The sequence below is a fragment of the Actinia tenebrosa genome, unplaced genomic scaffold (assembly GCF_029948245.1).
Source record: "Actinia tenebrosa isolate PJP-AT-01 unplaced genomic scaffold, QUT_ActTen_1.0 PGA_scaffold9__36_contigs__length_13948895, whole genome shotgun sequence".
Taxonomy (NCBI): domain Eukaryota; kingdom Metazoa; phylum Cnidaria; class Anthozoa; order Actiniaria; family Actiniidae; genus Actinia; species Actinia tenebrosa.
Genome location: NW_028292586.1, coordinates 1233052 through 1519086, shown reverse-complemented (window position 1 = coordinate 1519086; position 286035 = coordinate 1233052). Strand labels below are relative to the sequence as shown.

The window sequence follows — 286035 nt, the reverse complement described above, 5'->3', positions numbered from 1 at the left end:
CAATAAAGCCAATTAGCATAGGTAATCGTATGGGGCCAAGTATGTAAAATTAAGGATAAATTTCGTGTCACTGTTTCCAAAGTTTTATTAATTGCTCGAGTCACAAAGTGGCAAAATTCAATGACAAAATTCCTTGCCCAATCATTTTTTTAGTAATTAGGCCCCAAATTAAGGAAAAATATATATAACTAAGATATTGTGTGAAGTAGTTGCAAGTAGTCAATAGTTGCAAGTCCACCAGACAAAAATTTAAAAAGTATCAAATGATTACCTTCAATTGACGGCAGCAAAAAACCAATATCACAAGCCGTTGAAGTGTCTGAGTTTGCTGAATATTGAGGATTATAGTAGATTGGTATTTTTATCAGTTCTTGGCCAGGTTGTATGAAGGGTTGGATAGCACTTTCCGACTGATTAATTCAAGTGGGTAAGTCAAACTGTTATCCAATAAATTGATCCACTGGATAATATTATCATGGCTCGTGCTATACTCCTTGAAATCCTTGAAAAGCCCTGGAATTCAAAACCCATTTTTAAGTGCACTTGAAAAGCCCTTGAAAATAGCAAAGTTGCTGGATACTCCTGGAATACTCCTTGAAAATGCAAGGGTTACTTATTTATCATGATCATCTACTGTAACCTAATTTTTGTTGAAAACCAATTTATTACTTACGTGAATAAGGTTGTTAACTCATAAGCTATTTTCCATTATTTTACGTCGATGACATGGAGCCTGAAAATAACGTATGGTTCCTATGCATTGTTAAGAAGAAATTCACAAACAAAATATTGATTCTTGATAATCCTCATTTTGGACCTTGAAAAGTCCTTAAAAAAGACTTGAATTTTGTGTCAGAGACGTAGCATGAACCCTGTATTATTTATCCATTGGATTGACCTTTCCACCCTTCGTACAACCTGGCCCTGCTCTACCATTATATCCATGTATTTTAGATTCCCTTAGGTCAGATTAACATTTCAAAATATTCAGTACTTGGGCCTGGTTGTACGAAGCCTGGATAGCGCTATCCAGCAGATAACTCCTGTTTTCCAATAAATTTATCCACTGGATAAGATTTATCTGTCGGATAGAGCTATCCGGGCTTTGTAAAACCGGGCCCTGATGTAGAGTTGGTGAGGGACTAGAAAAAGAAGGAAAAAAGGATGAAAGGGGAGAGAAGGATGATTATCATGACAGTTACCATGTCAAGTGACCCAGACGGACTGAACTCAAAAACATCACAATGGTGCATTTTGAAATGGAACATGACAATTCATTGATATATTTAGTTTTTAAGAAGTCAATATTTTGAGTGCTCACACTAAACCCGTGAAACAAATACTAATTTTTAGTACTAAATAGTGATAATCAAACAATAGAAAGCAAAGAATTCTGTATGAATTACTACTAATTAGTACTAAATATTATTCACAGGTGTAGTGTGTGCACTCTAAAATATATTTGAAACTAATAAAAAGTCTATAGATTATGTTTTTCCAAAGTTGTTGTCTTGGGTTCCCTGGGGTGGTGGAAAGAAAAATTATTGAAAATAATCAAAAACTTGGAAATATTTTTGCATTATTTAATCCATATAAAATTACATATAAATTATAATTATATGATGACTGTAACGGTAAGAAATCCATCCTCATCAGTCGGCCTCGGTTCCTGGTTTGATTGCTTCATGAAGCAAACAAGTGCAAGGATAAAGAATAACAGGCTTGGCTTGTGATTGAATTGTGTGTTTTGACAAAAAGACTTACATCCTGGGCGTAGAGTGCATCTCGCGGGTCTCTCACAGAGCAAATATATGCATTTATTGTATTTATGTGCTCCTTCTCCGCCCGAGATGTAGTCTCCACCCGTACTTCCTCGATAATAATTCAAAACTTGTCGGAGCGGATACATAGTGAGTCCGGTCCCTGGGGAATATCCTGGCTTAACGGGGACCGAGAGATCTGGGCCCAGTTGTTCAAAGCCCGATTAGTGCTAATCCTGGGTTAACTCTTAATAAGACCTATAGAGTTAATCCTGGATTAGCGCTAACCCAGCTTTGAACAACCGCGGGCCCTTGACGATAGCGCCGCAACGGAAAGAGGAGTAAAATGTGTTACTATTACTAGGTGTTCAGATAGGCCTCGCTTTGGGTTTAAGAATGTTTGGTCTTTTCCCGAATGCCAAAATTAACTCGGTATCGGAGCGCATAGGGTGAACCACGTTTTGGAATCCGGCCGCGGCTGCTTGTCATTTAGACACTAGTTTTATGTGGAAAATACTAAATGGCCGGCAGTTATATTTATTTTAAAAAAATCCATCTCAATCCATGCCTTAACACGAACCAAACTCTCCTAGCATTATTATAAAATGCAAGCGATTCCAAAGGACATTTTATTGATCAAATTTGTCCCGTAGTTAAGCCCTTGGTATAGTATACTCGGCCTTGAATGTGACACAGAATATTTTGATGCCCCCAGACAGTGACTGCAGGTCTTTCCTTTAAACGGTTTATCGGTTAGAAATCCGTCCCCATCAGCCTTAGTTTCTTGTTCGATTGCTTCGTGATACGACCAAGTGCAAGGATAAAAAATTTCAGGCTTGCCCTGTAATTGTATGGTGTGTTTTAAGAAAAAGACTATATCCCGGGCGTAGAGTGCATCTCGCGGGTCCCTCACAGACCAAATTACATACATTTACTGTATTTTATGTGGTCCTTCTCCGCCCGAGATGTAGTCTTTCCCATTTGTATCTTGACTTCACTTTGAAACCCTTTTGGAAGCCATTTTTCAATTCCTTCCACTTCCAGTATGAAATAATCTTAAAATGTAGATCTTAATTGAACGTGAAAAACTCAATATACAGACTAATCTAGTCCTGGCCTCACTTTCTGTTCTTTTAGCCCACGCGCGATTTTCCAGCTTGTCGGGGCGCATAGAATATGAGTCCGGCCAAGACCTTGCTAATACTTATTTGCCGTGGTCTTAAATGTGATCTTAAGGAAAATAGCCCTGGCTTATCGGGGACCTTAATGTTAGACGAAAGCGCTGCAAAGAAAGGGGTAACAAAATATTCCAATTATCCATATTATTTAAAGAAATCTTGGTCGGGTAGTCATTAGAATTTTATCCCTACTATGCGGGTCAATTTCACAGCGCAGGTCAAAGGAGAGATCGCATTGGATTTTAGTATGTTGGTCTGGTTTTCTAGAGGAAGGACAACCTTTTCATCTGCCATATTTAGCGCCAGGTTTTTGGCTGCCAAAAGTTCAAAAGGAGCACCCAATTCCTTGGGGGAGGGGAAGGTGCGTTGTAAAGGCGTACACTTGGCTTGAGGGTTAACACTTTTGATGCTCATAAAACCATTTCTTTTTTAAGACAAAACCGAAACAAATGACACTATTTATATATATTTCACCCGCTCTTTTAGAATTTGGTAGTTTTTGCCTCAAAATCCAAAATTGTGGAAAATCAGTATCTGGATTAACCCTTTGGATTGGACTTTTCCTAGGTGGAGTGTGGGATCGAGAAAATATTGCTTTAGTAGTATTTCAACTTAAAATTATGCTGAAAAGACTAACATCACTTGTAAAATTACATTGACGCAGATATTTTTAGAAATCGATAAAAACTATGGCTTTTACCAGGAGGAAACGGTTAAGGCTCAGCTGTGAGAATCTGTCAATTTATTCCACTTATGCTGCCGTTTCTTTTTATCTTTATCGAACAGGGAATCAAGAAAGGCGTTCGAAAATCCTTCACTTGTGGTCATGCCAGATAACAAGCTAAAACAGAAAATAGAGCGGTGTACAGTTACCATCATATCGTAAAGGGTAAAAAAGAAAGCCTTTATTCCAATGGGATGGATATTCTGTACAGTATCCCTAGTAGTATAGGGAATGGGGGTTCTAGCGCAGTGACCACACGAGGATTTCCCGTTTAAAGTCACTAACCCGTGTTTGCGTAGCCCTCATTCCCTATGAGACCCCCAGGATTACCCGTGGGGGTAACAGCGCACTCGAAATATGTTAGTTTACGCCAGGATTACCCGTGAGGGCAACAGCGCACTCGAAATATGTTACTTTACGCCAGGATTACCCGTATAGGGAATGGGGGTTCCAGCGCAATCTCGACACGGGCAAGACCCGCGTCAAAAACCCACCTACGGACGACCCCCACTCCAAGTGTGGTTGAGGGCAACAGCGCACTTAAATATGTTAGTCTATATATGGAGTGCGAAGAATGTAAGAGAACTTTTAAGAAAGAAGCGGATTTGAAAAAGCATTTGAAAATGAAGACGAAGTGTATGAGCAGTTATGATTGTGGATGTGGTAAGAAGTTTGAGACTAAGGTTAAATTGTTTTGGCATTGTCAGGACTGTGAGTACGACTACGACGACCTAAAAAGTGCTTGGTATTAGGTATAAAATATTTCCTATTATATAGATGGAATCCCAAAGCAATTTCGAAACGGTGTCAATACCCGGTAACGGTGAGATTGATGTTAGACAGTTTTGGCGTCAGTCAGAAAGGAAGGTCAAGAGAACGCTTCGAAAAGGTATAGAAGAATTAGGAGCCCTGAAAGCAAGCATAATGGTAGAAGTAAGTTTATCAAAAGATGAGGTAACGACGACAGCAATGTTGCGATCGAAGTCGTTAGTGATATTAGAGTCCACGAATCTGGATAGGTCACTCAGCGAAGCCTTAGAAGCAATAATGGAGTCGCTGTCTAACTACACGAAAGAAGGATCAGGTTGGACAGTGGAGGAGGTAGAAGGTATGGAGGTTAGCATGGCAAGGTACGTGCCGATACGAGGAGGAAGTTACGTACCCCTACCGGTGTGGGTAGAAAGGAAGAAGGCAATCGTTAACGTAAAAAATGATGACAACAGATGCTTTATGTGGGCAATACGATCCGCACTGTATCCAGTAGATAAGGATCCATGTAGGACAAGTAAGTATCCCACAGACGATTTAGAGTGGGATGGTGTGGAATTTCCCATGCAGTTGATAGACATCCCCATATTTGAGGAAATAAACGATTTAGCAATTAACGTTTACGGAGTCAGAGACCAAACGATAGTACCACTAGTGTTGTCAAAGAGTAAAGGAGAACGAATACACCTTTTCTACCACGGCGGACATTATTCGTGGGTTAAACACATTAGCAGACTATTTTACAGACACACCAAACACAAAGGTAAGAAATACTTCTGTGATTGCTGCTTATTATCCTTTACCAGCGTTAAAGCTCTAAAGGATCACAACGAAATATGTCGCGGAGTCGAAGAAGTGGCGCAACGGATCCAGATGCCCACAGATAAGAACCTAGCGTACTCAGACCATCAAAAGCAGATGCAGGTGCCTTACGTGATATATGCAGACTTTGAAGCGTTGATAACTAAGGAAGAGCAGAAAAGTGGTGCCACGAATAAGGTGGGATTACACGAGATCTGCTCCTTTGGTTACATAGTAGTCAGATCAGACGGTAAAGCAAACCCTCCTGTGATTTACCGAGGTAAGAACGCAGCTAATGAGTTTCTAGAAGCATTGCGAGAAGAGGAGGGGGAGATTAGAGAACAATTAAGACGTCCAAAGAAGATGGAATTTACCAAAGAGAACCAGGAGGCTTTTAACAAGGCAAAAAAATGCCACATTTGTCAACATACGCTTCTTCAGTTTGGAAGACGAGCCAAGAAAGCGTGGGATGAAGATGGAAAGTATCTAGGAGAAGCTCATTTTAAATGCGGGAAGTATGCTAAGAAAGGTGAGAAGCCGGGAAAGCCCTCCACGCACTGCATTCACTGCCACAAAGCATTTGTTGAGGATTTCTATGTGGATAAGGTTAGGGATCACTGCCACATCACGGGTAAATACAGAGGAGCGGCTCATTGGAAATGCAATATAAACTTCAAAGTAAATCCAGACATGGAGATTCCGGTGTTCTTTCACAACCTCCGCGGTTACGACTCCCATTTGCTACTACAAGGAACAGACGGCTCCGACGTCAAATGCATACCCAACAACAAAGAGCGCTACATGTCCGTAACTGTGGGTAAGCTAAAGTTCTTAGATTCGCAGCAGTTTATGGCGGACTCCTTAGCAAACCTCGTAAAGTATAACACCAACTTTCCCATTTCCAGTCAATATGGCGCGGAAAGGAAAGGAGTCTACCCATATGAATACATGGATTCCTGGGAGCGATTCGAAGAACCCCTACCACCCAAAGAGAGATTCTACAGCACCCTAAACGAGTCCGGCATAAAGGACGAGGAGTACCAGCATGCGTTAGATGTGTGGGAAAAGTACTCCTGTGAGAATATGGGAGAATACCACGACATCTACCTACGTTCAGACGTAGTGCTGCTCGCAGATGTTTTCCAAAGCTTTCGAAAGATGGCAATGGAATACTACGGGTTGGATCCCGCTAATTTCTACACGGCTCCTGGGCTCAGCTGGAGTGCTTTGTTAAAGAAGACAAATGCGCAGTTGGATCTCCTAACGGAGTACGACATGTATCGGTTTATGGAAGACGGTATTCGTGGCGGCGTATGCGGACCCAGCCGACGTTACGCCCGCGCAAACAACCCCTTAGTAGAGCACGACCCAGAGAAACCAACCACATACATTTACTACCTGGATGCGAATAACCTTTATGGTTGGGCAATGTCACAGTACCTACCTGTGAGAGACTTCGAATGGGATCCAGTGAAGCCGATAGACTTCTACATGCAGGTAGGAAAGGAGGAAGACAAGGGTTACGTCTTAGAAGTGGATCTGGAGTACCCAGAGCGCCTGCACGATGAACACAATGAGTTCCCCTTAGCACCAGAAGCGATAGAGATACCATTTAAGCAGCTAAGTCCGCTGCAAAAGCAAATGTGCCCTGGTTACAAACCGTACAGGAAACTAACTATGAACCTGATGGATAAGAAGAAGTATGTGGTACATTACCGCAACCTGCAGTTCTACGTGCGACACGGAATGCGCGTAGAGAAGATCCACAGAGTCCTAAAATTCACGCAGGAACCCTGGATGCGCCCCTACATTGACTTTAACACGCAAAAGCGTACCGCAGCGAAAAATGACTTCGAGAAAAACCTCTTCAAACTGATGAACAACAGCGTGTTCGGAAAGACAATGGAGAACATCCGCAAGCGCGTAAGCGTAAAAATAGTCAGCACCAAAGAGGAAGCAGAAGCATACGTGTCACAGCCAGGCTTCGTTAGATACGTAGAAATGCTGAACTTCTACGTGATTCACATGAAAAGGGCAAACCTCTTACTAAACAAGCCCGTTTACACAGGCTTTACGGTGCTGGATCTATCGAAGCTGCTTATGTACGAGTTCTACTACGATAAGCTTAAGCCAAAGTACGGAGACCGCTGTCGCCTCCTGTACACAGACACCGACTCCCTAATTCTAGAAGTGCAAACGGAAGACGTTTACAAAGACTGCCTCCCCGACATAGACGAGTACGACACCAGCGGTTACCCGAAGGAGCACTTCCTTTACTCTGCGAAGAATAAGAAGGTAATTGGGAAGATGAAAGACGAAATGTTAGGAAAACCCATAGTAGAGTACGTGGGTCTGAAACCAAAGATGTACAGCGTGCTAAAGTTAGACGGCGTAGAAAAGAAAGCTAAAGGCGTAAAAAAGTACGTGGTTAAGACGGACATTACGCACGAGTCCTACCTCAACGTATTACGAACACGCAAGGAACAGCGGCATAAGATGAACAGCCTGCGCAGCTATGGTCATCAGATACATAACGTCACGCAGGAGAAGGTGTCACTGTCTGCATTTGACGGTAAGCGATGGATGTGTGATGACGGAGTGCATACGATAGCATTCGGACATCACACGATAAGCAGTTCTTCCATGACGAACCCACGTGTGGGGCCATCGTGAAGATAATACAAGATGGGCTGACCCTTCTTAGCTATTACGCTTCGGATCTGGTAAGTTTCCAAAGACCAATTAGGATCCGTAGCTCTTTTGGATCCTCCTTCTAATTCACCCGGTCCGTAGAGATATCGGACTGTGACATTACCTAATTTTTTTTCATGGGGGAAGACCGCCCTTGAACTTCTGACGTAGGACTTGTGTTCCACGTGTTTCTTTTTTATGGCATCCTTGGGTTTTATCCCCGTAGCCCTGGCCGCCTCGTTGTTCAAAGCCGCGACGACCTGGGGGAGCCTCTGAGTCCATTCCCTGTTGCGTTTGGAGGGATCTTCCAGCTCTTTCCAATACTGGTACCCAAAGAGACGCTCGGCCAGGGTCTTATTAAATCTTTCGACGATGCTCTGACCCCTGTGGTACTCAGCTTTGGCTCTCCTAATCTTAGTGTCGTGGTCTTTCAGGGTCTTAGTAACCACGCCCATGAACTCTGTCCCCGCATCCACTTGCAGCAGCTTAGGCCATTTCAAGACGCGCTTATAAATCCTACCTAGGGCTTCTGCGACTTCCCCAGAATCCTTGCTGGTTATGGGTTCGGCGTCCTTGTATCTGCTTGCGATATCAACTACGGTCAAAGCGTATCTATAGGTCTTTTTTCTCACCTTGTCGTGCGGTAAGAAAAGCAAATCCGCCTGATGAACTTCATTGGGGGTATTTACGGTGAAGCTGGGCCTGGGAATGTACTTGGGCACGGGAAGATAAACCTGCCAGATGGTTTGTTTTTTTCAACCAGTTCTTAGCCGTTTCTTCTGATACCCTGGCCGCGGTCGCAAGTTTCTTGATGGCCGACGCTCCTTTCCAATAGCCTTCAGGCCCATAGTAAATCCTTTTGAGTTTGTCCTCTGTTCGACCCATTATATGAATTCCAAAACAAGATTGATCTTTCGCCCGTTGAAATCCACCGTCTCTCCGTCCACTTTAATGGTGATGTTTATGCTTTCTACCAAATTAGACAAATCATAGCTCAAAGAAATGGGAGTGTATTCTACTGGGTCAAATGGATTACCTTTGGGCAGAAACTTGGACATAAGAGAAGACTTTTCTCCATTGTTGTAACTATGAACCAAGTCGCAATAGACTTCGTAAGAGGATGCGACTTTCCATTTCACATCATATGTATTGCCGCTATTTATTGTGGTACTAGTAAGGCCCAGGAGTTCTACCAATGAACTGTCCTTTAAATTAGCGCTTCCACTATTTTTCTTGAATTTCATTTCATGGGGTAATCCTGTGGTAAGAGTATATCCATGCTTTGCTAGCTCCTTAGCCAGTGTTATAGGGGTGTAATGGGAATCTGGTATTTTTGGCTTGGCGCCGGAAGTTCCGATGACAAAGCCATTAATTAAATTATACCAAGAATTGTACAAAGAGCAACTAACCAACCGAACCCTTTCCGCGCGGATGGGAGGATTCAGATAAGTAGTAAAGTCATTCTTGTCGCTTTCCAAAAAGACGATCATATATTTCAGGAAACACAGTTCCCTTCGTTAGAGCAGATACGCCAAAGCTACGCCTCCCGCCAGCCCTGCGACTCCTACAAAGACCAGCTCATTGTCTTTTTGTTTCTTAGAAGGCTGGTAGTAATTCTTGAACTGAGGCTTTCTTAACCCCGTTAATGCCGCGGGGTGCGCCTGCGCATAGAGCTTAAAGGCGTAGTCTGTATTTTCAAAGTTCTTATCCGCCTGCATTTTGTCTTGGTAGTTCTTGTCCAACCAATCCCTGTAAGCTTGTCTTTTTTCATTCCAAGCCGCCACGTCTCGCTGATATTTCTCCAGCGCTAAGTCGTGTCTCTTCCTTTCGGCGGCTAAATCTCCGCTGCGATCACCTCTAACTAATCTATCTAAATACTGACCACCATAATTAGCTCCAGTGAATGCTAAAGCTGCAATAACTCCACCTGCGACTAGGCTAACCATTTATACATTAGGTAGGTACTTTTCCTTCCGTAGGTAATCCTTTACCATGATAGCCCCGCCTACGGCAGCGGTCATCTTAGCAAAATTAGCGAAGCTCTTGCTTGGGTCTTCAGTAAAGTCTTCTTTGAGCACTTTCTTACCTACCCAACCAATACCCGCAACGATGGAAGTAATAATAGCTGCTTCTTCAACAGTTTTCAATAACGCGGTCGACATTATATTACAAAGCGAGAAGGTTATTACTCCATTTCAGGGATCTTACTTTTTCTAACCTCCACAGGTGCGTGATATGTTGGTGGTTCTACTTTTGGCTTCGTAGCCCGCCATTGTAAGTAAAGGCTACCTGCTGCTATAGCAACTCCTAACGCGCCGATGACGTACCCAGGATTCCAAAAGGATTCCTCTTCTTTTTCCTCCACCTTTTCTTCTTTTTTGGCTTTGTTCTTTTTATTCATCTCCGCGAGCTTCTTTCCGGCAGCGACTCTGCCTGGAGATTTAGCCTTGGTAATCTTCTGCTCCTCTTGGGGCTGCTCTACCTTCGACTCTGGTTCCATTTATATCTAAGGACTTGAAGGACTTGACAAGTTACTTGATGACGACTTAACAATGACTTGGCAATGACTTGACAACGACTTGACTAAGTACCTGAGGCGACTTGACAACGACTTGACTAAGTACTTGAGGCGACTTGACAACGACTTGACAACGACTTGACTAAGTACTTGAGGCGACTTGACAACGACTTGACTAAGTACTTGAGGCGACTTGACAACGACTTGACTAAGTACTTGAGGCGACTTGACAACGACTTGACTAAGTACTTAAGGATGACTTAACTAGGTACTTGAGGATGACTTGGGTAAGTACTTAAGGAGGACTTGAGGCGACTTGATCAGGTACCTCGACAAGTGCCGCCTGGAAGACCTTTTCGACTTCTCTGTCCTTCTTGAAGTCCTTCCAAGACACCAGTACCTCCTTCAAGTCGACGTGCTGAGCTACGTGAAGTGCCGCAGAGGCGACTGCCATTAACTTACCGCACTTCAAAGACAACCACCCACAGGTTATCTTAAGTTCTTGGGCGATGACATAGTCCTCGCTTATGTCCTTCCGCAGTTGCTCCACGTCGTCTATGGGCAGCGCAAGTCCGAGAAGCTTGGTGGCCAGCTTAATGGCTGAGTCTGCTACGGCGTCCGTAGTCTTACTTGCAAGGGCGGCCTCGTACCTCTTATGGAACTTCTTGACTTCCTCTTCTGACAACTTATTAACCTGTTCATGGGTAAGTTCCTTGCCTATCATTTCTTTACACTTCCCCGAAGACACAAGGATGTTAAGTTGTTCCTTAAGGTTACTTTCGTCTAACTGCGCGGGGACTTCATCTAAGAGCTGCTCAATGTCCATATATGTTAATGGAATACGGAAACCTCAAAGAGAAAATCATTTTGGAATGTTGGTGCGTTTTTAAATGCCGCATGTATTCGTGTAACTGTTCCTTGGATATCTCACCGCCGTAGTCGCTTAAGATGGTTTCCAGGTCAGACTTACTTGGAGTATAAAATACTACGAGAGAGCCTATGTTTTCCCTAAAGGGCTTAGAGACACTGGTAAGCTGCTGCGAGAGCAACCAAACGCTGATATTGTCGTGTCTACCGCTGAAGGCGAGCTTAACGAGCTCGGAGGTGCGTCTTTTTACGTCGTCCCCACAGGCGATGTCATCCAGTATGAGGAGTGTCTGTGTATCTTTAGGGAATTGCTTGTGCCAGAACTTAAGATGGCTGGATAACTCGTTAGGGTCTAAGATATCTACAAAGAAGTCGTCATCTTTCACTCCTATGCCCGTCCAGGTGCGGTTATTCACGTAGGTGGGGCATAATAGCACTATGTAGTCGAAGCGGTATCTAAAGGGTCCTAATAGCTGCTCCACTACGAATTGGGTCTTTCCGCAGCCGGTGGGTCCTACTATCAGGGCATTGCAGGGAATATGGTTCGGATCCATTATATATACGATGGACCCAGTGGACGCAGTAAGAAGGATTGCCGGCGACGCAAAGGATAAAAGAGACACCATAGAAATGCAAAGGGAGGAGATCGATCGGTTAAAGGAGCGTGTGCAGGAATTGTATGATGAAATGTGCGGTCTGAAGCGCGCGGAGAGGTTTGGTGCGCTTTTGACGATGGCCGGTTGGGCAAAAGAAAGCGTGCAGGACTTTATTAAGTATCCCTTATAAGGGTTAATAAATTCTTATTATATAATGAAGTGTAAGGATTGCGACAGGGAGTTCAGTAGCAAACAGGCTTTGCAATATCACCAAAAAAAGAAGGTATGTTTTAAAGAGGTGGATAACGTCACCACCTGTGGCACTTGCAGCCGGCAGTTTAGCAGCAAACAGGCGCTGCGATATCACGTGGAAGGAAGGGTGTGTTTGAAGTCTAAGGAAAGACGCTGTGCTGATTGCAATCGGCTCTTTAGCACGCCCCAAATGTTGCAATACCACAAAGAAAATAGGGTGTGTTTAAAGGATGTGTGTGCGCGCTGCGGGGAGCTCTTAACCGACGCGTGGCATCAACATAGATGTCGTGGTAATTATGATTTGGACGTCGTATGCGAGGAGCATGGTGATATCGCTGCGAGATGTTGCCCAGCGGAAACCATAAGGAAGTTAACTCTTCGTAAGAAAGAAATAGACCAACGCTTTACGGAGTTCGACCGCGCCGAAGGTACGCGCTGGGAGAACGCAGAGTATTGGAGTGCGCCCTGTGACGCGTGTGGCGGCTTAAGGAAAGGAGATGATCATATCTGGCAGTGTTTGTGCCCGCAACATCATCCCCGCGGTTTTAAGGAGTACTTGGATCGTTTTGATGATTGGCATGCTCAAAACATGGAGGTAAGGAAAGCCCGTAAGTAAAGCAGGGTTTGCGCAAAGAGTCTCAAAATGCACTCTTATATTTATTAATATTCTTTGATTGTTTATTAAGAAGAAAAGAAGAAACATTAATAAATATAAGGACCCCTTTTGTAGAAGGTATGCAGAACTCAATAAGAAAAGAAGAAACATTAATAAATATAAGGACCCCTTTTAAAAGGTATATGCTAGCCTACGCAGCCGCCTTCTTTGGAGGCATTCTAATTACCCTTTCAATATATGGACTGTATTACTTGCGAACTACCTGCCGACTGCATTACCCCTCGTAAGCCGCCGCGTAAAAAATACACCTGCCTTCATTGCGACAGGGTATTCTCCGAAGGATCCTTTGTGGGGCATTGGTGCTCCGCGGATCCTAAAGCGCAGCGGACTTTAGCAGACGCGCTTAACTACAAAGAGGAGATGGAGTGACTCTTCTTTCAATGTCAAACTTCCATCGGCCATTTACCTTGCCATAGCTGCGTAAGTGGGTGAATTCCTCGCCCTGAATTACGTACCGCACGCAATCCGGCGCCCAAAGGGAATATTCCTTGCCTTCTAAGTCTTTGAGGACTAACCGTAAACGGTCGATGTCTTCGAAGACGACGTAATTTTTTATTTCGTATGCTTTACCGTGGGCAAGATCACGCCAGTGAGTCAAGCTGAGCTTCATTATACCTATGGAATATCTTTAGGTGCGTTTTCAAAGTGGCGTAGGACTTAAACCGCTTTACACAGCCCTTACAGGGAATACGAATACCATCCGCGTAATCCATCAGGGCACGGCAGATAATGTCGTAATCGTTGCTAACCATCGTTAGGTAACCATTTACGTCAAGCTGCGAGATTTTCTTAGATTGCTTCGCGGATAAGACGCCGTTTCCTTTTGGGGTTTTCAACTCAATACACAACCCGCGGTATTTCTTATGCGCATTTAGGATTAAAAGGTCGGGTTGACCGGCTTGGTAGCCTTTTCGCCAGCAGGTTATTCGCTTGCTGTCTGAATCTTGAAGTTCGCCAAGACCCGGCGCTATGATGAAATCGGGGTAAAACCTACGTGTGTAGTCGACGACCTTCGCGTGTAGGTCGGCTTCATTTTCGATCTTGAATACTAACTTGTTTGGGCCGCCAAACCGCCTTTCTATTGCATATTTACCCGTTTTCCTTAGCGCGGGTAGGACTTCCTCAAAGACCCAATCACGAAACTCCACAGCTTTGGGTAGTTTGGAGCTAAATATCAGTTCGTACAAACCAGGTTCGGATATAAACACGGCATTTGGTTGCGTAGTAAAGGAGCGGTGATTCGCAGCCCCTTGTAGATCAACCCATTTTTTCTGGTATTTCTCAGATACGTGTGCTCTAATTGCATCTCTAGGGCGCTCATAGCCCAACGCCAAAGCCACCTCCTTTGCTTTGAAGTACAAAGTTTCGCCTTGCACTATGCATTGCAGTTTGGTGTCGTTGTTTTCAAATACGCGAAGCATTGTATATTAGACAAATATTTTAATAGGCAACGCTCTTTAGCTGATTCATTTCTACGCTCAGTTGCGCGTCAGACACGACGAAGACGTAGCAGTTTATCTTATCACCGTCGCCCGCGGAGGCATTCTTGGTGCGTTTGATCTCCAATGTTATACCATCCTGCGTATTTACTAGACGTAAACCCTGACCATGTAGGTCTTCGTCGTTAATGGTGCGCATATCAATCCACAGCGCATATTTGTCCTTAAAGAATTCCTCGGGGCTAATTTGGTCGCCAAACTTGCGCATTGCCTCCCTGTACACGTCTGCGGGCTTTATTCCCTGGGAGTAGACCTTGTTTGGAACGCCGTTGATATTCACGCCGACGTTAGTAATGTTGGGGTTGTGAAAGGCCTCGCTGTCGCGCTTACCAGCCTCGTAGGGTTTGGCAAACACCAACATCAACCCCGTGAGACTTCTTCGGGGGAGGTTAATGCTTTGGTTGATAACCTCATCCGTCTTATCCAGGAAGCTGAACGTCTTATACATCACTACGTGGTCGTAAAGGAATGCCTTTCCGGAGCTGTATTCCATGCCAGCGCTACGGGCCAGCTCTTCGCTGTACACCGTTTCGTACTGTAATTCTAGATTAGTGATAGAGTATGGGGTTGTTGTGGTAAGTGCAGTGCTTAGCCCACCAATGATGTTATTAGCATCTGCTAAAGTTACTTCAAACTGTAACTCGGATAACTGTCTTGGGTAATACACGCCGTGATTCGTGATTACTTCAAAGTCCAGCGGTATGACATACTTGCTACCATAGGCGGTCTTTATTCGCTTTGCGTCTGCCACTGCGGTTTCTCCGCTGCCGTCAGTAGGTTGCGTTTTCGTAGGTGTGCGGACCTTACGTAGAATGACACTACCAATTCCTTGTTCTATCCTTTGCGCGCGGTCAAATGCTGTTAACCATAGATCCTTATAGGTGGTATACAGATCGTACCTATTTAAGTCCAGCAAGGATTCCCCAGCAAACTTGATTCTCATCTTAGAAACGATGTTGCGACCCACGTTGTTAACGATAATCCTTTCGTCTGTGGGGCTTGACTGCACCGCTAAGTCGAACCTTAAAGCCAAGGTGCCAGGAACTAAGACTAGGTTATCCGTTAGGCGGGGCACGCCTACGTACAGGGTTTCCCCTGGCTTTGCGCTGCTGGGGGTGAATGTGACCCGGTGAAAGGTGCGTTCTGCTTTCAGCCCGCCAACCTGCTTAGGTAATACGTTGGGATTTAACTTTGAGCTTATCATATATAATGGAAGTAGAAGGAACAGACCCCGACTTTGATCCCACCACTGAGGAAGGTCAGGCTGACATTAACGACGGTGATGAAGAACCGCTGCTTCCCACTCAACAAGTCGACGATTCCCTAAGGGATAGGATTGCAAAGGCCCTAAGACATCCCAAAGCACGCGAGTACACGTTTCCGCGTGAGCACATAGAGCTTCAAAACATGGGCGAGCCGGAAGCAGCCGCGCGGGAAACCGTAGAGTGGGCAACGCAAGAGCTAGAGCTGCGCTACGACAACTTCGATGCTGACGACGTAAGGCTCACAGAACGCGAAAACAAAGTCCTCATAAGCGTCCAAGACCTGAGGTTTCCTGACAAAGACCGCTGGACGAAACCACAACCCCTCTTTGATGAGAATGGTGACGTTAGGGGTGACGTCTCAAGATTAAAGGGCTTTCAGCGTGCCACCAGAAGCATGTTAGAACGGCTGGAAGCCCTGAACGAAAAGGTCGCGCTAGAAAAACGCGCAATCGAACTGCAAAAAACGTTAAAAGAAAGGGAGGAAGAATACGCAAAGCAAACTCAGCTAATTGTCGATACCGAAAAAAAGTTCAGCAACGAAAGAATGGTAGAAATGAGGAACCAGGTGGATCAGGCCCTGCGCGAAAGGGATAAAGCACAAAGAGACTTGGAGGAGGCTAAAGGCTCTGACGCCTCAGTGGAAGCGCTGCGAGAAACGCTGGAAGAAAGGGAGGAGGAATACATGAAGCAAAACCAACGGCTTGCCGACGCACATAGGAGGGAAGTCGAATTTAAAAATCAAGAAATAACTGAGTTGGTAGACCAAAGAACCCAAATTCGACGTGAAAGAAATCAAACTCAAAGGGCTCTTAACCTCGCCCTGCAAGAGTTAGACTTAATTAAAGACGATACCGATAACCTACAAACCACCATAGCCGGCTCTTTAGTGGAACGGCGACGGTTAATGGCTGAAATCAATACTAAGGAGGAGCAAATCCGGCAAAGAGATCAGGCTATCGAAGACCTGGAGGGGCAAATAGAGCGGCAGCAAGAAGTAGTTGCGGACCAAACTCGTACCGAAGAGGAAAGGGAGGCTGCCCAAAGGGAAACAGAAGATCTAGAGGTGCGCCTTGCGGAATTACGGGCGCAAAAGGAAAACCTGGAAAAAGAGCTGGGGCTTACCACCAAGGAAAAAATAAAAAGAGCTCTGGTGAAGTATGGCGTTCCACTGGCATTTGCGGTTGCTATTAGTACCGTAGTAGGAGTTATCCTATCCACGCTTAAGGCTACAGGCGCGGGCGTAAAGAAATTAGGCAATGGGCTGACGGACTTGGGAAAAAAGATGGCAGCCGGCATTCCTGGGCTGCTGGGTTCGGTTGTTTCCTTGGCACTTAGGGCCGGCGGAGAACTGCTAAAGTTTGTGGGGAATAACATTTGGATATTAGTCGTCGCTATCGGCGTGGTATTCCTGAAGAAGATTCGGGGATGATCTTATCCTTGTATGTTATGTCGGGCTTATCGTCGTCGGGTGTCCGAGGTGTTCTCGACTGGGGATAAGTAAAGATAGTATTCGCACCGCCTTGATAATGCGGAACTAGTGGTATGGCTGTTATAGTAGAAATGGTTTTATGATTCCAAGTTTCATTGGGGTTGTTAGGTAATTTATTTATGAAAACCGTGCGGGTGCTAAGCCTACTATCTGGGAAAAGTTGTAGCTTAGCGTACTCACAATTAACCACCATTTGAAACGTCAACACGTAAAACGCCTCGGAACTATATCGATATGGTTGCGCCGAGAAATGAGAAGGCTCTCGATTATTAGCCGATATCCTAAAGGGCGCCAAAGGCTCATTATTCTCATCTATTAATCTAAGTCCTATATTAGATTGATACGCTGGGGAAAAGTTAATACTACAAATGATCAGTGCAAGACCTCCAACTTCAACCCACATTCCAATATCACGCCAGCCGCGATGCTCAAGAGTCTTATCTGTTAAGTAATAAACATGGTGGGTTTCCCTCTGATGTGGATTCATATATTTAAAGACTAAGCACTGTCAAAGTGCTAATGGTTAAATGGTTATAAGCCGTATCTCTTTGATTTTCTATGCTATTCACGCAAACGCTCCCTGAGTCGTCTACTCTTATTTGTAGCTTTACCTTTCCGTGACAGTTAGTGACCATATGAAAAGTCCAAGTCGTAAGATTCTCAGGGCTATTCGGTGGCGGCTCTACGGAGAAATGCGCAGGCTCCCTGTTGTTCGTCTTCGCGCGCATAGGCTGCAGTATGCCATTCTCATCCAGGAACCTAAAGCCCACGTTGGCATGGCCGGTCGTGCCAATGCAAATACTGCAAAGGATTAACTTCTTTCCTGAGTAGTTCAAATTCACGGACATGCCCGTGACATCAACCCAAGATGCCAGGGTGTATTTTTTCTCGCCTGTGTAAGTCGTATAGACACAATCCACTCCAGCTACGTAGGGGTTGTTCATCGCCATATATAATAGCTCAAACCAATGCTTGCAGCTGCTAAGCCGGCTTTTAGTAAGTCATGGTCATATTCCTCACGTATCGCAGGCAGGACCTTCTTTGATGGTTTCTTAACTACGGGTAGCTTCGTTTCGTGTGACTTTTTTGGCTTCTCTACGAAGTGAGGAATGTTCCTAAGAGTGTCAGAGTTCACGTCGTTCACCCCAAACTTCATATCCTTAGTAGCTCGTTGAAGTTTGTTGTTGTATCCTACTACAGAACCAGTATTTATAGATAAATTACTAGGCATTAACCAACAACCCGGGGCTACTGCATAGTCCAACCTCGCCTTAGAATTTTGTATAGCTAGTTGGTAACGCTGTACGCCCTTGCTAATGTCGCCCTCCAAGATCGAACTTTCGAATAAGATCAAGGCTTCGGCTCGCGTCTCTTCTGCGGCGCCCGTATTTCCCACTATACTTGATCGGGTATTTACCTGAGCTCCAAGGATAGAATACACGTAAGCTTCTATGCTGCGGTTCAAACGGGCAAGGCCGGCTCTAGTTAGTCCTTTACCTTCTGGGGGTATGAAATTAAGATATTGCTTCGTTTGCTCGTCGTTGGTAATTTTGATAATCAGTGGATTGGCCCCTGCATACTTACCACCCTCGTCTTTGAACAGAGGTCCGTCTCTGACTTCCTTAGTGGTCTTGGCATTTGGTTCAAAGAAGGTGCTACTGTCGTGAGTTTCCTTATGATACCCGGTGTTCCATCGCAACTGCAGCGAATGAACTTCCCTGTTGCTTAGCTCGTGCCCACCAATCCCCCAATAAGCCCAAATGTGCCCCAAACCATTGTTAGCACCGGTAGTGCATCGGAAATCCTTCCCTACAACACCGAACTCCTTACAAAGTCGGTCGTAAGCAGGAACGTTGTATTTATTATCTCTTGGATAAAACGTGGCATCTCCCGGTAATGCAGTAACGCCCATCTCATGCAGTATTCTTCGGACGGTAAAGTGGAAGTGAAACATAAATATCGAATTCTTCATCAAGTTTGCACTTACACCGCAGCCGCTAGTGGCACACCAAACCGCAAAGTTTAGTTGCTGCGGCCAATAACGCATGTTAGGACCACTTAACCATTCATGAGATTCCTTAGCGGTGGTATGATTAATGGGAACGTTTTTGAAGATATCTCGCACCTTTAACGAAAAGGAATGGTTGTTAGAGATCCGCATGTTCAACGTTAGGTCCAAGCCTGGATGTTCATTAAATGAAACCGCGGGTATCGGATAAGTACTGGTACCCAGCAATAATTCCTTTGACCAACCTTGCACGGGTTTAGGCTTAGGATGCTTCAGCTGAGAGTCTATCTGATCGACCAGCGTAGGTTTCAAATCCTCATTGCTGTACATCCTAGAGCCGTTATAGTAAATACCATCGGGTCTTCTTTCGAACTTACTAGGGTCTGCATGCGGAAACATCTTCCTGAAGGCCCTCCAGTTCCAGTAATCCCGGTTGTCGTGATGTGGCTGCTCCTCAATATCATTCCCAAAAGCGTCGTACATTAGTATATATAATGGATGTTATACCATCAGCACCTAAGTTGTACCCAGATGTTCCCTATACTACACCTAACGAACTAAACGGTGAAAACTTTAGGCTCAACAAAGCAAATTTAATTCTGGCTTACTTGGAAGGGCAGGCAAAACACTACGAAAAAGTCCGAAAAAAGTACGTCAGAGCCCGGAGTACGCTACATAAGATTTCGATAACTTTGGGGTCTATATCTGTTGTGTTAACGGGCTCCGGCGTTGCTACTTCGCTTACTGGGCCGGGAATAATCGTTGGAGTTCCTTTGGCCGGCGTTGGGGCAGCCTGTGGTATTATCTCGGCTGTTGCTACGGGTATTATGAAAAAGCTATCCACGAAAATATCCAAGCATGACACGACAATAGCTCTGTCTAGGGCTAAAGTAAATACTATTACCGACCTTGTCTCAAAGGCTTTGCGTGACAGAAAGATAGACGACGTAGAATTCTCGCTTATTCTGACCGAAGAAGACAAATACGAGAAACTAAAGTCGGACATAAGGAACAAAAAAACAGTCGTAAAAGATCTTTCCGAGGAATCTCGCAAAAAGATCTACCAGGAGGCAAAAGAAGAGCTTCAAAGAAAGCTTGCTCAGTAAACATCTGCTTTGAAAAAAGCAAAACAGGATTCTATTTACATATTGAACGCCGGCTGTCTGGTTCATATGCAAATTAGTTTCACAAAATATTACACAGCCTGCATCGTTTTCACAAAATATTACACAAATGTGAAAAAACTTGTGTAAAATCATCTTCTCGGAATCCATTCTAACAGCGGGTGACTGGGGTCTATTTTATAAAATATTTCGTAAATTACGTCAGGATAATAAGGAATATCCTTATTCAGCCGACAAAACATCCACTCGGCTTTTGTCATATCAGAAACCTCAGGAATAGACTTACCGGTAATTTCAGACAAAAGATAGGGAATAGCTTTGTAATATTTCCCTAGCTTTAATTTTTTCAACGTTTTCCGTAGACTTTGTGGGGTTGGCTCTTCTAAATGGTCTATGATTTTCTTCTTTACTTCGTTGTCTAAATATATCGGATGTAAACCTTGGATATGACTCATCCAGCCCCTGAAGTATTTTATTCTCTTATATGGCGTTTTCTTACGACCTCCATTGGCGTAATACTGCTCTCTGGTAGCATTTGGTACGGCATTACGAATATTCTTACCACACTCGTAACACTGTGCTGACGTGTCGTCTTCTATTTGCATTTTCTTACCACAACACCAAAAGGGTTCTGGCTTAGGTATGATAACTTTAGGTCTTAGACAAATTATGCAAAAGTCGTTAACGAACTTCTTACATTCTTCGCACTCCATATATAGACTAACATATTTAAGTGCGCTGTTGCCCTCAACCACACTTGGAGTGGGGGTCGTCCGTAGGTGGGTTTTTGACGCGGGTCTTGCCCGTGTCGAGATTGCGCTGGAACCCCCATTCCCTATACGGGTAATCCTGGCGTAAAGTAACATATTTCGAGTGCGCTGTTGCCCTCACGGGTAATCCTGGCGTAAACTAACATATTTCGAGTGCGCTGTTACCCCCACGGGTAATCCTGGGGGTCTCATAGGGAATGAGGGCTACGCAAACACGGGTTAGTGACTTTAAACGGGAAATCCTCGTGTGGTCACTGCGCTAGAACCCCCATTCCCTATACTACTTCCCTACATCAATCAGTGCTATCCAAGTAAAAACAGAAAACGCGAGTAGTGATATTTATTTGTGCTAAAAAAAATATGTGAATGTATTTGTATATTATTGGCTAATTAAAAGTATGGACTGCCTGTGGTGTGACGAAGGCAGAAGATACCACAGGGAGCCCAACCCCTTTTCTATAATTGTTCTGATTCAACTTAGAAACTAGATTGTGACTTTTCTCTTTTGGACTGGCGTCTTTACACTTTCTCACCGGCCTCAAGGAATATGTTTTTTTTTTTTTTGGTAGCATGAAACTCACATCCATTGAAAGGAATTTTGAAGCTTCTAATGAAGTGTAAAAAGCTTTACTTAGATAGAGAACAAGCTAGTACAGGAAATCTTTAATAACTTCGAACTTTTTTCCATCATCGAAAAGGTATATATTCTTACTTGTCAACTCAGAACAAAACAATAAAATGAAATAGTTATAGAGAAACTTAGTGGACGAATATGGCTTAGGAGCTGAGAACGCAAAGGTCCTTTCACTGGATGTGAACTAAGCATGACACGACAATGGTTCGTCTTTTTGACATACATCGAAAGGACACTTTTCCAATTTTGAAACTTATATATTTTTGTCAACTCAAAACAAAAGAAACAAATCAAAAAATAAAACAGATTAAAAGAAAATGAATGGACGAATATGGCTCATGAACAGTTGATGAAGACCTTCAAAGGTCCCTTCAGTGGATGTGAACTAAGCGGCGTGAGACCATGTTCAGGGAACTACTTTTTCATCTTTATTCTACTTCAAAACGTCGAAATAAAACAACCAAATACATAAAGAAAACAGATAAAAAAGAACCGTAATTGAAGAATATGGCTTTGGATTTGATTAGGAGCTTCAGCGGTCCTTTCCCATGTTTACTGGATGGTGAGAATTCGATCGAGGCCGAAGTTTAACTAAGAGACAAATTGGGCAATAAAATGTTCTTTGGAATCTATTGGCACTTCTTAATCATGGTAGCTAGGATGGTTTGATTTGTGTTAATCATCGGTTTGGGCTTAATTTCTTAAAATAAATATTGCTGCCGGTCACTTAGTGTTTTATAAATTTTATTCATATATATAGTTAAACTCTTACGCATTGTATACTCCGCTTCCAATTTGTGACAGAATGTTTTCGTTCGGCGACAGACAGTGACGGCCGGTTTTTTTCAATAACCGTTTTAGCAGTTAGAAATTCATCCACATCGCCCTCAGTTTCGTGTACGGTTGCTTGATGATACAACCAACTGGAAGGATAAAAAATAACAGGCTTGGCTTGTAATTGTATGGTTTGTTTTGGGAAAAAGACTAAATCACGGGCGGAGAGTGCTTCTCACTGCCCCCTCACAGTACAAATTACATACATTTACTGTATTTTATGAATTCCTTCTCCGCCCGTGATGTAGTCTTCCCCATATGTATCTTGGCTTTACTTCTAAGCCCTTTTGAAAATCCGTTTTTTCAATTTCTATTATTTTTAGCACGTACAAATCATGACGTTTAGATTCTGCATGGCTGTTAAAAAAGTTCAAAAAAAAAACCAAAAAAAAAAAACCCAGATAGGATGATACAGACAAAACCAGTCCTGGACTTACTCAGTGTAGGGCAAATCTCGTAAAGGAGTAAAAAAACGCATGTGATAGATGCGGCTGTGATTGTCAGGATATCGCGTTCGAGTATTTTAATTAGATGATTAATGATCTAGCGTGCTGTTATTAGTTAAGTGTTGTCCCGCCCGCGGCCTTACCGTCACCGCACCACAGGGATACCATACCTGTGCCCGTGGTCTGCAGTATACCATTCTGCCATAGACGACAGTAGAATGGCTAGCGTAATACCAATGAAGGCGACTAAATGGACTACAAACACAACACCCAGCGTTGACGACTATATGGCTATTCAGTCATGAAGCACATAACCAGAGTCCACGTTCCTCACTCGTCAGAATTCGAAACGATAGAGTTATGCAACGATCTCGTTCCCAGACCTCACGTTCTTCTTGATCAGTGGTTATGTAACTGAAGGTCACTCAAGGTTTTGCTACTTTTTACACAGGAGGGAGAGGAGATGTGGAGATTTTTCTAGCTATTAGTATTCTGTAAAGAAATCTTTGTTTTATGAAAATAAATATACTTTAACTCAAAAAAATATCAATCATACCAAAAAGACCCAAATATTGCAAAATATCTTTAAAGATTTGATTAAATTATTGAGAAATAATATCAAAATCATCCCCTCGCCCCAGAAAAAAATTTTTCGTCACTGTTTTTCAACAACGAAGACTGACATGAGGAATATCGGATGAAAATAGCTCAGATTAAAAGATTGCAGCTTTGGAATTCTTTCTTTAAACACCTCACAGCTTCTCTAGAGTAGGCATCTCCTGTCTAATTCTGGTCTGAGTGAAGCTATATAAAATATGAATTTTAGTTTTTGTGTACCAAAGGTAAGTTTTTGGGTTCATGAACCGGCCATCTTTGTTAGTAATGTTGACATTTTCAGAGCTTTATTTTTGAAGTTTATAACTATTCTCAACATCACTTGGTATCGAAAACTTAAAAAATATATAATATATCTTTTTTCCCATTCAAAGCACGGATGTTTTTATTTAAACCGTCCGGTTGGCGGATGGTTTATAGTGGGGTCATGGGTAATTGAATAGATAAAGAGTAATAAATAAAAAGAGATTTTACTACTCTTTTTCCATATTTCTAAAAGTTTTAGCTCTTATTTTTAGTTCATATTTAAATTATTCAAGAATAATTAGTTATAAAGACACATTATTTTTACTTGTTTCCTTGTCTGTACAGATTTCTGCAAATACGTCACTGTTGCAAGGCATTCGATGGTTCTTTTATGCTGCTTCACCATCTGAGAATTCATTTGTTCACGTTAAGGAAGTCCCTGACTATTTGAATGATGTAAGTAATAAAGAAATAAGAAATAGACACATGTGTGATGTGTGCTGCATGAAGTTAAAAAATATGCTGGGATTGGGAGAATAAAAGTAAGGTGTTATTTTAAAGAGAAGCATGACACATAGCTGAGGACTAGTCCAGTCCCAGACCTGTTTTTAGGCTGCGCCGTTGAGCGGCTAGCCTCCATCGCAGCCATTCTTAGGGTCGTCACGCAACATTGCATGACGACCCTAAGGACGGCTGCGAAGGAGACTATTGAGCGGCTGGTCGCAAGGCAAAAAGTGTCCTTTTTGTTCTGTGACCAGCTGCTCAACAGAGCGGGCTAAAAACTTGTCTGGGACTGGACTAAGGTGAGGTTGTGCTTTTCAACACTTCTCAAATGTTCTGCCGATAGAACTCCTTGGCTTGGGCAAAATGTCCATTTCAGACCACATGCCATTCACTAGAGTATCATTTCTTTTAACTGTTTCACTTTGTTGTATATGGATACAACTCAAACAAAGAATGTTATTCTCAAGGGAATGACCCATGTTCTGAAATGGGAAAACATATGCCAGAGCTGTGGAGGTCAATTTCCAAGAGTTTTATAACTGCACACAGCTCCATGCAAGACTTTTACTTTAAAAAAAAAAAGACTTAATATTAGCCATTCTTTTGGAGATGAAAGCAAAATATAATTGTGCTGTGTTAGGTTCTCATATTAAAGTGTCCTCTCAACCAATCAGAAAGCAGCAAGAATTATAGCATTTATTAATATGTAATGTAGCTGGCTCTAGTCATAATTTAACTAATTCATTTTAGGCCCTTCCTTTGTTTATTGGTGCCATCATTTTGGAGTATGTCATTGCCTTCTTGAAGGGTGTGCCGAGGCTAAGGTTAAACGACAGTTTCAGCTCTGTTTCTGCAGGATTTCTAATGCAACTTACCAAGTAAGTATATAGCAAAATATTAACAGGGTAAAAACCAGGCACAACAATTTTATTTTCAATGATTTGATCACAATTTTTTTGACAGCAAGATTTCTTCTTCTCAACCATTTGATGCCTTCAGGCATTATTTTTAAGAGTGAGAAAGCAATGAATTCTACTTTACTTATGACAATGTCTGTGAATAGTTGTCAGCTAAAAGACGATAACAATAGCACACACACACACACACAAATACATGCACACACACACACACACACACACACACATACACACACACACACACATACACACACACACACACACATATATATATATATATACATACATATGTATGTATGTATGTATATATATGTATATATATATATATATATATATATGCCAGTCCAAACAGGTGTATATATTAATTTAGTAAAAATAATAATGCAGGTGATTATAGAAAATCTCGCATGCTGATTGGTCAAGAAACTCACACTATCACACGGTAATCACCTCTAGCGAAAATCCAAAATGTCGTCCAGCCTCTTTGTTGTTTTTAGCAGAAAAAAATGCCTTTTATCTTCTTTTTTTTCTTTTTTTGAAAGAATCACCTGTATGTATACTAAAACAATTATTTGCCTCAGGCTCAGTGAATATTGGGGAATATTTACCTCGCCGCTCAAAGACTGGCGTCTCTGTAAATATTCTAAAAACTGTTTTAAATATGTTTGCCGTGTGGGAGTCTAATGTTGAGAAGAGTTTGCCAACTAATTTCTTAAACTGATAAGTTGATGTTGACATAATAATATGCTCTACTTTTCATTGGAGATTCAACCTTTGTAAGGGACTTTGTGTCCAATTGTTGGATATAAAGGATCTAAATGCTTATATATTGAATAAGTAAAATATCATTTAATTGAGGACTTTTTTTGGATTTTAAGGTTGCTCGTTTTAAGTACAGAACTGGCTGCTTATACATACGTGTATAACCACTACCGGCTGGTCACCTTACCATGGGACTCTTCCTGGACATGGTATTTGTGTGCCGTGGGGGTAGATTTCTTCTACTATTGGTTTCATAGGGCTGCTCATGGTAATTCTTACTGGCTTTGATAATAAAATCTGTTCATTAAAAACTTAGGGAAGATTTACAAAGGGAATAAGATTTGGTGTCTAAAGCCTAGGGCAAACGTCAAACTTTCCATGCACCGAACTTAACTACATCAAAGAATGGCGCCTCATTATCACCTGATATCCATTGTTTTTAATGAGTTTGGTGCATGGAAAGTTCGACGTTTGCCCTACTGTAGGCCTAAAATAAATATTTTGTACACAGAAATCAACATATTGTGGGCAGCACACCAAGTACATCACAGTTCAGAGGAGTACAACCTAACCACGGCATTGAGGCAATCAGTTGTACAAAACTATACATCATGGGTGAGTTGTTTGGTCTGTAGGTGATGGAGAAATAGTTCCAAGAGTGGGTCCACGGAACAGGGGGGGTGGATTTGGTGGCTAAACCCTCCCTTATTCTTATGATCCAAGCATTATGCTTGGAGCATTAAAATAAGAATAAAAAGAAAGAATCTATGTATATATTAGATTTTATTTTATACTACAATTTGCCATTGATCTAAAATTGAGCCATGGTTAACTCACATAATGAATGGTATTTATTTTCACCAGGCAAGCCATTTTCCATTCAAATGAAATTATTTGCATTATTTTTTGTTTTTGTTTTTGATTCACAAATAAAATATTGATTATTTTTATTTTTATCTCCTGTAGTGTTTCTATCTGCCAATGGCTCTTGGTACACCACTCTTTATATTCCTTTATTCATGCTCAATTTACCATGTTCTTATTACTCTTGTCGCTGTAGTGCTTTTATCTACCAATGGCTCTTGGTATACCACCATCTATATTCCTGGTCCATGCTCAGTTTACCCTGCTCTATCAGTTTTGGATTCACACAGAGGTATCTATATCTAGACAGTTCACTTTGACTTTATCTTATCTTATAACATAAGATAGAGTAAATGAATGGGTGGATGTATGGATGTATGGATGGATGGAAGGCTAAATGGGTGGATGGAGGCAGGCAGAGATAGAGGCATAGACAATAGGATAAATGGATGGGACGAGGGACGGGCAGGCAGATATGAATTGATGGATGGACAGACTGATGAATGAATGGATGGACACACAGTCAACAACTATTTTTATATTTCTAGGTGGTAAAATCTCTTGGTCCTCTGGAGTACATTTTCAATTCACCAAGTCACCACAGGGTTCATCATGGTATGTTGTGTCAGGATATCCTGAAAATCAGAGAATTAATATTCTTACAGTTTCACTTATTTATATAATTTTGTTGTTGATTTATTAATGCTTCTCTTTTGTAGGACGAAACCCTTATTGTATTGACAAAAACTATGGTAAGTTATGATAATGATGATGAAGATGATGATAATGGTGGTGATGATGGCCATGATGGTGTTGGTGATAATGATGGTGATGATGATGATGGTGGTGGTGGTTGTGATGATTGATGGTGCTTGAGTTAATAATGGTAATGGTGATGATGATGATGATGATGATGGTGGTGATGATGATAATGATGATAATGGTGATGATGGTAGTGATGATGATGATAATAACGATGATGATAATGATGATGGTGGTTGTGGTGATGATGATAACAATGATGGTGATGTAGATGGTTGATGATGATGATAATATTCATGGTCATGATATAATTATTGTCTAAAAATATTTTGTTTCTACAGGTGGTACCCTTATAATCTGGGACAGAATGTTTGGTAAGTACCACCAGGAATATGTAATATAACATTATACTAACCACTCTTTTCACTTCTACGAGCTGATCTAGACAACAGTCACAACAGGGAAATAGGGCAATACACTGCCGCCAATCAGATAATATAAAGGTACCAACCAATTTATTTGATTGATGGAAATGCACTGCCCAATTTCCCTGTCACGACTGTAGTTGCAAATAGTGCATAGCAATGAAATGAATGATAATGCTTATAAATCTTAACATTAACAACCTATACCTTGGTTTTCAGGCACCTTTCAAGAAGAGACTTCAGAAGAATTAGCCTATGGTTTGGTTCATCCTCTGTCCAGCTGGAACCCTCTGTGGACACAGGTATGTTTGAACATGAGAAAGAAAAAACAAAAACAAAGGGAAATAGAAAAAAAAAGCAAAAAACAAGAGAATATCTGTGAGCTTTTTTAAATTTTTTTCATTGTTGTTAGATTTGTCACTATCATCATATATGGAATACATTTTGGGCAACTAATGGATGGAAAAACAAGGTATGTAGTTTCATTGTTATCACACAATAATCTCTTACCTCATTTCTTCCTTCTTATCTTGACATTTCATTTATGTAAATGCCAATATTATAAAAAAAACTTGTCATAATTGTTCGAAATATTAGGATAGATTAATCAGGCAAGAAAAAAAAATCTTGGATTCTGCTTAATTGACCTGTTAGTCATCAATTCTACACTTGATTTGATCACCAGAGGGTTCCCACTGACATTTCTCCACAGCCGAATATCCACACTAGATTCCTTTGACTCTTTACTTTTCCTTTTCCAGTTATATGTGTTGGTCAAAGGTCCTGGTTGGATGCCAGGTCAGCCTCGTCTTGGGAATCCTGATGATATCCCTAAGGTAAGACCCTGATTCTGACTTGCTCGTAAAAATAAAATGGAATTCATGCTTTCTGTATTTGGAAACTGTTATATTTTTCCTTACCAACTGCAATATGTTATTTGATTGATTGCTGTCAAATGCCCAGTAGCGAATCAAGGGTGGTGTAGTGAACTCGTCTCTAAACTCGGGGGTATCAAGTTTGATTCCTGGACTTACAGTGTAACTGCTGTAACTGGGGCCAATTAGACGAGAAAACCAATTAAAATCTAGAATGAAAACAATGTATTCTAACTTTGGGTAGTCGAGCCATTTATTGCTAAGTTTGCAAAGTCCGGTTGCTACACAAGTTTAGAGAAAAATTGATAGACTCGTTCATATTCAAGGCTGTGCTGTGAAATATGATTGCCTGGCTTGCATTTTCTCGCTTTTGATTGGATAAGAGAGGAAGTGTTCGGATGCAAATATTTCCCCACTAGCCTATAGGATATGGACTTGCTAGAATCCATGCTTGCTGAAGTTTGGGGAGACGCGAAAGAAAACAATAACAACTCGTTTTTGTTTGTATTCAGATCGAGTACCCTATCGTCAAGTACGACGTTCATCCTGGTATGTGGGGTAACGTGTACGCTGTCTGCCATGGCTTGCTGTTTCTTGTGGCTTATCAACAACTCATCGCAAAACATATGGTAAGAATTGAGCTTTATTAAACATTTGTAATATATTTAAGCTGATAGACAGCGGCGACCTTTTATATTACTATTACTATTCATGCCGGCTTTCCCATTTGTTTCTCTTTCTCTCTTCCTTCTTATTTCTTTCTTTCCTTCCCTCTCTCCTTTCTTCTTCCTCCTTTCTTTTTTTCTTTGTTCCTTCTCTCCTTGTTCCGTCTCTCCTATCGTTCCAATAGTTCTCTCACACTTTCAAACTCTTGCTTTCTATCAATGGACAACTTCGACGATATGGCGGCCATCTTGCCCGGGGGCAAAACAAACACAAATCTCGAACAAAAATTCTTTTATGGGTAAAGGTGATCGGTGTGCTGTCTTGTATTCTCTCGTGGTGAGCTGTTAATACCAATCGACGTCATTACTGTAACAAAGGTTTATTTACCACCTGGACGCCCCCTAACGCCTTGCCATCCAAGATGGCCGCCGTATCGTCGAAGTAATCCATTCAACCCTCATCACGAAACTCAGGATGCCTCTTTTCGTCACCATTACTTACCCTTCTTTTTTCGTCCGGGCTCAATATAAATGATTCAGATATGATTTCGCATGCTTTTTCGTGGTTTCAGATCCTGAGCCAGTTCAATGTATTGGCCGTCGTCTTCTTCTTGATTCTCACGCTCACTTCAATTGGAGCGCTTTTCGATTGCAAGTAAGTACAAAAATCAAAAATCAAATAACTTAAAACTTTGATGGTGGAAAGCAAACAAAAATTGCTGGGCGTAGCCAGGATTTTGCCATGGGGTGGGGGAGGGGGGGGCAGGGACTCCTTGCCCCCCTGGCTACGCCCCTGAATTGTCTGTGTTTAGCATAATTGTTCCGTATTCCTTCTTCCCCTGTCAGGTGGTATGCGTCGTATCTTGAGTTTTCTCGCTGTCTTCTTTTCATCCTCTCTGATGTGCTGTTAACATCACACGATCTGAATACAGGAGGTAAGTATCCAAGTACTGAGTACATAAGAGACCTTTAGCACGATGTTCTTGCTAGGGAGAGCAATCCTCAAACTGCAGTTCAAGGGCAGGAGTTTTGCCTCAAACGTTCGACATTTAGCGAGGCTTCATAACATAATTATTGCTGGAAGAGCCGCCATATCGAATTTAATTGATGTTGAGTGTTTCTCTGTGTTTCTGGGCGTGTTTCTGTTCCTGATCCCTCGCGGTTAGCGGACAACCTGATAAACATAAACAAAGTTTTTAATTTAATCTTTTTGTCTCGTTTCTAGTTCTGCCTGAGTTCTTTTTGACCATCACAAGAGCATTCTTCATTGGATCGACTTTCCTATGGATGTTCGTTTGCATGGCTCATAAAGGCAAAGTCAAAACGTCATAGACAAGCGAGTCACATGCCCTGAAATGTCCGCGTTTTAACAAAATGATTTCAGTTTTTACTATATGAATAAGAAGAATTATATTAAGTGGCCATGTCGAAACAATAATCTAAAATAAGGACCGATTTTATTGATTTAGGTGATGATGGTAGACCTGTTGCTCGATACTGGGCATTTGGTTGACTATTTCTATACACAAATATGTATACATGTATACAGACAGTTTATTTATTTCTCTGATTTGAATTTTAGTTTTGGAAATATGATGATGATGATGATGGGGATGATGATGATGATAATGATGGTAGTGATTATGATAATGATGGTGATGATGATGGTGATGATGATGATGATGACCATGATGATGATGATGATGGTGGTGATTATGATGATGATAATGATGATGATGATGACCATGATGATGCTGATGATGGTGGTGATTATGATGATGATAATGGTGATGATGACCATGATGATGATGATATTGGTGGTGATTATGATGATGATGATAATGGTGGTGATTGTGATTATGATGATGATGATAATGATGGTGATGATGATGAATTGTGTATTTTATGCTTAATTCACCATTTTCCATACATCGGTTCACTGGTCAAACACAAAGCATTCAGTCGAGGTCGCAAGGTTCAAATTTGAATAATCCTTTGAAAGTACCTTGGCGCCTCTCTTGATCACTTTGTGTTTGACCAGCGAACCAATGTATAGAAAATGGTGAATCACGTCAAAGAAATTAATTATTAGTTTAAAGAGAACCTTTGCAACAAAAATCAGAATCACTTGCAAAAAGATTGTTAGAGTTGACCAGTGTGTTCGATTCCTCTCTTCATGATGGAGCAAAACTAAACTATTTGGATTTCATCGTATTTTTACTTCGCTATGAATTAATTTTTTTTTCTTGATTATATATTTTTATTTTATTTTTACGAAGACAATAAAGCTTAAGAGTAAAATATTTTAAGACGTACATCAAATCCCTTTTAAATATGTATACGTAACTTTACGAAAGAGGCAAGTATAATCTTCACCCTCCCCACCCCTAAAGATTTTGATTTTTGTTATGTAATTCGAAACCAGGCGGGCTTAGCGATAATGTGCTGTGATTGGTCCGCTAAGAATAACTATCATCTTCCGAAATCAGTAACTTAGAAACGGTCTAATAAACTGCGTCGTTGTAGTTTGAAAAGGTCTAAAGAAAACATGGAATACCACGATAAATTATGAGATTTTTTATATGGTATGAGACAGTTCGTATAAGGTAAGTTATTTTCGTGAACATTATACTATTACATATTGCGAGATATAATAATACAGATCGAATTGGGTTGATCTTCGAACGACAAGCATTCAACAACGGCTTATGCTTTTTACACCTATTTTCTTTGAAAGATGCTTAAATCATTGAATGATAATGTATATCCCGTGCAATATTGTTAGGTTTTCAAAAAATATGATTCTGATAAGGATTTTTACTTGTGTGTGATTTGGAAGCCAGCAAAGTGCACGCGAAAACCATTCTGCAGTCGCTATGTCTGATAGCATACCAATGGTAGAAGAAGCATTCAATGACAGGAGAATGAATCATTTAAAAGCGTCTTTTGATCGCGAATTCAATCCCCTTCTTCATCTCCAGTATTTGTTGTTATAATATGTAGAAAAAACTATTCAAAAAGCTTGGTAGACCTGAAAGTATTTAATCTAAACAGAATGCGAAGAAAGTAAAAATTCGTCAATCAAAATTTCGATATTGTAGCGTATCTTTCGGAAATCATTTCACTCCTCTGGTTTAGGCTTTACAAACAGAAATAAAATGATTTGTAAATACGTAAATCAAAATTGGTTTTAGAATCCGGGTTTTGATGGAATATACATAACCGACTGACTCCAAAGCCATTAGACTAATGACAATGTCGAGGACGTCAAAATATTGAACTAACTCCTTAATGCTCGAGTAAGATTTCCAATATTGAATAATGTTTCTAAGCATTGTATCCACAAACATTTTTATGTAATTACAGTTTCAATAATTTTTATTAATTTTTTTTTACATAAATGTATTTTTCATATTAAGTTTTCGGTTTTTTCCCCTTTTTCTTTCAGATTTAGTGTTTTGAATAAACAGTATAGTTGATCAAATATGTTTGTAAATAGCATATTAGCCTCGTGGTTTCTGTTGTCGACTTATGGGATTTTATTATTTCAAGGTAAGAATTAAAAATGATACGGACTGTATTCTATAAAATGTTACTTCTAGAAACAACAATTTTTTTCTTATTTCCTTCAGAGTCGAGCGCACTGACATGTGTCTCTTCCTGTCTCAATAATGGTACATGTATCAATAGCAGCAGTGGTCTAGGCTGTGTCTGTCCTTCTGGGTTTACTGGTAGTAAATGTGAAACAGACATCGATGAGTGTGAGAGTAACCCTTGTTACTTTAATGGCACTTGTGTTGACGGCATTGATGGATATGTTTGCAAGTGTCATGATGGATTTATTGGTAGGTCAGAAACACTTGAGAGAGTTCTTCCTCCAATTTCCAAAGACCTCAAAGTCAGTTAAAAAAACTCGGCTGCACCTCGTTTTTTCAACTCACTTTTCGGTGTTTGGAAATCAGAGGAAGAACTCTCTCACGTGTCTGAAATATTACATCCATCCATCCATCCTGCAACAATACATCCATCCATCCACCAATCCATCAATCGATCAATACACACAAATCCAACTACCCACCTCTCCATCCACCCATGATCCGTGCATGCATCCACTCATAACCAAATAATGTATCTTTCTACCCTTTCATCCAACTCACTCAGCCATCCATTTAATTATTCAACAATTTTTATTTTCTTCACTCAAATCTTTAATGTACTTACTATTTTGCTAATAATAATAATAATAATAATAATAATAAAGAATGGTTTTATATGCATATAAAAACCTCTATGCGTTTACAATAAATAAATGTATAAATGTATACACTTATTTCAATAAAGTTAGTCACCTGAAAAGCTACAAAGCTGAGACTGACAAGGATTATGGATAGATACATTTTACATGTTTTAACCGCTTGATAACTGCTGATGGACTTGAGATCTTCTACCAGTTACAGTCTCACCTCCTCTGAGCATCCTCAACTGCTGCAGTTTGTGTCAAAAGCTTTACTTGTTGAATATAAAATATTTTCCATGATTCTCAGTGATCACAGCTTTCTAGGTTTTTGTTGACTAACTAATTATATAGAAATTTAGATTATAAAATGGAAAAATATAATGTTCATGTAATTAGTCCATTTTTTCATTTCTTCTATCCTGACATCAATTTTTTCTCCCTCACTAGCTTAATAGTGGCTAACAGAATTACCTTTTGTTGCCTTCAAACAATAACTATTGTTTCAAGTCGAGGTAATTGGGTCCACGTTAAGTAAATGTATAGAAACGGACCCAAATACCACAAGTTAAAACAATATTGTTTTATGCCAAACATAATAGATTTTAACTCTGATATCTACTATTTTACCTGCATACATAATTGGCGTGTCACATAGGAATTTAGCAACCCCCAATTTATGGACATTGGAGTTTGTGCAGTGCGGGTGTTATGCTTTGCGACCCCTCCATATATAAGGGTCACACCCAGATCCTTGAATCATTCCTTCAGAAGATGCCTAAGGAGAGAGTAGAAGATTCACCCCACCCACCTCCCCTGGTGGTGGTTGACAACGCATCGCATGCTTTTTGTGGCTCCATAATGAGTATGCAGTGAGGATAAAATACTATTCATCTGTTGTTTTTGTTATTTAGGTAAGAACTGTGAGGCTGTAGTGAACAAATGTCTGTATAATTACTGCCAAAACCAAGCTACTTGTATTCACCATCAAACTGGTGACTATCAATGTATGTGCCCTGCTGGATTCATGGGTAAGTTGCATGTTGTTAGGGCAAGTCAGAATAATCCTTGATTTACAAACTTCAATGTACCACTTACTATTCCATTGTCGTTAGAGTGGGACCCACAAAGTTCGATGTCTCTCTTCGCCGACTAGCATTTCAACGACTGCCAATCAAAAACCTGAAATAAGAAATACTATCTTTTGGACTGAAATATAGATTTTAGAGGATAAAAGTTTAATTGGATTAGATAGTTGACTTTTGGTCAATCAAGGGTGGTGTAATGGGAGCAAATTCACCTCTTGCTTCTGGGGTCTCATTTTTAAAAATCAACATCATCTCATTTGTCTTTCAGGAGTTCATTGTGAAGTCAACATAAATGAGTGCAATCTGACGTCAACTCCTTGTGGTGTTGGTGGCACCTGTATTGATGGTATCAATGGATATGTATGTCAGTGCTCAGCAGGTTATACTGGTGCACGGTGTAATGTAACTATAAATGACTGTCTGTCCAAGCCCTGTAGTAATGGTGGAACATGTATTGATGGAGTAAAAGGGTAAGTGATACCTTGGCTCACCCTGCCTTTATCTTTTGGGAATTCCCACCCCCCTCCCCCCCCAACCTTTTATGTTGTTGCCAAAGGCCCTCCCCACCCCTTGGAAATTCTAATCCCCCTACTGGAGAGGTTGGACATTTTCTTGAACTACACAATATCCCCTACTCAGACCCTCCCCACCGCTTGTAAATTCCAATCCCCCTTCATGGGGGAGGGGAGGTATGGATATTTTCTCCCCACCCTTTTGAAATTCTAATCCCCTCCATAGGGGAGGACTGTGGAACTACAATTTCCTCTCCTAAGACCCTCCCCACCCCTAGGGAATACCAATCCCCTCCTTGGGAGGTATTCTGGAACTAGAACTAACTATTCTTTATCCCAAGCAGTTTGAATTTCTTCAACTTAACAAGTTATTTCTTTTATTACTAAAGCTACCATTGTCAATGTTTGCCCGGATTTACTGGCCATACCTGTGACACTAATGTTGATGACTGCAAGAACAGGCCTTGCAGGTCCTACCAGCAATGTATTGATGGTATAAACACCTATCAGTGTGCATGCGCAGTTGGTTATACTGGGAGTATATGTAATGTGGAAATAGATGAATGTGCAAGTCAGCCATGCTTAAACAATGGTACTTGTAATGATGGAATAGGTGAGTATGGTTGGTGAAATAACCCCATTGATGAACTTTGGTCTTATAGGATGAATAATTAGGTATAGATTCATTCAGTTGATTAATATATCAGCACCAGCCTATATTGACAGGCAAACACTGCCCATCATGTGCTATCAACCAGAGAGTATCCTAGAAAATTTGTTTCTCAACTGTTTAAGATAAATTCTGTTTATCTTGTCTCCTAGGTAATTTCTCATGTACTTGTCCCGCGGGATTCGAGGGGCATCGCTGCGAGAACGAGACCAATGAGTGTCAATCTGACCCTTGTTTCAATGGAGGCACGTGTCATGATCGCCTTAATCACTACCAGTGTGAGTGTCCACCTGGTTTCCTTGGTAACCAGTGTGAAGCCAACGTGATTGAGTGTCTATCAAATCCGTGTGTGAACAACGGAACGTGTGTAGAACATGTTGGACGTGTTGGATACTCTTGTAAATGCTTAAAGGGATTCGCTGGTGAGTTAAAAATATTAGGATCACTTTAACATTGGTTTTTTCCTCAGGACGTGAGAAATGAAGGAACCAGGTTATACAGAAGTTATTATTATTATTATTATTATTATTATTATTATTATTATTATTTGATATATGCCGTTTCACTTGTAGGTCAGCATTGCCAGTTCAACAGCTCTATATGTCATTCAACCATCTGCAAGAACAATGGCACATGCCAAATATTCAATTCAAAGCGAAGATGCTTATGTAAGCCGGGATGGACTGGAGATGAGTGTACCGTGGACGTCGACGAGTGCCCAGCCTCGCCTTGCAAACGAGGCACCTGTCATAATACACCAGGTAGCTTCCACTGCACATGCCCAGCAGGATATACCGGTGTTCATTGCGACGTAGACCTTGATGAATGTTCCAGCATGCCTTGCGCAAATGGCAGCACTTGCACCAACCAGATAAATGGATTCTCCTGCACATGCGCACCAGGATACACGGGCGTACAGTGCAGGAGCCTGGTAACTGACTGCTCTACCAAGCCCTGTCAAAATGGCGGCGTCTGTTCCACCTCAGGTAACAAGTTCACATGCACCTGTCAAGCCGGTTTCACAGGTTTGACCTGCGGCCTTGATATTGATGAGTGTTCTTCTAATCCATGTAAAAATGGCGGGACCTGCGTGGATAAAGTCAACAGCTATCAATGTCAGTGCGCAGATGGATATATGGGTCAGTTATGTGACTCACTGCACGTGATCAGTTTTAGACAAGGATCGTATATACCAATTTGGATCCAGGCTCTCACTGCTCCGGCCCACGTGACTTTTAAATTCAGAACCAGTGTCCCCGACGGTCTCCTGCTCTATCAAGGAGGGGTAAGTTAGTATTTATATGCGGAGTGGTGAATGGTTAGAGCAAAGTTTCTGATTGTGAAAAGCTTGGATGACCGTGATCTTGTCTGGGTATATTTATTCTCTGATTAATGATATTTTCTATGCGTTTGCGACAATACTAAGTGCCGAAGCGTTTCAGTACAAAATCTTCTCTATAGAGCATTTTTTCATGACTGCGAAAAGCTCACGGCACGAACGCGATCGCCAGACCAATCACATTGCCCGAGAATTTACTCTCCATCCAATCAAATACCCGGAATACGGCATAAATATGGCGCGCCAACGGTCACGCCAAGGACACGGCACTGCCAGACCAAACACATTGCGCGCGCGAGAAAAATTAAAATTAAAATTCTAAAAAACATCGCGGTCACGGCACGACACGCTTACAGCACTGAGCTTTTCTCAGTCATGCGAAAACTGCTCTAACTGTTTGTAATTGCTGTAGGATACGACCAAAGAACATCCCCACCACTTGGCAGTAGAGCTGTACAATGGCGCAATCCGTGTTTCATTCAACATGGGTGCAGACACGGCTGTAATCTCCGTGGGCGCTAACCTCAACGACAGCGCGTTTCACAGGCTTTCGGTAGAGGTCGACTTAACCAGAGCCATAGTCAGCGTGGAATCAAGCTCGTGTTCCGGGGGGAGCTGTCAAGCTACTGCAACATTAAAGCGTACAGGGACGTCTTTGTTAAGTGGTTTACCAATGATGGGTGGCTTTAAGGAGATGACCCCCCTGATAAGAACTCATATTGTCGGGAAGGATTATTTTATTGGTTGTATCGAGGTAAGAATCTTGGTTCGTTTACAAATGCGCGCTTTCAGAGAGCGTGTTATAACATTGTAGTGTAAATGACCAATCAGAGTGTGTGTTATAACATTGTGGTGTAAATGACCATCAGAATAAGTGTTATAATATTCAGTGGTGTAAATGACCAACCAGAGAGCTTGTTATAACGTGCTTATTCGTTCACTTGACAGGACTTCCAGATCAACAGATTAACAGACATGATATCACATTTCCTGCCTTATTCCAATAACATACAAGCGGGATGCGCCAGAACAGACGTCTGCCAGAACAACCGATGTAAACATGGAGCATGCGTGGATCAATGGTGGGATTACCGCTGTGAGTGTAAGACAGGGTACGACGGCGTACTGTGTGACAAGCAAGCTGTCGCTACGTTAAGCTCTGACGAAAACAACGGGCTTGTGTTCCAGGCCTCTTCCGTTATTACGTCATTGTCGTTTGAGTTTACAGCTGCTAATGATGGAGTTCTCATCTTTACCGAGAAAGAAGTAAGTACTGTAGTGCTAAGCTCTTTATAAGTTCGTTTATCCTTACGTTATATCCATACGTTATATCCATAATAAACCTCTTTACTTTTGGCACAGTGCTTCCCCATTTCACACCACATGTCATTCCCTTGAGTATCATTTCTTTGTTTAACATTTACACATCAAAAACACATGAATACGGATACAACTCAAACAAAGAATCTTATTTTCAAGAAAATGACACGTGGTCTGAAATAGGAAAACATTACGCCCAAGGTAAAAAGGTCTAAATTATGTAATCTAACCAATCATCTTCGTTGTACTATTTGCAGTCGACACCAGGCTCCTTCGGTCTGTCCTTGAGCAGAGGTCAACTGATTGCAGGGTATTACGTTGATTACTTCACCCAAACCTCCAAGAGGCTCGGACAAAACCTTGGCGACGGAGCCTGGCACCAAGTCCAAGTCAACGTCACTTCCGGCCACATGACCATCAGCGTTGATCCTTTCAAAACAACCCTTCAGCTCGTCAATATAGCAATACCTCATTTTGCAGATAAGCTTTACATGGGGAATCTCCTTAACAGCTTGGCGGACTTGGGTCTCGTGCTCGATGGATCGAAAACGTACAGCGGTTGCACAAGAAAGGTTAGAATTAATGACGTACCGAAGACCTTTGAGCTTGCTAAGAGTTCTGGGTATTCGTTGCCAAGTGCTGGTTGCAAGAAGGAGAGCAACTGTCATGGCGGTATGTGTGATAATGGCGGGACCTGTCTGGCTACCTGGACTGGGTTTGAATGTAGGTGTTTGGCAGACTTCGCTGGGAAAACCTGCCAGAACAGTAAGTATAGACTATTACAGACCAAGGATGCCATGTAATTCCACTCTTAGAAGTTTTTTTTTTTTTTTTCATGTGTAAATATTTTAACATGTTTGTCATAAAGGTACAATTCTCAAGGGAATGTCATGTGATCTGAAATGGGCAATTTGCATACGATCTGATTTAGTGTGTTTGCCTGTACAGTGACCTTTAATTTTCAGCGATAAAAAAAACCGTGCAGCAAAAGAATTATATAGAATATGAGAAATATCTCAGTTTTGTTTGTGGTACGCCAACATGGCGGCGATAATCCTTCACGTTTTGCTAAGAGTGCAAAGACATGGCTGCGATGGTGAAAGACATAGCAAGAAAATACTGTACTGTTATTATCATTACTATTATTTTTAATTTAAAAGTAACGATATTCTCTTTCAATGTGAACTCATACAAAACGTTTGTACCTCCTTGGTTCAATATTTTTTCCAATAATAATTATCACTACTTATCACCTAGGTACGTCCATAACTTATCTATCAAGCAGTAGTTACAGTGAAGTCATTCTTAATACTACTCAATGGATCTTCGGCCAAGAAGGATCATTTTGGTTCCAAACCATTCAGGTCGGAGGTCTCCTTATGTACGCTGGATGGCGACCGGGAGGGACTAATACCGAATTCCTCATGATTGACATATTGTCAGGTCGACTGAGATTTACCGCTGACCTAGGCTCAGGTAAAACTTCATCTATTGTTCTTGATAAGCCAATCATTGATGGCCACCTGGCACGAAGTCAGACGTGCTAGACTGGGAGGCAGTCCCACTCTGTTATATTTGACTGTGTCTTTTTAATATTGCCTTCAAACTCGTTGTAGGTACTTCCTCTATCGTTCTCGATAAGCCAATCAGTGATGGTGACTGGCACGAGGTCACGTGGTCAAGGCGTTATAAGCACGTGCGTGTAGTTATAGATGAAACACATGCTAAAGATATGGACATCCAGGGCAGCCAGACTGTACTGGACATTACTGATGGAAAAAACATCTATGTACATTTGGGCGGATTCCCATATCCAAAGACTAAAGGTAATAACCGTTTAAACTTTTATTTGACAGTGCTGTTTGGAATATTCTTTCACCCCTACAAAAGACACGGTTGCAGCTTAAATCGCGGGCTCAACTGCCTAGTTTTTTTTTGTTCTTTCCCTTTTATACTTTCTCCATTTTTTTTTTGCGTAAGATTTTCTGATTTCAAAGGATGTGTAATAATATCTTGTTCGAAGGACTAACAGCAAATCATGACTTTGCTCAAAAAAAATCATTCAATCAAAATCTTTTTTGTGCGCGCGCAATTATGACATAACATACATACGTATTAGATTATCTCATTATGACGCAATAATCGTTTGACTCGATCAGCACAAAATTCAAAGCTGCATCTTCGATGGATCTTGATTTGATCACAGATAGTTTTCCAACAAACCACGAATAGGTCACTTGCATTATAACGTCATTTACTACCACTACCAGAATCCCTTGCACACTTTCTTTTGTTCAGTTAATTAGCACCAATGTCTTACTATTCTCATGAGGAAATACAATTTTGAATAAGAAAGAAAATTCGCGAAGCATTTTGGTAGTGGTAGTAAAAGACGATATCATGCAAACGGAACCATTGACAGCCGACATGTGAATCCGTCGATGCCTTGATGACACGTTTGCTAACTGCAATTTTATATATATATCTAGTAAATATTTATTAGTGTTAATTGTAAATCATTTCATTCTCTTTTCCTTCTCCATGCAGGTATGTCGACCACAAAATCATTTCAAGGTTGCCTAAAGGGAGTTAAATTTCAAGGTCGATTTGTTCATCTTTTATCGCCATCATCTCAAGAAGGTCTCGCAGTGACGCACACCCAAATACAAACCGGTTGTCATAGAAATTCCTCGTGTGCTTCCAATCCTTGTCCTGCCAACAGCGCATGCGTCGACCTTGGTAATACTTTTAATTGTACATGTCTTCCACGATGGACTGGAGCCAACTGTAGCATTCGTATTCCCGACTGCACAGTAAGCAACTGTAGCAATGGAGCGACATGTGTTAATGTTAGTACGGGATTTGACTGTGTTTGCGCGCAAGGTTTCACGGGAAAATACTGTAGTTCTTCCATAGACCCTTGCGCGCATGATCCCTGTAAAAACGGGGCAACGTGTCTGAAGGTGTCGGGTTCACAGTACAAATGCTCTTGTGTCAAGGACTATATGGGACAACACTGTGAGCTGAAAATGGATAATTGCACAAGTTCTCCGTGTCAAAATGGAGCCACGTGCATCGACGAGGCTGAAGACTACAACTGCACATGCGCGGCCGGTTATGAGGGAAAGAACTGTGAGGTTTTCAATCCATGTTACAGACACAGATGTCAAAATGAATCGACGTGCGTCAGAGGGGACGGAAACTATACCTGTGAATGTCGACCGAAGTTCGGTGGTCGGTACTGCGATCGGTGTATACCTGGGTTTACCGGACGTAATTGTTCTGAGCCGATCAATAAGTGTGATGCCAACCCGTGTGAAAACAATGGGACCTGCTTCCATGATCCTTTGCGGCCGTTGTCTAATTACTCATGCGCATGCGCAATTGGCTTCACTGGTTCAGATTGTGAAGTTGATGTGGACGAGTGTTCGGGAAATCCTTGTCGAAATGGTGCAACATGTAGAAACCTCCATGGCGGATATGCGTGCCACTGCAGTAATGGATTCACGGGTAATTCGTGCGAAGTAGACATCGACGATTGTACAGCCAAACCATGTAACAACGGCACGTGTGTAGATAAAGTCGCAGGATACACTTGTTCTTGTTTTAGTGGCTTAACTGGGCGTCATTGTGACGTTAATATCGATGACTGCAAAAGCTCACCCTGTCAAAACTCGGGCACCTGTCGGGATTCGATCGGAAACTATTCGTGTGGCTGCGTTTATGGGTTTACTGGACGAAACTGTGAGATCAACGTCGATGAGTGCTCGGAAAATCCTTGCGCTAATGGCGGTACGTGTAATGATCTCGTAGGGAATTATTCTTGCTCGTGCGCGAATGGATTTGAAGGTGAAAACTGCACTGATGTTATTGATAACTGCAAGCCTGATCCTTGTATTAATGGAATCTGTTTGAATTCTCCTGGAAATTACAGCTGTCTTTGTAAAGATGGGTTTGTTGGTCGTAACTGCAGCGTAGAGGTTGACGCATGCCAGTTGAACCCTTGTGTGAATGGAGCTTCTTGCACTAGTACAGCTGGGAAATATAAGTGTTCTTGTGTTCTTGGTTTTACCGGGGCCAACTGCTCTGTTGATATTGACGATTGCACTCACAATGCTTGTCAGAATGGAGCCACTTGTGTTGACAAAGTTGCAGACTACCTTTGCAACTGTACTGAAGGATTTTCTGGCAAAAACTGTTCTGTAAATATCGATGACTGTACCCCGAATCCGTGTCAGAACGGTGGTACTTGTATAGATGGTATTGCAGACTACACCTGTCGATGTCCTACTGGATTTACTGGTAAAACCTGTTCTGTAAACATCGATGACTGCAGCCCCAATCCTTGTCAGAACGGTGGTACTTGTACAGACGATATTGCAGACTACACCTGTCGATGTCCTACCGGATTTACTGGTAAAACCTGTTCTGTAAATATTGATGACTGCAGCCCCAATCCGTGTCAGAACGGTGGTACTTGTACAGATAATATTGCAGACTACACCTGTCGATGTCCTACTGGATTTACCGGTAAAACCTGTTCTGTAAATATCGATGACTGCAGCCCGAATCCTTGTCAGAACGGTGGTACTTGTACAGATGGTATTGCAGACTACACCTGTCAATGTCCTACTGGATTTACCGGTGAAACCTGTTCTGTAAATATTGATGACTGCAGCCCCAATCCGTGTCAGAACGGTGGTACTTGTATAGATGGTACTGCAGACTACACCTGTCGATGTCCTTCCGGATTTACTGGTAAAACCTGTTCTGTAAATATTGATGACTGCAGCCCCAATCCTTGTCAGAACGGTGGTACTTGTACAGATGGTATTGCAGACTACACCTGTCGATGTCCTACCGGATTTACCGGTAAAACCTGTTCTGTAAATATTGATGACTGCAGCCCCAATCCATGTCAGAACGGTGGTACTTGTACAGATGGCATTGCAGACTACACCTGTCGATGTCCTTCCGGATTTACCGGCAAAACCTGTTCTGTAAATATAGATGACTGCAGCCCCAATCCATGTCAGAACGGTGGTACTTGTACAGATGGCATTGCAGACTACACCTGTCGATGTCCTTCCGGATTTACCGGCAAAACCTGTTCTGTAAATATAGATGACTGCAGCCCCAATCCTTGTCAGAACGGTGGTACTTGTACAGATGGCATTGCAGACTACACCTGTCGATGTCCTACTGGATTTACCGGTAAAACCTGTTCTGTAAATATCGATGACTGCAGCCCCAATCCTTGTCAGAACGGTGGTACTTGTACAGATGGTATTGCAGACTACACCTGTCGATGTCCTACTGGATTTACCGGTAAAACCTGTTCTGTAAATATCGATGACTGCAGCCCCAATCCTTGTCAGAACGGTGGTACTTGTACAGATAATATTGCAGACTACACCTGTCGATGTCCTACCGGATTTACCGGTAAAACCTGTTCTGTAAATATTGATGACTGCAGCCCGAATCCTTGTCAGAACGGTGGTACTTGTACAGATGGTATTGCAGACTACACCTGTCGATGTCCTACTGGATTTACCGGTAAAACCTGTTCTGTAAATATCGATGACTGCAGCCCCAATCCTTGTCAGAACGGTGGTACTTGTACAGATGGTATTGCAGACTACACCTGTCGATGTCCTTCCGGATTTACCAGTAAAACCTGTTCTGTAAATATCGATGACTGCAGCCCCAATCCTTGTCAGAACGGTGGTATTTGTACAGATGGCATAGCAGACTACACCTGTCGATGTCCTACCGGATTTACTGGTAAAACCTGTTCTGTAAACATCGATGACTGCAGCCCCAATCCCTGTCAGAACGGAGGGAGCTGCAAGGACTTGTTGGGTAATTATTCCTGCACCTGTTTAACAGGTTTTACTGGATTGAACTGTGACGTCAACATCAACGACTGTTATCCCAACCCATGTCTTAATGCTGGTAATTGCACTGATCTGATAGCAAATTTTTTCTGCACTTGTGCAAAAGGATTTCAAGGCCAGCGTTGTGAGGAAGATATCAATGAATGTTACAACAAGCCTTGTGCGCATGGCACGTGCAACAACACCGTGGGCTCATTTGTATGCAATTGTGGTAACACAGGATATCAAGGTCCATTTTGCGAATTGGATATAAACGAATGCTTATTTTCTCCTTGTAAGAACGATGGAACGTGTCTGAACACACCAGGATCATTCTCGTGCCAGTGCGCTCGCGGTTACGAAGGCACACATTGCGAAACTGACGTCGACGAATGTTTAAGTAACCCATGCCTGCATAACGGCCGTTGCATTAATCTAAAACAAGGTTTCGTATGCATATGCGATGGGACTGGGTACGAGAACTACCGCTGCAGTGTCAACGTCGACGAATGTTCATCCGGGACACACAAATGTCAGAACGGTGCCACGTGTAAAGACTCCAAAGGTAGCTACAGTTGTGTCTGCGAACTTGGGTTCAACGGTAGATACTGTGAGAATAAAACAATACTTGGTGAGCCCACGGCAGGTGCTCGTCAGCAGCAGCAGAGTACAATGGACGTCGAGGTTGGCTTATCGATAGCATTTGTATTATTACTCTTGATAATCGCTTTAGTTTTCATGTACTTTTATTTTCGCAAACAAGCAGCTAAAATGAGTGGAAAGTACTTCCCTTCTGAAGAAGAAAATAAAGCTGGTTACGAAATGACACAACTTGACTTGCAAAGACTTGAAAAGGAAGAAAAACTCGTCTAAAAATAAATTGAAAAAATTAATTTAAGAAATATATTTTTATATTTTAGGTCACTTCTAAAGTAATTTTAATTCAATTATTTATAATTTGTACATAAAAAACTTATCATTGATTCGCTTGCAAATATTCATGCTTGTAAATATTTTCTTCTAGAATAATCTTACTTGATTTTTTTCCCGGCAATTATTTAAGGTTTGCGAAATTGTTAGAACTTATTTTTTATTTGAGATGAATAAGATTTATTGAGATCGGGATTCCTGAGTACGGAAGCCAGTCTCACCATGATAAAAAGAATTTGGTACCAAGCATTCAATATCGATTTTATTTTTTATTTTTAAGGCCTATTTTTCTTTTATTCAAAAAGTTTTGAAAACACAACAAAATGTAAGGCACGTGAAAGTAGAGAAATTTTTATTTATACATATTTTAAACCATAATAACTTGTAATAAAGTCAATTAAACATTATTTCAAAGTATCAAAATTTGTATTTCATACACTTTTGAAAGAGTAAACCTGAAGCACTGGTTAAAGAAGCGGCTTCAATACTATTCTCGCGTTCGAATAGAATCTGCATGTATGCAGGCTATTCTAACAATGTATGGAAATTTATAATGGAATATTATTTTAAAAGTTGAAAATCCTATTTTAACGTATTTCAATCTCCATTATAACCTTGAATGAACTGGTATTATCTGCAGAAAAACCTACAGATAAAGCATTTGTCTTGTCAAGTTCACATAATATCAAGGATTGGCTTCTAAGCCGATACTGCGCGCAACGGGGAAACTGAAAAATGTGGCCATTAAAATTCGACGTTAGACGAATGTCTTTGCAAAACGGAAACATTGAAGGTCTGGATTCGTGCTCTCAAGAATTCCATTTTTTGCGTTCTGGAGATATTTTAGACAGAAAAAGTTAAAAATAAAAAGATGCATTCTAAACTACGAGGGGCCGCACCTAAATCCGCCCCTGTTGGCTTTTTCGAATTTCAAAACGTTTTAAACCGCTTCGTGCAAGGTAATTTAAAGCACGATCATGTAACCAGGTACACTAGCCTTCAGCATTCGAAGGAAATCTGCTAAAGTTTCTTATAATGAGTTTACGGCAAAAGAAATAAAGTTCCATAAAAATCCCAAAACGATATTTCTAACGGAGAGAATTTTGGATTCTGTTTTCATTGAAGTTTCTTTAGCAAGATTCAGTCCTTTTCAACATGGCGGCCAGAGCCATCTTTAAATTCGGGTAAGAAGTAAGGCTTAGTTCCACAGAAAACTTGAAGGAATGAAAAGACGTTGATTAACGTTCTTGTATGGTCATGATTCGAATTCTGGTTGACTTTCAGGAGAATAGAAGAAGAAGAACAAGACAGGGATGCACATAGTAACAAGGAAAATAGCAAAGCACAGCCTGTCCAAGACAGTCGCTGCAAACTGCCATTCCTGGATGCATTCATCCTTCTCTCCTTCATCTTTGACTCGTTTTGTGAGAACCTCAAGGCCTTCAGCGATCTTTCTTTGGATCACGTCGTTTATGTTACTTTTCCTTGGAAAGCAAGACGTCTTTCTTCGTTGGTGTATTTTCGTGTTTGTTGGCATTCCAAGGGAATTGATGGCGGGCTCGCTGCGGCATTTTATCATGCCTGGTAGAGCCTGTAAAACGAAAGAGCAAAACAATACATTCAACAATAAGCTCCTTTTCGACCCCATTAAGCTGCGACACTGCTGTACTTTGCGGTGGTAATTAGCGATGACAATTATTTTGCTTCATTAATTTTTCAAAGACCGTTTATCATGACAGGGGTCCGATTGACGAGCAGGGGGGAACATCTTCCTATTCTAGTAAATTAGTATACCATATAAGGAGGCTATAGCTTGAAAGTGTGCAATCATTCATTATTCATTTGCTGTGATACTTCGCTGTATCGAAAAATATGGCTTGAAAATTTGGCCCAAGTCGTGATCCTTGGGGATACACCCTTCCATGCTAGTAAATAGTATAAGGTTTCTCTTTCGTTGTTGTTCGAAGAAATGACTAAATGGTGTTTTGGTCCTAAAAATAAAAAAATCTTTGTTATTTATACTTCGGACTTGCCTGTATTGGTGGATTGTGGTTCCTCCTAACATTAGGTGTATTACATTCAATCAGCGAGGCCCTATCTTCAAGATGTTCGTCTTTCGTTACCACATACGACTGCGTAGTATGCGAATGTTGGGGCATCCATTTACAAATGCGTTCGGAGCTGGCTTGCGCTGTCATGCACTGGTAAATCCCCTTGTCTTTAGGCTTTTCCGTGATGAAGAAGAACAGCATCGAAGCAATCCACTCATTAATTACAATGCGTAACTTTTCAGGCATGCGCACATGCCCGAAGTAGTAAAATCGCAGGACAATAGTACTGACGATGATAGCTGAACACAGCTCGATCATGATCATCAGATAGAAGTATCCTAGCAACGGAATGCTGTCGGAGGTTGCTGGAAGGGTATTGGACACGATGTTGAGGAACACAGTAATGGATAAGAGGACGGTTATGTTAAGGGCAATCCTCTCGCCTGACTCTGGAGGCAAACAGAACCCAACCAGGGCAAACACTACAATCATCATCGATGGAATGATCAAGTTAAACACGTAGTACGCGACTTTTCGTCTCAGGTGGATCGTGTAGGTGATGTCAGAGAAGGTGTCCTCACAGCACGGGTATTGTACTTTGTTCTCCTTGACCGGCACCTCAATCACGTCCCATTCACCGTTCACGATGTACGATGACATGTCTGCCTGTATTTGGTTTGTCAACATGTCCAATTGCTTCGTGCTGTAGGTCCACGACCTGGAGAGGTAAAAATATTTGATTAGTATCCTTTTAGTACGAGCAATGATTGCAATGGCGGGCATCTTGGCTTTCGAGAAGACAAAACAAAACAAAAACGGCGTGCATGGGAGGGGGGGGGAGGGGGGGATATAGAGAGTTTGGGGTGATTGTCTTTCTTTTATGGGTAAAGGTGATCGATGTTTATCTTGTGCTGTTAATATCAATGGAAGCCATTACTCTAACACTAACATCACTATATTCTTAGTTCAATTAGGAACCGGTCAATATTTAAGTCCGAGGGGAGGTGGAGGAGAAAATGGGATGCCCTCCAATTTTTTCTATTAGAGCAAGGGGGACCTTCAAAGGTCAAAAGGAGGATTGGGAGGATTAGGAGGATTTTTTAAACGATTGAACGGGGGGTACCCGAAAAACATCAATGCTATTAGAGGTAGGAGTCTGGAAAATTTTTGGCATCAAAAACATTTTCTCTTCCCCCCCCCCCCCCCCCCCCCCCCACCCTCCGACTTAAATAATGACCGGTCCCTTATCACGTTGACGTTAAGGTCACAGATTCACATCACGATGTCCCTTACGTTTCTTACCCGAATGTCATATAGCAGTATTGCTCATCAAATGGAAAGTAACGAATGTTGATTTTACACGCCGATAAAAACTGTGTTGCAGAAAACCACTTGACTGTGCCGTCCTTGTTGATCACGACCTTGGTTTTGTACTTCTCTAAACCTCCTGAAAAACCACTTCCAGCGCTAATAAAAGATGAAAAAAAGGTAATAATCAATATTGATTGACCATAAATTTATTGCCATGACATATTGGTTGGGTGGACACGAGTGAAAACGCCTGCTCTAAATCGGTATGCCAATTGTTGGTTAACGTAAACAAAAGATTTTGTTTTGGTTTCTTTGGAAGAAAAAGAAAATTATTAAGGTCAGGATATTTGAAGAAAGATTATTTGTAACAAATGTTGTCGTTCATCAAATTTGTAGAGAAAATAAACTTCCAATATCAGTGCGGTGCGAAATATCACGTATTTTAAATGAAGGCCATTGACTGCTGGAAGAGAAAGAGGACGAGAGATCCTCGGTAACCCAAGAGTAAAATGTTTTCGCTCCGACAGAAATTTAACTCTGGGTTCCCGAGGATGAGGACGAGGTAGTTTGCTTAGAAAAAGGCGTGGAATCAATACAAATGTAAAAACGACCCCAATCTTGTTTTTTCGACCGTTTGGTTTCGAGAGATAAGAGGCCTGGAACCTAGAACACAATGCCAACCAAGCGGAAGTGAGTTTTCTTAATCACGTGTATTATTCGTGTTTCATTAACTCACTTGTTGAACAAGATGACGATCGGAAGCCATATCATGTGCGGTTCAACGTTGATTGTGTCTATCCCGTCATACTCTTCTGGCTTCCATCTTAAGAACGGATCAGTCCATTGCTAAAAAATCAAACAATTAAAGCCACACCACAGGTAACCCACTTTAGATAAAGAGGAAAAATACAAATTAACGTCGAAATACAATCAACTGTTATCAAATGTTTGCGTATAATAGACCTATCCCGAATTCGCTTGACTGACCACGAAACAATGGTTTGAAGTCGAGACTGAACTTCGTTCTTTTATTCATCAAGTTCAACCTCGACTTGAAACAGTTGTTTCGTGATCAGTCAAGCGAATTCTGGATAGGTCTATTGGAGGACGAAATAAAGTGTAATATTGGTTCGGAGCCAATCAAAACGCTCGGCACTGTCACGTATCTTACCATACGTTTTTCACAGTCATCGAATCTGAAATAGAATGGTTTTTGCCTACCTGAGTTGTCCAGACGTTGAGTCGAACTGTTTCCTCTCCTGGAAGACTGGAAGACGAAAGAGTGTCAAAGTAAGAGCAACGGGGGAGGAGGGGGACGGGGACGGGGATGGGGAGGGGGAGGGGGACGGGGAGAGTTATAATCGAGAGTGACATAAGTGGTGCAGCAAAATGATTCTATCAAACGTACCACTTCAACGAGCTGTACCAGCTTCAGCTGGAAGAAAATCTTCAGCTGGTCCTTTTGGAGAAGGACCGGTCGGACCTCGCGGTCGTATGACGAGGAGTAAATGATATCTTGTAGCAAGCGATGCTCAGCCGATTGAGCGACTTTCCCATCGGGGCCTTTTTGTGGTCCTGACGAATATAAAATTCTTGACTAATTCTTACAAGATTTATCCTAATTATTCCCCCCTTTTTATGACGAAAAACTGATGAAAAAAGCAAAAAAAATCGGTGAAAAATGTCATGCATGTCGGTGTCAGTCTGGCTATGATTGTGACGTCAGGTTAAAGAATATGACGTCATCGACTGTTTCTTTATTGAAGAAATAGAAAACGCGCGCGCGTGCTGTGTGCTGTCATAAAGCACGTGGGGGTTGGCAGAACAAGAGAGAAGTGTTAGGAGAAGCACGACGCGTAGCGGAGTGCATTCTGGACACTTCTCGAGTGTTCTGCCAATCCCCAAGTGCTTTATAACTCCACACAGCACAGCAAGCAAGTTTTTTATTTCTTTTATAAAATACAAATTACAATAATAGGTAGGAATGACGCAACGAAAAGTGCGCACGCGTGCAATGTGCTCTCATAAAGGACGCGCTCCAAACCAATCAGTTAAAATTCCTAGTGGTACTGAATATAATTGTAGTTTCTTTGGATAACTGCCTTTAAGAAAAGAATTCAAATAAATTTTTTTATGAGTTAGCCATTTTTGGTTTGATGTATTAAGCAGTGTTAATTTAACCATTCGAGAAATGGTTATTTCTACCAATTGTTTTTAACCATTTAACAATGGTTGAAATAACACAGTTAGTTTGATGTATTAATTATTGTCAATTTAACCATTCGAGAAATGGTTATTTCTACCAATTGTTTTTAACCATTTAACAATGGTTGAAATAACACAGTTTAACCATTCTAAATTGATTACCACAGATCCACCTATGGTACAATTCTAAATAGGTTAAAATAACCTATTATGATGTGGTTGAAACTACCATAAATTGGTTATTATAACCAACTATCAATGGTATAAGTACTGTTTAATAAACGAGCAGGAGTGTTTTATCGGGTATAAAACACGAGGCGCAGCCGAGTGGTTTTAGACCCGATAAAACACTCCTGCTCGTTTATTAAACAGTACTTAGAAAACTCATTAATAATTCATAAGCTTATGGTCCAATTGGAGCCACCATACACGTCACGTGCATGAACCTTTATACCCGATAAAGTCCTCTTCATTAGTATTCAAGTGATTTTATATAAAGACACATGTGTCTTTATATAAAGACACATGTGATCTTTATATAAAGACCACTCGAATACTATGAGGATGACTTCATCAGGGATGAAGTATGCATCCAAGTTTAGATGAAGACATAGAGCTTCATCAAGGTCATAGTCAACCCTAATGATCTTTGACTAACGTGCCTGTCTTTGCCTTGGCACGCAATATCCAACGTGTGGGAGCTTCTATTGAATCTGGTTGCGCATGCCCGTGACGTCAAATCTCTATCGAAGTATAAAAATCCATGTTCGTGACGTGTATGGTGGCTCCAGTTGAACCAAAATCTTATATATTTTCATGAGTGTTTTAAGCAGTTCAAAAAACTCGTAGATCGTGTTTTATCAGGTATAAAAGCACTCGGCTACGCCTCGTGCTTTTATATCTGATAAAACACTCCTACTCGTTTATTAAACAGTACATCATAAATTGGTTATTATAACCAACTATTAATTGTGTATTCAACCACCATAAATTGGTCATTATAACCAATTATTAATGGTGTATTAAAATGGTTAAAACTACCAATTAATAAATGGTCATTACAACCATTGGCAATTGATTACCACAGATCCATTTTTCAACCATTTTTTTGTGGTAGATTCAACCAAACCATTTTTACAGTGCAGAACGCGACATTCATAACAGGTATTTTATAATTCTAATTTCTTTTACCTTCAGGCTGATTTGGCTTTACTACCATAGACGTATCAATGGTTGGTATTGGTTTTTCGGTTGGGATCACCGCAACAACTGGAGAGGAAAGAAAGAATAATTTAAAAGACAATAATCGAAGATCACGTGTCACGCGCGGTTTTAAGGTATGCAAAGTCAAATGAAACTTGGCTTCAGTTAATTCTCGATTGATGACAAGGCTTTGTGTCTTAGTTTCAAGATAATATTAAAATACCAAATGACATGGAAATATAAGCAATAGTTGTGTGTCGAAGGTTCGAACAGTTGTATTTAATGTTTTATTTAATTATAAGCGATGAAGCAAAAAGGCAGAATGTTCCATTTTGGTCTCAAATGTTTCAAATGATTTTTTTTTTTTTGGCGCAGGAGAATCGCTCTTCTCAGTGTCAGCGCGTCTCTGTAGCGTGCTCACTAATGCCGATATAGATACTTTTGGGTACCTTTCCAATTCATTTCAACCAGAATTGACCTCAAATCTCGAGAAAATGGCAACGCTGATCTATCGCAAGATAACTCATTGAAGCAATCCACGGCATAGCAGAATGACTCCAGCATGTACACTATGTCTCCTTTCTTCAGTGAGCAGACTTTTTCGATGCAATCTTGAAGGCTTTTTACATTTCCTATTCGTATGTATGTGCCTGCACCTACTCCTTTGCTGAGGGTTGTATTATAGTAAGTCTTGCCAGGTACGCAGGCCTTTTCGAAATCTGTTTATTTGAAGGAAAAAGAAAACAATGCTTCAATCTTCAACAATGTATTCCTTTGCCCTCTTAAAAGTTAAAAGAAGAAGGAAATTAAGAAAGAAAAGAGGAAATTCAAAATAGCTGTAGATTTAGCTGTTTAGGGTTATTTACGGAGACAACCGCTGATAAAACATACCTTGAGCCCACGATGTCGTCAAAAGAATAGCAAAAATCAAAATGGCGCCTAGCTGAAGCAAATTCTTTTCCATTTTCGCCTAGTAAGAAAATAAAATTAAAATAGATTAACTAAAGAATTAGGTTTCTTTGTAGACTAAATAAATTTTCTTTACTTTCATTTAAACGCGCTGCTACTCCTTGAAGTATCGACTACAAAAAAAGAGGTTATTTACTTCCGCCGCCATGTTTGTTGTTCGGACCATTCTTCACTTGAAGTTCGTATATCATAAGAAATGGTTGAATTTTTTTACAATTTTTTTTAATCCATTTAGGATAATCGAACAACGAGATTTATAAACTATTTTGAAAATTTTAGTTTCCAAAATGACCTTCAGTATTTCAAAAATGTTAGGTGCGTATTGTTGATAGTCAAAATATTTCACTGATTCGGCTTTAGATTTAGATTTGTAAAGATGATTAAGGATACGTCCACACTATGCCGGATAAATTTGAATCCGAATTTTTATTTATTCGGTTCCATTTCGAAAATTCGTTTTCGGTGAAGAATTGTTCCGGATTCGCCCGGACTAGTGTGGACGGTAGGCCTAACCGAATAAATAAGAATTCGGATTCAAATTTATCCGGCATAGTGTTGACGGGGCCTAAGTTCTCAGCAGTGAAACCCTTTCATTTTCATATCAATTATTTGTTGTTCACCATGTGGTTTTGGGATTAAATCCAAAGAAAAAATTTCCGCAACTGGAAACATAACGAATGAATAATTTAACATGAAAAATGTTAATAGTTACATAGTTGTCCTAAAGCGGCTTTAGTTATTGTGTACTTGCTAAAAAATTATATCAAGGGAAAAGGAAAAAGGCGTTCAATACTTGTGCTCGAATAACGGGAAATTTGGCTATTGAGGAAGGCAATGCCGAAAATCGCTTTTGTCTCTATCCTTTGGCTTTTCCAAGATTATATAAAAAATATGGGTGCCTTTAAGGTTGAAGTTTAAATAATTTCATTTTAAGTTAGTATACATATTCTCACTCTTCTCTCGATATTCATATGTAAACGTTTGGAGTCAATTTCCAAAAGTTGTCGAGATATCTTCTTCAAAATTCATTCAACTCTATCGTGATGTGGTAGCTTTTACAGACACAATAAAAATACAACATCTGTACTTAGAGCATCTTACCTCTTAAACAATGAAAATTTTTAGTTTTTAAAGCGCATATCCCATTTAAACAATCAGGAAATTTGAAGGTTTTCAACTTGCTAAACGGGAGGACATTCACACCATGATAAATAAATCTGCGAGATTTTTTTGTCTTCCAATCTGCATATAGGGAACAAAATGAAATATTTAGATTAACACAAACGAAAAATACCATACCTGTCGACCAAATTACAACTATTGGCTGACATTTCAAAATAAATTAATATACATAAAATTATTTCATTATTTAAGATGAAGGTAAGTCAAGATAAGTTTTATAGTTTCTGACCTATTTTCTCAAGCCTATAGTACTGAGTAGTTAAGTGTTAAGAAAAATGTCGATTTTCTTTCCTCGCCTTTTTTCACCAAAATTTGGGACTTCAAATTCCATAACATTCATGTGTTCTTTACCCCATGGAGTCCTGAGTTTTGACCACAATTAGTAACAAGCTATAACAAGGTTTAAAAATAAATTTATTCGTGAGTAAAGTAAGTGCAAAGCGTTTTCTTCATGTGTGATGCTAGAAGGTGACTGACTTGAAGTTGGCTTTACTGATTTGAGCGCAAAAATGAGTTGACAACTACGTCGGTTGAAAACCACTTCTCATCTTGAAATCTTTGATTTTTTAATATAAATTTTTACTTGAAAATTAGCAAAAGAATTATTAAGAATTTCGACTGTTTTCCTGCTCAAGGCGAATAACTTTTCTTTTACAGTTCAGAATAAACAGAAAAGCCATGCTGTGTACGTCTTTGCAACAACACTAATGTAGAGTAGGCTTGGCGTCCTTATTATATAGTTTCACTAACCAAACTGATTGAAATTCTTGACTTTGTTCAATTATCTTATATGCAGTTGGACGTCCTCTAAAATTCAGTTAAATTTATTATGATAACTGTAAACTACTGTAAACGTGATTTAAATTTGTTGATTCGAGTTCAAGTGGAAAGCTTTCCTAAAACTTTTCCGGTGTTCAATAAAGAGTATTTTTATGATATGAAAAACTTATAACGTTAAAAACGATATATCTTTCCATCAAAAAGAAAGTTTAATATTTTCTAAAGAATCTCATCAAACGAAAAGCCATTTTTTACTAGTTTTAATATATTCTTTTCTAGGATACTTTTGCAATATTATATTTTTGACGATATTTTGAAATGCCTACACACCAAAAATGAATTGAATTGTATTATAACTGTCAAAATCAGAGTCTTTTCAATATCGAATGAACAATTAAAGATAAGTAATACGAAACAAACACGAATCAACATAAATATTTACATGTTTAGCGCCATTCAAAATGAAGAGAAGCCATGCTGATGCTTCAGCTTCACATATGTAGCTTTGCAAGTTGCTCCGCAAGTTTGAATAATTACGTTATCCCAGTTTTGTTGCAGAATTACAGAATAATGAATATATGATTACAGGGGTAAACACTTTCAACATGGTGTGAGGAATTCATTGGAAACTTTGGTGGAAAGATTATGATACTGAGCAAGCTAGAGAGAGAGGGAGTGAGAGCGAGTGATCGAGGACGCGCTCTGCATGAGCGTCGTGGTTTTGAATATCAATGAGTGTGTACCAACAGGTACTATACCGCACGCGCTTGCTGCTTGTTCTATTGCAAGCCAAACTGTTTTTATTCAAGCTAGTGAAGCTTTAGACCAAAGTCATCAAATTCTTTAAATTTTACATGGCTGTACTGAATAAATGCTCTTGTTGAAGAACGGCAAGCTATAAAGAAAAGGTTCCCACACGACAGGTGCAAGTTTGAACTCAATGAGTCCGTAATCGAAGGGGAAAAAATATTACCACGAAAACTGAAGAAATTTTAAGAAAAATAGCACTGAAGTAATAAGAAAACAAGGATAAGAAGAAGATGGAAGCTGAAGCAGTAGCAAGCAAGGCATCGCAAGCTCCAGGCTTCGCTTTATCTGAAGTGACATCAAGAATGCAAGAATTGAAACTACAGTTGAAAGATATGGAAGAAGACTTGCTTTGCTTGAGGGAAGGTTACAAAATGATTGAAGATAGAGTTAATGTTCTCGATGAAAGCGGCAGTAGACGAATTACTGGTCGAAGAACAAGAAACTCAGCATGACTAGCATCTTTCGAAAAGACAGTAAGAAAAGTTTGAAAACAAACAAAAATGAAAAACATAAACAAAGATTATCTATTGATTTTATTAAGTAATTTTCGCTTCCTGGGAAATAATGATTATATAGCTAAGATAACTTAACCTGAAATTCCATTTTTTGTACAAAAAAAGGGGAAACAAATAATTACATTGTTTTTATTTTTCAATTGAAAATATGTCTAATGTCATTATGTTTGAATCCTCAAGCACTTACTTATTCGGTTAAAATATATTATATGTGCAATTTTTGTAAATGAATTGAATTTAGATCAGTTTGATTTCAGTATACATTGGTTGATAAATAGTTTTTGGAAAATACAAATGGCATATTTACTCTGTATGTAGAGCGAAATCTTATAAACTAAAGTTTATTTCATAAAACTCAGTTCGATATAATGCTATCGATATTCTTATGTACAAACTTTATAAAAAATATGTGATTTTAGAATGACAACACCAACAGCATCGCGAGTTTTATTAAAACATTATATACACATTGCTATTGTCACTGCCTTAACCTCTCCATCGCAGCATCATGTAAAGTTCAAGAAGTGCGAAACCTTATAGGCGTCATAAATGAAGTCTACCTATTCCTTAAAAATAGCCCAAAGAGACAGAAGCTATTTGAGCTTGTCCTTTCAAAGTACCTTCCCGATTTTTCACGAAAGAAGCTTCCAGGGCTCTGGAAAACACGATGGGTTGAGAGACATACAAGCTTTGACACGTTTCTGGAGCTATATGAGATTGTTGTGTTATTTCTAGATGCTATTGTTTCTCCAAATGAGTACCCAGATCTATGTTCATCTACTGGAGAATGGGACTGGGATAGAGATACAATTGTAAAGCTCATGGACTCAAATCGTCCCTGTCTTCATTTATGACTGTTGTTACTTTTATTATAACGAAGAACGGATTGGATTATGTCAAAGCCGTTGCTTTCAAACTTCAGAAAAGAGATCAAGACGTATACGAGACTTACAAAATGGTTGACGATGTTATCAAGTATCCAGGATACCAGAAATGCTGTAGATGATAGATTTGCAGCGTGGTATAGTGACATAAAAGATTTGGCAGCAAATGTAGAAGTCACTGAATCTGTTCCAAAGAAAACAGCACTTCAAAGGTTCCGAAATAACACACCAAGCGAAAGTCCTGAAGTCTATTATAAAAGAGCCATTGCAATTGCACTTCTCGATTCTCTTATAAGCCAGATGAAAGAGCGGTCTCTAACTGACGAAGGACGTCATGCACACCATCTTCTGTCACTGATACCATCTGTAATTGACAGCAAGAACCTGAGCCTCACAGATAACATTGCAGGGTTGATGCAGGTTGGGAGGCAGATATGCCATTTGCAAAGTCCTTCTAGAGTGAGCTTCAAAGATGGCAGGTGTTATGGCAAGGTGCTACTCAGAGAGATACTCTTCCAGACAACCTCCTCGAGACACTTGCTGTATGTAATGAAGATTTCTTCCCAAACACTCCACAGCCTCCTAGTTGTAATTGCCTGCACTTTACCGATATCAAGTGCTGAGGCAGAGCGATCCTTCTCCCTAATGAGAAGGATAAAGACCTATTCCAGATCAGTCATGTCGGAACAACGTCTGTCTGACATAGCTTTAATGGCAATGCATTACGATGTCAGATGCCCCACAGATGAAGTATGCAAGTCGTTCATCAAAGCTCATTCTAGAAGACTTTTCAACGCCTCACTGCTTGATGATATGTAGATTATTACTATATATATCACATACAGATACTTATATTTTATTACTACAAATGGCTATTAAATATTTTTTGACCTCAGTAACGATTATGACATTTAACTGGCTTGAAACTATGCCTCCCTAACCCTTTTGTCTGCTATATCTCTCCACTACCTCAATCAACGCTACAACCCCCCCCCTCCCTTTAAAAAAATCCTGGATCCGCCCCTGACATTGCATTATCTATTATATTGTCAAGAAAGTCTCCAAGCTTAGCGATGAATAAACTCCCCTCGTAAGATGAAACAGCCAGTCTACTTTCTGTGTCGTCAGCTTTGTTTGTTGAGAAGGCAAAGTGTAGAAGTTGAGCACGAGGGTCCAGGGAAGAATCAAGGTTGGTGAGCCTCTTCAACTCGCATCCTGATACGGGATCCCAGAATCTGGTAATAACAATTATAGATTAGTTTGCAAGGTAGAGTTTTAATTCACTATCAAGAATCGAGAATTCTTTATTTATTTGCAGCAGTAGCAGCAGCATCAGTAATATCATCAATAATATCATTTATCGCCAACGTCATCATCAACACGATCACCCTCATAATCATCTTCAGCAGCGACAGCAGCGGCAGGAGGATTATACCTCCTTCACCACGACCATCATCATCAATTAATCACCAGCTGACGATGAAATAGTACCACCACCATCATCGCTCGCCACTGACACCAGCATCTCCAATACCACCACCAACACTACAATGACCACGCGCTTCTACCATGTGCTGCTACCACTTTACGAAATTCCTTCACCCATTTACAATGATATGAACATAAAATGATTTACCTGAAGCTTCGATCACTAGAACACGTAGCTAAAAAGAAATATTCTCTGTATATGACAAAAGCGCATTTCCAAATGATATTCGAGTGTCCCTGTATGATATTCAGTTGTATTCCTTGCCTTGCACTCCACACTCGAATCGTAAGGTCGGCCGAACAGGACGTCAAGATTTCATCACTGATCGGCGAAAAAGCACACGAAGTAACCCTCTTTTTATGACCTTTTAAAACAAGAGGTTTTTCAGAGTGAAGTGAGCGATAATTTTTCCAAATTCGAATCGTTTTATCTCGGGAACACGACGCGAGGACGTTGTAGTCGAGCGGAGAAAAAGAAATGTCTTCGACTACATTTAGATGTTCGTCAAAAATATGAAGCACAACATTTTTGATGTATTGCCAAATTATGATCTTTCTGTCAGAAGAACAGGAAGCTATAGTTTTGGACGAACCAGGACAAAATTTACAAGCCCAAACAGTTTTTTCGTGTTTATCCATTGAGGTAATCTCTTCGTGTTCGGATACATCCCAGATACGCACTGTCTTGTCGCTTGAACATGAACAAATTAAGGTCGCTTTAGAATTGAAATCGCAGTTCCAAACAGCTCCTTGGTGTCCACGAAGAGTAGAAACGTGAGAGCATCGCTCGACGTCCCAGAGTTTTAAGGTTTGATCTCCGGAACAAGTCGCAAGCAGTTTTCCGTCCGTTGAAAAACAACAGCTTTCCACAAATGTTTCGTGTGCTTGAATTCGCTCAAAATGGTCTTCTTCTCTAAACATTTGAGAAGGAGGAATTCTCCGTGAGGAATCTAAAAATAAGTTCCCTTTTCTTGTATTTTATAGTATTTTAGTGCAAAAACACGTGAAAAACTACCACGCCTAGGATGTAACTTAGCAACTAATTTTTTTCTTCAATTGTGACGTTTATGACGTAAATAATCTTAAACCAATTAGATATAAGTATGTCATTACGTTTCCCGCCAATGCAATTGATATCCAATCAAAACAAAGGAATTTCCAACCAATCAGGTAAAAGAAAATAGTAGTCAGCTGTGCAGGTTGTTCATGGGCTCATTCAATATGGCGGCTGATTGAAATGGTTGTTGTTGTTGGAAACGAAAATTCGTGAAAATTCCAGTTTAATTTGATGCCAGCAGGCTGTTTTGATTGCTTCGAGGGTGTGCTGATGGGTTTGAGGAAGTCTAAACCACATAATAACAGACATTATCATGGAGATGTTGGTCTTATTGATGTGATTTCAACTCATCAAGTTGTTGACTATGATGCTGTTCATCGTGATGCTGTCACTTGCGTTACTGCTTACTCCGAGGCATTTTGTTTATCTGGAAGTGCAGACAGAGTGAGTATTGAATAGCCTATTTCCGAGATATGCTTCGTTTAACACGTAAAATGGTTTCAGTACTAGGCTACATTTTTTCCCCTCCTGTCACGAATCAGCGAGCATATAGGACAATCTTTTTGAGATATTTTAAAAAAATTTGGTTGAGTATAATACATACGATCAAATAGACCATGAACAACCAATATTAATTCCGGCGTAGACTATCAATGATGACCAATCGATAGTCCCCAATTAATTAATTTATTCTTCCAACATTCACCAATCAGTTTTCTTTGATTTAATTAGATTCAGTCAAACTGACTCTCTCTAGCTTACTTTTATCTCTCTTTAAACGTCAATTATTACAATGAACTTTATTCAGTGTGAAAAAATGCAAGTATACAAGTATGGCAGTATTGTAATCAATCTGCAATGAGATTATAATACTCAACCTACAGCCTCAGTTCTCTGGCTTTTTTAACCAATTATTCAATATTATTAGACATGCATGTAGTTAATTGGGCTTTTTTCCTCATGTTTAAGATGATAATGATTTTATAATTCAATATTTTCCTAAAATTTAGTGTCTGTAAAAAGGAAATGTAAACAACTGTGTAATTTGGAGGAAAGAATTGGACAGTGAATGACATTCAGTCATCTTCATGTAAAAACCATAAAACCTTGGAAAACATTGTGTCTTCATCACACTCAATATGTATGAAAGTCTCAAAAGTACTAGTGTTGGATTATTGGTGGATTGGCAGATGAGGAACACTGATGTTTCATGATCCAAGATCCAATAAGTTTATTAATAATGGGAAAAAAAATATCTTGATTTTTTCATAAAATTTCAGTATCTAATTATTATTAGTTATGAATATTAAAATAAAAATTATAGGACTAACAACTGCAAATTCAAGGGTAAAAACAATTTTCGATCCGCACAATCCAGTAAACCGAAGTCCAGTCCATTCCAGCCATGCTCGGTTCCGGATTTTCGAAAAATAAAAAACGCTCATTATTCAGAATCTAAAAAGATAAATCAGTTTTTAAAGGTTGGGTATGTTTTTGCTATACATTAAGATTATCCATGCCCTTTCAAAAGGAAAAAAAATCTTTTTTTTAGAAAAATAAATAATTTTGCTATACAAGATCTAGAATCTTAGCAGTTGAGCCAATAGAACACTCAATGGACGTTGGTAATGAATGAAAGTCTCATACGTACTAAAGTGTTTGACTGTTAGCAGATGACCAGCCAAGAAGCAAGGCAATATTGTTTTATTTGGACTAATTTCTAACATACTATTTTTATGTGATTTTTATGATAATTAGCATAAGTATGGCATTGTTGTAATCAATCTGCAATGAGATTATACTGGGCACACAGCCTCAGTCCTCTGGCTTTTTTAACCAATTATTTCAAAATTAGATAGGCATGTACTAAACTGGGCTTTTTTCCACATGTTTAAATTGATGATAATTTTATAATTCAGAAGTATTTCCAGCAAATTTAGTGCACGTGAGAAAGAAATGTAAACAAAGGTTTTGTAAATAACTACTATACTATGTCTATTCTTTGCATACATATTTACACTGTTCAACTTACCTATAGAGAAAAGATATCGCTCTGGGATCCTCACGAATACCCTACATTTCATATTCTGGCTGCGTTACCAGCGTGGCTGGTCCTTGTGGTATAGTGGTTAACACATCAGATTGAAATACCAAAGACGTGGGTTTGATTCCCGCCAAGGACATTTGATATTTTTCTCTTATTCTCTCTGTCGTAAATAAATATGGATGAAAGAATTATTGGACAGTCAATGAGAGTCATGTATTTTACTGTACTTTTAGACATTAGCTCTATTCAATCTGCGTTCAGGAGTAATGACACAGAGATGGAGAGGTCATGAAAAAGAAATTACCAAGGTAAATATTCTCAATGAATTAGAGTTACCGTAAATTAGAAACAAAAAGGTGTTGTAGTGGAAGTACACTTGTCTCCCACTTCGAGGGTCTCATATTCAATTCCTGAACGGTTGTTGGGGCTCTCTCTTGATTTTTAGCATTTTCTCCTGTTTTAACCCTCCCTCTATAAAACCATGCTAAATTCCAATTCAGTCTATGAGATAGCTTTGCCATGACACATATTTTTTTATGTATAAACTTAGGTTGTTGTATCGAAAGAAGAAATTGCTTACAGCTCATCAAGAGATAAAAATATAAAACTATGGAAAATAGGAGATGGTAGCAGTAGTGAAATAACTACCTACGAAGGTCATAAGCTTGTGGTTACTGGGATAGATCTCAATACAGGTATGTTATTTGGTACGAATAAAAAATTATGCTGTCAGAGCGAGTAAGAAGAATCTCAGCTAGCTTAGTTTTGAGAGTATGACCACAGTCCAGAAATTGAAGGACTGAAAAGTTTAGAACCCACATCAAGTAAGGTTTGTTATTTGCCGCAATTCATCACTAGTGACTTTGAAATTTTTGCTAGTGAGAGCAAAACTGTTAGAGTGTTAAAAGCTAATTTCATGTGCTGGGGCGTGGTATAATTTAGTGCAAAAACTCAATCTCCTTGGGACACTGATAACTGGCTTATAAATGGAGGTTGTCACTTTACAGTGGTATAGATTACTGAAAAACTGGAAGTTTCTTGTTCATAACTTTGATGATTTCTTTTCAGATGAGACAATGTTGTTTTCTGGATCGAGGGATAACAGTGTACGGCTGTGGGATGTGAATGTTGGGGACTGTATACAACAGAGTGAGGTGACAAGAAACCTGGTGAGGTGCAAACTTATTAACTCATTTGTTAAAACCAAGTTCTAATAGGACATTTGCATGATGGCGTCATTTGACTCCCACTACCAAGATGCTTCACGAATTTTTTTTCTTATTTTAATTTGTATTCCCTCATGGGAATAGTGAGACAATTGGTGCTAATTAACTGAACAAAAGAAAGTGTGCAAGGGAGTCTCAGTGGTAGTAGAGGTCAATGACGCCATCATGCAAACGTCCTATTCTAAACAATGTAATCTGTTTTAGAGGGAAGGTCGATGTAACCAGTGAAATAAAAAAATATTAGTCAAATAGACACAAAAGAAAACAATGGAATTAGGGTCTACTAAAGGATATTCAATTTAGTCTAATATACATTTCATGGGTTTGGTGACTTCATGTTTAACATTGTACGTTTAGCTTTGAGAATACCATTAGTACCTTATCGATAAACAATAATTTATTAGCTACATTAAGTTTGATTAATCTTATCAATATTTAAGGTATCTTGTGTAAAATGGATTCCAGATTCCCATGAAGTTGCACAAACTGGAGAAGATAAAATGGTCAGGTATGAACAATAATTTGGCTAAAGAATTTTCTAATCTGCAAGTGAGGGGATATTTTTTTAGCTGGAGATAATCCCAAATTTGAGTAGGAAGGGGAAGAGGGATTTGTCTTGACAATATCTTGGGGTAGAACAACCTGAAGGTCAAAAACGTATTCTTTAGGAACAATCAGACCTTTCCCGAATTTGCTTGTCGCTGATCACAAAACAGTGGTTTCAAGACAAGGTTTCATGGTCATTTCAAGAGAATTCGGGAAAGGTCTGTTGCATTATATTTGTTGTCTTGAAGTAATGTTATTTTTTTCATGTTTTGGTTCAACCTAACTCCCTGAACCCCAACCCCTCCTGAACCCTTAACCCATTTCATCTTACACCCTGCACCCACTCATGTGGATAGTAATAGGACGGAGAATTGCTCTGAGTTGAGATCAAAATCATGACCTAGGATTGATCAATTTATAATATTATACCAGTCAAGATTTAGGCCCACTTTCTGCTTTTTGCAAGGCTGTGAAGTTGTAAGGCTGTACGATTCTGATTGATAAATAGTTCTAGTACAGTTTTTTGCAAGTGTGTCATGACATGTGGGATTGTTATTGTCACACACCCTCATAGCAAGAATGACCGTAAGACCTTGCAGAGAAACCTTACACCCAAATGCAGACCCTAAACTGGGACACATTTGTATAATATAATGATAATGATAATAATAATATTAAAATTTACTTTATTTCTATAGCGTCATTTCCATTTCTGTCCAATGGCGCTTTACAATATAAACTAATATCTATGTGCAATTATAATATCAAAAACCTAAATATGTTGTCTAAAGCTAAATTTATTAATATTTATTAAGCTATTATTATTTTAAATTAAATTATTTTAATTATGTTATCATTTTTGTCCTAGAATCTGGGATACCAGAACCATGACACCAGCTTTTACTTTCCCTCCAAAGCAACACTTCCAGGTAAACTAGTCTACTGAACAGCACAAGTCTTGGTTCAGAACCTGTTTTTCTCAAACAGTTGCCTTTCCACACAAAATTAAAAACTTTTTCGCACAACTTCAAGGATCTTATCAATAGACCTCTTTGGTTCTGAGGTAATGTTTTCCCATTTCAGACCACATGTCATTCCCTAGAGTATCATTTCTTTGTCTAAGGTTTGCGCTCGGTTGCACATGAGAAGACACATGAATATGGATACAGCTCAAACAAAGAATCTTATTCTCAAGGGAATGACACATGGTCTGAAATGGGAAAACATTACCCCAAGCCTAAGAGGTCTATTCTTCTATCTATAAGCATGGGTGGTGTACACTACTAATGCACCCCTTCTAAATGATACGACTAAGGATTCAATTCCTGGCTAAGTGTCATGCGAGTAGAGTTGGTTGCTGGTTCTCTCGTGTGCTTTTAGAGTTCTTTCTCTGGTTTTTCCTTTCTAATTCTCAAGAAATCAACATTAACTAAATCATTTTTAATCAGATATATAAGCTGCATTATCAAGTGGGATGAAAAACTCGTTAGGCTTTCTGCCGTCCAACCTGGAGTTTTATATCCAATTAGATTTTTCAAATAGCCATCAGTATAAAGTCAAGTAGATGTTGGTCCTGATGTTGGTTCAACCAATCACATGATTGTCATGTTTATTTCAGACGTGCTGCGATTGTTCTAGTGATGGACGATACATCCTAACCTGTAATAATGGGTTCAATAGGAGCGGATGTGAAGCAACAGTAAGTATGGTGTTGCTGTTAATATCCTGTTAAGGGGTGACTCTAGTTCATATTTTATATATTATATTTTAAAAAAATACTTAATATTCCTGTTTGAATTTCCCTAACTTTTCTTATTTAATTTAGCTATGGGATGTGCGACAAAGGAAGCAAGTCCATCAGTATGTGGGTCATGATCAAACAGCATCAGCTTGTATGTTTCTACCATTTGCAGATGACATTACAACACAACCCTTGTAAGGATTACTAACTAGTCGTAACAAATGTTTCTGAGAAAAAAACATATGAGTTCAAATTTGACTAAGAATGAAAAGATCCTTTTTTAAATTATTCTATTCCTTTTTTCATTGATTGTCATTCATATTTTCTTTAATTTTTTGTTCATTTTTTCCATAAATATTTTTCTTTTCTGTTTTTCAGAATAGCCACAGCATCACATGATTCTACGGTACGAATCTGGAAAAGAGATACAAAAGGTACACTGCAGCACTATTCTCACCATGGAATTTGAACATGAAAAGCCCATAAAACGAGATTTTTTACATTAACGCTTATTTTACATGCGCACATTTTAGCTCATTTGCAGGAAACGAGAAGTAAGGGAAAAAATTTTGATTCAACCAAACTATCTATTTTCTTTTCTTGTTTCCCCGCACGAACTATTAGCCGGTGCTTGATTACGAGGTAGTTGGGAACAGTTGCCGAAGGGCTGATTTTTCCCACATCTTATTCCATTCATGCCTAGGTCTTTGTGAGAGAATTCTCATAGTGAGAATATATAACTATATAAATACAGTGAAATATAGTGACAGACAGTTAAACCCTTGTTATAAGCCTCTTCTCCCCCTGGCTATAATTCCCCTCCCCCTGGCTATAATTCCCCTCCCCCGTTATTAGCACACCCTGTGGTATAATATTAATCAAATTATTAGTAAATAATATTAATAAATACTGTGCAATTCTGTTGTTTTCCAGAATGTATTTTGATTGAGGAATTCCCTGGGTCTGGTCCACTAACAGGCTTAGCAGCATTTAAATCAGGAAGGTAGGTTCAAACCATGGTACAGATGTTAGTTTTACACATTCAATCTTTTTTCAATAGTCATTCATTTGTAATTGAATTATATTCTTTTTTTATTTTTCAGTATTTTAGTCTCTAGTTTCAATATTGGAATTTACAATTTATCGCTGGAGAGAAGAGATGATGGACGACTTACCCTGAAAAGAATGATTCACTTTTAACAAAAATTGTCACTCTTACTAAATCATGTAAATATTAGAAGAAAATGCGTTAGATTTTAGTATTAGAAGCAAACATAGATGTTAGCCAATCAAATGCATGAAAATCTATCCAATTACAATGCAGTTATAATTTGCACTAGACCATAAGTGTGAGCTTCCTGTGGCAAGTTGGTACTGAATAGTAATATTTAATACTGAATATAAGTATTTATACAGGGTAGCCCATTGATGGCTCATAGGCTGATATCTAGAGACCCTGAAGGACTCTGAATAACACAGGAAGCCCAACTTTAGCAAATAGTTTAGATAGAAATCTTTAGTGTCAAAAGCATCAGATATATTACCCTGGGTGCCAGAGGCCGTGTGAGGCTTGGGGAGAAGAGAGAGAGAGAGAGGGAGGAGGGGCTGGGCACCCAGGGTACATATTTATCAGTTCATATTAAGTATAAAATGTTCTACTGTGTACATAATATTCACCTTGGCCCAGTTGTACAGAAGGTGCATGGATACCACTTATCAGATGGATAAATCTTATAAGGTGGATAAATTTATTGCATAACAGTGATGATTCATCCGTTGGTTATTGCTATCCACCCTCCGTACAACTATGCCCTGTAGTCATTGTCATACTAATATTTATTATTTTATTTATGCAAGCTGCAACAAGACCAGGGTCCATTTGTACAATGGGGTGGATAGCACTATTCAATGGATAATTCTTTATCCACTTGATAGGATTTATCTGCTATGCACCCTTCGTACAACTGGGCCAATAGCAGACAACATTCCATATTCAGTGACTATTTTAAGTTCCCATGTATGTGGAAATAAGAGTATTCTAAATATTATATGAATGATGTCACTTTGTGTTGTATTGGATGGCGCAGCAGTGACTGTTTGGCTCTTATTCCTAGGCAAAATAAAAATGTAATTCTCATAAAAAGTGGGGGTAGGGTGGGTGGGGATAAAGTCTTCCAAGCTCTCCTGTCTCTGCCGTCTATGTAGACAAATTGAGCACTGGTCTCCTGGACTCCATTAAGTCCATTCCATGATTTCTGCAATCATCTCTGTCATTGGACCTCTTAAGTGAACAACAAAACTGCAATTTTTGGAAAGGATGCACCAAACGAAACGACAAATTTAGAAGAGGGAAAAAATGACAAATAATACCATGGGGGAGGGGTGGGTAGGGAAGAGCTGATGTAATTCTCTACGTCCAGCGGTCTTCCACAGTCTTTTCAAGATGGCGGACGATGTGGACGTGAATGTTGACTCTCGCGAAGATGTTGAACAAATGTTCACAGAAGCCACAGAATACGTGAAAATTTTACAAGGACTGAGCGATGAAGATAAGCTTTTATTCTATGGGTTGTATAAACAGGTATATTTAGTTTCTTCTATAATATTTCTGTATAATACATTAGCCGTTTGTTTGTTTGATGGCGTGACCAACTAAACAACGGTTTGATTTTACTTTTTTCTCCCCAGAAAACATCTGATAAAATCACAACCTTTTGTTTTAATACTTTCAAAAATGGATAGCTTAGACTTAGCAAAATGTTCCTTTTTTAATTGTAACTCTTTTTTGCACTCGAGATAAAGCGTTCACATTTTTTGTCATCTTGTTTTGTACGTAGGCCAAAGAGGGTCCAGTAAAAACATCTAGGCCGGCCTTTTGGGACTTCGTTGGCCGAGCTAAATGGTAAGTCTTCAGTTCTCTCTGATATCTTTTTAAGTTCTAATTTCTTGATATCCAATTCAAGCTTTTATCACTTATTTCATATTATTTATTCCACACACTGTAACTGGTATAAAATGGTATTTCTTTTATTTATGCCACAAGGGATGCCTGGAAATCTCTTGATAAGTTGGACAAGGAAACAGCCATGGATAGCTACATTCAGAAACTGTACTGTCTTGATCCTGATTGGGATATCAAATATCTGACGTGCAGCAAAGATGTGAGTATTTTAAAAGCAAATTAAAGCTGCAAATGATTTCTTTTTATTAGCATGTCGATCATTTGTCAATTAGACCAGAAGCTTAATGACCTTTCAAATTCCAAGTGTGTCTGGACAATTTTTTTAATTATTAGACATTTATTCTAAAAGTGAGCTTAGCCGGCTGATTAATTACTTTTATGTAAACTGTTTGGTCAAATTATCAGCCTAGGCAAATCATTTTGGGTAAAGGGTTTGTGAAAGTGATGGGTCGGGCCATGTCATTTTTAACCTTGGTTTATTGTAGTTTTTATTTTCTGTTGTAGGCAATATCTGCTTTAAGTAACGCACCAAAACAGCAGACCATGGGTTTGGCTGTCAGTACTTTGAGGCGTGGACGGTGTGACGAATTTATCAGGTGATTAAAATGAATGAAAAAATGCCAAAAAAACGCATGGATAAATATAAGGCAAATGGATAAATGAATTGATGAGAGTTGAATGAATGTGTTGGCAAAGAAATGAATACATAACTTATCTTGTGTCACTTTCAGTGATGTGAACAAGTCCGTTTTTGACTGGTGTAAGGAAGGGAATGTCAAGAGATTGGACCACTTATTGTCTAAGGGTCAAGACATCGACCAAAAGGATGACCAGGTATGAAATAGTAAATCTATTTATTTATTAACTTATGTCCTTGAGTGAGTGATGGATGGATGGATGGATGGATGGATGGATGGATGAATGAATGGATGGATGGATAAATAGATGGATGGATGGGTGAGTGAATGAATGGATGGATGGAATGATACAGTAGATGGATGGATGGATGGATGGATGAATGAAGGATGGATGGAATTATGGATGGGTGAGTGGATGGGTGAATGGAATGATGGATGAGGGGATGAGCGTCTAAATAAGTGAATGAAAAATAAATGAGCAATCAATATTAACTCTAGGGCATGGCGTTGCTTCACTGGGCCTGCGATCGTGGACATGACCATGTCGTAGATTACCTCATCAAAAACAAAGCTGATGTAAATATAAGAGTAAGTATTGATTTTCAAAACACTTGTTACAAATTTTTGAAGTCAATAAAGGTTAAATAATCTCTTGTTTTCTCACTAGGATGCTGAGGGACAAACTCCACTTCATTATGGTAGGTAACAGAGGGTACACAGGCAAAACCACTAGGGCAAAGATACACTGTTCTAACCAAAACAAACAAAAAACTTGTCATCACTTATCACCACCGCAAGCACAGCAGTGGCGCAGCTCAATGGTGTCGAACGAAAAGCAGGTGAAGGTGCCTCTGGCGGCAGCTATACAGTCCATGTATGACCCCAGAGCACAGCTCTAACCAGTTTGAATTAGTTAGGGCTGATTTGAGAGGAGGGAAGAAAAACCGAAGGACCGGAAAAACCCTCAGAGTCAGAAAGGGAACCAACCAACTCAGCTCACATGGGGCAGGTGACTGGGATTCGTTCCCTGGACCTCAGAGGTGAGCATTTCACCACCATCCCATCCTGACCAACATGGCTGCCACATGAGAAAGGTCCATTACAGTAGTTTTCAATATTACACAAACTCGCAGTGTTTGCAATGTTTTCTTTTCCCAATTAATATCATGTGCCATTCCCAGGGCAGAGCACATACTTATATGTAATATTTCAAAGCCAACAATGAGGACTGGACGGGATTTCAATTCAAAGCAATTAGTTCCAGTCCGAGGCGAAGCGGAGGACTAGAACTAATTGCGCGGACTTGAAATTCGTCCAGTCCGATATTGGAGGTTTGAAATGACTTCTCATCTCATTAATTATTCGACTTGGAGTAACTGGAACAAAATAAATTCAGTCCTAGGACTGAATTAATTTTGTTCCAGTTACTCCAGACTGAATGCATTCCTTTCACAGCACTTTACCGGGTTTCAAGTAACATCATGTGACCTAAAAATAGCCCATTGATTGGCTGAGAAAGATAAAGAAATAATCTTATTCTCAAGAGAATGACATGTGGTCTAAGACTGGAAAACCTTATGCCCAAGCTAAAGAGGTCTATTAAATTTAATCTAAACTCCCTTTTAAATTTCTTTCTTCCAAAGCTGCCACATGTGAGTTTCTATCCATAGTAAAACAATTACTAGATGCAAAGGCCGACCAAACTATACAAGACGATGATGGCTGTCTGGCAGAAAATGCTACAGACAATAAGGAAATAATCAACATACTACTTAGAAGAGAGTAGGCTTTGCTGTTGGTGAGAAACATGGGTGGGGAGGGTAAAGTTGTAATTTTGCTCTTCTCTAGTCCCTTTCATCTCTTTAGTCCACAGGCTTCCCAGATGTATTTATTTCATCTTTATGTCTTAATAATACTTTATTTTTATTCTAACGAATTCATATTGTATAAATCTTGAATCGTAAACATTGTTTCCTTTTACAAATTAATATAATAATTATTTATAAGATGTTGGAGATATTGTAAATATAATTTTGGACTTTTTGAAGCAGAGTTTCAGTTTTTTTCTTGCTATTTATGGAACACTTTTAAACTTTGAGATCAGAGGTAGTGAAGTGTTTTGAAAAGCGAGGTGCCTGATCAAGATATTCCTGGCTCCACCTAAAACATTCTCCTTCCCCCCCAGGCCCGTAGGGGTAGGGGCTAGGGGAGCTTGGGCCCCTCCAATAATTTCACAATTTTTTTTAAAGCAAATGTCCAGCTAATTTTCAAACACTATTATCTTAAAATTGATAGAGGCGACTCATTTTTCCAAAAAAAGTTTACATAGTTGGCATTTGTAAATGAAAAAAACTCAAAACAAGACATGCGGAAAAGCACTTACTTGAAAGAAATATGGGGCATGGCAAAATGAGTCCCCCCCCCCCCAATAATTTTACCCCTGCTACGGGCCTGCCAATACATGATTTTCAATCAAAAGATGCAAAATAGACACTTCATAGGTACGCGTAGTTCACAATCATGAACTTTTTGATGTTTTTATTTAAAAGCTTTAACGGGGCACTGTTGCTCTTAGGGATAAGCAATTACCTGCTTCAGAATTGCATTTTCTTTAGACTATATTATAGCAGTAGTACCGGCACTCGTCTCTCAGTCTCTGGGGTCTTGGGTTTGATTCCTGGACTCTGCATCGCAAGATAGGTCTCTCCCTAGCCTCCTCCACAGGCTACTCCATGTATTTTATATTCTCTTTTGGGATCCCTGTATTAAATTTTATGGCAGAAAAGAACTAGGAACGAGAGAGGAGGAGGAGTGGGGACGTTTTTTTGTCCTCACCACAGGAAGCCCAAGGAGCAAAAAGAACCAAGTAGATTCAAAGGTTTTTCTCAGGGTTCTCCCTTTGCAGTCAGAACAGTAATCATGCTAGCCGTCCCCTGACTAGACCACAGGGTTAGTGCTACTCCTTAAACTCCTTGAATTTAATTCACGTTTTCAAGGGCACTTGAAAAGCTCTTGAATTTCACAATTTTAGCGAAACTCCTTGAAAACTCCTTGAATTTTTGCTTTGATCATTACTTGCATGGTTCTGAAATAGATCTAGTCAGAAAGATTGGAAAATCTTAAAGTCGGCCATGTGCAACCACCGTGTAAAACCTTGGCATACTTAGCTGAACATACTCCTTGAAAATTCATTTTTGGGTCATTGTATACTAATTGAATAGTACTTGAATTTTAAGTGGTTACCTTAGCACTAACCTTGAGACCAGTGCAGATCCTGACTCACACCCTTTCTGTCATACCAAAGGAGGATCCACTAGTATCCCACAATGCATTGCGAGTAAGATAACATTTTTCTATTTAAACAGCTAAAATCAATATTTTCGAAACTGAAAAATTAATTGTACTTTTAAAAGTAGAGTGTATTTCATACCTTTTATCGATATCTATTTATAAATTCTTCAAGAGATTTTGAAGATACTCGACAAAATACTGTGAACTACTTTTTGAGTAATTTCAGGTTCAAGTACAGATCCTACAACTGGCTACTTTTATTTGTCAAATTAGTTGAACATGTCTTCATCAAATGCTAAAACAACACGTTAGCATTATTAATATTAGTGGTAGAAGTATTATTATCAAACACTTACTCACATTATTTTCCATTTGCTTACATAATCATTAAGTGACTTCAGCATAAACATAGCCTCGTTATTGTCATTGTTCAACGAGTTACAAATCCTTGTTGCCTTGCGTTTATGCTCAAACCCTTCATTCCACAACTTTTTTCTTTCCTGCCCATTTTCGAGCAGTTTTCCCCTCTTGAATGCTGCTATGCTCTTACAGATAAAACGAAATCCATCCGTGTACGTACTTCCATCGTTGGTTCTTAGGTCCGGTTTTTCAAGGCGCTTGATGTACTTCTCTCCCTCCTCTATCTCCTTTAGTGTGGTCTCAACGAAGCCATGTCTAGTGAAACCAAGACAGAGCCTAGCCATGTCGTGATAGATAAATCGAAGGTAATAACCACAGCGTGGGATATCTTCAATATACCGTCGACACATTTCAATAATCGTTTCATAAATAGGCAACGATTTTTTTCTCCGCTTCTCGACTGACCCATCCTCGTAGAGAATACAATCAGTTAGTCTCTTAAGACCGACAATTTGCTCTTCCGGACTTTGGAAGTTTGAGATGAGAGAGTTTGCCTCGGAGGCGTAAGTTTCTGCCATCTCTAACCGATGCACGTGGATATAGTGTAAGGATTTTCGCGAGCAGGCGCGGGAGAGAATACGTGTAGAGTGTGGCCCTGCCCTGAAGGCATTCTGCGTCACCTCGTCCAGAAGAGCGATCGCTCTTTCACTTTCCCCACGGACATTGTATCCATATGCTAGTTCGATCATAACGAACAACTTCACCGACCAATCCTCAGATTGTTCTAGAAATGTCTGCCCTCTCTGATCCATAGCGTCCCAGTCCATAGAATAGATATACTTAGTGAAATCAAGCATGATGATTGTGTAGTTCTTAGGATACTGGCAACTTGCTTTTTGCATGAAGTCCGGTGAGACAGTGGTAACGCTACTAAGGTTCTCAGGAGGCAAGGCATTGACGAATGATTCTTCCAATCCATTGCCAGTTTGTTGTAAAATATTAAGAAATGCAGAGGTGGTTCTTTCGCCTTTGAAGAGAACAATATCAACTATCATAGTGCTTTGGAGTTTTTCGTCTTTCTGGTTTTCAATTTTTTCAACATCTTGGTCAGAGAGAATTCCCTTCCTCCTCAGTTCAGAGGGACTTATTCTCTGCTGTTGGTACTTCTGAAAAAACTCCTCAAATCTAGAATTTCTCCAGGTAAAGTAGTCTTCGTAGTCTCTTAGCCGTTGTTTTTCTCTTTCGAATTTTTTTCTTAAGCTCTCTAATTCCTCGTGATACAAACAAACTGTTGTTTTTACAGCGTTTAGTTCCTCAGTAGGGAATCGCAATCTTCTAAAACATCCACGAACTTTATCACAAAGGGAATCGAACTCCCTAGTTGGTACTTTAAAGTTGTAGCGATGAACGACTTCATTTCTAATCTTACGAAGCTGGGTTATTTGGAAATAAATAGCTGGACTGTGAAGACGAAGACGTTGGCCAACGGAACGAGAATTTAAAATAAGATAAAACAAGACAGTGCTGTCGAACTCCGAGGAATTACCTTTACTTATGGTGTCATTTATCGTACTATATCTACTTCCAGTATATTCCCTCTTCCAAAATTCGCTTCCACTATGTGGGTCGTCATTCCACGTCAACGAAGTACACCTTTTCCATTCCGTTTTGAAGAACTGAACTAAAAGTTTCGGAAAGATTTTTACCACGATATAAATCATCCGAAAATAATTCAACTCTCTTCTGGTAAGTCGTCGATGTGGAGGCATTTCGAAGGAATTTTCAAAGAATTTTATGGCGAATGTGTTTGCTTTTTAGACGACAGCGATTTTGAGGTCAAAACTGTTTATACTAATCTTGATATAAACAGGTTTAGCCTAAGGGGAAACCCCCAAGGATCGTATTGAACAGCGTGGTCTAATAACAGTCACATGAAAAAAAGGTGACAACACGGAATTCTTGGAAAAAACATAGTTAATGGAGTGGCATGGTTGGGAAACCTATTGTTTATCCATTTTTATATGACGTTGACCGTGCACAGTGAAGGAAAAGTTGCTCCATTTGTTCACAAATATTCGCGAATATAGAAGTTTTTTCCCCTAAAAAATCGTTCTAAAATATGTATCATTTGTTAATTAATCCTATATGATTTAAATATCAATCGTTTATCGAAAATAAAAATGGCCCTTTTTGATGCTTTCTTAACTGTATTTGCGCGGACATATTTATTCGCATAGTATATGGTCATCGCATAAAAGTTTTCACTTTCAAAATGTTCATACATGAAAATAATAAGGAAATGATTATTTTTAGCAATACTTGTTTTGGTTCATTGTGCACGGTCAGTATCACTTGATGGCACGATTCCACATCAAACGCAAAACAATAGCTTTGTTCTATGGAGTTTCCAAACCATTCCGCTCCATTAACTATGGAAAAAAGCAGTAAAAAATATGAGTTTTGAGCAAAACCGTAAAAAACGGTCGAATTTTGAGCCTAGAAACCTAGAGTTTAAATGATTTTTTTAGGAGCCGGCGTACTTCAGTTGGTTCACTATTTAGCAAGTTAATTGGAAAAAAAATACTTTTAAGTATCTTTTAAAAAAGATATGTTCTAATTTCAAAGTACAAAAAGTGCTTAACGAGCAAAATCGATTTCAAATGGACTTTGATCGAAATTTGAAAGCCGACACCAGATGACTTTGGAATGGCTTCCTACATGTATAAACAAATTCCACTTCACAAACATTCATTTTCATTTTAGGTCTAAAAGAATCTAGTTATATTAATTTCCAATAATTTCTAATAAAGGTATAATTTCAGACTTGAATATTGAGTTTTCCATGCTGTCATTGGTCGAGCAGCCAGTGATTATGAGCAGTATTACATGTATGAGATAATATTATGAGATAATTTTCACTGCTTGAGAGTTGATTATATGATTTCCAAAAGTTTGCCAGATCGGAAGTAATACTAAAACGTTTTTTTATTATGAAATTCATCTTTTATCTGGTATTTAAGTCTAATATTATACTAAACAATTATTCCCCTCAGGCTCAGTGATCGTGGTGAATATTAACCTTGACACTCTAAGACTCACTGCTTGGTAAATATTCACCCATATTCACTTTGCCTTTAACTATGGCAAATAATTGTTATATAGTTCTCTCTCTTTATTCTTTGATCCAGTCAAGGAGTTGTGGAACAAAATAAGTGATGACGATGTCTGCACCTTTAGAAACAAAACAAAAAATAATAATATCAGACAACAGATCCCGTGCATTCCTCGATTCCAGACTCATTTACTCAGGGTTTTAGTGTCTAAGTAATCACAAATAACAACGGTAAAGTAAAAAAAATCCACTACCTCAACCCTGGAATTTTACGGCCTCCAGTGTAATATAATTAATTGACATAACATTACCAAAAAACAATACCAGCTTTACAATCTATAGAAAGAGTCACAATAGATATAGCGAGAGACCAGCATAAATCATATGTTACACTGGAGATAACCTTATTCCTCAGGCCTTCACTGGAACACATGAATATTCTACACAATATTAAAACACTCATATAATTCATAAGCTTATGGTCCAATTGGAGCCACCATACACGTCACGTCATAAAGTCCTCTTCATTAGTATTCAAAACCACTCGAATACTATGAGGATGACTTCATCAGGGATGAAGTATGCATCCAAGTTTAGATGAAGACATAGAGCTTCATCAAGGTCATAGTCAACCCTAATGATCTTTGACTAACGTGCCTGTCTTTGCCTTGGCACGCAATATCCAACGTGTGGGAGCTTCTATTGAATCTGGTTGTGCATGCCTGTGACGTCAAATCTCTATCGAAGTATAAAAATCCATGTTCGTGACGTGTATGGTGGCTCCAGTTGAACCAAAATCTTATAAATTGTTCATGAGTGTTTTAAGCAGTTCAAAAAACTCGTAGATCGTGTTTTATCAGGTATAAAAGCACTTGGCTATGCCTCGTGCTTTTATACCTGATAAAACACTCCTACTCGTTTTTTAAACACTACATAACCTAGGATAACCCTGAGAAACTGAGAATTTAAAAGTGGAGTAAATGTGGTCTTTGATGGTGTCCAACATTCTTTATGACTCCAGGAGACTTCAGCTCCTCCCAGATAACACAGGTAACCCAATAAGAAAGAGAACAGACACTTGCCAGCTTTGCAGGCAAGTGTCTGTTCTTGACTCGAATGTTTTACCCTAGGAGATCTAACCGAAGAAAAAGAACTCATTTTTTTTGGCAAGATCTCTGAGGATAAATAAAAAGAATCAAGTCTGCAAAGCAGGCTAGAAATACACAGAACATAAGTATCTGGACTTGACACATTAAGTAATTAGCTTACCAGCTCTCCTCATGGACACTAAGGACTCCAAGACAATATCCTTCAGAACAAAAGCACCAGCTTTACTACCATGATACAACATGGCATATTCACCTGATACCTAATAACAAAGATAGAATTGGGAGCCATTTAATATTTATGGGTTTGTGAGGAGGGTGGAAGGCTATCTGGATTTTAGAAGGGTTCTCAGGGGACAGCTTTTTTCCCCCATCAAAAATTCTAGGGGCTATCAGAGGGGTTCAATTTTTACTTACATCCATTAATATTTTGCAACCAAGAAGGGGGAGGGGAGGAATAAAATAGAGAGCATCAACAAGCATCAAGGATGCATTGACGATGCACTTCCGTCCTCAATTTTACCATTCTTTCTAAGATATGAAAAATCACCACCTGACACTCTAGCAAAAGCAGTAATGCCAAGGACAGTGATGCCAGAAGAATAAGTTCTTTGAAAATGTGCTTGCGCCATTATCCCGGTGTTCCTGTCATTAATATTGAGGTCCCTATTAGGTTCGTAAAGGGCGCTGCTAAAAGGGGTTACCTTAAAACTCAAAATCCACATAATACAGACTCATAAGTTATGAACATATTACCTTGCTGACTCCCTGCAACCCCTCCCCCAGGGGTGAGACAAGGGAAAGTACAAACTGAGGGTGGAAAAAGACACCACCTAAAATGATCTTCAGCATGTTTTCCAGGAATAGTAAAGGTTACTTACTTGGTATATTGCTAATGGCAACTCTGGGAACTGAATAAAAGAAGAATGGATGGAATGTGAGAAAATATCGTAAAAGTATATCTTTGTCATCTTTCTATTCTTGTGAGTCATTAGTATCCATCATTCTATTTCCATTTTTTGTAATTACAGATGTCTACTTCTCAGCTATGTATTACCCTTCAATCTATCCATCTATTCCTCCCATCTATCTCATCCCATTCATTCAGTCACCCACCATCTAATCTATTTATCTTGTCTATCTGTTTATGTATTCATTTTCCCAATTTCCCATCCAACCATCCTTTTTCATTTCCTCTCATCCCACCCATCCATCCACTCTCTTTAAATTTCATCCCTTTCCATTTATTTCATTTCTTCCTATCTTATCCATGCATCAAGTCCAGTCCAGTCCTTTCCATTTCATCCCTTCCCATCGATCCATCTACTTCCATCCCGTTGCTTCCCTTCCCATCCATCTATTCAGTTCTCCCAGTTTTCCCTTACCTTGTCTTTAGTCTGCCTAACTATGTCCAGGTATGCCATTCCTGGTTTGACCATTAACATGTCTGCTCCCTCCTGTACGTCACGCTCCTACAAAGAAAATATGCATATATCAGTTTACTAAGCCTTCTACTTGAGCTACCTCTCTCCTGGCATAAGCCATGGGGTGTACTATTCGTCATCATAAAATAACTGTTATGAATGTCACGTTCTGATTGGTTTGGAGAGCGTGTTATATGAGAGCACATTGCACGCGTGCGTACTTTTCGTTGCGTCATTCCTACCTATTATTGTAATTTGTATTTTATAAAAGAAATAAAAAACTTGCTTGCTGTGCTGTGTGCAGTCATAAAGCACTTGGGGGATTGGCAGAACACTTGAGAAGTGTCCAGAAGCACTCCGCTACCCGTCATGCTTCTCCTAACACTTCTCTCGTGTTCTGCCAATCCCCAAGTCTGCTTTATGACTGCACACAATACGTGCGTGCGTTTTCTATTTCTTCAGTCCCAAACCTGCAAGCAAAGGCTGTAACACAGGTGAGCCAGTAGAGATGCCACCTCCCCCCCCCCCCCCTCCCGGGATAATTTGATTCTTACCACGGCTCTCATAGCAAGACCCTTGGCTCCTGGAGGTAACTGATAGCATTGACGATCACCAAACATTGGTGCACTCTTGGCTGCATCCCTGTAGAGCAAGGAGCAATCAGACTGAGCTCCTATTTAAAGCATTCCATTTTATTTTCAAAAGGTACCTGAATGGGCCATAAAACTTTGAGGCAAATTTAGCACTGTAGCTTAGCAAGGACACCTGGAAACAGTGAAAAGTTAGTGATTCATCAAATTGATACATTTTTCATCAACATCTGCATCACTTCTCATCATCCTTGCTATCATCATTAGAGAGTTTTAGATTTACGTTCACGGCAAACGTGAAACGTCAGTTGACCAGTAAAAAATTCTTTTAAATTACTGAAAAAGAATCGCAAAAAAGTCCAAGTAGTAGAAAAACAAAAGAGTATTTGAGCTTGGTGAGAAGGTTCGTAAAAGGTAAAGTTAAATTAAGGAAAACAATGAAAACGTGGTCACGTTTGCCGTTTGCGGGGAGAAAAAAAAGTCAATCTGAAACTCTCTATTATCTGTCATTATCATCACCCACAATTATCTTCATAGTCATCATCACCATCATCATCATTACTAACCAACATCACTATCATTTCTCATACATGCCATCAGTTTCATCATCATTATCAACCATCACCACCACCTTAATTTGGTCAACGCCATTGTTACCATTATAGCATGCATGGCAACGCATTGGGGAGGGGGACTACTGGGGAGGATCCCCCTCCCCAAAGCACCGCCATGCAGGGTATTACCATTATGATAAGACCTGCATACATGCTCTTGATTGTATGCCTATTGGTAAATGCTCTTACCACCTTACCTTACCACCAAACCCATTTTTCTTCAGGATTCTCTTGATGGCTGATACTCTGTTATCCATCATATCTGATGGTGCAACCACATGACATCCTGCAAAAATACCAGTCAAAATGTTTCAGTGACCAAAACACTCCCTTAAAAATTAGAGTGGGGAGTTGAGATTCCAAATATGGTAATTTATCAAGCTTAGATGTACATCTATTTCATGTCCAGTGAGCAGGGAGTGATTTGTTAGTCTCCCTAAACAGAGGCTCGTGGATCAAGCACTTGCCACCAGATCAAACTGGAATTTATCTAAGTTGATTTTACATACCAGCTTTTGCATAGGCCAGGGCTACTTCTGCAAGTCTTTGAATGCTAGGCTCATTGTTAATTGTGCCATCAGCATTCAGTATACCTGTCATAATATATAAAGATGAAAGGTCACAAAACATATCTCAAGAAAAAAACATTTCCAGAAGATGAGGTTTCTACAACCTGCGAATGTATACATTGATACCCTGACAGTACAGGACACCCTGATTTCATTAGAAAGGGCATGACAATAACCATAGCTACTACGTAGGCAATGTTAAGCTGGATAAACAAATACCGTATATTACTTATTCACCCCTCCATTCATTAAAATAATCTGTCTAATCCCCTGCCTCTATTTTATCCATCCGTCAATCCATCCCTCCCTCCCTCCCTCCCTCCCTCCCTCCCTCCCTCCCTCCCTCCCTCCCTCCCTCCCTCCCTCCCTCCCTCCCTCCCTCCCTCCCTCCATCTGACAATTTGTGAGAACTATCAAATTATTACCGCCACCCAGTTAGCCCAGTTGGTAAGAGCATTGGTCTGTTGTGCGGAAGGTTGTGGATCAAGCCTCGGCCGGACCAACACTCAGGGTCTTAAAATAAGTGAGGAGAAGGTGCTGCCTTTGTAATTATATTTGCAAATGGTTAGACCTTCAAGTCTTCTCGGACAAGGACTTAAAACCGTAGGCCCTGTCTGTCTTCACTATATAACCCTGTATAAGGCGGACGTAAAAGATCCACTGAAGTGCTAGTGACGACCATCTTCAGTGCCCGTGTTAACCAGCTGCCTTATCAATTGGGTCGCAAGGCCTGTTAGGTATTAAGCCATCCACCCAGGAGTGGTAAACACATTAGATTAGATTAACTATTAAAAAGGTTTATTTTGTAAAGCTTACTTACCACAGTGTCCATGGTCAGTAAAAGGACAAATGCACACATCGCATATGACAAGAAGATCAGGGAACAAACTCCTCAACTTCTTAATCCCAAGAATGGTTGGACACACATCAGAATCAGCATTTGTACCCCTTGAATCCTTGAAACGTTTAAGTAATTTGCAAGATAATTAAGGTAGTTTCAGAATAGGAAAGTAAATTTGATGCAGAAAAACAGAAGGGATGAAGAGAATCATTTTCATGTTGGCATCCACAAGTGCCTGTTATTGAAACGTAAACTATTTTTTCAACATAAGTTAAATTGGGCTTCTTGTTATTGCTACTGCAAAAAGTCTCACCTTTTCTAGTCTGGAAATAACTCCAAACAGTATAACACTCGTTAGGCCTTTCTTGACAAGAGGATTGACTACTTTCTCCAAGTTATTCACTCCAATCCTAAGAGATAAAATATTTTTTGGTTTATTTTTGACCTATTTCATAACTTGACTTAACCCTATGGCATGGTCTAAATGATTTACAATATCTGTTATGAATCTTGTATTTTCATTGGTTGCACAAGTGTGCCTTGTGTGAGCATATAGCATGTACATGAATTTTCTATTTGGTCATTCTTCACTCACATAATGGCTATTCTAATTAGTGTCTTCTAAAGGAAAAAAAAAACTTGCTGCTGTGCTGTGTTAAGTTATAAAGCACTTGTGCTGCCTCCCTTTTGCTAATCCCAGCATGCTTTAGAACTGCACGCAGCATATGCTCATGTTTTCTATTTCTGCATTTTCTGTCCCTTCCACTTCCTCTTAAAACAAGTTCTTGACTTGAGTGAAATGATGTGATCTTCATTTGGTTTACCTGAACTGTCCTGGAAGGCTAGTTATTTCTTCTAGATCATCAGCATTATCTCTGAAGAATCAAAGATGAAGAAAAAAAAATCATTGCTGTACATGTTGTCATTTAATGCCTTCAGCCCCCCCACCCACCGGATAATCTAGTCACCTCACACCGCCCTGCCTTAACTATTTTCTGCAAACCATTTAAACAGCAGTGAGGTACTGAGAGAATTAGATGTCTTGCTCAAGATCATGACAAAAGCGTGCTTGTAAATATGGCACTAATCTCAACCATATGGGTGGCCGGCCCAGAATGCATGGGTGGCTTGCATTGTACTACAGTACAGTGCTGTCTCACTGTTGTTCAGGTTCGATTCTCAACTGAACCACATAATTATGTTAGTTGAGTTTGTCTGACTGTTCTCTCCATTGCCATGAGGATTTTCTCAGGGTTCTCTGGTTTTCCTCCCCCCGTAAAAATATCAACATGTGGATGTTGTCAGTGTCGTGTGTTGTAAATAGTTTTCGTAGTGGTGGTAGTCCGTGTGAAGCAAACCTCATGAAAGTGCTCCTTTAGGGAAGCGATGGTCGTAAAATAACTCATATGTTTAGCCATCATCAGGCCTGCAAATCACGCATCGAGTAATTAAATTATTAACTTAATATAAGCTTTAATTAGATAATATTGTGTCTATTCATGCACAAATCAACTAATCAAGATTAATAAAATACTCTCTTTCAATTTGTTTGATTGTAGCCTTGGAATCAAATAAATGCAAACCAAAGTTCTATCTTAAAGGTTCCAACCTTTTTTTTCAAAATCTTAAAATCAAATTTTTTGCTAAGCTTACTATGCTATGATCGATTACGTAACCATTTGACATGTCCCCACAAACCATGCAATTAACCAAATATTCCCAAACACGACCCAAATTCGATACAAATACTACAACTTACGATATGAATAGAGGATATATGAGGTTATATGGAGTGATGGTAGTGTCCGTAGACTGCCATTTCCTTGTTACTTTATGGTGATAGCCACTGTGCAGTGCAGCACGCCCAATAAAGTCCGCCATCTTGAAAAAAGAGCCCACAGTATATATTAACCTCAGCGGTTAGCTATCATAACCAAGCTTAAAACTTCATGTTGGGAAATATTAGTGTCAAGATCTCAAAGCTTATTTAGTAGAACGCAAGGTAAGTACTACATGAAGTGTTAGTGCAGTATTACCTCGAGACTATCATTCATAGAACGTTTATATTCAGGTTGGTAAGTTTTTGATATGTTTTTCTTAAATAATTTTAGCTTTAAATGCAATAAATCTATACATTTTAGAAAAGTAATGTTGTAAAGAGTCAAGAATTGATGTTTTTGGGTAACTTTGCTCGTTATTCAATATCAATTCGTCTTATGAATGTTTAAAAACAGCTGATTTGACGTTTCTAATTTTTGTCAGCAAAACTTTATGCATAAAATAAACTCCAATGAAATCCTTATTGGATTAAGTTTCAAGCATTTCTTAAGCATATAAGGCTGAATATTTATGTATTTGGCAATGATTTGTATTGAATTATGAATCTTGTTTTTTAGATAGTATAATCCTTGGTGTTTTCTCAATATGATTGAAGTCACATGTAATGATCGACTTGGGAAGAAAGTCAGGGTTAAATGCAAGTATCCTTTACAAGTACACTTTAAATAGACTGTAAAGCATAATTTTGGACAGGTTATTCCTAGAAGAAAGTGTTTTTTAAATATTGTAAGTGCAATGGAAAAAAAATTGGTCAGGTTATTCACAGTGTTTTTTAATTTGGTAAGTTCATTGGAAAAAATAGGACAGAAAGTTTCATTTATCATTCTAAAACTCATGAATATTTAATGAGGAGAAAACAAAGCAAATCACTACTGTGACGGTGGTTTGGAAATGTGTTTTTAATTTGCATTAAATTTCGTAAACTTTTTCTTTGATTTTCTTCAAGAAATATTCATGAGTTTGAGAAGTAATTTGGAACACTTGAGAGAGTTCTTCCTCCGATTTCCAAACACCAAAAAGTGAGTTGGACAAAACAAGGCACAGAGGAAGAAGTTTCTCGCATATTTCAAATATTACATATCATATTAGCCTTAACTTCATTAAAGCACGGATGACACAATTGGAGACCTCAAGAGGCTTGTTGCAGCCCAAACTGGTACAAAACCAGACAGAATAGTACTTAAAAAATGGTAAGATTTTTTCCTTCGACAGGACTTGAATTTTATTTATTTTCTTTATACACTTACCGATGTGTTTCACTTGCCATACGGTTTTGCAGATATGGTGAAATAGAAAGTGGGTCAATAATTTAAAGAAGGAAAAAAGTTGCAAAAGTTCTTACAGGAAAATCAGAATTGAATGAGAGGAAGCAGTGGGTAGAGAAGGGGAGGAGGGGTTAACTAAAACAGAGGGTCAGGATGAAGGAAAGGGAAGGGCTGCGGAAGGTAAAATTCTCAATCCCTCCCCCCTCCCCCTAAAAAAAATCTATGTATTTCTAGTGACAGTATTCGGCTTAAAAACGAAATTAAAATCAAATCTAGCCTCCATTTTTAACAGTGTATGTTCCATGGGCCCTGGAAAAATTATTTGCCTTGCATGGAGTCAGGGCGGAACAAGCATGGTTTACCTAGGCTTGCACCTCCCTGTAATAAAAATAAATGGTAACTGATATTTATTTTGTAAGCTTTTTGTTTATTGACTGATTGATTTTTTGGTTAATTTTTTAGGTATACCATCTTTAAGGACCATATCACATTAGCAGATTGTATCCTTTAATTTGATCAAAATTCTGGTATCATCATCATTATCATCACCATCATCATCAACATCATCATCATTATCTTCACAATCATCATAATCATCAACACCATCATCATCATCAACATCATCACCAACATCATCATCACCATCATCACCATCATCAACACCATGATCATCATCATCAAAACCATCATCATCATCATTATTAATGTAATGATCCAAGTTGATTCCCTTGACTCAACATAGATGAAATTCATGACGGCATGAACTTGGAGTTATATTACCAGTAAAGCATGGAATAGATGTCACATAATATGTATATGGAACCACATACCAAGCACATGCCTCCACAATACTTGCAGACCAAAATAATGGTAATGGCGCTTGCTGGATTCAACAAATATGTCTGGAAAAACTGAATCTCATAAATTTGTAAATACTAACAAGGTTCGCGTCTTTCTAGGATATAATAGTTTGTACTAGCTTCCTACGCAGATGTTTTTAGGGTTGTCAAGCAAAGTTTCTTTCCCCTCAATCAAAGAGAGAGAAAAAAGAAACATTGCATGATGATCATAAAAACTTAGGAGGCTAAGTTTATACTTAAACATTTTTAGTATCTTCAAGGCTTTCTCATTTGGATATGATAGTAAATATAGTAATTTTTGCCATTATAAAACACAATTCCTTTGGAGGCATGACATTTCAGCTATTTTTGGTTTTTGGCAAGATTGCATTTCTAGTGGGAGAACCTTTCATTTTAGTCATTCTTATTCCCATATCCCAGTAACTTAAATCCCGGTCCCAGTGATGAACCCTGGGGTAAATCCCATGATAGTGATTTTATTCTCTATTCCTAGTGACCTAAATCCCGGTCCCAGTGATGAACCCTGGGGTAATCCCATGATAGTGATTTTATTCTCTATTCCTAGTGACCTAAATCCCGGTCCCAGTGATGAACCTTGGGGTAATTCCATGTTGGGGATTCTATTTCAGCAGCAGTAAGGCGGACTCGCGGTCAATGTCAAAGATTTACGGGTTTTACAGGCGGTTTAAGGAAGGCGCCGGCAGCGGGAATAAGCCGCGCGATAAGTCCTTACTGCTGCTGTGTTGGGTACCGCAAACGGAGGTTAAAATATTCCTTAGATATAGATGGACACCATCACGAGCATTCGTAACAAAACTGTGCGCAAGCTCAGAACTCAGGTGTTGGATCGCCTGGATGCTGACTTTGCCTTCACAACATTTATGGAGGGAGATACGGATGAGACGATGACAGAAGAAAGGGCTGAAAGGATAATTAACTTAATACCCGAAGGCAACTACCGGTTGGAGTTGACGTTCATAAAGTATTTAGACGGTGAGTGGATGATAGAAAAGGGGCGCAATCCTATCAGGGCGTCTGGTAAGAAGGACCTGTTTGTCTTAAACGAAAACACACGCCCGGGAGCATTGGTAGGAATAGACATGCTGTTCTACGAGGTTGCTTACCCGGTTACCGTAGTCATTTACGGTGCGTACGAGATAAAGACGCCAGACGTTAAGAAGTTGAAACCGATGCGACATCCCGGTAATTGCGTAGGGAAGTTAGTAAGAGAGTTCTTTGAAGACTCCTCTCGGGGCGGTAAACTGACTTTAAAGAGAAGAGAAGCCATCAGGAAATGGGAAAAAGATACTAATAGGACCGGAGGGTCGATAGATAACATCAAGAAGTTAGAAACGGCGCTGGAGAGGCGAATCCATGTGAAAGATATTACCGACGGCTTCATTTACTCCGGGACGCATAAGTACGGCGGCCGTGGTGCGCCTATCGTAATTTACCAACACAACGGGCATGCGTGGCGAGAACTTAGATTCCCACGAAAAAAAGAAACCAAGGTCTACAAGGAGTCGCCACTTGCAGATTTAATCCACGAGAACTCCGTTTGGCTAATGGATTCAGAAGGAAGTCAGTTTATGACGCAAGACGGTACTCTTTACCGCCCCGAAGTTGAACACCAGCGCATCCAAAGCGCGTGCGAGACCTTAGGAGAAGACTTCTCAGACGAAGTGCTTAGCTCCCGTAGTTTGGACTTCCTGGCTGCCAAGAAAAGAAACGGCTGGAAACCCACGCCGGCAGAGTTCAAAGACGTAGCCAAAGCATGCGTAGAACACGGCCACGGAGGCCTATGGAACATGGAGTACGACGAAGACGAATACGTGTCGCTGGATATGAAACATTGCTATCCTGCCAGTTTCAAAGGCCTCGGCGATTGTAAGGAATATTACGACCGTTACGGACATCCGGACTCCCAGTTCTTCCGCGTGGCTTTAGATGGTAAGTACGATGCGCCAGCTACAAGATTCGTTAGATTGACCAGTTGGAAACTCGCAAAGAACTTGCATCCAATAATCTACGCGTGGTATGGAAAGCACCTGCAGGAGAAGGAATGGATACCCATACCGCTGTTAAAGTTCTTCGAAGAGCGTAAGCTGCTTACCTACACGGCGCATGAAGCCATACTTTGTCATAGCGCCTTTACACAATGGCTCCCAGAGCACAACCCCACAGCGCGAATTGTTATAGGTAAATTCACACAGGGCGCTAAAGAAGGAGAAAAACATATGCAGCGACGCCTGGTAACAGACGAAGGAGAGTTAAGCTTCCTTATTAAGCGCGCCCATGAACAAGGAACAATGGTGTCTGTGGAGAAATGGGACTACTTCATAGAAGGTCAGAAAGAACAGAAATGGAATGCATTGTGTTACTACCAAGACCATCGACCGCAATATTACCACCTGCGTGCGAGTATGTTAGCATATGCGCATATTAACCTTCTCGCGATGCTGCTGCGGTTCGACAAAGAGGACATCCCGCGCGTAGCCACGGATTCCCTATACGTGAAACCGCACGTCTTAGAAAAGATGCAAGAATTCTACACCGACGATGAATTAGCAGAAAGTGGCCAATGGCGCGTCAAAGACGAAGAAATAAGAGCCTGGAGAGAACGCGTAGAATATCACGGAGAAAATACTTGGGGCGTCGTAATGCCCACAATGAGGCCCATGCCAACCGTAAAGGACCCCATTTCCTACCAACGCTTCTCTTACCTTTACGGTACGGGAGGCAGCGGTAAGACTACGCGTGTGTTAGAACTCTTTCCGGCCTTAAAGGTGCTAACGCCAACGCATCGTTTGGAAAGAGAACTCTGCGAAATGGGCCACGACGTGCAGACCTACCACAGCTTCTTTCGCTGGAATGGTCAAAAGTGGGTACCTGAAGCCATCCGCGACATACCACCAGTAATACTTTGGGATGAGATTTGCACCGTTCCTTTAGAAATCCTCAAAGAATTCGTAGAATTCCTCCGTGGAAAGTGTCAAGTAATATTCGCCGGAGATCCCTGCCAGCCTCCTCCAATAGCCGGAGAGATGCCCCACGAATGGCTGAAAGAATTCGTAGACCATGCGGAGGAAATTAACACCGACTACCGCAGTAAGGATCAAGTAAGAAACCTGAAAGCGGAATTAAGGGGCCTCAGTGACGCCGAGCAATGCAAAACACTGCGCAAACGCGTACGAGCGAAGAAATACGAGGACTTCCTTTACGCATGGCATCCAAAGGATCTGGTGCTGAGCAGCAAACGCGCAGCACAGTCTCGCATACAAAAGGATTTGCTAAATATACACCGAGAGCGCTTCCCTACGCATCCCGTACCTGTTTGCTACAAACCCCACGACACCCGCATGCAAAAAAGAGACGTCTGGGTACCTGGTACTGACATCCAACTGCAGAACGCAGTAACGCATGATAAAGCCTGGGTACCCATAGAAAAGGTGGAAAAAATAACCTCCCATCCAGACTGGCGCTTGGGCTATTGCATGACAGTCCACAGCGCGCAAGGGCTTACCATAAAAGAAACCTTATGGATCATAGACCAGCGGCTGTGTTGGAGCAACCTTATCTACACCGCCGTAAGCCGTGTGGAGTATGCCAAGCAGTTGAAAAGAGCCTGGGGGCCGCAACTGCGCTACGATAAGACGCCAGAAGACGTAGCCAAAGAAAACATTGCCAAGAAACTCCTTCGCTACAAGCGGCACGACGAAGAAAAAGATATGACGTTCGACCTATGCGTGGACGACGTCTATAAGAAAGGGGCAAGGTGTGCCAAGTGTAACATACCTCTACTATGGAGGTTTGACCCGAATGACGATCAGCAGTTCTCCGTGGATCGCATAAATAATAAGCGCGGGCATTGCAGAGGTAACGTAAGACTGACATGCCTAGAGTGCAATCGGGCGCGCGGTGCTGCGCTACTCTGAGTCTTTGGGGACTATGAGCAGCTCTTCCATGACAAATCCACGACTTGGGCCATTTAGGTAATACAACACGGGCTGCCCTTCCTTGGTGACGGACTTTGAAATCTCATACGTTTCCAAAGACCAGTTAGGATCCGTGGCTCTCTTACTGCCACCTTCGAGTTCCCCCGGCTGATAGAGGTATCTGACCACTATGTTGCGGGGGAGCTTTTTTTCCTTCAGTCCGACCGCCCTCGAACTTCTGACGTAGGACTTGTGTTCCACGTGTTTCTTCTTCATAGCATCCTTGGGTTTCATTCCCGTAGCCCTGGCCGCCTCGTTGTTCAAAGCCGCGACGACCTGGGGGAGCCGCTGTGTCCATTCCCTGTTGCGTTTGGAGGGATCTTCCAGCTCTTTCCGATACTGGTATCCAAAGAGACGCTCAGCCAGGGTCTTATTGAATCTTTCGACGATGCTCTGACCCCTGTGGTACTCTGCTTCGGCTCTCCTAATCTTAGTGTCGTGGTCTTTCAGGGTTTTGGTAACCACGCCCATGAACTCTGTCCCCGCATCCACTTGCAGCAGCTTAGGCCATTTCAAGACGCGCTTATAAATCCTACCTAGGGCTTCTGCGACTTCCCCAGAATCCTTGCTGGTTATGGGTTCGGCGTCTTTGTATCTGCTTGCGATATCAACTACGGTCAAAGCGTATCTATAGGTCTTTTTTCTTACCTTGTCGTGCGGTAAGAAAAGCAAATCCGCCTGATGAACTTCATTGGGGGTATTTACAGTAAAGCTGGGCCTGGGAATGTACTTGGGCACGGGAAGATAAACCTGCCAGAGGGTTTGTTTTTTCAACCAGTTCTTAGCCGTTTCTTCTGATACCCTGGCCGCGGTAGCGAGTTTCTTAATAGCTGACGCTCCTTTCCAATAGCCTTCGGGTCCATAGTAAATCCTTTTGAGTTTGTCCTCTACGCGGCCCATTATATGAATTCCAGGACGAGATTGATCTTGCGTCCGTTAAAATCCACCGTCTTTCCGTCCACCTTAATGGTGATGTTTATGCTTTCTACCAAATTAGACAAGTCATAGCTCAAAGAAATGGGAGTGTATTCTTCTGAGTCAAATGGATTACCTTTGGGTAGAAACTTGGACATAAGAGAAGACTTTTCTCCATTGTTGTAACTATGGACCAAGTCGCAATAGACTTCGTAAGAGGATGCGACTTTCCATTTCACGGGTATGGCTGTGTCGGTAATTGTTTTGCCCGAGGCACATAATAAAGATCCCAATGGGTCAGACTTTCCAAAAGTCATCGAATAATTTGACATATTATGTTTGAGGGTCATTTCGTGCGGCAATCCTGTGGTGAGAGTATAACCGTGTTTTGCTAATTCCTTGGCCAGTGTGATTGGTGTGTAATGTCCATCGGGCAGCAATACGGCTTGATAGTTAGATCCTCCTTTATGCTCAGTGACTATGCCCCTAATCAGGTTATACCAAGAATTGTACAAAGAGCAACTAACCAACCGAACCCTTTCCGCGCGGATGGGAGGATTCAGATAAGTGGTAAAGTTATTCTTGTCGCTTTCCAAAAAGACGATCATTATATTAGATACGCCAAGGCCACGCCTCCCGCCAGCCCTGCGACTCCTACGAAGACTAATTGGCTATCTTTTTGTTTCTTAGAAGGCTGGTAGTAATTCTCGAACTGGGGCTTTCTCAATCCCATCGATGCCGCGGGATGTGTTTGCGCATAGAGCTTAAAGGCGTAGTCTGTGTTTTCGAAGTTCTTATCCGCCTGCATTTTGTCTTGGTAGTTCTTGTCCAACCAATCCCTGTAAGCTTGTCTTTTTTCATTCCAAGCTGCCACGTCTCGCTGATATTTCTCCAGCGCCAAATCGTGTCTCTTCCTCTCAGCGGCCAATTCTCCGCTTTTGTCGCCTCTAACTAATCTATCCAAATATTGACCGCCATAATTAGCTCCAGTGAATGCTAAAGCTGCGACGACTCCACCTATGACCACGCTAGCCATTATATATTACACCGTAGGTAGGTATTTTTCCTTCTGCAGGTAATTTCTTAGCATGATAGCCCCGCATACGGCAGCGGTCATCTTAGCAAAGTTACTCAGGTTTTTAGTTGGGTCCTCAGTAAGGTCCTCCTTTAGGACTTTCTTACCTACCCAGCCAATACCGGCGATGATGGAGGTTGTGATAGCAGCTTCTTGGACGGCGTCAATCAATTTGGTCGACATTATATTACGGGGTGAGAAAGAAATTCTAATCCATTTCTGGAATCCTACATTTCCTTACCGGGGGCTCCTCCCTGCGTATGACAGGAGGCGCCTTAAATTCCACCTTTTTCGATGCCCGCCATTGAAAGTAAAGGCTGCCTGCTGCTATAGCAACTCCTAACGCGCCAATGACGTAGCCTGGATTGATAAAGGATTCGCTTTCATCCTCCGCCTTTTCTTCTTTTTTTGCTTTGTTCTTCTTGTTCATCTCCGCGAGCTTCTTTCCCGCGGCGACTCTGCCTGGAGATTTAGCCTTGGTAATCTTGGTATCTTCTACTCGAGGGGTTTCCTCTGCCTTCGATTCAGCTTCACTCATTTATATCTAAGGACTTGAAGGACTTGATAAGTAACTTAAGACGACTTGACTAAGTACTTGAGGATGACTTAACTAGGTACTTGAGGCGACCTGGGTAATTCCCGCGAATGACTTGACTAAGTACTTACGGTGACTTGACTAGGTACTTGAGGCGACTTGATCAGGTACCTCAGCAAGTGCTGCCTGGAAGACCTTTTCGACTTCTCTGTCCTTCTTGAAGTCCTTCCAAGACACCAGTACCTCCTTCAAGTCGACATGCTGAGCTACGTGCAAAGCCGCAGAGGCGACTGCCATTAACTTACCGCACTTCAAAGACAACCACCCGCAGGTTATCTTAAGTTCTTGGGCGATGACATAGTCCTCGCTTATGTCCTTCCGCAGTTGCTCCACGTCGTCTATGGGCAGTGCAAGTCCGAGGAGCTTGGTGGCCAGCTTAATGGCTGAGTCTGCTACGGCGTCCGTGGTCTTACTTGCAAGGGCAGCCTCATACCTCTTATGGAACTTCTTAACCTCCTCTTCTGACAACTTATTAACCTGCTCATGGGTAAGTTCCTTGCCTATCATTTCTTTGCACTTCCCAGAAGACACAAGGATGTTAAGTTGTTCCTTAAGGTTACTTTCATCTAGCTGTGTGGGGACTTCATCTAAGAGCTGCTCAATGTCCATATACATTAGGAATCAAAGATTCCAACCGTGTAGGGAAACCTCAAAGAGAAGATCATCTTGGAATCTTGGTGCGTCTTTAAATGCCGCATGTATTCGTGTAACTGTTCCTTGCTTATCTCACCGCCGTAGTCAGAGAGAATGGTTTCCAGGTCAGACTTACTTGGAGTATAAAATACGACCAGGGAGCCTATGTTTTCCCTAAAGGGTTTAGAGACGCTGGTAAGCTGCTGGGAAAGCAACCAAACGCTGATATTGTCATGCCTACCGCTGAAGGCGAGTTTAACGAGCTCGGAAGTGCGCCTTTTTACGTCGTCCCCGCAGGCAATGTCGTCCAATATGAGGAGTGTCTGTGTATCTTTAGGGAATTGTTTGTGCCAGAACTTCAAATGGCTGGATAACTCATTAGGGTCTAAGATATCCACAAAGAAGTCGTCATCTTTCACTCCTATGCCCGTCCAGGTGCGGTTATTCACGTATGTGGGGCAAAGCAGCACGATGTAGTCGAAGCGGTATCTAAAGGGTCCTAATAGCTGCTCCACGACGAACTGCGTTTTGCCGCAGCCGGTGGGTCCTACTATCAGAGCATTGCAGGGAATATGGTTCGGATCCATTATATATACGATGGACCCAGTGGACGCAGTAAGAAGAATTGTCGCCGACGCAAAAGATAAAAGAGACACCATAGAAATGCAAAGGGAGGAGATCGATCGGCTGCGGGAGCGCGTGCAGGAATTGTACGATGAAATGTGCGGTCTGAAGCGCGCGGAAAGGTTTGGTGCGCTTTTGACGATGGCCGGTTGGGCAAAAGAAAGCGTGCAGGACTTTATTAAGTATCCCTTATGAGGCTTAAATAACACTTAGTTATAATGAAGTGCAAGCAATGTGAAAGGGAGTTCAGCAGCAAGCAAAGATTGCAATATCACGTAGAAAGACGGGTATGTAGTAAGGAAGTAAACAACGTCACTGTTTGCGAAGACTGCGGCAAGCAGTTTAGCAGCGCGCAGGCGTTGGAGTACCATCGTAATAAAAGGGTTTGTTTAAAGAATGTATGCGTGCGCTGCGACGAGGACGTTACCGACGCCTGGCACCGACACAGATGCCTTGGTAATTACGATCTGCTAGGCGTAGCATGTGAGGAGCACGGTGACGTTGCCGCCAGATGTTGTCCGGTTGACACCACGAAAGAGTTAACGCAAAGGAAGAAAGAAATAGACGAAACGTTTGCGGAGTTTGACCTCGTAGAAGGTGTAAGGTGGGAAGATAGGGAATATTGGGAGGCAACTTGTGAGCGCTGCGGCTGTCAAAGGAGCGGTCAACATATTTGGCAGTGTTTGTATGAGGGTCAAGGTGGTTTTAAAGAGTACTTAGATCGCTTTGATGCTTGGCATGTCAGTAACGAGGCGGCAAGGAAAGCCCGTAGAAGTTAGAAAGGGGACCTAAGATAGTAAGATAGGGTTCGTGCAAAGAGTCTCAAATCCTGATCTTATTTTTATTGTTGTTTTGTTAAGTATCATCAACATTTAACGAAACAACAATAAAAATAAGGACCCCTTTTAAAGGAGGTCGCGCACTAAGAACAAATAAGGCATAGACCTCTTTTCGTGTCCCAAAAGACGTCGATTCATATTCCTAGGTAGTAAAGTATGACTTGTGCAAAGAGTCTCGAAATACGACTTTATTTTTCTTGTTGTTTGTTAAGTATCATCAACAAAACAACAATAAAAATAAGGACCCCTTTTAAAGGTATATGCTAGCCTACGCAGCCGCCTTCTAATCGCCCTTTCAATATATGGACTGCATTACTTGCGAACTACCAGCCGATTGCATTACGCCCCCAAAACCGCGTAAAAAATACACCTGCCTTCATTGCGGCAAGGTATTCTCCGAAGGATCCTTCGTTGGGCATTGGTGCTCCGCGGATCCTAAAGCGCAGCGGACTTTAGCAGACGCGCTTAACTACAAAGAGGAGATGGAGTGACTCTTCTTTCAATGTCAAACTTCCATCGGCCATTTACCTTACCATGGCTGCGTAAGTGGGTGAATTCCTCACCCTGAATTACGTACCGCACGCAATCCGGCGCCCAAAGGGAATATTCCTTGCCTTCTAAGTCTTTGAGGACTAACCGTAAACGGTCGATGTCTTCAAAGACGACGTAATTTTTTATTTCGTATGCTTTACCGTGGACAAGATCACGCCAGTGAGTCAAGCTGAGCTTCATTATACCTATGGAATATCTTTAGGTGCGTTTTCAAAGTGGCGTAGGACTTAAACCGCTTTACACAGCCCTTACAGGGAATACGAATGCCATCCGCGTAATCCATCAGGGCACGGCAGATAATGTCGTAATCGTTGCTAACCATCGTTAGGTAACCATTTACGTCAAGCTGTGAGATTTTCTTAGATTGCTTCGCGGATAAGACGCCGTTTCCTTTTGGGGTTTTCAACTCAATACACAACCCGCGGTATTTCTTATGCGCATTTAGGATTAAAAGGTCGGGTTGACCGGCTTGGTAGCCTTTTCGCCAGCAGGTTATTCGCTTGCTGTCTGAATCTTGAAGTTCGCCAAGACCCGGCGCTATGATGAAATCGGGGTAAAACCTACGTGTGTAGTCGACGACCTTCGCGTGTAGGTCGGCTTCATTTTCGATCTTGAATACTAACTTGTTTGGGCCGCCAAACCGCCTTTCTATTGCATATTTACCCGTTTTCCTTAGCGTGGGTAGGACTTCTTCGAAGACCCAATCACGAAACTCCACAGCTTTGGGTAGTTTGGAGCTAAATATCAGTTCATACAAACCAGGTTCGGATATAAACACGGCATTTGGTTGCGCAGTAAAGGAGCGGTGATTCGCAGCCCCTTGTAGATCAACCCATTTTTTCTGGTATTTCTCAGATACGTGTGCTCTAATTGCATCTCTAGGGCGCTCATAGCCCAACGCCAAAGCCACTTCCTTTGCTTTGAAGTACAAAGTTTCGCCTTGCACTATGCATTGCAGTTTGGTGTCGTTGTTTTGAAATACGCGAAGCATGTTATATTTAAGAAATATTTTAATATGCGACACTCTTTAGCTGATTCATTTCCACGCTCAGTTGCGCGTCTGAGACGACGAAGACGTAGCAGTTTATCTTGTCGCTGTCACCTGCACTGGCATTCTTGGTGCGCTTGATCTCCAATGTTATGCCATCCTGGGTGTTTACTAGACGCAAACCCTGCCCATGTAGGTCTTCGTCGTTCGTCGTGCGCATGTCGATCCATAACGCATATTTATCCTTAAAGAATTCCTCGGGGCTAATTTGGTCGCCAAACTTACGCATGGCCTCTCTGTACACGTCTGCGGGCTTTATCCCCTGGGAGTAGACCTTGTTTGGAACGCCGTTGATATTCACGCCGACGTTAGTAATGTTGGGGTTATGAAAGGCCTCGCTGTCGCGCTTGCCGGCTTCGTAGGGTTTGGCAAACACCAACATCAACCCCGTGAGGCTGCGCCTGGGGAGGTTAATGCTTTGGTTGATAACCTCGTCCGTCTTATCCAGGAAGCTGAACGTCTTATACATCACTACGTGGTCGTAAAGGAATGCCTTTCCGGAGCTGTATTCCATGCCGGCGCTACGTGCCAGCTCTTCGCTGTATACCGTTTCGTACTGCAGCTCTAAGTTGGTAATAGAGTATGGAGTCGTTTTGGTAAGTGCAGTGCTTAGCCCACCAATGATGTTATTAGCATCTGCTAAAGTTACTTCAAACTGTAGCTCGGATAACTGTCTTGGGTAATACACACCGTGATTCGTGATTACTTCAAAGTCCAGTGGTATGACATACTTATTACCATAGGCGGTCTTTATTCGCTTTGCGTCTGCCACTGCGGTTTCTCCACTGCCGTCAGTAGGTTGTGTTTTCGTAGGTGTGCGGACCTTACGTAGAATGACACTACCAATTCCTTGTTCTATCCTTTGCGCGCGGTCAAATGCCGTTAACCATAAGTCTTTGTACGTGGTATACAGATCGTACCTATTCAAATCTAATAGCGATTCCCCGGCGAACTTTACGCGCATCTTAGAAACGATGTTGCGGCCCACGTTGTTAACGATAATCCTTTCGTCTGTGGGGTCAGACTGCACCGCTAGGTCAAACCTTAGCGCCAGGGTGCCAGGAACCAACACTAGGTTATCCGTTAGGCGGGGAACGCCTACGTACAGGGTTTCTCCAGGTTTAGCGCTAGAAGGTGTGAGTGTGACCCGATGAAAGGTGCGTTCTGCTTTCAGCCCGCCAACCTGCTTAGGTAATGCGTTGGGATTTAACTTTGAGCTTATCATATATAATGGAAGTAGAAGGAACGGATTTTGATCCCCTTACCGAAGAAGGTCAAGTCGACATTAACGATGAAGAATATGAAACCCTGCTGCCGGAAGCGGATAAGCCGGGCTTTTATGAAAAGCTACGTCGCAAGTACGGCCTAAATGCCCCCGATGCCTTACGTAGCCTCATAAAGAGGTTCAAAGGAAAAAACCCCGGTAAATCTCTTCCATCTTACATGCAAATGGGCGACTTAGGATTAGTTCCTGAAGCCCACAGTGACGCATGGTTGCAAAGAGTCCAACGAGAAATGGACGAATCCATGGAAGAAACCCCGGACGACTTCGACAGGCTTCAGGAGCTACTACCTGAGTGGATGCCTGAAAAGGCGCAGCTAATGTTCGAAGAAGATGAATACGGCAGGGAACTAATCATGGGTAGACTTGCTAGAAGCGGCGCTAAGGTTTACGTCATCCGCGATGGAAAAGGAAGGTTCTTTACCGACCCCCGAATTCCTCCAACTTTAATGGCAGCTATCGGCGAAACGGTACCCCAAAGGCTACTTGCTGACGTGCGTAAGAGGTATCCTAACGCCAGCTCGACTCTTTTAGAATTCCAACGCGGCGACAAGGGTCAAATTCAAGTCCGTTACGTAGGCAGGGAAAAATGGTATGACTTTTATCAAAGCAAAAAGTCTAACGCACTTAACAACGCCTTACCGAAGGAAATAACGACAGCACTGGGTAGGCCTGACTTATCCGTGCTACACAGCTTAACTACTAAGGAAACATCAAGGTTAGCTTCAGGATTCTTCAAAGCTTTTAAGACCCCCAAGGCTACCAGTCAAATGCATGCCATCTCCGGAATTCTGGGTAAGGATCAAGAAAAGCTCGAAAAAATACAAGCTACCAAGGAAGACGTAGAGGAAAAGCTAACGAGTACGCCGTCGGGCAGCAGCGCTGCCTTGCAGCTGCAGCAGTCTTTAGAATCACTCAACATGGAAGAAAATGCGCAGCAAAGAATCATAGACGAACACAAACGACAACTTGACGAACTCACAGAGCAATTAGACGAAAAAAACGCTGAATTGCAGCAGTAGGCGGAACATATTGAAGATCTAAAACAAGAAATGGATACTAAGGACGAGGCGTACATAAGAGCAATACAGGAATTACAAGAAGCTAACGAAACGGAAGACGGCGACACTCAGCACCGCATTAGCATGTTGCTGCAAGAAAGGGACGCTGCTAGAAGGAACTTCGACCGCGCAGTCATGGACGTTGGAGATAGGAACGCCGAACTTAGGCGTCTGGGTGCGGAGCTGGAAGCCTCGGTAATGCAAGAGCGGCGGTTAAACACGGAAATCATCGTTAAAGGGGAGCAATTAAGACAAAGAGAGCAAGCCATAGAGGACCTGGAAAGGCAAATACAAACGCAACGGGAAATAATCGACGATCAAACTCGCGCCGACGGGGAAAGAGAAGCAGCTCGGGCGCAAGTAGGGTCCCTAGAGGAAAGGATTGCGGAGTTGCAGGCGCAAAGAGAAGGCTTGGAAAGGGAGTTGGGGCTTACCACAAGGCAAAAAATACTGAGGGTCCTTCGGAGGTACGGCATTCCATTGGCGTTCGCCGTAACGCTCGCAGGCGCTATTGCTGGAATTATGAATGCAATTAACGGCGTGGCCTCGGGTGCAAAGGCGCTTGGAAAAAAGGTGGGAAAAGAAATGGGGGAAATGGGAAAAAAGGTGGGAAAAGAAATGGGGGAAATGGGAAAAAAATTAGGTGCGGGCCTAATAACCCTGGGAAAAACAATGGCAGCCAGCGTTCCTGGGCTGCTTGGTAGCGTTCTTAGCCTGGTATTAAGAACCGGCGGCGAACTGTTGAAGTTCGTGGGGAATAACATTTGGATATTAGTCGTAGCTATTGGCGTGGTATTCCTGAAGAAGATGAAGGCTTAATCTTGTCCTTGTGTATTACTGGCGGCTTATAATCGTCAGGCATCCGAGGCGTCCTCGACTGGGGATAAGTAAAGATAGTATTCGCACCGCCTTGATAATGCGGAACTAGCGGTATGGCAGTCATGGTGCTAATGGTCTTATGATTCCAGGTAGCATCCACCACGGCACTATTAGACGTCGCGGCATTAAATACGACGAAGCCTTTATACTTATCACTTGCGGCGTCGCTGGGGCGAAGTTGAAGCTTCACGTATCGACAATTAACTATCATATGAAAAGTCACCGGCGACTGATTTTCCCCACTACTATTTGAAGCCTCATACGTAAAGTGTGATGAGTGCCTGTTATTTACTTTTTTCCTATATGGAAATAGTGGGGTATTATTTTCGTCAACGATTCTAATCCCAAGATTACAGCTATTGCGTAGGTTAATGTTAAGGGTGCAATAAGCAATCCTAAACCACCAACCTTTACCCAAATTTCGGTATCGTGCCACTCATCCCCTTGGTAATAAATCTCTCCCGGATAGTAATAAAAGCCTTCTTCCTTTACATGTGGGTTCATATATTTAGAGACTTATTACCGTAAGGGTGCTAATGGTAGCGTGATTATAGGCTGTATCCCTTTGATTTTCTATGCTATTTACCGTAACCTTTCCCGTATCGTCTACTCTTATCTGCAGCTTTACCTTCCCATGGCAATCAGCAACCATGTGGAAAGTCCAAACCGATAGATTTTCGGCGCTGCCGGGGTTGGGTTCTACGGAGAAGTGTGTGGGCTCCCTGTTGTTTGTCTTATTTCTCATAGGCTGCAGTACGCCATTCTCATCCAGGAACCTAAAGCCGACGTTGGCATGGCTGCTCGTACCAATGCAAATACTACAAATGATCAATTTCTTTCCTGAGTAATTCAAATTCACGGACATGCCCGTGACATCAACCCAAGACGCCTGGGTGTATTTTTTCTCGCCTGTGTAAGTCGTATAAACACAATCTACTCCAGCTACGTAGGGGTTATTCATCGCCATATATAATAGCTCAGACCAATGCTTGCGACCGTTAAGCCGGCCTTTAATAAGTTATGGTCATATTCCTCCTCTTTTTTAGGCGCTCGGTGTGGTTCTTTCTTAGGCGCTTGCGTATGGTGCGCTTCCTTAGGTGGTTGCGTATGGTGCATTTTTTTAGGCTGTTCAACAAAGTGCCTTCTAAGAGTGTCAGAGTTCACGTCATTCACCCCAAACTTCATGTCCTTAGTAGCTCGTTGAAGTTTGTTGTTGTATCCCACTACAGAGCCAGTATTTATAGATAAATTACTAGGCATTAACCAACAACCCGGGGCTACTGCATAGTCCAGTCGGGCCTTAGAATTTTGTATAGCTAGTTGGTAACGCTGTACGCCCTTGCTAATGTCGCCCTCCAAGATTGAACTTTCGAATAAGACCAAGGCTTCGGCTCGCGTTTCTTCTGCGGCGCCGGTATTCCCCACTATGCTAGATCGGGTGTTTACTTGGGCTCCAAGGATAGAATACACGTAAGCTTCTATGCTGCGGTTCAAACGGGCAAGGCCGGCTTTGGTTAGTCCTTTACCTTCTGGGGGTATGAAATTAAGATATTGCTTCGTTTGCTCGTCGTTGGTAATCTTGATAATCAGTGGATTAGCCCCGGCATACTTACCACCCTCGTCTTTGAACAGAGGTCCATCGCGAACTTGCTTGGTATCTTTAACTGGACCCTCCAACCACCACCACTCATTCTTCAAACGATAGTGGGTTTCTGGGTGGGAAGCCATGGTCCATTGTAAATTCAACGCGTGGACTTCCTTATCACTTAGCACATGCCCGCCAATCCCCCAATAAGCCCAAATGTGCCCCAAACCACTGTTAGCACCCGCGGTACACCTGAAATCCTTCCCTACAACACCAAACTCCTTACAAAGCCGGTCGTAAGCCGGAACGTTGTATTTATTATCTCTTGGATAAAACGCAGCATCTCCCGGCAGCGCAATAACACCCATTTCATGTAGTATTCTTCTAACCGTGAAGTGAAAATGAAACATGAATATTGAATTCTTCATCAAGTTTGCACTTACCCCACAGCCACTGGTGGCGCACCAAACTGCAAAGTTCAACTGCTGCGGCCAATAACGCATGTTAGGACCACTTAACCATTCATGGGCTTCTTTCGCGGTGGTATGATTAATGGGCACGTTTTTGAAGATATCTCGCACCTTTAACGGAAAGGAATGGTTGCTAGAGATCCGCATGTTCAGCGTTAGGTCCAAGCTTGGGTGTTTATCAAATGAAACTGCGGGTATCGGATAAGTACTGGTACCCAGCAATAATTCCTGCGACCAACCTTGCACGGGTTTAGGTGTGGGATGCTGCACAGATACCGTAGGCGTGGAATTCTTCAGTTGATTGTCTATTTGATTAACCAGCGTAGGCTTCAAATCCTCGTTGCTGTACATCCTGGAGCCGTTATAGTAAATCCCATCGGGTCTTCTTTCGAACTTACTAGGGTCTGCATGCGGAAACATCTTCCTAAAGGCCCTCCAATTCCAGTAATCCCGGTTGTCATGATGTGGCTGCTCCTCTACGTTATTCCCAAAAGCGTCGTACATTAGTATATATAATGGATGTTATACCTTCAGCACCTCCACTTTATCCTGAACTTCCTAAGGAACCTAACGAATTAAACGCCGAAAACTTCAGGCTTAATAAAGCGAACTTAATCCTGGCTTACTTGGAAGGGCAGGCAAAACACTATGAAAAAGTTAGAAAAAAGTACGTCAGAGCCAGGAGTACGCTACATAAGATTGCGATAACTTCAGGGTCCATATCTGTCGTGTTAACGGGCTCCGGCGTTGCTACTTCGCTTACTGGGCCGGGAATAATCGTTGGAGTTCCTTTGGCCGGCGTTGGGGCAGCCTGTGGTATTATTTCGGCTGTTGCTACGGGCATTATGAAACAGTTGTCAAGCAAAATATCCAAGCATGACACGACAATAGCTCTGTCAAGGGCTAAAGTAAATACGATCACTGACCTTGTCTCAAAGGCTTTGCGTGACAGAAAGATAGACGACGTAGAATTCTCGCTTATTCTGGCCGAAGAAGACAAATACGAGAAATTAAAGTCGGACATAAGGAATAAAAAAACAGTCGTAAAAGATCTTTCCGAGGAATCTCGCAAAAAGATCTACCAGGAGGCAAAAGAAGAGCTTCAAAGAAAGCTTGCTCAGTAAATATCGTGACAGGATTCTATTTACATATCGAACGCCGGCTGTCTGGAAATTATGCGTAATATAAATTCAGTGAATTATTACGCGTAATATAAATTCATCGTATGAATTACGCGTAATATAAATTATTTGCATAACCTTATTTGGCAAATTATTACGCGTAATATAAATTCATCGTATGAATTACGCGTAATATGTTATTGTCGCCTCGGAATCCATCCTAACAGGGGGTGGTTGGGGTCTATTTCATAAAATATTTCGTAAATTACGTCAGGGTAATAAGGAATATCCTTATCCAGCCGACAAAACATCCACTCGGCTTTTGTCATATCAGAAACCTCGGGAATAGACTTACCGGTAATTTCAGACAAAAGATAGGGAATAGCTTTGTAATATTTCCCTAGCTTTAATTTTTTCAACGCTTTCCGTAGGCTTTGTGGGGTTGGCTCTTCTAAATGGTCTATGATTTTCTTCTTTACTTCGTCGCTTAAATATACCGGATGTAAACCTTGGATATGACTCATCCAGTCCCTGAAGTATTTTATTCTCTTATATGGCGTTTTCTTACGACCTCCATTGGCGTAATACTGCTCTTTGGTAGCATTTGGTACGGCATTACGAATATTCTTACCACACTCGTAACACTGTGCTGACGTGTCGTCTTCTATTTGCATTTTCTTACCACAACACCAGAAACCCTTGGGCTTAGGTATGTTAACTTTGGATCTTAGGCAAATTATACAGAAGTCATTGGTGAACTTTTTACATTCATGCATCGTATATATATCGTACATTTTTATAAACACTTATCTTTGATTCCCAACACAGCAGCAGTAAGGACTTATCGCGCGGCTTATTCCCGCTGCCGGCGCCTTCCTTAAACCGCCTGTAAAACCCGTAAATCTTTGACATTGACCGCGAGTCCGCCTTACTGCTGCTATTTCCCATTCCCTGTAACCTATATCATGGTCGCAGTGATTAACGTTGGAGAAATCGTATGGCGGTGACTAATTTCACGATGACCTAAATCCTATTTCCAATCCATCCAATCACATTTTCCAGCATAAAAGCATATTCAAACTGTAGTTCACAGTTTTGAATATTTTGCATGAATATTTTGAATTTGGATTTATAAGGATGCTCTCCCTACTCGGAACCGTTTTCATCGTATTTTACTTAAAACTGTCAGACCAACATGGTTTATTTTGAATCCTCGTATTTTGAAAGTTGGGAATAACTTATTATTTTTTTTATTTTAAAAAAATTTTTTAATCTTATTTTTTTTACATTTTCTGTGAAAAAATCTCTTCATTCATGTCAAAAAATGATCTTGAAATTTACTTCGATTTCGAGATTTTCTTTAAAAAAATCTTTTGTTATAGCAATTTAGGCAGGAACAACGTTAAACGTGCATGCATTCAGTCATTGGGATTTTTGTACTTTTTCGAAAATTAAGTAAGAATGTTTTTTTTTTTTTTTGTCATTTTCCTTTCATTTTTATTGATTGATAAGGACCATACCTCCAGACCCAATGTTGAAGCGCAGTATGGCAGGGCGAAGCTTTTACGGCTACGCCGGAGATTTCGACCCCGACACCGACACCGCTATCCGGGAATTACAGACTAATCAGGAAGCTCGGCCGAAGCCTAAGGGAGAGGTTAGTCGGCCCCTAGACCATAGATGATTAACCCCTTGCTATGACCAGCATACCTGGTATGTCGCTCGTGAAGGTGATGCCTAAGAACCCATAGTCACTCCTTTCCATGTGGGATACGATTACATAACTACATATATTTCAATTTCGTTTTCAGTCATTAAGAATGAAATCAGTTTTTTCCCCTTCTATTTCTGCTATTCAGACATGCGCGCTTTGCAGGTAAAAAAAAAAAAAAAAAAAAAAAAAAGGCGCGCAAAGCTTTCGTTTTTTCCCTCTTACTCTAAATTGTGAATCGATTTTGACACATCTGCTCTCTTAACGGAAATTGATAAGATTCTATGTACTTTCAATCATTTTATTTAAACTACAATATACCAGTTATCAACACTTATTATGCAACTGTTGGTAAACGTGATGTTTTGACCGTCAAATTACAGCCGATTTAGTCTAAGCTGACTTGATTTTGAATGGGAAAATTTAATTATTCATGCCTACGAAATCAATTGACACATTTTTCTTGTTCAAAAATCTATTTTGATGGCCAGTTGACAAATTTTGACACTTTCGATCCAAATGATTCCAAACAGTCTTTTGTAATCAGAGCAAACGTACGCTGGAACTTTGTAGGCGTTATTCGTTGCGGGAGTCCCGGCTATAATTTGACCCATTGCGGGTCACGGGTAAATACCAAGAAATGATTTACATGATATGAATCCTCAATTTGGCGATCAAATATACCTTGAACCTTGAGGCAACATTGGGAATATCCTAAACTCATATCATTAATTGTGAAGACGTTTTAAAATTGGCGTAAATTTGGGTCACGAAGTGAATTGTGGCCAGCTTCTCTGCCCTCCCTACGCGACAACCAAATCCCGTTTTATTAGCCAGGACACAAAACTATTCATTTCTAAAGCGATATGAAAGTATGAACATATACAAAAACAAATATTTTTATTTGGAGCGCAGGCAATCTTTTGAATGCCAATTCGAGGTGACCGCTTTTGTCGATAGTTTTTATTTCGGTCTATTTTCAATATTATAAATGAAAAACATATATATATCTATATTCGTTCGTCGTATTGTTATTTTTCACTTGATTGACGTACACCAAAACGTCGTTTGAAAAAGCAGTGGTTGCTCGTGCTTAGTATGAACAAAGATGGTGGTGGTGATGCTAATGTCATGAACTCTTTCACGGACAAGGATTTGAATCACGGCAATAGTCATGGTAGGGTCGCACGCATTAGTATCGAGTCGGCAGAGAGCATGCACGCGCTTTCGAAACTATATTAAGAGTTCTAACACTTAAAGAAGTCAAGAACCAGGAATGACACGAAAAAGGAAAGTAAATGAACTATTGAAAATGTGAAAATCAAGCAACAAGAAAAACATTGTGGATCTCGCAAATTGTGGGAATGTTTAAGCCAAATTACGTAGTTTCCCCAGCTGTATGACGTTACGGAACAACAACTGAATTATTACACCTAATACGTCATGTTTAATCCTGGTCACGTCATTTAAACGTGACGTTTTTTACATTCACTTTATAAAAGATGGTTTCGTGCCCACATATATATGGAACCCATTAGCAATTAATCGTTTTTCGCAGTATTGAGGTTTAGCGCATTAAGAATTTTTTAGTTTTGGGTGTTTTTTTATAACTCATTTTTGGGGAAATGTTCAAGGCGTTCGTCACCTCTGTACCTTGGTAACGTCATAAACACGACAAATTGCAGTTGGGCGCTTACAGCAGATGAGGTCTGTCTGACTTGATTGGTAATAACTCAACCAAACGGCTTTGAATTCTCGCTTTTTAACCTAGGAAATCCTCTTTTCTGAAGAGTGATTTTTGATTTTTCTCTCCAGCTTGAAGGGATCGTAATCGAAGGATATTCCTGGTTCCCTTAGGACGATTTCGAACAGTTATTCGAACAGAACTCTAACTGAAGCGATCGAAGAACACTTCATCAAGATATTAGTTATTTTTTCCGATATCTCGCCTCTGGGGATTTGTGGTAAGCTTAGGTACCGTTTTCTAAAAACTTATCGGAAAGAAGGAAATCATTTCTTTGTGGAATATTAAAAAAGAAGATGACAGAATCAGCTATGAAATATTTTTTTTAATTCAAGCGTCGTCGAATTTATATGGAGGCGAGTGGTCGGTAAAAAGTTCTCAACTCCAAGTTTTTTATTTATGGAACTTTACGATCTTTGCCAACAATAAACAACTGGATAATTCTGACCTTACAACGCTTGAATATTGGCAAAAAGGTAAGCATATTGCTTTAGATATAGTCTCGTTTTAATAATCTAAAACTAGTCTTCAAAGATGGTTTGTATTAACCCCACCAGTAATTTGTTTTTATAGAGTGTTTGCTCGGCATGCGTTTTGTAGTTAAGCTACACAGCTAGTTAAGATTCATGTCTTCTTTATTACTAAATTGTCTGCAATATTTTACCTATTGTCAGATGTGTGATACAATTAGGGTTCGAAGTTCTGCTATTTATGCGATCCTTAACATTGCTGCGAGCTATCACGATCGTAATTTATCATTGCTGTTCCATGACTTAAAAATATATTATGTGGAAACGGTCAAATCGCTCATAGACTTCCATTTATTCGTTTCTTGCTGTGTGCTATGCCACTATGAGTAGACCTGCGGCGAAATAGGTAATCTCTGAGCACGTTCCCGACATCTGATATACTTTTACCATGTCTAGAAAAAGAAATGAGAATTCAATTTTTTTCCCTCCTAAAAAATATCCCTTTGTTTTCCCTCTCATTCAGTTTTTTCCCGCTCATTTTAATGTTAATACTTAGGAGAAATCCACATTTGCATATAACGCTTTTACTCACAGTAATTTGCTCGATTTTCTTTATCCGTTTTTACAAAGATTTTGAAGTGTATAAGTTAGAGTACTTGAGAAATCTTTGCTTATTCAAAACAGGAATATATACAGGCTGATCAAAATATAGACTTATATTATTGCTGAATTTTGTTTTGTTTTCACTAACGAGTTAAAAACCGAAAAAATTCATTTGAGTCGAAATTCTGCAAAGTGTAAAATTCTATAATTGATGCTGCACAAATTTCAAAAAAGTAAAGAAAGATTTGAAGAACAATTATTATCTTAAAACTGAAGAGCACTCATTAATGCTCTTTGTAAAATTTTGAGAATTATCTTATCTTTAACTTTTGATATAAATAAATTGAACCATTATAAAGCTCAAAAATATTGAAAGTTCTAGTAATTTTGAGCAGGTTCATCAGCTGCACTGAATACGACGTTCAGTGGTGTTTAAAATCTACAGCCATTGTATGACATTAACATGTTCTATTTTTTTATCCCTCTTATTTTCTCTCAACAATTTGGCCTGTAAAAGTCATATTCTCCCCCTCTGGCTTTACAAAAAACACTTTTTAGCTTGGGTCCAATAGTAGATCTCAGTGGAATTCCACAGTGGTTTTGTAGCTTTGCTTCAAATAAATGAAATTGAATTAAAATAAGTTACAGTACAATATTGTCTTCATCTAAAAAAAAAACAATTTAGTTGCTTTTGTATTGTTTTTAAAAATAAATGGCTTGATGCATTTAAAGTATTGCCATTGAATTTTAAGCATTTGTTTTCATTCAAAACTATCTATGCAAATTACACAAATTTTCAGTTATTTTTTTAGCCCTTTTTTTCTGATTTGAAATTTTGAAATTCAAGGATAAATTATTTAAGTTACCATATATATTCTAGTATAATTGTTGCCATTGGCAAAAAGGTTATAGACGGAGACAGCCAATCACACATCATGTTTCCTTGAATCTCAGCAGGTTATTTTTCACGTTTTGTTTACTTTCTTCTAAGAGTTAGGACGTTGCATGATTTGAGTAATATATACGTGCAGTAAAAATACAAATCTATGGTTAAAGATATTAAATTCAAAAACACTTAGATTTTACTTAATGTATTATATAAAAAATAATTCTATAGACTGCATGAGGATTTTCATGTGATGTCACACTCCAGATAATTTTTTTTCATTTGAAAAAAGAAATAACATTTAAAGTTGTTGTCAGATATTAGTAAGACTGTGAAGATGACAAACTCTAGTTGCTGATGTAATGCTGCAAGGTAATTAATAGCCCACACTTCTGAGATATACTTTGCTTGTCACACATAAAGGTTTCAGTATGAGGCTATCTATACTATATGTGCTAAATTAAATGTATTCTTTCCTCCTGTCACACGAATCATTGAGCATCATGCACAAAGCTTCACATTGAATCCTTTGTGTGTGACAATAAGCAAAGCATATCTCGGAATTGGGCTATTGAACCCAGAGGTGAGAGCCTATTAGGCAAGTGAGTTGCCGCTGCTACACAACCCTTTGATTACACACTTTTTTTTTACATACTTTGATTGACATCTATAAGCACTGTCAGAAACTTACTTTAATTCGTAGCAATGGCAAAAAGATTGGAGTCAATCTGAATATTGAGGTGTGATTGTATGGTCTAGCATCATAAATACATTTTATCAATTTGATATTATAAGATTGTTTTCTGGTTTGAATTTAGATTAAAAATAATTGAAAAAGATTGTACTGTTTGGCATTAACCCATGCTGAGGATTTATAGTCGTGCAGTTTAAAGTGATTTGTTATTTTGAAATAGATGTATAACTTGCAAAAATTTATAGTTAATAATTAATAACTAAAAAAATGATTTTGAATATTTTATGTGGTAACCTGTTATCATGATCGAGTTATCAACGAAAATTTCTTGAAACAATTAAGATTACAGTGGTAATACCATTTGGCAAATGATTTTAGATGTAAAATTTAAGACAAAAAATATCCAGTTTTAGCCATGTACTGACATTGGGTATGCATAATATTTATAGCTGCATGACAAAGAGTGGTAATTAAACACACTCTAGATACATGCTTTAGATCATGAGCCTTAAGAAGTATCATGAAGGAATTGTATTTGTATCACTTGTACTTGCATTCCCTATGCCACAGGGGAAAAAAACAGATTCCCAAATTGGGATTTGTTGGGAATTTCCTTGAATTCCCAATTCGAACACCAACATTGGGATTTATTGTTGGGAATTTCCTTCTAATACCCAATAGAAAAACAAAATTCCCAACAAACTAACATTGAGAATCAGTGCCATGTTCCCAATTTCGTTCTCTCTGGGAATTGGACGGGAATTCGTTGGGAGTTCAAGGCAGTTCCCAACAAATTCCCAATTTGGGAATCCATTTTTTTTTTCCAGTGATACATTTCTACCATCAATTTCTAAGAGGTTCCAGGGATTTTGTTAAGGGGTCATGCAGAGATTGCAAAATGCTCTAGTAATTGAGCACAATTCTCTGGCTTGAACTACCATGATCTTCTCCTATCATTTCAAAACTTAATGGAAACCCTGCAAAGGCTTTACACTTAAAGTTCATAGTCTCCTATTATTTAAAAACTCAATTAAGACCCTGTGGGTTGCTTGTGTTATTTTTCAATCAAAGGTAACCCATGCAAACACTCTATCTTTTCAAAATATACATTAGGACACTAGGACAGTAGGACAGTATACGTAGGACAACAATGGTAACCCATGCAAACACTCTATATTTTCAAAATATACATTAGGACACTAGGACAGTAGGACAGTATACGTAGGACAACAATGGTAACCCATTCAAACACTATCTTTTCAAAATATACATTAGGACACTAGGACAACAATGGTAACCCATGCAAACACTCTATCTTTTCAAAATATACATTAGGACACTAGGACAACAATGGTAACCCATGCAAACACTCTATCTTTTCAAAATATACATTAGGACAGTATATAGGACATTAGGACACTAGGACACTAGGACAGCAGGACACCACATGTAACCCATGCAAACACTATATTTTCAAATATACATTAGGACAGCAAAGGTAACCCATGCAAACACTCTATATTTTCAAATATACACTAGGACAGCAAAGGTAACCCATGCAAACACTCTATCTTTTCAAAATATACATTAGGACAGTATATAGGACATTAGAACACTAGGACACTAGGACAGCAGGACACCACATGTAACCCATGCAAACACTATATTTTCAAATATACATTAGGACAGCAAAGGTAACCCATGCAAACACTCTATATTTTCAAATATACACTAGGACAGCAAAGGTAACCCATGCAAACACTCTATATTTTCAAATATACATTAGGACAGTAGGACACCAAAGTTAACCTATACCATTCATTAACAATTTAAGTTTAGCAAATAAAAGGTGAATTATACGACATTAAACTAAAATGATTAAATTTATTAAATGTGCTTGCTAATACTATAAAATTGAAGAATGCTGTTAAATTAGATAGAAAATGGAACAATATATGACTAAATGAAAAACAATATGCATAATATATAGTGTAATAATGAGCTGCATTTTTCATTAACAACATTAGGCAAAACATAATAGCTTCTTTTCATTTATTTAGTGTCCTACTATCCTACTGTCCTATATACTGTCCTACTCTCCTGGTGGGGAAGTTCTGAGGAGGGTATATTGCATAATTTCAGCATATTGACTTTCCATCCCTACATCCAGTTCTTAGAAGGGACTGTGTCAAAAGCACTTCGTAGCTTTTTTTAAGAGGATATGCAGACCTATTTCAGAAATCGCTGTTGCAGACCAAAAGCCTCAAGCAACAAGCCAAGACCGCAGAGAACGCCAGTACTTTAGCTGTAATTAGTTTATTATAGGTACAAATTGCTCCAAGCAAGGCTGCTCGAGATGATACTTAGTGGAGAGCTATAGTCACTTGCATGAAGCATGAATAAATCAATTTAATAAAAGTACCGACGTTCTCTGGAGCCTTGGCTTGTTCTGCTTGAGGCTCTAGGTGTAACAACAATGTTCGAAATAGGTGTATATATATTGCATCCTAAGTACTGTAACTCATTGATTGTTTTCACCAGGCCAATAATACTATTAGCTGTTAAAACTTAACGCATCACAGTGGCCCCATCAAGGGCTGATATTATGGGATGTTCGGCTGGAAAGCCATTGTCAACCAGCCCCGAAATCAGCACAAGCACTCAGCATAGTACTCTGGCATCAGTGACAGGCAAGAATGAACATGTCTTGTCCAACAATGGGCTGGTTGGTAAGTTAATAGACCCCGCTGGCCTTGATTTCCAAGAGGAATAGACCTTCCCCTAATGTGCTTGGATGACCACGAAACAATGGTTTGAAGTCGAGACTGAACTTGATTCTTTATTCATAAAGTTCAACCTCAACCTCGACTTGAAACTATTGTTTCATGATCAGTCAAGCCAATTAGGAAAGGTCTATTGTTCTGGTGCTGGACAAAACGATAGGCCGTTTTTTCTTATTCAAAAAGATCCACTATTTTGTCCCCCAGAACAATTGGGACTCAGTGCAAGGGGTCTATAATTAGGTCTTCCCTGTTCCATGAGGGTATGTACAACACACATGCTTCCCTTGATAGGATGGATGAGGAAATAGTAAAACAGGTGGATGGATGGGAAGATAGGAAGCTAAATAGATTGATGAGATGGTGTCTATATGGATGGAAGGAAAATTGGATAAATGGGAGATCAATTATATTGATAAATGAGAGGGATGATTGGATGGATGAGGTAGTGGACAGCAGATGGATGAGATCAGGTTGACAGGAGGTTGAATGGTGGGGTAGATTGAAGGGAAGTGTGGGATGGATGGGGTACATGGAGGATAGAATGATAGATGGATATTATTGGGATGAGATGGGATGGGATGTGATAGGGTGGATGAGATGAGATGGGATGTGATAGGATGGATGAGATGGGATGGATGAGATAGGATGGATGAGATAGGATGGATGAGATAGGATGGATGACATAGGATGAATGAGATAGGATGGATGTGATAGGATGGATGAGATAGGATGGATGACATAGGATGAATGAGATAGGATGGATGTGATAGGATGGATGAGATAGGATGGATGTGATAGGATGGATGTGATAGGATGAATGAGATAGGATGGATGAGATAGGATGGATGTGATAGGATGGATGACATAGGATGGATGACATAGGATGAATGAGATGGGATGGATGAATGAGATGGGAGGGATGAGATAGGATGAATGAGATAGGATGAATGAGATGGGATGGATGAGATGGAATGAATGAGGTGGGATAGATGAGATAGGATGGATGAGAGGACCTGGATTTTTCTGTCTGTGTTCCCTTCAAACCTCCTGGAATTCCATTACCTGTCTGTTATGTAGTAAAGTACGATAAAATCATCAACAATTATTTTCCAGATATCAAGCGATCATCCAACAATAGTACAATCACTAATTCAAGTTCCATAAGAAATGGTGGAATAAGGAAAGATTCTTCCAGTAGCGTCAAGTCATTTAAGGTGATTGAACCTACAGAAGCTCCAAAAATAGCCAATCAAACCACTCAATCAAAGACAAGATTAGCACAAGACCAAGTCAAGGCTAAAAGAGAAAAGGTAATATCAATGAAATATTTCTTTAAAAAAACATATGCTGTAATAAATGAGCAATATTTTGGCTGTTTATCTGAAAATAGATTATGAGCAATAGGTCTTTAAATATTTAAATTTCATGCTGAAATATCATCTTAGCTGAGTTGACTTAAGCTTGTTAAGTTTTGCAGAGAGAGGAAAGTCACAGAACACCTGGAGAAAAACCATTGTGCTTATTCATCATATCTTTTCTTTGATAGGAAAATGGAGGTGCACCAAAGAAGGATGCCAACATCAAAATTAACAGGTTTGGTCAAGAGATAAAATTGATATGGCCCTACCGAATATATATATGCATAATCATATTGTAGTTTCATTGATAATTGCGATTGATAGATGTCAAACAGAATATTACATGGCCGACGGTTTGGAGATACAGATTTTATCTTCTAGCGTTGAGAATATCTTACTTGTTTGCTGCACACAATCATGAAAACATAAAATCTGTATCTCCAAGCAGCCATATAATATCTTCTATATTTTCTACCCCATACTTGGTAAAATGCTAAAACACCTCCTCCGCTCATGTGCACTCAGTGGTAAATTTTTCCCATTTCAGACCATGTGTCATTCTCGAGAGTATCATTTCTTTGTTTAATGGTTGCGCCCGGTGGCACATGAGAAGACACATGAATATGGATGCAACTCAGACAAAGGAACTTATTCTCAAGGGAATGACACTATGGCCTAAAATGCAAAAACATTACACCCAAAGCCGAGAAGCTCTATTGATGTACCCCTCCCATTCCTTTTTTCCTATTCCCTCTTCTTGATTCTTTCGTGGTTTCCTATCTTTCTATCCTCTTTTTTCCCATATTTTCTTTATTAAATTCCACATTAGTTATTTTCTTTCTGATTTATGTGCAGTAAGTATAATTATTAATTAATTTTTTTTACAGAAGTAATTCCACAGACGATCCGCCAGTTAAGAGTGTTCCACTCGGACAAGTCAAAGTGTAAGTCAAAAAAAAAAAAAAATGTCCATCATTTTAACTCTGCAATAGCAAACCAGCCAACATAACTGCAGTTTTCCAAGTGTTTTAAACCTCTTTAGTTTGACATAATATTTTCCCATTGCAGTCATTCACTGGAGAGTAAGATTCTTTGTTTGAATGGTATCCATATTCATGTGTCTTCTCATGCACAACCGTTAAACAAAGAAAAGATACTCGAGAGAATGACACGTTGAAAATGGAAAAATAAATATATTAAACTAAAAAGATCTAAGCAAGTAAAAATGTTTGTAAATGTTTTCACGGTTACTAAAACGATTGGAATATTCTTTCTTTTCTTTTTAAAAGAATAACAAAAATTTAAACAAATTCTACTTCGTGTTTTTTCATATTCAGAGATTTTTGTTGCAAAATTTTCGAACTTAGCAACAGTAACTAAGGTTCCAATCGGAACCGATTTCTGAGAAGCGCCATGATGTTTGTCAATCAAAGAAACGATCTTTTTTAAAGATATCGAAAAGACTTTCCCTAATTACATGACAACATTGACATTACATTGTTTGAGCCTGACTAAAAACTAAAAGAAAACTAAAAGAAATAACTTTTTGTCTCTATATTAGATTGGTTTCGAGGTATCTTTGTAATTCTCAAAGTGATTTAACTCAGTAAATTAATTAAGTTGTGCTACACTAATATAAGTCTTCAAGGAAAAAACTTTGACTGATTGTTGTAACAGGAAAAATAGTTTTTCATAAATAATCAGGTGGTTTAACAACGAAAAAAAAGGTTTTCATTTCGAATTGTAAGAGTTATGAGGGCTAAAAATTATCCAAAAAATAATAATTTTTGAACACTGGTTTTGCATGTCTTACTTGCACAAGCTCTTTATTTTTCTTTTCTTTTTCTTTATTTTTGAATTCTTTAATGGCTTAAACACCATTTGGTTTCTTAAAACCAAACGAATGGCGTTCACGTCATGATAAGAAGAGTGCGAAACATTAAGGCAATTAAGTACTTGAGTTGGCTTTTGTTGCAGCGCAGTTGTGGTCAAAAACAAACGTCAAAAGTGATAACGATAAATTGGATGGTGAATACGATAAAATGGCGTACGTGATGTTACTTTCCTGTGGGATATCTCACTCGCTAACTAACCCTTTTTGTAAATTTTCTTTGTGCGCATTTTTTTGTGATAAATTAATTTTCTGTCCGATTGTTTTTACAGGCAGCTGACGCAATCCCAAGCAGATTTTTTTACAATGTTAGATAAGAAAATAGAAGAGGTAATGATGTATTTCTATAATATTTCCCCTGCTGTCCTTTCTTTCATCTTTCTGTTCCCACCTTCGCCTTCTTTTTAAAAAAAATTTGTTGGGCGTAATATTTTCTCATTTCAGACCACGTGTCACTCCCTTAAGAATAGGATTCTTTCTTTGAATTGTATTCATATTCATGTGTCTTCTCATGCACAACCGTTAAACAAAGAAATAGTACTCTAGGAAATAACACGTTATTTGAAATGGGAAAAACATTACGCTCAAGGTGAAGAGGTCTATTCTCACTTGAAAGCGAGGGTTTAGAGGAAGAATTTTCGTGTGTGTTACAGCTATATTGTTGTTACACGGTGCGGCTATTCCTCATCAACATCCGTTGCGCGCGCGCCGCATTCTTTACAGAAATAGAACTTCTTTAGCGTTACACGTTACTAGTTTCATTGTGTGACCATGACTGTATCTTTGCTGGCCATCACGTTAGGTTTCATAGCCTATGATTTCATCATTTTGGTATACCGGCATTCCTAGCTTGTATTGACCTATTTTAGGCCGAAAAAAATGATTGAGGAATAATAATGGTTTGGCAATTCAAATGGGACTGCGCGAGTGCTGTAACGTAAGCTGTCTTGGAGTAACGTAATGCAATTTTCCTGTGATCCCGAACTCAGAATAAAGCCTGATCTATATATTCTGAAATAAATGTACTCCAGGATCTTATTCTTCATTCATCTCCTCATTTATGTTATTTGATGATATATGACTGGCAAATGTGACTTCCATACGGAAAAAAATCAGGCAATAGTTTGTGCTACGCTACCCTGCGATCAGAGTCTATTGCTATGCGTGACATCCCTGACTTAAATCTGTTGTGCGCAACGTCGCGCCGAGTGCGTAGGCCTTCAAATGCTCTTGGCTTTACAATATATCACATAAACGCGTCTAAAACTGGATTGGAGAATAAATGGAGTAGATCATTTATTGGAGTTCATCGTTTATCTCATTTTTGATTTACAAGATTCGCTTAGCAAGATTTCTTCGTCGTTTTACTTTTCAGGGTGAAGACTATAAATCAGATTGTGAAAGATGAAACATTGATCGTTAGATCAACCTTGATTAGCCGTGATCATTCAGTGATGGGGAGACCTCTGCTTACTGGCGGGAAGAGGCACTTTGAAGGTGAAGACTTCGCTTCCTTGTTAACACAGGGGGGAGACTTATCAGTGAAGTCTTTCGCAGCGAGGCGCCATGAAATGATTCCGTTGTCATGGTCACGGAGATTCGAAATGATGCAGACGCCTTCAGGCGTCACAACGTAGTGAAGTTGACTCATTGCACAGCTATCCTAATTTAAGGAGGCACGATGGGGTAATCAACCGTTGCCATAGTAACATGGAATTCTTGGCGCAGCGACTACTGAAAAGTGGCAAGGTGCAGTTAAACCAACTGTTGCCTTAGCAACACAAAGGCTTTTTAAACAGGGATTTTACAGTTAAGGGTCAAGATGGAAATAAAGTTGCTCGACGAATATACTGTCCCTGTTGCCTTGGCAACTGTAAGGAAACCCATTCTTAGCTGAAGTTACGATCTAAGCAAAAAGGCTGAAGATAGAGAGTGGTGAGGACATCTTTTGTGATTTTGTTTGGGATGTTAATAGCTTGGATTCAACACAAATTATTTAACAATCAAGAGACGCCATATGGTCTTGATCTACTGTAACTAAACCGTCACATTCAGTCGTTATCAGTGGTGTTTTCGCGTGTTAGAAATTAGACTGTAAACTCCGTGGAAGATTGCGGCATGATTTCAAAATGCAGACAAGCAAAACTAAGGGGAAAAAACGCGAACAAACCTACTAAATAAGTCAATATTTGCCAGAAATTTTGCATAAAAACAAAGATTCGACTGATACCCAAATAGTACAGAGCTGGTATCGAGTGAGTAAACGGCTCCCGGCTGAACTCAGTAAAAGTCCATGAAAATTTACTGGTTCTCGTGCCTTAAATCTTACATATCAAGTACAATTACGGCTCCAAAGGCAATCGCAAAGCAGTTTCTGCAGATGTTTTAGAGCGCACTAGTAGAGTTACTTCACGACTTGGTGATGGAGAAAAACGTTCACGGAACGAAAAAAAAGCAAATTATTCATAGTTCTAACGAAATACTTCTGTAAGCTATTTGCCATATTATAATCACAACGAAATAACCAGTGGAACGTACTGTATTTAATCGATTTTTTCGCTAAAGGAGTTGAGGAAGAGGACTATTCCAAGATCAAAGGTTACTAGTAAGTTTTATTGTATGCAGGCTTGACCCCGTTTTGTACTCACACTCTTCTCACCAAAAAATCGACTTTACGTTAGAAAGCTGAGAAGGCTTTGATTACGAGAATGGGCTTGACCCAAGCTAGCATCCTTGAAAGTTTCACCTTATTTTCTTCCCTTACAAATAGCGAAAAAAGTCCCAAAACTTGAGACAACATTAAACCGGCTTCGTTAAACAGAGTCCTAAGACCTTAAAGGGACTTCAGTCAAGCTAAATGTACTATAATTTCTTTCGTATAAACAACTGAACAAAGGAAAAGATTGCGCTAAAGACGGTAGAATTCCTGCCAAAAAAATATTATTTCGTTTGTAAATGCGAGGTTTTGCAGTAACTAAACAACACAGAAATCGAAGTTCATAATTAAATCTTTACAATTTTGTTATATAATAAATAATATATAAATATATAGATATATTAATAATATCCTTACACATTTTAACACTGAATATATATTTACCAAAAAATAAAGGTTTATAAAATTTAAGTTATAATGACTGCAATCTTTTTTTGACTTCAAATTAAATTTCAAAATAATATAAATTATATGAAGGATTTCTGGGCGGACATCATAAGATTAAAGTGTATATCAAGGAAAAAAATTATTTTCAAAATCACTTATATTTTAACAGTGTAGTAGTGTGGTTGCAGTATTTTTGTATGTGGACCTCTCTTTTCAGAGATACAAACATTTGAAATATCGATATGCAAATGAGATGACGTAAATTCAAGAATGGGTTACATTTTGCAGTGTAATTTACAACGAGTGTTATGAAGTGAAATAACCTAAAAGTGTACAAAGCCATATATTTCAGTTATAAGGATGATTTGCAAATGCAAAAAAAAAAACACACAGTACTTTCCACAACAGCATTTTTGTATAATAAATTATCCTTGAATTAACGCCATCTCATTTGCATATTGATATTTCAGATGTTTATATCTCCTAAAAGAAAATGTTACATACAAAAATACTGCAACCATACTACCACACTATATAAGTGATTTTGAAAGAAAAAAAATTTCCTTGATATACACTTTAACTGTTCACTTCCCAAGAGGCACTCTCTGCCTTTATGATCCCCCCCCCCTCCCCCTCTCCTTTACTAATATGGTCGCTATTTTGTTATAGTTGTATAATCCCCCCTTGAGGCTGTCAATGTATGTATAGCTGATCCCCTTCTCCAGTTCGTCACCCTCCCATCTCCCCCCCCAACCGCAACATTTTATAATTCATGGATCTTCCTCTCTAAAGGCCTTACAACTTACTATCCCTAACCCCCCACCCCCAAGGTATTTGTTTGTCCCAGCTCTAATGAACTATCAGCCATTAACATTTTTCCAGACTCGGAAATTCGGGAGGGATCCGAATGGGAAAAAAGCTACTCGGGACGAGGGAAAGCCCCTTCAAATTTCAGAGCGTCATTTTGTTATACAGTCTACTCTCTTTGAACGACCACTCTCGTAAGCGACCATCTCCCGTAAGCGACCGCGAACAACTTTGGGGTTAAAATTTTGGAATTTTTCATTGTTTTTCCTCTCCCGTAAGCGACCACCCAAGAACCAGTAATGGTGACAGATCCTTTAACAATAAAAAAATTAAGAACATAGAGTCATCGGGTGTTAAAAACCCGACAAAATATTGACAATTTTAGTACTGTAAACATATAGCACATTCAAAGTTTTGACTAAAACACAGTTTAATCGTTAATACAGTAGTTTTAACACATGAGTTACAAATTATAAATGGCAGTAGGCCTCTTGTGTTTGGATTCTCATTGTCTGGGCTTCCTGTGCTAACTCTCTTGTAAGGGACCATCTCCCGTAAGCGACCATTTTCTCCTGGCCCCGAGGTGGTTGCTTATGGGAGAGTCGACTGTATAAATTTTAGTGAACGCAGAACTCTTCTCAAAACCATAACTGAAGGGCTTTTTGAATCTTCCAATTAACGTAAGTACTTATAAAAAAAGATTAGTCGAATCTAAGGAATTTGAAAAGCATCTAAACTTGCTAATTACTGGGTAAGTTTGCAAAGTATGGCGGAAGGAACGCAGCAAGGAAGCCACTGAGTGTTTCAGCTACTCATTATTAAAGGGAGGTGAAGCGCTTTAAGGCTTCTCCAAGAGTGTCTTGTTTCTCATTATAAATTATAACGTTATATATATGGTACTGGCGTGTGCTTAATCAATCGCTGTATTCATATGAATTCAACTGTTTTAGATTTATAAGCGTGTCTCGTAAATAATGAAAATTACGCCGAGTGCGAGCTGCAAGGATTGTTTGTTCTAGAGATCAGGGTTACGTATTGTATCACCCTTTTCAACTCATTGTTGAGACGAAACGGCTTTATCATGAGTGTATTTAACCTTGTTATCGCTTACGTGTGTGGGTTTATTGAGTTAAATTGACAGGCTATCATGCATTTTATGACCTTTTTCTAAATATTGATTCAAACGTATCGGTGCACAGACACGATACATATCCATACTCTGTTATATCTCAATACTTCTTGTTTATACATTATATATTTAAGCCAGTCTTTAATTTTTGCTCTCGCATGACGGGATTTTAATCCGTGAAACACACTAATTACTTAATAGTACAAAATAGTGCTAATTAAACAATAGAAAACAATGGAATTTGCGTGAAATCGTGCTATTTAGTATTACTAAAGTTTCACGGATTTACTGTGGTCGTTCTATCCCGCCTCAAATTGACCTATTAAATAGTATTAATTGATACCGCCATAATCGTTTTAGCGATTAACATGACACGCCAATATATTGACCCCTCGGATACGATACTACTGTTAGAAAACATAGCATAATATTTAGGTTATAATATTTAGTTTTCTAACCAATAACGAAAAATAAAGCAAGTATAGAACAAAAACCTAACACCCGATGTTTCAATACAGCTTGGGTTTAATATCTTCCAACGTGGAGAAAAAATAGCAAAAATCAAAATTGAGGTAGTATTCTTTATTTTTATACCCCCAGCTCAATAAATAAGTCTTTAACTTTTTCTCCGGACTCATTTCGGAGGGGATGCGTATTGGGATCTTCCTGATTCGAGCAATGAACTTCGGGATGGGGTAAAGTAGCCTGCCATTTCATTTCATTCTAATAAAGCAAGAAATCAGAAAAGAATACTTTCTACTTTGTTCCGTTCCAACTTAGAAACCAGATTGTGACTGTACACCTTTGGACTGGCTACTTTGTACTTTCCCAAATCAAGGTACTGTATATTGTGTTAATTCATTAGACATTGCTATATGAAACACTAAATGACCGGTAGCCGGCCATTTAGACATCCTATTCTCTACTTTCACATCCCCATAATCCTTTGCGTCTTTGAGGGGTAACCAGTTGGTAAAAACCCACTTATCAGTTTTGCTGAAGGCTGATCAGACAATGTTGAAAATACCTTGTTTGGTATCCAAAGATAAAATGAAGAAGTAAAAAACAGAAAAAGATAGAAGCTTGAAGACGTTTAAGGTAAATTTTAAACATTTTTTCGTAAGTCAATACATTTTCTGTAAGACCAAAACTCTTGATGATCTGTACACGCAAAAATAACTTGGAATAAACTGATAATCAGTATTGTACAGATAAAAGCAGGTATATTATAAATTCAATTAAGAAACCTTTCAATTTGGGTCACAGTTTTTTGATTGGTTACCCCCCCAAAAACGCAAGGCATTATGGGGATGTGAAAGTCGAGAACTTCATCATCGAAAAGTTTACAATTCAATCAAGGATAAGCTCCAAACAAACTTTTTATCTTTTTTTGAGGCTACACACGTTGAGATTTAGAAATCGACTAATCTTTGGGCATAAATGTCTATTATCATCATTAAATGTCTCCAAACGTCTTAGTCAAACTCGTTGTTAAGTCACTTCTTCCATCATGACTGTAGTAGTTAAAAATCCATCATCATTCGCCTCCGTTTCGTCTAGGATTGATTTATGATGCATGCAGTTGGTAATATAAAGAATGACAGGCTTAGCTTGTGGTTGAATGAAGTGTTATGAGGAAAAGACTACATCGCGGGCGTAGAGTGCATCTCAGGGCCGCCTCACAGCCCAAATTACATACATTTACTGTATTTTATGGTGTCCTTCTCCGCCCGGGATATATTATTATTCTGTTTCTTGAATGCTTCACTTTGAGACCCATTTGAAAGCTAAATAATTATTCAATGTCTCCCACTTCTATCATGAAAAAATAATGAAGAGTACTTTCTGTATAATTGTGAGATTCGACGACAACGCCGTAAAGAGAGGTGTGTCAATAAATATTCCTACTATCCATACCATTTATAGAAATAGTGTTCCGACATTCCTCTGAGAATTTTATTATTTTATACAATGCCGATCAATATCACAGAGCGGATAAACGGACATGGCAATGGACTTTAGCATGTTTGGTCTGGTTTTTTCTATCTGCATAGTTAGTGCTAGTATTTTGCCGCCAAAAATTCAATAACCGTGAGGAACACCTGCCTTGGGGTGGGGGGGAGGTGTGAGTAATGTGTATACAAGACGTTTCCGGGGTGAATCTTTTGATGCTTGTAAAACCAGTATTTTTTAACGACAAAAGCAAAATAAATAACACCATTGATACGTATTTAACTTGTTCTTTTAGAATTTGATAGCTTTAACCCTAAAATCCAAAATTGTGGAAAATCCCAATCTGGATTAAATCTTTGGATCGGACTTTTTCTAGGTGGAGTGTGGGATCGAGTAACAAAATTCTTTGGTATTTCACTTTAAAATCAATGTAGAAAGTTGAAGATAACTTGAAGAATTGCTTTCACGCTGTTATATTTCAAAATTAAAAGATAATGTAGATTTAATGAAAAGGAAACGGGCAAAGGAACAGTGATAATCTGTACCTTTATGTAACTTATTTTTCCATTTCCTTTCTTTTTTATAAAGCAAGAAATCAAAAAAGACGATCGAAAATCCTCCCCTGTGACCATGCAAGATCATATGGTAAAACCGAAAGAGAGGGGTCGTAGAGTTATAACAGATACCGCACGCAATACAAGGTAAAAAAGTCTTTATTATAATTTCTAAAATAAGCTTAATTTAGTGCCCTTTTAAGTGTTGTGATCTTCGTAAAACTCGCTACTCCACCCGCACATCTTCACATGCTACAGAAGGAAACCTTTTGCGATGTAATATCTAAGGGAAAATAATCTTACCAAATAAGGTGTCCTTTTGATTATTGTGATCTTTGTAAAACTCCGTGTATTCCGCATTCCTTCACACGCTTCAGAAGTACGCCTTGTTTCGATGTAATATCTAAGAGAAAATAATTTTACTGTGATGTCCTTTTGAGTGTTGTGATATATTCTGGGTATTCCACACTCCTTCACACGCTTCAGAAGTACGCCTTGTTTCGATGTAATATCTAAGAGAAAATAATTTTACTGTGATGTCCTTTTGAATGTTGTGATATTGTGGGTATTCCACACTCCTTCACACGCTTCAGAAGTACGCCTTCTTTCGATGTAATATCTAAGAGAAAGTAATTTTACTGCGATGTCCTTTTGAATGTTGTGATATTGCGGGTATCCCACACTCCTTCACACGCTTCAGAAGTACGCCTTCTGTCGATGTAATATCTAAGAGAAAATAAATTTACTGTGATGTCCTTTTGAGTGTTGTGATATTCCTGGTATTCCACACTCCTTCACACGCTTCAGAAGTACGCCTTTTGTCCATGTAATATCTAAGAGAAAATAATTTTGTTGTGATGTCCTTTTGAGTGTTGTGATATTCCTGGTATTCCACACTCCTTCACACGCTTCAGAAGTACACATTCGGCCAATGTAATATCTAAGAGAAAATAGTTTTACATTGCGGAGGTCCTTTTGAGTGTTGTGATAATCCGTGTATTCCACACTCCTTCACACGCTTCAGAAGTACGCCTTCTGTCGATGTAATATCTAACAGAAAAGAAGATATTTTATGAACGTATTTAAGGGTATCCTTTACCTTATTTAAGGGTATCCTCTTTTGGAAGCACCGTATTTAAGAGTATGCTTTACAGTATTTAAATGTTTTCTTTTCTCAAATGATCTTATTTAATGGATATCCTTGACCACTTTTCAAAATATATTTTTCCAATTGATCTTAAATATAAGTTACAATGGCGTGTTTCGAGGAAAAGGCTACATCCCGGGCGTAGAGTGCAGCTCACGGCCCCTTCACAGCCCAAATTACATACATTTACTGTATTTTATGAGGTCCTTCTCCGCCCGGGATGTAGTCTTCCCCTGTATTGTATCTTGCATTCACTTTACAACCCATTTGGAATCCAATTGTTCAATGTCTACCACTTCTAGAATGGAAAAAATTAAAAGAATACCAGGGAACCCAACCCGTTTTCCACAAATGTCCTCATTTAGAGACGCTGCTATTTCCAGTGAATTGCCTAAATCAGACTCTCGAAAGAGTGTTTATTAGTTTATTAGGAACATCATGCCCTTCAATTTTTCAAAGTTTGTTAAATTGTCTGAAAACATTGTAGTGTATTTAAAGAATTATTTTCCAGAGAAAATTCAAGCCATTTTCATAGGATTGATAGGTTAGTTTACATCATAAAAAAAGAAAATTTACGATCAAAAGCTTGATTGAGTAGGTTTCATGTTTTGGTCACCCATCTAAATACTAACCCCCCTCTACCGGGCTTGACTCGGTGTCTGCGAGGTGATGCCCACGTTTTTACCACTGAGCCACACGAATCTACAGAATCAGCATAACAATAGGCCGTGAAAACAATGCACCAGATAGACTAGACTTTTTAAGATCATTTTTTTCAACCGATTCCGTGCGTGGCAGAGATGCAAGGGATTAGCCGATATGGTCTGGGGGCCGACTGGTCTCTCCCCTGATGCTTCGGCTAGAACATTTTCTTGCGTAATTCGTGCACCCAAGGGCAGAAGGATTTAATTGCCGTCAGGTCCGAAGTCCATACGCCGCCTCAGCTCTGCGGATGTCTCAGGGGTATGGCACCTTGGAATCGATTTTCTTTTTAATATTTTTTGTGTACTCAAGTCCAAATACCACCTTTTGAAAGAATTTTTTTTCCCTTTTTTTACCCGCATTGAATTTTACGGAACATTTTTATTTCTAACAGTTTATCCAATCTTCACATGACTTCTTTTTCTTTTTACTGTGTAAAACCATTTAAGTAAAGTAAAGATAGATTTTTAAACCTACACGCTAATCCAACAGCAGTACGTATTCTTTCAATTTGCACAGTTCGTGCTGGGTTTCCACAGCCACAAGCCTAATAGCGTTTTACACGATTACTCTAGTAAATAGATATAACAAAGCCTTGAATTTAGTGTTTCTTTTGACGGCTGCTGGTCATTATATTCTTTTACACATTTCACCCTGCATTGGCTCAACGACCGACAGCTGGTCAAGAAAAACAAAAAAATGTAACCGAAATACCACTTATATTTATTTTATATGTGATTTTATATGTTTGCAAGTTGGCATAGGCGAGTAAGGCCGTAGGCGAGTTGACCTTCGTTGAACCAAGATATCAGAGGGAGATCAACCCCTTTACTTTAACTAATTGTTCTCATTTACTATTAGAAAGCAGAATCTGACTTTGCGCCATTGGAGTGGGCTTTTAATCCCTTCCCAAATCAAAGCATATGTTGATTATTTTGCTACCTTGGAGTTCACATCCATCAAAAGGACTTTTAGATACGGGTATCCTTCTTTTCAAATGACCGTATTTAAAAGTATCCTTGACCATATTCAAGGGTATCCTTTTTTCAATTGACCGTATTTAAGAGTATCCATGAAAATTTTAAAGGACAAATATGACCGCATTCAAGAGTATCCTTGACCATATTTAAGAGTATCCTCTTTTTCAAATGACCGTATTTAACGGTATCCTTTTTTCAAATGACCATACGTAAGAGTTTCCTTTTTCAAGAATATAAGCACCAAACAAACTCAGTTTAGTCTTTTTGTGGTTACACACCTATTTTTTAAAATACAGATATATTTTTTAGCTTCAGACATAATGTCTATTATCGAGAATGTTTCGGAAACTTCGTCGTAAACTTGTTTCTCGTCGCTTCGCCCAAGATCAGTTTGGCGGTTAAAAATCCACGCTCATTAGCCTCAGTTTAGGGTGCGATTGCTTCGTTATAAAACCAACTGCAAGGGTAAAGAATAACAGGATTGGGTTAAGAGTGATAGGTGTGTTTTGAGGAAAAACTATATGACGGGCGTAGAGTGCTTTTCACAGCCCCCTCACAGCCCAATTTACATACATTTACTGTAATTTACGTGTACCGCTATCCGCCCGTGATGTAGTCTTCATCCGTATGTATCTAAGCCTTCACTTTGAAACCATATAGTTTCCATATTCTCAATTCCAACCACTTGTTTGACAAAAAATGATTATAAGTAGACTCTGAATTGATCGGCTTATCTTAAAAATTACATCGACACAAGTGAATTTTAAAGGACGAAATTGACCGTATTTAAGAGTATCCTTGACCATATTTAAGAGTATCCTTTTTTCAAATGACCGTATTTAACGGTATCCTTTTTTCAAATGACCATACGTAAGAATTTCCTTTTTCAAGAATAAGCACCAAACAAACTCAGTTTAGTCTTTTTGTGGTTACACACTTATCTTTTTAAATACTGTTATATTTTTTAGCTTTAATTATCGATTTAACTTCAGGCATAAATGTCTATTATGGAGAATGTCTCGGCTAACTTCGTCGTAAACTTGTTTCTCGTGGCTTCGTCCAAGATGAGTTTGGCTGTTATAGAAATTCACACTCATTAGCCTCCGTTTAGTGTGCGATTGCTTCGCTATAAAACCAATGGAAGGACAAAGAATAACAGGATTGGGTTAAGAGTGAATGGCGTGTTTTGAAAAAAAACTATATGACGGGCGTAGAGTGCTTTTCACAGCCCCCTCACAGCCCAATTTACATACATTTACTGTATTTTATGTGTACCGCTATCCGCCCGGGATGTATACTTCATCCGCATGTATCTAAGCCTTTACTTTGAAACCATATAGTTTCCTTATTCTCAATTCCAACCACTTGTTTGACAAAAATGATTATAAGTAGACTCTGAATTGATGCTTATCTTAAAAATTATATCGACATAAGAGAATTTTAAAGGACGAATTTGACCGTATTTAAGAGTATCCCTGACCATATTTAAGAGTATCCTTTTTTTCAAATGACCGTATTTAACGGTATCCTTTTTTCAAATGACCATACGTAAGAGTTTCCTTTTTAAAGAATAAGCACCAAACAAACTCAGTTTAGTCTATTTGTGGTTACACACCTATTTTTTTAAATACTGATATATTTTTTAGCTTTAATTATCGATTTAACTTCAGGCATAAATGTCTATTATCAAGAATGTTTCGGAAACTTCGTCGTAAACTTGTTTCTCGTCGCTTCGTCCAAGATCAGTTTGGCGGTTAGAAATCCACCCTCATTAGCCTCAGTTTAGTGTGCGATTGCTTCGCTAGAAATCTAACTGGAAGAGTAAAGAATAACAGGATTGGGTTAAGAGTGAATGGTGCGTTTTGATAAAAAACTATATGACGGGCGTAGAGTGCTTAAAAACAGCCCCTTCACAGCCCAATTTACATACATTTACTGTATTTTATGAGGTCCTTCTGCGCCCGGGATATAGTTTTATCCTGTATGTTGAATGCTTCACTTTGAAACGCATTTGGAATCCAATTTTTCAACTACTACCGCTCCTAATTCTGTATGACCTTCAAAAACTCGAGGTACAAACTCTTGAACTCTTTTTCTATTCAATAAAACAAGCTGAAAACATTTTCCTCGCCCAATCTCAGTTTGTATCAGCGAATAGAATGGTACATTTGATAGTACCGTGCCGTGATTGGTGCCGTGCCGTGCCGCGGTGCAGTGATCTTTAAAGTGTATAAACAATAGCCATGCTTAAGGACGACCTGAGTTTCGACGATAACCCTTTAAAGAAAGGCGTGTCACAAAATTTTTCCTACTACCCATACCATTGATAGAAATCGTGTGGGTACAGTTCTAGGAATTATATCATTGGATATCATGCCGATCAATGTCACATATCGGATAAAACAAGCATGGCATTGGACTTTAGCATGTTTGGTCTGGTTTTTTCTATCTGCATAGTTAGTGCCAGGATTCTGCTACTAAAATTAAATTACCTTGAGCAAGACATTCCTTGGGGGCAAGGGGAGGTGCAAGTATTGGCTTACAAGAAGCTTAAGGGCGTAATATTTGAAGCTTGTAAAACCAGTATTTTTTACCGACAAAAACAGAATAAATGACACCATTGATACGTATTTAACTTGCTCTTTTAGAATTTGATAGTTTTAACCCTAAAATCCAAAATCGTAGAAAATCCCAATCCGGATTAATATCTAGGATCGGACTTTTTCTAGGTGGAGTGTGGGATCGAGTAACAAAATTCTTTGGTATTTCACTTTAAAATTAATATAGAAATTTGAAGATTACTTGAAGAATTGCTTTCACGCTGTTATATTTCAAAATTAAAAGATTACGTAGATGTTATGAAAAGGAAACGGGCAAAGGAACACAGTGATAATCTGTACCTCTATGCCACTTACTTTCACACTTCCTTTCTTTTATATAATACAAGAAATCAAAAAGACCCATCACCTGTGACCATGTGCAATTACCACAGATACCGCATGCAATATAGAGGGCAAAAAAGTCTTTATTGTATTTTCTAAAATAAAGCTTACCTTGGTATCCTTTTGAGTGTTGTGATCTTTGTAAAACTCGCTACTCCGCCCGCACATTATTACACGCTACAGAGGGAATTCTTATGTGGTTAATGTAATATCTAAGTGAAAATAATCTTAGCAAATAGAAGTGCTTTTGAGTGTTGTGATCTTCCTGGTATTCCGCACTCCTACACACGCTTCAGAAGGACGCCTTATGTCGATGTAATATCTAAGTGAAAATAATCTTACTTTGGTGTCCTTTTGAGTGTTGTGAAATTCACACGCTTCAGAAGGACGCCTTATGTCGATGTGATATCTAAGAGAAAATAATCTTACTTTGGTGTCCTTTTGAGTGTTGTGAAAATCACACGCTTCAGAAGGACGCCTTATGTTGATATAATATCTAAGAGAAAATAATTTTACTGTGGTGTCCTTTTGAGTGTTGTGATCGTCCGGTTGTTCCGCACTCCTTCACACGCTTCAGAAGGACGCCTTATGTGGATTTAATATCTAAGAGAAAATAATTTTACTGTGGTGTCCTTTTGAGTGTTGTGATCTTCGTAAAACTCCGGGTATTCCGCACTCCTTCACACGCTTCAGAAGGACGCCTTATGTGGATTTAATATCTAAGAGAAAATAATTTTACTGTGGTGTCCTTTTGAGTGTTGTGATCTTCGTAAAACTCCGGGTATTCCGCACTCCTTCACACGCTTCAGAAGGACGCCTTATGTGGATTTAATATCTAAGAGAAAATAATTTTACTGTGGTGTCCTTTTGAGTGTTGTGATCTTCGTAAAACTCCGGGTATTCCGCACTCCTTCACACGCTTCAGAAGGACGTCTTATGTTGATATAATATCTAAGAGAAAATAATTTTAATTTGGTGTCCTTTTGAGTGTTGTGAAAATCACACGCTTCTAAGAGAAAATAATTTTACTGTGGTGTCCTTTTGAGTGTTGTGATCTTCGTAAAACTCCGGGTATTCCGCACTCCTTCACACGCTTCAGAAGGACGCCTTATGTTGATATAATATCTAAGAGAAAATAATTTTAATTTGGTGTCCTTTTGAGTGTTGTGAAATTCACACGCTTCAGAAGGACGCCTTATGTGGATATAATATCTAAGAGAAAATAATCTTACTTTGGTGTCCTTTTGAGTGTTGTGAAATTCACACGCTTCAGAAGGACGCCTTATGTGGATATAATATCTAAGAGAAAATAATCTTACTTTGGTGTCCTTTTGAGTGTTGTGAAATTCACACGCTTCAGAAGGACGCCTTATGTTGATATGATATCTAAGAGAAAATAATCTTACTTTGGTGTCCTTTTGAGTGTTGTGAAAATCACACGCTTCAGAAGGACGCCTTCTGTCGATGTGATATCTAAGAGAAAATAATCTTACTTTGGTGTCCTTTTGAGTGTTGTGATCGTCCGGGTATTCCGCACTCCTTCACACGCTTCAGAAGGACGCCTTATGTTGATATAATATCAAAGAGAAAATAATTTCAATTTGGTGTCCTTTTGAGTGTTGTGAAATTCACACGCTTCAGAAGGACGCCTTATGTGGATATAATATCTAAGAGAAAATAATCTTACTGTGGTGTCCTTTTGAGTGTTGTGATCTTCGTAAAACTCCTGGTATTCCGCACTACTTCACACGCTTCAAGAGGACACCTTATGTCGATGTCATTTATAAGAGAAAATACTCTATTCTATGACCGTATTTAAGAGCAGCCTTTTTTCAAATGACCTTATTTAAGGGTATCCTTGACCGTATTTAAGAGCATCCTTTTTCAAATGACCGTATTTAAGGGTATCCTTGACCGTATTTAAGAATGTTCTGTTTTGGAAGCACCGTATTTAAGAGTATGCTTTACAGTATTTAAATGTTTCCTTTTCTCAAATGGTCTTTTTTAATGGGTATCCTTGACCACTTTTCAAAATATATTCTTCCAGTTGATCTTAAATATAAGTTACGATGGCGTGTTTTGAGAAAAAGACTACATCCCGGGCGTAGAGTGCAGCTTACGGCCATCTCACAGCCCAAATTACATAAATTTACTGTATTTTATGGGGTCCTTCTCCCCCCTGTATTGTATTATGCATTCACTTTGAAAACCATTTGGAAGCCAATTGTTCAATGTCTATCACTTCTAGAATGGACAAAATTTAAAGAATACATTCTGTATAACTTTGAAAAGCTCAAGGTCGTTTTCTTTTCGATACGATATACCCACAACTTCTTAGTTTGTCTTAGCGGAAACAAAATATATAAGTCTGAAACTACACAAAGTACATTTGTGCCTTGCCGTTATTTTAAGAGTGTATGGACAATAACCATGCCTAAAGACTGAGGACCGTGAGATTGCAAATACGTGTTACAGAATTTACCCACTATCCATATTGAGAGAAATCTTGTGGGGACAGTCCTTACAATTATATTTTTCGATATCATGGCGATGAATGTTACAGCATTAACAAAGATCAGATCGCATTGGACTTAGCATGTTTGGTGTGGTTTTGTGAAGGGAGGACACTCTTTCAATCTGCGAATCTTAAGAATCCTGGGTTGCATCATCGACTTCTGTATTGAATATGTCAGCAACGAAACGCATTTTAAAAAGAAAGCAAAGGGCATTCTTTTTTTAAGGGCTATGAAATAAGGAAGAGATGCTGTACGCTTGATAGGCTCTTAAAAAGGCCGAGTTCAAATTGATAGCGCTTGTCTTTCCTCGCGGGACACAGAATAAGAGCGAATTCCAATTGATTCAAAGTATTCTATTTTCGTAGAGAAATATACTTCAAGCGATTCTTAACAGAGAATTTTTCTTGATAGATTAAAAAAATTCAGGCTGAAAAGCTTTTTGAATAGGTATAATGTTTGGGCCACTCATCCAAATACTAACCCTCCTTAAACGGGCTTGACTCAGTATCTTCGATGCCCAAGTTTTTCCCACTGGACCACAGTTCAATATACGTAATCAGCATAACAATAGCCGTGAAAACAATGCACCAGATAGACTAGACTTTTTGATGTTATTTTCTCAACCGATTCCGTGCGTGGCAGAGATGCAAGGGATTAGCCGATATGGTCTGGGAGCCGGCTGGTCTCTCCCCTGATGCTTCGGCTAGAACATTTTCTTGCGTAATTCGTGCACCCAAGGGCAGAAGGATTTAATTGCCGTCAGGTCCGAAGTCCATACGCCGCCTCAGCTCTGCGGATGTCTCGGGGGTATGGCAAAGTAGAATCGTTTTTTTTAAATAGTTTTTTTGGTGGGTTCGAATCCCACGTTATGCACAAAAGATTGTTCTTTTTTCAATACATTCTTTTACATTATAGCTTCAAATCTTTAGTCGCTTACAAAAGGTTCGATCAACATTATCATGCATTTTAGCAATATCGATCTACCAAAAAGTAGAATTATGCCTTTACCTGTCTTTCCTAACTTAACATATTTTCTTTTTAAATTTATATAAACGTTTTCCGCTTTTTATATACATAGCTACGTAGCATTGCCCGGTTCCCGTGGGTCAAATAAGAGGGGGTGTGAATGGGGATACCCGAGTCGGTTAACTTTACTAATTTTTAAGTCAATTATAAGTTAACTGTTAATAATTTTACAAGCGCTGTCCATAATATTAACAAAAATAAACAAATATTAGTTATTAAGTAACTGTTATTGACAAACATTTAGGAAAAATGTCAGTTAACTATAACCCCATCCATGCACACCTTCAGAAAAGAGTGGCTATTGTCAAATTCGCCTCGTCAGTTTTACTCTACTGTGTCCCACTCAGAAAATATTCATAGTTTCGCCCTAAAAATTTCTTTAGAAATGTGATTAAGCTTGTCTTTATTCGATTTTATAGGGTTAGGGTTAAAGTCCCTATATTTAATCGTAGTTTTTCTTTTGTTTCATAGATTAGAAGCAGGGATTTTTTTTGACTTCTATATGCGGTTTTTATTGCCTTTAAGAGGGTTTAAAATCTTTTAAAAACACATTGCATTGAAAAGATTGCACTAAAGACGGTTGAATTCCTACCAAAATAATTTTTTCGTTTGTAAATGCGAGGCTTTGCAGTAACTAAATCACACAGAAATCGAAGTTCATAATTAAATCTTAACAATTTTGTTATATAATAAATAATATATAAATAGATTAATAATATCCTTACACATTTTAACACTGAATATATATTTACCAAAAAATAAAGGTTTCTAAAATTTAAGTTATAATGACTGCAATCTTTTTTTGACTTTAAATTAAATTTCAAAATACTATAAATTATATGAAGGATTTCTGGGCAGACATCATCAGATTAACTGTTCACTCCCCAAGAGGCACTCAAATAATCCTCCAAGGTATTTGTTTGTCCCTGCTCTAATGAACTATCAGCCATTAAATGTTTTCCAAATTCAGAAACTCGGGAGGGATCCGAATGGGAATCGTCCCTCCCCCTTCCCCCCTCCCCCCTTCCCCCCTCCCCCCTTCCCCCACCTTTTGCAGTCCTCGCTCGCTTAGCGCGCACAGATACTAGGGACGAGGGGAAGCCCCCTTTTTTGATATAAATTTAAATTTCAGTGAAAGCGGGCCTTTATTTGGAACTCTTCTCAAGACCATAATTGAAGGGTTTTAATCTTTCAATTAACATAAGTACTAAAAAAAAAAGATTAGTCGAACTCTCTGATTCGAAACTAAGGGATTTGAAAAGCTTCAAAGTATGGCGGAAGGAATACAGTTATGTAAGCCATTAGAGTGCTGCAGCTGCTCTTTATTGAAGGTATGTTTTTAAAAGCACTTCAATGGCTTTTTAAGTGGCTTTTTTCCTATTGTAAATTATAACGTTATGTATATTCACATGGTAGTTATTGAACAATCAATGTATTAATAAATTCAATTGTCTTAGATTATAAGCGTATGTCGTAAACAATGAAAACGCCGAGTGCGAGCTGCAAGGATTATTTGTTTTAGATATCAGGGCATTGTATCAGCGTTTTCAACTCATTGTTGAGGTGAAAGGGCTTTATCACGAGTGTATTTAACCTTGTTATCGCCTACGTGTGTGGGTTTATTGAGTTAACATGGTGTTAATAGCAGGCTATCATGCTTTATGACCTGTTCCTAAATATTGATTCTCTGTTATGTCTCAATATTTGTCATGTTTATGTAATATTTCCTTCATCGCTCTTGCATAACAGGATTTTATGTTTCCTAAACCAATTACAGCTGTAAGGTTTGCCTAAAGTATCCCGCCTCAGATTGACCTAATCGCTTTAGCGATTAACCATGATCGATATGCCATGTGAGATAGACGCTTCAGTCTCTTAGATACGTAACTGTTTTCGGATAGATAACATAATATTTATGTTATGATATTTAGTTTCCTAAGCAATAAAATGAAGCAATATAGAACATACGGCTCGAGTTATCTTCAAAAAAGAATAAAAATCAAAATTGTGGTGGTATTCTTTTTTTTTGCGTATATACACGCCCCTGATATCAATAGCTAATTTATCTAATCTTTGAATGATTTGCTATAAATAATTGATCATAGCGCAATGAACTTTGGGAAGGGGTAAAGTCCCTAAATTTTCTATTTTGTTTCATAGAGTAGAAGCAGGGTTTTTTTCCCTTCTTTCCGTTTTTTATTGCCGTTAAGAGGGTTTAAAATCTTTTAAAACCACATTTTTTAAAAGAAGATTATAGTCGAATCTTAAGATCAGACATTTGAAAAGCTCTACAATTTCTAAAGATGCAGAATAATTGGGGAGCGAAAGGACCTACGTTTTTTCAAGCTTCGTTGGGGAAGCCATTGGAGTGTTACTGCTCTTTGTTAAAGGTATGTAAAGCACTACATTGGCTTCTTCAAGTGCTTTGTTTCTTACTGTAATTCATACCGACTGACAATGCTTTGAGTAATTGCTGTATTTCTTAATTCAATTGTTCGGATCTAATCGTGTCGGTCGTTAAGGATGAAACACTAGGAGCGCTAGGTGGCTTATTGTGAGGTGAAAGTGGCTATTTTTTATCTATAGATCTCGATTATAATTTAACCTTATTAGTGTTGGTGCCAACACGTGGCATTGGAGTTTATTGAGATACAATATGGTGTTAATAGCAACCAACACCCACATTTGATGACATTTCTAAATACTGAGCAAACATCTCAGTGCAGCACTCAAAATAAACTCAATCCCTTTTGTTTTGTTATAAGCTTTCCTGTTTCCTTTGAGGAAAATAAGGTTATACTCACAACGTGCCTTAATTGCTCTCATTGAGAGATATTTATCGCCTTAACGTTTAACACTGAGATAAGTGAATTATTTATCGAGCCCTTTAGCCTTAAACACGAGATATTTGACTCGTGAAATAGATATTTCCGTATACTATCCATGCACTGTTATGCTTAAATTTTTTCCTAAGAATATTGTATAAAAAATAATTGTTATTACAATATGTCATTTATAATGTATCTATATATATATATTTTTAACTTACGAAAATAATGTGCAATGTTTTAAAAGCTTAGCATTTCTTTCTCAGTTTTGCAAGGTATTCTTTCTTTTTTAATATTGGTATTTCTTCTTTATTAATTCTACAGCCTAGCGTTTTAGTAATTGATGGTTACGAGATTGTTGTTTGCGAATGTCCCAATAACATTTCTGGCTGTAATTGGAAAGGGAAATTGAATCATTATTTATTGGTACGTATATTTAGTTTTACGATGAATTGTTTTTACCACTTAAATATCTGTACTTTAAAATTAGTTTGAAAATCTTTTGGATTTCCTTTTTCATTTCTGGTTCAAACTGGGAGAGTCTAAGTAGCAAGCAGTTGATGTAATGTATTCATAAAAATACAATGAATCGCACCTAATACAATAGATAGGGTGACAAGAGAATACAATAGATTTTCTGAATGCATATACATCAACTGAGTGCTATGTAAGGTAAATTCTCCCGGTTAAAAAAACATACTGTAAATCCTCTATTTAGCCCCCCCTCTCTAATAAGCCCCCCCTTTTTAAAGGAAGAAATTTGTTAGGCCCCCCCCTCTCTTTTAAGCCGCCCCCCCTCCCCTCCCGCTTCACAACTAAAGAATCACGTGTTAATGTACCAATTAATGGAACATTTAATGATTGTTCAGAACATTTATTTTCAGCTTGCTTTGTTAATGTTACCGTGTTTTAGTTTTGCTATTCACAATGATCATAAATTATACCTGAGAGACTAACACAGGTGAATCAAATAAAAAAAATGCCATGTACATCACTACAGATTATGTGAGGCGGTCAATTTAATCCTGAGTTACAATCATATTACATCATGACAGCATACAACTTACTATGTTTCGACTAAATCAATAAGCCCCCCCTCTCAATTAAGTCCCCTCTCTCCAATAAGCCCCCTCTCTCCAATAAGCCCCCTATCAAGCGTGCCTGAAATAAATAAGCCTCCCGGGGGGCCAAATAGAGGATTTTATACGGTGACATAAAATCTCAAACTGAAAGGTATTCTGGGAAGTGAGGCAATTATAAAAGCTTTAAGTTGAAAATCAGTCTGTATATTATCTCTGTTTAGGATCACAGAAAAAGATGTAATTTTCAAGTGGTACAATGTTATTGCGGAAATCAAATGTATAAAGGGTACATTGCGCATCATCTTAGTTCGGAATGCAAGCACAGATTGGTAAGCATATAAAGCATAACAAAACAAACAAAAATATTCATTATTATTATATAATTACCAATGAAATATCTTAATTTTTCTCTATTTCGAAAAAATTATATCTTCACACGTGAAAATAACATGTTATTACAAATATCACCTGGATTCGAGGTTAAGCCCATATCACTTGACTTTAAGAATCGTGAATACGTTTTGATTGGGGAGGACATACACTTTTTCAGTAACCATTTTCAACTACTATCCGAACAATATTCAAACCCTCCATTCCTTCCGCCCATGAAAAAATATCTACCACATCAAATGCAAAAGGAACATATTAATCCCATAAAACAAAAAAATGGTGGCAAAGTCTTCTTTAGTTTGGGAGGCAATAAGTCCCACACCTAGCTACTGCAGACTGAATAGTCTTAATTTTTAATTTCCAAATTGATGATATTTTGATTAATTATATATAGGTCGATTATAAGCTGACTTATGAATTAGATGATATGTATGGACATCAGGAATGCCCAAGGTGCTGTTGTAAATGGTATGGCACTTGCACAAGATATCATAAGGTTGGTTGTAGAGGTGTAATATGCCATATATTCGTGAAACAACTAAATTACTAGCTATATATTAAATAGCAGGGATATGCATGATCAAGCACTGAAAAGTATTTAGTAATCAACTATACTGACAGCATTTAGATGTCTAATGGCTGTTGTTTGTACAAAATAGCAGCAAAATAGCTGCAATTAGACAATACATCTTTAGCTTTGCTACACTGATTATTATGCCGCATATACTCTATGAAATATGCACTACTAAAAACTTTGAAAATTATCAACATCCTTTCCATCATCATCACCACCATCATCATATTATATCACCATCATCTTCATCATCATCTTCATCATCACCATCATAATTATCATCACCAACAACATTATCACCATCATCTTCTTCATCGTTATCATCGATATCACCATCGTCATTATATCACCATTATTACCATCATCACCATCATCATCACCATTGTCATCACCATCATCAATATTGTACGGGATTTCTCAATAATATCGTATCAAAAGGAAACCACTGCCATAGTTGAGTACGCAAATCCTTTTTATTCTTGCACTATTGAATCTGGTAATGATCTGGTCAACTAAAATAAGGATTATCTATAGTTAGCCTATTGCTCTGTTTACAATTGTTGTTACTTATGGGAAAATGATTCACAAGGTGAAATACACAACAAAGTAATCAGTTGTGCTACAGATTAAAAGAAATACAATAAGGTTGAGGACTTACCAACGTTGGCGGGTCAGTCAAAACAATTACATAAAGATATTAATCCCGAAAGTTCGTCTTACTTCAAACGAGTGTTACACTATACTGAATTAAAAGGGTAGAACGCTAAGAGATTAAGTTAATCTCTTGTCAATCAAATAATTGCTGAATACGCTGATTACTATGGAAACAGCTACATGGCTCCCCTAAATTGGTAACAATTTACAAAAATACCTAAATCATCAAAGTTCTTTAAACATATAAACCGTAACCAATTATAATATGTAAATGAAAGAAAAGAAAAGAAAAGAAAACATGAGTCCTCTATAAAGTCCCTATCCTATACTATGATGTCGGCTTTTGTGGACACCACCGTGGCTTGCGCTGGTTACTTGGTTGGCTCCTCGACGGGGATTCCCGGTCTGCTGTTTTCTTATTTCTGAAGCAATAGCACTAACTTCTGGATAGGTCTTTCCAAGACAGATAGCTGTCCATTTCTTTTGCCGCGTGGTGATAGGTTGGGGCTACCAACGAGCAGCTTCACCTTTCTCACAAGCCCGTCGTCGTCACGGATTACTTCTGTTATTCTGGATAGGCGCCATTGGTTGCGGGGACTATCGTCGTCCTTGATCAGAACGATGTCATCAGGTTCCATGTTGCGTCGTTGACGCGTCCACTTTTGCCGTTCCTGGAGAGACAGTAAATATTCTTTCCTCCATCGAGTCCAGAATTCGTTGGTTAGATGCTGGACTCGTCGCCACCACTTCCTGGAGTAGAGGTCAGCCTCTTGGAAATTCCCTGGGGGTGGTAGTATGACCTTGCTCTTCATCGTTAGGAAGTGGTTCGGTGTGAAAGCTTCTATCGGCGCGGTTCTACCGTCTACCGTCAGGGGCCGTCCGTTGACTACGGCTTCGGCCTCACACATGAATGTGCGAAGAGCTTCATCATTTAGCTGACTGCCACAGTTGGAGAGTAAGGCTGATAGAACGCTTCGCACCGTTCTTATCTGACGTTCCCAGACGCCGCCCATGTGGCTTGCGGATGGGACATTGAACTTCATTTCAATCCAATCGCAATTGGACTTCAGCAGTTCTTTCTTCACAGCCTCATGATCCATCTCAGTCAAGGTTTCTTGTAGCTCTCTGCGCGCGCCAATAAAATTAGTCCCTCTATCACTGCGGAGTTGTCGGACTGGACCACGGCGGCATATAAATCGTCTTAGAGCGTTGATGAATGAGCTGGTGTCTAGACTGTTGGCTGTCTCGAGGTGGATCGCTCTGGAGAAAAGACAGGTAAACAGTACGCCGTAACGCTTAAGTTCTTTGCGCCCTTCTTTAATGATCCAGGGACCAAAATAGTCCACAGCACAATAGGTGAATGGGGGTGTCGGCTCCAGTCTATCGCTCGGCAGGTTAGCCATCTTCTGTTCTTGCCCTGATGCTCTCAGCTTTCTGCAGGTAACGCAATCGTGGATCAGCTTTGAGACCATCGGGCCACCAGTGACTATCCAGTAGCCGGAGGAACGTATCTCGTTCAGGGTTAGGCCTCTTCCTTGGTGTTTGGTTGACTCGTGGCAGTTCTTAGCGATAAGGTATGAAATATGATTGTCCTTGGGAACTATAACAGGATGTTTGAGCCCGAAGTCGATACTCGCGTTTTTGATTCTGCCACCGACTCTCAGAATGCCATGTTGATCGATAAAGGGATCGAGGCGATACAGGTCTGACTTTCTTTTCAGTTCGCGCTGTTCAGCTCTGCTGCCGTTGGTGGGGTTCTCCCTACCAGTTGATAGCTCTTTCATCTCTGTGACATAGGCATCCTGCTGAACTTCTCTCAAGATAATACGCTCTGCTTCCTGGAGCTCTACAATTGTAGGGGTTGTGCCTATTGGTTGCATAGTACTCGTTGGAGTGGACTTCTTCTGAACTCGGTACCTCAGAATCCTCAAGTATTTCAGGCAGTTGGCCACGGCTCGTTTGGCTCGAAACCAGTCCGAGAAGTAGCCAAGTCTCTTCGTTAGTGTTGAACATTCCTTCACGACTGTGGAAAATGCGGACGACTTCTTAACCTCTTTATCATCTGCTGATATCTCGTACGTGTCGTTGGTGAAGTCTTGCCATTTCTCTTGGAGCTCCCATAGAAAGGAAGGTCCTTGCAACCATCTTGAAGTCCGTAAAAGACTTCTTGGACTCAGGCCGCGGGAGGCGTCGTCCGCTGGGTTGCTCCTACCTTCCACGTACTTCCATTGGGTAGGGTCTGTGTGGTCTCTTATTTGCTGCACGCGGTTCGCTACGTACGTGTGGAAACGACGCGCTTCGTTATTAATGTAGGCCTTGACTACTTGGCTGTCTGTCCAAAATACCTCCTTGTCGACTGGTAACGTCAGTTCCTTGTGAAGCATTTGGCTGACCTTTACCGACGTTACTGCTGCAGCAAGCTCCATACGAGGTATCGTTACTGGTTTCAGTGGCGATACGCGAGCTTTCCCCACGACGAATGAACAATGAACTTCGTCCTTCTCGTTCACCAGACGTAAGTAGGAACACTGGCCGTAGCCGTCAACGCTGGCGTCAGAGAAGTGGTGCAGCTCAACTATCTTGGGAGATTCAAATCCATCCGACTTGTGGCATCGGGGAATATTCATCTTCTCTAGTAAGGGCAGTTCTTCCCTCCACAGCTGCCATTCATGTCGCAACGAGCCTGGTATGTCATCGTCCCATCCCACGCCTTCCTTGCACAATAACTGGAGTATCTTCTTGCCTCGAAGCATGAATGGGGCGGCGAAACCTAGAGGGTCGTAGATGGAACTAACTGTAGACAGGATTCCTCTTCTTGTTAGGGGCTTATCCTTCAGATGAACTCTAAACTGAAAAGTGTCATTTTCTACGCACCATTCCACACCAAGTACTCTCTCGATGGGTAGAGCATCTTGATCCAAGTTGAGTTCCTTAACTCCTTTCGCCCTGTCATCGACTGGCACTGACTCTAGAACTTCTTTACTATTGGATACAAACTTGTGAAGTTTGAAGCCTCCCTTTGCGCACATCTCACGGGCATCTTTGATGAGTGACACGGCTTCGGCGGCCGTAGCGGTGGACATGAGTCCGTCATCTACATAGAAGTTTGTCTTCAAGAACTTAGCGGCGTTCTCGTGGCCTTGTGCATTGTCGTCAGCTGTCTTCTTTAAGGCTAGGTTGGCACATCCGGGCGAAGACGTAGCACCGAAGAGATGGACTCTCATGCGGTACTCCTTCGGAGTGGAACTCGTGTTTCCCTTATCCCAGAATAGGAATCGAAGGAGGTCGCGCTGTTCTTCATTTACGCGAACTTGACAGAACATACCTTCGATATCGCAGGCGAAGCATACTGACTCTTGACGGAACCGACATAGTACGCCCGCAAGAGTGTTCGTTAAGTCGGGGCCTTGGAGTAGATGTTGATTCAGAGAGTGGCCCTCGTACCTGGCTGAGCAGTCGAAAACGACTCTTATTTTGTCTGGCTTCTTCGCATGGTAGACACCGTGATGAGGTACGTACCATACCCTTTCGTAGTGGTTCGGTGCCTCTTCTGCATAGCCCTTTGCTAACATGTCCTCGACGAAGGTGACGTAATCTTGCTTATACTTTGGATCCTTGTCGAAACGGGTCTTCAGTTGATTCAAGCGTACCTCTGCGAGCCTTCGGTTGCAGGGAAGACTCAGGCCGTCTTCTCTTAATGGTAGCGGCATCTCATAGTGGCCGTCCTCGGTTTTGTGGATCTGCTCGGTCATCATCTTCATAAACCTTATATCTTCTTGTGATAATGACTTGTCGGAGCATTGCATTTCAGGGAACTCGTGCTCGAACATCCTTTTCACGGCAAGAGGGGTCATAACCTCCTTGTGAGATGGGGGCTGCGGGATAAGGAAAGACGTCCCGTGGTCCGTATCCATCCTCTTAGTCGCGACATAGTGACATCTAACGCTGCCTTCTTCGCAATCACTTCCTACCACCTCTGCGCCTATGACACCCCAGCCGAGAGCTGTGCGCATAGCGTACGGGTCAGTTGCATTCCCAGGGACAACTTGTCTTGGCTTGATAGCGCGAACACAGTTGTTGCCAACTAGGAGGCCGATCTTTAGTTCTTCTCTGTATGGTGGTATCTGGTCCGCTATTGGTTCGAGGTGTTTCCACCCCCTTGAGATCTCCGGTCTTGGTATCTGTTCGCGTCTAGCAGGTATCTGATCCCTTGAGTACGCTCTTGGAAGAGGTATGTTAACTTCTCCGTCCTGGCGAGAGACAACCAGTCCTTCGATTTTTCTTGTCAAGATATTTTCGACGGAATGCATTGTTCCTAGCTCCAATGTTATTTCCGGACCAGACAAGGATAGTTGAGAGCAGGCGTCGTCTGTGATGAAACATGTGTCGCTCTGGTCATCCAAAACGGCATACATTTCTACCTTACGATCCTCGTTATCTTGGTGATATACCCAAACGGGGACTATCATGGAGGTCCTGGCGTTGTTGCAGTCATTCAGGTGACAGACCTTGATACACTCAGGTGTATTAAGGCCTGGTAAATAGTTTCAAAATATCCCCCGCGAAGCTTTTTCCTTTGCTTGCAAATCCAAGATGGCGGATGCTTAGGGATACACGCCGCCGAAGATTCAAAATGAGATTGGAAGCGTTGTTTGCTATGAAAGGTATTTTTCTTTCTTGGTTGTACAAAGCTGAGTTTGTATGTTTGAAGATTGGAACAACAGAAGTTCATGAGATATGATGAATGAAGGTGAGTGATACCAAGTTGTTGTTTTAACGTGACCTTTTAAGGTCAATTAAAATTTTAAAGATTCGAACGCAACGGTAATAAAACCGTATTATCACGAAGTTTGCATTTTTGTTTGACTCTGCTACGAGTCGAATTGAGAAACATTAGAGCCGTTGAAGGTTAAACACAATAAGGCTTATCCAAAGCGATGCAAATCTTATTACCAAGCTTTGTAAGAATGTTTTTCAAATTTTCCATTGTTTTTTTTTGTTTTTTTTTTTTTGCCCGGGTTTTTTTTGCTGCTTGTTTACAAGTTGAACTCATAAATCTTAATCTTATATGTTTTGCGGATGAAACAGGTCACAATACCGAGTTCTTCTAACCTAGGAATTGTTGTTGCGTTGTATTTTTATCAGTGATTGACTCCAGAAATTTGCTACAACACTAATTTTGTATTTGCTTCTAGACAATGTAATATTGCTGGGTGTATTTATAAGCTATTTGATAGGCTTATAATACATTAGCTTGTCATCATAATTGGTGGACAAAAGTTGTCGTTTCTCATGGTAAGTTTCATACATTATCAATTTAATTGATCTTTGTTTTAGTTTGATGTCCCAATCTATAGCTGGATTATTCCCTATATACAACCCATAACATGATGATTCTAACTTTATAAATAAATAATTTATTTAGAAATTGTTTGTGCCCTCAAAAGTATGTAAAAAATTAATAATACATGCTTGATGTATATACAAAATCGTTTAAAAATGTGAAAATAGCAAATCATGTTTCATCTATATACAAAGTTATTTAAAATATTATACACTCGAATGCAAAAATAACAATACATGCTTCATCTATATACAAAGTTATTTAAATATTTATACAATTAAATACAAAAATAGCAGTAATGGATGCTTTCTCTATATACAAAGTTGTTTTCAAACATATTCACTGCAGTAGGTAGTTGTGTTTGTGAATGCTTCTTAACATCTGTATTTAGTCATTGGTGTGAATAGTTCTAACAGCAGCTTTATCTAGAAATACTATCTTATTAATCTCATACAAAAAAATTATTAATTTAATATACATGATGTATACATATAATGGCCCTTTTATATTTCTTGAGACATGTAAACATCATACTACCTATTGGAGGTGTACAGTTATTTTCCATAATTTAAGAAGTTCTGAAGCTGTTTTTAATTGTACTTTCTTTGTTTTGAACTCATCTACTTGTACTACAGGCTCTTCAGCATCGTCAGGGAATGAGCTCAGATGTTTGAAAGCTTTGAGAACTGCAATTTGGATTTTCACAAGGTGAGTTTCATATCTTTCAATGTGAAACCTTGATTTGGAATTATGTCTTAAATTCTCTCTTAGTTTGTCATACTTCAAAACTTCCTCACAGGGGCCTAGCACTGTACATAAGGCTTTTGCTGTCTTGGAGTTGAGTTGTTGATTGTTTGTTTCATCTGAATTCTTTTTCTTTTTGGTTTCTGGTGTACATTCATTGACCTCAGGAAATGAGTATGGCCTTTTACCATGTAGTTTGTTTCCTTCTTCAGCAGTTGTTGGTGTTTTATTTACAGCAGTCAATACATTCTCTGTCCCTCTGGTCTTGTCATCACCCAAGACACTTCCATGCATTTCTTCAGTCATCTCTTGATGTGCAGCCATTTGTTCTTCTTCTGATTCTATGTCACATGTAGTTGTAAAGGCTTCTCCATCCATGTTGTCCTCATCATCAGCCAAGGCATTACCAACATCACTGTCTTCTGTTATTAGCTGAATCATTTGCTCTGTAGAAATGGCATTGTCATCCTCATCATCAGGCACAGTTCCAGAGCAATAGCATGTTTCAGGGACATGCCACTTATCCTTGGCATCTCTCAGCTTTGTTGCTGGAATCTTGACCTTGCTCTCTAGGCATTTGTTCCAGGAAGTGTCTAGATGTTGTTGCTCCTTCTTTATTGTACTTGATCGAAAATGATGAAGCTGTGGTCCCTCTTCTCTGAAGCTTGTTTCATCATGACCATCAAGGAATTCTATTCCACCAACAACTTCTTTCCACCATACTCCTTCTCCTGGCTCCAAATAGTCTGCAATGAGCTTCAGGTGTGCCTCCCAGTCCCCTGCATATTTCATCAGATCAGTTGTGGGCACAAAGGTGTTTCCCATCCTTGGAAGAGACTTAGCTAGTTTGCTGATCTCCCTTTCTTCTTTGAGAACATAGTTTAGACCAGGTTTGGATGGATCTTGTTTGACATGAAGAATGGCATTCTTTGGCAGATCTTGTATTCTCCTGCTCCAAGTCTTGGAAGTGATATCTGATATCTTCTCAAAAAATCTTTCAAACATTTCAGCATTAATGGACCTGTGGGATGTTATTCTAAGAAGCTGTGAGGAGTGTGTGATGCAGCTGTGGAAGTACAATCCAAAAAGTTTTCTGTAGCTCAGGGACTTTGGAGGAGTCAGTACTCTTCGGCATTGAATAGCATGCCTCCAACAAAGGTTGTGGAGGCGTAGGATCATCTTGGGGCATCTCTTCTCATCCTGGCCATAATAGATCTCAGCCATTTCACACAAAGTTACAAGTAGAAGTTTAACTTCCCGGTTGGCCAGTGGGTAAAGGGCAATTGTCACATAAAGAAGTGTCTTTCTGTAGTCCACACCTCTAAGTTTCTCTTTGCCTAGCTGTACAGAAAGGATTTCCTTAAGCTTGATCAATGTGTCAATGTCTGTTATGTGATGAGGCAGTTCTTGCAAGATGTTTTTGATGTGGTTCATCAAACAATGTAATGGTTCAAAGCACAGCACTTCATACATTTCCAGATTGAGATCTTGAACTGAGGCATTATGGTGTAGCAATGCAGGCAGTCTAGTTGTTCCACCTAGTACTTCTGCTAGCTCTTTCTGTAGCTCATTCTTTTTCCCTTCATCAGACATACCCCTAGCTCTAAGCTCAGCTTTGAGTTCATTGACTTTCAAATCCTTGAATGGATGCAGTGAATTCTTTCTCCCAGCAGGACCAGCAGTAATCAAATTCTTTTTCTCTTCTAACGTTTTATATTTCCTCTGGAAGGAGTATTCCATATCACAGCTAGAATTAATATCACCATCGCAACCTGGACATCCATAGTGGCCCCCATGTTGAGTTCCATCTTCCATTTCTGCTGCTGGATTGTCCCCATTCATGAATCTCATGACATCCTTTATTCCTATTCCAGATTCAGTTGTGATATTGTCTTTCAATTTCTCTAAGTCTTCCTGTCTTGTAGGCACAAACTGCATTTGGTCCTCTACTGTTGATCTACTGGGACCCAGTATATACAGCTGTGGCTCTTCAATTGTGGCTTGGATGTCTATACTTCGGCCTGTCTTAGTAGCAAACTCTTCTGTGCTTAAATGAATTGCATTGTCATACAGTTCTCTTACGCAGAACAGCATATGCCCATGATTTGCCACTGTTGAGTGGTCATGCCATGTTAGCCAATGTCTTTGGCGCTGCAATTTCTTTAAGCGACTTCTCATTTCTTCAGTGTCATCTCCAGTTGTTTCGTTAATTCTTTTCAGCTCACTCATTATTTCTTCTCTGGTTAATTTGTCATATGAACTGTCATCTTTGATTCTGAGTAGATCCTTGTTTCTAACGAGTGCTTCAGATCTAATTTGCTGTAGGGGGATTTTTCTTGCAGAGACATTAGTCTTTTTTTGGATAACTTCACCCTCATTACTAATAGCTAACTTAACTATTTCGGTTTGTACCACTGGGACTCCAACATCATATGTCCCATCCTCAATTAGTTGCTTGATGGATGCCCGGATCTTCTCATTGGTGCGAGAAACTGGAACTGATATCTCACCTCCTGCCTGCTTCTTCAGTGCTCGTCTTACTCGAAATTCTGTAAGCCACATATAAAAGAAATTACTATATTTCAACTCACAGTACATCATATAACTAAGCACACATTATTATTGTTTAAGATAGTAAAAATAAACTACACATGCAATAATAGAAAAACAAAGTTCATATTTGTTTTATCCATTCCCTCATCAACGTTTGAATTTCCCATTCCCTAATAGAACAAACTTATTGTACTGGAGCTTACCGGTATTTAAATATATTTACCGCAGGCATCCCAACTACATTGATGACAATTCAAAATCAATGATATATAGATTTTAAATACCTTTTGGACCATCCTTATTTTCAGGCTTATCAAAATTTGCCAGGTTAACACCTTGAGTTTTCTGCAGTAAGGTCTTCAATATTTGACCACCATTTGGAGGAGTGGAGTCTTGCCCTTTGTACCGTATCTTGTACACCCTAGCCTTTTCAGACCAGTTTACTTGTTCATGCGGCCATGAGTTGATGTCTATCAAAAGCTGATCGATATCACCTGTAATGTTTTCTAATGCAGGAATGTGGGACCTCTCTTTTATTTTAGGGGGTGTTGTACTTGCCCTTTCTTGTGCCTGTTCTGGTGTTTCAAATGACTGTGCTAATTGGCGTTGTTGTCTTGCATTGTAGGATTCCCTTAAATTTAGGTGCACACCAGTGTCATTCTCCATTAAAACCCTGTTTTCAACATCTCTCTTGGTCTGTCGAAGCTTATTCCTTTTTTCTTTTTTCTTTTCCACAGGGGAAAGTTTTCTCTGAAGACCAGCATCTGGGACAAGAACTAGTATTTCCCTTAGTGTCTTTCCAAAGTTTTCTTTACATTTTTCATTGTATGTTGAATAAATTGTTTGTCCAACAGACTTCAGCTGTTTTTTTGTTGCCTTTAACCCTTCAGAAAGCAGTGTATGTTTTTTAGAATCTGTGGCAATACTGGTAAGCGGGCCCCTTTTACCTAACATGGACATTTTTTTCAAAGGATACGCTGCTTGATACTGTGAGTTATAGAGTTGGCAAGCCTTGCAATTTGTTATCGAGTGTGCTTTTCGTGTTTCGCTGGTCATCCTCTTTCCCTGATCAGACCAGTTTGTCATCGAAAATTGAGACAAATACAGCTCCTTGTCTTTTTTGTTTCTCCAGTTAGCAATTTGCTCATCTATTTTCCTCGCAACACGGTTAAATTCGTACTGCGTTAGGTTAAATTTTGCATGGCCACTGAAATGTTCACTGTAAAGTTGATACCTTTCATGCAAAACCCTTGCCCCAAACTTTGCCTTTCCCTCATTAAAGGCCTTTTTTATAGAACACAGGCTCTTGGTTTCTCGAATGCACACTCTAGCCCAGGCACATTCTACTTTCACAGACATATTGAACTTAAATATTGTTCAAGTGAATTAATTATCCTTGAAGAAAAGTAAAGTGCATAAACCATATAGCTTCTAAAGAATCTGTATGCAAACTAAACTTAGGTCTTCAACTAAATTAATCCCCCTCAAACAAAAATAAGTTTGAAAAGAATTGATTTAACTTCTACGGAAGCTGTTTAAACACAAGTAATTACTTGTAATAAGGGTATGACTTCAACAGACTGTCTCGTAGGAGATCCCTTTGCCTCGACTAAACCGATTGAATTGAAGAGAAATTTGAGGCTCTGTTTGCAAATTGACGAGCGTTGCAAGGTTTTCCCGCCTAAAACTCAAATAAACATGAAGATATTGAAGAATATTTAACATTTTAATAAAGCAGAACTTTTATTTGTTAGTAAACGATCACTCAAACATTGTGGTGTGCATAACCTTTTTCAAATCAAAATTACCTGTCTAAAACTTCCAAAAAGGAATATCTTTGCTCATTTTATAATAGAAGAGGTATCAAATGATTGAACCATGCTCGTAGAATCATCAATATTATCTGTATTTTATGAGCAATTTGAAATCAAACATAGAGGGAATCGAAGGTTTTCGTCCGCCATTTTGAAATTGTGCCATTTTTTCCCTTGGGGAGGTAAGACGAAGATTTTAAAAGCTTCAAAACCAATGGGGTTTTATATCCCCTCTCTCCCCTGGATGGGGAATTTGACTATTTCGGGCCCATTCCCCGCTCGGTATGCAACCAAAATGGCGGCTCCAAGAAATGGTTAGAAAAAGTAATAGTTTTTCTAAAATGGGGAACATTTAATCATATAAAATCATGTAAATTTATATTTTTCTGAAAAGTAGCATGGTTGTTCTTTATAAAGACGCCTTTCAACTTAGTCCAGAAAGCTTCGTTTCCAAACAGTAAAAGGAAAAGATGCTCAAAATAGTCAATTTACTCGTGACTTTGGAATTTTGCTTCATTTATCTACATTGTAGTCAACCTTAAAAAGCGTATTTGAATTATTCAATTACATATGAGTACATAAGGGCCGGATAAGGCAAAGTTAAAAGTCTTTAAATTTTCCCCATTTTACAATCCTTTTCACCGAGTTTTTAATGTAGTATTTTTCAAGAAATTTTACAGACAAGGGTTGCCATAGCAACGAAAATGAAAAAAAAAGACTTCATTTTGATATGATTAATAATATATGTAAGTTCGGTGAAGAAAAAATTATTTAGGGGATAGGAAATTTTTTTTTTAAATTTTTAGCCTCGTTTCCATGCTAAAGTCAGGCCTTAATACACCTGAGCAGTGGTTGGTTGCTTTAGCTGCCTCTGAGGCTGGTTTACTTGCATCAACTTTAGTATCAAAGTGGAGCAGGGTTGCGTGTGATTTCTCGCAAACACCGCATTCGGCCTTCTTCCTGCAGCGTCTTGCCATGTGCCCTTTCGTAAGGCATGCGAAACAGACGCCTTTCGACTTGCAGACCTCCACTCTTTCCTTTGGCGACTTTTCAAGAAAGATTTTACAGCGCTCGAGTTCGTGAGGCTTATCGCAGAGGGGGCACATGCGCACATACGAGTTGTTCGATGAGTTGTTTGCCCTTTCTTTTGTGATCTCGTGTCTTGAAACGGAAGTAGCGAAAGTCGATCCTTGTGAACGTTTGGTTTCATTCCTTAGGGCGTTTCGTCCTGCTAGGTAACCGCCCTTTTCTTTGTTCGTGTCTAGTTCTTTCTTCGTAGCTGATAGTGATTCTAAAGAGAACACTGGATGTGTTGCATCAGAGGCGGCATCCTGAACGAACTCCACAAGGTCATTGAATGTATACTCGCTCTTCTTGGCTTCAATCCTCTTGGCGCTCTCCCTCCACCTGTTGCAATAGTAAGCTGGCAGTCTTGTAGCGAGCTGACGAATGAACATGAGGCTATTAAGCTCCCTTAAGTAACCAACTGTTTTCATGGTTTCTTGCGTCATCACAAGGAAGTCACTTAGCTCTTGGAGTTCCATCCCCGATTTGCAGGTTGGCCAACTGAACAGCTTCTTTCTGTATTCTTCGTAGATTCTATATGGATTGCCATAGCGTTCTTTCAACATCTTCCTGGCACGAGTATAGGCATCTTCCGTGCGAAGTCCGAGCAGCCCATTGATGGTTCTTTGGGCTGCTCCCCCTGTATACTGCCCGAGGTAGTAAAGCTTACGACTTGGGTCGCCGTCTTCTTCTATCAGAGCCTCGAAAGCACTCTCCCACTTTGGATATTCTAGTATGTCGCCTTGGAAGATTGGTGGTTTTGGCGCTGGTAGCATGAGACGCTTCAGGAGATGGACTTGCTGTCTCTGGATTTCGGTGCTTTCTCTTTGGATGGACTGAAGCTGCCAGGAGATGTCCATTGGTGGCGAGGTGTAAGACGTCGCTGGAGTGGAGCTGGCTCTAAATTGGGGTGTGGCCGGATCGATAATTCCACTCATACGAGGGTTCCTTATGGGTTGGAGTCTCGCTTGTATTCCTGTCGATCCGTTTTTCTCCAGAATTGCTCCTAGGTCTATTTCATCCGTTTCGCGTTGACTTGGACGCCCTATGTGTAATGGTTCCTTTACTTTGGCTTCCTCAGTTGGGTTTCCTGTGTACAGCGTTTTGACTTCAGCTGCTGGGTTTCCTGTGTACGACTTCTTAACTTCGGCAGCTGGGTTTCCTGTGTACTGCCCTTTAACTCCAGCTGCTGGGTTTCCTGTGTGTTCATATTCTGTTTTCTTGGTGGGTGGCGTGACTTCTTTGGTAACAGGATTAATGACGTCGGATACGTCACGTTTGTTGGTGGTGTATTGACTAAGCTGGGAGATATCCCACGGGTCTTGTATTGCTGTGGGGATGGCTATCTCTCCCTTCCCAGCTTCAGTTTTCTCGTCCTCGGCGTCTTTACTGAGTAATCCTTTGATGGCTTCTGCGGCGTTTAACTCTCCTCGGAGCTCCTCCTCTTCTTCAAGGCGTTGTAGTTCTCTTTGTTGTCGTTTTAATTCGTCTTTTTGCCTGTCAATTTCCTGTCGTCTCTGCAAGCTTCTCATTTTCTCTTTTAGCGTCGTGGCTTCGATTATAGCTTGTTTTGCGATCGATAGGGCGTTAGATCTCGACGTTCTCGATGAACGACTGCTCCTCTTAGAAGATCTCTGTGATAGCATCTCCGATCTCTCGAACTCTAACTCCTTTTTCTTTGTTTTTAAGTCGGCCATACACTCCAGGGAGGACTCCCACAGCGTTGTAAATTGACCGTCGTCTTTGTTATCTTTATCATCACCCATCTTTATCAAGAGGTCAAGCACTTGGTCGTTAATAGCTCTGAATCTATTCATTTCCATTTCTAGACCGTCAATACTGGCGGTAAGCTTTACAAGATCAGAAGGAATTCTCAGTAATTCATAAGAATCCTGTATTCGTTTATTAAGATCCTTTCCTGCCTTGGTTCTCTTCTTTTTTGCGTTTTGTAAGTCCATTTCAAGACCCTTTTCGGTACGTGTTCGCAAGCGACATTCCGATCGTGCTTCGCATATTTCTGTGGTCGTGCTTTCCTTCGTAGTTTCTTTCTCTGGTTCCAACATTATGCAACGTTTACTTTAAAACGGCAGTTATTTCACATTAACTATAAGAGTTTCACATTTAGAGTTTCACAGTTTCACAAAGGAATCGTTGGTGAATATAGAATCACTTATTGACTTATCTCTCGGTGGATTCCCTCGTTGTTGACTGTACGGGATTTCTCAATAATATCGTATCAAAAGGAAACCACTGCCATAGTTGAGTACGCAAATCCTTTTTATTCTTGCACTATTGAATCTGGTAATGATCTGGTCAACTAAAATAAGGATTATCTATAGTTAGCCTATTGCTCTGTTTACAATTGTTGTTACTTATGGGAAAATGATTCACAAGGTGAAATACACAACAAAGTAATCAGTTGTGCTACAGATTAAAAGAAATACAATAAGGTTGAGGACTTACCAACGTTGGCGGGTCAGTCAAAACAATTACATAAAGATATTAATCCCGAAAGTTCGTCTTACTTCAAACGAGTGTTACACTATACTGAATTAAAAGGGTAGAACGCTAAGAGATTAAGTTAATCTCTTGTCAATCAAATAATTGCTGAATACGCTGATTACTATGGAAACAGCTACAAATATCATAATCACTTTCATCATCATCATCACCATCATTGCCATCACTGTCATCACCATACATCACTGACATCATAATTGTCATCAACATCATTAACAATATTGTTTATCAGTATTATACTACGTAATTCAATATTATCATTATCATCATCAGGTTCATGCCTATCAATGTATGTACCAGGATGTGCTGTGTTATTGTCAAAAGCTTATAAAGAAATGCTTTTTACCTGAGCATATTATGAAGAATTGTGACTTAAGATTAGTAAGTATACACTGATGCATGGCAAATAAACCTCATACGTAATCACCTCATTATTCTCTCAGGGCTGACGAATAACAGTTATCTGTAGTGGCCTGCCATTATGACCAAATAATAGGCCAAATTACAGGTTTGGCAGGCGGAAATATGGAGGCACAGCACTGCCAATAAATAATAAAATGACATGCAAAATTTACTGGAATGACCTCCTTTTACCATGCTCCTTTACTATGGCAGGCTAAAAAAGTTTTCTATTTTGAGCCCTGTCTCTTATGATTGGTTTTTCGTAATCACAGAGTGGTTGCTCGACCAATCACAGCATGCAAATCTCTATATTCGATTCTAAAATTATACTTATTTATACAGTTTAAAATCAAAGTAAGTAATAAACAAAAGCAAATAAACAGTATTCAATTCAATGATAGAAATAATATTGTTCTTCTCAGGATTTACAGCCTGGGATGAATTTTTCTGACTTTTCAAAACCAGATTCAGATATTGAAATGGTAAGGTAACGACTACAGTAACTACAAAATAACCTCTTTCTATCGTACATTATATATCCACCTTGCATTATACATATTTGGTTATATTTAACAATATTAGACCTGCTGCAGCCTGAATGGTCATAATCAATTAAGCCCATGAGGCTGAATGGGCTATTGATTCATCACCATGAGGGCAAAAGGTGTAATGTTTTAGCATAAACTTACTTATAGATTAAAATGGATCTCAGTAAAAAATATATTATGACATTGGGTTGTTGAAATGATGTATTTTTGTGTCATTTTATTTTGGTTCAAATTTCAAAACTGGCACTTTTTGCTACTAGTGATCACTGAACTGATAGACCACTACTTAATAACACAGCAATCAGTATGTGCATGATATTGTGATAGACTGCCATTATAGCTAAGGTTATACTAAAATACAAAATCTTCTGAGTTAAATTTTCGATTGATGGAAGCCAAAAACTCATTGCAAATGATCTCAAGCCAGGGGGGGGGGGGGGGGCTCCCACATTTGGATTATGAGGATGATTCGCTGAACAGGGTATAGTTTTTCAACCCTGGGTGGGGGTTCTCCACTATATTTGCTATACGGGTATGTGCCGCCCAGTATAGGGTATGGTTTTTCGGCTTTTGGGTCTGGGCTAGGGTATCATTTTAGTCTGGGATAGGGTTAACGATTTGGTCATTTTTGTCTGGCGTATAGGCTGTCGCTTTCTGCCGGCACAAAAACAATAAAAACGTTAGTAAATATTGATTGCAATCTGTTGAAAAACTGTCTTTTCCTTCCTTTAGTCTGGGATAGGGTGTACAATTCTTAGTTTTAGTCTGGGGTAGGGTACGTAAAATCAAATTTTTAGGTCTGGGATAGGGTCAGGGTTTTGAGGTCCTGGCGGCACACCCCTACCCAAGTTGGGGTGGTAGTACCCCCCCCCCCCCCGGGTTTTTCAAGCTTCTTATCATAAACAGGGTATATGCAATTTCGAATTCACTCAAGTTCAAAGTTCTTCCTGAGTTTCCTGTCATATTCAGGGTTTCTACTTTCATATTGACCGAAACTGGTTATGGACTTAAAAAAACGATACGCGAGATGACATGATAATTGAAACAGGAACTCAGTACAATTAATTATATCTTTTGTCATAAACAGGGTACACAAATTTGAATTTTTTTAATCATAAACAGGGTACCCCTTTCAGAATCTCAGCGGAACACCCCTACCCAAATTCTGGCAGAGTACTCCCCCTCCGCCCGGAAAAATTTCTCTGAAGATTCCTGTGACGTTGTGTTTTTACAGCATGAAAGGGTTCAGTATGATGATATTTTGGAACAGCGCGAGTGTCGTATAAGAGAATTAGAAGAGGAAAACAAGAGATTGAAGAATATTATAATAAATAAAGGTAAGAAAATCCCCTAGTGATCATACATCATATACCATCATAAACCATTGGGGAGGGAAGGGGGTTGGACAACAAGCTTCCATAACTAACATACAGATAGAACATAGCAAGGATAATATTAAGATGTTTGTTATATGATGTCGACAAGGCAAACACAAAAATTGGACTGCAAATTGGCCAATAAAAGTGTCTGAAATGGCTCCCCTATATTTGCTATGCGGGTATGTGCCGCCCTATATGGTATGGTTTTTCGGCTTTTGGGTCTGGGGTAGGGTATCATCTTTTGACTTTTGGTCTGGGATAGGGTATCATTTTTATGGGATAGGGTCAGGGTTTTGAGGTCCTGGCAGCACACCGCCTACCCAAGTTGGGGTGGTAGTACCCACCCCCCCGGGTAAATCGGGTTGTGTTGTGTTGTACTGTTATGCAAAATCCAGTACCATAAGCCTGTTAACTTTTACCATGATTATTTTTTATGATACACTGTATGTATATTGCTGCAAGATATGTGTTTTATTCATCTTTGCTTTCATTGATTTTTAGGACATGAGGAGGGATTATGAGGATTTTGTCACATGTGGGTTTTAAGTTATAAATAAATAAGTTTTATTAAAATAATAAGTTTTAAATAGTTAAGTCATGAATAAGTGTCGAACAATTAAGTTTTGAATAATTTTATAACATTTTTAAATACATTTAATTTGTGCATTACCCTTTCGAAACCATATCAATATCCTTGTAACAAGGGCCTACGGTACTGTTGGAAGAATAAAATCAATTTATGGACGCATTCATAATGTTCTTTCTTCCACACTGATATTAACAATTATTAACCATGCTTCCGATATTGTTGAGCCTATCACTGTAGCTATAATGGAAATGGTTATAATATTGTGGTTGGGTACTGTAGAGTGCAAGCGATATAACTGTGAAACTTTATAGTAATACTAAATAGCACAATTTCATGCAAATTCCATTGTTTTCTATAATGCTTAATTAGCACTATTTTGTACTCTTTAGTAATTAGTGTTTCACGGATTAATTGTTTGCACTCTAATAAGAGAAATTACTATACACTCTATAATCGTACATGGATTATGATATTAATGATGATATTAACCCATCAGTTGCTTTGGTGGTAGTGTTGAATATAAGACTTAGAATGATGGAAAATGTTAATGAGGCTTTAGAAAACTCATTAATAATTCATGAAGGAAACACAATAGGAATCACGACCATGAAGGTGATTTTATATCTGATATAGATTCGTCTTCATTTGCATAAACTTTAACTTGGATTTTCTCTATCAAACTTGGTTCATTTCGTAAAGTATTCTGTACAATATGAAAACATACATCATCAGTTTTCTAAGCCGTTTAATAAACTCGGAGATCGTGTCTTATCGGGTCTAAAACCACTCGGCTGCGCCTCGTGTTTTATACTCGATAAAACACTCCTGCTCGTTTATTAAACAGTACATAGACTATCCATCTATTGTATGGGTGGTAATGTTGAATATAAGAGTTAAGTCATCAATGATGTAATGAAATTATTATAAAATAACTGTTATGAATCTCGCGTTCTGATTGGTTTGGAGCGCGTGCTCTATGAGAACACATTGCACGCGCACGCACTTTCCATTGCGTCATTCCTATCTATTATTGTAATTTGTATTTTATGAAAGAAATAAAAAACTTGCTTGCTGTGCTGTGTGCAGTCATAAAGCACTCGGGGATTGGCAGAACACTCGAGAATTGTCCAGAACACTTCCTAACACTTCTCTCGTGTTCTGCCAACCCCCGCGTGCTTTATGACAGCACACAGCACGTGCGCGCGTTTTCTATTTCTTCAATAATTGTTACTGGTATAAATGACGATATCTACCCATCCATTGTATGGGTGGTGGAGTTGAATATAAGAGTAAGAATGTTATAATGGATAGGTAGATATCGTTTTCCCTCTCCCCCCACCAAAACATTTTATATTTCATGGATCTTCCTCCCTAAAGGCCTTACAACTTACTATCCCTACCCCCCACCCCCAAGGTATCTGTTTTTCCTGCTCTAATTAACTATCAGCCATTAAAATTTTTCCAGACTCGGAAATTCAGGAGGGATCCGAGAGGGAATCGCCCTTTACCCCACCCCTCCCCCCTCCCCCCTCTCCCCAAAGCGCGCAAAGCTACTCGGGACGAGGGAAAGCCCCTTCATCAGTTCGATCCAGAGCGTCATTTTGTTATATAAATTTTAGTGAACGCATAACTGAAGGGTTTTAATCTTCCAATTAACGTAAGTACTTATAAAAAAAGATTAGTCGAATCTCTAAGTCGAATCTAAGGAATTTGAAAAGCATCAAAATTCCTAATTACTGGGTATTACTGGGTAAATATGCAAATTATAGCGGAAGGAACGCAGCTAAGGAAGCCAGTAAGGAAGCCATTTGAGTGTTCAGCTGCTCTTTATTGAAGGGAGGTGAAGCGCTTTAAGGCTTCTTCAAGAGTGTCTTGTTTCTCATTATAAATTATAACGTTATATTTATTCGACCGGTACTGGCGTGTGCTTTATCAATCGCTGTATTCATGAATTCAACTGTTTTAGATTTATAAGCGTGTGTCGTAAACAATGAAAAAAAAAAAAAAAAAAAAAAAGAAAAAAGAAAACGCCGCGGAGTGCGAGCTGCAAGGATTATTTGTTCTAGAGATCAGGGTTACGTATTGTATCAGCCTTTTCAACTCAACGGCTTTATCATGAGTGTATTTAACCTTGTTATCGCTTACGTGTGTGGCTTTATTGAGTTAAATATGGCAGCCTATCAATCATGCATTTTATGATCTTTTTCGATCTAAATATTGATTCAAACGTATCGGTGCACAGACACGATACATATCCATTCTCTGTTATGTCTCAATACTTCTTGTTTATACATTATATATTTAAGCCAGCCTTTTTGCTCTCGCATGACGGGATTTTACCTGGTTTTTTACTTTATAAATTAAAGTTTGCCACAGTATCCCGCCTCAAATTGACCTCTTAAGTGTTTTGTTTTAGATTGTTATTTATAACGTTTATATATCCGACTAAGACCACACAAAATAATATTGATTGAACTTGTCGGTGCAAACAAGCCCAACAGGATATCCCATTACTATTATCACCATAAGCTTTCTTAACTCGTCTTTCCTCGCATGACGGGATTTTCTGTTTCCTCTGTGAAAATAAATGAGATTCCCCACGCAACTTGCCTTAGCTTTAGCACTGATTGACCTTATTTATGTACTGCCATTAATGATAATTGCTTGTCGTTTAAAAATTAAAACACGTTACGGCATGGCCGTCGTGTCCAAGTGCCACCTCTCAGACACCTCAAGCACATATATACGTGTGTTGTGTATAGCATAACATCGATACTAGTAACAAGTAATAATATTTAATTTTCTAAATAAAATAAGGTAAAATATAGTTAAACAAAACAAACCAAAATGTAAAAGCAAAAAAAAAAAAAAAAAAAAAATCTTAGACGGACGACAATGACGTTACAGCGGGTTATATCAGTCATATCGGATATCATCGAAGAAAACATAGACATAAAACCTCACTGACAATAGCGACGCCACGAATCTTATAGTCAAAGGAGATAAAGACAATGTAGAAGTCCTGTGCATTTTGGAGACTTATTGTTGAGCTGTATTTGAAAATTAGAACTGATGACGTCAAAATACGGACCATTAGATTTGAGGGGGGAGGGGGGATTGGGCAATTGATTTTGTGCAGGAATCTTTCAAACCTCATGGCTGTGCAGGAATTTTTTTTTTTTGTTGACATAAATTGGATTTTTTTCTGGCACTTTTCTTTTCTCATGAGCGATTTTTTTTCACTCTTTAAAGCTGTGCTCGAATTTTTTTTTTTTGGTTTTCGCCTCCCCCCCCCTCCCCACCTCAAAAATTTAATCCATCACACGTGCACTGATAATTCAAACAGTTGCATCATATTACGGTATCCTTCAAAAGGAGTGGTTTGCTTGACCACAGCAATTGAGAGGTTGGGGTAGTTTTTTTTAAGTATTTTAGTCGCAAGGCTGGCAAAAATACCTCAGACGAATGGCTGAGAAGAAGATTCATCAGGTGAGCTATGATTAACCTTCCCTATCCACATCGATCTGTCAGAAATGTTGGCTTGATTCTTCGATATTCCGTCCCTTCTTTCTCGCCGCCATTTTTATAAAACGCAGCAATCTTTTGCTTTCGTTTTTACCAAAACTCGTTTATAAGATAAAATCCCTTTTAAGCACTCAAAACTTTACCAAAGCTTCAAAAGATAGCTAAACAAGTACTTAGTGGATTCCTAATATATAAGCTTATTTTTGACTAGCTAACTAATGGGTCTTAAAGAAACTAAAACTCTATTAGAAGTTTATGAATAGAATACTAAAGCCTATAGCTTTGTATGTTTTTCAATAGTTTGATTTGGAGAGTATTTATTTTTTACGATTCTACTAGTATAGTGATTTCTACTACGCCATATTCTTTAAATTCATCATTGCATTAACACATACCACTGCACAGATTTTATATTTCAATATTCCTACAGATTTTCAAAATTGCTATTAATTATAATTACGGTTCGCTTTTATTATTTTTTAGCAAAAATACATTGGTATCATAGTCCCAATGATTGTTAAGATAAGTTACCATTGAGCCTCAAGGTTCAGAGGTTCAACACTTTAAGGAGGCTGGAATGCACTTTTTTTTTCTTATATAGAAATACTTTAACCATAATGCTCACCACAAAAAAAAAAGAATGTTATATGTATCATATATGACGGTGGCTAGACGGCCCAGAAGACTGTGCATGATTATAAACAATGACCACAAAATATGATACAAAGATTAAGTTGCTATGGCAACAGAAGAACCCTATTTCATCAAATTTTGAAATAATTATTTAACAATTAATCACCTCAGGCTCAGTGAATATTGGGCAATAATAACGAAACAAAGTTGAGGTTCCCAATATTCACTGAGCCTGAGGTGAATAATTGTTTTAGTATAAATACACAGGTGATTCTTTCAAAAAAAGGAATAAAAAAGATAAGACACATTTTTTCCCGGTAACAGCAAAAAAGCGGCTGGCCGCCATTTTGGATTATCGCTGGAGGTGATTATTGTGTGATAATCTGAGTTTCTCGACCAATGAGCGCGTGAGATTCTCAATAATCACCTGTGTACTTATACTAAAACTTAATATCCAGAGTTTTGGTCCTGGCTCCTACAGAAAAGAACAATTGCCATTTCTTGTATCCTAATGTACACAAACAAACTTCACTGGCCACAAACCACATTTCTTTATTTTATATAAGATGGATATAGTTTGGTGTGCAAACCATGAAGGTGGCTGTAAATGGATAGGCCAAGAAAAGCATCTTGCAGAGGTGAGCTTATTATTAAATGTATTCATGATTGCAATAGGTTTTTCAATTCTGATCTGACCCACATAAGCACTCGAGCATTGTGTTAGCTCGTGGGTGTCAATCAGTATTTATAATTAGGGAGTGTTTGTCAAAACGTGTACATGCAGTGCATTGTTGGCCTTACTATTTATTTAGCTTTAAAATATTTTGCTTTCTTTTGAAGGACCATGCAAACAGATGCAATTTCAGGCGCATCATATGTTCCTGCTGCAATGTCACGATACCGAAGGGGTACTACTATAGCCACATTCTGCATTGCTGCAGAAATAGAATGGTAATTATTTTAGATAAACTATGACATATTAAAGACCCTTCAAATTTTTTTCAGACAGCTTTCTGAATTCTTTCGGAGGTGGTTGACCAAAAATCCTGAATCCTTTATGAAAAATTAAGATTTCAGATTTTCTCGAACATTATCCTTTTCTAAACTGTTATATTACAGCATTCTAGGGTATCCCAAAATTACTCAAAAGTATCGATTTTTACATTTTCACATTTTGCGATAAAATATATAATATTCTTCGATTTTCCCCCAAAAAATTTCGATAGTGATTTTTAATAGCGAGTAATGAAAAAATACGGTTTGTGTCGACAAAGGCACTTCCACTCAGTCGGAAACATTTTTGCGTTTTTCTCAGAAGTGATTTTGCATTCAGTTACCCGTACATTTTGAGTCTGATGTCAAAGGAAATTTGACCGATTTAACTGAAATTTTGAGGAAGACATCTTGGATTTTTGATTTTTTGCTTATTTCCAAAAGTTATCGTGGATTTTGGCTCAGATACAGCTAATATAGCAGCGTCATAACTTTAGGAGCGTATAAAAAAGCAACTGGGCAACTAATCAAAAATCGGAGACACACTTTTGACAAGTAATGTTTTGTGATCTTGGAAAGGTAACAAGCATTGGTTTCCGATCATTACCGGCTGTCATCGAACTCCGCGAAGATGCCACAGTGAAAATTTGAATAACTCGCTCTAACTTAAAAGGATAAACATATTTTACAAAAAGGAAAAAAGGAATAGTTTCTGAATTTATTCAGCTTTCAGAAAACGTATACTCTGTTGAGGTTTCGATTAAAAGGTTTTGCGCTATTAAGAGTTGAATGCTCAATGGTCGCTAGGGGTACCCTGATACCTTAATTACGCCCGCCCTCCCACTACCTTACCCCATAGGGTTTTAATTACAATCTTAAGATTTGGCTTTTCCCAAACCTGCCCCTGCGATACCCCCAAGGATTTTTGTTCCATTTTTATTCTTCCCTCTGCATGTTTCCTGAGGTCCTCGAGTTTGGGGAACTGAACGAGAGGTCAATGAAATGTAATAGTTCATTTGACATAAATTATTATTATCTTGCTTAAAAATTTCTTTTAGTTTAGTAATTGCTCATTATTGCTAAGGTTATGATACTATTAATTTAGCTATCTACTGAAGATTTCAAACTGGCAATGTGAACTTTATTAATTAATATTACTTGTTAAGAGCCGTCATCAGCAAATAATGTACTTATGGTCAACTTAACTTTAGTTAAAATCAGCTTAGATACTCTTAGTTAAAGACTAGGCTGGTTTTCACCAGTTAGCTAGAAAATCAAAGTCGGAATCAGAATCGGAAGCAACTTAAAAAACCTAAATGACAAAGTGAAAATCAGAAAATGGAGTGGTAATTATAATCAAGTCAGAAGTGGAATCGAAGGAACGAAATTTTTTCCCTTAGTTTTCACTTGCAATGTATGGTTCCAGAAAATTTCCATACACACCATATATTAATTGTAGGAAATTTGAAAAAGGTCGCCCCACCCATCTGGAATATCCAATTTTCTTCCATATAAACCTTGTCATTTTTTCCCCCTCTGACCACCACCCCCTGGGAATTCACAATTTCCTCCATGGTGGGGGATGGATATTTTCTGGAACCACCCAATTTATGCTTGAACTGCTTCCGGCTTTGACTCCAAACTATGCCAATTCGAATTTCAACTACTCAGGTGAAAAACAGCCTTATTAATTACTTAACTACTGATCAGAACTCGTAGCCCAAAGCCAAAAGCATTGACTGTTTGACTAATATCAGACAGAATGTATTGGAACAGGAACAGACTAGCATCACTAAAAGACTTGCAAATCAAGTAGTCCAATTATAGTCTGTCTGCAGGGCTAATTATTTGGTATTAGTATAAATACACTGGTGATTATTGAAAACCTCGCGTGCTGATTGGTTGAGAAACTCAGATTTTCACACGAAAATCACCTCCAGCAATAATCCAAAATGGCGGCCCGCTCCTTTGTAATGCTGATTCCTAATTTTAAATGTGTCTTTTATCTTCTTCTTTTTCTTTTTTTTTTTTTGAAAGAATCACCTGTGTATTTGTATAGGAAATGGCACGATCTCGAGTACAATTTGGAAATTGATAGACACGAGTAATGTTTTGAAAGTTCTTGTAAAAGAACTTTCAAAACATAACGAGTGTCTATTAATTCCAAATCGTACGAGAAGATCGTGCGGTTTTTTGTTTATAGTTCACTCAACAAAATTTCAGTAAAAAATGCGAGGCGATGCCGTTCATCTTTGTCTATTTGGCAGCTGATTTTCAGTCCATCGCACAACTGAAATGCATAAAAAAGATTAGTTCTTATGGCTTTAAAATTTTATTTATATGTTTTTTAAGTACAAAATGATAAAAAATAATTGTTTTGACATTGTTTTGGCCGTGTTGCCATAACGACTTAATTCGGTACTCCTACGGAGTACAATTAACAAAATTACTCGACTCTGATTGATCGCAAGGAGTATAATTATAGCATTAATTGTACTCCGTAGGAGTACCGAATTAAGTGTACTTAATAAATACTAAGACAAATATATGTCCAATGTCTGGCTCTAATTTGCATGCTTGATGATAGTATAAATTTATTTGTATTGTCGAGACTTGTTACAAACTGTCATTATCCTGCAGCGCTTTACTGTATTTCAATTAGTTAAAAATTGATTTATAATGTTTGTTGATCAGCTAGTATGTTATTTAATTATTATTATTTTATTGTTATATATTATATTGTCATGACATGAAAATGCTAAGAAAATGCTGTTTACATCTTTGTGTATAGGAGAATGAGTTAATTGGAAGGAGGAAGGAGAAATTGTAGAGGTGAAAACTTTTCTTGGCAAGATAAATAAGATTATCTGGTAGTATTATATTATTATTTATAAGATCAGATTTCTGACTGAAAATCATGTAAAGCAGACTTAAGCCATGGGCATCCATGCATACACAAGTGTTAAATCCACAATGCTGGTAGATCATGATCTGCCACATGACACTGCTTTCTATATATTATGTTCACATGAAATCTTTTCTTATTCTTTCCTCAAGATTAATAGTCCCCTTAACTGATTTCCCTGTGCCATCTTGAAAGAAAGCAGTGCCTTTGCATCCAAGCGAGCTTGCAGTGATAGAGACATGAATAATAATGTCCAAGGTGTTAAAAAAAAGATCTTTATCATTGCTGCAAGCTCGCCGTTTGTCTTGCTTTGATTTTAAAGCACGGCTACCTTTCAAGATGGTGCAGGGAACTCAGAAAGGGAATATTCACTCAGAAAGGGAATATTAATGATTATAATGAGCGAGGCTAGCGCTGCATACAGCTTTTCTAGCACTCACCCTCTTCACTTTTGGACAACTGCAGTTCTTAATAGCCTTAAGAATCCTCAACCATCCAAACCTTGTGAAGATTATAAGCCTACTTCTCTGCAAATTAATTAATTTCAAAAGTGCCTTTGATCTCTGTTGGTGTAAGTCAACGTAGACATTACAGTGCGACTACTCCAACCAAAGCCACCTCAACAAATTTTCCACAAATTAGCCAATCAAAAGTAGGAATCTGAACAATAGAATTGCTACAAATCGGACAAATATCCATGGGTTAACACGGCTTAGAAGACTGCCGGCACCTTTGTTGTCGAATATAAACGTGCTATAGCATAGCAACATAGTGATAAGATCTAACAGTGTCAGCCTGATAATATCTTTGTCTGGAAGAAACAAACTTTAATCATAAAGACTGTGTTTTATATGGTCTCTGATTTGCTTTCCTGTCATATTTGAAGTCGTACATTACTATTTTTCTATATCTTTGGTGACACAAATCACTAATTTATACAAAGAAAATATATTACAAGCTCTTCTTCATCATTTAGTTTTACCATGAACCGGAACAATGGAAGAATATTTAAATTCAAAATTTGCCGCTAATCTATTGTCTAAATACTCTATTGGATAATTTGTGGAAAATTTGTCGAGGTGGCTTTGGTTGGAGTAGTCGCACTGTAATTTCTGCTGAATATTTATCAAAATTCATACCCAGAACTTAATTCTGGCACTCCTGATTAAAAATTTTTTAATGAGTTTTTTTTCTAACTTCAGTGAGTTAAATTTGAGCAATTTTGCTATCGATTATCCACTATATACTATCCATCCACCATTGAAAAAATAGAAAACGCGTGCGCGTGCTGTGTGCCGTCATAAAGCACACGGGGGTTGGCAGAACACGAGAGAAGTGTTAGGAGAAGCACGACGCATAGCGGACTTGCTTTATGACTGCACACAGCACAGCAAGCAAGTTTTTTATTTCTTTTATGAAATACAAATTACAATAATAGATAGGAATGACGCAACGGAAAGTGCGCGCAGGTGCAATGTGCTCTCATAAAGCACGCTCCAAACCAATCAGAACGCGACATTCATAACAGTTATTTTATGATGAACTGTATATTGATTTCTGAAGCACTAAATATACTATATGAGAACTGCAGCCATGACCAGTGAAGGGTGTGAGCGATAGAAAAATTGTTGAATGCCTACTTATAAGACATCTGATCCTACTTATATTGACATGTAATATACCATAATAATCCATACTTATATCCACCTAATAACCTATACTTATCATTACCATACCCATACCCACCTACTCAACAAACTACTTATGTAAGCGTATCATATACCATACCCACCTACCCAACAAGTTACTTATGTAAACATATATACCATACCCACACCCACCTACCCAACAAGTTACTTATGTAAACATATCATATACCATACCCATACCCACCTACCCAACAAGTTACTCATGTAAACATATTACATACCATACCCATACCCACCTACCCAACAAGTTACTCATGTAAACATATTACATACCATACCCATACCCACCTACCCAACAAGTTACTTATGTAAACATATTATATACCATACCCATACCCACCTACCCAACAAGTTACTTATGTAAACATATGATACACCATAGCCATACCCACCTACCCAACAAGTTACTTATGTAAACATATGATACACCATGCATACCCATACCCACCTACCCAACAAGTTACTTATGTAAACATATGATACACCATGCATACCCATACCCACCTACCCAACAAGTTACTTATGTAAACATATTATAAACCATACCCATACCCACCTACCCAACAAGTTACTTATGTAAACATATGATACACCATACCCATACCCACCTACCCAACAAGTTACTTATGTAAACATATTATATACCATAGCCATACCCACCTACCCAACAAGTTACTTATGTAAACATATGATACACCATACCCATACCCACCTACCCAACAAGTTACTTATGTAAACATATTATATACCATACCCATACCCACCTACCCAACAAGTTACTTATGTAAACATGATACACCATAGCCATACCCACCTACCCAACAAGTTACTTATGTAAACATATTATACACCATACCCATACCGGCCCATACTTTTGATATACTTGTATATATATGCACAAATGGTCAAAGTTTATGCAAACCACAGTATGTATATATATATATATATTTGTTTGAGAAGAAAAAGTCAAGACAACATTTTTCCCGACAAGCCTGTTTCGTGAATTGCTTCACTCTTCAGGGGATTTAATGATAAGAATATTCGTTACTATCATTTATATAGAAAAAGTATACATAATTAATTAGTGGATGTAGTTTAGCTGTTGCGTAATAATGCTTTGTTTCTGTGGCGGCATGAAGATACAAGTTCGTTGCGCTTATTTAATGATGAGAGTTCCGGTCGATAAATTATTAGAAACTTTTCTTTAAGACAAAGGTTACATCTTTTGCTGGAGCTGTTGTAGGCGGAGCTTGAAGATAGGACGCACCATAAAATGGAGTAGCTGATATTACCGTTCTTGAGAGTCCAGATGTATTTGCTGAGTTCAGTCGAGTTTTTATGTTGTTCATGGCGGAATGAGGCGGTGTGGTTTCTGTATCTTGTTTTGAAGTCGTTTTCTGTGAGTCCTATGTATGTTGCGGTAGTGTTGTTGTCCTTTCTTGTGACGGTGGCTTGGTATACAACTGATGATTGGAGGCAGTTGCCATTAAGCGGGCAATTGTTCTTTTGTCGGCAGTTGCATGTTTTCTTGTCCTTTGTGTTGTTTGCGGTGTCGTTGTCGTCTCTCGGTGGATGTAAAATGCGCTTGTTATGATTGTCAATGATTTGTTTGGCATTGTTCATGCAGCTGTAACTGATCTTGATGGTGTTACGAGGCCATAATCTTAGGAAAGTCTTTAATCGTAACACCATCAAGATCAGTTACAGCTGCATGAACAATGCCAAACAAATCATTGACAATCATAACAAGCGCATTTTACATCCACCGAGAGACGACAACGACACCGCAAACAACACAAAGGACAAGAAAACATGCAACTGCCGACAAAAGAACAATTGCCCGCTTAATGGCAACTGCCTCCAATCATCAGTTGTATACCAAGCCACCGTCACAAGAAAGGACAACAACACTACCGCAACATACATAGGACTCACAGAAAACGACTTCAAAACAAGATACAGAAACCACACCGCCTCATTCCGCCATGAACAACATAAAAACTCGACTGAACTCAGCAAATACATCTGGACTCTCAAGAACGGTAATATCAGCTACTCCATTTTATGGTGCGTCCTATCTTCAAGCTCCGCCTACAACAGCTCCAGCAAAAGATGTAACCTTTGTCTTAAAGAAAAGTTTCTAATAATTTATCGACCGGAACTCTCATCATTAAATAAGCGCAACGAACTTGTATCTTCATGCCGCCACAGAAACAAAGCATTATTACGCAACAGCTAAACTACATCCACTAATTAATTATGTATACTTTTTCTATATAAATGATAGTAACGAATATTCTTATCATTAAATCCCCTGAAGAGTGAAGCAATTCACGAAACAGGCTTGTCGGGAAAAATGTTGTCTTGACTTTTTCTTCTCAAACAAATATTCTGCTCTACTTCTATCGATGTATTGAGCACTATTTTACGGAAAATTGATTCACAGATTTCTTATATATATATATATATATATATAATGTTTGAGCCATCACACGCTAAATTCAGAAATATTCGAGTATTTTTGAAGCGATAAGAGCAAGCTGAAAAAATTGCTTAATTCACTTGCAATTGTGTTGGAGACACCTTAAATTAAGTGGAACTCTTAGCTTGAAGTAGTCTAAGGCATCCAGTTATATTGCTGTCAACTCACTTAATTTGGTGATGGTTTGACAGCTGGCAGTCATGACCAGTCACCAGCTAGTATAGGTGATGATTCTATAACAGCTGGCTGTAAATAGGACTATAGCGTTTAAGGGCTGCTTTTGTCTTTAAAGTGCCTATCACCCTTCTGACAATATTCACATGTATTGATTCTATATGGGGTAAGATGTGGAATAACCTGAAAATATTTCATAGTTTGAGTGCGGCTTCTTGAAATTATAAAGTTTTTTCCATGGCATATGCTAATGCTGTGACGTATGAGAAGTAATCATTTAATATACAAAACATTACTGGCACACATAAATAAAATTTGGAATACGTCATTGTTTTTCCCATTGCTCTTATCGAAATTATTGCAAGTTAGTTTTCACATAGAAGCCGGTGTTTCGAGTTAATTACGAGGAACAACAAATAACTATAAATGCCTCCTCATACGTACAACATTATTAGCATATGGCATGGAAAAACCTTTATAACTTCAAGAAGCCGCACTCAAACTATGAAATATTTTCGGGTCATTCCACATCTTACCCCATGTAGAATCAACACTGAGAGTACTAGTATTGTCAGAAGGGTGATAGGCATGCTTAAAATGAATGTTTTTATATATACTTTAAATTTGTTAGGATGGCTCTCATCATGATGAGTGGCTTTCTTCTTTGGATCCATGTCCAAATTCACACCTAGGGTGTAAATGGCGAGGTACACCTGCCATGCTTATAAAGGTATTAATAATAATAAAATCGCAGTTTTAATTCTTATATTCACAACAGGCTGCAGCTGTCATATTTCAGACCAGAGGCATTATTTAACCTGACTTAAAAAGCAAGTGTAACTGGACAACTTGTTTTTAAAAATATCAGACATTCTCTTCAAAGTACGCTCAATCAGCTATTATTTATTAATTAGTATTAAATTATTATTTATTTTTATTGTGGATAAAATGTGTTTGTTCAAAATTGAGCACAGGGCATAAAATCAAGACTACATGTTTTGATTAGAAAACTTTATTCTTCAATTTAAAATACAATCGAAACAAATTCCCATAACGTTCTCTAGAATACCACTTTAGAACAGAGCTTGGGCTGCCTGTGGTGATACATGGGTTCACTTTGACATAACCGCTTCTTTTAAAAGGTGGGGGGAGGGGTAATGGGTCATATGACCTGTTAATGCAAAGGGCATATTGATTGTTAATTTTCTTTCCATTATTTATTGCAGGTACACCAATTCCAATGTAACAAGGAGTTCAAACCCTGTGCTGTTTGTGGGGAAATATGTTTAAAAGGGCAACTCAGTTCCCATATTCTTAACGATTGTTCCTTGAGGCTTGTAAGTACATTAAATATACGCTAATTTTAATTTATGAGTACGTACTTTGGTTTTGTATGTTAAGGCACGTGGTAATATGAATGTCTGATGTGTCTGCAAAGCCTGCAGCAGCCTGACTGCACAATGCTGTAAGATGTATAGGCATTAAGGTGGCTGCCTACTTTTGAATGTTCGATTTGAGCCCCATGATATGTGCGCGCGCTCAAAAACCGCTGAAAAATCTACAAGATTTTATTGAAGAACCATACGCGTTTTTAGCTTCAACAGGGCAAAACGTAGGCTTCCACTAAATGCTGATTATCTCGAAAACAAGTTAGGGACACCCAATTCTTCTTTCCAGATTTGGAATCAGCATTAAATTTCAATTCGGAAAATTGAAGTTTAAAATCAATTTCCAAAAGCAGGCAGTCACCTTAAGCTAGTGTAAGTTAAACTGAATCATTAAAATCTAATTTTCACAAAATATGAGATTCAACTAGTTGTTTCCTTACATGAAATGGTGCAAAGTTAATTTCTTTTATTGACACTTTCAATTGTATCTGATCTACAGAGTCATGTTGAAGGAACATTTGGGGATGGGATTTGCACTTTCAATGCAAAATCTATTGAAGAAAAAATGGATACCACCGAGCCAAATGAAGAAAAAGCGATGGATGTAGATGAGTAAAATAAGTAAAATGTTAAAAATTATTATATTTCATTTAAAAAGAGAAATTTTCCCCAAAACATTTAATGTAGAAAATAGTTATAATATTAATAATATTATAGAATAATAATAATAACGTAATAATTAATAGGTAAAGTAACATGTTAAACATGATATTATCTTTTTATCCCCTTCAGTGTTATTTATAGCAGGTATAGCTAGCAGTCACACAAAACTTGGCTTACTTAAAATCATTGAAGCAAGCTAATAGTTGTAAAATGAACTGCTTGGTCAGGTATTTTAAAATCCTTAGCTGGTCATATGGTTCAAAACAATTGGAAAGCTTTTTAAGAAAAGTTGTCAATCAATGGGAGAAGATTATTTTATATTCCCCAGATTGGGATTTAAAGACCATTTTTAATACTGTGAATGTTAATTGTTATGAGCTGTCATTTGGCAAGTGTTAGGTTTCCAGTCAAACCACCTCAAGCTTGAACATGTAGAGGCAGACATTTATAATGGCTTCCTATTTTTGGATTCCTGATTTCTTTTTTTATTTCAATCATTCATTATTGAAAACTAATCTTCAATATTCAAAAGATAATAATAGTTTGAAAATTTGTTTAACTTGGCTCGTAGGCTCTTGTTTATAGCAGAAACGGAAGGCAAGCCATTAATATTACATATTCCTTGCACAAAACGCTCTTGCATTTTAGCTATATATTATGCTGATGGCTTTGGTATATGCTAGGCTTTGAAGACTTTATTTCAATAATGAATGTTCAAATAGAAAAATGAAATCAAGAATCCAAAAATAAAGTCATTAATGACCTCTACGTGTTCACATTTGAGTTGGTTCATAATGTAATGTACGCTGTCAATTCTGCATATGGCACAGTCGATCTTTCAAATTTCTATACTGAGGCTACAGAGATTTTTAACAAGTTGAAACCTCACAAAATAAATTCATAATTAGTTTAAAGACCCATTGCCACTTACCGTGATGCACCATGGTCACAGATAAATTTCATGGTCCATGATTATATTAAATCCTTTTCCGACATAGCACTAAGGCACAATAATGATTCTTTTACATTCTTTTACGGCTTTAGGGACTATCTAAGAGTTTATTCAAAATGTTGGAATTGTTTTTTCAGTGGAGTCACGATTCAAAATGTAAACAAATTGTGATGCATCATGGTAAGTAGCAATGGGTCTTTAATACGAAAGTTTGAGGTTTCAAATATTGTGGCCTATATATATATGCTTAATGGTTTTTATAAAATATTTTTCAGCATATATTTTTAGAAAAATGAATGGTTTTGGAAATTTGGTTTCGTCATATTATATGTATTAGGTATACTGTCAAACAAATTGAAAAAAAATTCTTAACTATTCCTTGTTGTTATACATTGACAGTTATCTTTTTCATAATCCATGCTTCACATAAATGTTTAACAGTATTATTTGAGAAAAGGTTATTGATCGCAGTACCCTTTCCTCTGGAAAGTATCATATATTATGAAATCAAAAATCTTGAACTCAAAGCAAAAATATTTTGAATTTGGAAATATTTCAACTTTTATATATCTCACAGCTTTCATCAGTCCTTCATCAGTCCCACAGCCTTGACTTATTTCTGTAATCACGGAACGTTGATTAGAAATTATTAGAAATTAACTTAGTTTCATATTTATTGTGTGGTTCCAGAAAATATCCATACCTCCACCACCATGGTTGGAATTGGTAAAACGATCCGGCCCTCCTACCCCCAGGAACTTCCAATTTTCTTCTATACAAACTCTGTAATTTTGTTCTGTCTCTGACCCCGTCCCCTCCAGAATTTCCAATTTCCCCATGCATGGGTCGGGCATGAATATTTTCTGGAACTACTCATCGATTTATTATAATTAATTGGATTGATTATTTAAAATTAACAAAAATTAATTGAATATTTAAAACTAGCAAAAATACTCATGTTTCAAGTTGTCAGTTCAGTGCATATATTATTTACAGCCTACTTATAAAAGTTGATTTTCACGAGAAAGCTGCAATTAAGACTGCCACGTACGTACTCTGACAACCATTCGTCTAGTGATCACATTCAAGAATTTTGACAGATACCGAAAAAACTCTTTGAGTTAATTTAAAAACTTGAGAAATGTATATATGTATAGAGAGAAATTTAATTTTTGCAAAAGTTAGTGGTTTTCCTGTAGTGTAATAGTTTTTGACTAAAGTAGAGGCAAACACTCAGGGAATTAGGATTAGAAAACCTGAAACATGAGTATTTTTTTATCTGAATCTTTGATCTATATATAGACCAAAGATATCCATGTCTCTGGCCTGTACGTACCTCAAAAATAAATCAAAAGTCTCTCGGGCATTCACTGATTTAAAAATAAGATGACTGTTATTCATCATTTACCATACATTGGTTCACTGGTCAAACACAAAGCGCTCAAACGAGGCACCAAGGTACTTTCAAAGGATTATTCAAATTTGAACCTTGCAACCTCGACTGAGTGCTTTGTGTTTGACCAGTGAACCGATGCATGGAAAACGGTGAATAGAAGTTCATTTAGCGATAAATAATGACTTACACAAAATTTTAATAGTTTTTAGTTTTTATGCGCTCTATTAATATGTTGCCAATTATTTATTTTTAGGGAGCGTTCATAATAATTATTGATTTTATATGTTATGATATTTAATAGTGTCTACTGAAAGTCTATTTTTGGGGGTCACTAAAAAATGTTGTTTGAGTGGCAGGCCACACAAAAAAAAAAAAATTTCAAAATATATAATCCCCAAAGTCCCCCCCATCCATAGATTATGAATGCTCCCTTATATGTTAGCTTAAAGCATTATTTTCTTAAAGTAGATGTTTTATATAAAAATATATCATTCTTTGTTGTATTTTACATTTTTTTCAATTTCAGTTTATTATTTAAAATTCCATATTAACCTTGAAAAAGCGTTCGCGAGTATATTTTTGTGAGACCAAGATACTGTATTAAAAAAGGAAAATGTGAAAGAATAAGCCTTAAGTTTTGCATACGCACTTAAAGCATTGGGTAGATGTTTTTCACTTGTGTCAATTAGACCCATAGCCTGCATGTATAGGCTACAGATCGAAAGCCCTCTAGACACCAAACTGGTCTATTTAACCCCATAGCTCATGCATGAGTAAGAGTGATTTTACTTGGCCTGAAAACAAACTAGTAGAACTAGTGATCATACTTTTTATGGGCCAAGTAAAATTGCTCTGGTACAAAAACTAGTTGGACTGTTAGTAGTATTTGTTACAAAATGATATTTTTCTACCTGACCATTGAATATGGGAAATAGACCACTAGTAGAGGCAATCAGAATGCAGGATTTGTAACAAAATGATATTTTCCTACCTGACCATTGAATATGGAAAATAGACCACTAGTAGAGCCAATCAGAATGCAGGATTTGTAATAGAGGTATTGCACCACCACGTGACATGTTGGATGGCAGGAACAATACATCATTTTACTTTTTTTTGAGAAAGAATTCAATTCCCAAGAGCAAAGGGATTCTATTGTTCTGCGATCTAACCACAGGCAGCCCAAGCTGTATTATTGGCGTGGGCATGGGATGTTGCAAAACCTCTACAGTCCACTAGTTTGTTCATTCTAAAATTCATTTATTGCTGGGTTCCACTTGGTATCATTTCCTGTAGAATAAAATTCTCTCGGGTTGACAGCACATGGTGGTCAGCATTATTTTGACAATAATTTGAAGAAGATAATGAGATTCAAAGACTTTTATCAGCTGATTGAAACCCAGCAATTCTTTTAAAGCCCACAGTTCTACTTTTAGTGAAACTTTCTTGTGGCATAAGTTTCACCCTAAGTTGCGCTGTCTAATGCCCATGAAACTAAATTGTCTCCCAACGGCATTGCATGCAAGTTTCAGCTAAAAGTTTCAATATGTAACAAGGCCTTTACTATTCTAAGGACAATGTGTATTGATGGTTATCCCTTTGCCATCAAAAAAGAGAAGGGAATCTATGACTCATTCTGTTTTCCTATGATCCATATAATATATTGTAATTGTAATTTTTTTATTTTTAGTTAATTTAGCAACACAGCTAATTATTGTGTTGCATTTTTTCAACTAAACATGCTAAATTCTCATTCAATGTTTGAGTTACAAGAGGTTGTTTTCAGGGACACTTGATAAAATTGTTGTTTGGTTTAGCTTGAGTTACGGCATTATGGATTAAAGGAAAGATAGGAGAGCTTAAGATGAACAATAATGAAAATGCATTACAGTCAAAACCACCTCAGGCGTCATTATTTGATTCGAACATTCATTATCAAAATGAAGTCTTCAAAGCCTAGTGAAAGGAATATTTGTAATATCAATGACTCATGTTTCCGTTATGAACAAGAGCCTAAGAGCCAAGTTATTTGAATTTTCAAACTATTCTTTTTTTCTTAATATTAAAGACTTTTTTTCAATAATGATGAATGTTCAGATCGAATAATAAAATCAAAATTCCAAAAATAAGGTCTTTAATGACCTCTACGTGTTCACGCTTGAGATGGTTTGACTGTAATTAATAACAGTTTCAAATTGCTTGATTGGAACAAGATTTCTCAAATTTACTAATATTTCATGGAAAAAAGTAAAAAAGTAATTAATACAGCAATTGTGTTTAGATGGAATTTTGCAGTGAACTTGCCTACAGACTGAATTGCATACGCAAACTTGCCTATCTATAAGCCAAGTTGATCCTTGGGCAAGTTCCCTGTAATTCAGAAGAACTTCTGAAGGTGCATTTACTGGATACCATTTGGGATATGCGATCTCGAATACCATAAAGCTTTGTCAACTTTTGCTTTGATTTTCTTCAAGAAATATTAATAGTTTGAGAACTGATAAAAAACATGAAAGAAACACCTCAAAGTTGGTTATGGCTAGGCCTACTTTTCTATCAACCCACATCTCAACATTTGGATATTGAATGAGACACTTTCTTGTCTAATGATCTAAAAATAGTGTCTGATTTGATTGGTCATCAAGCACACTTATTTACTAGGTAAACTGTATCTTTAATAATATGTTGATTTTGGTTGTGATGAGCTGGCAACTGATCGATTGTTGAAGAAACGACTAGTTTAAAGGTGTGTTTTGAACAATCATAGCTATTCTTACCCCAAATCTTTTTTACAAATTATTTGCAATAAAAGAGTACATTATCTCGTATGTTGAGACTGTTTTCTTTTCTCTAAAAGACTGATAAACAAAACAAAACAAAAACCAACAAACAAACAAAACAAAAAAAATAGTGAACAGCGATCAAGCTGCTAAGCAAGAGTAATTGTCACTAACATTTGATGATGTTGAAGGTTGTCCGAAAATAATTAAAAAAACATTGGCAAATCGTGAAAAGATGGTTAACTGTTTTTCGAAAAATCATTCAACAAAGTACTGATTGTTTTTTGTGTGTTTTTGCTATTTTTTCCTTCCAATGTTCTCTCATTTTCCTCTGAAAGATTTGTTCTACCATATTACATGAACCAGTTTTTTTTATTGGTTGGTTTCACTCGATGGCATTTCTTGTCCAGTGTGGAATGTTAATCAGCTGAATCACAAGTTTTTAGTAGAATTCTTTATGGCTTATAGTACTGTCATGACGGTCGGTGTTTGACCACCATTTGGAGCAGATAATCAGCTGATTATAACTTAGCAATTGTACAAACAATTGAATAAGTCAGATGTTATTATATTGGATAAAAAGCCTGCCTTTGGATGTTGACTACATCATGAATGCTCTGTTTCTTGATATCTGGAAAGAACAATATCCTTTCAGTAATATTAACAAATGTAGTGAACAGGATAGCATGGGTTGCATGTGCCACAGGCCAGTTGAATTGTTTGATGTCTTGTTTTCTCTCTTGCTATGAGGGTTTTTCTCTGGGACCTCCAGTTTCCTCCCTCGATAAAGATCAACATGTGAGTTGAGTGTCGTATGTTTTAAATATAGAATGTAGTGGTAGGGCGTGTGGAGTGAACCTCGCGAGGAGCCCCTGATGGGGAGTGGTGGTTGTAAGATAAAATGCATAAATGATGCATTTCTAAATGAAACTTACTTGCAATGAGGACAGTTATAAAATACTGTTTGTCCTTCATCAACTGATCGGGTCTGTCGTGTCTGGTATGTCATTCCTTCATGGCCACAGTTAGAACACTTTCTGTCAACCTTCAATCAAAATATAAGGCATGTTGACTTGTGGCACATCTACACACTGAAACTGAGGGGACACTACTTGGAAGAGTAATGTAGAGATCACCACTAGCGCTAATATTTACATTTAATTCCATGGCCAGTTTCAATAGCATGAAGAAAACGTGACCCCTATCCCCAGATGCAAAGCTCAATGTAATAATGAATCTTTTTTAAAATGAAATACAATGGATTTCCATGAGTTGACACTATTTTGAAAAAAATATGCTTAGTATTTTGCAGCTGGTAAAAAGCTTTGAATTAAGGGGTAGAGGGTAAGGAAGCATTTGCAATGGTAAAGATCTTGTAGGTGAAGATAATGAGGGAGCAGGGGTTTGGAATAGTGAAATTGAGGGGGAGGTTGGGTATATTTTTATTTGGGGATAACTGTCAATAGACCTTGGGAGGGGGGGGGGGGGATGGGGGCGAGGAAATGGAGGGGATCATGTAGACTAATAGACCTCTTTACTTTGGCTGTAACCGCCACCCGGTTAGCTCAGTTGGTAAGAGCGTCTGTCTGTTGTGCGGGAGGCCGTGGTTCAAGCCTCTGCCAGACCAACACTCAGTGTCTTAAAATAACTGAGGAGAAGGTGCTGCCTTTGTAATTATATCTGCAAATGGTTAGACCTTCAAGTCTTCTCAGACAAGGACTTAAAACCGTAAGCCCTGTCTCCCAACCCTTACTAACCTACAGTAAATGGGGAACATAATAGAACCTGTTGAATTATTCGTGTAAGTGTAGGGGATTGTCTCCCGGTTCAACAGCTTGTACCAAATTTGGAGGCATAACACTAATGTACTAACCAATCACTCATGATTGTAAGCTGCATGGCTGCTAATAGCACCTTAACATGGAGCCTGTAAAGTCCTCCACTGCAATGTGCATTGAGACATTGTGAAATGCACTATATAAGAACCCCATTATTTTCATTAATATTAATGTTCTTTTCCATTTTAGACCATGTGTCTTTCCCTTAAGAATAAAATTCTTCGTTTTAATTGTATCAAATTAATGTGTCTTTTCATGTGCAACCATTATAAACAAAGACATGATACTCTAGGGAATGACACATAGTGAATATGAAATGGGATTACAAGGTAAAGGGGTCTATCCCACTAACCATGGGTCCTATTGGATCTTCATCATCTTCTATACTGATTTTCTTTTCTTTCACTTCGTTGAAGACTTTTCTTGAGTGAACTTCTATTCCTTCAAATTCTAAACATTGTAAAATTATAAAATTGAATTAAATACTTTAGGAAAAGAGTTGAAATCCTTCTAAAATAGAAAATAAATCTGGTTGCTTTAAAGCTACGAAGTTTAAAAGTAAGAAGATAGATGTTCAGAAAGAGAGACTTCAAGTCATTCTGTGAACATTTTGAAACAGAGAATTGAATTTTACTCAAATATTTTCATTTTACCTGAGGTATCTTTTTGGAAATCACAAATCCTACAAGAAACAACATCGTCTAGTCCAGGTAACGGCAAGATCGAACCACACTCTGGGCAGAAATCGGGATCGCATTCAAACGATTCAACTGTACGTCTGTCCGCCATGTTGGATTCTTGTTAACTTTGACTGTTAGATGGGTTACCTGTGTTAACCACAGGAGGCCCGAAGTAAGAATAATACTTCATCGTTTCCCGCTCTTTTCCATTTGAAAGAAAAACCTCGTGGTGGGTAAGAGTTTTATTCATCTTTTCAGTAAGTATTTTTCCATATATATTATTGCTTGTACACCTACTTAAAAGAACTTGGAGAGAAATAGAAGATAGTAGTTAGTAGGATGGCGAATAGAAATGGCGACTATTGCTGCACTTCGCATTTCGCAACTATAACCTCATGTGACCGATGGAGTTAGAATGCATCGTTGATTTGTTTATATTGCTGCTTCTTACTCAATGTCTTTATCTCAAGTCCGTAGTTCTTTTCTGTCGAGCTATCTCTTTGACGTTTTTTTGACATATTGTAGCACTATACAGCACTACCAAATAAGAAATAGGACAAGTTTCTTTAATCCAAATAGTTTTTTCTTTTCTGCTCATAATCCAGTTCTATAATATGACATAGTATTAGTGTAGTATACTTGCAGTCCAGATGTATAATATGACATGGTATTAGTGTGGTATACTTGCAGTCAAGGTGTATAATATGACATGGTATTAGTGTGGTATACTTGCAGTCCAGGTGTATAATATGACATGGTATTAGTGTGGTTTACTTGTAGTCCAGGTGTATAATATGACATGGTATTAGTGTGGTATACTTGTAGTCCAGGTATATAATATGACATGGTGTTAATGTCGTATACTTGTAGTCCAGGTGTATAATATGACATGGTATTAGTGTGGTATACTTGTAGTCCAGGTGTATAATAAGACATGGTATTAGTGTGGTATACTTGTAGTCCAGGTGCATAATATGACATGGTATTAGTATGGTATACTTGTAATCCAGGTGCATAATATGACATGGTATTAATGTGGTATACTTGCAGTCCAGGTGTATAATATGACATGATATTAGTGTGGTATACTTACAGTCCAGGTGTATAATAAGACATGGTATTAGTGTGGTATACTTGTAGTCCAGGTGTATAATATGACATGGTATTAGTGTGGTATACTTGCAGTCCAGTTGTATAATAAGACATGGTATTAGTGTGGTATACTTGTAGTCCAGGTGTGTGATATGACATGGTATTAGTGTGGTATACTTGCAGTCCAGTTGTATAATATGACATGGTATTAGTGTGGTATACTTGTAGTCCAAGTGCATAATATGACATGGTATTAGTGTGGTATACTTGTAGTCCAGATGCATAATATGACATGGTATTAGTGTGGTATACTTGCAGTCCAGGTGTATAATATAACATGGTATTAGTGTGGTATACTTCCAATCCATGTGCATAATATGACATGGTATTAGTGTGGTATACTTGTAGTCCAGGTGCATAATATGACATGGTATTAGTTTGGTATACTTGTAGTTAAGGTGTATAATATGACATGGTATTATGTGGTATACCTGCAGTCCAGGTTTATAATTTCACATGGTATTGGTGTGGTATACTTGCAGTCCAGGTGCATAATATAACATGGTATTAGTGTGGTATACTTGTAGTCCAGGTGCATAATATGACATGGTATTAGTGTGGTATACTTGCAGTCCAGGTGTATAATATGACATGGTATTAGTGTGGTATACTTGCAGTCCAGCTGTATAAAATGACATGGTATTAGTGTCGTATACTTGTAGTCCAGGTGTATAATAAGACATGGTATTAGTGTGGTATACTTACAGTCCAGGTGTATAATAAGACATGGTATTAGTGTGGTATACTTGTAGTCCAGGTGCATAATATGACATGGTATTAGTGTGGTATACTTGTAATCCAGGTGCATAATATGACATGGCATTAATGTGGTATACTTGCAGTCCAGGGGTATAATATGACATGGTTTTAATGTGGTATACTTGTAGTCCAGGTGCATAATATGACATGGTATTAGTTTCGTATACTTGCAGAGCAGGTGTATAATATGACATGGTATTATGTGGTATACCTGCAGTCCAGGTGTATAATTTCACATAGTATTAGTGTGGTATACTTACAGTCCAGGTGTATAATATGACATGGTATTACTGTGGTATACTTGTAGTCCAGGTGCATAATATCACATGGTATTAGTGTAGTATACTTGCAGTCCAGGTGCATAATATGACATGGTATTATTGTGGTATACTTGGAGTGCAGGTGTATGATATGACATGGTATTGGTGTGGTATACTTGCAGTCCAGGTGCATAATATGACATGGTATTAGTGTGGTATACTTGTAGTCCAGGTGTATAATATGACATGGTATTACTGTGGTATACTTGTAGTCCAGGTGCATAATATCACATGGTATTAGTGTAGTATACTTGCAGTCCAGGTGCATAATATGACATGGTATTATTGTGGTATACTTGGAGTGCAGGTGTATGATATGACATGGTATTGGTGTGGTATACTTGCAGTCCAGGTGCATAATGTGACATGGTATTAGTGTGGTATACTTGTAGTCCAGGTGTATAATATGACATGGTATTAGTATCGTATACTTGTAGTCCAGGTGTATAATATGACATGGTATTAATGTGGTATACTTGTAATCCAGGTGCATAATATGACATGGTATTAGTGTCGTATACTTGTAGTCCAGGTGTATAATATGACATGGTATTAGTGTGGTATACTTCCAATCCAGGTGCATAATATGACATGGTATTAGTGTGGTATACTTGTAGTCCAGGTGCATAATATGACATGGTATTAGTGTGGTATACTTGCAGTCCAGGTGTATAAAATGACATGGTATTAGTGTGGTATACTTGTAGTCCAGGTGTATAATATGACATGGTATTAGTGTGGTATACTTTTAGTCCAGGTGCATAATATGACATGGTATTAGTGTGGTATACTTGCAGTCCAGGTGAATAATATGACATGGTCTTAGAGTGGTATACTTGTAGTCCCGTTGTATAAAATGACATGGTATTAGTGTCGTATACTTGTTGTCCAGGTGTATAATATGATATGCTATTAGGGTGGTATACTTGTAGTCCAGGTGCATAGTATAACATAATATTAGTGTAGTATACTTGCAATCCAGGTGCATAATATGACATGGTATTATTGTGGTATACTTGCAGCGCAGGTGTATGATATGACATGGTATTAGTGTGGTATACTTGTAGTCCTGGTGTATAATATGACATGGTATTAGTGTCGTATACTTTTAGTCCATGTGTATAATATGACATGGTATTAGTGTGGTATACTTGCAGTCCAGGTGTATAATAAGACACGGTATTAGTGTGGTATACTTGTAATCCAGGTGCATTATTTGACATGGTATTAGTGTGGTATACTTGTAGTACAGGTGCATAATATAACATGGTGTTAGTGTGGTATACTTGCAGTCCAGGTGCATAATATGACATGGTATTAGTGTGGTATACTCTCAGTCCAGGTGTATAATATGACATGGTATTAGTGTGGTATACTTGTAGTACAGGTGTATAATATGACATGGTATTAGTGTGGTATACTTGCAGTCCAGGTGTATAATATGACATGGCATTAGTGTGGTATAGTTGTAGTCCAGGTGTATAATATGACATGGTATTAGTGTCGTATACTTTTAGTCCATGTGTATAATATGACATGGTATTAGTGTGGTATACTTGCAGTCCAGGTGTATAATAAGACATGGTATTAGTGTGGTATACTTGTAATCCAGGTGCATTATTTGACATGGTATTAGTGTGGTATACTTGTAGTACAGGTGCATAATATAACATGGTGTTAGTGTGGTATACTTGCAGTCCAGGTGCATAATATCACATGGTATTAGTGTGGTATACTCTCAGTCCAGGTGTATAATATGACATGGTATTAGTGTGGTATACTTGTAGTACAGGTGTATAATATGACATGGTATTAGTGTGGTATACTTGCAGTCCAGGTGTATAATATGACATGGCATTAGTGTGGTATAGTTGTAGTCCAGGTGTATAATATGACATGGTATTAGTGTGGTATACTTGTAGTCCAGGTGTATAATATGACGTGGTATTAGTGTGGTATACTTGTAGTCCACGTATATAATATGACATGGTATTAGTGTGGTATACTTTCAGTCCAGGTGCATAACATGACATGGTCTTAGAGTGGTATACTTGTAGTCCAGGTGCATAATATGACATGGTATTAGTGTGGTATACTTGCAGTCAAGGTGTATAAAATGACATGGTATTAGTGTGGTATACTTGTAGTCCAGGTGTATAATATGACATGGTATTAGTGTGGTATACTTTTAGTCCAGGTGCATAATATGACATGGTATTAGTGTGGTATACTTGCAGTCCAGGTGAATAATATGACATGGTCTTAGAGTGGTATACTTGTAGTCCCGTTGTATAAAATGACATGGTATTAGTGTCGTATACTTGTTGTCCAGGTGTATAATATGATATGCTATTAGGGTGGTATACTTGTAGTCCAGGTGCATAGTATAACATAATATTAGTGTAGTATACTTGCAGTCCAGGTGCATAATATGACATGGTATTATTGTGGTATACTTGCAGCGCAGGTGTATGATATGACATGGTATTGGTGTGGTATACTTGTAGTCCTGGTGTATAATATGACATGGTATTAGTGTCGTATACTTTTAGTCCATGTGTATAATATGACATGGTATTAGTGTGGTATACTTGCAGTCCAGGTGTATAATAAGACATGGTATTAGTGTGGTATACTTGTAATCCAGGTGCATTATTTGACATGGTATTAGTGTGGTATACTTGTAGTACAGGTGCATAATATAACATGGTGTTAGTGTGGTATACTTGCAGTCCAGGTGAATAATATGACATGGTATTAGTGTCGTATACTCTCAGTCCAGGTGTATAATATGACATGGTATTAGTGTGGTATACTTGTAGTACAGGTGTATAATATGACATGGTATTAGTGTGGTATACTTGCAGTCCAGGTGTATAATATGACATGGTATTAGTGTGGTATAGTTGTAGTCCAGGTGTATAATATGACATGGTATTAGTGTGGTATACTTGTAGTCCAGGTGTATAATATGACGTGGTATTAGTGTGGTATACTTGTAGTCCACGTATATAATATGACATGGTATTAGTGTGGTATACTTGTAGTCCAGGTGCATAATATCACATGGTATTAGTGTGGTATACTTGTAGTCCAGGTGCATAATATCACATGGTATTAGTGTAGTATACTTGTAGTCCTAGGTGTATAATATGACATGGTATTAGTGTGGTATACTTGCAGTCCAGGTTTTTAATATGACATGGTATTAATGTGGTATACTTGCAGTCCAGGTGTATAATATGACATGGTATTAGTGTGGTATACTTCCAATCCAGGTGCATAATATGACATGGTATTATTGTGGTATACTTGTATTCCAGGTGCATAATATGACATGGTATTAGTGTGGTATACTTGCAGTCCAGGTGCATAATATGACATGGTCTTAGAGTGGTATACTTGTAGTCCAAGTGCATAATATGACATGGTATTAGTGTGGTATACTTGCAGTCCCACTGTTTAAAATGACATGGTATTAGTGTCGTATACTTGTAGTCCAGGTGTATAATATGACATGGTATTAGGGTGGTATACTTGTAGTCCAAGTGCATAATATAACATAATTTTAGTGTAGTATACTTGCAGTCCAGGTGCATAATATGACATGGTATTATTGTGGTATACTTGCAGCGCAGGTGTATGATATGACATGGTATTGGTGTGGTATACTTGTAGTCCAGGTGTATAATATGACATGGTATTAGTGTCGTATACTTTTAGTCCATGTGTATAATATGACATGGTATTAGTGTGGTATACTTGCAGTCCAGGTGTATAATAAGACATGGTATTAGTGTGGTATACTTGTAATCCAGGGGCATTATTTGACATGGTATTAGTGTGGTATACTTGTAGTACAGGTGCATAATATAACATGGTGTTAGTGTGGTATACTTGCAGTCCAGGTGAATAATATGACATGGTATTAGTGTCGTATACTCTCAGTCCAGGTGTATAATATGACATGGTATTAGTGTGGTATACTTGTAGTACAGGTGCATAATATGACATGGTATTAGTGTGGTATACTTTCAGTCCAGGTGCATAACATGACATGGTCTTAGAGTGGTATACTTGTAGTCCAGGTGCATAATATGACATGGTATTAGTGTGGTATACTTGCAGTCCAGGTGTATAAAATGACATGGTATTAGTGTCGTATACTTGTAGTCCAGGTGTATAATATGACATGGTATTAGTGTGGTATACTTTTAGTCCAGGTGCATAATATGACATGGTATTAGTGTGGTATACTTGCAGTCCAGGTGAATAATATGACATGGTCTTAGAGTGGTATACTTGTAGTCCCGTTGTATAAAATGACATGGTATTAGTGTCGTATACTTGTTGTCCAGGTGTATAATATGATATGCTATTAGGGTGGTATACTTGTAGTCCAGGTGCATAGTATAACATAATATTAGTGTAGTATACTTGCAGTCCAGGTGCATAATATGACATGGTATTATTGTGGTATACTTGCAGCGCAGGTGTATGATATGACATGGTATTGGTGTGGTATACTTGTAGTCCAGGTGTATAATATGACATAGTATTAGTGTCGTATACTTTTAGTCCATGTGTATAATATGACATGGTATTAGTGTGGTATACTTGCAGTCCAGGTGTATAATAAGACATGGTATTAGTGTGGTATACTTGTAATCCAGGTGCATTATTTGACATGGTATTAGTGTGGTATACTTGTAGTACAGGTGTATGATATGACATGGTATTAGTGTGGTATACTTCCAATCCAGGTGCATAATATGACATGGTATTATTGTGGTATACTTGTATTCCAGGTGCATAATATGACATGGTATTAGTGTGGTATACTTGCAGTCCAGGTGCATAATATGACATGGTCTTAGAGTGGTATACTTGTAGTCCAGGTGCATAATATAACATGGTATTAGTGTGGTATACTTGCAGTCCCACTGTTTAAAATGACATGGTATTAGTGTCGTATACTTGTAGTCCAGGTGTATAATATGACATGGTATTAGTGTGGTATACTTGTAGTCCAAGTGCATAATATAACATAATATTAGTGTAGTATACTTGCAGTCCAGGTGCATAATATGACATGGTATTATTGTGGTATACTTGCAGCGCAGGTGTATGATATGACATGGTATTGGTGTGGTATACTTGCAGTCCAGGTGCATAATATAACATGGTATTAGTGTCGTATACTTGTAATCCAGGTGTATAATATGACATGGTATTAGTGTGGTATACTTGCAGTCCAGTTGTAAAATAAGACATGGTATTAGTGTGGTATACTTGTAGTCCAGGTGCATAATATGACATGGTATTAGTGTGGTATACTTGTAATCCAGGTGCATAATATGACATGGTATTAATGTGGTATACTTGCAGTCCAGGTGTATAATATAACATGGTATTAGTGTGGTATACTTCCAATCCATGTGCATAATATGTGTGACAGAGTCAAAAGACACTATTTTGAACAGTAATTATTTAGTCATAAATCTATATTTTTAATTGGGAATGCCTCGTGTACACATAGAAATGTAATTCTTTAGTTAACTGTTTGCGTGGAAAATGCGTAAGCAAGAAATAATTTCCGTACGTAATTACATTATAGTGAGTCATGCCTAGGTTTGGCGCTTGTTTACGTAAGTTCGTGTTTGGGACATCCTGTTTGCGCCTAGGGCGTGCAACATTGCGTAGGATGTGTAAGGTCTTAAGAATGCAGGTTTTCCCATAAAAGTAGGCCCAAACTAAGCTTAAATCAGTGTAGTAAAAGTTCTTGAAGACGTTGCGTTGTCTACGGATATTTTCACATATCAAGACAAGGAATTCTCTTCGATGTAAAGAGATATCCTGTAATCTCGTTCCCGTTTTTTTTTTTTCGTGTATTGTAAAGTTGTGTGAATTTTTCAATAAATTCTTTTGTCAAAACCACTTGCAATCTGATTCATAGCTGAGCGCCTTGCCGCCGGTTACATTTTTGGTGTCAGAAGTGGGATTGCAAGAAAGTTGACATTAGTAGTTACTGATTATTTACCAACGGGAACGAGACTGAAATCATGGCAGAAGAAGCTGTGGCTGCACTCACAGAGCAATTGGCTGCACTCAAGGCACAGCTGGATGGCATGCAGGCTGAAGGAGGACCCCCTGCCCAACCTGTTCCTGCACCAGTGGTAAAAGTGACAGTGCCAAGGGAGAAGAAGCTGAGAAAGTATGCTGGTGGCAGAGACGACAAAGTGCTTGAAGACTGGATAGCGGATGCACAGAGGTCTGTGGCTGCCCAGAAGTTAACTGGTCAAGAGGCGGTGGATTTCCTGTACCATAGCTTAGAAGGTGCGGCTCGAGATGAAGTTCGACTAAGGCCTGTGGATGACTGGACAGACCCGGATGGCTTCTTCAGGATTCTAAGAGACGTCTTCGGGGAGAAGCTCACCAAGACCCAGCTTCTCCAGAGGTTTTTCGCCAGAAAACAAGGTGACAGGGAGCCCATCCAGGACTTTGCCCATGCCCTGATGTCAATGGCGGAGCACATAACCAGAGTACACGTAGGAGCCCTGGAAAACAAGGACCAGAACCTCAGAGACACATTCGTTGAGAACTTGCGTGACAACCTGTTGCGCAGGGATCTCAAGCGCTATATCAGAGAACATCCCGAGAAGACCTTCAACGAGGTGAGGCAAGAGGCCTATCGTAGCTCGGAAGACACAGATAGAGGAGCACATCGCCATGCAGCGGCCAAGGAGGTGTTGGTGGAGAGCAACCAAGTAAATGCCATCCAAGAGCTTGCAGCAGGACAGAAGGCCCTGGTGGAGAGGCTCATGCAGCAACAAAAATTGCTGGATGAGCAGCAGAAGCTGCTAACCCAACTTACCATGAAGTTAGCAAGCCCATCACCACCACGAAGTCCCCCACGTGGTCCGAGGAGATGTTACAACTGCCACGAGCTTGGACATCTTCGGCCGAACTGCCCAAAGCCCCTGAAAGACAAGGCACCAGCAGCACCACAGAAGGAGTCAAACTCCAGCTCTCCACGGCAGTGAGCCACGCCGTGGAGAGGAACTGTAGTGGCTCTAATTCTCTTTTTCAGAACGAAAAGTTTGTCGGGACAAGTCCCACAGTGGTGGCGAGGATTGGCGGAGTACCTGTGAAAAGCTTAGTGGATACGGGCTCCATGGTTACCCTCATCACCGAGTCGTTCTACAGGGAAAAGCTACAGCCAACCCTAGGAGACCTACACCCTGAAACAAGATTACTGCAGCTGCGAGGAGCTAACGGTTTGGACATCCCTTACATTGGATATATCGTCGCTACAGTAGAGATCGGAGGAGTGGTGGTCCCTGGGTGCGGCATCTTCATCACGAAGGACACAGCAGCCACTACAGTAATGCAGAGGAGGGTACCTGGCCTACTGGGAACCAACGTTCTTGGGCAGGTGCCCCAATACCAACAGATCCTGCAAGATGAAGAGAAGAAGAGTAAACGTAAAACTGGGTTCGTGAAAGTAGCCGGCTCAGACAAAGTCTGGGTCCCTGCTTTCACAGAATCTGATATCTTGGTCACAGGCCCATCATGGGGCACTGATGCTGTGATCGAACCCCTTGGTGTACCAGTAGAAGGAAACCTCACCGTGGCCAGTACTCTCGTGGATACTACCAAGACGTGTTACTATGTCAGAGTTGCCAACCAGACGGCAAAGGACATATGGCTAAAGCCGAGGACGCGGATTGGAATTGTGCGAGAGGGAGAGATGGTCAAGAGAGGAGAGCAGTTGGAGTTCCTACACGAGAATAACATGGTGACAGTGTGCTGTAACCTTAGTGCTGACCCTCAGATGCCACCCCAACGGGAAGCTGTGGGCAAAGTACGTTGGCAAAGGATACAGACACCCCCTCACGGGATTACCCTGGAACATTTCCCCGGGACGGAACTTCAGAGGGAGAAAGCTCTCCAGATGTTCGAAAGAAATGAAGAGGTGTTTGCTTCATGTAAGGAGGACCTTGGCTGTACAAAGACAACATATCATCGCATCTACACAGACGATGATGTGCCTGTCACAGAGCGTTACAGAAGGATTCCTCCAAACCAATACCAGGAGGTGCAACAGCATCTACAAGACTTGCTAGAAAAAGGAGTGATATGTCCAAGTGAGAGTAACTATGCCTCCCCAATAGTGCTTGTACGAAAGAAGTCTGGAGCCTTGAGGATGTGCGTCGACTACCGGAAGCTGAACCAGAAAACCAAGCGTGATCAGTACCCCCTACCAAGGATAGAGGAATCACTGGAGGCACTGCGTGGCGCAAAGTACTTTTCCACCATAGATCTGGCATCAACCTACAATCAAGTTGAAGTCCATCCTGATGATCAGCACAAGACTGCGTTCACAACGCCCATGGGTTTGTTTCAGTACACTCGGATGCCGTTTGGACTACAGAATGCCCCAGCGACCTTCCAAAGGTTGATGCAAGGAGTCTTCCGAGAGGACATACTTCGCACCCTGATGGTCTACCTGGACGACATCATAGTCTTCTCATCCACCATTGAAGAACATCTTGAGCGGTTGGAAACGGTATTCAGTAAGCTGAAGCATCATGGATTAAAGGTTGAACCAACCAAGTGTCAACTCTTCAGAGATCGGGTGACCTACCTGGGGCACGTGGTCTCTGCTGACGGTGTCGAGACAGACCCTGAAAAGACAAAGGCAGTTAACGAGTGGCCAGTCCCCCAGACAGTGCGCGATCTGCGATCATTCCTTGGTTTCGCGTCATACTACAGAAGATTTGTCCCCAAGTTCGCTCAAATGGCAGGCCCGCTGCACAAGTTAGTTGCTGAGCTCGGGAGCGGAGGAAGTAACAAGACCACCCGGAAGCAGATTGGCGTACTGTGGACAGAAGAGTGCCAAAAGAGCTTCAACAAGTTAAAGAATCTACTAACCTCAGCACCAGTGCTGGCCTACCCGGACTACACCAAGCCCTTCATCCTAGAGACGGATGCGTCCAACGAAGGATTGGGAGCCGTGCTGTCCCAAGAACAGGACGGAAGAGTCAAAGTGATCGCTTATGCCAGCCGAGGCCTGAGAGGTGGAGAGCGAAACATGGAGAACTACTCATCGAGGAAGCTGGAACTACTAGCCTTGAAGTGGGCTGTATGTGAGAAGTTCAGGGAGTACCTGCTGGGATCGAAGTTTGTCGTCTACACAGACAACAACCCGCTGACATACCTACAGTCAAAGAGTAAGCTGAAAGCTGTGGAGCAGAGGTGGGCTGCAGAGTTAGCAAACTTCAACTTCACCATCAAGTACCGCCCTGGACGTCACAACCAGAATGCAGATGCTCTAAGTCGCATCAACCGAGATGAAGAACCAACCACAGTTGAAGTAAGAAGTACACTAGCCTATTCTACCAATACCACAGACCTACCAGAAGAAGTACGTCAACACTTGATGGTATCAGCAGCGTTCATAAGCAACACAGAGACAAGTGCGCTGGAGGAGCAAGCAACCTCATTCCCAACCACACCTCTCACAGAGATCCAACGACTACAGCAGGAGGACCCATGTATCAGTCGTCTCCTCCACTACCGAAACCTTGGACGTCGGCCAAGTAAAAGGCAAAGCCAACAAGAGACAAGGGATACAAGGAAGTTGCTTAGTCACTGGAACAGGATTGAGGAAAGCCATGGAGTTCTCTACCGCCGTACAGGAGTCGGACAGGGAAGTGAGCTTCGGTTACTGCTACTCCCCACATCAATGAAATCACAAGTACTGAAGGGTGCGCACGATCAATGTGGACATCAAGGACAAGACAGGACAGAACAGCTCTTGAGGAAAAGATGTTGGTGGCCCGGTATGCAAGGAGATGTGAAGCAATGGATCTCAAATTGTGAAAGATGTGTCATTGCCAAAGGATCCTACCTTCCAGTCAAGACGCCGATGGGCAGCCTACTAGCTACTAGGCCATTGGAAGTGCTAGCGATGGATTTTACCTTGCTTGAGCCTGAGCAGCAGGTAGGGGGACTCGCGATCGATGCCAAAGATATACGGGTTTAACTCGCGGATTTACGAAGACGGGTACAGCAGATTTATCGCAAACGGAGGTTAAAATATCTTATAAATATACGATGCACGAATGTAAGAAGTTCGTTAACGACTTTTGCATAATTTGTCTAAGACCTAAAGTTATCGTACCTAAGCCAGAACCCTTTTGGTGTTGTGGTAAGAAAATGCAAATAGAAGACGACACGTCAGCACAGTGTTACGAGTGTGGTAAGAATATTCGTAATGCCGTACCAAATGCTACCAGAGAGCAGTATTACGCCAATGGAGGTCGTAAGAAAACGCCATATAAGAGAATAAAATACTTCAGGGACTGGATGAGTCATATCCAAGGTTTACATCCGATATATTTAAACAACGAAGTAAAGAAGAAAATCATAGACCATTTAGAAGAGCCAACCCCACAAAGCCTACGGAAAGCGTTGAAAAAATTAAAACTAGGGAAATATTACAAAGCTATTCCCTATCTTTTGTCTGAAATTACCGGTAAGTCTATTCCTGAGGTTTCTGATATGACAAAAGCCGAGTGGATGTTTTATCGGCTGAATAAGGATATTCCTTATTATCCTGACGTAATCTATGAAATATTTTACAAAATAGACCCCAACCACCCCCTCTTGGGATGGATTCCAAGAAGATAGTGGAATTAGCATAAATCTTATGGCATAAGATTACGCGTAATTTCTAGACTGACGTTCGATATGTAAATAGAATCCTGTCACGATATTTACTGAGCAAGCTTTCTTTGAAGCTCTTCTTTTGCCTCCTGGTAGATCTTTTTGCGAGATTCCTCGGAAAGATCTTTTACGACTGTTTTTTTATTCCTTATGTCCGACTTTAATTTCTCGTATTTGTCTTCTTCGGCCAGAATAAGCGAGAATTCTACGTCGTCTATCTTTCTGTCACGCAAAGCCTTTGAGACAAGGTCAGTGATCGTATTTACTTTAGCCCTTGACAGAGCTATTGTCGTGTCATGCTTGGATATTTTGCTTGACAACTGTTTCATAATGCCCGTAGCAACAGCCGAAATAATACCACAGGCTGCCCCAACGCCGGCCAAAGGAACTCCAACGATTATTCCCGGCCCAGTAAGCGAAGTAGCAACGCCGGAGCCCGTTAACACGACAGATATGGACCCTGAAGTTATCGCAATCTTATGTAGCGTACTCCTGGCTCTGACGTACTTTTTTCTAACTTTTTCATAGTGTTTTGCCTGCCCTTCCAAGTAAGCCAGGATTAAGTTCGCTTTATTAAGCCTGAAGTTTTCGGCGTTTAATTCGTTAGGTTCCTTAGGAAGTTCAGGATAAAGTGGAGGTGCTGAAGGTATAACATCCATTATATATACTAATGTACGACGCTTTTGGGAATAACGTAGAGGAGCAGCCACATCATGACAACCGGGATTACTGGAATTGGAGGGCCTTTAGGAAGATGTTTCCGCATGCAGACCCTAGTAAGTTCGAAAGAAGACCCGATGGGATTTACTATAACGGCTCCAGGATGTACAGCAACGAGGATTTGAAGCCTACGCTGGTTAATCAAATAGACAATCAACTGAAGAATTCCACGCCTACGGTATCTGTGCAGCATCCCACACCTAAACCCGTGCAAGGTTGGTCGCAGGAATTATTGCTGGGTACCAGTACTTATCCGATACCCGCAGTTTCATTTGATAAACACCCAAGCTTGGACCTAACGCTGAACATGCGGATCTCTAGCAACCATTCCTTTCCGTTAAAGGTGCGAGATATCTTCAAAAACGTGCCCATTAATCATACCACCGCGAAAGAAGCCCATGAATGGTTAAGTGGTCCTAACATGCGTTATTGGCCGCAGCAGTTGAACTTTGCAGTTTGGTGCGCCACCAGTGGCTGTGGGGTAAGTGCAAACTTGATGAAGAATTCAATATTCATGTTTCACTTCCACTTTACCGTCCGAAGAATACTGCATGAGATGGGTGTTATTGCGCTGCCGGGAGATGCCGCGTTTTATCCAAGAGACAATAAATACAACGTTCCTGCTTACGACCGACTTTGTAAGGAGTTTGGTGTTGTAGGGAAGGATTTTAGATGCACTGTCGGTGCTAACAATGGCTTGGGGCATATTTGGGCTTATTGGGGGATTGGTGGGCACGAGCTAAGCAACAGGGAAGTTCATGCATTGAATCTACGATGGAACACTGGGTATCATAAGGAAACTCACGACAGTAGCACCTTCTTTGAACCAAATGCCAAAACCACTAAGGAAGTCAGAGACGGACCTCTGTTCAAAGACGAGGGCGGTAAGTATGCCGGGGCTAATCCACTGATTATCAAGATTACCAACGACGAGCAAACGAAGCAATATCTTAATTTCATACCCCCAGAAGGTAAAGGACTAACCAAAGCCGGCCTTGCCCGTTTGAACCGCAGCATAGAAGCTTACGTGTATTCTATCCTTGGAGCCCAAGTAAACACCCGATCTAGCATAGTGGGGAATACCGGCGCCGCAGAAGAAACGCGAGCCGAAGCCTTGGTCTTATTCGAAAGTTCAATCTTGGAGGGCGACATTAGCAAGGGCGTACAGCGTTACCAACTAGCTATACAAAATTCTAAGGCGAGGTTGGACTATGCAGTAGCCCCGGGTTGTTGGTTAATGCCTAGTAATTTATCTATAAATACTGGTTCTGTAGTAGGATACAACAACAAACTTCAACGAGCTACTAAGGATATGAAGTTTGGGGTGAACGACGTGAACTCTGACACTCTTAGAAGGCACTTTGTTGAACAGCCTAAAAAAGTGCACCATACGCAACCACCTAAGAAAGTGCGCCCGCCTAAAAAAGAAGAGGAATATGACCACAACTTATTAAAAGCCGGCCTAGCAGTCGCGGGTGTTGGTCTGAGTTATTATATATGGCGATGAACAACCCCTACGTAGCTGGAGTAGATTGTGTTTATACGACTTACACAGGCGAGAAAAAATACACCCAGGCATCTTGGGTTGATGTCACGGGCATGTCTGTAGACTTGAACTACTCGGGAAAGAAATTGATCCTTTGTAGTATTTGCATTGGCACGAGCAGCCATGCCAACGTGGGATTTAGGTTCCTGGATGAGAATGGCGTACTGCAGCCTATGCGCGCGAAGACAAACAACAGGGAGCCTGCGCATTTCTCCGTAGAGCCGCCAACGAATAGCGCTGAGAATCTTACGACTTGGACTTTTCACATGGTTGCTGATTGCCATGGGAAGGTAAAGCTGCAAATACGCGTAGACGACACTGGGAGCGTTTGCGTAAATAGCATAGAAAATCAAAGGGATACGACCTATAACCACGAGACCATAAGCACTCTTACGGTGCTTAGCCTTTAATATATGAATCCACATTGGAAGGAAGCCCATTACACTTATTACTTAAGGGATGGGCGGTATACTGATCACGCCTGGCTTGACATTGGGATGTGGGTTGAAGTTGGAGGTCTTGCGTTGATCGTTTGTAGTATTATCGTTACCTCGGGGCGGGCGGGAATCATAGGGTTTAGGTTGGTTGACGAGAACGATGAGCCTTTAGCCCCTTATAGGGTATCGACCAACAATCGAAGTCCTACTCATTTCTCGGCGCAGCCATATCCATTTAGTAACGAGGCGTTTTACGTGGCTACGTTTCAAATGGTAGTCAATTGTAAGTATGCTAAGTTACAGATTTACCCTGACGGTAGTAGCAATCTTGGTTATTATGCTTTCATAAATAGCACGGACGGATACGCTAACACCCCCGACAGGACCTGGCATCATAAGACCATTAGTACTATGACTGCCATACCGCTAGTTCCGCATTATCAAGGCGGTGCGAATACTATCTTTACTTATCCCCAGTCGAGAACTCCTCGGGCGCCTGACGACGATAAGCCTGACATAATATACAAGGATAAGATCAGCCCTTCATCTTCTTCAGGAGTACCACGCCAATAGCGACAACCAAGATCCAAATGTTATTCCCCACGAACTTTAACAGTTCTCCGCCGGTCCTAAGTACCAGGCTAAGGACGCTACCCAGCAGCCCAGGAAGACCGGCTGCCATCTTTTTTCCCAAGTCCGTCAGCCCACTGCCTAATTTCTTTACGCCTGCGCCTGTAGCCTTAAGCGTGGATAGGATAACTCCTACTACGCTTGAAATGGCGACCGCAAATGCCAGCGGAATACCATACTTCACCAGAGCTCTTTTTATTTTTTCCTTGGTGGTAAGCCCCAGCTCTTTTTCCAGGTTTTCCTTTTGTGCCTGTAATTCCGTAAGGCGTATTTCAAGTGTATCTACTTCCTTCTGGGCTGCCTCCCTTTCCTCTTCGGGACGCGCCTGGTCCGCTATTATTTCCTGCCTTTCAGATATGTTCTTTTCAAGGTCTTCGATGGCCTGTTCCCTTTGTCGGATTTGCTCTTCTTTGGCATTGATTTCAGCAACCAACTGCCGCCGTTCCTCTAAAGAGTTAGCTAAGTTACTTTTTAAGTTCCCAGCTTCTTCCTTGCTCATGTCCAACTCTGCTAAGGTGCGCCCAAGGTTTTCCTCGATTTGGTTTCTTTGACGCCTAATGTGACTTAATTCATTTTCTAATTCGCGCATTTGATCGTCTTTACCCCCAAGTTCTATTTCGTGTATGTCGGCGAGTACTTGAACTTTCCTATCGTATTCTGCTTTTGCTTCTTCTAACTCCCTTTGCAGCTCCTCGGCGCGCCTTTCCAGGTTGGTCCTTTCGGTTAGGTTTGCCAACCTTTCTAACATGCTTCTGGTGGCACGTTGAAAGCCTTTTAATCTTGTTACGTCACCCCTAACGTTGCCCTCCTCATCAAAGAGGTTTTGCGGTTTTGTCCAGCGGTCTTTGTCGGGAAATCTTAAGTCTTGGACGCTTATGAGGACTTTGTTTCTCTTTTCCGTGAGCTTTACGTCGTCAGCATCGAAGTTGTCGTAGCGCAGCTCTAGCTCCCGCGCTGCCCACTCTACGGTTTCCCGCGCGGCTGCTTCCGGCTCGCCCATGTTTTGAAGCTCTATGTGCTCACGCGGAAACGTGTACTCGCGTGCTTTGGGATGTCTTAAGGCCTTTGCAATCCTATCCCTTAGGGAATCGTCGACTTGTTGGGTGGGAAGCAGCGGTTCTTCATCACCGTCGTTAATGTCAGCCTGACCTTCCTCAGTGGTGGGATCGAAGTCGGGGTCTGTTCCTTCTACTTCCATTATATATGATAAGCTCAAAGTTAAATCCCAACGTATTACCTAAGCAGGTTGGCGGACTGAAAGCAGAACGCACCTTTCACCGGGTCACCTTTACCCCCAGCAGCGCTAAGCCAGGGGAAACCCTGTACGTAGGCGTGCCCCGCCTAACGGATAACCTAGTCTTAGTACCCGGCACCTTGGCTTTGAGGTTTGACCTAGCGGTGCAGTCAAGCCCCACAGATGAAAGGATTATCGTTAACAACGTGGGTCGCAACATCGTTTCTAAGATGAGAATCAAGTTTGCTGGGGAATCCTTGCTGGACTTAAATAGGTACGATCTGTATACCACGTACAAAGACTTATGGTTGACAGCCTTTGACCGCGCGCAAAGGATAGAACAAGGAATTGGTAGTGTCATTCTACGTAAGGTCCGCACACCTACGAAAACGCAACCTACTGACGGCAGCGGAGAAACCGCAGTGGCAGACGCAAAGCGAATAAAGACCGCCTATGGTAGTAAGTATGTCATACCATTAGACTTTGAAGTAATCACGAATCACGGTGTGTATTACCCAAGACAGTTATCCGAGTTACAGTTTGAAGTAACTTTAGCAGATGCTAATAACATCATTGGTGGGCTAAGCACTGCACTTACCACGACAACCCCATACTCTATCACTAATCTAGAATTACAGTACGAAACGGTGTACAGCGAAGAGCTGGCCCGTAGCGCTGGCATGGAATACAGCTCCGGGAAGGCATTCTTATACGACCACGTAGTAATGTATAAAACGTTTAGCTTCTTGGATAAGACGGATGAGGTTATCAACCAAAGCATTAACCTCCCACGAAGAAGTCTTACGGGGCTAATGCTGGTGTTTGCCAAACCCTACGAGGCTGGTAAGCGCGACTCCGAAGCCTTTCACAACCCTAACATTACTAACGTAGGGGTCAACATAAACGGCGTTCCAAACAAGGTCTACTCACAGGGGATAAAGCCCGCAGACGTGTACAGAGAGGCCATGCGCAAGTTTGGCGACCAAATTAGCCCCGAGGAATTCTTCAATGATAAGTACGCGCTGTGGATCGACATGCGCACCATTAACGACGAAGACCTACATGGCCAGGGTTTACGTCTAGTAAATACGCAGGATGGCATAACATTGGAGATCAAACGCACCAAAAACGCCAGTGCGGGCGACGGTGATAATATAAACTGCTACGTCTTCGTCGTGTCTGACGCGCAACTGAGCGTAGAAATGAATCAGCTAAAGAGCGTTGCCTATTGATCCACTCGCTCATCCTTTTGATAAAAAAATATCGTTGGTATATAATGCTTCGCGTATTCGAAAACAACGAAACCAAACTGCAATGCATAGTGCAAGGCGAAACTTTGTACTTCAAAGCAAAGGAGGTGGCTTTGGCGTTGGGCTATGAGCGCCCTAGAGATGCAATTAGAGCACACGTATCTGAGAAATACCAGAAAAAATGGGTTGATCTACAAGGGGCTGCGAATCACCGCTCCTTTACTACGCAACCAAATGCCGTGTTTATATCCGAACCTGGTTTGTACGAACTGATATTTAGCTCCAAACTACCCAAAGCTGTGGAGTTTCGTGATTGGGTCTTTGAGGAAGTCCTACCCGCGCTAAAGAAAACGGGTAAATATGCAATAGAAAGGCGGTTTGGCGGCCCAAACAAGTTAGTATTCAAGATCGAAAATGAAGCCGACCTACACGCGAAGGTCGTCGACTACACACGTAGGTTTTACCCCGATTTCATCATAGCGCCGGGTCTTGGCGAACTTCAAGATTCAGACAGCAAGCGAATAACCTGCTGGCGAAAAGGCTACCAAGCCGGTCAACCCGACTTTTTAATCCTAAATGCGCATAAGAAATACCGCGGGTTGTGTATTGAGTTGAAAACCCCAAAAGGAAACGGCGTCTTATCCGCGAAGCAATCTAAGAAAATCTCACAGCTTGACGTAAATGGTTACCTAACGATGGTTAGCAACGATTACGACATTATCTGCCGTGCCCTGATGGATTACGCGGATGGCATTCGTATTCCCTGTAAGGGCTGTGTAAAGCGGTTTAAGTCCTACGCCACTTTGAAAACGCACCTAAAGATATTCCATAGGTATAATGAAGCTCAGCTTGACTCACTGGCGTGATCTTGTCCACGGTAAAGCATACGAAATAAAAAATTACGTCGTCTTCGAAGACATCGACCGTTTACGGTTAGTCCTCAGACTTAGAAGGCAAGGAATATTCCCTTTGGGCGCCGGATTGCGTGCGGTACGTAATTCAGGGCGAGGAATTCACCCACTTACGCAGCTATGGTAAGGTAAATGGCCGATGGAAGTTTGACATTGAAAGAAGAGTCACTCCATCTCCTCTTTGTAGTTAAGCGCGTCTGCTAAAGTCCGCTGCGCTTTAGGATCCGCGGAGCACCAATGCCCCACAAAGGATCCTTCGGAGAATACCCTGTCGCAATGAAGGCAGGTGTATTTTTTACGCGGTTTGGGTATCGGTATGCAGTCGGCAGGTGGTTCGCAAGTAATACAGTCCATATATTGAAAGGGCGATTAGGAATCCTCCTAAGAAGGCGGCTGCGTAGGCTAGCATATACCTTTTAAAAGGGGTCCTTATATTTATTAATGTATCTTCTTTTCTTATTGAGTTCTGCATACCTTCTCCAAAAGGGGTCCTTATATTTATTAATGTTTCTTCTTTTATTCTTAATAAACAATCAAAGAATATTAATAAATATAAGAGTGCATTTTGAGACTCTTTGCGCAAACCCTGCTTTACTTACGGGCTTTCCTTACCTCCATGTTTTGGGCATGCCAATCATCAAAACGATCCAAGTACTCCTTAAAACCGCGGGGATGATGTTGCGGGCACAAACACTGCCAGATATGATCATCTCCTTTCCTTAAGCCGCCACACGCGTCACAGGGTGCACTCCAATACTCTGCGTTCTCCCAGCGCGTACCTTCGGCGCGGTCGAACTCCGTAAAGCGTTGGTCTATTTCTTTCTTACGAAGAGTTAACTTCCTTATGGTTTCCGCTGGGCAACATCTCGCAGCGATATCACCATGCTCCTCGCATACGACGTCCAAATCATAATTACCACGACATCTATGTTGATGCCATGCGTCAGTTAAGAGCTCCCCGCAGCGCGCACACACATCCTTTAAACACACCCTATTTTCTTGGTGGTATTGCAACATTTGGGGCGTGCTAAAGAGCCGATTACAATCGGCACAGCGTCTTTCCTTAGACTTCAAACACACCCTTCCTTCCACGTGATATCGCAGCGCCTGTTTACTGCTAAACTGCCGGCTGCAAGTGCCACAGGTGGTGACGTTATCCACCTCTTTGAAACATACCTTCTTTTTTTGGTGATATTGCAAAGCCTGTTTGCTACTGAACTCCCTGTCGCAATCCTTACACTTCATTATATAATAAGAATTTATTAACCCTTATAAGGGATACCGCATGAAGTCCTTAACGGAATCTTTCGCCCAGCCCGCCATCGTCAAAAGCGCACCAAACCTCTCCGCGCGCTTCAGACCGCACATTTCATCGTACAATTCCTGCACGCGCTCTTTTAACCGGTCTATCTCCTCCCTTTGCATTTCTATGGTGTCTCTTTTATCTTTTGCGTCGGCGACAATTCTTTGCACTGCTTCCACTGGCTCCATCGTATATATAATGAACCATATTCCCTGCAATGCCCTGATAGTAGGACCCACCGGCTGCGGAAAGACCCAATTCGTAGTGGAGCAGCTATTAGGACCCTTTAGATACCGTTTCGACTACGTCGTGCTATTATGCCCCACCTACGTGAATAACCGCACCTGGACGGGCATAGGAGTGAAAGATGACGACTTCTTTGTAGATATCTTAGATCCTAACGAGTTATCCGGCCATCTTAAGTTTTGGCACAAACAATTCCCCAAGGACACGCAAACCCTCCTTATACTGGATGACATCGCCTGCGGGGACGACGTAAAAAGACGCACCTCCGAGCTCGTTAAGCTCGCTTTCAGCGGCAGACACGACAATATCAGCGTTTGGTTGCTCTCGCAGCAGCTTACCAGCGTCTCTAAGCCCTTCAGGGAAAACATAGGCTCTCTCGTAGTATTTTATACTCCAAGTAAGTCTGACCTGGAAACCATCCTTTCTGACTACGGCGGTGAGATATCCAAGGAACAGTTACACGAATACATGCGGCATTTAAAAACGCACCAACATTCCAAGATGATCTTCTCTTTGAGGTTTCCCTACACGGTTGGAATCTATGATTCCTAATGTATATGGACATTGAGCAGCTCTTAGATGAAGTCCCCACGCAGCTAGATGAAAGCAACCTCAAGGAACAACTTAACATCCTTGTGTCATCTGGGAAGTGCAAAGAAATGATAGGCAAGGAACTTACCCATGAGCAAGTTAATAAGCTGTCGGAAGAGGAAGTTAAAAAGTTCCATAAGAGATACGAGGCCGCCCTTGCAAGTAAGACCACGGACGCCGTAGCAGACTCAGCTATTCGACTTGCGACTAAATTGCTTGGACTTGCGCTGCCCATAGACGACGTGGAGCAACTACGGAAGGACATTAGTGATGACTATGTCATCGCCCAAGAACTTAAGATAACCTGCGGGTGGTTGTCTTTGAAGTGCGGTAAGTTAATGGCAGTCGCCTCTGCGGCACTTCACGTAGCTCAGCACGTTGACTTGAAGGAACTTACGATGTCTTGGAAGGACTTCAAAAAGGACAGAGAAGTCGAAAAGGTCTTCCAGGCGGCACTTGCTGAGGTACCTGGTCAAGTCACCTCAAGTACTTAGTCAAGTCGTTGTCAAGTCACCTCAAGTACTTAGTCAAGTCGTTGTCAAGTCACCTCAAGTACTTAGTCAAGTCGTTGTCAAGTCATTGCCAAGTCATTGTCAAGTCGTCATCAAGTTACTTGTCAAGTCCTTCAAGTCCCTTAATATAAGATGAGTGGCACCGAAGAACAACCACCCGTAGAAGATACCAAGATTACCAAGGCTAAATCTCCGGGCAGAGTCGCTGCCGGAAAGAAGCTCGCGGAGATGAATAAAAAGAACAAAGCCAAAAAAGAAGAAAAGGTGGAGGAAAAAGAAGAGGAATCCTTTATTAATCCTGGGTACGTCATTGGCGCGTTAGGAGTTGCTATAGCAGCAGGCAGCCTCTACTTACAATGGCGGGCTACGAAGCCAAAAGTAAAGTGGGAGGCCGCAACATATCACGCACCTGTGGAACCGGCTGTTAGAAAAAGTAAGATCCCTGAAATGGAGTAGATTTATCACCCGCGGCGACCTAGATTTTCCTTCTCGCTTTGTAATATAATGTCGACCGCGTTGTTGAAAACTGTTGAAGAAGCAGCTATCATTACTTCCATCGTTGCGGGTATTGGTTGGGTAGGTAAGAAAGTGCTCAAAGAAGACTTTACTGAAGACCCAAGCAAGAGCTTCGCTAATTTTGCTAAGATGACGGCTGCCGTAGGCGGGGCTATCATGGTAAAGGATTACCTACGGAAGGAAAAGTACCTGCCTAACATATAAATGGCTAGCGTAGTCGTAGGCGGAGCCATTGCAGCTTTAGCATTCACTGGAGCTAATTATGGTGGTCAGTATTTAGATAGATTAGTTAGAGGCGACAAAAGCGGAGATTTAGCTGCCGAAAGGAAGAGACACGACTTAGCGCTGGAGAAATATCAGCGGGACGTGGCAGCTTGGAACGAAAAAAGACAAGCTTACAGGGATTGGTTGGATAAGAACTACCAAGACAAAATGCAGGCAGACAAGAACTTCGAAAACACAGACTACGCCTTTAAGCTCTATGCGCAGGCGCACCCCACGGCATTAACGGGGTTGAAAAGGCCTCAGTTTAAGAATTACTACCAGCCTTCTAAGAAACAAAAAGACAATGAGTTGGTCTTCGTAGGAGTCGCAGGGCTGGCAGGAGGCGTGGCTTTGGCGTATTTAGTCTAAGCTGCGCTTAGCCTCTAGTGGCGCCTTTGGCGCCTAGAATATAATGATCGTCTTTTTGGAAAGCGATAAAAATAACTTTACCACTTATTTGAATCCCCCCATTAAAGCCCATAAGGTTCGGCTGGTTAGTTGCTCTTTGTACAATTCTTGGTATAATTTAGTCAATGGTATGGTCACCGTGCATAAGGGATCTAACAATTATCAAAGCGTAATGCTACCCGATGGACATTACACGCCAATCACCCTTGCTAAGGAGCTCGCCAAGCGCGGTTATACTCTCACCACAGGGCTGCCGCACGAAATGACCTTCAAACATAATCTTCCTAACAATTTCTCGGTAACCCTAGGAAAAGCTGATGCATTAGGATCTTTACTAGGTGTCTCAGGCAAGGAAATTACCAACACAGCCATACCTGTGAAATGGAAAGTCGCATCCTCTTACGAAGTCTATTGCGATTTAGTTCATAGTTACAACAATGGAGAAAAGTCTTCTCTTATGTCCAAGTTTCTGCCCTAAGGTAATCCATTTGACCCAGTAGAATACACCCCCATTTCTTTGAGCTATGACTTGTCTAATTTGGTAGAAAGCATAAACATCACCATCAAAGTGGACGGAAAGACGGTGGATTTCAACGGACGCAAGATCAATCTTGTTTTATCCTTCGCTTGAATCAAGCGAAGCGCGATTCTATTCATATAATGGGCCGCGTAGAGGACAAACTCAAAAGGATTTACTATGGGCCTGAAGGCTATTGGAAAGGAGCGTCGGCCATCAAGAAACTTGCGACCGCGGCCAGGGTATCAGAAGAAACGGCTAAGAACTGGTTGAAAAAACAAACCCTCTGGCAGGTTTATCTTCCCGTGCCTAAGTACATTCCCAGGCCCAGCTTCACCGTAAATACCCCCAATGAAGTTCATCAGGCGGATTTGCTTTTCTTACCGCACGACAAGGTGAGAAAAAAGACCTATAGGTACGCTTTGACCGTAGTTGATGTCGCAAGCAGATATAAGGACGCCGAACCCATAACCAGCAAGGATTCTGGGGAAGTCGCAGAAGCCCTAGGTAGGATTTATAAGCGCGTCTTGAAATGGCCTAAGCTGCTGCAAGTGGATGCGGGGACAGAGTTCATGGGCGTGGTTACTAAGACCCTGAAAGACCACGACACTAAGATTAGAAGAGCCGAAGCAGAGTACCACAGGGGTCAGAGCATCGTCGAAAGATTCAACAAGACCTTGGCCGAGCGTCTCTTTGGATACCAGTATTGGAAAGAGCTGGAAGATCCCTCCAAACGCAACAGGGAATGGACTCAGAGGCTCCCCCAGGTCATCGTGGCTTTAAATAACGAGGCGGCCAGGGCTACGGGAATGAAACCCAAGGATGCCATAAAAAAGAAACACGTGGAACACAAGTCCTACGTCAGAAGTTCGAGGGCGGTCGGACTGAAGGAAAAAAAGCTCCCCCGCAACATAGTGGTCAGATACCTCTATCAGCCGGGGGAACTCGAAGGTGGCAGTAAGAGAGCCACGGATCCTAACTGGTCCCTGGAAACGTATGAGATTTCGAAGTCCGTCACCAAGGAAGGGCAGCCCGTGTTGTATTACCTAGATGGCCCAAGTCGTGGATTTGTCAAGGAAGAGCTGCTCATAGTCCCCAAAGACTCAGAGTAGTGCTGCTCCACGCGCCCGATTGCACTCTAGGCATGTCAGTCTTACATTGCCTCTGCAATGCCCGCGTTTATTATTTATGCGATCCACGGAGAACTGCTGATCGTCATTTGGGTCAAACCTCCATAGTAGAGGTATGTTACACTTGGCACACCGCGCCCCTTTCTTATAGACGTCGTCCACGCATAGGTCAAACTTTATCCCCGCATAGCGGGGATCTTTGCTCTTTTCTTCGTCGTGCCGCTTGTAGCGAAGGAGTTTCTTGGCGATATTCTCCTTAGCTACGTCTTCTGGGGTGCGGTCGTAACGCAATTGCGGACCCCAGGCTCTTTTTAACTGTTTGGCATACTCCACACGGCTTACGGCGGTGTAGATAAGGTTGCTCCAACACAGCCGCTGGTCTATGATCCACAGCGTTTCTTTTATGGTAAGCCCTTGCGCGCTGTGGACTGTCATGCAATAACCTAAGCGCCAGTCTGGATGGGAGGTCATTTTTTCCACCTTTTCTATGGGTACCCAGGCTTTATCATGCGTTACCGCATTTTGCAGTTGGATGTCGGTACCAGGTACCCAGACGTCTCTTTTTTGCATGCGGGTGTCGTGGGGTTTGTAAGAAACGGGCACCAAATGCGTAGGGAAGCGCTCTCGGTGTATATTTAGCAAGTCTTTCTGTATGCGAGACTGTGATGCGCGTTTGCTGCTTAGCACCAAATCCTTTGGATGCCATGTGTGAAGGAAGTCCTCGTATTTCTTCGCTCGTACCCTCTTGCGTAGTATCTTGTTTTGTTCCGCGTCACTAAGGCCCCGAAGTTCTGCTTTCAGGTTTCTTATTTGATCCTTACTGCGGTAGTCGGTGTTAATTTCTTCGGAGTGGTCTACCATTTCTTTTAACCATTTATGGGGCATCTCTCCGGTTATTGGAGGAGGCTGGCAAGGATCTCCGGCGAATATCACTTGACACTTTCCACGGAGGAATTCTACAAATTCCTGCAGGATTTCTAAAGGAACGGTGCAAATCTCATCCCAAAGTATCACCGGGGGTATGTCGTGGATGGCTTCTGGTACCCACTTTTGACCATTCCAGCGGAAGAAGCTGTGGTAGGTCTGCGCGTCGTAACCCATCTCCGTTAATTCTCTTTCCAGACGGTGCGTTGGCGTTAACACCTTTATCTTTGGAAAGAGTTCCAAAACCCTTGTAGTTTTACCACTGCCTCCCGTTCCGTAAAGGTAAGAGAAGCGTTGGTAAGAGATTGGGTCCGCAACCGACGGTAGAGGCTCCCCGGTTGGTTCCACGCTACCGTAAGGATGTTCTCCGTGATATTCTACACGGCCTCTCCATGCTTTTATCTCCTCATCTTTGACGCGCCATTGGCCACTTTCTGCGAGTTCATCGGCAGTGTAGAATTCCTTCATCTTCTCTAACACTTCTGGCTTTACATACAAGGAATCCGTGGCTACGCGTGGGATGTCCTCTTTGTCAAACCGTAGCAGCATTGCTAAGAGATTGATGTGCGCATATGCTAGCATGCTGGCACGCAGATGGTAATACTGTGGTCGATGGTCTTGGTAATAACACAGCGCATTCCATTTCTGTTCTTTTTGACCTTCTATGAAGTAGTCCCATTTCTCTACGGATACCATTGTTCCTTGGTCATGTGCACGTTTTATGAGGAAGCTTAGCTCACCGGCGTCTGTTATTAAGCGTCGCTGCATGTGTTTTTCGCCTTCTTTTGCGCCCTGTGTGAATTTACCTATGACCACACGCGCTGTGGGGTTGTGCTCTGGAAGCCATTGTGTAAAGGCGCTATGGCAGAGTATGGCTTCATGCGCTGTGTATTTTAAAAGCTTGCGCTCTTCGAGGAACTTCAGTAGGGGTATGGGTATCCATTCTTTCTCCTGCAGGTGCTTCCCATACCACGCGTAAATTATGGGATGTAAGTCTTTTGCTAACTCCCAGGTGGTCAGTCTGATGAACCCCGTTGCTGGGGCGTCGTAGTAACCCGGTAGTGACACCCTAAAGAATTGGGAGTCTGGATGTCCGTAACGGTCATAATACTCCTTACAATCCCCAAGGCCTTTGAAACTGGCGGGGTAACAGTGTTTCATATCCAACGACACATACTCGTCTTCGTTGTACTCCATATTCCAAAGACCGCCGTGACCGTGTTCTACGCAAGCTTTGGAGATATCTTTGAACTCTTTTGGGGTAGGTTTCCAGCCGTTCCTTTTCTTCGCGGCTAAGAAGTCCAAGCTGCGAGAGCTGAGCACTTCGTCTGAAAAGTCCTCACCAAGGGTTTCGCAGGCGCTTTTAATGCGTTGATGTTCCACTTCTGGTCGGTATAAAGTACCATCTTGCGTCATGAATTGACATCCTTCTGAATCCATTAACCAAATAGAATTCTCATGAACTAATTCTGTCAATGGGGAATTCTTATAGACCTTTGTCTCCTTCTTTCTTGGGAACCTCAACTCCCTCCACGCGTGCGCGTTGTGTTGGTAAATGACTATGGGAGCACCTTTGCCTTCGTATTTATGCGTTCCTGGGTAAATAAAGCCGTCGGTGATATCTTTCACATGGATTCGCCTTCCTAACGTGGTTTCCAACTTCTTGATGTTTTCGATGGTTCCTCCAGTTTTACGAGTAGAATGCTCCCATTTCCTGATGGCTTCTCTTCTTTTTGGCGTAAGCTTACCACCCCGAGAGGAATCCTCGAAAAACTCCCTAACCAGCTTCCCAACGCAGTTACCAGGATGTCGCATTGGTTTAAGCTTCTTAACGTCCGGCTTCTTAATTTCGTATGCACCGTAGATGACCACGGTAACCGGGTAAGCGACCTCGTAGAAGAGCATGTCTATTCCCTCAAGTGCTCCCGGTCGTGTGTGCTTATTCAAAACGAACAGGTTCTGCTTACCAGACGCTCTGATAGGATTACGACCCTTTTCTATTATCCACTCACCGTCTAAGTACTTTACGAATGTCAACTCCAAACGGTAGTCACCGGCCGGCATTCTGTTGATTATCTTTTCAGCCATTTTGTGATTCATAGTTTTGTCTGTCTTTCCCTCCATAAATGTAGCGAAGACAAAGTCAGCGTCTGAGTTATCCATCACCTGATTTCCGAGCCTGCGCACAGTTTTGTTTTGAATGTCGTTGATGGTGGCCATGTATATCTAAGGAATATTTTAACCTCCGTTTGCGATAAATCTGCTGTACCCGTCTTCGTAAATCCGCGAGTTAAACCCGTATATCTTTGGCATCGATCGCGAGTCCCCCTACCTGCTGCTGCCTGCAACAGATGGAAGAGAAAATGTCCTCGTGTTAACAGATGTGTTCACAAAGTTTACAATTGCTGTACCTACCCGTGATCAGAAAGCTACAACCGTAGTCAAGACCCTGATTAAAGAATGGTTCCTTGTGTATGGAATCCCCCAAAGAATACACTCTGACCAAGGCAAGTCATTTGAGGCAGAACTAGTCAAGGAGTTGTGTGCAGTGTATGGAATTAAGAAGTCAAGGACAACCCCCTATCATCCTCAAGGAAATGGGCAGTGCGAAAGATTCAACCGTACACTACATGAGCTTCTAAGAACTCTACCAGCAGAAAAGAAAAGAAGGTGGCCTGAACACCTGAAAGAGTTATGTTACGCCTATAATGCTACGCCACATGCAACGACTAGATACTCACCCTTCTACCTGATGTTTGGTAGAGATGCAAAGCTACCTTTGGACATTCTACTTCCTGATGATGACAGACAAGTGACAGTAGACAACCAGCAATGGATTACCAAGCACCAGACTCGTCTACGAGAAGCTTATACCACTGTGACACAAAACTTGAAGGAAGCTGCTACCGTCAGAAAGAAGATCCATGACCAGAAGGGCAGAGCACTGGCCGAACCACTACAAGTTGGAGAGCGAGTACTCCTTCGCAACCGTAAAGTCAGAGGAAGAAACAAGATTCAAGATAAATGGGACAACCAAGTGTACAAAATCGTCGAACGAAGAGACAACAATACATATGTCGTTGAAAGAGCTGATGGACATGGAGGAGATAAAGTTGTTAGTCAAGGAGAAATGCAAGTGTGTCCAAGACCAATGCTGGAGATACGAGGACGACACAAGCAAGCTGACAGGTCTAGACAAACATGTACTGCATCGCCAGAATCATCAGATGAAGAAGATGACATTGGAGGAATGACAATCGCCTTTCAACCAATGACAGAACCAGCTGAACCTGATGATGATGATGATAGTGATGATGCGTCTGAGGAAGAACTGGCTGCACCTGTACTCCGACGTTCCACAAGGACAACGGCAGGCCAACACAGCAACCTCTATAATCTTCCAAGATCCGCACTTCAGCACTGACGAGTCCACCTGCGTATCATTGTTCCTGAATTTGCTCGAGGACGAAGCAAACAAAAAGGAGGGGCAAGTGTGACAGAGTCAAAAGACACTATTTTGGACAGTAATTATTTAGTCATAAATCTATATTTTTAATTAGGAATGCCTCGTGTACACATAGAAATGTAATTCTTTAGTTAACTGTTTGCGTGGAAAATGCGTAAGCAAGAAATAATTTCCGTACGTAATTACATTACAGTGAGTCATGCCTAGGTTTGGCGCTTGTTTACGTAAGTTCGTGTTTGGGACATCCTGTTTGCGCCTAGGGCGTGCAACATTGCGTAGGATGTGTAAGGTCTTAAGAATGCAGGTTTTCCCATAAAAGTAGGCCCAAACTAAGCTTAAATCAGTGTAGTAAAAGTTCTTGAAGACGTTGCGTTGTCTACGGATATTTTCACATATCAAGACAAGGAATTCTCTTCGATGTAAAGAGATATCCTGTAATCTCGTTCCCGTTTTTTTTTTTTCGTGTATTGTAAAGTTGTGTGAATTTTTCAATAAATTCTTTTGTCAAAACCACTTGCAATCTGATTCATAGCTGAGCGCCTTGCCGACGGTTACATATGACATGGTATTAGTGTGGTATACTTGTAGTCCAGGTGCATAATATGACATGGTATTAGTTTGGTATACTTGCAGACCAGGTGTATAATATGACATGGTATTATGTGGTATAGCTGCAGTCCAGGTGTATAATTTCACATGGTATTGGTGTGGTATACTTGCAGTCCAGGTGCATAATATAACATGGTATTAGTGTGGTATACTTGCAGTCCAGGTGTATAATATGACATGGTATTAGTGTGGTATACTTGCAGTCCCGCTGTATAAAATGACATGGTATTAGTGTCGTATACTTGTAGTCCAGGTGTGTAATATAACATGGTATTAGTGTCGTATACTTGCAGTCCAGGTGCATAATATGACATGGTATTATTGTGGTATACTTGCAGTGCAGGTGTATGATATGACATGTCATTAGTCAGGTATACTTGCAGTCCAGGTGCATAATATAACATGGTATTAGTGTGGTATACTTGTAGTCCAGGTGCATAATATGACATGGTATTAGTGTGGTATACTTGCAGTCCAGGTGTATAATATGACATGGTATTAGTGTCATATACTTGTAGTCCATGTGTATAATATCACATGGTATTAGTGTGGTATACTTGCAGTCCAGGTGTATAATAAGACATGGTATTAGTGTGGTATACTTGTAGTCCAGGTGCATAATATGACATGGTATTAGTGTGGTATACTAGTAATCCAGGTGCATAATATGACATGTTATTAATGTAGTATACTTGCAGTCCAGGTGTATAATATAACATGGTATTAGTGTGGTATACTTCCAATCCATGTGCATAATATGACATGGTATTAGTGTGGTATACTTGTAGTCCAGGTGCATAATATGACATAGTATTAGTGTGGTATACTTGCAGACCAGGTGTATAATATGACATGGTATTATGTGGTATACCTGCAGTCCAGGTGTATAATTTCACATAGTATTAGTGTGGTATACTTGCAGTCCAGGTGTATAATATTACATGGTGTTACTGTGGTATACTTGTAGTCCAGGTGCATAATATGACATGGTATTAGTGTAGTATACTTGTAGTCCAGGTGTATAATATGACATGGTATTAGTGTGGTATACTTGCAGTCCATGTGTATAATATAACATGGTATTAGTGTAGTATACTTCCAATCCATGTGCATAATATGACATGGTATTAGTTTGATATACTTGCAGACCAGGTGCATAATATGACATAGTATTAGTTTGGTATACTTGCAGTCCAGGTGTATAATATGACATGGTATTATGTGGTATACCTCCAGTCCAGGTGTGTAATTTCACATAGTATTAGTGTCGTATACTTGTAGTCCAGGTGCATAATGTGACATGGTATTAGTGTGGTATACTTGTAATCCAGGTGCATAATATGACATGGTATTAGTGTGGTATACTTGCAGTCCAGGTGTTTAATATGACATGGTATTAGTGTCGTATACTTGTAGTCCAGGTGTATAATATGATATGGTATTAGTGTGGTATACTTGCAGTCCAGGTTTATAATATGACATGGTATTAGTGTGGTATACTTGTAATCCAGGTGCATAATATGACATGGTATTAGTGTGGTATACTTGTAATCCAAGGTGCATAATATGACATGGTATTAGTGTGGTATACTTGTATTCCAGGTGCATAGAATGACATGGTATTATTGTGGTATACTGCAAGTCCATGTGTATAATATGACATGGTATTAGTGTGGTATACTTGTAGTCCAGGTGCATAATATGACATAGTATTAGTTTGGTATACTTGCAGACCAGGTGTATAATATGACATGGTATTATGTGGTAAACCTGCAGTCCAGGTGTATAATTTCACATAGTATTAGTGTGGTATACTTGCAGTCCAGGTGTATAATATTACATGGTGTTACTGTGGTATACTTGTAGTCCAGGTGCATAATATGACATGGTATTAGTGTAGTATACTTGTAGTCCAGGTGTATAATATGACATGGTATTAGTGTGGTATACTTGCAGTCCATGCTGTATAATATAACATGGTATTAGTGTGGTATACTTCCAATCCATGTGCATAATATGACATGGTATTAGTTTGATATACTTGCAGACCAGGTGCATAATATGACATAGTATTAGTTTGGTATACTTGCAGTCCAGGTGTATAATATGACATGGTATTATGTGGTATACCTCCAGTCCAGGTGTGTAATTTCACATAGTATTAGTGTCGTATACTTGTAGTCCAGGTGCATAATGTGACATGGTATTAGTGTGGTATACTTGTAATCCAGGTGCATAATATGACATGGTATTAGTGTGGTATACTTGCAGTCCAGGTGTTTAATATGACATGGTATTAGTGTCGTATACTTGTAGTCCAGGTGTATAATATGATATGGTATTAGTGTGGTATACTTGCAGTCCAGGTTTATAATATGACATGGTATTAGTGTGGTATACTTGTAATCCAGGTGCATAATATGACATGGTATTAGTGTGGTATACTTGTAATCCAAGTGCATAATATGACATGGTATTAGTGTGGTATACTTGTATTCCAGGTGCATAGAATGACATGGTATTATGTGGTATACCTGCAGTCCAGGTGTATAATATGACATGGTATTAGTGTGGTATACTTGTAGTCCAGGTGCATAATATGACATAGTATTAGTTTGGTATACTTGCAGACCAGGTGTATAATATGACATGGTATTATGTGGTATACCTGCAGTCCAGGTGTATAATTTCACATAGTATTAGTGTCGTATACTTGCAGTCCAGGTGTATAATATTACATGGTGTTACTGTGGTATACTTGTAGTCCAGGTGCATAACGTGACATGGTATTAGGGTGGTATACTTGTAGTCCAGGTGCATAATATGACATGTTATTAGTGTGGTATACTTGCAGTCCAGGTGTATAATATGACATGGTATTAGTGTCGTATACTTGTAGTCCAGGTGTATAATATAATATGGTATTAGTGTGGTATACTTGCAGTCCAGGTGTATAATATGACATGGTTTTACTGTGGTATACTTGTAGTCCAGGTGCATAATATGACATGGCATTAGTGTAGTATACTTGTAATCCAGGTGCATAATATGACATGGTATTAGTGTGGTATACTTGTAATCCAGGTGCATAATATGACATGGTATTAGTGTGGTATACTTGTAATCCAGGTGTATAATATGACATGGTATTGGTGTGGTATTTTTGCAGTCCAGGTGCATAATATGACATGGTATTAGTGTGGTATACTTGTAGTACAGGTGCATAATATGACATGGTATTAGTGTGGTATACTTGTAGTCCAGGTGCATAATATGATATGGTATTAGTGTGGTATACTTGTAATCCAGGTGCATAATATGACATGGTATTAATGTGGTATACTTGCAGTCCAGGTGTATAACATGACATGGTATTAGTGTGGTATACTTGTAATACAGGTGTGTATTATGACATGGTATTACTGTGGTATACTTGCAGTCCACGTGCATAATATGACATGGTATTAGTGTGGTATACTTGCAGTCCAGGTGCATAATATGACATGGTATTAGTGTGGTATACATGCAGTCCAGGTGTATAATATGACATGGTATTAGTGTGCTATACTTGTAGTCCAGGTGTATAATTTGACATGGTATTAGTGTGGTATAGTTGTAGTCCACGTAGATAATATGGCATTGTATTAGTGTGGTATACTTGTAGTCCAAGTGCATAATATGACATGATATTAGTGTGGTATACTTGCTGTCCAGCTGCATAATATGACATGGTATTAGTGTGGTATATTTGTAGTCCGGTTAATAACTATATTTAGACTGTTCGCATTTATAATGAGCAACATTTGATAGAAGACCTTCTCAATTGATAAGTAAAATACTTAATTACCTCGAACGTCGGCAATAAGCCTATACATCACTGGGGATGGCGGTTCTCGGGATGTATATGGCTTATAGCCTCCGTTCTCGGTAATTAACTCTTACTTAGGTCAACTCGCTTACGTCCTTACTCGCTTATGCCAACTCGCATACGTATAAAATCATCGAACGTGCGCTCAGAAATAAATATAACTGGCATGTCGATTACATTTTGTTGTTGTTGTTTTTTTTTTTTTTGACCGGCTGCAGGTTGTTGAGTCAATGCAGGGTAAAGTGTGTAATGACCGGCAGCCGGTCAAGAGAAACAATAAATTTCAGGAAAAAAATACTCCACAATCAGGTCAAAAGATACATACTCCAAAATCAGGTAAAGGAATACCCCTAGATTATTCTAATTTTCCTTGTAGCAAAAGCATTTGCTTACAAAGTTTAGCCACAACTCGATCCCACAAGGCTTTGTTATATCTATTTACTGAGAGTAATCGTGTAAAACGCTATTGGACTTGTGGCTGTGGAAACCTACCACGAACTGTACAATGGGAAGGAATACGTACTGCTGTTGGACTAGCGTGACAGAGGTTTAAAAATCTATCTTTACAGTTACTTTACTTAAATGGTTTTACACAGCAAATAAATAAATAAATAAATTAGTAAATAAATGAATAAATAAATAAATGAATAAATAAATAAATAAATTAGTAAATAAATAAATAAATTAGTAAATAGATAAATAAGTAAATAAATAAATAAATTAGTAAATAAACGAATAAATAAATAAATAAATTAGTAAATAAATAAATAACTAACTAAATAGATAAATAAATAAATAAATAAGTAAATTGTTTTTTATATTTATTTTTTTTATACATAAATATATAGTCTTTAATCAATAATTAATAATAACACTAATCTCTAATCAATAATTAATAATTTTTAAATATTTATACATTTTTTCAAGATTGTAAAAAGCGAATAGAATTTGTCCATTATTTAAATATGAATATGTTAATATATAATACTTACAAAGAAGAAGGAATTATAAGATGAAAAACTGACTAATAAGGAAAATTGAAATATATATTAAATATATAACTATGTATCTTTATCTAAAAATCTACGTTGATAAGCTAAAAATCTAAATTTATAAAATGGCGCTTTCAGCAACCTGAATGTCTAAGTCTATGTTGTTTATATCATTATAAGTTCTTTTTATAGTCCTTGAGCCTCGTAGACATACAAGTGCAGATCTTAACAGAGAGAAACAAGTCTTGGCCCTAATCCATGCCATTGTTTTGTGGTACTCTTCACCTTTCTTTCGGGCTATCAGTTCAGCAAGCCTGCTGTGATATGTTTTGCATTCTTTACTCATACCTCCTGTTGTACAAAAGACAAGGGGAGTAAATGTTCCATGTTCGATTTCGTTTACTCTTTCGGTGTATTTCCGCTTCTTGTCATTTTCATGTAGCTTGTAGATTTTGGGTAGATCTAGATCTTTGTACGTATCTGCATTTGGGTGACAAACCCTTACGTCAAAAAAGGCAGAACGTTGCTTCTCCCAGAAACCTCGTGCATGGATGTCAAGTCTTGCGTCTGCAGCTTTGTTTGCTCCTTTGCTTAGTTTCTCATCTGAGATTGATTGTAACAAGGGCTCAATCTCTACGTCGTTGCATACTGTGCTAATAAGCTAAATAATAAATAAGTAAATAGATAAATAAGTAAATAAATAAATAAGTAAATAAATAAATAAATTAGAAAATAAATGAATAAATAAATAAATAAGTAAATAAATAAATACATAAGTAAATAGATAAATAAGTAAATAAATAAATAAGTAAACAAATAAATAAATAAGTAAATAAATAAATAAAAGTCATAGGAAGATTGGATAAACTGCTAGAAATAAAAATATTTCGTAAAATTTAATGCGGTGAAAAAAGAAAAAAAAATCTTTCAAAAGGTGGTATTTGGACTTGAGTCCACAAAAATAATTAAAAACAAAAAATCGATTCCAAGGTGCCATACCCCCGAGACATCCGCAGAGCTGAGGCGGCGTATGGACTTCGGACCTGACGGCGAATAAATCCTTCTGCCCTTGGGTGCACGAATTACGCAAGAAAATGTTCTAGCCGAAGCATCAGGGGAGAGACCAGCCGGCCCCCAGACCATATCGGCTAATCCCTTGCATCTCTGCCACGCACGGAATCGGTTAAAAAAATGTTAAAAAATCTACTCTATCTGGTGTATTGTTGTCACGGCCTATTGTTATGCTGATTCCTTAGATTCTTGGCTCAGTGGAAAAAAACGTGAGCATCGCCTCGCAGATATGGAAACCAATACAGTTTCCATATTCTCAATTCCTTCCACTTGTAGTTTTAGTGTGGTATACTTGCAATCCAGTTGTATAATATGACAGAGTATTAGTGTGGTATACTTGCAATCCAGGTGTATAATATGACATAGTATTAGTGTGGTATACATGCAGTTACTTTATTTTATGTGGTCCTTCATCGCCCGGGATGTACTATTTACCTGCATTTTAATTGCTTCACTATTAAAGGCATTTGGAAGCTAATGTTTTCGATTTCTACCACTTAAAGGATTCATAAGGCATGAACAGTAGATATTGTATGAGTGTTAAAACAGTCAAGGTATAGACTAATCCAGTAGTGGACATCTTTTTTATCCAATACAACAGCCTAACATTTTTTTCCGGGCTCTACTTTTCAGCTTGTCTGAATGGAGAAAAAGGGAACTTGGAATCAATCAGTTAAGTGCGATCGATGATTTTATACGTATGCGAGTTGGCATAAGCGAGTAAGGACGTAAGCGAGTTGACCTACCTTGAACCAAGATACCACAGGGGGCCCAACCCCTTTACTTTAACTAATTATTCTCATTTACAATATTTAAAGGTATCCTTGACCATATTTAAGGGTATCCTTGACCATATTTAAGAGTATCCTTTTTTCAAATGACCATATTTAAGGGTATCCTTGACCATATTTAAGGTATCCTTGACCATATTTAAGGGTATCCTTTTTTCAAATGACCGTATTTGAAGGTATCCTTGACCATATTTAAGAGTATCCTTTTTTCTAATGACTATATTTAAAGGTATCCTTGACCATATTTAAAGGTATCCTTGAACATATTTAAGGGTATCCTTTTTTCAAATGACCGTATTTAAAGGTATCCTTGGCCATATTTAAGGGTATCCTTGACCATATTTAAGGGTATCCTTTTTTCAAATGACCATATTTAAAGGTATCCTTGACCATATTTAGGGGTATCCTTGACCATATTTAAGGATATCCTTGACCATATTTAAAGGTATCCTTCACCATATTTAAGGGTATCCTTGACCATATTTAAGGGTATCCTTTTTTCAAATGACCGTATTTAAAGGTATCCTTGACCATATTTAAGGGTATCCTTGACCTTATTTAAGGGTATCCTTGACCATATTTAAGGGTATCCTTTTTTCAAATGACCGTATTTAAAGGTATCCTTGACCATATTTAAGGGTATCCTTGACCATATTTAAGGGTATCCTTGACCATATTTAAGGGTATCCTTGACCATATTTAAGGGTATCCTTGACCATATTTAAGGGTATCCTCGACCATATTTAAGGGTATCCTTGAGCATATTTAAGAGTATCCTTGACCATATTTAAGGGTATCCTTGACCATATTTAAGGGTATCCTTAACCATATTTAAGAGTATCCTCGACCATATTTAAGGGTATCCTTGAGCATATTTAAGGGTATCCTTGACCATATTTAAGGGTATCCTTTTTTCAAATGACCGTATTTAAAGGTATCCTTGACCATATTTAAAGGTATCCTTGACCATATTTAAGAGTATCCTTTTTTCAAATGACCATGCGTAAGAGTATTCTATTTCAAGAATAAGCACCAAACAAACTGAATTTAGTCTTTTTTGTGGTTACACATCTAGTTTTTAAAATGATGATATATTTTCAGCTTTCATTATCGATTAAACTTCAGACATCAATGTCTATTATCGAGATAGAATGTCTCCAACTTCGTCGTTAAACTTGTTCCTCGTCGCTTCGTCCAAGCCTAGTTTAGCGGTTAGAAATCCGTCCTCATTAGCCTCAGTTTAGTGTACAATTGCTTCGTGATAAAACCAACTGGAAGGATAAAGAATAACAGACTTGAATTGAGAGTGAATGGTGGGTTTTGAGGAAAAACTATATGACGGGCGTAGAGTGCTTTTCACAGCCCCCTCACAGGCCAATTTACATACATTTACTGTATTTTACATGTACCTCTCTCCGCCCGGGATGTAGTCCTCATTCGTATATATCTAAGCCTTCGCTTTGAAACCAATACAGTTTCCATATTCTCAATTCCTTCCACTTGTAGTTTGAAAAAAAAAAAATGCGGACGATAAGTAGATTCTGAATGGATGTAAAAAACTCAAGGGACAGACTAATACAGTCCTTATAGTAGTAGTTAAAAAATTATGCATTCATCGAGTCAGTTCTCATGCATACTCACCACCAAATATTTTATTACATCGAAGGTAGGCGTCCCTCTGAAGCGTGTGAAGGAGTGCGGAGGAGCTAATTTACAACGATCACAACACTCAACAGGACACCAATGAGTAAGTTTATTTTAAAAACTACATTGACAGAAAAGAATTTTAATGGACGAATATGACTTTCACATCCATTGAAAACACGCCGAAAAAGTAAGTCTGGAATTACTCCAGTTACAGACGTGCCGTTTAGTTATCTTAAAGGACAATAGCTTGGGTTAACTGGATGTCGTGTGATTGGACGATACCGCGCCGCAAATAACAAGTAACAAAATGTTACGATTGATCCATATACCATATATAGAAACCGTGTTTGCATAATCCTTATCATTTTATCGATGCTCCAAGGAATTAAAGTCACAACACGGTTAATACAGAGATCGCATTGGATATTAGTATGTTTGGTCTGGTTTTGCGGAGAAAGGATACCCTTTCAATCTGCATAGTAAGCTAGCGCCAAGAGTTTGGTCTCAATAAAAGCCAATTGTAGTACCTAGTACCTTGGGGAGGTGGGTGTGTTGTATGAGCGTATAGAAATGGCTTGCGGGTTCATACTTTTGATGCTCTTAAATCGATTCCATTTTCGACCAAAACAAAACAAATTACACCATTGGCCTTCATTTCGTTTCCTCTTTTAGAATTTGTTACTTTTTGCCTCAAAATCCAAAATTGTGGAAAATCCCAATCGGGATTTACTCCTTGGATCGGACTTTTCCAAGGTGGAGTGTCGGAACTAAGAAAAAATTTACTTTAGTATTTCGACTTGAAATCAAACAGAAAAGTCAAATATTACTAGAAAAATTACTTTGACGCAGTTATTACGAAAGATTATCAATAAAATTATGGATTTTATGAGAATAATACTTTAGGGGTACTCGCTTAGAATCTGTGAATTTATTCCACTTTTTTTCTCATTTTTTCTCTTTTTTCATCAAACAAGGAATCGAAAAAAACATTCTAAAACTCCTCACTTGTGTTCCTGCCACTATAACATCGTGAAACAGAAAATAGAGCAGAGTCAAGTTACCATAGTTACCGCAACAGGTAAAAAGAAAGTCTTTGGGCCAAAGGGATGGATATTCTGTACAGTATCCCCGCATCAATGCTATTCAAGTGAAAACAGAAAACGTGAGTAGTGACTTTTATGTGTGTTCAAAAATATATATTTAGAGTGTGTGTTGATTTTTTTACTATTTCAAAGTATGGACTACCTGTGGTGCGACGAAGGTGAAGACACCACAGGCAGACCAATCCCTTTTTACGATTGTTCTGATTCATATTAGAAACCAGGTTGTAACTTGACACTTTTGGACCTTTTCTCTTTACCCTTTAACAAATCAAGGATATGTTGATTATTTTGCTAGCATAAAGTTCACATATAGTGAAAGGACTTTTGATGCTACTAATTTGCTTTTAAACCAAGTGAATTCAATTTTTATTCAGATAGAGAACAAAAGGAAATACTTTATAAACATCAACCGTTTCTTTTTCTGAATCCAATTATAATATGTTTTGTTCAACGCAGACCAAAATGTAAAATAAAATAGTTCAAAAGAAACCTAATGGAAAATTGTGGTTTAATTCAACAGTTGATAAGATGGTTCAGAGGCCCTTTCACTGGATGTGAATTAAGCGTGAGACCACGAGGTTGTGACTTCTTCACATCCATTGAAAGGACCTTTATCAACTTTCAAAACCTGCATATTTTGGCCATCTCTAAACATGACCAATATTTATGTATAAATAAAAGTATAACAGTGATCAAAAGAAAACGAATGAAATTAACATGCCCATTTAAGGAGTGGTTATGACTGAGCTTCGAAGGTCTTCACTGACTACCATGACTAACATGACTAATTCACATCCATTGAAAGGACGTTCTTTTTAATCAAAAAGTTAGATATATGTTTGGATGTACGCAAAACAAAACCAAAATAATTAAGTAATATAGAAAATTATAGAAAATGAAATTCCCTGCAGTTTTTCAAAGTTTTGTTAGCCTGTTTTCTGAAAAATTCTAGTTCATTTGAAATATTATTTTCTAGAGAAACTTCAAGCCATTTTCATTGGATTGATAGGTTAGTTTACTTCATAAAAAAGAAAAATAACGATCAAAAGCTTGATTAAGTAGGTATCATGTTTAGGTCACCCATCTAAATACTAAACCCCCTTTACCGGGCTTCACTTGGTGTCTGCGAGGCGATGCCCACGTTTTTTCCACTGAGCCAAGAATCTAAGGAATCAGCATAACAATAGGCCGTGAAAACAATGCACCAGAAAGACTAGATTTTTTAACATTTTTTTAACCGATTCCGTGCGTGGCAGAGATGCAAGGGATTAGCCGATATGGTCTGGGGGCCGGCTGGTCTCTCCCCTGATGCTTCGGCTAGAACATTTTCTTGCGTAATTCGTGCACCCAAGAGCAGAAGGATTTAATCGCCGCAGGTGCGAAGTCCATACGCCGCCTCAGCTCTGCGGATGTCTCGGGGGTATGGCAAAGTAGAATCGTTTTTTTAAATAGTTTTTTTGGTGGGTTCGAATCCCACGTTATGCACAAAAGATTGTTCTTTTTTCAATACATTTTTTTACATTATAGCTTCAAATCTTTAGTCGCTTTTAACCGGTTCGATCAACATTATCATGCATTTTAGCAATATCGATCTACGAAAAAGTATGATTATGCCGTTACCTGTCTTTTCTAACTTAACATATTTTCTTTCTAAATTTCTATAAACGTTTTCCGCTTTTTATATACATAGCTACGTAGCATTGCCCGGTCCCCGTGGGTCAAATAAGAGGGGGTGTGAATGGGGATACCCGAGTCGGTTAACTTTACTAATTTTTAAGTCAATTATATAAGTTAACTGTTAATAATTTTACAAGCGCTGTCCATAATATTAACAAAAACTATAACAAAATATCAGTTATTGAATAACTGTCATTGGCAAACTTTTGGGAAAAATGTCAGTTAACTATAACCCCATCCATGCACACCTTCAGAAAAGAGTGGCTATTGTCAAATTCGCCTCGTCAGTGTTACTCTACTGTGTCCCACTCAGAAAATATTCATAGTTTCGCCCTAAAACATTCTTTAGAAATGTGATTAAGCTTGTCTTAATTAAATCTTTACAATTTTGTTATATAATAAATAATATATTAATATGTTAATATATTAATATGTTAATATATTAATAATATCCTTACATATTTTGACACTGATTATACACTTATTTCAATAAAGTTAGTCACCCGAAAAGCTATAAAGCTGAGGCCGACAAGGATTATGGGTAAATTCATTTTACACGTTCAACCGCTTAATTGATAACTGTTGATGGACTTGCGAATCTTTTACCGGTTACAGTCTCACCTCTTCTGAGCATCACTGAGCTGCAGTTTGTATTAAAAAAGCTTTGTATATATATATGCTTTTTTGATATGAAAAGTTTCCCATGATGCTCAGTGATCTCAGCTTTCTAGGTTTTTGGTGACTAACTTTATTGAAATAAATGTATATTTACCAAAAAATAAAAGTTTCTAAAATTTAAGTTATAATGACTGCAATCTTTTTTGACTTTAAATTAAATTTCAAAATACTATAAATTATATGAAGGATTTCTGGGCAGACGTCATAAGAATAATTGTTCACTCCCCAAGAGGCACTCTTTCTCTCTCTCTCTCTCTCTCTTTATGATCCCCCTCCCCTCTCCTTTACTAATATGGTCGCTACTTTGTTATAGTTGTATAGTCCCCCCTTGATAGCTGTCAATGTATGTACGTATGTATAGCTGATCCCCTGCTGCAGTTCGTCCCCCTCCCCCCCCCCCCCCCCCCCCACCACAACATTTTATAATTCATGGATCTTCCTCCCCAAAGGTCTTAGTATACAACTTACTATCCCTACCCCCCACCCCAAGGTATTTGTTTGTCCCTGCTCTAATGAACTATCAGCCATTAAATGTTTTCCAAATTCAGAAACTCGGGAGGGATCCGAATGGGAATCGTCCCTCCCCCCTCCTCCCTCCCCCTCTCCCCCACCCTTTGCAGTCCTCTCACGCTTAGCGCGCACAGATACTAGGGACGAGGGAAAGCCCCCTTTTTTAATATAAATCTAAATTTCAGTGAAAGCAGGGCTTTGTTTGGAACTCTTCTCAAGACCATAACTGAAGGGTTTTAATCTTTCAATTAACATAAGCACTAAAAAAAAAAAAAAAGATTAATCGAACTCTCTGAGTCGAGTCTAAGGAATTTGAAAAACTTCAAAGTATGGCGGAAGGAACACAGTTATATAAACCATTAGAGTGCTGGAGCTGCTCTTTATTGAAGGTATGTTTAAGCATTTCAATGGCGTTTTTAATTGGCTTTTTTCCTATTGTAAATTATAACGTTATATATATTCAAATGGTAGTTATTAAACAATCAATGTATTAATAAATTCAATTGTTTTAGATTTATAACGTTGTCGTAAACAATTGCAATGTAAACGCCGATTTTTTTTGTTTTAGATATCAGGGTATTGTATCAGCCTTTTCGTCAACACATTGTCGAGGCAAAACGGCTTTATCATGAGTATTTAACCTGGTTATCGCCTACGCGTGTGGGTTTATTGAATTAATATGGTGTTAATAGCAGGCTATCACGCTTTATGACCTTTTCCTAAATATTAATTCAAACGTGTCAGTGCACAAACACGGTATACTTTCTTTGTTATGTCTCGATACTTGTCATGTTTATGTATGAATATTTCCTTCATTGCTCTCGCATGTCAGGATTTTATATGTTTTCTATACGAATTAAGGTTTGCCACAAGTATCCCGCCCTCAGATTAATCGCTTTTATACTAAAGCGATTACCCATGACACTCGCCATGCCGAGACGCTTTAGTCTCTTGGATAAGTAACTGCATGTTATAGGAAAGATAACATAATATTTACGTTATAATATTTAGTTTTCTAAGCAATAAAATGAACTGCAATATCGAACAACAGCTCGAGTTATCTTCCTAAAATAATAAAAATCAATAGTTTGGTGGTATTCTTTATTTATATACGCGTATACCCCCTGCTCAATACATACCTACGTAATCTTTCAATAATTTGTACACCCTGCTTGATAGTAGGTACGCAATGAACTTAGGGACAGGGGAAAGTCCCTTTATTAATATAGCTTCCATTTTATTGCATAAAGAAAGTAGGGTTCAGTTTTAGGCATTGTTTGCCGTAAAGAGGGTTTTAATTCATTTAAAACATACTTTAAAAAAAAAAAAGATTAGTCGAATCTTAAGATAAGACATTTGAAAAGCTCTACAATTTCTAAAGATGCAGAATAATAGAGCGAAACGAGCTATTCAAGCTTCGCTGGGAAAGCCATTTGAATGTTTCTGCTCTTTGTTAAAGGTATGTAAAGCACTTCATGGCTTCTTCAAGTGCTTTGTTTCTTATTGTAATTCATACCGACTGACAATGCTTTGAGTAATTGCTGTATTTCTCAATTCAATCGTTCGGATCTAATCACTTGAGGAGCGCTAGGTGTTGTATCATATCAGCGACGTATCAGCTATGGCTTATTGTGAGGTGAAAGTGCCTTTTTTTATCTAGATCTCTATTATAATTTAACCCTGTTAGTATAAGTACCAACACGTGGCATGAGAGTCGATCTATTGAGAGGCGATATGGTGTTAATAGCAGACTACCAGACACACTTCATAAAGTCATCACCACATTTGATGACATTTCTAAATACTGAGCAAACATCTCAGTGCTGCACTCAAAATAAACTCAATCCCTTTTGTTTTGTTATAAGCTACGTGTTATACTAGTTATACTCACAACGTGCCTTAATTGCTCTTATTGACAGATATTTATCGCCTTAACTGAGATAAGTGAATTATTTATCGAGCCCTTTAGCCTTAAACACGATATGATTGACTCGTGAAATAGATATTTGCGTCTACTATCCATGCACTGTTATGCTTGAATTTTTCCTAAGAATATTGCATTAAAAAATTATTATTACGTTTATATGTCATTTATAATGAATATATATTCATTTTAACTTACGAAAATAATGTGCAATGTTCTAAAAGCTTAGTATTTCTTTCTCAGTTTTACAAGGTATTCTTTCTTTTTATGGACAAGGTCAAAACAATCAAATCCAAAATAGGGACCCCCCACATACCCCCTCCCCCCTCAGAGACCTGTGCTCAATACTGGGGGTCTGCAGTGGCAATTTCTATACACAAATGTTTTTTTAGCATACATATAGACAGACAGTCCATTCATTTCTGTGATTTGGCTTTTAGTTTTGGAGATATTTGGGGACAAAATCTAAGATTTCACTTCCAGAGGTGGTGGGTACTGGGTAACACCACCCCTCCCCCATTAATTGGATCCCGTGAGATGACAATTGTTTTGCCCTCATCCCTTACTGGTATTTCTTCTTAATATTCTACAGCCTGGTGTTTTAGAAATTGATGGTTATGAGATTGTTGTTTGCGAATGTCCCAATAACATTTGTGGTTGTAAATGGAAAGGGGAATTGAATCATTATTTGTTGGTACGTATATTTAGTTTAACGATAAATTGTTTTTACCACTTATCTGTACTTTAAAATTTGTTTGAAAATCTTTTGGATTTCCATTTCCATTTCTGGATGAAAATGGGAGGAGAGTCTAATGTAGCATAGCAGTTGGATATAATCAGGGGCAGATCCAGGAATTCGTTCAGGGAGGGGTACTGCACACAAAGTTAACCCAGGGAGGGGTGCACCCCTTAGAATCAAAAGGGAAAACATTATTTTGTATTGGTTATCTTCAAAGTAGGGGCACAAAGTCAAACCAGGGAGGGGTGCCCACCCCTTGCACCCCTCCCCTGCATCAACCACCGGTAATGTATTCATAAAAATACAATGAATCGCACCTAATACAATAGATAGGGTGACAAGAGAATACAGTAGATTTACTGAATGCATATACATCAACTGAGTGCTATGTAAGGTAAATTCTCCTGGTTAAAAAAACATATGACATAAAATGTCAAACTAAAAGGTATTCTGGGAAGTGAGGCAATTATAAAAGTTTTAAGTTGAAAATCAGTCTGTATATTATCTCTGTTTAGGATCACAGAAAAAGATGTAATTTTCAAGTGGTACAATGTTATTGCGGAAATCAAATGTATAAAGGGTACTTTGCACATCATCTTAGTTCGGAATGCAAGCACAGATTGGTAAGTATATAAAGCATAACAAAACACAAGAATATTCATTATTATTATATAATTACCAATGAAATATCTATTTTTCTCTATTTCGAAAAATTGATATCTTCACATGTGAAAATAACATATTATTTTCACGTGTGAAAATAACACCATTGCAATTGCTATTCAAAAATACATGGAAAGAATTGCCTGAAAAAGCCAAAACATACTTCATTGATAATTATATAATAAACAGAATATTACATGGCCGCTTGGAGATAGGAATTTTATCTTCTCGTGTTGAAAATCTCTTCAAGAGATTTTTTGAGATCTTTTCGAAGATAAAATTCGTATCTCCGCGCGCCCATGTAATATCCTTAATTAATTAATTCTTATTAATTTCATAGTAATCTTATGTAACTGTAATATACCCTTGAACACATACCATGAAACGATTGACAATTCTTAAAAGCACGTGCATGTGGGCTAAGCCTCGCTCCTAAAATAGAAAATGGAAATTACACTAACAAAAACAAATATCACCTGGATTCGAGGTTAAGCCCATATCACTTGACTTTTAAGAATCGTGAATACTTTTTGATTGGGGAGGACTATACACTTTTTCAGTAACCATTTCAAACTACTATCCGAACAATATTCAAACCCTCCATTCCTTCCACCCAAGAAAAAATATCTACCACATCAAATGCAAAAGGAATATATTAATCTCATAAAACAAAAAAAAATGGTGGAAATTAACTTCTTAGTTTGGGAGCAATACTCCCCCGCCCACCTTTAAAGCTCTGCAGACTGAATAGTCTTAATTTTTAATATCTAAATTTATGATATTTTGATTAATATATAGGTTGATTATAAGCTGTCTTATGAATTAGATGATATGTATGTACATCAGAGATGTCCAAGGTGCTGTTATGGTTGTAAATGGTATGGCACTTGCACAAAATATGAAAAGGTAACGTTAGTTTAGAGCGTAAGCAATATATTCATGAAACAATTTATAACTAGCTATATGTAAATAGCAGGGATCTAGCACTGAAAAGTATTTAGTAATCAACTACTGACAGTATTTAGTTGTCAAATAACTGTGGTTGTTGTTCCCTGAATGATTCTGCTCCAGTAATGTCCACTATTTTATACAAAATTAAGCAGCAAAATAGCTGCAATTAGACAAATACATCTTTGGTTTTGTTCCACTGATATAAATGTCATGTACTCTATTTATATGCACTATAAGAACTTTAAAAATCATCGCCATCCTTATCATTATCATCACTGTCATGTTCATCATTGATCATCACCACCATCATTATGACCATCATCACTATCATCATCATCATCGTCATCATTACCATCATCAGTGCCATCACCGTCATCACCATCATCTGCAACACTATCATAATTGTCATCAACATCATTGTTTATCAGGATGAATAACAATTCAATATTATCATTATCATCATCAGGTTCATGCCTATCAATGCCTTTATCAGGATGTGCTTTGTTATTGTCAAAAGCCTATCAAGAAATGGTGTTTAAGTGAACATGTTGGGACAGATTGTGACTTAAGATTAGTAAGTATACACTGATGCAGCCAATATTAAACATCATAATCACCTCATTATTCTGTCAGGGCTCAAAATAGCTGCCTGCTAACGGCCAAATGATAGGTTTTGCCAGGTGAAAATTTTTTAATATAAAGGCACTGCCAAATGAATATTAAAATGGCATGCAAAATTTACTGGAATGACCTCCTTTTACCATGCTCCTTTACTATGGCAGGCTAAAAAAGTTTTCTATTTTGAGCCCTGTCTCACTTATGATTGGTTTTTCGTAATCAGGTTGCTCGACCAATCACACCATGCAAAACTCTATATTTAATTCTAAAATCACCTTAATATAATAAATATATAATTCAATACTTATATAATAAAATAATATACTTAAATAATATTCGATTCAGTGATAAAAATATCGTTCTTCTCAGGATTTACAGCCTGGGATGAATTTTTCTGACTTTTCAAAACCAGAATCAGATATTGAAATGGTAAAGGTAATGTGGTAATGTAGGTAATGTAACATCCTGCAATATACACCGAATTGAAAAAATGTAGTCGGGTTCAAGAAGGTCATATCATCGAAGCTAAGACCGAAAAGGATTTTGGGTACTCCAAAATTTGGATTATATTTGCATATAGACATGTGAAAATGCACAGTAGAGCAAAGTCGGTCGACCTAGATTAACAACATGCCAAAGCCATGATGCATAAAATGTGCACAGGAAGGGAAAACTGCAATACGCATGAAATTAGCATAATTGTTTGTCTTCCCATGCTTCCCTACGGTCACTTAGCTTTGATGATATAACCTTTTTTTGAACCCAACAATGTTTTTTCAATTAGATGTATGTCCACCTTGCATTATACACATTTGGTTATATTTAACAATAATAGACCTGCAGCCTGAATGGTCATGAATCAATAGCCCAATCAATAAACTTACTCAAAAAATTTAATAAATGGATCTCAGTGAAAAATATATTTAATTGGATTAAAAGGATGTATTTTTTGCATCAATTTGGTTTTAATTTCAAAACTGGCACTTATTGTTACGAGTGGTCTATACACTAAATAGATATAGACCATTAGTAGGTGCATACACTAAAATACAAAATGGAGTTAAATTTTTGATTGAGCCAAAAAGTCATTGCAAATGATCTCAAGTCACTACCTGACACGTAAAAAATTCCTCTGGAGATTCATGTTGTGTTTTTACAGCATAAAGGAGATCAGCATGATGTTATTTTGGAACAGCAGCGTCGTATAAGAGAATTAGAAGAGGAAAACAGAATATTAAAGAATTCAATAAAAAGTTTTAAGGTAAGAAAATCCCCTAGTGATTAATACATTATCATACATTGGACAAGGTTCCATAACTAACATACGGATAGCTAGAGCAAGCCTGGGTTAATAAGATGTTTATTACATATGGCAAGGCAAACACAAAAATTTTTATAGACTGCAAATTGGCCAATAAAAGTGTCTGAAATGACCTTCCCATGTGATTGTTTGGTGCTAAATTAGGTTGTGTTGTGTTGTGCTATGGAAAATCCAGTACCATAAGCCTGTTAACTTTTACCACGATTATTTTTTATGATAGACTGTATGTATATTGCTGTAGATATGTGTTTTATTCATCTTTCCTTTCCTTGTTTTTTAGGACAATGTGGAGATTTTGTCGTTTGCTGTTAATAAGTTTTAAATGATAAGTTAAATGATAGGTTTTAAATAGTTATGTATGAATGATAAGTTAAATGATAGGTTTTAAATAGTTATGTATGAATGATAAGTTAAATGATAGGTTTTAAATAGTTATGTATGAGGAGTTTGTGGGATGTGGGTTTTAAGTTTTGAATAAATAAGTTTTAAATGATAAGTTCTTAATAGTTAAGTTATGAAGTGGATTTTGTTGTATGTGAGTTTTAAGTTATAAATAATATAGAGGGTAGTTATAAGTAAAATATAGGGGCACGCGGACATACAAAATTTATCTTCGAGTTTTGAAAAGATCTAAGAGCTAGAATATAAGGGTTAGAATGAAGTGATGATATCTACCCATCCATTGTATGGGTGGTGCAGGTAATGAATATAAGGGTTAGAATGAAGTGACGATATCTACCCATCCATTGTATGGGTGGTGCAGGTAATGAATATAAGAGTTAGAATGAAATGACGATAACTACCCATCCATTATATGGGTGGTGGTGTTGAATATTATAAGAAATACAATGAAATGATGATATCTACCCATCCATTGTATGGGTGGTGGTGTTGAATATAAGAAATACAATGAAATGACGATATCTACCCATCCATTGTATGGGTGGTGGTGTTGAATATAAGAAATACAATGAAATGACGATATCTACCCATCCATTGTATGGATGGTGGTGTTGAATATAAGGGTTAGGATGAAATGACGATATCTACCCATCCATTATATGGGTGGTGGTGTTGAATATAAGAGTTAGAATGAAATGACGATATCTACCCATCCATTATATGGGTGGTGGTGTTGAATATAAGAGTTAGAATGAAATGACGATATCTACCCATCCATTATATGGGTGGTGGTGTTGAATATAAGAGTTAGAATGAAATGATGATATCTACCCATCCATTATATGGGTGGTGGTGTTGAATATAAGAGTTAGAATGCAATGACGATATCTACCCATTATATGAGTGGTGAACATTATTTTATTTATTGTTTCGAGTTTACATACTCGTTTCCCGGGGGTACTTTTGCCCGTTTAGGGTAGGAATGTGCCGCTGAGCCCTCTGAACCCTGAGACTGTTCCAGAGTAAAAATCGCTGAAATTCATACCCTGTTCCAGAGCAAGATCGCTGAAAATCCTGTTCCAGAGAGGAGCGAGTGTGATTTCATATACCCTGTTCCAGAGCGAGTGCGATTTTATATACCCTGTTCCAGAGAGGAGCGAGTGTGATTTCATATACCCTGTTCCAGAGAGGAGCGAGTGTGATTTCATATACCCTGTTCCAGAGTGAGTGCGATTTTATATACCCTGTTCCAGAGTAAAATCGCTGAAAACCATACCCTGTTTGGCGGCACATACCCGTATAGCAAATATAGGGGAGTACCCCACCCCCCCCCCCCCCCCCCGTTCCTTTCTGTAAAGATATGTTCAGTTCTGCATAGTTAAGTAAGTTATCTTTGTTTATAAAATTAGAGTTATTAAGTATTGTACATGCATTATATAATATTTATCGAATAGTGTCATTAGCTCTTAAAATTAGTAGATTACAAACACTAAAAATGTGCAACACTTTGCACTAGTTAGTAGTAAATAGTGCTAATTAAACGATAGAAAACAATAGGATTAGCATAATTTAGCTCTATGTAGTGGTATTTATGTTACACACTTATAGTGTTTGTAATCTAGAGCAGTTTTCGTATGACTGTGAAAAGCTCAGTGCTGTGACAGTGATGCTTTCTAGACTTTAATTGGCTGATTTTTTTCACACGCAATGACTATGTCCGCGCCATGCTTATGCCGTGTTTCTGGTATTTGATTGGATGGAGAGTAAATTATCGTGCAATGTGATTGGTCTGGCGTATTGCTTGCTGTGTCATGACCGTGTTTGTGCCTTGATCTTTTCACGGTCATACAAAAACTATTTAGATTCAGTTTGTAACGACTATACTTTATACTATTACAGATCTCATAAGTTTTTGCTTTGTTTACTTCTCTTTGATCTTTTTGTATGTTTGTCAAATCATTTTGTCTAACTTTCATTAATCGTATTTTAATTATTTGTTGTAGCACACCATTGTTAAGCTATTATAGTTCATAAAAGAAGCCAGGCTTTGAGGTTCACTGTGAAATGAGAAATGAAAATAGGATCTTGTTTTCTCACTGGACTCTGAAGATGACTGCTCAGGTTGTTAAAACACCAGTCACCACAACGACAGCAGTCTTTCTCAAGACTACACTCACCCAGACAATCACACTTCACCACAAACTATAGGTTCATACTTACTCTAACGGCAAAAGAAATTCTCCATTCCACTTCTCCTCAGTCTATACTATATATTCCTTCTATATGCACATACCAGAATCCTTTTTGAAGTTTCTTTTTTATCACTGATTTGTAATTAACATCAGGCATAATCACAGACCAAAATAGTTTTAGCTTAGTCATACGTTATTTCTGATTAAACGTTCTACTCTTGGTCAAAATGACCTTCTAGGCAAAGATTTGGCCTGACAAGTCCCAATTCTGGACAGACATTATCCGATGTCTGGTGGTTATTTTAATTCCTATCTTGAAATTCGATATTAAAGGAGATAAAAATATTTGAATAAGAAAGAAATTCAAATAGCATTCTGGTAGTAGTGGTAATCCTCAGCTTTTTGTTTTCTTGTTGGTATTCGTGATAACACTCACAGTATACTCACAGTATGCGGCCCCTTCAAGAATATTCAGTTTCTTGGTATCTGGAAAAATGATATAAGGTAGAATAAGTATGAAAACAGAATTTCTGAAAAGATGCATCATTTTCTTAGATTACTTCATACCCGTTAGGGTATAGGTAATGGGACAGATCTCTTTGAGTACAGCCAATGGTATGACAATGTTTGGTACATTGTACTTCAAGTGGTATTTCAAATCAGCAAAACATTTTTAGTATCGTTAAAATATGTGAACAAATAAGAAATTGCACAAATTAAAAGAAAATTGACAGCCAATCAACCAATCAGAAGCAAGTACTTTTTGTAGAGTTCTTTCAAGCAGCAGCAATTTATGTGTCGTTCTCTCCTATGCTACGAGTGTTTCTCTGGGTTCTCAGGTTTTCTCCCTCCGTAAAATCAACATGTGAGTCGAGCATTGTGTGCATAGAACATTTAATGTAGTTGTAGAGCATGTGAGTGAAAAGTGTCCATAATTAGTGCAAAAGCGCTAGACTGACTAGACTAAATTAATTTGATCAAACAGTCGTCGATGGTTGTGGACGAAAAAAAAAGTTTCAAAACCATTTTTTATATATAATTAATTTAACAATTGTATGCATGACAACCGCAAAGTCTGCTGTAAGATTTTTGAGCCCACAATACTAGTGAGCATATCCTTTTACAATAACTGCTGGATATTAATGAGCACACTATTTTCAATGTCATCAGTTGCCTAGTAACGTTCACATATGAGCAACAGAAAAGGTGACGGTTGGGGCAGAGTCTCAGCAAATGGAAAAGGAAAGGAGACTCTGTCAGCAGGGAAAAGCCTTTGTTTCTGCTTGTTCAAAGAGCTCATCAGTTACTAGGCTTGACAAGTTTTCACTTCTCTGGGCACCTTTTACCAGGTTTTCTGTTATTTTTTACTGTATTGTATTATGTGAATTTTCAGGTAATAAAGTTACATATACATTTGAATGTGAGGCTAGATCGGCAAAAATATAAATTCTTCCAACCACTATGTCTGCCTTGTGAGAAAGGTTTATTTTACAATGTTCTATGTGTATAAGTAGGTTATATTTTATTTAGATTGAAACCAGTATCAGGAATTCAGTACTCACTTGCAATGAGGACAGTTATAAAACACTGTTTGTCCTTCATCAACTGATCGGGTCTGTCGCGTCTGGTATGTCATTCCTTCATGGCCACAGTTAGAACACTTTCTGTCCACCTTTAATCAGAATAAGGGGTGTGGTTGACTTGCAGCATATCTACTACACTACGTGAATGAAATTGAGGGGACACTTCTTGAAAAAGCTATTTTATTAGAGGTTATGTCTGTTCAAAAAAAAAATAGGTGACTAGTCAGTATATAGTTAGTAACAGTCACCCCACCTTTTCCTCGAATTCCTGGTAAAACCTTTGTAATAGTCACCCCCCTTCTAGCATTCCTGGATCTGCCCCTGTCATGACCAGTTTTTTAGGATGCCATGCTCTCGGCATAGCATTTTGCCACTGGTAAAAAAAGCTTTGAATAGCTTTAGGGAGGAGAGGGTTGGAAAGCAATTGTAAGGGTATATAAACCTGAACAGAGAAGTGAATATCCTGCATAGGAAAAAAATTAGGGGGGAGGGATAGGGGTATGGAAGAGTAGACTTGAGGGTGGTGGGGAAAAATTCTATAAATGCCACTAACCATGGGTCCTATTGGATCTTCATCATCTTCTACACTAATTTTCTTTTCTTTCACTTCGTTGAAGACTTTTCTAGAGTGAAATTCTATTCCTTCAAATTCTAAACATAGTAATTTAATTCTAAAATAAAATTAAATACCATAGGAAAAGAATTTAAAATCGTTCTACAATAGAAAATAAATCTGGTTCAGATGTTCAGAAAGAGATTTCAAGTCATTATTCTGTGAACATTTTGAAACCTTAAAGAATTTTCATTTTACCCGAGGTATCTTTTTGGAAATCACAAATCCTACAAGAAACAACATCGTCTAGTCCAGGTAACGGCAAGATCGAACCACATTCTGGGCAGAAATCAGGATCACATTCAAACGATTCAACTGTACGTCTGTCCGCCATGTTGGATTCTTGTTAACTTTGACTGTTAGATGGGTTACCTGTGTTAACCACAGGAAGCCCGAAGTAAGAATAATACTTCATCGTTTCCCGCTCTTTTCAATTTGAAAGAAAAACCTCGTGGTGGGTAAGAGTTTTATTCATCTTTTCAGTAAGTATTTTTCCATATATATTATTGCTTGTACACCTACTTAAAAGAACTTGGAGAGAAATAGAAGATAGTAGTTAGTAGGATGGCGAATAGAAATGGCGACTATTGCTGCACTTCGCATTCAAAAACTATAACCTTCGGTGACCGATAGAGTTAGACAGCATAGTTGATTTGTTTATATTGCTGCTTCTTAATTAATGTCTTTATCTCAAGACCATAGTTCTTTTCTGTCGAGCTATCTCTTTGACGTTTTTTGACATATTGTAGCACTATGCAGCACTACCAAATAAGAAATAGGACAAGTTTCTTTAATCCAAATAGTGTTTTCTTTTCTGCTCATAATCCAGTTCTATACTATGACATGGTATTAGTGTGGTATACTTGCAGTCCAGGTGTGTAATATGACATGGTATTAGTGTGGCATACTTGCAGTCCAGGTGTATAATATGACATGCTATTAGTGTGGTATACTTGCAGTCCAGGTGTATAATATGACATAGTATTAGTGTAGTATACTTGTAGTCCAGGTGTATAATATGACATAGTATTAGTGTGGTGTACTTACAGTCCAGGTGTATAATATGACATGGTATTAGTGTAGTATACTTGCAGTCCAGGTGTATAATATGACATGGTATTAGTGTGGTATACTTGCAGTCCAGGTGTATAATATGACATAGTATTAGTGTGGTATACATGCAGTTACTTTATTTTATGTGATCCTTCATCGCCCGGGATGTACTATTTCCCTGCATTTTAATTGCTTCACTATTAAAGGCATTTGGAAGCGAATGTTTTCGATTTCTACCACTTAAAGGATTCATAAGGCATAAATAGTAGATCCTGTATGAGTGTTAAAACAGTCAAGGTATAGACTAATCCAGTAGTGGACATCTTTTTTATCCAATACAACAGTCTACCATTTTTTTCCGGGCTCTACTTTTCAGCTTGTCTGAATGGAGAAAAAGTGAACTTGGAATTAATCAGTTAAGCGCGATCGATGATCTTATACGTATGAGAGTTGGCATAAGCGAGTAAAGACGTAAGCGAGTTGACCTACCTTGAACCAAGATACCACAGGGGGCCCAACCCCTTTACTTTAACTAATTATTCTCATTTACAATATTTAAAGGTATCCTGGACCATATTTAAGGGTATCCTCGACCATATTTAAGAGTATCCTTTTTTCAAATGACCGTATTTAAAGGTATCCTTGAGCATATTAAAGAGTATCCTTCTTTCAAATGACCATACTTAAGAGTATCCTTTTTCAAGAATAAGCACCAAACAAACTGAATTTAGTCTTTTTGTGGTTACACACCTATTTTTTTAAATGATGATATGCTTTTCAGCTTTTTTTTCGAATTAACTTCAGACATCAATGTCTATTATCGAGATAGAATGTCTCCAACTTCGGCGTTAAACTTGTTTCTCGTTGCTTCGTGCAAGATGATTTTGGGGGTTAGAAATCCATCCTCATTAGCCTCAGTTTGGTGTACGATTGCTTCGTGATAAAACCAACTGGAAGGATAAAGAATAACAGGCTTGAATTGAGAGTGAATGGTGTGTTTTGAGGAAAAACTATATGACGGGCGTAGAGTGCTTTTCACAGCCCTCTCACAGGCCAATTTACATACATTTACTGTATTTTACGTGTACCTTTCTCCGCCCGGGATGTAGTCCTCATTCGTATATATCTAAGCCTTCGCTTTGAAACCAATACAGTTTCCATATTCTCAATTCCTTCCACTTGTAGTTTGAAAAAAAAAAAAAAAAAATGCGGACGATAAGTAGATTCTGAATGGATGTAAAAAACTCAAGGGACAGACTAATACAGTCCTTATAGTAGTAGTTAAAAAATTATGCATTCATCGAGTCAGTTCTCATGCATACTCACCACCAAATATTTTATTACGTCGAAGGTAGGTGTCCCTCTGAAGCGTGTGAAGGAGTGCGGAGGAGCTAATTTACAACGATCACAACACTCAAAAGGGCACCAATGAGTAAGCTTATTTTAAAAATTACTTTGACAGAAAAGAATTTTAATGCACGAATATGACTTTCACATCCATTGAAAACACACGGAAAAGTAAGTCTGGAATTACTCTAGTCTAGTTACGGACGTGCTGTTTAGTTATCTTAAAGGACAATAGCTTGGGTTAACTGGATATCGTGTGGGATTCGACGATACCGCGCCGCAAATAACAAGTAACAAAATGTTACGATTGATCCATATACCATATATAGAAACCGTGTTTGGATAATCCTTATCATTTTATCGATGCTCCAAGGAATTAAAGTCACAACACGGTTAATACAGAGATCGCATTGGATATTAGTATGTTTGGTCTGGTTTTGCGGAGAAAGGATACCCTTTCAATCTGCATAGTAAGCTAGCGCCAAGAGTTTGGTCTCAATAAAAGCCAATTGTAGTACCTAGTACCTTGGGGAGGTGTGTGTGTTGTATGAGCGTATAGAAATGGCTTGCTGGTTCATACTTTTGATGCTCTTTAATCGATTTCCTTTACGGCCAAAACAAAACAAATTACACCATTGGCCTTCATTTCGTTTCCTCTTTTAGAATTTGTTACTTTTTGCCTCAAAATCTAAAATTGTGGAAAATCCCAATCGGGATTTACTCCTTGGATCGGACTTTTCCAAGGTGGAGTGTCGGAACTAAGAAAAAATGTACTTTAGTATTTCGACTTGAAATCAAACAGAAAAGTCTAACATTACTAGAAAAATTACTTTGACGCAGTTATTACGAAAGATTATCAATAAAATTATGGCTTTTATGAGAATAATACTTCAGTGTACTCGCTAAGAATCTGTGAATTTATTCCACTTTTTTTCTCATTTCTTTTCTTTTTTATCAAACAAGGAATCGAAAAAAACATTCTAAAACTCCTCACTTGTGTTACTGCCACTATAACATCGTGAAACAGAAAATAGAGCAGAGTCAAGTTACCATAGTTACCGCAACGGGTAAAAAGAAAGTCTTTGGGCCAAAGGGATGGATATTCTGTACAGTATCCCCGCATCAATGCTATTCAATTGAAAACAGAAAACGTAAGTAGTGACTTTTATGTTTGTTAAAAAAAATATATAGAGTGTGCGTTGATGTTTTTACTATTTCAAAGTATGGACTGCCTGTGGTGCGACGAAGGTGTAGATACCACAGGCACACCAATCCCTTTCTACCATTGTTCTGATTCATATTAGAAACCAGATCGTAACTTGACACTTTTGGACCTTTTCTCTTTACCCTTTAACAAATCAAGGATATGTTGATTATTTTGCTAGCATAAAGTTCACATATAGTGAAAGGACTTTTGATGCTACTAATTTGCTTTTAAACCAAGTGAATTCAATTTTTATTCAGATAGAGAACAAAAGGAAATATTTTATAAACATCAACCGTTTCTTTTTCTGAATCCAATTATAAGATGTTTTGGTCAACGCAGACCAAAATGTAAAATAAAATAGTTCAAAAGAAACCTAATGGAATATTGTGGTTTAATTCAACAGTTGATAAGATGGTTCAGAGGCCCTTTCACTGGGTGTGAACTAAGCGTGAGACCACGAGGTTGTGACTTCTTCACATCCATTGAAAGGACCCTTATCAACTTTCAAAACCTGTATATTTTGGTCATCTCCAAACATGACCAATATTTATGTATAAATAAAAGTATAACAGTGATCAAAAGAAAACGAATAAAATCAACATTCCCATGTAAGGAGTGGTTATGACTGAGCTTCGAAGGTCTTCACTGACTACCATGACTACCATGACTAATTCACATCCATTGAAAGGACCTTCTTAATCAAAAAGTTAAGTATATGTTTGGATCTACGCAACTATTATTAAATATAGAAAATTATGGAAAATTAAATGCCTTGCAGTTTTTCAAAGTTTTGTTAGATTTTCTGAAAAAATTCTAGTCCATTTAAAACATTATTTTCGAGATAAACTTCAAGCCATTTTCATTAGATTGATAGGTTAGTTTACTTCATAAAAAAGAAAAATAACGATCAAAAGCTTGATTGAGAAGGTTTCATGTTTTGGTCACCCATCTAAATACTAACCCCCCTCTACCGGGCTTGTTTCGGTGATTGCGAGGCGATGCTCACGTTTTTTCCACTGAGCCACGAATCTAAGGAATCAGCATAACAATAGGCCTTGACAACAATGCACCAGATAGACTAGATTTTTAAATATTTTTTTAACCGATTCCGTGCGTGGCAGAGATGCAAGGGATTAGCCGATATGGTCTGGGGGCCGGCTGGTCTCTCCCCTGATGCTTCGGCTAGAACATTTTCTTGCGTAATTCGTGCACCCAAGGGCAGAAGGATTTAATCGCCGTCAGGTCCGAAGTCCATACGCCGCCTCAGCTCTGCGGATGTCTCGGGGGTATGGCACCTTGGAATCGATTTTTTGTTTTTAATTTTTTTTGTGGACTCAAGTCCAAATACCACCTTTTGAAAGAATTTTTTTTTTCTTTTTTCACCGCATTAAATTTTACGAAATATTTTTATTTCTAGCAGTTTATCCAATCTTCCCATGACTTATTTATTTATTTACTTATTTATTTATTTACTTATTTACTTATTTACTTATTTTTTTATTTATTTATTTGCTGTGTAAAACCATTTAAGTAAAGTAAAGTAAATATAGATTTTTGAACCTCTGTCACGCTAGTCCAACAGCAGTACGTATTCTTTCGCATTGCACAGTTCGTGGTGGGTTTCCACAGCCACAAGCCCAATAGCGTTTTACACGATTACTCTTAGTAAATAGATATATAATAAGAACATGCGTAATAAGTAAATTACGAGCCTTAGATGAGCCTTAGACGCATGTTCTTATTTGATATCCGAGCCCATCCCAAACGGCGCACTGCCACATCTATCTAGTAAATAGATATAATAAAGCCTTGTGGGATCGAGTTGTGGCTAAACTTTGTAAGCAAATGCTTTTGTTACAAGGAAAATTAGAATAATCTAGGGGTATTCCTTCACCTGATTTTGGAGTATGTATGTCTTGACCTGATTGTAGAGTATTTTTTGTCCTGAAATTTAATGTTTCTCTTGACCGGCTGCCGGTCATTACACACTTCACCCTGCATTGACTCAACAACCAGCGCACGATCGATGATTTTATACGTATGCGAGTTGGCATAAGCGAGTAACGATGTAAGCGAGTTGACCTTCCTTGAACCAAGATACCACAGGGAGCCCAACCCCTTTAGTTTAACTAATTTCTCTCATTTACAATATTTAAAGGTATCCTTGACCACATTTAAGGGTATCCTTGACCATATTTAAGGGTATCCTTGACCATATTTAAGGGTATCCTTGACCATATTTAAGGGTATCCTTGACCATATTTAAAAGTATCCTTGACCATATTTAAGGGTATCCTTGACCATATTTAAGAGTATCCTTTTTTTCAAATAACCGTATTTAACGTTATCCTTTTTTCAAATGACCATACGTAAGAGTTTCCTTTTTCAAGAATATGCACCAAACAAACTCAGTTTAGTCTTTTTGTGGTTACACACCTATTTTTTAAAATACTGATATATTTTTTTAGCTTTAAATATCGATTTAACTTCAGACATAAATGTCTATTATCGAGAATGTCTCGGCTAACTTCGTCGTAAAATTGTTTCTCGTCGCTTCGTCCAAGATCAGTTTGGCGGTTAGAAATCCACCCTCATTAGCCTCAGTTTAGTGTACGATTGTTTCGCTATAAAACCAATTGGAAGGGTAAAGAATAACAGGATTGGGTTAAGAGTGAATGGTGTGTTTTGAGAAAAAACTATATAACGGGCGTAGAGTGCTTTTCACAGGCCCCTCACAGCCCAATTTACATACATTTACTGTATTTGACGTGTACCTTTATCCGCCCGGGATGTAGTCTTCATCCGTATGTATCTAAGCATTCACTTTGAAACCCATTTGGAATCCAATTTTTCAATTACTAACACTCCTAATTCTGTATGACCTTGAAAAACTCGAGGTACAGTCTCATGAACTCTTTTTCTATTCAATAAAACAGCTGAAAACATTTTCCTCGCCCAAACTCAGTTGTATCAGCGAATAGAATAGTACATTTGATAGTACATTCGTGCCGTGCCGTGCCGCGGTGCAGTGATCTTTAAAGTGTATGAACAATAGCCATGCTTAAGGACGACCTGAGTTTCGACGAAACCCTGTAAAGAAAGGCGTGTCACAAAATTTTCCTACTACCCATACCATTGATAGAAATCGTGTGGGTACAGTTCTAAGAATTATATCATTGGACATCATGCCAATCAATGTCACATATCGGATAAAACAAGCATGGCATTGGACTTTAGCATGTTTGGTTTGGTTTTTTCTATCTGCATAGTTAGTGCCAGGATTTGGTGCTAAAAATTAAATTACATTGAGCAAGACATTCCTTGGGGGCAAGGGGAGGTGGAAGTATTGGCTTACAAGAAGCTTAAGGGTGTAATATTTGAAGCTTGTAAAACCAGTATTTTTTAACGACAACAACAGAATAAATGACGCCATTGATACGTATTTAACTTGTTCTCTTAGAATTTGATAGTTTTAACCCTAAAATCCAAAATTCTAGAAAATCCCAATCCGGATTAATATCTAGGATCGGACTTTTTCTACGTGGAGCGTGAGATTGAGAAAAAAACATTCTTTGGTATTTCAATTTAAAATCAATATAGAAATTTGAAGATTACTTGGAATATGACATGGTATTAGTGTGGTATACTTGTAGTCCAGGTGTATAATTTCACATAGTATTAGTGTGGTATACTTGCAGTCCAGGTGTATAATATGACAAGGTATTAGTGTGGTATACTTGTAGTCCAGGTGCATAATATCACATGGTATTAGTGTGGTATACTTGCAGTCCAGGTGTATAATATGACATGGTATTAGTGTGGTATACTTGTAGTCCAGGTGTATAATATGACATGGTATTAATGTGGTATACTTGTAGTCCAGGTATATAATATGACATGGTATTAGTGTGGTATACTTGCAGTCCAGGTGTATAATATGACATGGTATTAGTGTAGTATACTTGCAGTCCAGGTGTATAATATCACATGGTATTAGTGTGGTATACTTGCAGTCCAGGTGTATAATATGAAATGGTATTGGTGTGGTATGCTTGTAGTCCAGGTGTATAATATGACATGGTATTAGTGTGGTATACTTGCAGTCCAGGTGTATAATATGACATGGTATTAGTGTGGTATACTTGTAGTCCAGGTGTATAATATCACAAGGTATTAATGTGGTATACCTGCAGTCCAGGTGTATAATATGACATGGTATTAGTGTAGTATACTTGCAGTCCAGGTTTATAATATGACATGGTATTAGTGTGGTATACTTGCAGTCCAGGTGTATAATATGACATGGTATTGGTGTGGTATACTTGTAGTCCAGGTGTATAATATGACATGGTATTAGTGTGGTATGCTTGCAGTCCAGGTGTATAAAATGGCATAGTATTAGTGTGTTCTACTTGCAGTCCAGGTGTATAATATAACATGGTATTAGTGTGGTATACTTGTAGTCCAGGTGTATAATATGACATGGTATTAGTGTGGTATACTTGTAGTCCAGGTGTATAATATGACATGGTATTAGTGTGGTATACTTGCAGTCCAGATGTATAATATTACATGGTATTAGTGTGGTATGCTTGTAGTCCAGGTGTATAATATGACATGGTATTAGTGTGGTATACTTGTAGTCCAGGTGTATAATATGACATGGTATTAGTGTAGTATACTTGCAGTCCACGTGTATAATATGACATGGTATTAGTGTGGTATACTTGTAGTCCAGGTGTATAATATGACATGGTATTAATGTGGTATACTTGCAGTCCAGGTGTATAATATGACATAGTATTAGTGTAGTATACTTGCAGTCCAGGTTTATAATATGACATGGTATTAGTGTGGTATACTTGTAGTCCAGGTGTATAATATGACATGGTATTAGTGTGGTATAATTGCAGTCCAGGTGTATAATATGACATGGTATTAGTGTGGTATACTTGCAGTCCAGGTGTATAATATGACATGGTATTAGTGTGGTATACTTGTAGTCCAGGTGTATAATATGACATGGTATTAGTGTGGTATACTTGTAGTCCAGGTGTATAATATGACATGGTATTAGTGTAGTATACTTGTAGTCCAGGTGTATAATTTAACATGGTATTAGTCAGGTATACTAGTAGTGCAGGTGTATAATATGACATGGTATTAGTGTAGTATACTTGTAGTCCAGGTGTATAATTTAACATGGTATTAGTCAGGTATACTTGTAGTCCATGTGTATAATATGACATGGTATTAGTGTGGTATACTTGCAGTCCAGGTGTATAATATGACATGGTATTAGTGTAGTATACTTGCAGTCCAGGCGTATAATATGACATGGTATTAGTGTGGTATACTTGCAGTCCAGGTGCATAATATGACATGGTATAAGTGTGGTATACTTGTAGCCCAGGTGCATAATATGACATGGTATTAATGTGGTATACTTGCAGTCCAGGTGTATAATATGACATGGTATTAGTGTAGTATACTTGCAGTCCAGGTGTATAATATGACATGGTATTAGTGTGGTATACTTGCAGTCCAGGTGTATAATATGAAATGGTATTGGTGTGGTATGCTTGTAGTCCAGGTGTATAATATGACATGGTATTAGTGTGGTATACTTGCAGTCCAGGTGTATAATATGACATGGTATTAGTGTGGTATACTTGTAGTCCAGGTGTATAATATCACAAGGTATTAATGTGGTATACCTGCAGTCCAGGTGTATAATATGACATGGTATTAGTGTAGTATACTTGCAGTCCAGGTTTATAATATGACATGGTATTAGTGTGGTATACTTGCAGTCCAGGTGTATAATATGACATGGTATTGGTGTGGTATACTTGTAGTCCAGGTGTATAATATGACATGGTATTAGTGTGGTATGCTTGCAGTCCAGGTGTATAAAATGGCATAGTATTAGTGTGTTCTACTTGCAGTCCAGGTGTATAATATAACATGGTATTAGTGTGGTATACTTGTAGTCCAGGTGTATAATATGACATGGTATTAGTGTGGTATACTTGTAGTCCAGGTGTATAATATGACATGGTATTAGTGTGGTATACTTGCAGTCCAGATGTATAATATTACATGGTATTAGTGTGGTATGCTTGTAGTCCAGGTGTATAATATGACATGGTATTAGTGTGGCATACTTGCAGTCCAGGTGTATAATATGACATGGTATTAGTGTAGTATACTTGCAGTCCAGGTTTATAATATGACATGGTATTAGTGTGGTATACTTGTAGTCCAGGTGTATAATATGACATGGTATTAGTGTGGTATAATTGCAGTCCAGGTGTATAATATGACATGGTATTAGTGTGGTATACTTGCAGTCCAGGTGTATAATATGACATGGTATTAGTGTGGTATACTTGTAGTCCAGGTGTATAATATGACATGGTATTAGTGTGGTATACTTGTAGTCCAGGTGTATAATATGACATGGTATTAGTGTAGTATACTTGTAGTCCAGGTGTATAATTTAACATGGTATTAGTCAGGTATACTAGTAGTGCAGGTGTATAATATGACATGGTATTAGTGTAGTATACTTGTAGTCCAGGTGTATAATTTAACATGGTATTAGTCAGGTATACTTGTAGTCCATGTGTATAATATGACATGGTATTAGTGTGGTATACTTGCAGTCCAGGTGTATAATATGACATGGTATTAGTGTAGTATACTTGCAGTCCAGGCGTATAATATGACATGGTATTAGTGTGGTATACTTGCAGTCCAGGTGCATAATATGACATGGTATAAGTGTGGTATACTTGTAGCCCAGGTGCATAATATGACATGGTATTAATGTGGTATACTTGTAGTCCAGGTGTATAATATGACATGGTATTAGTGTGGTATACTTGTATTCCAGGTATATAATATGACATGGTATTAGTGTGGTATACTAGCAGTCCAAGTGTATAATATGACATGGTATTAGTGTAGTATACTTGCAGTCCAGGTGTATAATATGACATGGTATTAGTGTGGTATACTCGAGTCCAGGTGTATAATATGACATGGTATTGGTGTGGTATACCTGTAGTCCAGGTGTATAATATGACATGGTATTAGTGTGGTATGCTTGCAGTCCAGGTGTATAAAATGACATAGTATTAGTGTGGTATACTTGCATTCCAGGTGTATAATATAACATGGTATTAGTGTGGTATACTTGTAGTCCAGGTGTATAATATGACATGGTATTAGTGTGGTATAATTGCAGTCCAGGTGTATAATATGACATGGTATTAGTGTGGTATACTTGTAGTCCAGGTGTATAATATGACATGGTATTAGTGTGGTATACTTGTAGTCCAGGTGTATAATATGACATGGTATTAGTGTAGTATACTTGTAGTCCAGGTGTATAATTTAACATGGTATTAGTCAGGTATACTTGTAGTCTAGGTGTATAATATGACATGGTATTAGTGTGGTATACCTGCAGTCCAGGTGTATAATATGACATGGTATTAGTGTAGTATAATTGCAGTCCAGGTGTATAATATGACATGGTATTAGTGTGGTATACTTGCAGTCCAGGTTCATAATATGACGTGGTATTAGTGTGGTATACTTGTAGCCCAGGTGTATAATATGACATGGTATTAGTGTGGGATACTTGCAGTCCAAGTGTATAATTAGACATGGTATTAGTGTGGTATACTTGCAGTCCAGGTGCATAATATGACATGGTATTAGTGTAGTATACTTGCAGTCCAGGTGTATAATATCACATGGTATTAGTGTGGTATACTTGTAGTCCAGGTGTATAATATGACATGGTATTAGTGTGGTATAATTGCAGTCCAGGTGTATAATATGACATGGTATTAGTGTGGTATACTTGTAGTCTAGGTGTATAATATGACATGGTATTAGTGTGGTATACTTGTAGTCCAGGTGTATAATATGACATGGTATTAGTGTAGTATACTTGTAGTCCAGGTGTATAATTTAATATGGTATTAGTCAGGTATACTTGTAGTCTAGGTGTATAATATGACATGGTATTAGTGTGGTATACCTGCAGTCCAGGTGTATAATATGACATGGTATTAGTCAGGTATACTTGTAGTCCAGGTGTATAATATGACATGGTATTAGTGTAGTATACTTGCAGTCCAGGTGTATAATATCACATGGTATTAGTGTGGTATACTTGTAGTCCAGGTGTATAATATGACATGGTATTAGTGTGGTATAATTGCAGTCCAGGTGTATAATATGACATGGTATTAGTGTGGTATACTTGTAGTCAAGGTGTATAATATGACATGGTATTAGTGTGGTATACTTGTAGTCCAGGTGTATAATATGACATGGTATTAGTGTAGTATACTTGTAGTCCAGGTGTATAATTTAATATGGTATTAGTCAGGTATACTTGTAGTCTAGGTGTATAATATGACATGGTATTAGTGTGGTATACCTGCAGTCCAGGTGTATAATATGACATGGTATTAGTGTAGTATACTTGCAGTCCAGGTGTATAATATGACATGGTATTAGTGTGGTATAATTGCAGTCCAGGTGTATAATATGACATGGTATTAGTGTGGTATACTTGTAGTCCAGGTGTATAATATGACATGGTATTAGTGTAGTATACTTGTAGTCCAGGTGTATAATATGACATGGTATTAGTGTAGTATACTTGTAGTCCAGGTGTATAATTTAACATGGTATTAGTCAGGTATACTTGTAGTCTAGGTGTATAATATGACATGGTATTAGTGTGGTATACCTGCAGTCCAGGTGTATAATATGACATGGTATTAGTGTAGTATAATTGCAGTCCAGGTGTATAATATGACATGGTATTAGTGTGGTATACTTGCAGTCCAGGTTCATAATATGACGTGGTATTAGTGTGGTATACTTGTAGCCCAGGTGTATAATATGACATGGTATTAGTGTGGGATACTTGCAGTCCAAGTGTATAATTAGACATGGTATTAGTGTGGTATACTTGCAGTCCAGGTGCATAATATGACATGGTATTAGTGTGGTATACTTGTAGTCCAGGTGCATAATATGACATGGTATTAGCATGGTATACTTGCAGTCCAGGTGTATAATATGACATGGTATTAGTCAGGTATACTTGTAGTCCAGGTGTATAATATGACATGGTATTAGTGTAGTATACTTGCAGTCCAGGTGTATAATATCACATGGTATTAGTGTGGTATACTTGTAGTCCAGGTGTATAATATGACATGGTATTAGTGTGGTATAATTGCAGTCCAGGTGTATAATATGACATGGTATTAGTGTGGTATACTTGTAGTCAAGGTGTATAATATGACATGGTATTAGTGTGGTATACTTGTAGTCCAGGTGTATAATATGACATGGTATTAGTGTAGTATACTTGTAGTCCAGGTGTATAATTTAATATGGTATTAGTCAGGTATACTTGTAGTCTAGGTGTATAATATGACATGGTATTAGTGTGGTATGCCTGCAGTCCAGGTGTATAATATGACATGGTATTAGTGTAGTATACTTGCAGTCCAGGTGTATAATATGACATGGTATTAGTGTGGTATACTTGCAGTCCAGGTGCATAATATGACATGGTATTAGTGTGGTATACTTGCAGTCCAGGTGTATAATATGACATGGTATTAGTGTGGTATACTTGCAGTCCAGGTGTATAATTAGACATGGTATTAGTGTGGTATACTTTTAGTCCAGGTGTATCATATGACATGGTATTAGTGTGGTATACTTGCAGTCCAGGTGTATAATATGACATAGTATTAGTGTGGTATACATGCAGTTACTTTATTTTATGTGATCCTTCATCGCCCGGGATGTACTATTTACCTGCATTTTAATTGCTTCACTATTAAAGGCATTTGGAAGCGAATGTTTTCGATTTCTACCACTTAAAGGATTCATAAGGCATAAATAGTAGATCCTGTATGAGTGTTAAAACAGTCAAGGTATAGACTAATCCAGTAGTGGACATCTTTTTTATCCAATACAACAGCCTACCATTTTTTTCCGGGTTCTACTTTTCAGCTTGTCTGAATGGAGAAAAAGTGAACTTGGAATCAATCAGTTAAGCGCGATCGATGATCTTATACGTATGAGAGTTGGCATAAGCGAGTAAAGACGTAAGCGAGTTGACCTACCTTGAACCAAGATACCACAGGGGGCCCAACCCCTTTACTTTAACTAATTATTCTCATTTACAATATTTAAGGGTATCCTTGACCATATTTAAGAGTATCCTTTTTTTAAATGACCGTATTTAAAGGTATCCTTGACCATATTTAAGAGTATCCTTCTTTCAAATGAACATACTTAAGAGTATCCTTTTTCAAAAATAAGCAACAAACAAACTGAATTTAGTCTTTTTGTTGTTACACACCTATTTTTATAATGATGATATGCTTTTCAGCTTTTTTTTCGAATTAACTTCAGACATCAATGTCTATTATCGAGATAGAATGTCTCCAACTTCGTCGTTAAACTTGTTTCTCGTTGCTTCGTGCAAGATGATTTTGGGGGTTAGAAGTCCATCCTCATTAGCCTCAGTTTGGTGTACGATTGCTTCGTGATAAAACCAACTGGAAGGATAAAGAATAACAGGCTTGAATTGAGAGCGAATGGTGTGTTTTGAGGAAAAACTATATGACGGGCGTAGAGTGCTTTTCACAGCCCCCTCACAGGCCAATTTACATACATTTACTGTATTTTACGTGTACCTACTTCCGCCCGGGATGTAGTCCTCATTCGTATGTATCTAAGCCTTCGCTTTAAAACCAGTATAGTTTCCATATTTTCAATTCATTCCACATTCTGAATGGATGTAAAAAACTCAAGGGAGAGACTAATTCAGTCTAGTATAGTAGTAGTTAAAGAATTCTGCATTCATCGAGTCAGTTCTCATGCATACTCACCACCAAATATTTTATTACATCAAAGGTAGGCGTCCCTCTGAAGCGTGTGAAGGAGTGCGGAGGAGCTAATTTACAACGATCACAACACTCAAAAGGACATCAATGAGTAAGTTTATTTTAAAAACTAAATTGAGAGAAAAGAATTTTAATGGACGAATATGACTTTTACATCCATTGAAAACACACGGAAAACTGAGTAAGTCAGGAATTACTCTAGTCTATTTAAGGACGTGCCGTTTAGTTATCTTAAAGGACAATAGCTAGGGTTAACTGGATATCGTGTGGGATTCGACGATACCGCGCCGCAAATAACAAGTAACAAAATGTTACGATTGATCCATATATCATATGTAGAAACCGCGTTTGGATAATTCTTATCATTTTATCGATACTCCCTGCGAATCAAAGTCACAACACGGTTAATACGAAGATCGCATTGCATTTTAGTATGTTTGGTCTGGTTTTGCGGATAACGGGACACCCTTTCAATCTGCATAGTAAGCTAGCGCCAAGAGTTTGGCCTCAGAAAGACCAATCGTAGTACCTAGTACCTTGGAGAGATGGGTGGGTTGTATGAGCGTATAGAAGTGGCTTGCGGGTCCATACTTGTGATGCTCTTAAATCCATTTCCTTTACGACCAAAACAAAACAAATAACACCTTTGACATCCATTTCGTTTCCTCTTTTAGAATTTGTTACTTTTTGCCTCAAAATCTAAAATTGTGGAAAATCCCAACCGGGATTTACTCCTTGGATCGGACTTTTCCAAGGTGGAGTGTCGGAACTAAGAAAAAATTTACTTTAGTATTTCGACTTGAAATCAAACAGAAAAGTCAAATATTACTAGAAAAATTACTTTGACGCAGTTATTACGAACGATTATCAATAAAATTATGGGTTTTATGAGAATGATACTTCAGTGTACTCGCTTAGAATCTGTGAATTTATTCCACTTTTTTTCTTATTTCTTTTCTTTTTTATCAAACAAGGAATCGAAAAAAACATTCTAAAACTCCTCACTTGTGTTCCTGCCACTATAACATGCTGAAACAGAAAATAGAGCAGAGTCAAGTTACCATAGTTACCGCAACGGGTAAAAAGAAAGTCTTTGGGATGGATATTCTGTACAGTATCCACGCATCAATGCTATTCAATTGAAAACAGAAAACGTAAGTAGTGACTTTTATGCGTGTTCAAAAATATATATTTAGAGTGTGCGTTATTTTAAAGTATGGACTGCCTGTGGTGCGACGAAGGTGAAGACACCACAGGCACACCAATCCCTTTCTACCATTGTTCTGATTCATATTAGAAACCAGATCGTAACTTGACACTTTTGGACCTTTTCTCTTTACCCTTTAACAAATCAAGGATATGTTGATTATTTTGCTAGCATAAAGTTCACATATAGTGAAAGGACTTTTGATGCTACTTATTTGCTTTTAAACCAACTGAATCCAATTTTTATTCAGATAGAGAACAAAAGGAAATATTTTATAAACATCATACGTTTCTTTTTCTGAATCTAAATATAATATGTTTGGGTCAACGCAGACCAAAATGTAAAATAAAATAGTTCAAAAGAAACCTAATGGAAAATTGTGGTTTAATTCAACAATTGATAAGATGGTTCAGAGGCCCTTTCACTGGATGTGAACTAAGCGTGAGACCACGAGATTGTGACTTCTTCACATCCGTTGAAAGGACCTTTATCAACTTTCAAAACCTGCATATTTTGGTCATCTCTAAACATGACCAATATTTATATATAAATAAAAGTATAACAGTGATCAAAAGAAAACGAATGAAATTAACATGCCCATTTAAGGAGTGGTTATGACTGAGCTTCGAAGATCCTTTACTGAACGACCATGACTAATTCACATCCATTGAAAGGACCTTTTTAATCAAAAAGTTAGATATATGTTTGGATCTACGCAAAACAAAACAAAAAATAATTAAGTAATATAGAAAATGATAGAAATTGAAATGCCCTGCAGTTTTTCAAAGTTTTGTTAGTCTGTTTTCTAAAAAAAATTTCAGTTCTAGTTCATTTGAAATATTACTTTCTAGATAAACTTCAAGCCATTTTCATTGGATTGATAGGTTAGTTTGCTTCATCAAAAAGAAAAATAACGATCAAAAGCTTGTTTGAGTAGGTATCATGTTTTGGTCACCCATCTAAATACTAACCCCCCTCTACCGGGCTTGACTCGGTGATTGCGAGGCGATGCTCACGTTTTTTCCACTGAGCCACGAATCTAAGGAATCAGCATAACAATAGGCCTTGACAACAATGCACCAGATAGACTAGATTTTTAAACATTTTTTTAACCGATTCCGTGCGTGGCAGAGATGCAAGGGATTAGCCGATATGGTCTGGGGGCCGGCTGGTCTCTCCCCTGATGCTTCGGCTAGAACATTTTCTTGCGTAATTCGTACACCCAAGGGCAGAAGGATTTAATCGCCGTCAGGTCCGAAGTCCATACGCCGCCTCAGCTCTGCGGATGTCTCGGGGGTATGGCACCTTGGAATCGATTTTTTGTTTCTAATTTCTTTTGTGGACTCAAGTCCAAATACCACCTTTTGAAAGAATTTTTTTTTCTTTTTTCACCGCATTAAATTTTACGGAATATTTTTATTTCTAGCAGTTTATCCAATCTTCCCATGACTTTTATTTATTTATTTATTTATTTATTTATTTATTTATTTATTTACTTATTTATTTACTAATTTATTTATTTATTTACTAATTTATTTATTTATTTATTTATTTACTTATTTATTTATTTATTTACTTATTTATTTATTTATTTATTTACTAATTTATTTATTTATTTATTTATTTACTTATTTATTTACTTATTTATTTATTTATTTATTTATTTACTTATTTATTTATTTATTTACTAATTTATTTATTTATTTATTTACTTATTTATTCATTTACTTATTTACTTATTTATTTATTTATTTATTTACTAATTTATTTATTTACTAATTTATTTATTTATTTATTTACTTATTTATTTACTTATTTATTTACTTATTTATTTACTTATTTATTTATTTATTTATTTGCTGTGTAAAACCATTTAAGTAAAGTTAAGTAAAGATAGATTTTTAAACCTCTGTCACGCTAGTCCAACAGCAGTACGTATTCTTTTGCATTGCATAGTTCGTGGTAGGTTTCCACAGCCACAAGTCCAATAGCGTTTTGACACGATTACTCTTAGTAAATAGATATAACAAAGGCTTGTGCGATCGAGTTATGGCTAAACTTTGTAAGCAAATGCTTTTGTTATAGGGAAAATTAGAATAATCTAGGGGCATTTCTTCACCTGATTTTGGAGTATGTATGTTTTGATCTGATTGTAGAGTATTTTTTGTCCTGAAATTTAATGTTTCTCTTGACCGGCTGCCGGTCATTATACACTTCACCCTGCATTGACTCAACAACCAGCAGCCGGTCAAGAAAAACAAAAAAATGTAACCGACATGCCAGTTATATTTATTTCTATTCCCACGATCGATGATTTTATACGTATGCGAGTTGGCATAAGCGAGTAAGGACATAAGCGAGTTGACCTTCCTTGAACCAAGATACCACAGGGAGCCCAACCACTTTAGTTTAACTAATTTCTCTCATTTACAATATTTAAAGGTATCCTTGACCACATTTAAGGGTATCCTTGACCATATTTAAGGGTATCCTTGACCATATTTAAGGGTATCCTTGACCATATTTAAGGGTATCCTTGACCATATATAAGGGTATCCTTGACCATATTTAAGGGTATCCTTGACCATATTTAAGGGTATCCTTAACCATATTTAAGGTATCCTCGACCATATTTAAGGGTATCCTTGACCATATTTAAGGGTATCCTTGACCATATTTAAGGGTATCCTTGACCATAATTAAGAGTATCCTTTTTTCAAATGACCGTATTTAAAGGTATCCTTGACCATATTTAAGGGTATCCTTGACCATATTTAAGGGTATCCTTGACCATATTTAAGGGTATCCTTGACCATATTTAAAAGTATCCTTGACCATATTTAAGGGTATCCTTGACCATATTTAAGGGTATCCTTGACCATATTTAAGGGTATCCTTGACCATATTTAAGGGTATCCTTGACCATATTTAAGGGTATCCTTGACCATATTTAAGGGTATCCTCGACCATATTTAAGGGTATCCTTGAGCATATTTAAGAGTATCCTTGACCATATTTAAGGGTATCCTTGACCATATTTAAGGGTATCCTTAACCATATTTAAGGGTATCCTCGACCATATTTAAGGGTATCCTTGAGCATATTTAAGGGTATCCTTGACCATATTTAAGGGTATCCTTTTTTCAAATGACCATACTGAATTTAGTCTTTTTGTGGTTACACACCTAGTTTTAAAAATGATGATATATTATTAAGGTTTTTTTTCGAAATAACTTCAGACATAAATGTCTATTATCGAGATAGAATGTCTCCAACTTCGTCGTTAAACTTGTTTCTCGTCGCTTCGTCCAAGATGATTTTGGGGGTTAGATATCCACCCTCATTAGCCTCAGTTTCGGTGTACGATTGCTTCGTGATAAAACCAACTGGAAGGATAAAGAATAACAGGCTTGAATTGAGAGCGAATGGTGTGTTCTTAGGAAAAACTATATGACGGGCGTAGAGTGCATTTCACAGCCCCCTCACTGGCCAATTTACATACATTTACTGTATTTTACGTGTACCTACTTCCGCCCGGGATGTAGTCCTCATTCGTATGTATCTAAGCCTTCGCTTTAAAACCAGTATAGTTTCCATATTTTCAATTCATTCCACATTCTGAATGGATGTAAAAAACTCAAGGGAGAGACTAATTCAGTCTAGTATAGTAGTAGTTATAACATTCTGCATTCATCGAGTCAGTTCTCATGCATACTCACCACCAAATATTTTATTACATCGAAGGTAGGCGTCCCTCTGAAGCGTGTGAAGGAGTGCGGAGGAGCTAATTTACAACGATCACAACACTTATAAGGACACCAATGAGTAAGTTTATTTTAAAAACTAAATTGAGAGAAAAGAATTTTAATGGACGAATATGACTTTCATATCTATATCTACATTTTATTATCAGCAGGAACTATACATTAAGTTATCACGCTAACTATATATCCATATCCATTGAAAACACGCCGAAAAAGTAAGTCTGGAATTACTCTAGTTACAGACGTGCCGTTTAGTTATCTTAAAGAACAATAGCTTGGGTTAACTGGATAACGTGTGGGATTCGACGATACCGCGCCGCAAATAACAAGTAACAAAATGTTACGATTGATCCATATACCATATATAGAAAACCGCGTTTGGATAATCCTTATCATTTTATCGATACTCCAGCCAATTAATGTCACAGTGCGACTAAAAAAGATATCGTATTGGATTTTAGTATTATAGTGGTTTTGCGAAGAAAGCATACCCTTTCATTCTGCATAGTAAGCTAGCGCCCAGAGTTTGGGCCCAGAAAGGCCAATTGTAGTACCTAGTACCCTGGAGAGATGGGTGTGTTGTATGAGCGTATAGAAGTGGCTTGCGGGTCCATACTTTTGATGCTCTTTAATCGAGTCCCTTTTCGACCAAAACAAACTAAATTACACCATTGACCTCCGTTTCGTTTGCTCTTTTAGAATTTGTTACTTTTTGTCTCAAAATCCAAAATTGTGGAAAATCCCAATCGGGATTCACTCCTTGGATTGGACTTTTCCTAGGTGGAGTGTCGGAACGAGTAAACAATTTACTTTAGTATTTCGACTTGAAATCAAACAGAAAAGTCTAACATTACTAGAAAAATTACTTTGACGCAGTTATTTTGAAAGATTATCCAAAAATTATTGCTTTTTTTCGGTGAGAATCTTATTGAATATATTCCACTTATTATATCTTTTCTTCTCTTATTTATTAAACAGAGAATCGAAAAAGACGTTCGAAAACTACTAATTCGTGTTCCTGCCACTATAACATGCTGAAACAGAAAATAGAGCGGAGTTAAGTTACCCTAGATACCGCAAAGGGTAAAAAGAAAGTCTTTGGGCCAAAGGGATGGATATTCTGTACAGTATCCCCGCATCAATGCTATTCAAGTGAAAACAGAAAACGTAAGTTGTGACTTTTATGCGTGTTCAAAAATATATATTTAGAGTGTGCGTTGATTTTTTTACTATTTCAAAGTATGGACTACCTGTGGTGCGACGAAGATATATACCACAGGCAGACCAATCTCTTTTCACCCTTGTTCTGATTCATATTAGAAACCAGATTAGAAATTTAGAAATATCCTTGACCATATTTAAGGGTATCCTTGACCATATTTAAGGGTATACTTGACCATATTTAAGAGTATCCTTGACCATATTTAAGGGTATCCTTGACCATATTTAAAGGTATCCTTGACCATATTTAAGGGTACCCTTGACCATATTTAAGGGTATCCTTGACCATATTTAAGGGTATCCTTGAGTATATTTAAGGGTATCCTTGACCATATTTAAGAGTATCCTTTTTTTCAAATGACGGCGTATTTAAGGGTATCCTTGACCATACTTAAAGGCATCCTTAACCACGAATCAATGTATTTCTTTGTCTTTTTGTCGAAAATATCCACGTAATATTGTAGAATGATTGACTAGCCGTGATTCATGCAGTGGCATAGAGTATGCAAATGCATGACTATTATCTTATGAATCTTATTTTTCAAGAGCATCCATTAAATGCTGATTATCTCGAAAACAAGCTCATTTGGAATCAACATTGGTCATGACCACTCCTTTATTACTCCGAATCAAATTTAACGGAAGTTCAACCACTCGTTTATCACTATTAAAATTCCGAATCGAATTTGCCGGAAGTTCAGCTACTCGTTTATCGCTCTTGAATTTCCGAATTGAATTTACCGGGAGTTCAACCACTCGTTTATCACTCTTAAAATTCCGAATCGAATTTGCCGGAAGTTCAACCACTCGTTTATCACTCTTAAGATTCCGAATCGAATTTGCCGGAAGTTCAGCTACTCGTTTATCGCTCTTGAATTTCCGAATTAAATTTACCGGAAGTTCAACCTTCGGATAGTCCTTCGGATATTTGTCGTGTCAATAATAGTTAGTCTCTAGTCTCTCTCAATCACCTGGACTGCAGGTATCCCATTCTAAGCATTGCCATCATTTCTCTTCCATCAACGCTTCAAGTTGTCACAGCTTATTATACGGACCTGCAGCATTCTACACGGTAAGAAAATACTCCATTTTTATTACATTATATCTTGTTTACAGTATGATACCTAATTTAGACCGGTTGCTGTCCTGTTGTCTACCTTGAAGGGAGCTTCTGAATGATTTAACTGAAGCTCACTCGAAGCTTGCTTCGCGATATAAGCCGAGATTCAGCTGCACGACTATAGAAATTACTTCTACATTCTCCACAAGAACTGAAAAATTTCACACAAGTTTCGGCTTAGAGTTTCAACATCTAAAAGAGACTTTACTCGACTTGAACAGTGACTTCCGCTCGCAAGCTTACTTACTCTTACTTCAGCCGAATGTGCCGTGTTCATTGTATTTGTAGAATGTTTTGAATTAATATTAAATAACAAAATAAATATTAGATATTTGAAAATATTATTTAATTATTTTCAAAATTAAAATGTTGATAAATCTTAATTACTAAAAAAAATTTGAGGAATATCATTGGAATATTGATATTAATATTATAATATTATATTTTGAATATTATTTAATCATTTTCAAAATTAAAATGTTGATAAATTTTAATTACTAAAAAATTTTTTCGAGGAATATTATTGGGATATTAATATTAATATTATAATATTATATTTTGAATATTATTTAATCATTTTCAAAATTATTAAAATGTTGATAAATCGTAATTACTAAAAAAATATTAATGACTTTATACGGATCGTCAAACCTCAATAATACAGTCACCTCTAAAGCGCGGACGTCATAGAGACGTGTATTATTTTGTACACGAAGCACAAGCCTTTCTTATTGGAACTGACCTTTTATCCGGATTACGGAGGTCCGACTCAAATCAAATTTTGCTAATATGACGTTTTTTTTCCATACATTTTGAATGCGCAATCGTTAAAGGGGAGAGAGAAAGGTGGGAGGGGAGAACTTATTGTCAGCGCATATAGAAATATTGACCGTTAACTGACAATAGTCCCCTTCACAGTTCCCTGCGCCATCTTGAAAGGTAGCCGTGCCTTTGCATTGAAGCGAGACAAACAGTGAGCTTGCAATGATGGAGACGTTAATAATTGTCCTAGGTGTTAAAAAAAGGTCTCTATCATTGCAAGCTCACCGTTCAAAAATATTAAAAGTTAACTGGAAAATTGGCGTAAAAAGTAGTATACGTAATTAAGGTGGCTCCATATAATTTTTGTTCGCGCGCGCTAGGTTGTCCACGAGCATGCGCAGTACCAGAACTTGAAGAACTTTTATTTTGATGACGTCACGGAAAGTCGGTCGCATGCGTTATTAAAAGAAATAAAAACTCGAAAACTACGTGGTCAAATATCTTTAAATTTCTACAGTTTTTTCTTCGTAGAATGATAAGGCAACTGACGCAATTTAAAAAATTGTTGGACCACAGAAAACCGATAATCGATATTTCTTTAATATATTGGTTTCTGTAGTCACGATTTTAATAAAACGCAGTCACGTAATAGTTAACCAAACAAACTTTCGTATTACACAATCTAAAAAAGATTGACCACGGAAAACTCGAGATTTTATTTTTTAATGGCAAAAAGGGCCCACTTTTTGTGGCTGACGTTTCGCTGGTATGGCAGCTGTTCACGTGATCATTTTCACGAAAAATGATTCCTCAACTCATAGTCTTCATGGTTAGCGTATCAGATATCAAGATATAGATATGTATTTGCTAGAAAATAATTTCTAATTCTGTTACTCTAAAGCTTGAAACTATATGAAGCCACTTAACTGACAATCTGTTACCCCCATCCACACCCTCAACCAAGTCCTGTGAATCTTCCTAATAAAACAGCTTTGTCTTTGTAGGTTTCTCATCAAACCAAACGTGCATCACTTGTTCGCTCTTGAGGAAATTCTCCTTCTTGTGAGCTTCATCTAAACTCTGGAACAAAATCCCTGACATGAGTATTGCCCCAGGAGAGGCAAGGATCTGACGGATTTTCGTCTCCAATTCTTCAATGCTTTTCTCCTCTATCCCTCCAAGGGTGTTGAGTTCAGGTTCAAAGAAAAGTGGCAGAGACTTGCTTTTCAAGGCTTCGGCTAAGTCATTTAGCAAGATGAGGATGTTCTGAGCTCGTTCTTCTGCCTTCCAGTCTCTTCCAACCTTGTCTAGATGGTAGAATAGAATAGTTTTGAGATGATACGTGACCAAACACTTTGGCTCCTTCAGAAATTTCCTTCGTATTGCTTTTAAGATGATCAAACAAATCTTTGGCTCAGGAGGGAGTAATTTGATGCACTGTCGTTCGACAACAGAAAAGGAAATCCGCCAACAAAACAGGTTTTCCTGGTCTTTCTCCCAAGACTTTGCAACCACAAAAGACTTGTTCTCTTGGAGCTTTGACAACAAGCCTTTTGTCAGCCATTTGCTGGAGTTTTCCTTTTCTTTTATCCACTTATCGTCCAGAGTATGTTTGGTCGTACAAATACAAGTCACACCATCAACGACTGTAATCTTTTTGATTTTGCCGTGTTGTTTTACTTCTTCGGTGAGAAAGGTGATCGCTGGCGAATTTTGGTCTTGCATGCCAAACCACACTGGAAAACCTACGAGAAAAAAATATTTTAAAAAATATTAGTGGTGCCACAACATTTATTGCAGTTGTATTTGGATACCAAGAGAGCATGTAAATAAGAGAGGGAAACTTCTCAATATCAACGTTTCATTTTTAGCCGATCAAAACGAATCAAAAGAGTAAACGAAAAGAGCGCGCGTGTGCAAGTTAATGACGCAGGGGAGTAGGGTAAGGCAAAATTTAAACTGCATCCGGTTTTTAAAAATAGTCCAACCGGGAATTTACAAGGCGCGCGCGATAATTAAAGCTTCCCTCATATTTATGCTCTTTTGGATCAACTAATTAGAAGTCAATCTCGACAATTGGCTCAAGGTTTAAAATGCCATTTCATTATTGCGCATGTTCGAAGAAATGTCTCCAGTATTTCGTCGAGCATGCGCATTGAGAATAGCAGGACTAGGGGGTCGAAGGTGGTTATAGTCTCCCTCTCAGCCGCTATCAGTGTCACGCAGCGCTGTCTACTTGGGAAGAAGCGTTGCGTGACAACACTGATAGCGAGGGACCTATGGTGGTTATAGATTTGAGTTGAATGATAAAGAGAGTTCAGTGCGATTAAAATTACCTTGGATACTTGTAGGAGGCATACTTAAAATCCTCTTGCGATATTGTGAGGGAGAAAGCACTGGGATTATCTTTCCATTCACTTCGATCTCCTCTGTCAAACCGTCCAGAAGGCAGAACGTTTCCTGGTCATTTCCGTCGTTGATTCCCTCTATTTCTGTTCTTCGTTTTTTCTCGTGGTTTGTTTTCACTTGGAGCCCGTAGTCTGTCCATGTGATGAGGTAGTAGCCTGTCTTCTCCGTGTACAGTAGCTGGTAAGATAATAGTATTAATATTAATATTAATAATAATAATAATTATAATAATAATAATAATTTTTTTTTTGATTTCTTTTTTTTTATATAAAATAATTAATAAACTTTATTGACAATAATAATTCTTCAAGATACAATCAGTAATAATAATAATACTTCTACATTAATTTCTCACTAAGAAAAAAAATTGTATTTGGTATCTATATAGATATATACGACGTATAGATTATCTCTTCACATATCCTACAATAAAAAATATATCTATTTACAATAATAAAAAAAAAGAGAAAAAGAAAAACTATAATAAAATATACTATAATAAAAATATATCTACTAATGTATAACCATGAAATCTATTTAGTAAAAATTAATCCTAATAGTATATGTTTAAAAAAAAAAAAAATAATGGCAAACATTTGTAATAATTTTAAATAAATAATAATAATAATAAAATAATAATAATAATAATAACAATAATAATGATGATGATGATGATATTAATCATAATGATAATAATGATGATAATAAATAATGATGATGATAATAATAATGTTGATAATAATGATGATGATGATAATAATGATAATAATAAATAATAATGATGATAATGATGGTGTTGGTGATAGCGGTGGCGGTGGCGATGCCGGTGAAATTCAGTTTCATAATTGAATCTCACCGCTGACTATCCAAAACGAAAACAAAAAAAATGTGAGGGCATTCTTTAATCGTGGTTCCAATAACAGAATTTCCTGCATACTGGAAATATCTCGGACTTAAAAAAAGGGGGGAGTACTAAAACCATCCTACATGTCAGTGTGATTACCTTGAAAAGACTCTTCGAATCCGCCGTCTGATCAAGACTGTCCGAGGCAATCACCTGTATAGTAGACTGGATTTCCATCTGCGTGTCTTCTTCCATTACATATGCGTCAAAACCTTCTGAAATCTCCGGCAAATACGTTCCTTCCCAAGAACTACCCATGTACATCGTTCCTACTCTTCCTTCCTCGGCTTCCGTTTGCTTGGAATTGCATTCTGCAATTTTCCACAAGTGTTCAATGGTATCGCTGTAAAAAGCTAAAACTTCTTCCATCTGCTTTTCTGGCGATAAGCTAGCTAAATTAGTGGCACGCTGAGATGGTTTGTGCCAATAGGATTTGATTTTAATGTCCACGTACTTTAAATGCTCCATAAGAGACATGATCATAAAGTCTAAAGTACTCTCCATCTCTGTTCCGAGCTGTTTTATCACAGCTACTTTGGACAATCACAACAGAGCTAGGCTCCAACTAGGTGAACGAATTTAGAAGTTGATTTTTCAATTCAACATGTAGTATCTCATTAGCTGGGCGTTTCCAGCAACTGCTTTCGATAACACCCATTCTACTTTCATTTTTCTTTCTTTTCCACAAAGCAAACACTTCCTAATAAGGTTTACGAGCTACGGTTCCCGGAAGTGTTTGGTTTCGAGTACTGGCAGCAAAAATCTTTCATTATTTCCTTTCGATCATTAATGTTCTCTAAAATTTTGAAAAATAGCTGTTTGGATTCATATAACTAATTCTGTACATCTCTTTCATTCACGTATCTGTATATCATATTTAATATTGTCATTTATAAGAGAATGATGGGGAGTTGGCTTCGAAAACTTTTGTTACTTCAGCTCCCCAGCACCTCATAATTATTTTTCTCACTATCTATAATTTACTTTCTTTATTAGTTATAACTTGCAAATTTATCATCTATTTTGTCATGGTAAAGTATATCATGAGTGCAAAATAAAGAAAGAAAGATCAAAAGTCGACTAGCACAGCGGGGCGCCCTGGGAGTAACATGTTTCTCTTTCGATTTTATCAGGAGCTTAAGTTAAAAGACAACCATTTATGACTACTGATAATCTTTGTTTACAGTCAAACAAGCTCACGCGTTGACCCCTAGAGTCGATTAATGATTTGAATTTTCGAATTTTGATTTCATTATTCAGTTGAAATTTACAACGTCAAAAACGAAGATATGAAAATTCCAATCAACTTTAAATTCAATATACGACATTTTGATTGGTTAATTAGTGCTAACACAGGAAGACCAAGAAAACATGGCGGCCAGAAATAGTCTTGGCCGTGTTTATGTGCCGGGAAGGCCTTAACCTGATATTATTCGACAGGAAATTGTTCATCTCAGCAATAGCGGATTGTCCAATAAAGCAATTTCGCGACAACTGAAATTTTCTAGTTGGGGAGTCCAGAAAATACTTAAACATTATCGACGAAATGGAACCGTGTCTCCATTTCGCTCAAGGCGGGAGCGTTCCCTACAAAATTATTGATGATATCCTCCAAGTAATTGAGGCATGGAAATTACAAAACCTAGTGTGTATGCTTATGAAATAAGAGAGCGACTTCTGCTCGAAGGTATCTGTAATTTAGATGATTTGCCTTCTTCATCACGAGTCGAACAATGAACTGAATTTTCATTTGAATATTGCAATATTGCATTATTCCGGTTCGTACGTATAAAAGGAATAATTGACTAATGATTTCATTAATCGAATCTAGGGGTCAACGCTTGAGCTTGTTTGACTGTAAACGCATTAACAACCTTGATAATCATAGAGATTTGTTGATATGTTTTAACAATGATTATGATACTAACCTACAGAGAGACACTTAATTGATAATCTTGTTTTATTTTAATCCATATTTAACACATATTTTTCTAAGTGATTTGTGGGAATATTATATATTTTTATAATTTATTTATTAAACCTAAGTATAGAGATTTCAGTATCTTTCTCAAAGTGAACATTAGAGACACACAGACATAATATTATTTAAGAGAGCCTCGGCCCCACGTCCGCCATGTTGTGCGGCAAAAATATGTAAACTTTTCTCACTTACTAACGCAAAATTTAATTTCCTGCCCATAACATTGCATTGACGTGAAATCCTTCCATAAATATATTTGTTGAATTTTCTTCGGAACTACCAGAATTGTTTATTTAATTCCCCGAGTAGCTGACGGTGTTCCTCAGGTTCTGCCTTTGGTCCCTCCTACTTTGCACTAACCCTAACTATATTACTCTCAAGTTGGCGACTCTCTACAGAAACGCTGTCGCAAGGGAGTCTTTTCATAATCTTTCTGTAAACTTTTTGCATTATAAGTAGAGTAGGGAGTTCTACAGAGATCAGTTTTTGGTCCATTTTGACCACCACAGGGTTTCAGAAACATAAATCGCGCCAAAACATTTTTCAGTCCCAACGCAGTTGAATGTACGTCTTCAACTTTCTTCTCCAAATATTCCTGTTCATCTGAAATTTCCTCCCGGCGTTCGTGTCCTATTCCATTAAACTCTGAGTCAATATATGCTCGGCAGCTTCTCGCGAAGTTTTCGGTGGCGCTCGCTATTTGTTCGGGATAGGCGATGATGTTATGGAGATCCATGTCGTCACATGCTTGTGGTGTGGTAGTTGCCAGTGTCTTTGTGAGGTCTAGGATTGTATCTAAGCCTCGTACTAGACGAACGACAAAGGGGAACCGCCCATTACTGCGTCGATACTGAGTATCCTCTTTTAACGCGGATTGAAGCTGAAACTACAACAGGATTGGTTTAGTGATTTGTTCTAAAACTGAATCTACCCCTTTTTACGTTGGGCAGGATGTTTTTCCATTTCACGCCAAGTTTCGTGGCACATGAGTATCATTTCTTTGCTTACAGTCAAACCAGCTCGTGTTTCTATCAAGGTTCGAAGATTCAGTTGATTGTTGGAATAAAATTTGCAACGTTCGTTTCATAAATGCAAGCTTCAAAGCAAGATGGAAATCAAACCTACAATAATAAAATGGATCTTTGAACCTCGATAGGAACACATGAGCTGGTTTGACTGGAACGGTTGGGCATGAGAAGAAACATGACACGTGGTCTGAGACTCATTAAGAGGTCTATTCCATGAGGTATCATTTCCAGCTAACGTGGGCTCCCTGAGGAGCATTGATCAATTATGTTTTACCTGTATTTCGCGACCTTGATGGATGAAGTCAGATGTCGCACGGAGTAGCTTTACTACTTCTTCTGTTACTTCCCTTTCGACCTGAAGAATGAATGAAGGGAAAGTAAAAAGATGAACTAATAAGTGGCAAATAAAATAAAATCATGAATTTTTGATTAAAGGGTAATCGTACACAGCAGCAGCTCTAACAACAGTAGCAACCACAGCAGTAACACAGGAACACATCAACTGCCGCAGAAACAGCGGCAGTGACTGCAAGCGGCAATGACAGCAGCAACACCGCAACACATCAATAGCAACACCAACAGCAGCAGTAGCAACAATAGCAGCAGCAGCAATAACAGCGACAACAGCAGCAGCAACAGCAGCGACAACAACAGCAACGAAAACCACTTTAAATAAAGATTTTAAGCTGTCACACCACTCTCACCTCAGAGACATCAACTCTAATAATATTTTCATCGATCTTTTCTTGTATGTTTTCTAGTGTGTCCAGAGAATGACGTATCGAAGAGTGTAAAAACTGCTCCTGTCCTGCCACAAATGCTTCTTCGAGATCTCCATCGCGACTGTTAACGTATTTCTACACGATAAAAGAGAAAAAACCATACATCTTGTCATTACATTTGGTCGTATGAAGTTTAGTTCCCACGGTGAGTACGTTTCGTAGATCAATAGGCTATTTGCATGATGGCTCGATTCACAGCCTCGTACAATTAATCTTCAAGCAACGTGAAAATTCGCTTGTATTTTACTGCTTTCCATGGCTTTACCTTTTCTGATTCCATGCTTTCGTTCATCGTAAGAACAGCCATCTTCGCTGTTTGTTTTACTATTTCTTTAAGAAGAGATTCACTTTCAGACAAGATTTCTTCTGGGTTGGAAGAACTGGATGATTTGTCTAGGTTCTGTAGGAGGAGAAATTTTTTTGTTATGAGACTGCATGCATGGATTGAAGTGTTAGCTATATTATTGGGTTAGCTATATTATTGCACACTCTTGGCCATCATTGATCCTTACCCCCATCATCATCACCACCCACCACAACCAATGCCAACAACCAGCAACGCAAATCAAAACACTTCCTGTTGTCTTACCGATAACAATTTGATAAGGAGAGTAGACAACTCTTGGATATGGTCAACCAACTTTTCTCGCAGCGACACAAACTTCTTGTAGTTATCACCATGGTTACTACATTCCCATGACTGAACGTTCGCAATGAGCGTCTCCATGGAAACGGTTAAAACAACGCAATTTTCTTGGATCACCTTTTCTTCTGTAATAAAAGCAACTAAGTTTAGGATTTACTAGGAATTAAGAGGATTGATTGATTACCGCGAGAAAGTCAAGGTGCACACACCTCTCACCTCTGGGGACTGAGGTTTGATTCCTGGATTTGTCATCACAAGTAAGCCAAAGCTTTTTGTGCCTTTCCCTTGAGATTTGAGGGTTTTCCTGGTTTTAGTTCCTCCTTTCGCAAAACCTTACCATGACACGCTCTTATGAACAGCGCTTACCTGGATCGTTTGTTGGCCTTCGATGCTTTTTGATATTTGATAAGCAAGCTTTAATCTTTTGAACGCTGGACAATACTTTTTCGTGAACTGGAACTTGCAGTCCGTCAGGGTTTTCTGAACACACAAAAAAAAACCATTTTGAATTAAACAGTAATGATGAAAAGGTAAATTATACACCGTGAAAAGATGAAAAAACTTACTAACCTACTTACCTCTTTTACTCCGACGAAGGACTAGCATCCGAAACGTCAGTAAGTTTTTTCATCTTTTCACGGTGTATAATTTACCTTTTCATCATTACTGTTTCATTAGAAACACCGACGCAGCTCACACTAGTTTTTAGCTAGTTATATCTTTTTATTTTGAATTAAAGAGAACTACACTTGCAAATTCCAAGAGCTGTGAGAGCATTTCGATTAATATAAGCACTAAAACTAAAACGAACCTTGTAAAGATGACAACGATTTCCCAAGAACCTCTGCACATAGGACCGACACAAGGCGCACGTGATTCTGATCACATGACGTGCCACGTGACTGGATCCTAGATGACGTCATGGGCTGCTCAACTGCGTCATGATAAAAGCAGCACCGTCAATATTTGAATTTTAATAAGAGATAATTTTTGAACAGAGTTTTTATTTAATTCTTTTTTAAAGAATTTTAAACAATGAGGATTTTGTCTTTTTACCTTTTTTGTTGAGCAAAGGCGACAAGTTTGTAGGGGAGTCAAAAACCTTCCCCTCAGGGGTCGAGTACGGGATGTCCATGTTTCCTGGCGTTGACGTAGTACTAGAATCTTGTCTGCTACGATATTTTGCGAAGATACTCTCTGCGCGAACTAGGGACAGAGAGGGAAAACATAAAAAGTTTTAAATATACCCCTTGCGCTAAAACAATGGAATTTTTTTTGCATAAGAAAAGACGGCCTATTGTCTTGTTCTCCAGAACAATTCTCTAGGACATCAATGCAAAGAGTCTATACAAATGACACACTGTCCGATAATAGCTGGTAATCATCCCGGCCTACCTCTATTTTCAGTTGTGTCTGTTGTTGTTTTCCTTGAAGCTAGCGATAACGCTCCCATGGTTGATATTCGTCTGGAAAGAAACCATACTATGAATAACTGCGCGCAATAGTGGTCCTATTTTCTAGGTTCTTGCTGGTTTTTCCTCCGTCCAAAATACCTAAATAACACTACATTACATTTCAATAGCGAGTTAGCCTTTTCCTGTCTAATTTCGATCAGCCCGGACGGAGGTGGTTTGATAAAATTTGAATGTGAAGTTGGATAACACGCACCTGTTATGAGGAGAGCCGAGTTTAAAGTCATTGTCCCACTGATCGTCGGGGTCATAGAAAGGATCATCATCGCTTGACTGACAGTTTTCATCTTGCTGCAAAAATTAGAAGAAAATATACAGTTGAAATGATACACAAGGAGTCACACGTTCTGAAATGGCAAAACATTACGGCCAAAGGGTCTTGAGGTGGCGAGGTGAACAGCAAAGCAGTGTATCTGTCAATATACCTGGTATAAGTCTCTCATCAGATCCAGTCTGGATTCAAACTTCTCAATGGTCCATAGGGTCGTCATTCCTTTCTTGATGTCGTTAAGACGAACTTTGCTTTCAGTCTAAACCAAATAAAGTGAAAGAAAAATAGATGAATGGGTGGGTGGATGAATAGATGGATGGGAAGATGGTTGGTTGGATGGATGGATGGGAATGCAAGGATGTTCAAGGGAGGGATAAATGGAAAGGATGGGAAGGGATGAAAGGATGGAAAGAGATGGATGGATGGATGTGAAGGCATGGATGTTTAGTTAAAGGGATGGATGGATGGGAAGGGAGGGATGAGCCTAGTAGATGAATGGACGAATGGGATGCATGAAAGAACAAGCCTTACCTTTCCATCTACAGTAATTTCATCTCGACTAAATGTCTGAAAAATAAAAAACATATATTTTCTAATCGAATTCTTTTGACAAATGACCAATATTCCCATGATATTATTGTTATCACGCAGCGAGCAGAGAGCATTGCCTGACACGTAAAGCTTAAAGCTATTCTTTCGTGACAAGAAATGGTTTGCTTACAATGTTCTTTTTCATGTGCTGACTGATCTTATTCGCTTCTCGCAACGCCATTGTTATTCTTAACAGTTCTTTCTTGCTTGGATCATCTGAGGACGAAAAGGAAAAACAGATGCGGTTTGTTTGTTAGAACAGTCGAAAAAAAAAAACAACAACAGAAGCAGCTCAGCAACAACAACAGCATCAATAGCAACAACAGCATCATCAACAACAACAACAGCATCAACCAACAAAAACAACAGCAGTAATAACAACAGCGAGATCAACAACCACAAACAACAACAGCAGTAGCAGCAGCAGCACAATTACAAGAACAGCATCAACCACCAAAGCAGCAGCAATAACAGCGACAACGACAGCATCAAGGGGAGAAATACAACAACAAGAACAGCTACAACAGTACCAACAACATCAATAGCAGCAGCACTTTCAGCAAGATTGTGATGGCATACCCATCGTCGAAGCTTTGCGTCCAAGTGCATTGAATGATGCGCGGAACTCGTCTCTCATTTTCTCGCGTTGTTTCTGAAAAAATGAAACAGAGATATCAACATGATTAATAGCAGCAACAGCAGAAACAACCGCAGTTATATTATCATCACTACCACCATCATATATGCATGGATGTTAACACCGCTATCATCGTTCCAATAACGACAACAGCATCCACTGGCATCATAACCACCACTCGTCACCATTATTATTATCACTATCATTATCGTCACCATCATCACCATTAGCATCATCATCACCACCATCATCAACCACCATCAACAATCACCTACATACATACTTTTGCTTCTTTCAGCTTCAATACATCATCCTGCATCTTCTTTTTCTCTTTCTCCAGTTCAGACATGATTCTGATTTGGTTGAGCTTGGTCTCTTCAAGAGCCTGAAAATGCATTTTTTTGTTAGGTTATTTTTTACTTTACTCATAATCCATCTCCGTTGAAAGAAAAAAAAACGCATAAGGTTTTTTATGAAGGCATTTTACAAAAACTTTCCATGACAATTGTCAAAAAAATCTTTTTTCAATAATTTTTTCAAACCTGTTTTGCTGCCAGAGCTTCCATTTGAAGTTTCTTTCTGTTGCTTAAAATCTCTTGTTCCAACATCTGCAACAAATGCAAAGAAACAATAAATAAATGGTAAAGATACCGATGATACCTTCTTCAATGACAAGAAGCACTTCTCTTGCATTGAGCTGTAGCTGTTGTTGTAGCTGTTGTTATTGTTGGTGATGGTGATGGTGTCGAATGACCGCGGAATGTGGTGGTGATATTTCTTTTGTTATATTTGTAGTTCCTGCTCTTCTGCTTTCATTATTGTTGTAAACCTAGCAGCAGCAGCGGCACTAGAAGTAATTGTTGTTGTCGATGCTGCTGCTTAATTTAGTCGTTGCTGTGGCGGTGACAGTGAAGGGATCGTCCATTTTCTTTTTCTGTTGTTGTGGCTGTTATTAGCATTGTTATCGTTATTGATGCTGCTATGACTGTTGTTGCTAATTGTTAATGCCATTGTTGTTTTCTAATTCCTTTACCTGTCTATGTGCTCGCAGCCCCGATATTACATCTTCTTTGGACTGATTCGACCTTTCTGCGTCCTCCTTTTTACGATTGAGGTCATTCTGCACAAACAAAAAACAAAATCAATCAATTCTTCACGAGCCAAAAACGTTTGTGACCATTGGCATTGATTAAAAAATCTTCACTATACCAATTTTTGTTGTAGCTCGTCATTTCTCGTCTCGTACTCAGACTTCTGTCTCATCAGCTCTGCAGCTGCTGCTTCCTGTAAAAAATTTTTAATAATATTTAACAAAACTTAAGGTGCTTGTCATTTACCTGGACAAACCGGACATTTTGATTGAAAAACGAATGGTATATTGTCCATTCGGAAAATTCCGCAAAACTCGGTTTTTCCGATTGAGTTAACCCACTTTTCCCGCTCTTTTCGGTTTTTCCGGTAGACGCGCGTACCAACTGTCGCGAGAGTCAAATTTTCCCGCTCTTTTCTTATCTTTAGCTAACGAATTCCCAACCGGTTTTTTTTGCAGTGGCGGATCCAGGGGGGGGGGGGGGGGGGGGGTCGAAGGGGTCCACGGAACCTCCCTTGAAGGTTTGATCTTTTAGGTATAATAGAAATATGTCTTATATAAATTGTAATAAAAAATATTAGGAGTTTTGCGAATTCCCAACCGGATAGATTGGTTAGTGAATAGTAAACTCCCTAAATTTCCGTTTGGAAATTTGAAAACGTGGACTAAATTTCTTTCGAATCTATGAGTTAACCTTTTCTTTTTGTATCTGTTTCATGTTTTCTTCTTGCGCTTGTAATCTTGCTTCTTCTCTCGCTTCCTCGAGTTCAGCTTGAAGTCTTAAAAACAACGTAAAACAAACATGAAATTCAGTGGGAAAATTATAGAAAATATATGATTTTTATAATAGTTGTACAAAGTTAGTTTTAAAAGTTTACCTCGCGTTTTGGACTTGAGCGAGTTCGTTTCTAGCGAATTCGAAGTCCTTAATAACAGCGCCATCTTGATTTGTTCCTCCAGATCGGAACTGCTCTTTTCTCTTCTTGCTCTCGATAGGATGGTTTAGTCTGTTGACAAGGAAGAAATGAAATAACGGAGAAATGAAACAAAAAAAAAAAAGGACGAAAGTACGGATCGACTTAGAGGTAGCCTTTGTTCAGCAGGTATAATTTTTCTCAAAATTCGAGAGAAATTACACCGGCTGCACGCTGGCTACTTAGAGGCGTAAGAAGGGACAGACAGACTGATTAACAAACGAAGACAATAATTATAAAGATTGAATAGTAATTCAGTATTTACCTGAAAAAGTGATCTCCACCAATAACCAGACGATCACCCTATAGTCAAGACAATAATAACGTGAAAGTAAGTCATGGAGGATGAAAGATGGTGGTAGTAGTAGTAGGTATTGGTGGTGGTGCTGGCGGCAGAAGGAGTACATGGGGGGGGGGGGGGGGGGGAAGGTTGGAGGTGGGGTACTCACGTGATGTAGTTCTGTTTCTTCCTGGATGAGTAGACCATTGATGTAGGTTGGGGCATCAGCTGAAGATAGAATGGAGTGAGTTAGGAAAGTGTTTGAGGAGGGATGGATGGATGGATGGACGGATAGACGAACGGACGGAAGGATGAATAAACCAAATTAAAGCAAATACATCATGATAGTTTCCTTACCAATTGGGATTACTTTCACTTTGTCTCCTTCATTCTTGATAATACTAAGAAAAAAAAGAAATAATACAGTCACTTCTTTATCAAATAGAATAGAATACAATTCTTTATTTACCCACGTGTCAACCGGAAGCTTATAAACACTCATTGAAAACGCCGCGTAGTATAGCGAGAGTCCTCGAGTTAGAGAGGTGAGCTTGCGCGCGCGTTTTTTGGCGCGAAATTTTCATCCAAATCCACTGGAAACGCAACACAAGACCATTTTGTCTCGAGGAAAGTTACTTATGTTATCCCGACAGTTTCCCGACATGCAGAGATAAAGAATTTCTCAAATATTTCGAGAGATCGAACACACCAGTGCGACTCTGCCACCAAGGCTCCACTTAGCTGAATGTCTTGCTGTTGTTGATGCCCAACTGTTGAAATTCCTAGAGAGAAAAGAAAAAGGAAAGACTGTCAATTTTCTGTATTGTATTTCGCATTGCTCTTTTTTTTTAAGTTTGCTTACCTGGCTTAAGTATGTAGAGAAGCATCTCGGAGAGTTGAGGGTCTTCGTTAAGGTTCACCAGGTTTGGGAGTCGGTTATCAACCTTGAAGGAAATACCGACTTTCTGTACGAAAAATAAAAAAAGAAAGAAGGATGTGATTTTTCAAACGCAACGAAGCATTTAATAGAAAATATTTTTACACTATCTTCATTATAATGAATTTAGCAAAATCATCGCCAACTTTGGAATCACCGCTAATATCATCACAGCAACATTACAACATTACGGGAAAAATCTTCATCTCCATCATGAAGTCACCATCATCGCATCAACAGCAACACATCATCTTATTACCAACATCATCACCATCATCACCATTATCATCGTCATCACCACCAACATCATCATCGTCATCGTCAGCCTCTAGAATTATTAATGAAAAAACGGTAAAATTACCTTCAAGTTTTCAGCTTCCTCGCGTTTTCTTCTCTCCGACAAGGCAAACTTTTCCTGCCAATTCCTAAAATAAAAATAAAATATCTTGTTCAAACGAGCGACGAGAGACAAATGGCTCGATTGCACGGAGCAATTTTCTCTGCAACCTGTGTCGCAACGCTCAAGTTGCAAGCGTGTCGCCACGGTGCAACGGAGACGCGACCGTTGCCAAAAATAGAAAGGAATTCTACTTTTCGCAACGATTGCTTCGACTGGTCTCGCAATATTTTTCAAATTGCGCTGTAGGTCACACGTTGCAATGCTCCAAAATCGCTAATGATTGTTTTATTTCTCTTATTGTTCATTCGAATCATGCAAATGTTTGTCGAACCACGCTATAGAATATAACGTTCACCCTCATGATTGTCCAAGCGCGTTATAGATTGTCAATGATTATGCTAATAGCACTAATGAATTTTCACTTTTGGGTAAATGATTGTCCATAAATGCAATTGTTTGTCTTTTGGTGTTATTGAAGTTGAATTTCGCGCACAAGAAAATACATTCCGCGCATATGAATGTACAAACGCGCTATTGATTGTCCATTGATGTCCATGAACGTACACGCGTATTCAGTTATCGTTATTGAAAGTTGATCCGCGCTAATGATGTTACTTTTGGTGTTGATGAAAGTACATTACACGTTATTGATACAACTATTGGCACAAATGAATGTACATTTTCTGTTAATGAACGGCAAAAGGTGTAATTCCTTCTTAAGTTTTACGAATAAGCAGAGTAAAAACAAAACAAATGGTTCCCTCTTGAGTATAGTAAATTAAATCCGTTCTTTTACCTCGTTGATTCAACCAAGAGTTGCTGAGACTCCATCAACTTTTCTCGCAAAAGCTGAATTTCTGCCAGAGCGTTTTTGTTATCTTCCGGTGTATTACTGGTGTGCATTTGATGTAGATGATCGATCTCCGCTCGTAGCTCTGTGAATTTCCAAAAAAGCAAACGAGAAATACATTATGTGCCAAAAATATTCAATTATTCCACATGTTGCTTGGTCTCAAAGACAACGATGACTGTATTTTGGAACCTTATGGAAATATCGGCGTTTTATAAGAAAGAATTGTCAGTTCTTTCTCTGATAGCTGTCAAAAACTAACGTCACGAAGATGTAATATTAGATTCAAGTAAACATCTGTACGAGTTTATTGTAAAAATTATTTTTTCCTTAGCAGTTCATTCGTTAAAAGCGTGGTTTAAGTGATGTACTCTTGGACATTCTCTTTATTTATTTATTTATTTATTCTTCTTATTTTCCCTGGGCACTGATGGTTGCCTTTGGTCCGTAGGTCCACTGGACCATTTTGGTGCCTAGTGTCCCACCTGTTTATGTTTGTCCCAATAGTCCTTGATGGTCCCTGTTGGTCCCACGTTGGTCCCATGTTGGTCCCAAACAATTTCGTCCAGCATTAGCACCGATACCCACCTCTAATGATCTTGGCACTAGGATCTTCATTGATGACAGCCTTGTTGATGATAGTCCTTGCTCTTTGAGCATACGTTCTTAATGTCAAGGATTCCAACGATTTCCTTATATACAATCACAAACTTTTTCTCCTATCGACGAACCCACCCTTCTTCCCATCCTTAGCAACAAAAATACCTTCCAATCAACTTGAAAACAGACTAAAATATATTCTACAATAAAAATATTTTTTAGGAACTTTTGGGAACAAGATGTAAAGGATATCGAAGTGTACTTAAGGTTTCCCCAAACTGTGAGCTCGCTGGGCTGATGTTGGCTATCATTGCAGTCTTAGAGTTCCCTCCTAGACTATCCTTTAACAACCTAGAAACAAATAACATGAATATAAACATTAGGATGCCACTTTGTACAATGTTAGTGTTCTATGATATACTTGGAGTCTAGCATTCTGTGTTCAGAAGGACTGTTTAAACAAGAAAAACAACTAAAAAAGCAGCATACTTCTTGGGAAAATAAACCTAACTTTAAGAGTCAAATCATGCAGACTTTTGAATTCCAAGTTACTATTTTTTAGGTATTGAATTCAAGTACGTACCAAGTCAGAATGGAATCCCTGTAAGGAATGTAGAGTTTCTTCTTGTTTTGGATTTCTTTGTCTGACAGAAGAGAAATGACCTTCCCTAGTGTGTGTAGAGACTTGTTGATGCTTCCTCCTTCCTGTAAGAAGATGTACGTCAGAAATTCAGCCAAGAGAGAATTCAGACACAAGAAGATTAATGCACTGTTCACTACAATTAGATGTCTTTATCTTGGACGTATTGTTTTCCCATTTTATACTCTTTAGATCAATAAGATTCTTTGTTTGAGCAGTATCCATGTTCATGCGTCTTCTCATGCACAAACGTTAAAGGGGGGCCAGCATGAAAATCTTCAGAAATTTAATTTGGCTGAAACTTCAATGGAATAATCTTTAAGGGTTTAATAATCACTGGTTAAGGTTTTTTCTTTATATTCCAATGGGAAGTATTATATTTTTACAAATTTCTATAGGTGTCTGTGCCGTCAGACACTCAACCATAAACATCGCTCCATACATTTCTTTGTAAATAACGGAAAGATATGATACACTAAGGATAAAAACTGGTCTGAAATGAGAAAACATTACGCCCAAGCTGAAGAGATCTATTCTGAGGAGAACCAGAAAGCTGTCATTAGCTGTCTACCTTGAGCCTCAGGTTTGCAGTCTCGGTTGAAGTAATGACTTGTTCATTCAGCACGTTGCTTGCTCTTTCACTACCAGCCAAGTCGATCAGGTTGATCTTGCTTCTTGTGGTCAGCTGAGCTTCAGTGTCTTCGAAAACATCAGTCTAAAAACAGAAAAATGCAGTACTGTTTCTATTACCTATTTACTTAATCACATCACCCAATAGCAGCACAGGCATCTATTACTTTCCTCCAACAGGTTGTTGATATTATAGTAAAGTTCTCTATGTTTCGGTAACATCTTGCTTTTATCGATAAGGTTGTAAGCCCTAAGCACAGGTGGCGTAGCGGTGAGATTGCTCACCTCTATAATCAATGCAACCCAGGTTTGAGTCCCGTTGGGCTCGGTGTCGTATGTGAGTAGAGGAGTTGTTTGTTGGCTCTCGCCTGTGCTTCAAGGGTTTTTCCAGGTTCTCTGGTTTTCCTCCCTTCGAAAAACCACTTCTAAATTCCAATTGAAATTTCAGTGGATGAAGAGCTACTCTGTGGAAATGCTACTGCTAAATCCTATTTATTCTATTCTACTATTCTATTCTATTCTATCCTAATTCTATCCTATTCTATTCTATTCTTTTCTATTTTATTCTATCCAATTCTATCCTATCCTATCCTATTCTATTCTATTCTATCCTAATTTTATCCTATTCTATTCTATTCTTTTCTATTTTATTCTATCCAATTCTATCCTATCCTATTCTATTCTATTCTATCCTAATTCTATCCTATTCTCCATAATTATAATTGAGCAATCATAATTAATATTTGAAAATTTAAGGAGATTAAGAGTGATGATACTTGATGATGTAAAATCTAATAAAGGTGTAATATAATGAAAACAAAAAGTTCTATCCTATTCTATTCTATTCTGTTCTATTTTATTTAAGCTAAACCATAAGCGAAAGTAGTATCTATGACCAGATAATTTTTTTTGTTATATAGAATTATATAAACAAAATGAATTTTTATTGATCTCCACAGTTCCTGCCTACCAAGGTTGTCATGACTACAGTTATTCATACCTTTGTCTGAGTCATCATGATAGTGAAAACAGAGTGGGATCTACTGCTCTTGTCATTCATCCCTGTCGCTGCTGTAGCTCTGTTTCTGTTCCCCAATGCTAACCAAGACTAATGGTAATAAGGTAAAAAACAAAATTATTATCTCCAAATGAACTTTACAGAAAAGCCATTTTCTCACTACTTTTACCCCCTCGCCAGGATTTTTAACATAAACCACTAGCATTGTACCTAAATTTAGAAGATAGATACATACTATGAAATATAGACTAATAGATTAATAATACTTACCTCAATGTCTGAATATGTACTGACAACATACCTAGAAGAAGAGAAAGTACGAAAATAATGAAGTTGCACAAAATTGAACAATTGGTCAAGATTGATGTAGAGGTAAATTCTTTCAGATCAAAGTGATTGACACTTACGTCGAGAGATCCTGCACAAAGGGTCCCAATGCTGGATGCTCCCTGACTCTCAACTACATCGCCATAAACAAAACAATTTTTGCATTAGTATAGTGTTAGCTCATTTGATAACAATTTTATATCATTAATGCATGGCTCAGCCCATTCAGTATTACTGGAGGGGAATATGTGGGGGTGGGGTGGCCTGCTCAACTAGAAACTGTGGACAGCTGTTTTGGCCTGTATTGGGCCTCGTCAGCAGGGTGTATCTATTGAGCTGGCAATCCCACAAAAAAGTAGTACTAGGAAGATGAGGCAGTAAGTTGTGTGGGATGGCTCGGATATCAAATAAGAACATGCGTAATAGGTAAATTACGAGCCTTAGATGAAACGACTGAAGAAGAGTGTCATACAAGCCTTACACAACTTCAAGTCGCATAAAAAATGAGTGTTCAATAGAGTGATCAAATTAGTACAAACCTGTTTCTTGGTATCTTTATCCTTCCCTTTGGTAGAAACCAGAAGGTCATGGATCTTTTCGTTATAAATCTCAAAGTAGCTGATCTCAACAGTGAATTTGCACTTCAAAAGAAACAAAAATAATTAGTAAGACAATGAGTGTTGATAATCTTTAATGAGGGAAACCTACTCACTAAGCGTGGTTTTCAGTAGTGCCCTAAACAAATGAAGAAGAAAACTTGAGCAATCATTTTAGCTTTATCATTATTTAAAGTGCAAGTCCTTGATCAGGAGGTTAGAATCCTTTTAATTGCAACTATAAACCTCCTAAATGATAACTACTGCACTAAATCCTGATTAGAAAATAGCTTGCAGCTGCCTATCCATGACTCATACAAAAATGCACATTTGCCAGACTTGCCAAAATCCTCATTCTGACCCTTTAATATTAGCCAAAGATACAATACAATATACACACACCTAGTATTAATAAGCTTAATGCAGAATTTTTACAAGAATTAGTGAGAGATTTACCTCAGGCCAAACACTAATTCTTTCAAAGAGTTCTTCACAAAACCTTGGAAGTACGCCAGTGTCTTTTCCTTGCCCCATGATACTAGAAGACACATATGTTTTACAGTGATAAATTTACCAGAAAACTAATTATTTAGCTATATGAAAAGAATGTCAATAGACATCTTGTGATTCAGTGTAATGTTTTCCCATTTCTGACCACGTGTCATTCCCTAGAATATTATTTTTTTGTTTATTGGTTGTGCATAAGAAGACACATGAATATGGATACAACTCAAAGAAGAATCTTATTCTTAAAGGAATGACATCTGGTGAGAATGGGGGAAAGTTACGCTCAAGCTGAAGAGGAATATTCATGTTACGAAGAAATGTATAACATATAGTATGTAGCAATGCTATCAGAGACACTGATTACCTACCTGTAGGATTTTCCTGATCCAGTCTAAATAGAGGAAAAATAACAGTAAATTAGAAAGTGTATCAGGGTTGTAACCAGAACTTTTACAGGGAGGGTGCACATGGAATAAAATTGGACCATTGATCGTTTTTTTTATTACCAACTCAGTGGCGTAACTAGGGATCTTGCAGGGAGGTGCACAGGCAATGATTTGCAGAACCCCCCCCCCCCCCCTCAAAAAAAATGGTAACTAGAGAAAAGCAGAACCAAAAAGGAAAAAAAGGGGGATAGATAATCGGACCTTAAGCTTTTATGGGGGGTGCACGTGCACCCTGTGCTCCCCCCTGGTTACGGCCCTGTGTATAATATATATTTTGCCCAATTTTATGATTGGGAGACTTATTCAGAAAACGTAAAGCTGTAAATAGAAATGTCTGGGTTTTTTCTTCCTGGCCTTGGGCCATGTTGTTCATGTAAAGTATAAATCAATATTGCTCCATTATTCTTGCAGTATTGTTCAATCCAACATGGGCAATAGTTTTGGTCGATGTCAATCAAATTGTTTTCATCTCATTTCAAAAACACAAAGTTTTCAAAAACACAAGTTTATTGACTGTTATAGAAATTCCTGGATGTCCACCAATACCTATGTAGACTTAGTCACAGAAAACATTTCCAGCATGTTATTATGACAAAGAGTATGTGTTCGGATGTGATTACTTACTTGACCATAGGCAAACAGACAGGTGTTGTAGCCCTGGAAAGCACTATTAAGAAGTGGTTCTCCAAGAAGTTTGTACAACTTTTCTTGATCAACAAAGTCAGGATGTTTAGGATCAAAGACCACAAGGAATGGTCATACAAAAAGTTGTACTTTATTCCTTTGTCTGATGTGAGGCTGGTCTCGTTACCATCCATTGATATGCAAACCTTTACCTTGGGGTCATTTTGTTCTCTGTGAAGATTGATTAATGAGAGCAATTTATTAATCCAATATATTGTTTATCAATAATCATAAAATGTTTGAGATATTATTAATTATAATGTGCATGCTGATTGGCTTGCTACTGTGTTTATATCAGAAGACAGAGACATGCTCATCAGCAAAATTGATTAAAGATATATGAAAGCTATCTAAAACAGCTGCTTATGTCTCTGTACTGTACGTAGTGATACATATAAAAACTCTTGGAGCTGTAGAGCACTTGAAAAGCAAGAGAAAAGCTTGGCTATGCCTCATGCTCCTAAGCTTGCTCCTCTCAAAGGTTTAGCAAAAATAATAAAAAAGCATAGGGTGATAGGACTGCCATTTCAAGAGGTCATCCAAGCCACTTGAAAGTCCAACCTATTATTATAGCAGCACTACTATCACCATTTGACAAGTGTATCATGTTGATCATTTGATAACTTTTGACATTTTCACTGCTGATTGAGTTCCTGATTGACTGATTTTCGTTTTGTTTCATGAACTATGCTTGAGGGCTTTAAATTCCCAGCCAAAGTGACTCCCCAGGGAATCTACTTCATTTACACTTAGCACCAAACACAAATCACAATAGACTTAATCCCTTACCAAACAAACTTATTAAGTCATCATTCCAAAGCTTTTCGAAGTTTCCCAAACCCAAGAAAATGTCTGTCCCATGAAAACATAAACTTAATATCGCATGTAGGTTGTTTTTTAGTAATCTTCAGTGCGAGCTATATATATGCTAGTCTATTATCGGTCTAATTTTTAAAGATGTGATAATTGAAGAGTATACAATATAAACTTACATTAATCATACACGTATGAGACGCTATCTTTTTGATCAAGCCTTCATTGCTATCATAGCAGAATCACTAGCAATAAATCATACGATTTTATCAAGAAACTTTGAGATAATTTCTTGGTCTTAAGTGATACGAAAATGAGAAGAAAACAGCTGTTTTTCTTGACGTGATTGATATTTACAAACATGAGTTGAAAAACAATTTGGACGAGAAAACAATTCGTAAAAAGATCAATGTTTACTGAGCAAAGCATGAATCAAAGCACGCTACTGATAAAACAAAGTCTAGTGCGCCCTTCATCATAAATAACTCCAGAAAAAATAATATCAAAGTACAAAGTGTTACATTAATTTGATTACACTTCCCGTTAAAGGCGTGATAATACTTCAGTGAAGTGTTCTATCGTACAGTACATCGTGAAATTTGATCAAATATTTTTACATTAAAACACGCGCAAACTTTTGACATTGATGTGTTTAATTTAAACTCTAAATTCAATCATCAGTCAATAGAAAAAATATCCAATACACTATTAATACAGTATGGGGATAATCAACGCACTTTTCCAGATAAAAATAAGTTGAAGAAAAGACGAAAATCAGATAGAAAACCAGTGCGTAATTAGATTTCTCAAGTGACGCGACCTGCACGACCCCAACTGCATGACCCCACAGTTGTAAAAATAATTACAGTATTTTTTTTACACATTTTTAAAATAGATTTTTTTCATTATAAGGTAAAATGGTAAACTAAGACTCGAACACAGTTTAGGCCATTTTCTTACCTTTGTAGAAGCGGTCTAACCCGAACAGCTACTGTAATACTGCATGAATCTTCATCCGTGATGTTTGGAACCTGATACGGTGTGTGTGGGGTCGTTGGGATATTCTTAACACCAACAGATTTAGGAGTCCCTATTCCTGATTTCAGACACTCAGGTGTGTTAAAATTCTCTTTTCTACTGCCATTCTTAAGAGGAGCTTCAAGTTCTTTCACTTCTTTGAAGTTGTTCGGAGTGACAGCAGTCGAGCAAACGACTTCGTTTGCTTCTGTCAAGAGAGCAGGAGACATTGGTAAAACTCGAGCGATTTTCCTATCACTTCTACAAACACCATCTTCTTTAATACCAACTCCTTCAATATCTTTTATAGATTCGCTTTCCTTGGAACCTCTTCGGCTTGACAGAGGAGAGTCGCTGGAGTTTGACGTTTCACTGTCTCGTCTTTCCTGCAAGAGTCGTCTTCGAATCGACAACGGCGAATTCTTCACTAACTGATTGCGAAGAACTCCCGCCGGAGCGCTTGATTTTCTCAGGAAAATCTTCTCAGGAGTCGTAGGAACAGAAGAATGATCCCTGCTTGAGTTTTTAGCACTAGAAGCAGCACTCATTTTCTGTAGATTGGCGTTCTTGATAGACGCCGGGTTTATGAAGTCCACGCTCCCAGTTCTCATCAAAGGAACGCTGGGTAACGCTCTCTTGGAAGATTTCGCCTTATTAGCTGACATCTTGGTAAGAATTTAAAGGAAATCGGAGCTCATCCCATTGAAAAAATAAGTTTTTCTCTCTTGCCAGTTGAACGAAGCAATAAAATACATTCCTTCGATCGGTTATTCGAAACGTTCCAAACACACACAACAAAAACAACCAATCAAAACTCAACAAATCCAGTCACGTGGGAAATTCAAGCTCTCGCGGGAATTCATCCTTCACTTCCGGTTGAACGGTTATTTTCTTACTTCCTCTTTTTAGTCCTCCTCGGTTAGACTTTGAACGCCTGGAGTATTTTATTACGAGCGGTGAAAACATGGCGGACTTTACGTAACGAAAAAATACTTGGATTTTTGTAGTTAATTTAGCTGAATGGAATAGTGGAAAGCTTAAACGATTAATGCGAGGAGCTCCACTTGGGATTAAAGCTGTGTTTGGGGATTTTATTTTTAGTGGGAACATTATGGAATGAGGATTTTTGGAGACCAAAAATATGGTTGGTTTTGATCCCAGCCGTGTGGAAAAAGGACTTACTTCTTCACAATGTGGATATTGTGGCTCTTTTGCTGGTGCAGTCACAAGAGTTTTTGCTCAGCCTTTGGATGTTCTTAAAATTAGGTTCCAGCTTCAGGTGGAGCCAACATCTACAAACCACTTGGTATATATATAATATTATGAAATTTTACTTTTATTTTTTACGTTGAACGACAGTTTGTTTGAATAAGGGTTTTATATTTACAGTTGATGTCGCGCAAAGGCGAAAAACCTACAGGAAAATATACTGGAGTATCGCAAGCTTTTAAACTCGTGTATAGAGAAGAAGGCATCCTAGCTCTATGGTAAATAAAAATAAAAAATTGGGAAGATGTAAACTGGATTTGTTTATGGTCTTTGTACGTTGGAAAATAAAGTTTGTACAATCAAAAACAAATCCATTTATTTTCATCAATTAATAAACTATGACTTTTGACTATAATTAATTAATTGATTGATTAGAGTGCAAACAATATAATCGTGAAACTTTAGTAATACTAAATAGCACAATTTCATGCAAATTCCATTTTTTTGTATTGTTAATTAGCACTATTTCGTACTATTTAGTAATTAGTGTTTTACGGATTAATTGTTTGCACTCTAATACTTTTTATTGACTAATATATATAATTATTTATGCGTAGGAAAGGCCATGTTCCTGCTCAAATTTTATCCATAGCCTATGGATACTTTCAGGTAAGTTGAAATCAAGGGAATTTGATGTAGCATGCAGAAGTGCATTCATATCTCATCTCTGGGGTCTCATGTTTGATTCCTGGACTTGCCATCATGTGTGAGTAGAGTTTGTTAAAATTTCAGTGTGCACTTCCAACTACAGAGTTTGCAGATATCTCTCTTACTCGGTTTTCAATATTCTGCAAACTCTGTATACATAGTTGCAAGGTGACACTGAAATTTGATTTTTCATTGCCGTCAATCAAAAATAATCTGTTGGTACCTTTTATATTCTTGACTGGGGGCGGTGGAAACCAATTTCACGACAAGTCATTAAAATGTTGGATGTGCAGAATATCGAAATCCACAGTAAGATTTGAGTATTTGGCTCCCGGTTTTCTGTTTCAAATTCCACCTGCGCTTCTCAAAACCACACTATGCCTGAGATTATTATAAAGATGTATGTTGTTTTTTTTTAGTTCACATTTTTTGAAGCTTTTACACAAATAGCATATTTCATTTCACCAAGGCTGCTGGAGCAAAGGCACAAACCAAGTAAGGAATATTCAAAAAAATTGTTTTTGTGCAAGAGAGTACACCACAAAGGAAGGGCTAAAACTAACTAACTTCAACAACTCACGCCCACCACAGGTATCCAGAATAAAGGAATAATTCTGGAAACTTGTAACAGTTTTCAAACTCATAGCTGCACCCTAAAATTAGGCTTTTTGCACCTGTCAATCAAAATTAATCAATCAGTACGTTTTATATTTTTAACTGGTGGCAGCCAAAAAACCAATATTTCCAATAGACCTCACACAACTTGCATTCCCTTAAGAATAAGATTCTTCGTTTGGGTTGTATCCATATTCATGTGTCTTCTCATGCACGACCGTTAAACAAAGAAATGATACTCAAGGGAATGACTGTGTGATATTTCTAGTGACTCACTTCATATGTGGTGGAATATCGGGTTGTGCTGCTTCATTTGCCATCCAACCTTTAGACGTCATAAGAACAAGACTTGTTGCACAAGGAGAACCAAAGGTACGATGTCATTTAGGAGTTAAATTGTTTGTTTATATTGATAAAAAAGTTGAAGGCAATATGTAACCGGCGGCAAGGCGCTCAGCTATGAATCAGATTGCAAGTGGTTTTGACAAAAGAATTTATTGAAAAATTCACACAACTTTACAATACATGAAAAAAAAACGGGAACGAGATTACAGGATATCTCTAATGAAAACAAGAAAAATATTTACAATGAGATAAAATAAATTTGTAGCTTATCTAAATAGCTAAAAAGTTATGAATAAAATACAGTTTTGCTAGATGTAAATAGAAACGGAAATACGTAAATTACGTCACAGGTAATTTGAATATTGCATACTGATTAGCAGTGTTTACAATACGCGAGTGAAAATTACTAGGTTGCAAAGTTTAATGTACAAGTCGGTAAACCGTTTAAAATGAACTAAACCAATGGAAAAAGCAATAGGAAAAATTGACTAGAGGTTAACTATGGCTTTAGGTAAGTATTTTAACCTTTGTTTATGACAAACTAAGAATTACACGGTTTACTGAACACGCGGTCGCGACAATGACCTTGAGTGTAGAGTTTAAGTAGCGAACAAATTAAAGGTTGGAAAGAAAAGGTCTTTTATCCCGCAGTTAAGGCTATTTATCGTAGTAAAAAGGTTAAACAAGCGAGTAAGGCGGTAGCGATCCTATAGTAAACGTTTTAAAGAGTTTAAAAGACAAGATACACTCAGCGTGATTACTAAATTACTACTGCGTGAATAACTTTGTACTAAATTACGCGCTAATGCGACTAGCATTACAAAAACATGAAACGAATGCTTAACAAATATATAGATAATCTAAGCTATAAAATATAACGACTAGTTAACGATATTAACGTAGATTTGTCCTAAATCTATCCTAGGTAAAAGTGTAAAAGGCTTCAAAGATTCATACCTTTACATCGTAGAGAATTCCTTGTCTTGATATGTGAAAATATCCGTAGACAACGCAACGTCTTCAAGAACTTTTACTACACTGATTTAAGCTTAGTTTGGGCCTATTTTTATGGAAAAACCTGCATTCTTAAGACCTTACACATCCTATGCAATGTTGCACGCCCTAGGCGCAAACAGGATGTCCCAAACACGAACTTACGTAAACAAGCGCCAAACCTAGGCATGACTCACTGTAATGTAATTACGTACGGAAATTATTTCTTGCTTACGTATTTTCCACGCAAACAGTTAACTAAAGAATTACATTCCTATGTGTACACGAGGCATTCCTAATTAAAAATATAGATTTATGACTAAATAATTACTGTCCAAAATAGTGTCTTTTGACTCTGTCACAAATATTATTTTACTTTAATAGGGGGTATACCATATATTCTTGAAAAACTTTGTAAAAAGTTGTGCAAATTAGTAAGTTTATCAATAGTGTTATCTTCACATGTTGTAGCCAAGCCAAGTGAACTTGAACAAAAATTTTTCAGTTGTATTAAATAAATTACAATATATAATATAATATTTTTATAGTTGAGCGCGCGCTAGTCAGTTTTATTTACTGATATATAACTCCTTCGCGGGAGTTGAAGAACCTTAGCCGTGTACTCTCATCGTGTAATAAAGTCAGGAAGTCCAAAATGCAAGTTTTTCCTGAGCCGTTTAACTGGTCACACATGTGAAGATATAACTTTTAAGCCATAAGAGAAACATTGATGTCTTATTAATGATCATTATGTCAAATTGTCATTATCGCCATTGCTTCTTGTAGAGTTGCCAGTATTTGCCTTTATTAATTTTTTTAAAGGTATACTCAAGCATGATAGAGGCTGCTCGCATGATGTACACCCTTGAGGGACCAACATCTTTCTACAAAGGTTTCTCATATAACATGGCACTCACCAATTCTTGTTTGGTTTATTTTATATATATTATATTATTTACATTTTGTATTCATATTATTTGCTTTCTAGGATTGATTCCATCTTTGCTGCAGATTTTTCCTTATGCTGGTCTTCAGTTTGGGTCCTATACTTTGTTAAAGATGATTTGGGATTATACTTTTGATATCAGGGTAAGCTTACCTTCAACATCAAATAGAGATGCTGAACATGATGGTGATGATGATGATGGTAATGATGATGGTGATGGTGATAATGATGGTGATGATGATGGTGATGATGGTGGTGGTGATGATGGTGATGATGATGATGATGATGGTGATGATAGTGATGATTATGATGATGATGATAATGATGATGATGACAATGATTATGATAATAGTGATGATGACAATGTGATCATGATGGAAATGGGGATGAAATCAATACCACATATTGACCATATAGAGGTTGATACTTATATTTTGATGATTAAGATATTATGCTAGCAAATAACAGATTTTCTCTCTATAGATCCACGACCCCTACATGCCAGCAGATATTATAGAGAGTCTTTTCTGTGGTGCTGTTTCTGGTATGATCAGTAAAGCTGTCATACTTCCTATTGACATTGTCAAGAAGAGAATCCAGGTACATAACTATGAGCTTTGTTAGCTCTCTAAAGTCCATTCATTTTCTATCAGGGAGGTCTAGGTAGGGAGTGAGGTAGGGAGTGAGTAACTAGGTAGGGAGTGAGGTAGGGAGTGAGTAACTAGGTAGGGAGTGAGGTAGGGAGTGAGTAACTAGGTAGGGAGTGAGGTAGGGAGTGAGTAACTAGGTAGGGAGTGAGGTAGGGAGTGAGTAACTAGGTAGGGAGTGAGGTAGGGAGTGAGTAACTAGGTAGGGAGTGAGGTAGGGAGTGAGTAACTAGGTAGGGAGTGAGGTAGGGAGTGAGTAACTAGGTAGGGAGTGAGGTAGGGAGTGAGTAACTAGGTAGGGAGTGAGGTAGGGAGTGAGTAACTAGGTAGGGAGTGAGGTAGGGAGTGAGTAACTAGGTAGGGAGTGAGGTAGGGAGTGAGTAACTAGGTAGGGAGTGAGTAGGGAGTGAGTAACTAGGTAGGGAGTGAGGTAGGGAGTGAGTAACTAGGTAGGGAGTGAGGTAGGGAGTGAGTACTAGGTAGGGAGTGAGGTAAGGGGAGTGAGTAAACTAGGTAGGAGTGAGGTAGGGACTAGGTAGGGAGTGAGGTAGGAGTGAGTAACTAGGTAGGGAGTGAGGTAGGGAGTGAGTAACTAGGTAGGGAGTGAGGTAGGGAGTGAGTAACTAGGTAGGGAGTGAGGTAGGGAGTGAGTAACTAGGTAGGGAGTTGAGGTAGGGAGTGAGTAACTAGGTAGGGAGTGAGGTAGGAGTGAGTAACTAGGTAGGGAGTGAGGTAGGGAGTGAGTAACTAGGTAGGGAGTGAGGAGGGAGTGAGAACTAGGTAGGAGTGAGGTAGGGAGTGAGTAACTAGGTAGGGAGTGAGGTAGGGAGTGAGTAACTAGGTAGGGAGTGAGGTAGGAGTGAGTAACTAGGTAGGGAGTGAGGTAGGGAGTGAGTAACTAGGTAGGGATTGGGGAGGTAGGGAGGAGTAACTAGTAGGGAGTGAGGTAGGCGGAGTGAGTAACTAGGTAGGGAGTGAGGTAGGGAGTGAGTAACTAGGTAGGGAGTGAGGTAGGAGTGAGTAACTAGGTAGGGAGTGAGGTAGGGAGTGAGTAACTAGGTAGGGAGTGAGGTAGGGAGTGAGTAACTAGGTAGGGAGTGAGGTAGGGAGTGAGTAGAGTGAGGTAGGGAGTGAGTAACTAGGTAGGGAGTGAGGTAGGGAGTGAGTAACTAGGTAGGGAGTGAGGTAGGGAGTGAGTAACTAGGTAGGGAGTGAGGTAGGGAGTGAGTAACTAGGTAGAGGAGTGAGGTAGGGAGTGAGTAACTAGGTAGGGAGTGAGGTATGGAGTGAGTAACTAGGTAGGGAGTGAGGTAGGGAGTGAGTAACTAGGTAGGGAGTGAGGTAGGGAGTGAGTAACTAGGTAGGGAGTGAGGTAGGGAGTGAGTAACTAGGTAGGGAGTGAGGTAGGGAGTGAGTAACTAGGTAGGGAGTGAGGTAGGGAGTGAGTAACTAGGTAGGGAGTGAGGTAGGGAGTGAGTAACTAGGTAGGGAGTGAGGTAGGGAGTGAGTAAATAGGTAGGGAGTGAGGTAGGGAGTGAGTAACTAGGTAGGGAGTGAGGTAGGGAGTGAGTAACTAGGTAGGGAGTGAGGTAGGTGAGGTAGGGAGTGAGTAACTAGGTAGGGAGTGAGGTAGGGAGTGAGTAACTAGGTAGGGAGTGAGGTAGGGAGTGAGTAACTAGGTAGGGAGTGAGGTAGGGAGTGAGTAACTAGGTAGGGAGTGAGGTAGGGAGTGAGTAACTAGGTAGGGAGTGAGGTAGGGGAGTGAGTAACTAGGTAGGGAGTGAGGTAGGGAGTGAGTAACTAGGTAGGGAGTGAGGTAGGGAGTGAGTAACTAGGTAGGGAGTGAGGTAGGGAGTGAGTAACTAGGTAGGGAGTGAGGTAGGGAGTGAGTAACTAGGTAGGGAGTGAGGTAGGGAGTGAGTAACTAGGTAGGGAGTGAGGTAGGGAGTGAGTAACTAGGTAGGGAGTGAGGTAGGGAGTGAGTACTAGGTAGGGAGTGAGTAACTAGGTAGGGAGTGAGGTAGGGAGTGAGTAACTAGGTAGGGAGTGAGGTAGGGAGTGAGTAACTAGGTAGGGAGTGAGGTAGGGAGTGAGTAACTAGGTAGGGAGTGAGGTAGTAGGTAGGGAGTGAGGTAGGGATGGAACTAGGTAGGTAGTGGTAGGGATGTGAGTAACTAGGTAGGGAGTGAGGTAGGAGTGAGTAACTAGGTAGGAGTTAGGTAGGGAGTTGCGTAACTAGGTAGGGAGTGAGGTAGGGAGTGAGTTAACTAGGTAGGGAGTGATGGAGGGAGTGAGTAACTAGGTAGGGAGTGAGGTAGGGAGTGAGTACTAGGTCGGGAGTGAGGTCGGGCGTGAGTCAACTAGGTAGGGAGTGAGGTAGGGAGTGAGTTAACTAGTAGGAGTGAGGTAGGAGTGAGTAATAGGGTAGGGAGTGAGGTAGGGCGTGAGTAACTATGTCGGGAGTGATGGGGGATGAGTAACTAGGTAGGGCGTGCGGTAGGGAGTGAGTAATAGGTAGGGAGTGAGGTAGGAGTGAGTAACTAGGTAGGGCGTGAGGTAGGGAGTGAGTAACTAGGTAGGGAGGGCGGTGGGAGTGAGTTAACTAGGTAGGAGTGACGGTAGGGAGTGAGTAACTAGGTAGGGAGTGAGGTAGGGAGTGAGTAACTAGGTAGGGCGTGAGGTAGGGAGTGAGTAACTAGTAGGAGTGAGGTTAGGGAGTGCGTAACTAGGTAGGGAGTGAGGTAGGGCAGTGAGTAACTAGGTAGGGAGTGAGGTAGGGAGTGAGTAACTAGGAGGGAGGAGGTAGGGAGTGAGTAACTAGGTAGGGAGTGAAGGTAGGGAGTGAGTAACTAGGTAGGGAGTGAGGTAGGGAGTGAGTAACTAGGTAGGGAGTGAGGTAACTAGGGTAGGGAGTGCACTAGGTAGGGAGTGAGTAACTAGGTAGGGAGTGAGGTAGGGAGTGAGTAGACTAGGTAGGGGAGTGAGTGAGTTTAGTAGGGAGTGAGTAACAGGTAGGGAGTGAGTATAGGTAGGGAGTGAGTAACTAGGTAGGTGAGTGACTGGTAGGGAGTGAGTAACTAGGTAGGGTAGTGAGGTAGGGAGTGAGTACTAGGTAGGGAGTGAGGTAGGGAGTGAGTAACTAGGCTAGGGAGTGAGTAGGGAGTGAGTAACTAGGTAGGGAGTGAGTAACTAGGTAGGGAGTGAGGTAGGGAGTGAGTAACTAGGTAGGGAGTGAGGTAGGGAGTGAGTAAACTAGGTAGGGAGTGAGTAACTAGGTAGGGAGTGAGGTAGGGAGTGAGGTAGGGAGTGAGGGTGGGAGTGAGTACCTAGGTGGAGTGAGTAGGGAGTGAGGTAGGAGTGAGGTAGGGAGTGAGTAAGCTGGTAGGTGATTGAGGTAGGGAGTGATCTAACTAGGTAGTGGAGTGAGTGGTAGGAGTGATTAACTATGTAGGGAGTGAGGTAGGGAGTGAGTAACTAGGTAGGGTAGTGATGTAGGAGTGATTAACTAGGTAGGGAGTGAGGTAGGGAGTGAGTAAATAGTTATGGGAGTGAGGTAGGGAGTGAGTAACTAGGTAGGGAGTGAGGTAGGGAGTGAGTAACTTATGAGGAAGCCTGGAGTGAGGTAGGGAAGTGAGTAAATAGGTAGGGAGTGAGGTAGGGTAGTGAGTAACTAGGTAGGGAGTAGTAGGGTAGGGAGTGCGTAACTAGGTAGGGAGTGAGGTAGGGAGTGAGTAAATAGGTAGGGGAGTGAGGTAAGGGTAGTGAGTAAACTAGGTAGGGAGTGAGGTAGGGAGTGAGTAATCTAGGTAGGGGAGTGAGGGTAGGGAGTGAGTAACTAGGTAGGGAGTGATGGTAGGGAGTGAGTAAACTAGGTAGGAGGTGAGGTAGGGAGTGAGTAACTAGGTAGGGAGTGAGGTAGGGAGTGAGTAACTAGGTAGGAGTGAGGTAGGGAGTGAGTAACTAGGTAGGGAGTGAGGTAGGGAGTGAGTAACTAGGTAGGGAGTGAGGTAGGGAGTGAGTAACTAGGTAGGGAGTGAGTAACTAGGTAGGGAGTGAGTAACTAGGTAGGGAGTGAGTAACTAGGTAGGGAGTGAGGTAGGGAGTGAGTAACTAGGTAGGGAGTAGGTAGGGAGTGAGTAACTAGGTAGGGAGTGAGGTAGGGAGTGAGTAACTAGGTAGGGAGTGAGGTAGGGAGTGAGTAAATATTTTGTTAACATATATGAAATCTCCCCACCCCCCCCCCTCCCCCCCCAACCCCTGTTCATCATCACTTACGAAAGTTGCCCATCCATTGTTAATAATGTTCTGTTTACCTACTCAGATTCAAGGTTTTGCAGTTCACGCAAGGGCGCATTTTGGGAAAGTCCCTGAATATCATAATCTAAGACACTGTGTGAGATCAATTATCAAACACGAGGGAGTTCAAGGGCTTTACAAAGGATTGGTGCCAAGCACCATAAAGGTTTGTCTTGCCAACATAGGTTAGCTAGCCATCAACTATATTGCTTACTAACCAACTCACAGTGAATGAAAATCTAACAGACTGACTGACTGACTGAATGACTGACTTTATTTGTTCTTAATTTTCAGGCAGCTGTATCACTCAGCATTACATTCTCTGCATATGAACAGTGTTTGCATTTTGTTCGACACCTTCTTCATAAAGATGCAGCCATCAAGGATCTTCCCCCTCCTGCCTCAAAGGCATAAAATATTATGATATAATATTAGAATAATATTATACATAATGATAGACCTCGTTTCCTTGTGAATAATGTTTCCCCATTACCATTCCATTCTATAGAGAATAAGATTCTTTGTTGCAGTTGTATCGATTCCATATAATTGATATGTCATCTCATAAACAACTGTCAAACTAGTGAATGAAATCATTACTGGAAAACATTACAGCCAAGGTAAAGAGGTCTATATTTTTGTTATGATTTTAAATTTCCAAGTGCTTTGCAAAATTTTATACAAAGTATACTTCATCAAGAGGAATTGAAATACTTCATTTATCATTCAGTCAGTGTTATGAGAATTTTATACCCTGATCATAATCAAAATTTACAGGGTTCAAAATAATCTTTCATAAAAAGGTTTTCCATTGGAAAACCATGATTTAGGATTTAGGCGTCAAGCAAAAATCTTGATCAGCAGTATTTCAACAATAAAAGTCACCAGATTCAGATTCAGATCCAGATTAATTCTATTCTCATGAATCAGAAAATAATTGACTGAAAACTGTTTGAGAAAACTCTTTCTTTTATTCAAGAAATACTAAAACGAGCTTGAAAAAAAAAATGTTTGGTCATCTGCTGGACAACCATCTTCTGAAATTCAATAATTGTCAAATTGAAAATTCTAGTCCTCTTTGATGACTGAACTTCGGACCCTGAAATATTCTGAATTCATGCAATGCATGCTTTTGAGTCCGAACCTTTCATTCATACAAATGCAGAAGTTTTATTTGCATTTCACACATTTCCATTGTTCCCACTTTCCATTTCTCATTTTTCACTTCACATTTTTCAGTTTCTGCTTTCAATTTCTACTGTCTCTACTTTCTACATCCGAACATTTCCATTTTTATTTTCCTTTCCAATTTCTAAACTACCATTGACATCTGGACTACTTTTCCCCAGTTCTGTGACATCAGAACTTTTACCGACTGCAAATTCAGTTCGTTGTTAGGGAACATTCATTTTTTGGCAGAGAGGAAAGGGGGAGAGGAAGGTGGAGGCAGAAAGATTCATAGAATACCAAAACCGCTGACAAAACCTTCTCTTCATAGTTGAAAATTTGGTCTCCCATGCTTGTGAAAGGTGAATACACTTTCTTCTCACAACCAATGTTTTTCATGACCCCTCCAAGGTCCTATAGCCTGTGTGTTGCCCGACTTTTAAAAAATCATACCAATGTCACAGCCATACGACACACATGCTCTCTCCTTGATAAAAGAGAAACAGTCCCTTTTGATAGTTTGAGCTAGTTAAGCGAAAAGCACTATGAATATAAATACTATTATTAATACTATAATAATCCAACTACTAGCCCAATAAGGGGGAAGCGACTGGAAAGTATAAATTGTGAAATTTCCAGACAGAACTGTATCTTGGGGAAAATCTATTTCATAGACAGTACAAGTTCATTAGAAATCCTCAAAATGTGATTTTCTGATATCACAAGGGTATTTATGAATGGTTTTTTATTGTAAACAATTATCAAAAACGTTATCCTTTCTACAAGTTTTGGATATATTAAATGTATATTGTGGCACAGGGTATAAAGGATGTAATGCAAATAGTTTTATATTTGGTTATGAGTTGTGATGAACTTTGAATCATAGTAAAAGTATAATTGCATACTAAATGATTTATTTATTTATTTATATTATTATCGGGCACCATAAGAGGTTCAATAAAATCTTGACTTCAATCTCTCCCCCCCCACCATCCAGCTCTACAGCCCTTCAACACAATACAAACTGCCTCTGGGGTGTTTGACTAAAATAGTAGTATATTCCTACTATGAGAATTCGCCCACAAAGCCCTAGGCACGAATAGAATAAGATATGGGAAGAAATTGGCCCGAGGCTTCGTGAGCGAGTAGCT

At 39.0% G+C, this 286035-nt stretch overlaps 22 protein-coding genes and 4 long non-coding RNA genes across 36 annotated transcripts in view; 15 read left to right on the top strand and 11 right to left on the bottom strand.

The window, feature by feature from the left end:
• The window catches only part of LOC116296928 (uncharacterized), a 1775-nt gene extending 1302 nt beyond the window's left edge, over positions 1-473 (top strand). Inside the window, exon 1 of the mRNA XM_031705049.2 lies at positions 1-473. This exon is cut by the window's left edge and continues 1302 nt beyond it. The gene's annotated coding sequence lies outside the window, so the exon portion shown is untranslated.
• Positions 474-23572: 23099 nt separating this feature from the next.
• Positions 23573-31079, top strand: LOC116296930 (alkylglycerol monooxygenase). Of its 2 annotated transcripts, XM_089025291.1 has the most exons (16): positions 23573-23742; positions 24107-24217; positions 25016-25143; positions 26061-26212; positions 26456-26559; positions 27005-27100; positions 27357-27423; positions 27528-27560; positions 27912-27944; positions 28215-28297; positions 28408-28467; positions 28757-28831; positions 29383-29499; positions 30108-30190; positions 30382-30470; positions 30761-31079. In XM_089025291.1, exons 1-16 carry the CDS (start codon positions 23716-23718, stop codon positions 30865-30867), a joined length of 1365 nt encoding a protein of 454 aa, XP_088881417.1. In that variant the 5' UTR covers positions 23573-23715; the 3' UTR covers positions 30868-31079. The 2 variants fall into 2 exon arrangements, with proteins under 2 accessions (XP_088881417.1, XP_088881418.1); XM_089025292.1 differs by lacking the exon at positions 28757-28831.
• An 875-nt stretch (positions 31080-31954) lies between these two features.
• On the top strand, positions 31955-45705 carry LOC116296920 (uncharacterized). Its single transcript, XM_089025290.1, has 14 exons — positions 31955-32141; positions 32984-33087; positions 33168-33380; positions 34684-34800; positions 35126-35327; positions 35759-35982; positions 36192-36461; positions 36612-37324; positions 37791-38132; positions 38327-38644; positions 38956-39463; positions 39956-40174; positions 40315-40524; positions 41246-45705. The coding sequence occupies exons 2-14, from the start codon at positions 33021-33023 to the stop codon at positions 45445-45447; spliced, it is 7605 nt and encodes a 2534-aa protein (XP_088881416.1). The 5' UTR covers positions 31955-32141; positions 32984-33020; the 3' UTR covers positions 45448-45705.
• A 136-nt stretch (positions 45706-45841) lies between these two features.
• LOC116296929 (neuronal acetylcholine receptor subunit alpha-7) lies at positions 45842-54478 on the bottom strand. Its single transcript, XM_089025294.1, has 10 exons — positions 54345-54478; positions 53166-53244; positions 52724-52993; positions 52263-52340; positions 50271-50441; positions 50088-50125; positions 49603-49712; positions 48858-49022; positions 47538-48273; positions 45842-47095 (listed from the first exon to the last, which is right to left on the bottom strand). The coding sequence occupies exons 2-10, from the start codon at positions 53236-53238 to the stop codon at positions 46760-46762; spliced, it is 1977 nt and encodes a 658-aa protein (XP_088881420.1). The 5' UTR covers positions 53239-53244; positions 54345-54478; the 3' UTR covers positions 45842-46759.
• Positions 54479-60118: 5640 nt separating this feature from the next.
• Positions 60119-67581, top strand: LOC116296911 (WD repeat-containing protein 31). Its single transcript, XM_031705021.2, has 11 exons — positions 60119-60403; positions 62240-62314; positions 62557-62701; positions 63075-63175; positions 63673-63740; positions 64647-64707; positions 65397-65477; positions 65604-65713; positions 65898-65953; positions 66453-66522; positions 66623-67581. The coding sequence occupies exons 1-11, from the start codon at positions 60191-60193 to the stop codon at positions 66717-66719; spliced, it is 1077 nt and encodes a 358-aa protein (XP_031560881.2). The 5' UTR covers positions 60119-60190; the 3' UTR covers positions 66720-67581.
• Positions 67582-67962: 381 nt separating this feature from the next.
• On the top strand, positions 67963-71166 carry LOC116296912 (acyl-CoA-binding domain-containing protein 6). The gene is made up of 8 exons (XM_031705022.2): positions 67963-68100; positions 68357-68421; positions 68563-68680; positions 68986-69077; positions 69213-69315; positions 69618-69707; positions 69787-69817; positions 70763-71166. The coding sequence occupies exons 1-8, from the start codon at positions 67963-67965 to the stop codon at positions 70903-70905; spliced, it is 780 nt and encodes a 259-aa protein (XP_031560882.2). The 3' UTR covers positions 70906-71166.
• A 1453-nt stretch (positions 71167-72619) lies between these two features.
• Positions 72620-75600, bottom strand: LOC116296921 (uncharacterized). The gene has a single exon (XM_031705038.2). It carries the CDS (start codon positions 74537-74539, stop codon positions 72767-72769), a length of 1773 nt encoding a protein of 590 aa, XP_031560898.2. The 5' UTR covers positions 74540-75600; the 3' UTR covers positions 72620-72766.
• A 137-nt stretch (positions 75601-75737) lies between these two features.
• LOC116296922 (delta-aminolevulinic acid dehydratase) lies at positions 75738-82940 on the bottom strand. Its single transcript, XM_031705039.2, has 12 exons — positions 82786-82940; positions 81851-81901; positions 81340-81436; positions 81006-81141; positions 80126-80209; positions 79814-79902; positions 79122-79177; positions 78967-79054; positions 78374-78460; positions 77870-77899; positions 77152-77251; positions 75738-76001 (listed from the first exon to the last, which is right to left on the bottom strand). Exons 1-12 carry the CDS (start codon positions 82905-82907, stop codon positions 75943-75945), a joined length of 999 nt encoding a protein of 332 aa, XP_031560899.2. The 5' UTR covers positions 82908-82940; the 3' UTR covers positions 75738-75942.
• Positions 82941-83034: 94 nt separating this feature from the next.
• LOC148904465 (ubiquitin-like protein 5) lies at positions 83035-85326 on the top strand. Of its 2 annotated transcripts, none has more exons than XM_089024805.1 (5): positions 83035-83097; positions 83423-83506; positions 83972-84055; positions 84593-84630; positions 84873-85326. In XM_089024805.1, exons 2-5 carry the CDS (start codon positions 83451-83453, stop codon positions 84914-84916), a joined length of 222 nt encoding a protein of 73 aa, XP_088880931.1. In that variant the 5' UTR covers positions 83035-83097; positions 83423-83450; the 3' UTR covers positions 84917-85326. The 2 variants fall into 2 exon arrangements, with proteins under 2 accessions (XP_088880931.1, XP_088880932.1); XM_089024806.1 differs by having other exon boundaries at positions 83046-83101.
• Positions 85327-104902: 19576 nt separating this feature from the next.
• Positions 104903-116931, top strand: LOC116296919 (uncharacterized). 3 transcript variants are annotated; one of them, XM_031705035.2, is made up of 9 exons: positions 104903-105082; positions 105191-105339; positions 105455-105595; positions 110314-110501; positions 111669-111865; positions 112102-112148; positions 112801-112857; positions 114077-114134; positions 115180-116931. In XM_031705035.2, the coding sequence occupies exons 4-9, from the start codon at positions 110378-110380 to the stop codon at positions 115210-115212; spliced, it is 516 nt and encodes a 171-aa protein (XP_031560895.1). In that variant the 5' UTR covers positions 104903-105082; positions 105191-105339; positions 105455-105595; positions 110314-110377; the 3' UTR covers positions 115213-116931. The 3 variants fall into 3 exon arrangements, with proteins under 3 accessions (XP_031560895.1, XP_031560894.1, XP_031560892.1); XM_031705034.2 differs by having other exon boundaries at positions 104903-105100; XM_031705032.2 differs by having other exon boundaries at positions 104903-105339.
• A 1324-nt stretch (positions 116932-118255) lies between these two features.
• On the top strand, positions 118256-121497 carry LOC148904464 (uncharacterized). The gene is made up of 3 exons (XR_016118827.1): positions 118256-118394; positions 119624-119681; positions 121385-121497. It is a non-coding gene; the product is annotated as an uncharacterized LOC148904464 (long non-coding RNA).
• Positions 121498-131836: 10339 nt separating this feature from the next.
• LOC116296913 (uncharacterized) lies at positions 131837-153308 on the top strand. 2 transcript variants are annotated; one of them, XM_089024748.1, is made up of 8 exons: positions 131837-131994; positions 133816-133917; positions 134795-134902; positions 135358-135459; positions 150505-150612; positions 151056-151115; positions 152416-152518; positions 153062-153308. In XM_089024748.1, exons 1-8 carry the CDS (start codon positions 131935-131937, stop codon positions 153079-153081), a joined length of 663 nt encoding a protein of 220 aa, XP_088880874.1. In that variant the 5' UTR covers positions 131837-131934; the 3' UTR covers positions 153082-153308. The 2 variants fall into 2 exon arrangements, with proteins under 2 accessions (XP_088880874.1, XP_088880873.1); XM_089024747.1 differs by lacking the exon at positions 131837-131994 and adding an exon at positions 132806-133053.
• On the bottom strand, positions 135992-140702 carry LOC148904463 (uncharacterized). The gene is made up of 2 exons (XM_089024742.1): positions 136196-140702; positions 135992-136049 (listed from the first exon to the last, which is right to left on the bottom strand). Exon 1 carries the CDS (start codon positions 140658-140660, stop codon positions 136608-136610), a length of 4053 nt encoding a protein of 1350 aa, XP_088880868.1. The 5' UTR covers positions 140661-140702; the 3' UTR covers positions 135992-136049; positions 136196-136607.
• Positions 140766-145687, top strand: LOC148904461 (uncharacterized). Its single transcript, XR_016118817.1, has 3 exons — positions 140766-140941; positions 141387-141486; positions 145570-145687. It is a non-coding gene; the product is annotated as an uncharacterized LOC148904461 (long non-coding RNA).
• On the bottom strand, positions 141835-144020 carry LOC148904462 (uncharacterized). The gene has a single exon (XM_089024746.1). The coding sequence runs from the start codon at positions 144017-144019 to the stop codon at positions 142073-142075; it is 1947 nt and encodes a 648-aa protein (XP_088880872.1). The 5' UTR covers position 144020; the 3' UTR covers positions 141835-142072.
• On the bottom strand, positions 147381-278189 carry LOC148904456 (uncharacterized). 2 transcript variants are annotated; one of them, XM_089024745.1, is made up of 2 exons: positions 277793-278189; positions 147381-150028 (listed from the first exon to the last, which is right to left on the bottom strand). In XM_089024745.1, exon 2 carries the CDS (start codon positions 149772-149774, stop codon positions 147441-147443), a length of 2334 nt encoding a protein of 777 aa, XP_088880871.1. In that variant the 5' UTR covers positions 149775-150028; positions 277793-278189; the 3' UTR covers positions 147381-147440. The 2 variants fall into 2 exon arrangements, with proteins under 2 accessions (XP_088880871.1, XP_088880870.1); XM_089024744.1 differs by lacking the exon at positions 277793-278189 and adding an exon at positions 150175-150372.
• Positions 154719-172797, top strand: LOC116289274 (uncharacterized). 2 transcript variants are annotated; one of them, XM_031696171.2, is made up of 6 exons: positions 154719-154806; positions 157874-157945; positions 158148-158258; positions 166202-166300; positions 166797-166907; positions 167458-172797. In XM_031696171.2, the coding sequence occupies exons 2-6, from the start codon at positions 157874-157876 to the stop codon at positions 167572-167574; spliced, it is 510 nt and encodes a 169-aa protein (XP_031552031.1). In that variant the 5' UTR covers positions 154719-154806; the 3' UTR covers positions 167575-172797. The 2 variants fall into 2 exon arrangements, with proteins under 2 accessions (XP_031552031.1, XP_031552029.1); XM_031696169.2 differs by lacking the exon at positions 154719-154806 and adding an exon at positions 156437-156638.
• On the bottom strand, positions 172620-175411 carry LOC116289275 (DNA-directed RNA polymerase I subunit RPA12). Its single transcript, XM_031696172.2, has 4 exons — positions 175241-175411; positions 174940-175037; positions 173685-173794; positions 172620-173380 (listed from the first exon to the last, which is right to left on the bottom strand). The coding sequence occupies exons 1-4, from the start codon at positions 175374-175376 to the stop codon at positions 173356-173358; spliced, it is 369 nt and encodes a 122-aa protein (XP_031552032.2). The 5' UTR covers positions 175377-175411; the 3' UTR covers positions 172620-173355.
• LOC148904460 (uncharacterized) lies at positions 210405-211815 on the bottom strand. The gene is made up of 2 exons (XM_089024968.1): positions 211810-211815; positions 210405-210964 (listed from the first exon to the last, which is right to left on the bottom strand). The coding sequence occupies exons 1-2, from the start codon at positions 211813-211815 to the stop codon at positions 210422-210424; spliced, it is 549 nt and encodes a 182-aa protein (XP_088881094.1). The 3' UTR covers positions 210405-210421.
• LOC116294438 (uncharacterized) lies at positions 217951-225549 on the top strand. 3 transcript variants are annotated; one of them, XM_089025161.1, is made up of 8 exons: positions 217951-218169; positions 220297-220398; positions 220959-221066; positions 221905-222012; positions 222524-222631; positions 223045-223110; positions 223835-223936; positions 224277-225549. In XM_089025161.1, exons 1-8 carry the CDS (start codon positions 218110-218112, stop codon positions 224316-224318), a joined length of 696 nt encoding a protein of 231 aa, XP_088881287.1. In that variant the 5' UTR covers positions 217951-218109; the 3' UTR covers positions 224319-225549. The 3 variants fall into 3 exon arrangements, with proteins under 3 accessions (XP_088881287.1, XP_088881286.1, XP_088881285.1); XM_089025160.1 differs by lacking the exon at positions 217951-218169 and adding an exon at positions 218871-219239 and having other exon boundaries at positions 223045-223104; XM_089025159.1 differs by lacking the exon at positions 217951-218169 and adding an exon at positions 218873-219239.
• LOC148904459 (DNA-directed RNA polymerase I subunit RPA12-like) lies at positions 225733-229126 on the bottom strand. Of its 2 annotated transcripts, XM_089025163.1 has the most exons (5): positions 228985-229126; positions 228727-228824; positions 228153-228262; positions 227038-227076; positions 225733-226455 (listed from the first exon to the last, which is right to left on the bottom strand). In XM_089025163.1, exons 1-4 carry the CDS (start codon positions 229118-229120, stop codon positions 227052-227054), a joined length of 369 nt encoding a protein of 122 aa, XP_088881289.1. In that variant the 5' UTR covers positions 229121-229126; the 3' UTR covers positions 225733-226455; positions 227038-227051. The 2 variants fall into 2 exon arrangements, with proteins under 2 accessions (XP_088881289.1, XP_088881288.1); XM_089025162.1 differs by having other exon boundaries at positions 225733-227076.
• Positions 250518-253778, top strand: LOC148904458 (uncharacterized). The gene is made up of 2 exons (XR_016118818.1): positions 250518-250618; positions 252433-253778. It is a non-coding gene; the product is annotated as an uncharacterized LOC148904458 (long non-coding RNA).
• Positions 250610-255416, bottom strand: LOC116294429 (uncharacterized). The gene is made up of 3 exons (XM_031702024.2): positions 254841-255416; positions 253765-254014; positions 250610-253173 (listed from the first exon to the last, which is right to left on the bottom strand). Exons 1-3 carry the CDS (start codon positions 255243-255245, stop codon positions 252407-252409), a joined length of 1422 nt encoding a protein of 473 aa, XP_031557884.2. The 5' UTR covers positions 255246-255416; the 3' UTR covers positions 250610-252406.
• On the bottom strand, positions 256688-274623 carry LOC116294428 (kinesin-like protein KIF14). The gene is given in 40 exon segments (XM_031702021.2): positions 256688-257608; positions 258025-258105; positions 258455-258607; positions 258798-258932; positions 259122-259303; positions 259545-259658; positions 259990-260112; positions 260235-260384; positions 260574-260644; positions 260847-260941; positions 261076-261180; positions 261453-261488; positions 261643-261728; positions 262092-262164; positions 262433-262534; positions 262692-262757; positions 263183-263269; positions 263359-263433; positions 263934-264018; positions 264118-264246; positions 264479-264516; positions 264663-264721; positions 264851-264894; positions 265203-265275; positions 265356-265458; positions 265792-265855; positions 266627-266765; positions 267269-267342; positions 267533-267631; positions 267864-267985; positions 268492-268635; positions 269551-269658; positions 269839-269869; positions 269976-270028; positions 270435-270536; positions 270948-271029; positions 271367-271389; positions 272069-272184; positions 272187-272299; positions 273902-274623. Coding segments are annotated over 40 exon segments (4767 nt in total). The 3' UTR covers positions 256688-257098.
• LOC116294430 (mitochondrial thiamine pyrophosphate carrier) lies at positions 275100-285793 on the top strand. The gene is made up of 10 exons (XM_031702025.2): positions 275100-275264; positions 275348-275445; positions 275785-275836; positions 276295-276370; positions 276759-276862; positions 278651-278720; positions 278817-278917; positions 279258-279374; positions 283743-283883; positions 284012-285793. The coding sequence occupies exons 1-10, from the start codon at positions 275100-275102 to the stop codon at positions 284129-284131; spliced, it is 1044 nt and encodes a 347-aa protein (XP_031557885.2). The 3' UTR covers positions 284132-285793.
• LOC148904457 (uncharacterized) lies at positions 277082-278168 on the top strand. The gene is made up of 2 exons (XR_016118816.1): positions 277082-277346; positions 277761-278168. It is a non-coding gene; the product is annotated as an uncharacterized LOC148904457 (long non-coding RNA).
• Positions 285794-286035: the final 242 nt, after the last annotated feature.

Excerpts from the sequence above, each read along its gene's own strand:
- LOC148904456 (XM_089024745.1), bottom strand. The coding sequence starts at position 149,774 with ATGTTGGAACCAGAGAAAGAAACTACGAAGGAAAGCACGACCACAGAA.
- LOC116296920 (XM_089025290.1), top strand. The coding sequence starts at position 33,021 with ATGTTTGTAAATAGCATATTAGCCTCGTGGTTTCTGTTGTCGACTTAT. Across the intron at positions 35,983-36,191 it reads TACTTGTAATGATGGAATAG|GTAATTTCTCATGTACTTGT; the intron begins GTGAGTATGGTT and ends CTTGTCTCCTAG. Across the intron at positions 38,645-38,955 it reads TCATCTTTACCGAGAAAGAA|TCGACACCAGGCTCCTTCGG; the intron begins GTAAGTACTGTA and ends TACTATTTGCAG.
- LOC116294430 (XM_031702025.2), top strand. The coding sequence starts at position 275,100 with ATGGTTGGTTTTGATCCCAGCCGTGTGGAAAAAGGACTTACTTCTTCA. Across the intron at positions 275,837-276,294 it reads TAGCCTATGGATACTTTCAG|TTCACATTTTTTGAAGCTTT; the intron begins GTAAGTTGAAAT and ends GTTTTTTTTTAG. Across the intron at positions 276,863-278,650 it reads TTGCACAAGGAGAACCAAAG|GTATACTCAAGCATGATAGA; the intron begins GTACGATGTCAT and ends ATTTTTTTAAAG.
- LOC116296912 (XM_031705022.2), top strand. The coding sequence starts at position 67,963 with ATGGCGGACGATGTGGACGTGAATGTTGACTCTCGCGAAGATGTTGAA. Across the intron at positions 68,101-68,356 it reads TCTATGGGTTGTATAAACAG|GCCAAAGAGGGTCCAGTAAA; the intron begins GTATATTTAGTT and ends TTTTGTACGTAG. Across the intron at positions 69,818-70,762 it reads ACAAACTCCACTTCATTATG|CTGCCACATGTGAGTTTCTA; the intron begins GTAGGTAACAGA and ends TTTCTTCCAAAG.
- LOC116296919 (XM_031705035.2), top strand. The coding sequence starts at position 110,378 with ATGGGATGTTCGGCTGGAAAGCCATTGTCAACCAGCCCCGAAATCAGC. Across the intron at positions 110,502-111,668 it reads GTCCAACAATGGGCTGGTTG|ATATCAAGCGATCATCCAAC; the intron begins GTAAGTTAATAG and ends ATTATTTTCCAG. Across the intron at positions 111,866-112,101 it reads TCAAGGCTAAAAGAGAAAAG|GAAAATGGAGGTGCACCAAA; the intron begins GTAATATCAATG and ends TTTCTTTGATAG.
- LOC116296921 (XM_031705038.2), bottom strand. The coding sequence starts at position 74,539 with ATGCCTCCACATCGACGACTTACCAGAAGAGAGTTGAATTATTTTCGG.
- LOC148904462 (XM_089024746.1), bottom strand. The coding sequence starts at position 144,019 with ATGGAATACTCCTTCCAGAGGAAATATAAAACGTTAGAAGAGAAAAAG.
- LOC116296922 (XM_031705039.2), bottom strand. The coding sequence starts at position 82,907 with ATGGCGGACTTTATTGGGCGTGCTGCACTGCACAGTGGCTATCACCAT. Across the intron at positions 77,900-78,373 it reads TTAGGCAGACTAAAGACAAG|TTCCCAGAGTTGCCATTAGC; the intron begins GTAAGGGAAAAC and ends TCTTTTATTCAG. Across the intron at positions 76,002-77,151 it reads AGTGTCCATGAGGAGAGCTG|GTGCAGACATCGTCATCACT; the intron begins GTAAGCTAATTA and ends TTGTTTCTAAAG.
- LOC116294429 (XM_031702024.2), bottom strand. The coding sequence starts at position 255,245 with ATGGAGAGTACTTTAGACTTTATGATCATGTCTCTTATGGAGCATTTA. Across the intron at positions 254,015-254,840 it reads ATTCGAAGAGTCTTTTCAAG|CTACTGTACACGGAGAAGAC; the intron begins GTAATCACACTG and ends TTATCTTACCAG. Across the intron at positions 253,174-253,764 it reads GCCTCCTACAAGTATCCAAG|GTTTTCCAGTGTGGTTTGGC; the intron begins GTAATTTTAATC and ends TTTTTCTCGTAG.
- LOC116289274 (XM_031696169.2), top strand. The coding sequence starts at position 156,615 with ATGGCTGAGAAGAAGATTCATCAG. Across the intron at positions 156,639-157,873 it reads CTGAGAAGAAGATTCATCAG|ATGGATATAGTTTGGTGTGC; the intron begins GTGAGCTATGAT and ends ATTTTATATAAG. Across the intron at positions 166,301-166,796 it reads CACCTGCCATGCTTATAAAG|GTACACCAATTCCAATGTAA; the intron begins GTATTAATAATA and ends TATTTATTGCAG.
- LOC116296913 (XM_089024747.1), top strand. The coding sequence starts at position 132,967 with ATGCAGAATAATTGGGGAGCGAAAGGACCTACGTTTTTTCAAGCTTCG. Across the intron at positions 133,054-133,815 it reads GTTACTGCTCTTTGTTAAAG|CCTAGCGTTTTAGTAATTGA; the intron begins GTATGTAAAGCA and ends TTAATTCTACAG. Across the intron at positions 133,918-134,794 it reads AATTGAATCATTATTTATTG|GATCACAGAAAAAGATGTAA; the intron begins GTACGTATATTT and ends ATCTCTGTTTAG.
- LOC116289275 (XM_031696172.2), bottom strand. The coding sequence starts at position 175,376 with ATGGCGGACAGACGTACAGTTGAATCGTTTGAATGCGATCCCGATTTC. Across the intron at positions 175,038-175,240 it reads TTTCCAAAAAGATACCTCAG|AATTTGAAGGAATAGAAGTT; the intron begins GTAAAATGAAAA and ends TACAATGTTTAG. Across the intron at positions 173,795-174,939 it reads AAGATCCAATAGGACCCATG|GTTGACAGAAAGTGTTCTAA; the intron begins GTTAGTGGGATA and ends TTTTGATTGAAG.
- LOC116296930 (XM_089025291.1), top strand. The coding sequence starts at position 23,716 with ATGAATTTTAGTTTTTGTGTACCAAAG. Across the intron at positions 27,101-27,356 it reads AGTTTTGGATTCACACAGAG|GTGGTAAAATCTCTTGGTCC; the intron begins GTATCTATATCT and ends TTATATTTCTAG. Across the intron at positions 30,191-30,381 it reads GGAGCGCTTTTCGATTGCAA|GTGGTATGCGTCGTATCTTG; the intron begins GTAAGTACAAAA and ends TTCCCCTGTCAG.
- LOC116296929 (XM_089025294.1), bottom strand. The coding sequence starts at position 53,238 with ATGGAAAAGAATTTGCTTCAGCTAGGCGCCATTTTGATTTTTGCTATT. Across the intron at positions 52,994-53,165 it reads GACGACATCGTGGGCTCAAG|ATTTCGAAAAGGCCTGCGTA; the intron begins GTATGTTTTATC and ends TCAAATAAACAG. Across the intron at positions 49,713-50,087 it reads TCAACGTCTGGACAACTCAG|CAATGGACTGATCCGTTCTT; the intron begins GTAGGCAAAAAC and ends TTGATTTTTTAG.
- LOC148904459 (XM_089025162.1), bottom strand. The coding sequence starts at position 229,120 with ATGGCGGACAGACGTACAGTTGAATCGTTTGAATGTGATCCTGATTTC. Across the intron at positions 228,825-228,984 it reads TTTCCAAAAAGATACCTCGG|AATTTGAAGGAATAGAATTT; the intron begins GTAAAATGAAAA and ends TACTATGTTTAG. Across the intron at positions 227,077-228,152 it reads TATAACTGTCCTCATTGCAA|ATACCAAGAAACTGAATATT; the intron begins GTGAGTACTGAA and ends TCATTTTTCCAG.
- LOC148904463 (XM_089024742.1), bottom strand. The coding sequence starts at position 140,660 with ATGATAGTCCCCGTTTGGGTATATCACCAAGATAACGAGGATCGTAAG.
- LOC116294438 (XM_089025159.1), top strand. The coding sequence starts at position 219,162 with ATGCAGAATAATAGAGCGAAACGAGCTATTCAAGCTTCGCTGGGAAAG. Across the intron at positions 220,399-220,958 it reads AATTGAATCATTATTTGTTG|GATCACAGAAAAAGATGTAA; the intron begins GTACGTATATTT and ends ATCTCTGTTTAG. Across the intron at positions 223,111-223,834 it reads CAGATATTGAAATGGTAAAG|CATAAAGGAGATCAGCATGA; the intron begins GTAATGTGGTAA and ends GTGTTTTTACAG.
- LOC116296911 (XM_031705021.2), top strand. The coding sequence starts at position 60,191 with ATGCCAGCAGGCTGTTTTGATTGCTTCGAGGGTGTGCTGATGGGTTTG. Across the intron at positions 62,315-62,556 it reads ATGAAAAAGAAATTACCAAG|GTTGTTGTATCGAAAGAAGA; the intron begins GTAAATATTCTC and ends GTATAAACTTAG. Across the intron at positions 63,176-63,672 it reads GTGAGGTGACAAGAAACCTG|GTATCTTGTGTAAAATGGAT; the intron begins GTGAGGTGCAAA and ends TCAATATTTAAG.
- LOC148904465 (XM_089024805.1), top strand. The coding sequence starts at position 83,451 with ATGATTGAAGTCACATGTAATGATCGACTTGGGAAGAAAGTCAGGGTT. Across the intron at positions 83,507-83,971 it reads AAAGTCAGGGTTAAATGCAA|CACGGATGACACAATTGGAG; the intron begins GTATCCTTTACA and ends ACTTCATTAAAG. Across the intron at positions 84,056-84,592 it reads AGAATAGTACTTAAAAAATG|GTATACCATCTTTAAGGACC; the intron begins GTAAGATTTTTT and ends TTAATTTTTTAG.